Genomic DNA, 214,712 nt, shown 5'->3' with positions numbered 1-214,712 from the left:
TGGCGACTTCTGTTTTATTCTCAATTTCAAATTGAAGGGTAATAATAGGAACTACCTCGTGGGTTGTATTTGTCAGTAAATATTGCGCGCCTGCTGTGGGCCCAGGTACTGCGGCACAGTGCCCCAAATAAAACAATGCGAAATGATATGGAAGTCTTCAGGGACCTTGAGGGCAAAACGGAAAAACGGACTGGGGGTGGGGTGGAGCGAATGGGTTGGCAGAAGAGACTGAAAATGGGTAGATCAATTAGGGTAGTCCACCAACTCAGTGCTTCCTCCAATTTGATACCCTTGAGTCAAATGCTTGTTAAAAACAGATTCTAGGCCTTGATCCAATTCTGAATCCATGCCCTGGAGCATGGCCTGGGAACCTGCATTTTGAGAAGCTCCTGAATTCTTCGGATTAACAAATTTGGGAAAGATTACACTAATGCATCAGACGAAAGGTGAGGTCAAAGAAAAAGAAATTACAGTAATCCAAAGGAGCGCTAAGAAGGGGTGATGAGCTCAAGTGGAGGAAATAACTTTCTAGGTAGGCAACTAATTGGAAGGAAGTGAGAGGCTTCAGAATCTATGCATTTTTAAAGCTGTGAAGAAAATTCTGAATTCTTTGAAAGAAGTGGCATCATTATGGCAAGAGCAGGGGCTTTTGTGGACAACCAGTCCAGACTTGGAATCGTAACTTTGCCATTTCCTAGCTCCTAGCTGTCATTTAATTTTAGTTGTAAAATGAGGTTTAAAGAGGTATTACATGAGATAACATGTAAAGTACCTAACAGTGCAAAACATAGCAGACACTGAATCAATGTTAGCTCTCATTACCTCAACTCAAACAGAGCAAATCCACCAGGGGGAAAAAAATCTGAATTTACCTGCATAGGTTCATGTAAGAATCTTCTTTGATTTATTTTTATAGTAATTAATGTAGGGACTCAATATCTGTTAGTCTCTCGGCCTAGAATTCTCCATCCATCCTTTAAATTATCTTTATCCCTTAAAGGGCCAACTCTAAATTATCTGTCCAACTTAAACATTCCCCCTTGTAGTCTAGGAACCTGTATTCTCACTTTTGTGAGAAAAGTGACCTGTAGTTGAGTTGCCTGTAGTTTACCTGCCGCCACTATTACACAGGGAACTTACTGAGGACGAGGACCATGGCACATTCACATTCGTAGCCCAGTAACAAGTGCCTATTGAGTGTAGATAAACATCATGCTTTAGGCTTAGTTTTAGTTGATCTGTAGTTTACCTGCCGCCACTATTACACAGGGAACTTACTGAGGACTGAGGACGAGGACCATGTCACATTCACATTCGTAGCCCAGTAACAAGTGCCTATTGAGTGTAGATAAACATCATGCTTTAGGCTTAGTTTTAGTTGATCTGTAGTTTACCTGCCGCCACTATTACACGGGGAACTTACTGAAGACAAGGACCATGTCAACATTCACATTCACATTCACATTTGTAGCCCAATAACAGTGCCTATTGAGTAATGTATAGATAAACATCATGCTTTAGGCTTAGTTTTAGTTGATCGGTAGTTTACCTGCCGCCACTATTACACAGTCAACTTACTGAGGACGAGGACCATGGCACATTCACATTCGTAGCCCAGTAGCAGTGCCTATTGAGTAATATATAGATAAACATCATGCTTTAGGCTTAGTTTTAGTTCTTCATGACATTGATTTTTCCTTGTTTTATTTTTGTCTTATTTTACTAACAGCCCAAATATGGAAACCAAGGTTTATACATGAATATAAGGCAAAATGAAATAAATGCCACTTTTAAGATTATTTCATGGCCTGGCACGGTGGCTCACACCTGTAATCCCAGCACTTTGGGAGACCGAGGCAGGCAGATCAACTGAGGTAAGAGTTCGAGACCAGCCTGGCCAACATGGCGAAATTCTGTCTCTACTAAAAATACAAAAAAATTAGCCGGGTGTGGTAGTAGTCACCTGTAATCCCAGCCACTTGGGAAGGTGAGGCAGGAGAATCCCTTGAACCTGGAAGGCAGAGGTTGCAATGAGCAGAGATCCGCCACTGCACTCCAGCCTGGGCAACAGAGTGAGACTCTATCTCAAAAAATAGAAAAAAAATAAATAATTTATCTATTTTATCTATTACTCATATAATGAAACCTTCCTGTTTATGAAGAGACAGTAAATCGGCCATGCCTGTATTATTGGATCATAGTCTTTTTTCTTTTTTAGATGGAGTCTTGCTCTGTCGCCCAGGCTGGAATGCAATGGCGAGATCTCATCTCACTGCAACCTCCACCCACCGGGCTCAAGCGATTCTCCTGCCTCAGCCTCCCGAGTAGCTGGGACTACAGGCACGCGCCACCATGCCCGGCTAATTTTTGTATTTTTAGTAGAGACAGTTTCCCCATGTTGGCCAGGCTGGTCTCATGGATCATAATCTTAAAGCTGGAGGAGACCTTACTCAACACCTAGCCTGAATTTCTTGTCTTATAGGAAACTGAGGTACATAGAAGTTAAAAGGACTTGGTCAGAATCAATGAGTTAATTTAGTATCAGAACTAAAACTAGAACTCGGGCTTCCTAATTCCCAGGCCAGTGTTTGCTCAACTACATGGGCCACTTAAAATCATTAGAGCTACACTCTCCTGGAAGAAAATTAGTTCATCTGCCTTCGAAAGTTCTCAAAGTCCAACTCTCCCCAAGGGGTTATTTTGCCTACACAGACTACTGTTAGAGAAAATACCTAAGTAATAACCTGCATGTTGATGTTGTGGTTTTATTTCCACAAACTAGGAATGGTCTCAACAGATTCTTAGTCTTCCTAATTAACTATTTTCAGAAAGAATGGGCTAAAATAACTGCTCTGAAATTAAAACTGATACTTCTTGAGATGGCATCCAGAATTTATTTAGTTGATTGCCAACAATTCCATAAAAGTCTAATCATTTTGTTACATAAAGATGTATTTTGCAACTTCCAAATGATAAGCTTTCCAGAAAGATAATGTTCCTCAAAATCGTGTTACAATATGGAAGTTTTTCTGTGCCTATGATAAAGGGTATTTTTTGCTTTGAATTTCCAGACTAAACCTATTGACCATGTTCAGGAAGGCATAGAATTTAGGGTTTTCATTTTTGTACCAGTTAAGACTTTAATGGATATAAGTGATAGAAAACCCAACCCAACCTCTCTTAAGCAGAAATGGCTCATATAAACTAAAAAGTCTGGCTGGGCACAGTGGCTCACACCTATAATCCCAGCACTTTGGGAGGCTGAGGCGGATGGATCACCTGAGGTCAGGAGTTTGAGACCATCCTGGCCAACATGGTGAAAACCCGTCTCTACTAATAATACCAAAAAAATCTGCCAGGCATGGTGGTGCACACCTGTAATCCCAGCTACTCGGGAGGCTGAGGCTGGAGAATCGCTTGAACCTGGGAGTCAGAAGTTGCAGTAAGCTGAGATCACACCATTGCTCTCCAGCCTGGGTGACAAGAGTGAAACTCTGCCTCCAAAAAAAATAAATAAATAAAAATAAAATGAAAAGTCCAAGAGTAGTTCTGACTTGAGACACAGCTGCATCAGGATACATACCACATAACCAGGATTCTTTCTGATCATACTGATCCACGTTCTGCTGATTCAGGTGTAACGTGGTAACAAAGTGGCCATGCCAGTTTTAGCCACCACATCCTCTTAAGCATTAAACCTCTTTCCAAAATTCCTTGGCAAAGTATTCCTGACAGGCCATGTATCCATCCCTAAATCAATCACTAAGCCCAGGAATCTAATGTACTAATGGACTTAGGCCTTGGTCCCACGTTCCACATCCAGGGTCGGGTTAAGTCAGCTTCAGCAGAAACACCTGGACTGAGAGCTGGGAACAGAACCGTTCCTCAGAGGGAAATCTGAGCGTGAGACTACCAGAGGATGAATGATTGAATGAATGAAGCAAAAATAATAGATGTCCATTACAACCATCCATGTATCAACCCGCTACAACTGTTAGCTTCCTAAGAGAAACGCTAACTGCCCTTTGGTTGCCACCATCAAGCTAGACGACAGGCAGCCATCCCCAGACTGAAAAGTGGTGGTCCTTTACAGAATTGCTGTACTAAATTGCATTATATCAGGATTTTCCCAAGAGTCTAAGGTGCAGTCTTCCACAACTTGTTGTAACATATGTAAACCTGTCTGGTTTGTTGGTTTGCACACAAATGATCACGTTCACACAGTTATTAGCATAAGCAAAAGTGCTGACGCAGCTTCAAAGATTTGGGTACAGTTGTGGAAAGATCCACTGGAAAGGATTCCGCAGCCAGAGGAGCCTCTCTTTCTTTGGCCTGAGGGACACACAATTCAATGAAGTTGGGTGAACTGGGGACAGCCTCCTTAGGTCTGCGAGGTGCTTTCTATATAGGATGCCTATATACTTTATAGTTCAAACTGGGACACTTTTGAGAATAAAAGGAGGTGTTAACCAGATGGGACTTGGGGATAAGAGGCATCAACTGGAACTCTGCCAGGCAAACTGGGGCATACATCTAGGTGTGTGTGTAAACTTAGCCTAACAATGTAGATCTAAACATATTCAACATAAGGTATGTATTCCATGCTCACAGAATACACCTGAATACATTCACCTCATTTACTGCTTCAGACAACTGCCCCTGCAGAGTTCAGGGTCCGGGCATGCCCCAGAGTATCTGTCATTGTTTATTATCGGAATGTGATTACCAGAATGTCATTTTTATAAGTATCATTTTTATAAAAAGATCCTTGAAAGAAATTATCTTAGTGCCTGGAATAATTTTGTTGTTTTTGAGATAGGGTCTCACTCTATCACCCAGGCTGGAGGGCAGTGGTGCAATCACAGCTTACTACAGCCTCGTCCTTCCTGGCTCAAGCCACCCTCCCGCCTCAGCCCTCCAAATACCTAGGACAACAGGCATATGCCACCGTGGGGAAAAACTGTCCTTTCTCTATCTGGATTTACTTTAATCTTAAGGACACTGCGAATGGTGTATCTGACCAGGCTTCTCTGTATTCACTATTGGAAAGCTTAAACGTGTGGCCTCATGAAGTAGGTGTGTATGTCATGGCGTGTTCTTCAAGCCTCATTCCAGACTCCACTTTTTATCCCTCACCCTTGGGTTTCCTTCATGTAACTTTTCATTTACACGACCTTGTACTCTAGCTTTTCTTGTTAGTCACTTTAAGTCCCATAAGTAAACGACAGATACTCCCCAGCCCAACTGCCTACAGAGGTGGGGTGGCCGGCCACCTCTTCAGTTGATTCCTTTAATAGGAGAATGTCAACCCTGCATGGATCAACCTCTAATTCAAACAAACCATCACGGGGAAAAAAAAATTAGACAACTGAATTTAAGCACTGAATATTTATTTGATAAGTTTGTATCAAAGTTGTTTAGGTGTGACAGTGGTAAAGTGGTTTTCTTTTTTGTTGTTGTTTGGAAACAGAGTCTCACTGTCACCCAGGATGGAGTGCAGTGGCGCAATCTTGGCTCACCACAACCTCCACCTCCCGGGTTCACGCCATTCTCCTGCCTCAGCCTCCCGAGTGGCTGGGACTACAGGCGCACACCACCATGCCTGGCTAATTTTTGTATTTTTAGTAGAGACAGGGTTTCACTATGTTGGCCAGGCTGGTCTCAAACTCCTGACCTCGTGATCCACCCGCCTTGGCCTCCCAAAGTGCTGGGATTACAGGCGTGAGCCACCACGCCTGGCCACGATTATGTTTTCTAAAACAGTTATCTTTTAGATATATATGCTGAAATATTCACAGCTAACTCTGCGATGGCCAAATCTGACAGTAAACAGAGGAGTATAATTTTCTCCCAGGGAGGGATAACAAATATTTTTGAACTACATAGGCTGCCACACTCATTCCTCCCCCCCCGGGAGTGGAACCAGTAATCAGCATTTTAAACGGAAGCACCCAAGCACCCCAAGACTGATGCAGGTGGTCCTCAGATCTCACTTTGAAAAACTCTGTCATATAAATGATACTTTCTGGACTCAACTCCAGAAAGACTTTGCTTACTTTGAGAGACTGGGTCATTTTCTTAGGACTCCATGTATCTCTTGCTCTTATTTCTAATTGTTGGCCACACTTTCAGAGAATAATGGTTTTGAGTCCTGCTCCACAAAAAGAGCACTCTGTGGTAGGTAGTTTGTGGTAAGCCATATACCTGCCCTGCTCTGAGAAATTCATTGTGATCATTACTTCAGAGCTCTGAGTAGTCCTGCATTAAAGAACTTTGTTTACATTTCTTTGGCCCAGTTTCTCACACTAAACACAGAACCTTTGTTATGTCATCCTATTAACAGTTCCATAGAACATTGAGTTAAAATTTCAAACTAAATTAAAATACATTATCACAGGCTGAATGCAGTAGCTCATGCCTGTAATCCCAGCACTTTGAGGGGCTGAGGCAAGAGGATCACTTGAGCCCACGAGTTAAAGAGCAGCCTAGGCACCATAGTGAGACCCTGCCTTTACAAAAAAATAGTGAGCTGTGATTGTGCCACTGCACTCCAGCCTGAGCAATAGAACGAGACTGTTTCAAAAACAAACAAAAAGAAGTATCACAGATTAGGACTTTGTACTTACTTTTTGTTGTTGTTGTACTTTGCTTTTTTTGCTGTTTTGTTTTTGTTTTGTTTTTTTTGAGACAGAGTTTGGCTCTTGTTGCCCAGGCTGGAGTGCAATAGCGCGATCTCAGCTCAGTGCAACCTCCGCCTCCCAGGTTCAAGCAATTCTCCTGCCTCAGCCTCCCGAGTAGCTAGGATTAGGGGCATGCACCACCACACCCGGCTAATTTTGTATTTTTAGTAGAGACAGGGTTTCTCCATGTTGAGGCTGGTCTCAAACTGCTGACCTCAGGTGATCCGCCCGCCTCGGCCTCCCAAAGTGCTGGGATTACAGGCGTGAGCCACCGCGCCCAGCCTGTACTTACGTTTGTTAATGAGGCTGTTTTAGTTTTCCATTCACCATCACAGTAACTGCCATTTCTCAAGGTACACTCTCTCCTGCTTCCATACTCCATGTAGAGAAATAGTCATATAACAGAGTACTGCACTTAGAATCTAGAAACCTGTGTTTAAATTCTTGCATCACCATTTACAAGCCATGTCATCTTGAATATGCTACTTAATCAGTGCCTCAGTTTCATCTGAAAATTGGAAATAACAGCTATCTAACCTGCATCGCTCTCTGCTACATTGCTGCAAAGATCAAAGATGGCACATATGAAGTGTCTTCAGTCTGTAAGATGATTTCAAATAACAATATGTTTACTCGAGGCTTAGCTCAGAGTTGTTTCTAAGCAGACATGGATCAATTCCCTTACATTTTCTTTATAGCCACAGATTACAGCACTAACCCAGCAAATAACCTGACCATCGTAAGGAAGCCCTGGCACACGCGTGAGTGTAGGGACACTCATGATACAAGTGCATCAGCATTTTATGTGGCAGACACCTTCCCCTGTTATAGATCTTTTTTGCTGTAGCTAAGTCAGGAGAGGGAGGAAGGCATCATTTAACTCTCTTCCCTTTTGTCTGTCCATGAGAATGAGACAAAAACAGGAGTCCACAGCCATACCAATCCTGATTAGAAGGGTGTAGAAACCGTTACACTGCCTGCCACTGGACCAGGAAACTGGGTAATTGTCAGTGTCCTCTTTTGCCCCTACTCTAGGATATTAGATGGCTAAATCACTGTCAATACACCCAGCTGATGAAATGAGGCCCATGGGGCCACCAGAGTTAATATTGGGAATAAATATAGGAACATACACCAACGCCTCCTTTGGTAGACAAGCAGAGTACCAGAGTACTAAGGACCTACTGAAATAGCTCAGGCTTTTTCTTCAAAAAGAGAAAAGGCAGAGCATGTGCAAAGGCCTGCTATTTCTGGCCAGTTTCCTCACTCAAACTATAGAGTAACATCAATATTCATGATGCTGAGGAAGGTTAAGTGGATCTATTTTCTCTTCTATAGTTTGGATCATCTACCTCTTCCTCACCCTGACACTATTTAAAAAACCTTCAGATATAGATATCTATATACCTATACCTATGAGGTGCATTTATTTGTGACATACTCCCAGATTTAAAGAGAAAAGTGTCAGAGAGGGGGGAAAAAGTACAGAAGCGCAAGTTTATATTTATTTAATGCTAAGAATACAGATATTCTAAAGAGATAAACAGAAAGTAGTTTTATTTTTTCTAAATAGGATTTTGATCACAAAAATGCTGGTGATTCAACCCTTTAAAACAGAAGAGCATACAACCTAAGAAAAATGCAAAACAGGCTACAAACCTGTACATCATGTTACTGCACTGAATACTGTAGGCAACTGTAATATAATGGTATTTGTGTCTAAACATAGAAAAGGTATAGTAAAAATATGGTATTACAATCTTATGAGACTGCCAACATATACGTGGTCTGTCATTGACCAAAACATCATTATGTAGTGCATGACTATTAAAACTGTGCAAAACAAACCCCTGTATCCATAGTGTTGAAACCCTAAAACCAATACCTGGTATATACATGACAAAACAAAGCATGTAAAATAATATGCAGCCTATAGAATTCAAAGACAACAAAGGTGACAAAGTCAGGTAAAAGAAAGGCAATTAGGGACATAAGATATTTTTCAAAGCAGGAAGCTGATGATGTCCACTGTAAGCCAGGAAGAAACCAGGAGTCTGAACATGGAGCAGTTACTGATAGGAAGGATAAAGTGCTACATCTCTAATAGCAAGCAAATTAACTCTGCTGAAATTGCCAGAATGAAGGCCAAGGTGGTTTTCAGTAAAGAGTGTTCTCCTTGACAGCATAGCCAGCATGTGGTTGAGCCGGGACCTGATACCAGCGAAGTGGAATTGCCGCTCTTTGTTCAAGTTTCTAAGTGAGTCACTCAAGTACAGTTCCAGGTGAGGGGTGCCCAGGTACTTGGGATAGCCAGGATTGTGGAAGTCAGTGGTTCTGATGAAAGCGGGAGAACCAGTGGAGCTTGCCACAGAGCCTTGGGAAGACACAGAGGAGGAAGACTTCAAACTGGAAGATCTCGATACAGACATTTTTGAGACTGGTGACCCTTCTGTAGATTGAGTTCCTGGAGGAAAGAGAATGTTCTCATCCATGTCAGTCTGAGTAGTGGTCGATCTGGACCAAATCGTGGTTTGAGAGCTTGCTATCCTGGTGATGACTGCAGTCTGGGTACCAGCATATGCTGTGGTGATGCTGGTTTGTGTTCCCACCTCACTCACACTCAGCCCTGGCATCTCCTCTCCTGGCTCTGTTTGAGTGGCAGCGTCAATGGCCTTTCTGCTCTGGAGCTCGTCCCTGTGGCTGCTGAAGTAGTCTTCCTCACTAACAGTGGAGGACTCACAGTCATGGGGCTTGCGCTCTGCCTTGCCCTCTGCGGGCATCTCTGGGTCCAGGTCCGCCTTCCTGGGAGTACTTGACAGCCTAGCCAGCCGCATCCGCAGCAGGTTGCCCAGGGTGAGCTCCTTGGACTGTGGTTTTCGGTTGGTGAGGTGATCAAACTTGTTGCTGCTCTGGAAGTGAGACAGGAGTTTGGGGCTGATGGGCTTGGACTGGGCATACAGGATTCGGAACTCCAGATCAAAGTGTTCAACCACTTGGCCAGACAGAATTACCAAGTTACTGCTGTTTAATTTGCCATCTGTCCATGTAAAACTTAAGGATTAAAAAGAAACAAACAGCAGCTGGTAAGGATGAGCAATTTTGGTTTACTCACTGTCCATCTGAATAATATAGCACAGGTATCTTACCACATAAGGGTCACAACTTTGGTGATATCATACCTACCATTTGCATGTATTTAACTAGCCTTAACACATATATAACATTTATGTGTGTTACCATAAAAGTAAAAAGGCCAACTGTTTAACAAACACACTAAATGCTCAGCCTCAGAGGGTTTTTTTGTTTGTTTATTTGTTTTGAGACGGGGTCTTGCTATGTTGCTCAGGCTGGTCTTGAACTCCTGGGCTCAAGCAGTCCTCCCACCTCAGCCTTCCAAAGTGCTAGGATTACAGGCTTGAGCCACCTCACCTGGTCCTTGCCTCAGAGTTTTTAAAAACTGGAAAGGGGGCCAGGCGCGGTGGCTCACAACTGTAATCCCAGCACTTTGAGAGGACGAAGTGGGCAGATCCTTTGAGGTCAGGAGTTCGAGACCAACCTGGCCAACATGGTGAAACCCTGTCTCCAGTAAAAACACATAAAAAATTAGCCAGGCGTGGTGGTGCATGACTGTAATCCTAGCTACTCGGGAGGCTGAGGTGGGAGGATTGTTTGAACCCAGGAGGCAGAGGTTGTGGTGAGCTGAGGTCGCACCACTGCACATTCCATGACTGGGCGAGACTCCATCTCAAAAAATTAATTAAAAATAAAAAATAGGGCTTCTAAATATTTAGGCCAGCATCCCCATTTTAAAGGTAAGAAAACTATTTAGGCCAGCACCCCCATCTTAAAGGTAAGGAAACCAGATAAAGGGATTATCACAGAGGGGAGCTACTGCTGGACTCCAGATCAGGCCCTAGGACCTATGAATTGCTAATGCCCTGCTCCTTGCTACTGTTTGAGTGGCAACATCAGTGGCCTTCCCGCCCTCAAGCTTGTCCTTGTGGCTGTTGAAGTAGTCTTCCTCACTAACAGTGGAGGACCCACAGTCATGGGGCTGTGCTGCCATTTTCACAAAACACCATGGCTCAAAACATGTTACAGCTGATTAGTGGCCATGTGCCCTTGCCTGTACAGTGTCCCTTCCCCGCCTCCCTCCTCTGCTAGCAGAACTCACACCCACCTGTACCCCAGAAAGCTTTCATTATCATACTCTCTCCAACCACAATAGGGGCAGGCATGTGGTCCACACTGGCCAGAGTATCCTATTCCCTTGGATGCAGGGATTCATTCAGGGTGGGCATGTGATCCCACCAGAGCCAAGTAATTTTTCAGAGATTTCTTTTTTCTTTGTCAAATGGATTCTGACAGAAGGGATTGATAATAATTCTGAGTGAAAGAGTTTCACCCTTTGGGAGACAGCTACTAAAGGCCATATAAGAAAGCCAGGATCTGGCTGGGCACGGTGGCTCATGCCTATCATCCCAGCACTTTGGGAGGCCAAGGCGGCGGGATCACAAGGTCAGGAGATCGAGACCATCCTGGCTAACATAGTGAAACCCCATCTCTACTAAAAACACACAAAAAAATGAGCCGGGCGTGGTGGCGGGCACCTGTAGTCCCAGCTACTCGGGAGGCTGAGGCAGGAGAATGGCGTGAACCCAGGAGGCGGAACTTGCAGTGAGCCGAGATCGTCCACTGCACTCCGGCCTGGGCGAGACTCCGTCTCAAAAACAAAAAATAAACAAAGCCAGGATCCTTGACTTCAAAGGGAGAGCCTGCCTAAGAACAAAAGTCAACTCGAAAACATCAGAACCAGGATATAGTGTTCTGATCAGTGTGTGGCTCCTACGTCAAGATGAACTGAAAACCAACTGTATCTTTCTATACTTCCTTCCGGGTTCTTCGAGTCAGTATGTTTGAGAGTTAGCTGACACTTGCCATCACCCCACTAATGGTGGTATTTGTACCAGAAGTAGGTTTCCAATAGAGATCATAGAACACAGTCAACTCTGTCTCCTGTAACCAAGATATGGCTAATGCAAAGTCCCCCTGAAAACTGCCTTCAAAGCCTGAGAAGGAAGATTCTTTTGAAAGCCTTCAATGAGGCCGGGCCGGGTGCAGTGGCTCACACCTGTAACCCCAGCATTTTGGTAGGCCGAGGCCAGCGGATCACCTGAGGTCAGGAGTCTGAGACCATCCTGGCCAACGTGGCGAAACACCATCTCTACTAAAAATACAAAAATTAGCCAGTCATGGTGGCATGCCTGTAGTCCCAGCTACTCGGGAGGCTGAGGCACAGGAATCGCTTGAATCTGAGAGGCAGAAGTTGAAATGAGCTAAGATGGTGCCACTGCACTCCAGCCTGAGCAACAGAGCAAGACTCCATCACAAAAAAAAAAAAAAAAGAAAGCCTTCAATGAGATAATGTAAATATAGCACCTATCCAACACCAAGATTATAAAACCTCCTCAACAAATGGAAGCTATCATCGTCATCAATTTCATTTGGAGAGGGTAGTTTTTATATTTTAGAACAGCAAAAGTCCATTTGTAGCTAAGTTTGGTTAATATAGATAAATCCTACTTGGGTTAAAAACAAATTTTTTTAATAAACTTCTTACAAAAGGAAATTCCAAGAAAAAGAGTTCAATTTGTTTTTTCCCACAGCCTCTTTGGTGAAGAAAGTTGAAATTTTGTTCTGAGCAATGAGGGTATTGTTGAAAAAGAAAGGTGTCAAGATTTTCTTGATCTTACTGCCTCATTTTCCACAAGCCTTAACATTTCTACCTTTACCCAGGGCTGACACGTAATTATCACTCAGGGTTGTGTGTTTCTTCAAAAATGGGGTTTTCTTTTTAAAATTCTACAGACACACCTCATGCAAACCATCAGACAATCTACTGCAGAGGCGGCAAAACATACAACCATTGGAGCCACATACGTAAAAATGGCACAAATTCTAGAGATTCATGTAAACCACTCATTATCCCCACCCTCTCTTCAACCTTCCTGCTGTCTACCTTAAGATGCCATTGCCAATGTGAGACTTCAAAGGTGGGTCAGAAACATAATCAGTATTTTCTAGACTAAAGCTCTAAATTACAAGGCTTGAAGCAACGTGGAGGATTTGAGTCTAAAGCTGACAGCTCTGGCTCTGCCTTCAACACTAATGGAGATGCCTGCAACTGCCCCTACCTTCAAGTGAGCAGGGCAAGCTGGGTCCAGATCCCTAAGGAACCAGGATTCCAGACTGTGTGTTGCTGTTAACCCCCAATTCGTCCCCTGCAGACCTGGGCCAAGGCTTGAAATCTAGGACTTGCTGACTGTGTTGTCTCAATACAAGTTCAACTTCTGCATTTTAATCTATGGACTACAGGACAGGGGAACTGACCCCCACCCAAACTGCCTCTAACAGGAGGCTTTGATAACCAGCTGCTATACAAAGATGCACGCATATCAGAATGCATGGCCATAGAGGCTCCCATTGAGAGGAAAAGGCTTTTACCTTTACATGACATGCTTCTTCTGAAAAGTTTAGATTAATAAGCCTTGGACGGGTTAGAAACTTACCTGTAGGAGCCTGTTGCCACGCGGATGCCATCAATCAACGTGAACTTTTCATGAACCTTCCCAATAATCTTAGTTCCTGACCTTGCATAGTAGATATTTCCTGTGATAGTCCGAACTGTCATTAACTGTTGGCAGGGAGTGGGAGAAATATAAACGAACAATTCAGCAATACTCATCTGCTGAGCAAATGGTTAGGACAAAAAGGCTTAGTTTATAATTCCCAGATATAATTATTGGCATATGCGTGGCTTAGGGTCACCATTTAGTGACAGTATACACGGTACACTAGCCAGACAGTTCTCAAGCCTCAAGTGATGTTACTTCTACATTTGGTCCATCTTCTCATCTGTTCTTTTCTTATATTTACTTTTGAGACCCTTAGTTCATGCGTGTATGTGTTCTAAAAGAACACTCAACCTTTTTGGGATACTAAACAAGAATCCCAAATCCAAGAAATGATTCTGAAGCAAAATGTGTGGGATAAAATCATCAAAGAAAACATGCTAGTAATAAAGAACATTTGAGCAAAGTCTGAAAGAAGGTAAGCTGATCTTCCTCCAACTTGTTTGTTTAATGGCATCACATTAGAGTAACAGTCCATCCTCACTCACCCTCAACAACATAATGGGTATGGAGAATAGGAACACAGGACAGGCCTTCTCTAGTACAGGCCTGCTGAGGCAGAAACACTCATATCACATGTGGCTTAACAAGCAATGTCACATCTCCTACAAATACATAATTACCAAAAACGTACACTGGTGGTGGTATGCTGGGGCAATATACTGCACATGTATGCATAATTATTCCTGTAAAATGACACACATAAATGTATAAACAATGGCATACAAAATACTACAACAATCTGCATTCTCTGGAGCAGACCAGTGGCTCTATATCATTAGAAATCTCACACATTTAAATTAAACGTGTAAGATTTTTGTTTGACTCATTGATTCCATAAACATAGAGAGCCCCTACTATGTGCCAAGCCCTGAGACAACGGAGATGTAAGGCATGCTCCTTACCTTCAAGGACTAGAATAAGAGAGAGAAAACTAATTGATTTAGAAACTACAGTAACACATAACAGCATCCAGAGAAATGAAAACCTATATCCACACAAAACCTCTACACATGTTCACAGCAACTTTATTCATAACAGACAAAAACTGGAAATATCCAAATGTCCTTCAGTGGTTGAATGGTATAAGATACCATACAATACTCAGCAATGAAAAGGAACAAACTGTTGATACATGCACATCTTGGATGGATTTCAAAAGCACTGTGATGAGGGAAAAAAAGCCAATCTTGAAAGGTCACATACTGTATAATTCCATTTACAAAATAGACTGTAAATGACAAAATTATAGAAATAGAGAACAAATTAGTGGTTGCTAGGGGTTAAAGAGAGGGGAGTGATGTGACTATATAAAGGAGCAGGAGGAGGGAGATCTTTGTGGTGATGGAAACTTCTGTCTGGATATGTATGCATGATGATAACATGGCACAAAGCTGTATACACACATTGTACCAATGTCAATTTCCAGGTTTTGACATTGTACCATAAGTTACATAAGATGTAACATTTGGGGACACTGGGTGAAGGGTACATGAAACTTTTCTGTACAATCTTTGCAACTTCTGTTAATCTATCAGTATTCAAAATAAGCTAAAAATAAAACACAAAACAAAACTATGGCAAGACATAATGCTACTTCTGTGGTCTTCTTACCAAATGCGTAATCTGAATTTAACTTTGATAAAACATCAGACAAACCCAAATTCTACAAAAAATTGTTTGTTTGTTTTTTTTAGGTGGAGTCTCACTCTGGAGTACAGTAGCACAATCTCGGCTCACTGCAACCTCCATCTCCCAGGTTCAAGCAATTCTCCTGCCTCAGCCTCCCGAGTAGCTAAGACTACAGGCACGTGCCATCATGCCTGGTTAATTGTTTTGTATTTTTAGTAGAGACGGGGTTTCGCCATGTTGGCCAAGCTGGTCTCAAACTCCTGACCTCAGGTGATCTGCCCACCTCAGCCTCCCAAAGTGCTGGGATTACAGGCGTGAGCCACTGCACCCAGCTGGCTAGTATTCTTTAAAGGTGTCAAGATCCAGCCGGGCGCAGTGCCAAATGTCTGTCGTTCCAGCTACTTGGGAGGCTGGTTGATGAAGAGGATCAATTGAGTCCAGGAGTTCAAGACCAGCCTAGGCAACATAGCGAGACCTTATCTCTTAAAAAAAAAAAAAACGGGGGGGTGGGGGGGGGGCAGGTCAAGACCCTAAAAGACAAAGAAAGATGGAGAAACTGTTCCAGATTAAATGACATGAAGGAGACTTGACAACTAAATGTAAGGTGTGATCCTGGACTGGAATGGATCCTGGACCATAAAAAAGGGCATTAGTGGAACGACCGGGAAATGTATTAAGTCTGTAAATTAGATAGTATTGATACCAAGTTTATTTCCTGATTTTGTTATTTGTACTGAGGTTTGTAAGATGTTAACATGTGGAGAACTTGGGTGAAGAGTATTCAGGAATTTCTTATATTATTTTTGTAACTTCTTTATAAATCTTAAATTATTTCAAAATAAAAATTAAAAAAAGAAAAACGACTAGGGAATGTCATAGAGGTACACCTGGACTTGGTGGGAGGAGAGCTTCCTGGAGGAGGTGATGACCCCTGAGCCAAGTCTTAAAGGATCAACATATAATAAGCATAAAAATACCATTATGGGCAGATTAGGTGTGGTTTTCTGTCTCTTTCCCTTTGACACACATCTGAATGTTGCATATGCCTCTGTGATCGTGGCCAAAGCACTTGTGAGCGCCTGCACATCAATGTGTGACCAAGTTCCTACAGACAGCACAACCCAACATTCTGAACCAGCTACAGAGGCAGAGCATGGGGACATCAGCCCCCATATGGCAAGGGGCACAAATTCACTAGCACAGAGAGGAACAGGAGACACAAGCAACCAGGGAAGACAGTGCTTCCCCAGGAAGGAGGTAAAACTACAAAAACTGGGGAGGCCAGAGAAATAGGCCTTTTTTTTTTTTTTTTTCTTGAGACAGAGTCTCTCTCTGTTGCCCAGGCTGGAGTGCAGTGGCGCGATCTCGGCTCACTGCAACCTCTGCCTCCCGGGTTCAAGCGATTCTCCTGCCTCAGCTTCCCAAGTAGCTGGGACTACAGGCGTGTGCCACCAGGCCTGGCTAATTTTTTATATTTTTAGTAGAGACGCGGTTTCACCGTGTTAGCCAGGGTGGTCTCGATCTCCTGACCTCGTGATCCACCCGCCTCGGCCTCCCAAAGTGCTGGGATTACAGGCGTGAGCCACCATGCCTGGCCAGAAATAGGCCTTCTTAAACCCCCCTGCAGAGGATCTGGACACCTATGAAGGAAACAACCAACAGTAGGCAACTGAACCGGTGCCTGCTCATAGATTTCTGTCTAGTAGATAAATAGAGAAAATCATTTGATCAAAGTTGTGGCCAGAACAATTCGGTGATTTCTCTGCTAATGCATAGCCTTAATTATAGAAAGAGTACCTTGAAATTAAACACTGATACCTTCAATTTCTTTACCTGGCTAGCTGATAATGCTCTTTTCCATGCCAAAGTGTATCTTCCTTGGGTCCACCTGGACTCACTTTCTAACCACCTGTTGGGTTACATGGCTGTCTCATCTCAATTGGTCTAGAAACCCCAATCCTGTCTTTATCATGAGGCAACCAACAAGAACTCTGTGGGAGAATCTGAATTCTGTAAACCAAATTGCTTGGTAATAATAAGGTGGTAAGTTAGAGTCTCTTAGGCAGTAACTTATAGTACCAAAGACTAAATTCGTTTTGCTGACTGCTTTATATCTAGTACCCAGTGCATAATAGATACTCAGACAGGTGATGAACAAATAAAGTTCTGAAGCTCACAGGTTAAGATGCTTAATTTTTACACTTGATCTTAGCCAAAAGGCTGAGAAGCCATGGGTTGCTTAATTTTTAAAAAACAAATTCTGGGCCGGATATGGTGGCTTATGCGTGTAATCCTAGCAATTTGGGAGGCCGAGGCTGGTGGATCAGTTGAGGTCAGGAGTTTGAGACCAGCCTGACCAACATGGTGAAACCCTGTCTCTATTAAAAATACAAAAAATTAGTTGGGTGTGGTGGCGGGCACCTGTAATCCCAGCTACTCAGGAGGCTGAGGCAGAAGAATCGCTTGAACCCGGGAGGCAGAAGTTGCAGTGAGCTGAGATTGTGCCACTGCACTCCAGCCCGGGCAACAACAGCGAAATTCCATCTCAAAAAAACACAACAACAACAAAAAAAATTCTGTAATAAATATGACAATTTTTCTTGCTTCTTTCCATGAAAGTGACCAAGCTAGCTAGCTATGTTGTATAGGCTTCCACTGAAACACTTGGGTCATTTTCAGAATCAGAGAAATAGACATAAAATCTAATTTTACAATAATGAGAAATGAACAGCAGCAGCATGTGATAGTGATTACAGACACTGGGGTTGGAGGCAGACATACAAGGAGGCAGACCCTAGGTCCACTACTTTGCAGTGGTGGACACTTGGATTCTGTGTCACTATTTCCTGGTCTAAAACACAGGTGCCACTTACCTGATAGGGGCTGCTTTGAGGATTCAGTTACATAACATTTGTTAAAAGCACAGAGCAGGCTGGGCGTGGGGCCTCATGCCTGTAATCCCAGCACTTTGGGAGGCTGAGGCAGGCAGATCATCTGAGTTAGGAGTTCAAGACCAGCCTGGACAACATGGCAAAACCCCATCTGTACTAAAAATACAAAAATTAGCCAGGTGTGGTGGTACACACCTGTAATCCCAGCTAACTGGGAGGCTGAGGCAGGATAATCTCTTGAACCTGGGAGAGGGATGTTGCAGTGAGCCTAGATTGGGCCACTGCACTCCAGCCTGGGCAACAGAGTGAGACTCTATCTCAGGAAAAAAAAAAAAAAAAGCATGGAGCGGTGCCAAAGACAGAGTGGGGGCTCAACAAATACTGGTTGCTGTGATTAAAAGGGCAGCCTCCTGGAGCTACTGTCAAAAGCAGCAACTTCCAGGGTGGCCTTCAGGCCTTCAACAAGGGAGCTGGTCCAGGCTCTATTAAGAGGCAGGACAGTACAGGGGAGAGGCCAAGGTCTTGAATCCTAACATTTCTTTTAAAGAGCTTAACTGAGATCTAATTCACAGATCATACAATTAACACAAATTCTGTAGTTTTTAGTATATCCACAGATATATGCAACCATCATCACCGTTAGTCAATTTTAGGACATTCTCATCAGTTTAAAAAGAAAGTGCTAAAATAAAGTACCCTTTAGCAATAATCCCGTCCTTCCCCCAACTCCCCAGCCCTAGGCAACCACTAATCAATGTCTCTATAGATTTCCCTATTCTGACTTAATGGAATCATATCATATGTGGTCTTTTGTGACCGGTTTCCTTCACTTAGCACGTTTGCAGGTTCATCCATGCTGTAGCATGTATCAGCACTTCATTCCTTTTTATAGGTGAATAGTACGCTATTGTATGAACAGACAACATATCGTTTATCCACTTATCAGTTGATGGGCATTGGATTGTTTCCACTCTTTGGCTTTATGAATAATGCTTCTATAAAACTCATACATAAATTTTTGTGGGGGCCTATATTTTCATTTCTCTTGGGTAGACACCTAGGAGAATTGCCAGGTCACAGGTACTGTTTGTTTTCTGTAAGACCAGGCAAATGACTTTGCTCACAGCCTCAGTCCCTTCCTTGTAAACAGGGATACCGCCACCAGCTACCTTGTAGATCATGGATTCTTGGTCAAGTTTGTTGACTATGGTGAAACTGGATATAGTGTACCACAAACCTTTTCCTGTTCGGGATGAACTTTCAGATCCATGCACATATCCAAAAATTGAGAGAGGAGAGCCTGGTCCAGAAGGATATACACAGCAACTCCCTGTTTCCTGCATATTTCTTGCAGGTCTCTGAAGATGTCGATGTCTGTGAACACGTCCATGACCACTGCAATCACCTACAGGTGAAACAGGGAAGAGCACATGATCAGCTTATAGGACACCACCTTACAGCACGCTGTCTGGACTCTGGACTCCACTCAGAACTGGGAAACGATCCCTATCCAACAGTTATCCTTCCCTCCTCCTTCTGCAGTGTTGGTGCCCCCCTCACCATGGACTCTTTTGCATCTCCAAAGACACTTGGGCCCCGTGTCCTAGAAATCTTGACTTGGCCTAGCTAACACTCCCAACTCCATGCTGGCAGGTTTCTCAAAAATACAGATCAATCCACTGCCTTGCTCTCTTATGAACCTGCTCCATTCACCTTCTATTCCTCCACTAAACTCCTGTCTTACAGGCTGAGTTCAGATCAGCAAGCTGTCTGGTTCTGTGGGTAACACACTGTCATCTTTGGCTTGTTGCTTTCCCCACCAGGCTTCAGTTTGCTGTCCGTTAAACAAGTAAATAAAACCTCAGATTCTCTCTGAGGGCCCTTCTGGAGGGTAGCATTCTCGAAATCTATCTTTTAAATTATTGTCTGGTTTTGAATCATAATCTCTGACTTTTTTAAGGCCTGTCCCATTCACCAACTCATGACTCGAAAGCAATCGAAGCAGGCCCATGGATTCTCCCTTCTTCTGCCTCCTTAACACTGCATACCATATTTGTTAACATTCTGTTCTTTCTACCAGCCAGGCCTGATCAGCTGTCTGTTGGGCAGGTTCTAACCAAATGGCTTCCACTGCACTGGCCTCTCCTCAGTAAAAGGTTCTCTCTGCAGTTCTTTGGTATCTGTCCATAGTGCAAGCCCACAGCAAAGAACAGGGAAATATTTCCTAAGGATTCTGCCCTTAAGCTCAGAACAGGCCTTTCTTCTCCCCAACAACGTGGCTCCATTCATGCCTCCCAAGTGATTTTCTACACCTAGCATCAGACTACAATTAAGAGCTACCTTTTAGCCATGCATTCTTGGGCAAATTACAGCTGTTTCAAATGTCTGTTTCCTTAGCTGCAAAATAGGGTTGTATCGAGAACTAAATGACTATGTTACATAAAGTGCAAGGTACAAAGGATCCCTTAGTATCTGCTCGTTTATTCACTTTACCAGTCCAGAGCTGGAGCCGTCCAGACAGTTCAACACAGGGAGACACCGCCTAGCTTTCCTCGCTCTTTTAAAGACAGGCTGCTCCTGCCACAATGCCTCTAATCACACCCTTTGCAGGCTTAAAACCAAGGTCCTCAGCAAACTCCTGGCAGGGCAGTGGGGGTGCCCAAACCTCCAGGCTTAGAAACAGGTCCTGACAAACTGAGTCAGAAGCTGGGGGTGTTAACTAAGGAAGCCGAGGCTTGGGGGCTCTTCTGTAGTCTGGAGCTATAAGGGTTTCTCCTTCCTCCCCATTTCCACAGTAAAAGCCTGTCTCTCAGAATCACATTAACTCTTTTTCTGAAAGTTAGGATTATTCATTTATGGGTTTCACTCCTTCTCCTGCAGCAAAGGCTCTTGAATGGGATTGATTCATTTCTGTGGTCCCAGAGGACTTAGGACAGTATATGACAGTCATGACTCCTTAAGGATTTGGGGGATTAAAGAAGGAATGAAGAGGCAAAAAGGCAATTTGGCTGTCTTTCTCCAACACTCCAGGGCCTGGTCTACTAGGATGTGAGACCCTGAAACACCAGTTCCTGGGAAGTCATTGCTGTGAGGAGGTCGAGAAGACCAGTTACTCTCCTGCTGCCTTTCCCTCCCCACCCCTTTTAATGATGGTCTAAGCTGTGGGCTATTCTTGGTAAAGGGCATGGCTGAAACCCACTGAACACAGTGATTTAAAAAATGAGAAGCGTTCTTTCTGAATTTGTGGCATCCTCTGAAGTTTACATCCTCCACTGGCTTTACACATCCTATTTTGATAGTCCTATTCATCCCACTCATTCGGGTCATACAACAGGAATTAAAGGCAAAAGGTCTGGGCATAGAACCCAGCTCTACCACCTACCAGCTGTGCGATCCTGGGCAAGTGGCTTAATCTCTCTGAGCCTCAGTTTCCTCCTCAGGAAGACAAAATTAATAGCATCTGGGTCAAAGGGCTGCTGTGAGGATTAAGTGAAACGAAGCATGGAAAGGGCTTAGCACAGGGAGGGCAAGGCAGGAAACAGGTGCTATTATGCAGCCAGCACCTCCTCAGAGCACGCTGTGGGCTGCACACTGCACTAGGCAGAAAGATGGCTATGAGGAATTTGACATAGACCCAACTTACCTCAAGGAGAGGACACAGGATGCAGAGAGGCAAAATGATATATACAGCCTAAGCAATTTAACTAAGGGGGCCGGGCATGATGGCTCATGCCTGTAATCCCAGTGCTTTGGGAGGCCGAGGTGGGTGGATTACCTGAGGTCAGGAGTTTGAGAGCAGCCTGGCCAACACGGTAAAACCCCGTCTCTACTAAAAATACAAAAAATTAGATGAACATGGTGGCGTGCACCTGTCATCCCAGCTACTAGGAAGGCTGGGGTACAAGAATCACTTGAACCTGGGAGGTGAAGGTTGCAGTGAACCAAGATCGCACCACTGCACTCCAGCCTGGGCAACAGAGCAAGACTCCATCTCAAAAAACAAAACAAAACAAAACAAAAACAAGGTGTCTCCTCCAGTGGTGGACTATGGGCACTATAGGTACTCAAATGCTTACCAGATAAGAGCAGGGAAGGCTTCCCGGAGGAGATGGCATTTGAGCTGAATCACAAGGACAAAATTTGGACAAAGGCATGGGAGAAGTGAAGGGAGGAGAAGGCATTCCCGCAGGAAGCCACATGATAACAGAGGAAGAGGTAGGGCATGACGGGGTATGTACCAGTCTGGCTGGAACGTACAGCATGTATGAAAGGGAGCCAGGGACATGACTGGAAAAGACAGATGAATGAGCAAGATCACAGAAGGCCCTGAATGCCAACCAAGGAATCAGTTTCAATCTTCCCCACATTGCCTGTATAAGAGTAATGAGTTCGAAGTGAAGAATCCAACAGGATGGAAGAAACTGATGCCAGAAGAGATTGGTATAGGTCAGAGATCTGGGCCCACCTCCTCCAACACAGGACCTGCAACACAGCAGTCACGTGGATATTCTTCAGGTTAAGCAACTTCAATAAATGTTTAGGAGGACTAGAGACCAGATGAAGACAAATCAGTAGCATGGCAGAAGCAATGAGGGTTGCAGAAGAGGGAAGGAGATCATGGGAGAGCCGAGCAGTGGGCGACATGGGCTGAGGATGACAAGGAGAGGGATATTCAGATACAAGGAAACAGGAAACACAAGACAAGAAGCAAGAGTGAGGGGTGAGCTTCGAAACGGATTTTGAGGTGGCAGTAAAACCTTCAGAAAGAGGTTTGGAATATGCAGGTGTACAAATGAGAGTAGAGCTCACAGGAGAAAGCTAAAGAGGAAAACGCACACACCTGCTTGCCTCTCTGATTTCCCACTCTTCTTTCAAATCTTCATTGTGGACCCAGTCGAGGCAGGCAGGTGTTGAGCACTGAGGATCTAGTGTCAATCCCTGTCCTCAAGAATGCAGTCTAATGAGACAGGAGACAAGCCAGGGGTAACAGAGTGTGACGGGCCAACGGACACGTTCCCTCAGTGCTACTGGAACAGAGACCAGAAAAACCCAGCCCAGCTGCTGGATTAGAGACCTGCTGGAGGCAGGGGCATGGGCCTGGGGGCCCACAGCACAAGACACGGCCAAGCTGAATTTTGATTCACCACTTAACAAAACAATGGTGCAACACTTTTGTTATATGGTGAGTAAAGACCTAATTTGCTATTTGTTCCATTGTTTGGTTTTAAAGCCTCACCCTTTCCTGTGCGTTGGATTTGAACACTAGTCCTTAACACCATCAGGGTGCGTAGGGTTGATGGAGGTTTTTTTCTTCCCCTGACTTCCCCTACACCCAGCATCCCCTCCTTTCTTACTAAAGCAGGACTCTTAAAAATATTCGTCTATTTTTTTGTTTCTGGAGATGAAGTTTCACCCTGTCGCCCAGGCTGGAGTGCAGTGGTGTGATCTCGGCTCACTGCAACCTCCGCCTCTGAAGCACAAGCAATCCTCCCACCTCAGCTTTCCAAGTAGCTGGGACTACAGGCACATGCCACCACACCTGGCTAATTTTTGTAGACACAGAATCTCACCATGTTGCCCAGGATGGTCTCCAACTTCTGAGCTTAAGTGATCCACCCACCTTGGCCTCCCAAAGTGCAGAGATTACAGGCATGAGCCACCATGCCCAGCCAAAAGTACTTGTCTTTTACAGAGGAAAAGTCCACAGTCCTACTGTAGAAGCAATCAGTAGGGAAGTCTTCCTTCAAATCCCCATCCCCATCCCCCTATTCCTGTGTCCCAGCCCTCATGCAACCAATCCCTGCGTAGCTGAAGTAGACCTGGGGCTAGACTGAAGGGACACTCTCTTCACTGAGCTGAGCAATGACCTGGACTCATCCACTAACCGGCCGAGTCCTGCTTTCCAAGCCAGGATGCATCTCCTAGGTGTCCGGTGCTCATGCTGCAGCCTGTGGGTCCAGAAATACACCTGATGTGTATTTGGCCACTGCTCCCACTCCTGGAGGCAATAATGTGCGAAGGACAATGGCATGTCTGGAAGGCAGGCAGCCCTTGCACATCAAGTGCCCACAGTCATGGCACTCTCCCAGTCTGTGCTGCATGGAGCCCACCCACTCTCTAAGGACTAGAAAGTCGTGAGAGTGGTGACTTTCAAGAGTCCCTTCCAGGGTCAACACCCATTTGCAATTTGCAACTCAGTGCAAGTCAGTTACAACAGGAGACGTGAGGAGGACGCATCCAGCTGGTCAGGGGCATAATGGCCGGCCTGCTGACCAGGACCCCACTGTTCCTGCACTTCTCCAGCCATATCTGGAGCAGCTGCACGTGTGTCCACTCTCACATCATCATCTCAGGTGACAAATCACAAGCCTACCTCTCTCAGTCCTTCTACCTGTCCCCTCCTGATTTGTACCAAGGGACTTGGGAACCTATGTAGTTGAACAGCAGACGTCATGATGGCCTTCTTGGTCTCTGGGAAGGTCACAGACCCTGTTTATGTCACTTGCCACGCAGAACTGAACTCTTTTCTGCTTGCCTTCTTGCACAAAAGTTCAAAAGTGCTATCTAGAAATTTCAAAACCCCATTACCTGTCATCCCCAATTTATAGATGAGAAAGCCAAAGCTTGGAGAGGTTAGGTAACTTGTTCAAGGTGACAAACTTAAGCAAGTACAAGGGCTGGAATTTCAACCCAGGTCTCTGTGACTCCGGAGCCATCTAAAAAAAGTACTATACTCAGTATTTTATATCATTCCAAACAAGTTTAATGGGCAGTTTTTCACATGACTGGAAGCTTAGAACAAACACTAAAGGATCAGTGGCGTAGCCCATGAAGTGCATGGGCTCAAGCTCACCACGGATGATTGACACTACCTATCTCATAGTGTTTGCTGGCAGTTCCTGGCATATGGAAAGCCCTTAAATGGCAGCTACTCATATTCTTAGTCCCGATTCTGTCACTACCCCTGGACAAGCCATTCCATCTGAGTCTCGGTGTCCTTGAAACAAGGAACCCTTCCAGCTCTGTGAAGTCAGTGATTCACACACACTCAATGGGCAGGTCTAGGCTCTGACCAGGCACATGTGCAGCCCCAAGAGGCCCCTCAGGGCCAGTCATTCCAGTTCTCATTCTAGCTCTTCTTCCTCTGTGTGAAGGAGGAAGTTCGTACCGATCACCCCTTCTCACTGCACCTCAGTTTCCCTCCCTTCCCTCCCAGAGTCATAAAGTGAGGTCAGGTGTGCAACATGCTTGGAATTCCACCAAAGATCTGCACACATTCAATGTCAGCCTGTGCTGTGGTCAATAACATCCTGGCTGCTGCATTCCCCCAGCTGAACACATGGCCTCCATTGATCCTTCACTTCCTCTCCTGACTCTCTCAGGACCCTCTTGCTAAAAAAGCAAAAGATATATTTTCTCTCCATGTATTACATGTTTTAATAGAACAGAAATAATCTCCTTGGGATTTTGTCAAAAACCTTTAAGTAACTATCTTGACATCTTTGGGGTTTAAAAACAAAAAAGAATGTAAATTCCCACAGCGAAACCTAAACTTGCTTGTGTGCACTGTTTTCCCTCTGTTTCAGAGGCTATTATCAAATTAACAATTTAGGCCCGGCACGGTGGCTCACATCTGTAATCCCAATACTTTAGGAGGCTGAGGTGGGAGGATCACTTGAGGCCAGGAGTTTGAGACCACTCTGGGCAACACAGTTGACATCCTGTCTCCAGAAAAAATTTTTTTAATTATCTGGGCGTGGTGGCATGTGCCTTTAAGTCCCAGTTACTCGGGAGTCTGAGGCAGGAGGATTACTTGAGCCTGGGAGGTCGAGGCTGCAGTGAGTCATGATTGCACCACTGCACTCTAGCCTGGGCAACAGAATGAGAACTTGTCTCAAACAAACAAACAAGCAACCAAATAAAACAATTTAAGTATTAGATGAAAGTGCTGGCAGGGCCACCAGAGGGTGGCAGGAGCAAAGTTTTCACTGATCTCTGGAGGGACTGACCACTATTCAGTACTCTGTACTATTCCAGCATGAAGTACACAAGCAGGTGGGCTTTTCAAAGGGGAGGGAAAAGCACCAAGAAGTTAGGGGGTAGGGGGAGGAGGGCTTATCATTTTGAATTGTTTTTATTTTATAAGTATGTAAAACATTTGCCTAGTTCCAAAATCCAATTTACAAAACAAGGTACTTTCAAAGATACTTAGTTTCCATCCTTGTCCCTCCTCCCCATTGAGATAATATTTCCATTAGTTTTTTGTATATTCTTCCATTTTTTCAATATAAACAAGTATACACAGGTGTATATAAACATATTTGTTTTATATAAACATGTGTATTATGTATATAACTATGTATATGTGCTTATATCCCCCTATAGGTAAAAGGTAGCATGGACTACTACACATTGTTCTAGACTAGCGTGGCCCAATAGAACCTTCCAAGATGACAGAACTGAATCTTTATTTAATTTTAATCCATATAAATTTTAATAGCCTCATATGGCTACTACACTGGTCAGTACCATTCTAGATACCGCATATCAGAGCTAGTCCTCATTCCTTCTTAGAGCTACAGGATATTCCACTGCAGAGACGAATCGGTTTATTCACAATGATGAACTCATCCTCTGCTGACGAACACCTGAACTCTTTCCTGTGTTTTGCTATTATAATTAGTGTTGCAACGCATGGCCTATTGTCTACAACTATTCATATTTTTGCCAATATATCAAGATACAGAGAAGTGGAAGTGGTAGATCAATGGGTAAATATAACTGAAATTTTGCTAGATATTGCCAAATTCCCTTCCAGAGGTTATATCATTTGCATCAAGAATTTTTTTTTTTTTTTTTTTTGAGGCGGAGTTTCACTCTTGTTGCCCAGGCCGGAGTGCAATGGCACGATCTTGGCTCATCACAACCTCCGCCTCCCAGGTTCAAGCTGTTTTCCTGCCTCGGCCTCCCAAGTAGCCAGGATTACAGGCATGTGCCACCACAACCAGCTAATTTTGTATTTTTAGTAGAGACCGGGTTCAAGATTTTTTTAAGCCAATATACCCACTACATTTTTGGGTTTTGCTTTCTTTTTTCCTGAAATAACATACCTTCTATCCATAAAGAAGTCAGAGAAGAATTCTGCAGCTTCATTACTGTCTGCTAGACACTAAGGGAAAAGAATAAAGAAATGGCAGACAGAGGCCAGGCACGGTAGCTCACTCCTGTAATCTCAGCACTTTGGGAGGCCGAGGAGGGCAGATCACGAGGTCAGGAGCTTGAGACCATGCTGGCCGACACAGTGAAACCCTGTTTCTACTAAAATACAAAAAAATTAGCCGGGTGTGGTAGCGGGCACCTGTAGACCCAGCTACTTGGGAGGCTGAGGCAGGGGAATCGCTTGAACCCGGGAGGCAGAAGTTGGCAGTGAGCCTAGATGGTGCCGCTGCACTCCAGCCTGGCGACAGAGCGAGACTCTCAAAAAAAAAAAGAAAGAAAGAAATGGCAGACAGAAAGTAGAATGGTGGTTGCCGGGGCCAGGAAAGGAGGGTATGAAGAGCTAGTGTTTAATGGGTACAGAGTTTCACTTTGGGAAGCTGAAACAGCTCTGGAGATTCGGCTAGTGACAGCCGCACAACAGTGTGAACATATTTAATGCCACTGAACTGTACACTTACAAATGGTTAAAATGGTAAATTTTGCTATGTATTTTTTACCACAATATTTTTAAAAAGAAATGGCTAAATTCTAAAATCCTTAACCTGACACATGAAATCAAAAGGAAGGGATAAATAGTAGCAACACTTCAGTCCAGTGGGTAATGTCCCATAATGATGCACTAGTGAGAACTTCTAGGCCAGTGGTTCACAACTGGGGGCGATTTTGCCCCCAGAGGGCATTTAGCAATGTCTGGAGACATTTTTTTATTGTGGTGAAATAGATAAGTTTGCCATCTTAATAATTTTTAAGTGTACAATTCAGTGGCAATAATTACATTCACAACCATCACTACCATCTGTTTCTAAAACTTTTTCATAGCCCCAAACAGAAACTCTGTGCCCATTCATCAGTAACTATGTCCCACTCTGGAGACACTGAATATCATGACTACCTGGGGTGAGGGATGCTATTGGCATCGAGTGAATGGGGGCCATGGATGCTACTCAACGTCCTACAATGTACAAGACAGCCCCTCAGGACAAAGAATTATCCAACCCAAAAGGTCAACAGTGCTGAGGGTGAGAAGCCCTGCTTGGGGCTGACATGAGCATTTGGAACAGAAACTGATCACACCACACAGGCTCTACTGTAATGCAGAGGAAAGTTGTGCAAGAACAGGAAAGCCTTCATTCAGATACATCCAAGTAAATGCCAGGGGCCCCCAACAGATTTCTTAGCTGCTACTCCTCCTGGCAGGGCTCTCTGGGAACGCAATGATCCCCACTACTAACGCTCAGGTTATCAAGAGGATGCCCGAGGGTGAGGTCATAGCAAAATGGCCTCTTTGGAACAAAAGAGCATAGCAAAAGTGGCCTCTTTGGAACAAAAGAGAATAGGCACTGGTAAGAAACGTGACTCTGAGGAATTGGAACCTCATGGTGGTACCACCTTTGCCTCTGAACTCTCATTCAACAAACCAGGAATAGCCAGACAGCCAATTCATAAGCACATTGCCAAAATGAGGCTATGTAGCCCTTCCAGGCAGGCGGCCACAGCCCAGCCAAATCCCAGTTCACACAGCAACAGAGGCAAAAAGCTGAATGCGTCATCAACAGATACAGTGGTGGAGGGGTGGATCTACAGCAAGTATCTAGGGAAAATATCCTGTATAATTCAAGATTATCCAAAAACTTGCTTAGGAAGCAAACATATGGGTTCTCAAAAGGTTCAAAATAGTATTTCCTCCAATTTTGGTGAAGCTCGCCTGAGCACCTGGTAAGCAGCCAGCTTGTATTCAAGCCATGCTATACGTAATTGTGTTTTTATTTATTTTTTAGAAACAGGGTCTTGCCCTGTCACCCAAGCTGGAGTGCACTGGCATGATCATAGCTTACTACAGCCTCCAACTCCTGGGCTCAACTAATCCTCCTGCCTCAGCCTGCTGAGTAGCTGGAACTACAGGCACATGCCACCACACCCAGCTAATTTTTTAACTTTTTGTAGAGATGGGATCTCGCTATGTTGCCCAGGCTGGTCTCAAACTCCTGGCCTCAAGGAATCCTCCAGCCTTGACCTCCCAAAACACTGGGATTACAGGCATCAGCCACTGCGCATGGCCAAACCATTTGTTTTTAAACACTGTACCTCATTCAGTGTGGCAGAATGCCCACACTTTGAAAGGTATATAGAAACAAGAGTCAAGGAAGGGGCTGGCAGATTCACAAACCCCAGGCACAGCCACCCAGGGACAAATACTTGCTGAGTGGAAAGGCAGACAGAATCACCTGAACTACTTTTCTTCCTATCTACCACTCCCTTCCCCCTGCCCTTTATTTCTCCTCAAAGCATGTAGCTGAATGTGCAAAGGTGCACATAATAGGCCCCTACAGTATTTACTGAGCATCTTTTGTGTATCAGACACACTGAGTGATTCTGTGTGGTCAGAGAGCTGCTGGATAAAACCTATCCCAGAACCAGCCCTTCAGGCTGCAAAGCCAGGATTAGGCGCTACCATTTACCAAGTAACGCTGGCTTCCTGTGCCTATACTCTGGTCAAGGAGCCTCGTATCCTGGCTCCTTCCAGAGACATTCCTGAAGATGCAGGGTGGTCCTCAGACCACCTCAGTGAAGGCAGATAAAGCTGCATGGAGCGAACACTGAGGTCCGACCATGCTCTACTGCAGCCTGGCCCCAACCTCTGGGGTTAAGTGGGACCCTTCATGTGGCATTCAAAGTTCCTTCATTCACCCACCAAAAGATTCTCACAGATCCCTCTGCTCCAGGTACCAGAAACATCTATCTGGCTCTATCTTTCCTAGGGAGAGGAAAACACACCCTAGTTTACAAAATCTAAACTCAGAGACCTATGTTCTCCTGGCATCATGAACCACCTTCCCCAGTTGATGGGTTGAGGAGGTTCTCTGCCAGCCTTAATGCCTCCTACTCTAAAAACTGACCACCTCGTTTTCTTCCTGAAAAGGACAGGTCTAGTCATTGTCATTTTCCTGTTTATAGAATACGCAACATGGAAATTAAAAAGTCCCAATCTTCAACTGTTACAAACCTTCAGCCTGTTGAAAACTACCAAAGCTCCAATCCTTCCTCATGGCAGGGAGGCTGTATGCAGCAGGGATTAGGAGTGTGGGCTTCAGTGGCCGGGCACAGTGGCTCACGCCTGTAATCCCAGCACTTTGGGAGGCCAAGGCAGGTGAATCACTTGAGCCCAGGAGTTTAACACCAGCCTGGGCAACATGGCGAAACCCATCTCTACTAAAAACACAAAAATTGGCCGGGCGCAGTGGCTCACGCCTGTAATCCCAGCACTTTGGGAGGCTGAGGCAGGCAGATCGCGAGGTCAGGAGATCAAGACCAGCCTGGCCAACATGGCGAAACCCCATCTCTACTAAAAATACAAAAATTAGTGGAGGGTGCCTGTAATCCCAGCTACTTGGGAGGCTGAGGTAGGAGAATCGCTTGAACCTGGGAGGCAGAAGTTACTGAGAGCTGAGACTGTGCCACTGCACTCCAGCCTGGGCAACAAGAGCAACTCTGTCTCCAAAAAAAAAAAAAGAAAAAATTAGCTGGGCATGGTGGTGTGCTCCTGTAATCCCAGCTACTCGGGAGGCTGAGTCAGGAAAATCACTTGAATCCAGGAGGTGGAGGTTGCAGTGAGCTAAGATCATGCCACTGCACTCCAGCGTGGGTGACACAGCAAGACTCTGTCTTAAAAAAAAATAATAACAAACAACAAAAAAAAAACACTTGAGCTTCAGAGCTGGAACTAGACAGACTTGGGCTTGAGCCCAGCTCTGTCCCATGCTAACTGTGTGATCTCAGGCAAGTTACTTAACTTCTCTGTGCCTGGTCTTTTCTTAATTGTAGCCTCCTCCCAGTGTTGGGAGGGTTAAATGAGGTAATTCAGGTCAAGGGTTTAGCACAGAAACTGACCCACTCCAAGTGCTCAATCATATCACCATTAGGTACCTTTGCCATCAGAACACGGATGCAGAACAGCTTCTCATTTCATCCTGAAAGCAGCCTGAGACCTACACCTTCATGGTCCTTGCTGTCACAGGTACTAGATTTCAAAGGATGTGGTCAAGGTGACACAGCCACTCCCTTGTCCACAATGCACGCCCATAAATAGTAGTAGCACTTAGCTAGCTACCAGATCTGCTGTCACCTCTCCCCACCTGAGCACAGGCTCCTGAACCCTCCACAAGGAGTGTGGTGGTGAACAGTGGTTCAGACATTCTGTGCCTCAATTTGAGTACAGGCTCCTTCATTCTCTAGCTGCATGACTTCGGGGCCACTTAACTTCTCTATGCCTCAGTTCTATCAGCTGTAAAATGAAGATGATAATTGCACCTTCCTTGGGATCACCTAGAACAGTGCCTGGCAAATAGAAAGCATTACTTTTTTTTTTTTTTTTTAAAGAGACAGGGTCTCCCCGTGTTGCCCAGGCTGGAGTGCAGTAGCCATTCACAGCGTAGTCATAGTGTACTACAGCCTCAAACTCCTGGGCTCAAATGATCCTCCTGCCTCAGCCTCCTGAGTAGCTGGGACTACAGGCGCATGATACCATGGCCTGGCTCTTTTTTTTTTTTTTTTTAAACAAAAGAGACAGTCTTTGGGACCTCAAATTCAGCACTGTCTCAAACCCAACTCATTTCAGCATCCCTTACCCCAGCTTCCTCTCCTACCACTAACCCGCTGTGGGGAATTTGGCTGCCCCCAAACATTCCAGGTCCTTAAACACTTGTGGGCCAGCCCCCATACCCTAGGTCTGGCAAGCCCCACCCAGCTCTGAGGTCACTGCCACTCCGGAGACTTTCTTTCTTTAGCCCTTTCCACAGTACCTGCAGCAAACTCCTCACTGTTTCCCATCAGCACACTGTCCATTCTCAAGTGTTGGCAAGGATGATGCCTTCCCCTGTGGCCCCAGCCATGGTAGTGTCTGATACACAGCAGGCAATGAGTAAGCAAATAATTTGGCATCTATCGGACACACTGAAAATACTCATTGGATTTTTTTTTTTTTTTTTTCCCGAGAGGGAGTCTTGCTCTGTCACCCAGAGCTGGAGTCCAGTGGTGTGATCTCGGCTCACTACAACCTCCACCCCCCAGGTTCAAGCAATTCTCCTGCCTCAGCCTCCCAAGTAGCTGGGATTACAGGCACGCACCACCACATCCAGCTAATTTTTTATTTTTAGTAGAGACGGGGTTTCACCATGTTGGCCAGGCTGGTCTCGAACTCCTGACCTCGTGATCTGCCTGCCTCAGCCTCCCAAAGTGCTGGGATTACAGGCTTGAGCCACTGCGCCCAGCCAATACTCATTGGATTTAAAGGTAATGTACCACCTTTCTCAGTTAAAACTGCCCAGGTTCCAAATACAGCATCTCGGAGGGAACTGTGGGTAGCTAGACTAGGGCAGCAGGTTCTATCTGGAAATGTCAGTATTACAAAATGCCCGTGGGATGAGGGAGAGTCTGAGCTCCTGGCTCCATCCCCTCCTCACGCCAGCACGTGAGTTTAATAGTTTCCCTCTGGCCTCTAGTTCCAGTGCCCTTTTGCTATCACTAAAATTTGGGGCTGGGCAAAAGACTAGAACAATCCACAGCTCTCACTATACAGACCAGTTCTTTACATTTTTCAGGTTCCAAGTGCTCAAGTTCTACTGGAGATGAGCTTTGGGGATGCATACCTACACAAGTCTGCCTTTTCCATCTTTTTAATCTTCTCACTGAACCCGCAAGGAAAATGTCTGCCGCATCAAAAAACCCTCAGCCCACCCAAAGCACCTCAGGGCTGGTAAGAGCCTAGCTGCAGCCCACAACCACTCCCTCAAAGGCAAGGCACTAGGTCACTGTATCCACTACCACTGAAACCCCACCAGTCAGGGAAAGAACATTAAGAACATTGGTGAGAGTCGGGGCTTGGACATGTCAACCTGACAATGCACTGGTATCTTCACCCACAGTCAGACACACTCGGGTACCAGCCCTAACAAGTCTTAACATGGCTGGGGCTTTATCTGCCATGTCCCTGGCACAGGCAGATAGCCAGGGAGCTGGGCACTGCCAGTCAGCAAGCAACCTGACCATGGCTCCAGACCAAGGTGTCTGCCACGACACTCTATGTGCCACACCCACCTGCAGGCTGCCTTCTTCCTCCTTGATCCCCAGCACCCTGCTGCAGCTTTATCGAGGCTGGCAAGCAGACAAGACCTCCATTGCACCCATGACCATGCCATACTAAGAGTCAGACAGTAGGACCAAAACCCACTATGAATACAGAAGCCGATTTAATGCAAATGTATCTGCATTTTAGGAGACCACTGCAATCTGGCACAGACCCAGCCTATGGAAAACAAACCCCTTGCCCCAGTTTCCCCTCCAGTCTCTGGCAGTAGAAAAAGCGGCAGGGGGCCGGGCGCGGTGGCTCACGCCTGTAATCCTAGCACTCTGGGAGGCCGAGGCGGGTGGATCACCTGAGGTCAGGAGTTCGAGACCAGCTTGGCCAACATGGAGAAACCCCGCCTCTACTAAAAATACAAAAATTAGCCGGGCGTGGTGGCGGACACCGGTAATCCCAGCTACTTGGGAGGCTGAGGCAGGAGAGTCACTTGAACCCGGGGAACGGAGGTTGCAGTGAACTGAGATCCCACCACTTCACTCCAGCCTGGGAAAAGAGAATCTGTCTCAAAAAAAAAAAAAAAAAGACAAGAAAGAAAAAGCGGCAGGGCTCTCACTTTGCCACTCTTGTGTTTATCTGCTTTTTACAACATAAGATGCATGAAAGTAATTAGCAATAATAATTGCTCCCTAATGCCCCGTAGTTGTCTCTGGAGACCATCTTTCTGGAACTTTCCCTGCGTAAGTTCTTTGGTAATGAGTCTCCTAAGAAGCTCCTGAAAGTGGGATCTAGCGTTGGCTGACAGCCAGGGAAACAGGCAATTTTCCAAGTCTGATTTTGACTGAAATTTGGAACTCAGAGTACTTCTGGTCCCTCCTTCAGGGATATGAACGTTAGGAGATGGAACCCGGGCACAATTCGCATCCTTGGGAGCCAAGGCTTTCCCACTATCCCCTGCCACGAGGAGCGGCCCGGGGGATCCGGGGGAGACACGCAGAGTGGGGTGTGAGTCGGAGACCCTGGGACCACCTAGCCCGCGCTTCCGGTAGGGCGCAGAGGAGGTAGTGGCCCCGGCCCGTACTCTCAGCAGGCCTCAATTTCCCATTCTTGAAGGGGGTCTCCCGTGCGACCCAGGGCCCTGGAGGGCCGCTCACCTCTCGCGCCGAGCGGAGCTGCTGGCGCAGAGCGTCCTTGCAGCCGTAGGGGCCACCTTCGCCAGCGCCGCGGGGCTGGAAGTGCGTCTCGACGCGCGTGGCGCCGCGGTAGGCGCCCTGGTAGAAGGCGGGCCAGCCAAGCTCCAACAGCGGTGGCTCCAGGTCCGACTGCTCGGGGAAGTAGGTGCCCGACGAGCAGTCGTGCGAGGAGCCGAACGAGTCCTCGGCCGCGGCCGCCGCGCCCTCCTCTCCCGGCCTCTCCGCCGCGCGCAGGATGGCGTGCACCTCATCGGGGTTCAGGAAACGAGCCAGGCGCTCGCGTCGCAGGAAGGCCGCGAAGGCTTCGGGGCCGCCCGCCACCAGCTCCTCCAGAGCCAGGCGCCGTGACTCGCTGAACAGCTCGGTCGGGTTGGGCGGCCCGCACGGCGACAGGCAGGCGGCGGGCAGCTCGTCCAGGCCCTCGGACAGCAGAGCCATGGCGGCGCTCGGACTCGACAGCCCTCGGACAAGAACCGGCGTGCAGTCCCACTTTATAGGCAACCTTTGAATCAAACAGGCCCGCGCCATTGGCCGCACCTCCCCGCCTCGGCTCTCCCATTGGCTGCTTTCCTTCCAATAGCGGAGCGAGGCGGGGCGCAAGCCTCTACGGCTCCGCCCTCTGATGCGTTATTGGCTGCGATGCTGGGCTTGCTAAGAGGAATTTAAACTTGCAGGGGCGAGGAGGGCAGCAGAGCAGGGACAGAGCGGGGAGCGCCGAGCTCCTGGCCATCCCAGCGCGCCCCCTGCCGGCCGCCCCGCTGCGCGGCCCTGCAAGGCCAGGGACAGTCAGGCCTAGACAACGAGGAGAGGCAGGTGCCGACTCCCGGAGACTCTGGCCACGCTGCTCCTAGGCTCTCAGTGCTTTGGCATGGCCAACCATATCGCCTTTATCACCTGCCTTTAACCATGTATTCATTCATTCAAAGAATACCGGCTTATCGTATTAGGACTGCTCCTTTGATTACACCCTCGGGTAGTCTCTCATTTCATCGATTTTTGCCCTGTAAAACCCCAACCAACCCTGGTTATACCCTACTTTCCACCTGCACCCCGGCAGCCCTACAGGGCTGAAGAAAAAACAAAAAGAGCGTAACCATGCTTACTGACTGGTCATGTTTTAAATTCATAATCCATAAGACTGCCTGCTAGGAGGCCGGGCGCGGTGGCTCACACCTGTAATCCCAGCACTTTAGGAGGCCGAGGAGGGCGGATCACCTAAGGTCAGGCGTTTGAGACTAGCCTGACCAACACGGTGAAACCCAGTCTCTACTAAAAATACAAAAATTAGCCAGGTGTCTTGGTGTACGCCTGTAATCCCAGATACTCGGGTGGCTGAGGCAGGAGAATCACTTGAACGCGGGAGGCGGAGGTTGCAGTGAGTCGAGATAGTACCACTGCACTCCAGCCTGGGCGACAAGATCGAAACTCCATCTAAAAACAAAACAAAACAAAACAAAACAAAAGCAAACAAACAAAAAAACTGCCTGGTAGGCCGCATTTCCCTCATTCTCTCTACCTTTTCCTCTCTGACAGCTTGTCTCCTATGTCACCAAGAACACAGAAGCAGTAAGAAGGGAACGTCCACGTGTGGCCATCTAGTCTACCTTCCTGTCTGCATCTCTGCCCATATACTGGGCATTGATGAACTGTGCCTGTGCCCATCCAACCCCAACCCCTCTGCCTGGGCATTTCCAGCCCCTCTACTACTCACCAGCATCGTTCCAGCAATCTTCTTCTTTCTCCTGGAACATCAGCTTCCCTCTTTACCGATTCATTTCTATCAGCCTACAAGCATGCTGAAATATTTTTCGTCTTAAAACAACCCTCTCTTGACCCTACATTCCTCTAAAGCTCCCCATCTCACTTCTTATTTTTGCAGCATAGAATCTCAGATGTGGCTGGCCATGGTGACTTACACCTGTAATCCCAGCACTGTGGGAGGCCAAGGGAAGAGGATCACTTGAGCCCAGGAGTTTGAGACCAGCCTGGGCAGCATAGTGAGACCCTGTCTTTACAAAAAAATACAAAAGTTAGCTGGGCATGGTGGTGCGCCTAACTTTTAGTGCATGGCGGTGCTCATGATGGTCCCAGCCACTGGGAAGGCTGAGGCAAGAGATCACTTGAGCCCAGGAGTTTGCAGCTGTAGTGAACTATGATCACACCACTGCACTCCAGCCTGGGTGACAGAGTAAGACCCTGTCTCAGAAAAAGAAAGAAAGAAAAGAAAAGAAAAGAAACCCTCAAACCAGTTGTCTATACTTGCTGTCTCCAGTTCCCTTCCAGCCCTCTTCAATCAGGCTAAAACCCCCACTGCTTTACCAAAACCTCTCGTCAGGTTCATCATGAGTTCCACAGAGCTAAATCCAACAGTCAATTTTCAGTCCTCATCTTTTTTATGTAAATGAAAAGTGGGTCATAAATGTGAGATGTTACCATTATTATTTAGCAACCAATAACCTTTTTAAATGGATGAATGTCTGTCGCTGTTCAGACGCCTCTCCCTCTCTACCTCTCCTCTCCCCATCCCCATCCCTTTGTGAAGTTTCTCAAGAATAAGTGTGGGGCCTTCCATGTGTCCCTGCTCTGGTATCCAGGGTCCGGGAGGCTGCAAGAGAGCACCTTCTTTTTTTTTTTTTTGAGATGGAGTTTTGCCCTATCACCCAGGCTGGAGTGCAATGGCATGATCTCGGCTCACTGCAACCTCCGCCTCCAGGGTTCAAATGATTATCCTGCCTCAGCCTCCTGAGTAGCTCAGATTACAGGCTCATGCCACCACACCTGGCCAATTTTCTGCATCTTTAGTAGAGATGGGGTTTCATCACGTTGGCCAGGCTGGTCTCGAACTCCTGACCTTGTGATCTGACACCCTTTTCATCCTCTTTCAAGAAAAACACCAACAAAGTTCTGTGTGGGACAAGGACCAAGGACTGTGGTCTGAGGCTGTGCAACCACATAGCTTTTCTATGCCTTTAATGCTCGTGGTAAAAAATGAGAATGGCCGGGGCCTTAGCTGCTGTATTGCTGTCATAAGGTGAAGTACTTTATAGTATTGTACTTCCCCACAATAAGCACACGAGGGGAAAGAGTGGAATGGGGCAGGGGGAAGAGGACAGGACATGTCAGTTCACTCCAAGAATGGGACAGAGGAGAGGGGCACCCTTGTTACATATAAATGTCATGAGAGGCAGGGCGTGGTGGTTCACGCCTATAATCCCAGCACTTCGGGAGCTCAAGGCGGGAGGATCACTTGAGGTCAGGAGTTGGAGACCAGCCTGGCCAACATGGTGAAACTCTGTCTCCACTAAAAATACAAAAAATTAGCTGGACATCATGGCGAGCGCCTGTAATCTCAGCTACTTGGGAAGCTGAGGCAGGAGAATCGCTGGAACCCGGGAGGCAGAGGTTGCAGTGAGCTGAGATCGCGTCACTGCACTCCAGCCTGGGTGAAAGAGTGAGGCTCCGTCTTAAAAAAATAAAAATAAATAAATAAATATCAGGAAAAACTTTGAAAATGTATGGAATAAATATATGCTACTATACGGCCTCATGTTAATTTCAAAGAGATTATTTGACAGAATGAAGGTCATTCCCAACCACCCACCTTTTCTTGAATTCATCAGTTTTCACCATCTCCTAGTCTGGGGAGACATCTGCTCCAGGTCTGAGCCCCCAGAGCTCCCTCTATTTCAGGAGTCTCATGGGAAAGCCCTCTGTGGGAAAGGGGTGGGGTAAGGGGGAAGAGACTAGGAGCTCTCACCCACCCTCTATTCTAGGAACCTCCTCTTTGTGAATTCAAGTCAGCACTGTTCAAGTGAGCTCACAGCAATAATCACTCACACTAGCAGGTGTTATTAAAAGGAATTTAATAATTTTAATTAAAAACTCTTAACAGCGAATTCTGTCACAGGCCTTGGCAGCTGGAAGCAACTCCAGGGACATGTGCCCCCTTTGGGATGTGGCTGAGCCACAGTTTTGGACCCGAGGCCCACCGGTGCCACGTGGCAAGGGGCTACCTGGAAGTTACCTCAATACGATATCAAAGATCCGTGAAGATTTTTTTTAAAAAAGTTTTAAATATATTAGACTCTCTTGATTGCCATTTTTACACAAAGCTGCTGATACAGTATACAGAGTTTTAATTTTTTTTTCACATAAAATACATTTTTTTAAGTGTTCTCTGTACACCAGTGGCTTCTGGTCTGGTGAATTATTGCGGAGGGCTGGGGGTCTGCAGACTTTTCCTGGGTGTGCAGAGCCAGGCCCCGCACAGTGGCACTTGCAATGCCCATGGGAAGCAGGCCCTCTGGCCAACAAGAGAGACCTGTCGGGGAGAGGGCTATAGCTTCTGGCACAGGGGGTCACTTTTGCAGAGTCATCCACTGACCATTGGAGCCTTTGCTCTTATGTGCCCTGGGGCAGGGGAGACCATCCCCAAGTTACAAATAGCAAGAGTTAAATACAGCTTTTCTGGGCATCTTAAAAGGAGCACCCTTCTTGAAAGTACCCCAGTATCCTGCTCTAGGAGAGAGAGCAGGTAGGTGAGAGAGCTCAGGATGGGAAGGTATCTGACACCAACAACCACAATGGTCTTATGTTATTACAAAGCCAGCAAACCGGTGGGGCAGGACAGGGGACACACCCTTGTTAACTTTTCTAAGCCCCTTGGAAATGGATCAAACAGTGCAGAGCAGTTTTACTTATGCTGTATATTTGATGGAGAATTCTATCCTGAAGTCTTTAGTAGCCCTGGGCCTAGAGTTTATTCAGCTTCCCTAAGCTACTTGCCAGAAACTCACAGTCTGGTGATAACCGCCAACTTTCAGTTGTTTGGGGCATAGGATGGTGAGCCATGCAGCACCTGCTTTGGAAGTGGTCTCCTTTAATCTAATGAGGAGCTGCCATAGGACCCAGGTCTCAGCAGGAGCTAGGCATCTGGTTGACTTTGCCTGGTTACTCCCAGCTCCCGAATCCACCCCTGCCATGGAGGGAGGCAGATTCCCAAGGAAAGGCTTTGATGCTGAAGGAAGCAGCAACTTTTCCTCCCATTATCCATTAGTGGGGTGAGGGGACTATGTAATAAATGAGCCACCATGAGCAAGAAACAATGACTTTAAAAACCCGAGATGCATTTGGCAGCAAATTGCAGAACAGTCTTCTAGACACTGATCTCAAGCTGCTATTATAGAGTCCCCCAAAGATGCTGGCTGAAGGCAGCTATCACTGAAAGTTCCAGATGGACCTGGATGATGTCTGCCTGGAACCCAAGATCCAGCATCTGTACTTGGTGGCAAATGTTATCCAGGGGTGGCCACGACAGCTGTTCCCAGCTAAAGGAATTCAGACTCTAAGGATTCTAGGAGCCGAAAAGCAAAGGGTCGCTGGATGAAGATGCAGACACTTTGCCTCAGGTGACTGGAATGGGACTGCTGATGCCTGTGGTCCCCAAGGGACGGAAACCACAAAGAACAGTTCTCCTGACTCTGTCTTATTCCTCCTTTATCCGCAGAACCTAACGTAGAGGCTGGCATGTTGCAGCTACTCAGTAAATTACGTGAGTGAATTAATGAATGACCGCGGCTCATTCATTGGAGGTTGGTCTCCAATTTGTCTCTCAACACCCAGGAGACCTACAGGGAAAGCTCCCCAGGAACTTAAAGCCCCAAGAAGGGATGGTTTATCCCTGGCTGAAAACATGAGCCAATGCCTGAGAGTCACCTGTGTGTGAAGTCAGCTCCTGTCAGGGAATCAGCTGGGATTCCCAGCCTTCTGGGTGGAGAGGAATAGCCCAGGAGGCAGGAGGCATGCGGAAAAGGAGGGAATGGCCTCAGGCGCTCAGTGGGTTGGGCAGTACATGCCTTCAGTGTTTGGCCCCTGAGCAAAAAGATCGGAAAACCTAAACAGCTCTCTCCTGAGGAGCACGCGGTTTCCCTCAGAACTCCCTACCTTGTAGCTAAGGTTGGCTCATGAGGGATTTCAGCGTCAGTCTGGGCTCATACTGTTTTACAGCCAATGGTACGTGTGTTTGAGATCATCCTGTCCTGTTCCAGCCACAGCCTGAGATGTTGAAGAGCCCACCCCAAATGGCAGGGTCGTGGGAAGCATCTGTGCACCTGTCTTCAGCCTCCTGGGCTGCCTCCACCCCTACTCTAGAATACATCTATCCTGGCATTGGGGTGGAGGTGGCCTGATGCTGAGAACCTCTCCCCTTCCAGCAGCCACCAAGGGTGCAGTCACTCCCATGGGCCCTCTACTTTCTGGTCCAGCCAGCTGCCCTGCTCCTGGGAATGCATCACTCAGGCTCCCTGAAGTCCAGCTCCCTCTCCGGGTTATGGGGCTATGGGGGCCACAGTAGGGGGCTAAGAATGACAAAGAGCAGATCCCATGACCAAAGTTGTGGCACAAGGCGGGGATGGTCTTCCAGCCCCAAGCCCCTAGCCCAGGTGCCCCTCAGGGAAAGTTTCTCATAGACTGAGAAAGAAGAGGGTTAAAAAGAACCCAGATCTGTTCCCCAAATTAAAATCTGGAACTAGGAGACCCCTTCAGAGCTCTAAGGAGGTAGTTTAAGGACAAATAAAAGGCGCACAGAGCAAGGGATAACCTGCAGCTTATCGGGTACACCAAAAGGTTCTGGCTGAGCCTGTGGGCAGTGCCCATGCCATGGGCATCTCCAAAGGGGGTCCTGGGAGAATCAGCAGTGAGGGGAGAACAGCCATTCACAGTCCTCCCTCCCCAGCACCAGGAAGGCTGGGACTATGAAACTGCAGGGCTGGGCAAGACCCAACTCCAGCCCTACCATGGCTCTCCTGAATGCAGGATGGGATATTGACCACGTGCACCCTGGATTTGCAGACTTCGGGCATCACCACTCCTGCAAGTGCAGGCTGGGAGCCCCTGGGTGAGGCGGGAACTCAAAAGGGCTGACTGGCAAATCTGTCTCACCAAGCATCCCCAAAAAGGCAAAAGCTGGGCCCGGGATCCCGAGCACTGACTCTGCACAAATGACTGATGGAGGTGGAAGGGGGTGGGAGGTAGAGGCAGGCTGGCCCCTAATTGCTTGCTCTGACAGCTCAGTCTAAGGAGGGTTGGCTGACATGGGCTGGGCTGAAACAGTCTGGATATTCACAAAGACCCCAGGGTGCTGGGCTCTGTCACTGTTAACTAGCGACTGTTTTTTATAAATTAACTGGCCTCTCTCCCTGGAAAAGCATTCCGATGGAAGCTCCTCACTTAGCTTCATTTTCCCAGCACCAGCCAGTAAAACCCAGTGACCTTGATACGATCCACAAAAAGAAGTGAATTCAGTTACCTCCCTCCCTCTAGGAGTTTTACAGACTAAAGGAATTTTTAAAATCAGATACACTTTGGTAAATACTGACCTTGTCCCCCTCCCACACCCTTCTGCCTTTGACACTTCCATCCAAGAGGAAAACATGATTTGGTTGATTCCAGGAATGAAATCGCCTGGTTTTCCCCCTCCACCCCTGGATGGTCACACAGCTGGCTCCTGGCATGGGCAGAAGTGTGGCTCTCAACAAGGCTGCGGGGAGCAGGTCTGTGTCTATCTCATCCACCCATGTAGATTCCTGGCTCCCTCTGAACACAGCGAGGACTTCTCGCCCCTGTCAGGTGTGGCTGGTGGCTCAGACCTTGGGATAACTCTGAGCAGGACTATGGGTCTCAGCTTAGCAGGTCCCCTCCCCTGCTAAAACCACATTGGCAGTGGTAATGAGACTCTGAGTCTTAACTTCCATCCTTTTGGGAATACCCCACAAATTCTAAGCCCCCTTGCTTCCCCTGAGCCCAGGTATGTCATTCCTACACACACTGATCGAGCTTGTGTGTGCATGTATATGTGTGTGTGTGTGTGTGTGTGTGTGTGTTAATGTGACATGCATGTACTGATCCGGAGAAGCCTTTATACCAAGAATAGAGCTGGGATCTCAAGCCCACCCTCCCAAGATCAGACAGCAGAGTGAGCCAGGAGGCCACGACAGGCCTTGTGTCAGATGGCAGACGATGCAGCAGGAAGCAGAACCACGGGACGTGGGACATGGGATGCTATGGGCAGCCAGGTGAGGGCTGGGGTCTGAGTTCCTCTGAAAAGCAGAGCCCACCTCTCCCCAGCTGCCCTGACACCTCCCCAGCCAGGGCTGTTGGGCTGGCCTGGATTCCAGGAGCCCCTCCCCAGGCATCTCCCTCCTCCATCACACGGAGACTAGGAGATACGGCAACAGCCATGCACCTTCTCCTCCATCTCCTCTATGGGGGCCTTGAACTTTAAGAGTGGGGGATCTCCGCTGGTGACCGTGTAATATACCGAGGTCCCATTGCTGCTGTACGGTGAAGTTCTGCCTCCGATCAAGGGGGCCTTGCCTTCACTGCTACTCTCGCCCGTCCTGGCCATGCTGCTGCCCAGGTGTGTGCTAAGGAAGGGGTGGCTGAGCAGCTTGGCTGCAGCCCGCTGCCGCTTCAGCTCCAGAAGCGTCTGAGGGCTCTGTTCCTTGTAGCTGCTCCAGGGCGGGGTGGCATCGGCCACGCCAGGGTTGCCATAGGCCATGCTGTAGTCGGGCACCTCATGCACCTTCCAGACATCCCCGTTGGCCAGCGCATACTGGTAGGCACTGACCGGAGCCCGGAGGCCATTCTCAACAGGCATGTCCAGTTCACCTCGTGGGATCTTGGTAGGAAATTCAGAGAGTAGCACGGGCTTCTCCAGCCTGGGGTTCTGCGAGTAAGAAGGACAACATTACCAGCTGGCTGGAAGATCTGAACCTACTATCCACCTGTCTCTCTGCTGAGGGCATTATTGTTTGGACTTTTCCTCTATCTGTTTTCTCTCCCTGGGTATTGGGGCCAGGATTTTCCTTTGGGGAACCCCCAATCTATGAATTTCCGTACAGTTGACTGACCCCTGGCCTTGCTCCAGGGCCTGGATCATGACCCAAGGCCTAGCCAGTCAACATATTTCACTACAGGGATTGGCCCAGGGATGAGTTCTTAACTGAAATTGCTTCAGTGAAGCAACCCTGGGACTTTTGCTAGAACAATTGGGAAAGAGAAGTTTCTGTAGGAACTGTGGGTAGTAAGAATGATGTAAGCTGAGGGCTGGGGAGAAACTATGTTGAAGGGTCTGCTTGCAAGTAAAGTTGGCATGAAGAAAGGCTAAGAGAGACTGCATCCTGATGACACATTTGAAGTCCAGGATCCTTCCAGGCTCAGACTTTTCAGTTGCACAAGCCAATAGATTCCTTGTGTGTAAGTCCATTTGAGTTGGGTTTTTCAGTCACTTGTAATCCTTCCTCTGTATATGAAGCATATCTCACAAAGATTCTTACCCAGGGATCCTGTACACCTAATAATCCTTGGATAACAAGAGTTTGAAAAGTAGCTGCTTCCTAAAAACTATAAACTAAAAAATAGATACATGCAACAACATTTAAAGCACAGCAAAAATCACCATGAACAGGGAACAAGGTCAAAAGACACATGAAGAAACTAGGAAAATATTTTCAACATATATTACAGAAAAGAGACTAATTTTCTAAAAGTATAAAGAGCTCTTAAAAGTCCTTTTTTTTTTTGAGATGGAGTCTTGCTCTGTCTCTCAGGCTGGAGTGCAGTGGCGCAATCTCTGCTCACCGCAACCTCTGCCTCCCGGGTTCAAGCAATTCTCCTGCCTCAGCCTCCCGAGTAGCTGGGATTACAGGCACGTACCACCACACGCAGCAAATTTTTGTATTTTTGTGGAGATGGGGTTTCACCATGCTGGCCAGGCTGATCTTGAACTCCTGGCCTCAAGTGATCCACACTCCTCAGCTTCCCAAAGTGCTGAGATTGCAGGCATGAGCCACCGCACCCAGCCAAAAGTCAATTTTTAAAAGCCTACCTACCCGATAAAAATAGTAGGCAGGGGATACTAATATGTAGCCCACAGCAAAATATATAGATATACATGGCATTGGAATAATATTCATCCTCACTAATCGTTAATACTATAAAAATTAAAACAACAAAATATCACTTTTGGATATCACATTGACAAACACGTTTAAAGTGTGTTATTACTCAGTGTTGGCAGGGGTATGGGGAAATAAGTGAGAATGTAAATTGCTACAGTCTCTTTGATGGACAGTTTTGCATCATCCTTCACTGAAATTTTTTTCTTTTTTTCCTTTCTTCTCTCCCCAGCTCTTCAGTAAAAAATAAAAACAATAATAATGATAAAAATTTTTAGAAAAGATTGTATACTTTGCACCAGCAAGCCCATTTCACAGATTTTCTCTCTCATTAGTGCAAAGCCTGAAAGTCATCATTGGGCAAGCAGGACACTGTGGCCAGTACTTCTATTGGCATGCTCTGTAGCTGGCAAAAAGAATGAAGGAATTCTCCACGAGCTGGCATGGAAAGATGTCCAAGATATATATATATAATCTAGTTTATAATCTAGTTTTCTAACATATATATTTATATATAACATACATATATAAATATATATAAAACATACATATATATAACATATATGTACACATAACATATATATGTATGTTATATGTATATATGTATTTATATATAACATACATATATAACATATACATATATAACATATATATGTTATATATATATATATGGTAATATGTGATAAGGCAAAGAACACTTTCCATAGTAAGTTTCCATTTATGAGTGTGTATTTCTTCGCTTTCTCCTTTTAGAGTCAGGGCCTCACTATGTTGCACAGGCTGGTCTTGAACTCCTGGTCTCAAATGATTCTCCCACCTCAGCCTCCCAAAGCACTGGGATTACAGGCATGAACCACCGAGTCCAACCTTTTTTTTTTTTTAATGGCTCCTTCTGAACTATGCAGGCAGACTGATGCCATGTCATGGAGAGACCGTTTCTTGGTGGTCCTAGTCAGTGCTTCTCAAACTTTGATGTGTATGTGAGTTGCCTAGGGATATTGTTAAAATCCATATTCTGATTCAATAGGTCTGGGTTGGGGCCTGCAATTTGGCACTTCTAAGAATTTCCTGCTGATGCTTAGAGTGGCAAAGATCTGAGACACTGATCCCATCTTGGATGCACATTGGCATCATCTAGACAGTTAAAAAAAACAGGTACAGGCCGAGCGTGGTGGCTCACGCTTATAATCCCAGCACTTTGGGAGGCTATGGTGGACGGATCACTTGAGGTCAGGAGTTCGAGACCGGCCTGGCCAACATGGTGAAACCTTGTGTCTACTAAAAGAAAAACACAAAAATTAGACAGGCGCAGTGATGCCTGCCTCTAATCCTAGCTACTCAGGAGGCTGAGGCAGGATAATTGTTTGAACCAGGAGGCAGAGGTTGCAGTGAGCCAAGATTGCACAACTGCACTCCAGCCTGGGCAACAAAGTGAGACTCCGTCTCAAAAAAAACCACATAGAACACCAATCTGAAAGCATCACATATTATATAATTCCACGTATATAACATTTTGGAAAAGCAAGACTTATGAAAACAGTAGAAGATCAGTGATTGCTAGAGTTTGGGGAGGAAGCATAAGTAGAATACCAGGGCTGTTTAGTGGGACAGCCCTGGTCTCTTTCACCAGTTGTTCACAATCTCAACCGTCTAATATAACCACCTAAACCAAGTGGCGAGAGCATTCTGTGTGACACTATCATGATGGACACATGACATTATGCATTTGTCAAAACCCACAGGAGTTACGACACAAAGAGCAAACCCGATGTAAACTATGGGCTTTAGTTCATAATAATGTATCAATATTGGCTCATCAGTGATAACATATGTACCACACTAATGCGAGTTGTTAATAACAGGGGAAACCAGGGTGGAGGGGGGTGTATATGGGAAATATCTGTACTTTCCACTCATTTTTCTAGAGTTCTAAAACTGCTCGGAAAAAAAAATCTATTAGTTTAAAAAGAAAAAATCCCTGCTGGGTGCAGTGGCTCATGCCTGTAATCCCAGCACTTTGGTAGGCTGCGGTGGGAGGATGGCTCCAGCCTAAGAGTTGGAGACCAGCCTGGGCAACATAGTGAGACCTCATCACTACACAAATATTTAAAAATTAGCTGGGCATGGTGGTGCATGCCTGTGGCTCAGCTACATGGGAGGCTGGGCAGGAGGATCACTTGAGCCCAGGAGGGTGAGGCTGCAGTGAGCCATGTTTGTACCATTGCAGTCTAACCTGAGTGACCCTGTCAGAATGAGACCCTATCTCAACAAAAGAAAACAAAACCCACCTATATCCATCTCCAGTGTCAGAAATCAGAGCATTGAAGGAAGAGGAATTAACTCCAGCCTGAAGGATGTGGGTTAGACGAAAGAGGTTTTCTCATGATGCAGGGAACTTCTAAATGTACTTATCTGCCTAATGCTTAATGAGGTACAAATTATGGGCTGAGTTCTATACAAATAAGAACACAATTGACCCTAGAACACCCTTTGTGGTAGGCACCATCATCTTGGCAATGTTGAACTGAGATACTGGGCAACAGGAAGGTTAAACAAAACCCTCACCTTTTGTGTTCTGGGGAGTGGCTGACTGCACAGAATCACGCTTCCCCATAGGATTTCCAGAACACTCAGACGACCCCTCCTTTTCCTAGGACAACCCAAACACAGTCCCCCAAATTCTCATTCTTTTCCTCTGAAATGATTAGCTAAACTGTCAATTTATCAACCGAAATTAAATGCTTGCTAAATGATTTTTTTTTTTTTGAGATAGAGTCTCACTCTGTTGCCCAGGCTGGAGTGCAGTGGTGCAATCTTGGCTCACTGCAACCTCTGCCTCCCAGGTTCAAGTGATTCTCCTGCCTCAGCCTCCCAAGTAGCTGGCATTACAGGCACCTGCCACCACGCCTGGCTATTTTTAGTAGAGACAGGGTTTCGCCATGTTGGCCAGGCTGGTCTCAAACTCCTGACCTCAGATGATCCGCCTGCCTGGGCCTCTCAAAGTGCTGGGATTACAGGCGTGAGCCACTGCGCCCAGCGGTAAATGATTTAACCAAATTTTAGTTAAGCTGCTTCCCTCCCCACAGGATCCTGGACTTTGACTCACCCTGAGGGTAAACAAGCACTGCAATGCAGAAAAACTCTCCTGAAGACCCTTCTGGAAATGGGCTGACCACCGGACACACATTCCTGGTCAACTGTCCAATTACACCACCTGCTCGTCCCACCCCCAACCCTCAGTCCTTGCAGCCTCTGTCTTCCTCCCTAGGAAACGAACTCCTTTCTCCTTGACCTCCAAGATCTTGCCAATTCTGTGGTCGACGCATTCTACTTACTGCTGCAATCACTTCAAAAACAGTCTCTCTTTAGCTTTAAAAAACAACGACATGGCCAGGCATGGTGGCTCACGCCTGTAATCCCAGCACTTTGGGAGGTCGAGGCGGGTGGATCACAAGGTCAAGGGATTGAGACCATCCTGGCCAGCATGGTGAAACCCCATCTCTACTAAAAATACAAAAATTAGCTGGGCATGGTGGCGTGCGCCTGTAGTTCCAGCTACTCAGGAGGCTAAGGCAGGAAAATCACTTGAACCTGGGAGGCGGAGGTTGCAGTGAGCCAGGATTGAGCCACTGCACTCCAGCCTGGCAACAGAGCAAGATTCCATCTAAAAAAAAAATAAAAAAACACCAATGACAAACATATACAATGCTGAGGTCCCAACTCCTGAGATTCTGATTTAGTTTGTCTGTACTGCTACTTAAACATCAGATTAAAAAACAAGGGGCACAGTGGCTCATGCCTGTAATCCCAGCACTCTGGGAGGCGAAGGCAGGTGGATCACTTAAGGTCAGGAGTTCGAGACCAGCCTGGCCAACATGGGGAAACCCCATCTCTACCAAAAAACACAAAAATTAGCCGGGCATGGTGGCGGGTGCCTGTAGTCCCAGCTAATCAGGAGGCTGAGGTGGGAGAATTGCTTGAATCTGGGAGGTAGAGGCTATAGTGAACCAAGATTGTGCCACTGCACTCCAGTCTAGCCTGGGCAACAGAATGAGACCTTGTCTCAGAGGAAAAAAACAAAAACAAAAACAAAAAACAGTGAACCAAAGTCAGCCCTGAAGGCTAACAGGGCACAGCCTTGGAAGAAATGTGATTTGGGGGTCAGGCTGAACAAATTATTCCTCAAATAAGTGGTTCTGAAATTCTTGTGTGCAGCAGTATCGCCACATCTGGGGTGGGTCCTGAGAATCTACATTTATTTATTTTTATTTTTTTTTAGAGACCAGGCCTCACTCTGTCACCCAGGCTGGAGTTCAGTGGTGCTATCATAGCTCACTGCAGCGTTGAATTCCTCGACTCAAGCAATCCTCCTGCCTCAGCCTCACAAGACCTAAGACTACAGGTACACACCACCACACCCACCTAATTGGCTTTTTTTTTTTTGGTGGGGGGTAGAGATACCGTCTTGCCATGTTGTCCAGTAACTCCTAGGCTCAGAAGATCCTCCCACCTCAGCCTCCCTCAGTTTTGGGATTACAGGATTTGTGAGCCACTGTGCCCAGCCAAAGTCTGCATTTCTAACAAGTTCCCAGGTGATGCTGATGTTGCTGGTCCAGGGACCATGCTTTGAGAATTCCCACCTTAACATGGTGAAACCCCATCTCTACTAAAACACAAAAATTAGCTGGGCATGGTGGCAGGTGCCTGTAATCTCAGCTACTCAGGAGGCTGAGACAGGAGAATCACTTAAACCCGGGAGGCGGAGATTGCAGTGAGCCGAGATGGCGCCATTGCACCCCAGACTGGGCAACAAGAGCGGAACTCTGTACCAAAAAAAAGAAAAAAAGAAAAAAAACTGACTATACCAAGGGTTGGCAAGAAACACTCTGCCATGGGAAAGCAGACAGGTACAAGGCACCTTGGAAAACTGCTTGGTAGTATCCACTAAAGCTAAACATATGCCTACCCGTGACTCCCACTGCTTTCCTGGGTGTATTCCCAACACAAAATAGTGCTTATGTCCACCAAAAGACATGTACAAAAATGTTTATAGGAGCTTTATTCACAGGAGCCAGAAACAAGCAACCCAAATGTCCACCAAAAGGAGAATGGAGGCCAGGAGCAGTGGCTGACCCCTGTAATACCAACACTTTGGGAGGCCAAGGAGGGTGGATCGTTTGAGGTCAGGAATTCAAGACCAGCCTGGCCAATATGGCGAAACCCCATCTCTACTAAAAATAGAAAAATTAGCCGGGCGTGGTGGCATGCACCTGTAATCCCAGCTACTCAGGAGGCTGAGGCAGGAGAATCGCTTGAACCTGGGAGGCAGAGGTTGTAGTGAGCCAAGAGCGTGCCACTGCACTCTAGCTTGGGTGACAAAGCGAGACTCTGTCTCAATTTAAAAAAAAAAAAAAAGGAGCATGGATATGTAAATTTTAATATTCAAACAATCGAATTCTAGAAAGCAATAAAAAAGAATGAGGTGGCCAGGCGTGGTGGCTCACGCCTGTAATCCCGGCACTTTGGGAGACTGAGGCAGGCAGATCACGAGGTCAGGAGATCTAGACCATCCTGGCTAACACGGTGAAACCCCGTCTCTACTGAAAATATAAAAAATTAGCTGGGCGTGATGGTGGGCACCTATAGTCCCAGCTACTAGGGAGGCTGAGGCAGGAGAATGGCATGAACCCGGGAGATGGAGGTTGCAGTGAGCCGAGATCGCGCCAATGCACTCCAGCCTGGGGGACAGAGCAAGACTCCATCTCAAAAAAAAAAAAGAAAAAGAAAAAAAAAACAAGAATGAGGCCAGGTACAGTGGCTCGCGCCTATAATCCCAGCACTTTGGGAGACTGAGGCAAGAGGATCATTTGAGCCCAGGAGTTTGAGACCAGCCTGGGCAACATAGCAAGATTCCATCTCTAAAAAATTTTGTTTTGTTTTGTTTTGTTTTGAGACGGAGTCTCGCTCTGTCCCCAGGCTGGAGTGCAGTGGCTCGATCTTGGCTTACTGCAACCTCCACCTCCCGGGTTCAAGTGATTTTCCTGCCTCAGCCTCCTGAGTAGCTGGGACTACAGACGCGCGCCACCATGCCCAGCTAATTTTTGTATTTTTAGTAGAGATGGGGTTTCACCATGTGGCTAGGATGGTCTCGATCTCTTCACCTTGTGATCCACCCACCTCGGCCTCCCAAAGTGCTGGGATTACAGGCATGAGCCACGGCACCCGGCCAAAAATTTTTTTTAATTAGCCAGGCATGGTGGTGCATGCCTATAGTCCCAGCTACCCAAGAGGCTGAGGTGGGAGGATCGCTTGATCCCAAGAGGTCAAGGCTGCAGTGAGCTAGGATCACACCACTGCACTCCAGCCCAGGCAACAGAGTGAACTCCTGTCTCAAAAAAAAAAAAAAAAAAAAAAACTACTGCTATATGCCACAACGTGGGTGACTCTCACAGATGTAAAAAAAGCCAGACACGAAAGAAACTACAGGGTCATTCATATGCATACACAAAATTAATCTTTAGAACTCAAAGTTAAATAGTGACTACATTTGGAGTGGGGGAAAGGACGGAGAGAGAACATGGATGATGAAAATGCTCTATGAATTCATCTGAGTGTGTACATTTGTAAAAGGTTGTTGAAAATCTCATTTAAGATTTGTCTACTTGGCCAGGCATGGTGGCTCACACCTGTAAGCCCAGCACTTTGGGAGGTCCAAGTGGGTAAGGATTGCTTGAGGTCAGAACTTCAACACCAGCCTGGCCAACATGGTGAAACCCCATCTCTACTAAAAATACAAAAATCCACCAGGAGTCATGGCGGGTACTAGTAATCCCAACTACTCGGGAGGCTGAGGCAAGAGAATCGCTTGAACCCGGGAGCACAGGTTGCAGTGAGCTGAAATCACACCACTGCACTCCAGCCTGGGTAACAGAGCGAGGCTCCATATCATAAAAAAATAAAAAAATAAAAAAAGATTTGTCTGCTTTACCATACTTAAGTTACACCACAATCACAAAGGAAAAATAAATAAAGCACAGCTGGGAGACATCTGAAATGTGATTTGATATTGATCTACATCTCTTTTCTCACCAATCCTCAGACTAAGGGGCCAGGCAGAACAAAGCTTCCCTACGTGCCCTCTCCATCACCAGCTGGTGGCTTTGATGTGGCCGCCCCTTGGGCAGGCACCTTCACACCTCCTGGTGAGACAGGCAGTAGGTGACCCCACTGTTCATGCTGGGAAGCAGGGTCCCTCTGAGACACGTGGGCATGCTCGGTAGCTAATCAATTTCATCCCACCAAGGCTAAACTCTCTAGGCATGTTTTCATCTGTTCATGGTGTGGTGGAAGAACGAAAATGGCAGACCACTTCTGGTACAGTTAACTTCTCCCTCGTCCTCAGCAATTCCACTCCAGCCCCAAACTTGTTCACTCCACTCAGCAAGAAAGCAGCCATGCTGAGTGAGTGTGTTGGTTCTGGGTTAAGTAGTGTCCCTCAAAAATTCATGTCTACCTGGAATCTCTGAATGTGACTTTATCTAGAAATAGGTATTTGCAGGTGTAATAAATTAAATTAAGATTAGGTCATACTGGATTGGCATGGGCTCCAATCCAATGACTGGTGTCCTTATAAGAGGAAAAAACAGGCTAGGTACAGTGGCTCGAACCTGTAATCTCAGCACTTTGGGAAGCCAAGGTGGGAGGATTGCTTGAGGCTAAGTTTGAGGCCAGCCTGGGCAACACAGCAAGACCTCATCTCTACAAGAAATTTGAAAATTAGCCAGTCGTGATGGCCCCCGCCTATAATCCCAGCTACTTGGGAGGCTGAGGTGGCAGGATCGCTTAAGCCCATGAGTTGGAGTCTTCAGTGATCTATAATCATGCCACTGCACTCCAGCCTGAGTGACAGAGCAAGACCCTGTCTCAAAAAAAACCAATAAAATAAAAATAAAAAAAGAAAACAGACACACACATACGAAGAAAAAGGTCATGTGGAGATAGAAGCAGAGACTAGAATCATTGCTAGCAAGAGCCAAAGAACGCCTGAGCCACCAGAAGCTCGCAGAGGCGTGGAACAGAATCCCCTTGAGAGCCCCCAGAGGGAACCAATGCTGGTGTTACCTCAATTTTAGACTTCTGGCCTTCAGAACTGAGAGAGAATAAATTTCCATCATGTTAAGCCATCCAGTTTGTGATAATTTCTTAAAGCAGCCATCAGAAATGAAAGCAGCTTAAAGCTTAAAGGACCATTGGCTGCTACAGGAGCAGGCTTCTCAGAGGTCCTACTAGGATCCTACTCCATTTTTCAAAAAACATGTTCTGATAAACACAATTCTCAATATCTTGTTATATTTCCTGAAAAAGAAGTTGTAGCACCCTCAGCTCCTGGGTGACTGCCCTACTGAAGCTCTCTCCTTGGAAGTCCACTGCTAGGTGTGCTGGAGCACAGCTAGGCGCATAGTGGACACTCACCCCCTGTCAATTAGGAGACCTACCTGTGTGCCAAAGCACCCAGCTCAGCCTCTAACACACTCCCCGATCACCTCCTTAACTACAGCAGCCACCACCATCAGACTGAATCTGCTGGTTTAACTACAGTAGCCATCATCATCAGACTGGATATGCTAGTTTAAGGGCAGTGCCTGGCTACTTCCCTCTGAAGGCTCTCAGTTGAAGAGGCAAGGCCAGGCTGGGCCCTGTTCTCCTCCCATTGCAGTGGCTGACACTAGGGCAGGGCGTGAGGCCACTCACAGGGTCCTTATTCTCTTGGTCTGTCCTGGTCTCCCTGATGTCCCCGTTGTAGGTGGAGGTCCGCTGATCCTCAGCTGCACTCCGCTGCCACAGGATGGCCTCTCCCTCATACTCCTTCCTATACAGGTTGGTCCTGTCCGACAGGCTGGCTCGCCGCACCACCTTCCTGAGAGGACAAAGTGGGTCCTAGAGGCTGCACCCAGGCGCCACAGGCAGGAGCACACACAGGGACCCCTGGCTGCCCTGCCCCGGACTCACCCACGGCTGCCTGCGCTGGAGGTCCTCCGGCTCAAGGATGACTTGTGCCTCAGCTGTGACTTCATGATCACATCATGCTTGTGTTTTAGCTCCAGCAGCAGGACCTTGAACTCTTCCTCCTCGCACAGGTCTGAAGGGGCAGAGGAGTCTGTTGTGGGGGACGGGGCCAGGACCTGTGGCGCAAGAGGGTGCTCCAGACCAGAGGAGCTGCCACCCCAACCCACTGAAAACTCCAAGCATCTTTCAGGGCATGCAGGGAGGCAAGAAAACAATGCCAGCCAAAGTTCCTGGGCTGCAACCCAAACCTTAGAGGATTATAAGAATGGGAAACCCAGGTTCTGGGCACAGTCACAATTCCTAAGCTTCCCAGCTATGACCGAGGGATTCATGTTGCTCTTTGATAGTTTCCAAGAAGAGTCCTCAAGTCTTCACTGATATGAGAAGTAGTGAGGGAAACAAGCAGGTACCCCACATAGCCCAAGCAATAAATTATGCAAAGATGCTAAGAAAGCTACATACTCCCATCTATTCTACCTAACCCCTTCATCCATCTATCTACCTATTGCTGACTGAGCCATCTATTCATAGATTCATCCTTTACCCACTCATCCACTTATTTTTCTGTCTATCCATCCATCCATCCATCCATCCATCCATCCATCCACCCACCCACCCATCCATTCAACCAGACCTCATAATATCTACCCATCTACCACCTCATCCATCCATTCATCCATTTATCCATCTATCCATTAATCTGTCCATCCGTCCATTCATCTACCATCCATTAATTAATCCATCTATCTATCTACACACCAATCCATCAATCTATACAACCATATATTTATCTATTTCTCCCTCTACCCATCAAAACATTGATAACTGCCTATTTGTGCACACCAGCTGTTGTGCTGGACTTACCTATTGGCATTTCATCCATGGATGTCCTTGCACTGAGACTAGCTCCATGGGACACCAATAGCTCTGCCATCTGCATCTGAAACACAGGAAGAAGCTCATGTGTCCCCCTGCCCAGAGCTCAGAAAGCCTAGGAGGTGGAGAGAGTGCCCAAGGCCTCTTAGGATGTGACCCAAAGAATGGTGGGACAAAGTTGATTTCCAGGGAAGGCCTGCAAACTAGAGCCATGGGGGGAATCCAGACAGATGCAATGAGCTTAGCACCTCCTCCACATGCCTGGGCCACACCAAGAAGAAGGAGAAGAAAGAGTTGGCTGTAACTCTAGAGCTGGCAGGTATCTAAGGAGGGACTAGGTGTAAGTGACAATCAGAGTTTCGTATCTGGAAACAAATGGAGAAACTACTAGGAGCAAAAATGCTGGTAATTTTCTTATTTGGCAAATTTGATTACCATCCTATTAGAACACAACTTGTCAGCCGGGCATGGTGGCATCCCAGCACTTTGGGAGGCCGAGGCAGGCAGATCACCTGAGATCAGGAGTTTGAGACCAGCCTGACCAACATGGTGAAACCCTGTCTCTACTAAAAATACAAAAAATTAGCTAGGCATGGTGGCACAGGCCTGTAATCCCAGCTACTCAGGAGGCTGAGGCAGGAGAATTGCTTGAACCCAGGAGACGGAGGTTGCAGTGAGATGAGATGAGATTGCACCACTGCACTCCAGCCTGGGTGACAGATCAAGACTCCATCTCAAAAAAAAAACAAACAAAAAAAAACACAACTTGCTTTGTCCAATGTTTTTTGCAAACTCCCTAGGCCTTTTCATATCCCACATATGAGCTATATTCAAAACCTTAAGCCTTAAAGTCTTATGTTCTTTGAAAACAACTGCCAGCCCAAAAAACTTGGTGTCAGCAGGTTAGCCCTGTGCCAGCCTCCCCCACAGCCCTGTGGGTGAGAACTACCTGTCCCCAGAAGGCAGCTGCATGCAGGGGCTCCCAGCCATCCCAGTCCTTCACATCCACACGCACTCCATGGTCCAGGAGGAGCTCAGCTGCCCGCAGGTATCCATTGGCTCCAGCTATGTGCAGCTGGAGGAGAGGAAAGAAGTGAGCATTCCCCAGGGGATCAGCCCCACATTGATGGTAGGCTAGCTCTCACCTTCACCCAAGTCCCACAGCATCCTTGGGGCCAGTAGAATGGAATAGAATGAAATGGAAATACCAGTCACATTGCAGAGGATTATTAAGTCTGAAATATGGACTTAAAAGGAAAGGTAGAGAGCTGAATTCTTCTCCCCTGTGGTTGGTCTTAGCATCCATGTGGTTAAAGCAACAGCATTTACTGAGCCCCTACTGTGCACTGAGCCCTGAAGAAGGGGTCTCTGAGGTTCAATATGGTGATTTTTAAATATGTCTACAAATTCTTTGACACATCTTCCTTTAAAAGATGGAGCCTGACTGTTCTCACCTTGAATGTGGGCCAGACTGAGTGACTCACTTTTAACAAATAGGATATTGTGAATATCCTATTTGTGATTTCTGAGGCTAGGGCATAAAAGGCATTGCTGCTTCTACTTTATGTTGTCTTGGATCAATTATTCTAGAAGAAGGTAGCCACTATGTTGTGAGGATCCTCAAGAAGCCTCAAGGAGAGGTCCTAAGGAGGTGAGAAACTGAGGCTTCCTGCCAACAGCCAGCACTAACTTGCCAGCCATGTGTGTGAACTGACTTGGAAGTGGATCCTCCAGTACCAGTCAAGCCTTCAGATGAGACTGCAGCCCCAGTAGTCTCAACAATATTGCAACATCTTGGTTGCAATATCATGAGAGCCACCAAGCCAGAGCCACCCAGTTAAGCTGTTCCTAACTCTCTGACCCAAAGAAGCCATGTGAGACAATAAATATTTATTATTGTTTTAAGATGCTACATTGTGGGGTAGTTTGTTATGCAGCAATAGATAATACATCCAATAAGGGACTGTGATCCCATTCAAGGCCTTCAGTCATGGCCACTGCCTGGCAGACCTCAGTTGTCATGATTGTTCAATTTGCCCCCAAAATACATAAATAGCTTAGCCCATAATGAACACTCGGTAAGGGATTCACATTCTTAGAGAGTCCTAAATGATGACCATGAGAATGAATGAAGGAGAGAGAAGGAAATAAGGCAAAAAGACATCAACTGCCCAGCCAAGATGAGAGATAGAAGTGAAAGTCCAAGGCAGCCAGCAGAAGACTAGCTGGGAGGAAGCCAGAGAACCTCGGGGGCCTGAGGTCTTGGGCTGGAGAGTCAGTGGGACAAAGAAGGCATGACCTCAGGAAGTGATCCTTCTGAACACAGCCCTGATGGTCAGATGCCACCTCATCCTGGGAGAAGGTTGCTTGAAGCTTTTTTTTTTTTCCAACTTGAAAAAGCAAGGGTATGATGTGAAAATTAGTATAATTATCTGATTTATAAATGTCTGATGCTTGTCAGTTGTAGAGAATGACACCTGCTGGCCAGTCCGACATTACAAACCTCACTACTTGGCTGGAAATAAAAAGGTATGAGTGGAATAGTGGCATTGTTAGTAAAAATAATGGTCATTGCTAACATCTATTGAGAATTTGCAGACTGTGCTAAGCACTTTCACACAGAATCTCATTTAATGCTCCCAGCAACACTGTGAGGAAGACACTATGATCTCCAGTTTACTGGGAAGACCTGAGACCTAGTAAAGGCCCAGCCCATGGGGGTGGGGCCACCCTGAGACCAGCCCCAGCCCAGGTAGAGAAGATCCCTGTGTCTAGAGGACCCAATGACAGCCCCAGTGGAGCTGCAATGAGGGTGGGTAATGCCCTAGTGCAGCCTGGCCTTGACTTCAGACAGAAATAGTCAGTCTTCCTACCTGACCCCATTCTTGAGTGCTAGGCTGAGCAGGTGATCCAAGCAGGGACCCAAGTAATAGAAATGGGCACAAAACAGATGTGAGAGCTCAGGAAGCAGGTGGGAGAAGCCCACTTATCACACCTGGGCTGCCAGGTCAGGCCTGAGGGGCAGTGAGGATATCTGGTACTGCTGAGCCCTATCTAGTGAGCTCGAGATCCCGAGACTGCTGAGTGCTTACGACCAGCGTGGAACCTAAGCCTGGGACAGGGCACCCACCCCCCAGTCAGGGGGGTAGGCTGCCATAGCCATGCTCTGAATTTTGATTTACAGGTTGCAGAAGCAGACCTTCCCAATATTAGGCTGCAGTGTGCTCTGGAGAGCCTATGAGGAGTGGCCAGGGAGGTTTTCCTAAGTCACTGACACTTGAGCTGCAAGGATGAGTGGAGTTAACCAGGCGGATTTGAGAGAGAAGAAGGTCCCATTGTTCTCTGTCTCCAGGGTCTAGTAAAGTATGTGGCACAGAGGAGGTGCTCATAACTGTGTGTTGACTGGATGGATGGATGGACAGACGGATGGATGGAATGATGGATGGATGGATGGATGGATGGATGGATGGATGGATGGATGGTTGGATGGACCAATGGATGAATGGATGACTGGGAGTGGTGGGCAGACTCTGAAGTCAGGGAACCCAAAGGAGAGGCTGTTGCAATAATATCAGGGGAGCTGATGAGGCAAGGCAGTGGGGTGCTAGGGTAGGAGAGGTGACACTAGGGCAGGGGAATGGACAGTGCAAAGCAAGAAAGCATGAGTGAGTGGGTGAATGGTGACACCAGTCCTTAATGGAGGACATCATTAGAGGAGAGGGAAATAAGGAGCTCAAGATGGACACAAGAAGCCTGGGGTGAAGGAATATCTTGGAGACAGAGCAATTGGTGAACAGGTGGGAGCCAGGTCTCCCACCCAGGCTCCTAACTCCAAGTCCCACTTGAGAGTGGCTGGATTCTTTTTTGTTTGTTTGTTTATTAAAGACAAAGTCTTTCTGTCACCCAGGCTAGAGTGCATTGGTGCAATCACAACTCAAACTCAAACTCCCAGGCTCAAGTGATCCTCCCACCTCAGCCTCCCAGGTAGCTGGGACTACAGGTGTGAGCCACCAAGCCCAGCCCAGAGAGAGGCCAGGTTCTCAAAGAGGCTGAGCCCTGCTCTGCTGACCCTCCCTATCCAGGGGCAATCCTGGCCCAAAAGGATTCTTGCGGAGGTCCAAGGTCACAGACAGGCCCCAAGGGTACAGGGTTGGTCCCCACCAGGTGCTGGCCCACTTCGGACCTAGCTGGTCTTGGTTTTGGTACTGGCCCATCTCCTCACCAGTGTGGCACCCTGGGCATCTATCCAGTCCAGGTCCTGGCCCGCTGCGATCATGCAGTGGATGTCCGCAATCATCTGCTGCTCAGGAGCCGCCCGCATCTCGTTGATTTTCTCTTGGGTGATGCCTGCAGTGGGAAAGAGGGGATTTATTTAGCACCCTCAGGCCTACGACCCCAGAGGGCGGGGGAAGGCAGATGAGGGAGGCATGGCTCTTGTTCCCTAGGATATGCCAGTCAAGCGGGCATGCAGACATGCCCATAGATCATTGTCTTCAGGCCTGATGAGACACCATGCATTGGCCCACAGAGCAAGGGCATTCCTGCCTGGCACCCACTAGGCAATGGATTCATATCGGTCACTTTGCATATGCTGTTCTTCTACCTGAAAGTCCTTACCATCCACCTACACACCTCCAACTGCTCAGATGGCTGCCTCTGTCTTATTCTTTAGTCCTCGACTGGATCATCTCCCAAGCTGGCCTCCGCTGACCGCCCTATCTGACCAGGGTCTCTGTTAGTTTCCTTCATCTTAACCATGGTTGTGTCTGTAGCACCTGGCACAACACTCAATCAATTTTAGTTGCAGAAGGACTGAATGAATGAATATATTACTTTCAAGTGGAGAGCTGAGTCAATTGAGGTAGGGGCCCAGAGAGACATTGTATAGCCCGAATCCCATTCCTGTCTTAAAAGTGTGTTACTGACAGCTACAAACAGTATTTAAGGAGAGGATGACATGCTCCGTAAAAAGATCCATTAGACCAAGCACTGCTCGATCGAATTCAGGAGAGGTCTACAAAAGGAGGAAATAAAATCACACGTTTCTTTTGACTAAGCTTTAAACGAAATTGAGTATTCCCTACCATTAGAATGTAAGCAAAACCCACAGTAGTGTTAGCAGTGCCTGTAACTTTGTTACCAACAGATACTATAGCTATCTTCATATCCTGTTATCTTATTGTTTAATGAATTAATGAAGTTTCTATCTAACACATTGAAAAATGTTTTGGTACTTATGCTTTAATATAATTGGCTTCCTTTATAATCCTATACTTCTATAACTGCATTTAAAAACATTATTCTGGCTGGGCGCGGGGGCTTACGCCTGTAATCCCAGAAATTTGGGAGGCTGAGGCAGGCAGATCACCTGAGGTCAGGAGTTCGAGACCAGCCTGGCCAACATGGTGAAATCCTGTCTCTACTAAAAATACAAAAATTAGCTGGGCATGATGGGGCATGCCTGTAATCCCAGCTACTTGGGAGGCCGAAGCAGGAGAATCACTTGAACCTGGGAGGCAGAGGTTGCAGTGAGCCGAGATTGTGCCATTGCACTCTAGCCTGGGGGACATAGCAAGACTCCATCTCAAAAAAATAAAAACATTATTCTGAGAAGGGGTCCATAGAGTCACCAGATTGGCACAAAAATGGTTAAGAACCTCTGCAGGAGATGAATAGGAAGATCTGGGTGCAAGGAACAAGACATTCAATCACGGTTACTGCGGCTCTGTGGGGTACACAAGGGCAGGGCCAGGGCAGGACTGCAGCTGCAGCTGAGGATCTGGGGTGTGACATATTTCCAAGGAGGTAGCGCTTCAGAGGTCTATCTGTGGGGTGCTGGGGCACGCAGGTCTCTCATTGCTGCATCTGTTTCCTCTCTGAACCTCATTTGTGAGTTGAGAACAGCCCACATCTTGTTTATCTGGGCCCCTGGCAACCAGCGTGGTGCCTGGCACAGAGCAGGCACCCTCCGGTATTCTTGACTTTATTATTGTCCCACATAGGAATATATCTTTACGGTGAACATTTATTGAATCAAATTGTCACAGCTGATGAAGATGAGACAAGGCCAGCTGCGGCCACCTGCGTGTGTGGGTGACACGAATGAGATCAATACCTCCCTTCTGCACAGCATGTTTTCCAGGGTCCTCTCATGTCCTGCTCTTGATAATCACACAGATAAGGATATGAATGGGGACCCATCCTATTCACTGAGCACAGCGCACGAGGCAGGCCGATGCATAGCTAATCTGTTCGCCTGCATTGATTTAAGGGACACTCTCTGCAACTCTGTGCTGTGCTCACTTCATAGCAGGCTGCCCTCCCTTACCCTGGTATGCCATGCAGGTCTCGATGACATCCAGGGTGGGTTCATCCTCGCAGAGGTCATATGGCATGTTCCCATCCGAGTTGACAGCAAGCAAGTCGGCCCCACTGCAGAGAAAGAGGCAGGGTGAGGGCCAAGTAGGTGTGGCTAGGGTTGGTCTAGCTGCCTCTGCCCTCTGGCCTCTCGCCTGCAATCCTACTGTACAACCCAGCACTCAAAACCCCACCAAGGTGTACCCCAGCAAGATGATGCTTAGATCTGCCTGACACACAGCCCAAGAGCACGACGGCTTCAGGATCCCAGGGTCCCAGGTGGGAAGAGACCAAAGTCCCAGGACAGCTATCCCAGAAGACTTCCCTAAGCCTTTCACTCTGTTGAACCAGCAGGCAGGGACTTAGGGACAGATATAAAAGTCCTCCTGGTGACAATAACAAAAATCACATTAATGGCAGCAACACCACTTACCAGGCACTTGCCTAGAGCCAAACCTGATCTAAGCCCCTTTTGCAGGCATCCTTTTATTTAACCCTCATAATAGCTCAGGTTAATACTGTTGGCCCCATCTCATGCAAGGGGAAACAAAGACTCAGACATGACCGGGCACAGTGGCTCAAGCCTGTAATCCCAGCATTTTGGGAGGGCGAGGCGGGCGGATTACCTGAGGTCAGGAGTTCGAGACCAGCCTAGCCGACATAGAAACCCTGTCTCTACTAAAAATACAAAAATTAGCGGGGCGTGGTGTGGGAGCCTATAATCCCAGCTATTCGGGAGGCTGAGGCATGAGAATTGCTTGAAACTGGGAGGCAGAGGTTGCAGTGAGCCAAGATCACGCCACTGCACTCCAGCCTGGGTGATAGAGCAAGACTAGAGCAAGTTTAAAAAAAAAAAAAAAGACTCAGACAGGTTCGGTCACTTGTCCAAGGTCACACAGCTTGGATACAGTAGAGTCCAGACTCAAAACCAGGTCTCTCATATTAGTTCTTTTTACTTCTCCATGTTCTATTTCATTTTTTGCCCATATGCAGAAACATCCTCAGTTATATTCCACCTCCTCCAAGTCCCTACTCAAAAGGCTGATAGGACAGAGGTAGAAGAACGGAGACCTGGGACTCCTTGGAAGAATTTACCCTTTGGGCCAGTGGTTCCTAAGAATGGCCCTGGATGCCCTGTGGCAGAATTACCTGGGGACCATGGGAATAAAACGCAGCATCTTGGGTGGGCTTCACTCCAGCCCTCCTGAAAGAGTCCTTGGGGGAGGGCATGGGAATCTGTTTTAAACCCATGCCCCAGGTGATTGTAATACCGATCAGCTTTGGGACCCACTGACCCAGGCTGGCACCACTTTCCTTGTCCTCTTAGCACCACCACTGATCAGGCTGTGGCCATCTGATGCTCCTAGCAGAATTAGCCATACTCAGGTTCCCATCAGAGACATAGGCACAGGCCACCATCCAGTCCTTTGGCCTAACAGCCCTCCACTGTGACTTCTCTGAGCTTTCGTACACCCCAGAGCAAGTTTATCCAGCTCTCTGAGCTGGGGCAGCAGTACTGTCATATCCATCCCCCCGGGAACCAACGATGGGCTCCTGCTGCTCTGCCAAGACCAGTGCAAAAGGTTACCTGCCCTGGGCCACTCTCTCTGACTCCCTGCCCTCAGATGATCAGCCCCCTGGTCTGGCTCTGTCTCAGCTCTGGTACTTAAAACCCCTGGCTTTCTTCCTGGCTCCCCAGGACTTCTGCATCTCTGTGTGCCCAGTGCCCAGCTCTGGGTGATACCAATTATTATTTAGGTTGGTGCAAAAGTAATTGTGGTTCTTGCCATTACTTTTAAGAATCACAATGATTTTTGTTGTTGTTGTTGTTGTTGTTGTTTTGAAACAAGGTCTTGCTCCATCACCCAGGCTGGTGTGCAGTGGCTCAAACTCAGCTCACTGCAACCTCCGCCTCCCAGGTTCAAGCAATTCTCCTGCCTCAGCCTCCTGAGTAGCTGGGATTACAGGCATGCACCACCACGCCCAGCTAATTTTTGTATTTTTAGTAGAGACAGGGTCTCACTATGTTGGCCAGACTGGTCTCGAACTCCTGACCTCAAGTGGTCCACCCATTTTGGCCTCCCAAAGTGCTGGGATTACAGGTGTCAGCCACCTGTAATCTCCAATGATGTTTTTTGCAGACTAGAATAGCTTACTCTAAAATTCATAGGGAATCTCAAGGAACCTGAATAGCCAACACAACCCTGAAAAAGAAGAACAAAGCTGGCGGATTCACACTTCCTGATTTCAAAACGAACTCCAAAACTCTAGCATCAAAACAGTGTGGGGCTGGCATAAAGACAAACATATAGACCAATAAAATAGAATAGAGTCCAGAAACAAACCCTCACATACACGGTTAAATGATTTTAGACAGGGTACCAAGGCCATTCAATGGAGAAAAGACCAACCATCTTTCCAACAGATAGTGTAGGAAAATTGGATATCCGCATGCAAAAGAATGAAGTTAGATCCTTACCCAATACCATATATAAGATTTAATTCAAACTGGACCCATGACCTAAATGAAAGACCTAAAACTATAAAACTCTTAGGAGAAAACATAGAACAAAACCTCCATGACAGTGGATTTGGCAGTGATTTCAAAGACATCCTATAGAATGGGAGAAAATAGTACATCTATCTGATAAGGGATTCATCTCCAGAATACATAGAGAAATCCTAAAATTCAATGACAAAAACCCAACCCAGTTCAAACATGGACAAAGGACTTGAATAGACATTTCTCCAAAGAAGATATACAGATGGACAACGGTCACATGAAAAGATGCTCAACGTCACTCATCACTAGAAAAATGCAAATCAAAACCACAGTGAGAGACCACCTCACACCTACTAGTATGGCTACTAACAAAAAAGAAAAAGCAAAAAATAACAAGTGTTGATGAGGATGAGGAGAAACTAGAATCCTTGTGTACTGTTGGTGGGAATGTAACATGTTGTGGAAAACAGTATAGCAGGTCCTTAAAAAATTTAAAATAGCATTACCATACAATCCAGCAACTCCACTTCTGGGTGTATAACCAAAGGAATTGGAAGCAGGATTTCAAGAGATATTTGTACACTCATGTTCATCACAGCATGATTCACAATAGCTAAAACATGGAGGCAACCCAAGTGTCCATCAATGAATGGATGCATAAGTGAAACGTGGTATAGACATACAATGGAGTACATTCAGCCTTAAAAAGGAAGGAAACTCTGACACATACTACAACATAGATGAACCTTGAGGACATCATGCTAAGTGAAATATGCCAGTCAAAAAAAGACAAATACTGTATGAATCCACTTCTTGTTTTTTTAAGATGGTGTCTCACTCTGTCGCCCAGGCTGGATTGCAGTGGTACAATCTTGGCTCACTGCAACCTCAGTCTCCTGGGTTCAAGCGATTCTCCTGCCTCCACCTCCTGAGTAGCTGGGATTACAGGTGTGAGCCACCACACCCAGCTGAATCCACTTTTCATTTATTTATTTATTTATTTATTTGAGGTGGAGTTTTGCTCTTGTTGCCCAGGCTGGAGTGCAATGGCATGATCTCAGCTCATCGCAAACTCCGCCTCCTGGGTTCAAGCGATTCTCCTGCCTCAGCCTCCCAAGTAGCTGAGATTACAGGCATGCACCACCATGCCCGGCTAATTTTGTATTTTTAGTAGAGATGGGACTTCACCATGTTGGTCAGGCTGGTCTCGAACTCCCGACTTCAGGTGATCCACTTGCCTCAGCCTCCCAAAGTGCTGAGATTACAGGCGTGAGCTACCACGCCTGGCCTTTCCGAATCCACTTCTATAAAGTGCTTACAGTAGTCAAATTCATAGAGACAGAAAGTAGAATGGTGGTCGCCAGGAGCCAGGGGTAGGCAGGGAATGGGAATTACTGAATTACTGTTTGATGGGTACAGAGTTTCAGTTTTGCGAGATGAAAGTCATTCTGAAGATGGAGAGTGGTAATGGCTGCACAACAATATGAATGAACTTAATACCACTAACCTGCACACTTAAAATGGGTAAGATGGTATTTTATGTTATATGTGTTTTATCACTATAAAAAACTGGGGGGAAAGGGAGAATGAAAGGAGAAGAGAGAAAATAAAAAGAGACTGGAAAATATAGAGAGAGACCAAGAGTGAAGGAGAGACAGAGATAGAAGAAGAAAAGAACAGGCACACAGAGATGGGGAGAGTAAAGGGGAACTGAGGGGAGGAGAGGGTGAGATGTAGAAGCAGAGAGAGAGAGAGATGAAGAGAGGATGTGGGGAGAAAGAAAGTGACAAGCACCAAGAGAGACTGAGAAAGAGTGACAGAGAGAGAGAAAAAAAAGAGAAGAGAGAGGAAGGAAGAAAAGCAGGAAAGGAGGGAAGGAGGAAGGGAAGAAAGAAGGGAGGAAGGGAAGAAAGAAGAAAGGGAGGGAAGAAAGAAGAAAGGAAGGGAGGAAGGGAAGAAAGAAGGAAAGGAGGGAGGAAGGGAAGAAAGAAGGAAGGGAGGGAAGACAGAAGAAAGGGAGAAAGGGAGGAAGGGAGGGAAGAAAGAAGGAAGGGAGGAAAGAAAGAAGGAAGGGGGGAAGTGAGGGAAGAAAAAAGAAAGGGAGGGAGGGAGGGAAGAAAGAAGGAAGGGAGGAAGGGAGGGGAGAAAGAAGGAAGGAGGGAGGGAGGGGAGAAAGAAGGAAGGAGGAAGGGAGGGGAGAAAGAAGGAAGGAGGGAGGGAGGGGAGAAAGAAGGAAGGAGGGAGGGAGGGAAGAAGGAAGGAAGGAGGGAGGGAGGGGAGAAAGAAGGAAGGAGGGAGGGAGGGAAGAAAGAAGGAAGGAGGGAGGGAGGGAAGAAGGAAGGAAGGAGGGAGGGAGGGGAGAAAGAAGGAAGGAGGGAGGGAGGGAAGAAGGAAGGAAGGAGGGAGGGAGGGAAGAAGGAAGGAAGGAGGGAGGGAGGGAAGAAAGAAGGAAGGAAGGAGGGAGGGGAGAAAGAAGGAAGGAAGGAGGGAGGGAGGGAAGAAGGAAGGAAGGAGGGAGGGAGGGAAGAAGGAAGGAAGGAGGGAGGGAGGGAAGAAGGAAGGAAGGAGGGAGGGAGGGAAGAAGGAAGGAAGGAGGGAGGGAGGGAAGAAAGAAGGAAGGAGGGAGGGAGGGAAGAAGGAAGGAAGGAGGGAGGGAGGGAAGAAGGAAGGAAGGAGGGAGGGAGGGAAGAAGGAAGGAAGGAGGGAGGGAGGGAAGAAAGAAGGAAGGAGGGAGGGAGGGAAGAAGGAAGGAAGGAGGGAGGGAGGGAAGAAGGAAGGAAGGAGGGAGGGAGGGGAGAAAGAAGGAAGGAGGGAGGGAGGGGAGAAAGAAGGAAGGAGGGAGGGAGGGAAGAAGGAAGGAAGGAGGGAGGGAGGGAAGAAGGAAGGAGGGAGGGAGGGAAGAAGGAAGGAGGAAGGGAGGGGAGAAAGAAGGAAGTTGGAAAAAGACAAGAGGTGGAGGAGGCTGCTCTGGGGCAGGGAGGGGCACGTACTACTGAACGAGGATCTTCACCAGGTTGATGTGGCCGCAGGTGGCTGCAGCATGGAGAGGTGTCCACAGCTCGTTGTCCTTGGCGTTCACATTGGCACCATGGGAGAGGAGCAGCTTCACAATTTCCTCAAAGTTGTCGATGCAGCACTGGGAGAGACACACAGGCAGAGTCAGCTCCAGGCAGGGCACTGGGCCCTGGGCCCTGGTCAGGACACACCAGGTTCCCCGCAAGAGGCCATGAGGAAGACTGTGGAAGGCCTGTTTGAATCCAGCTCCATGATGTTCACACTGTAAGCATTGCCCTCGACCTTGAGCAAGCCACTTAACCTCTCTGGGCCTCAGTCTCCTTGTGAGTAAAAATGAAGTTAATAATACATAAGATAAAAATATACAGATAAAAAACACTCTGTCAGCTATAAAGTGCTTTGCAAGTATCAGTGAAATGGGACAAAATTTTGAATGAGGTTTTAAAACCTATTTTTAAATCCCAGAAGGCTTTCTCCAAAGAAAATTGTATGGAGAACTCTCACTTAGACGACCAGTAAATTCAAACAGGATTGCTTGGGTTGAGGCAGGGGTGTGTGTGTTGGGAGGGTGTCCCCTTTCCTGGCAGTGGCCTCCAAAGCGGTTTCAAGATCATAGCTTGAAACCTCTGACTTAGGAACCTCTGACCAGGTAGCTCAGATCTTGGGGAAGCCTTCAGGTAACCAAGACTCCCCCTGAAATAATCCAGCTCCACGTGAGCATTCTAGGGGTCCTGATAGTCCCTGCGAGGAGACAGCCATGTTTGTGTTCCTGCCTATATGCTGCAGTGATTGCACGTGGGGCAGCCCCAGTAAGGGGGAAGGGCCAGCAGCCTGCAGCCTCCTAGAGAGAACACAGGCTCCAACACAGGTGGCCCCCAGGCTCCAGGGACAGGGAGGAAAAGATCCCAAGGAGACAGAGGAGCGTCAAGCTAGGCACCAGGATGGGAAAGGCCGGGAGAGAGGAGAAAGACAGGCAGCCACTTTACAGACTGCGGGATGAAACTCTTCCCTAGAGGTGACCTCTGCGAAAGCCAGCAGGGGACACAGCAGGGCTCACAGGCTCAGCCCTGCCCACCCAGATAAGGGCTTGGGGCTCGGTCCTCAGTGCAATGGGAGACACTGAGTTACACTACGAAGGGGAGCATGATCAGAATTGCTTTTAAAAACAACTGCTCCTCTGATTACACGTGGAGAACAGATGGTGTGTGTGCGCGTGCACGCCCACACACATGTGTGCACGTTGGGAGGGGACAGTGAGGAGCTGTGTTGAAGCCACCCAGTTAAGAGATGATGGTGGCCTGGCCTCCAGAAACGACCACAGGGATAGAGAGAAGAGTCCAGATGCCAACAGAAGGAGCAGGAGCAGCTGTGGAAGCCCACGGCCCCAGGTGGCTGTGGGCGTGGGTGTAGGCGTGGGATGGGGCGGCACCACAGCCCCACCCCTATCCCCAGGGAAGCCAGGGCTCAGCGCCAGGACATGTGGGAAAGGAGCAGCCGTTTGCACAGATGGCGCCAGAGACCCAGGTTCTTTCTGCGCCAGCCGGTCTTTGCGGGGCGGGGGTGCGGGGGTGCGGGGGGACGGTGGCTAGGTCTGAGGACATCTCTCCGGACAGGCAGGGAAAGGTGTGACCCTGTAAGCGAGTGGGTGCTGCCTCAGACGGGCGGGAGAACCACGCAGCAGCACGGCGCGGCCGGCAGAGGGCGCCAAAGGCAACGAAGCGAGGCTGCGGTGGAAGGTGAGCATCTCCAGGCCTTCACTAGGAGATGCCGCTGAGGAGCCCCTGGGGTCAGGGGCAAGAGGGCCAGAAATCCAACCCCTAGAGACCGCAGGAAACATAGGGGGTGGAGTGGAAGCCTCTGGTTGAAGGGCGAGGGGACTGTGTGCCCAGATGGCAGAGTCTTGTGAGACAGATGTCCAGGGGCTGGACCAGTCTACACCTGGGAGACCCGGCCTGAGTAACGGCTGCGTTGGCGGCTGGGTGCAGGGGCGCACATGGAGTGGGTGGTAGCTGGTGGAGTGGGTGGGCCTCCTCCTCTGCTGCGGCCGAGGTGGGAAATGGCACCTGGCAGTCAGCCGCCTCCTCCCGCCTCCTCCCACCTCCTCCCACTTCTTCCCTTCCCAGCTTCAATCTATCACCAGGTATGAATTGCACATCTCCTAAATCGCTGTCCCCACCCTCTGCCCTGGATGAAGTTTCATCATCTTTCCCTACCTCCCTGTCATTCCCCTTCCTAACACCCTCGACCAGAGAGAGCTTCTTCATTAATCTAATCATGTTGCTCTCCGTTTACAAACCTCTGAGGGCTCCCTGTTGCCAAGAGAAGAAAATCCACACTCCTTTTGCAGGCATGGGAAGCTCTTCTTAATGTGCCCCCATCTCCTTTGTTGCACTGGAGCAACAGTGACAATAGCAGTGATAACAATAGCAACAGCCCCGGCAACAACAGTAATAGCATGTCACATCACATTGTCAATAACAATGTCTAATGCTTTTTGAGGACTTACAAGAGTCAAGCAGCTTGCTAAGCTTTGGCCATGCATTGCCTAATTTAATCTTCAAAACAAGCCTATGAGGATTGCTCTTTTTACAGACGGGGAAATGGCCCCTTTTATAGATGGGGAAACTGGCTCAAGGAAGCCTGGTGGTACAAGGTCACATGGAGTAAGATAAATTGAAATCCAAGCAGTCTGACTCCAAAGGCCCTGTTCTCAACTCTCTCGGTCTCACCACCTGCACCTCTCCCTGAGGCTCCCTGCTCTCTAACTGTGCCACACAGAACCCTCCAGACTCCAAACTTGAAATGCTGAGCCCCTTTCTCAAGGCTTTGCACATGCTATTCCCTCGGCTTTGAATGTTCTGCCTTATTCTTTTCTAGCTAGCAAGCTCCTACTCATCCTTCAAGACCCAGCTCAGATATCTCTTCCTCTTAGAAGTCTTTCTCAGTTCCCCTTTGAGTTGAGTCATCGGTTCCCAGTTTTAAGCTGCCACTGAGCCCCTGCCTATCTCCGTGCAAGGGCTGACCACACTGCATTACCTCTATAATTATTTATGTGCCTGTGGCCACAGCACACTCTGAACTCTGAGAGCAGGGACTCTGCCTAACTTACTTCTGGGGCCCTGTTCCCAGAAGACAGCTGGCATGGAGTGGGTACACAATAGGTATTTGTTGAAAAAATAAATGGAAGCCCACAGGCTAATGAGGGTGGATGTCTCCCTGAAAGGCCCCAACATGGGACCCAAGGCACGTGTGGTGGTTGGGGTGAGGTGTGGGTTTCAGCTGGTCAGCCAGGAGCTTCATGCAGCTAAACTTGGAGCCTGGCGAGTTCCCGCCTCCCTGACCATGCATCCCCAGGGGCCCAGGAACCCACAGGAGAAACTGGTCCTGAGAAAGCAATGTGACCAACAAGGAAGAAGTTGAGGCACTATGTGAGGTGGCGGGAACCCCAAGCTAAAAAAAGGGCGCCACTTGAGAGTTCATTGCAGCAGGGATGGCAACTCAACAGGGGACCTGGGGCTCAGAGAATTGCAGCTGTGGTGTCCACAGAGCAGTTAAGACTGCCTTGTTTCAAATCCTGACTTAAACACTCAATCACTGCTTGACCTTGGACAAGGAGATTTCACCTCCCCAAGCTGCACGGTATAATACGACAGCCACTGTTTCTTTAAATCCAGTAAAATTAAATAAACTTCAAAATCCATTTCCTCAGTCACATCAGCCACATTTCGAGTGCTGTAGATCCGCGTGTGGCTGGTGGCTATTGTACTGTGCACTGCAGGAACACAGAACATTTCCATCATTGTAGAAAGTTCTATTGAAAAGGCTGCCTCAGTTTCCTGAGCCATGAAACGGGGATGATAATATTTCTTTTTTTTTTTTGAGACAGAGTCTCACTCTGTCACCCAGGCTGGAGGGCAGTGGCATGATCTCGGCTCACTACAACCTCTGTCTCCCGGGTTCAAGCAAATCTCCCTACCTCAGCCTCCCTAGTAGCTGGGATTAGAGACACTCACCACCAAATTCCAGCTAATTTTTGTATTTTTAGTAAAGACAGGGTTTTGCCATGTTGGTCAGGCTGGTCTTGAACTCCTGACTTCAGGTGATCCGCCTGCCTTGGCCTCCCAAAGAGCCGGGATTACAGGTGTGAGCCACCACGCCTGGCCTGGGGATGATAATATTTCTGAAGTTTGTTGTAAGGATAAAAATGAAATATATAACTGAAGTAATTTGCAGGGAAGTGGTCACATGATACATTTTAATAACTTTTAATAAATAATAATATTTATCCAGTATCGAGTGCTGCTTAAAGGAGTTTTACATGTGTTCATTTAATCCTCACAACCACCCAATGAGATGGGTACTTGTTATTCCTCTTTTAGAGATGAGGAAACTGAGGCACAGAGAGCTTAAGTAACTTCCCCACAGTCACATAGCTAGTAGGTGACAGCTCCGGGCCACAAGCCTGACTCTCAGTCCTGACATCCTCACCTTTCTGGCACGCAGTAGGCGGTAGCCCACACATTTGATCCTCATGCCCATGGCTGGTGGGTGCTGCCCAGCCTTGGGAATTGGCATTTGGGTCTCCATTTCAGGGCAAGCTACAGCAGCCACCCGCTCTCTGCTCCCTAGTGGAGTCCCAGGCCCTCTAGGGTTCATGGAGCTGGGAGTCTGGGAGTTTCCAATGGCAGATGGAGTGGGGGTACTGAGGCAGCTGCCTGAGAGATGCCTGAGGCCCTGTGAGAGAGAAGCCAAGAGGACACACAGGGACCTGCCCCTGGGGCTTATGGGCAGGGCGTGGCCATTCTCTGTGCATCCCACCCCTGCCCTTGTACCGAGGTGGAGAGGCCCTCACCAGCCCAGGGTTCTGGTTGCCTGGCCTCTCACTCAAGTCCATCTGCTTAGAAACTCGGGCACAGGGAGGCTTTGGTGTGTTCATGCATTAATTCAACATGCACATATTGAGCACCTACTGTATGCCAGCATGGGGAAAGATGCTAGGACACACTCATAAGCAAGAGGCATGGGCTGTGCCCTCGGGCAGCTCAGCGTCTGAGTAGGGGAGAAGTCAACATCAAGTGATGACATCAATGGCTAAAATGACTAATTACAAAGGAAGAGGGCCTTCAGAAGACAAAGGGTATGTCTATCACAGCACAGCTCCCAGGCTCTTGCTGTGGACAGCAGCTAATGGGTGAAAGCACCAAGTGCTGTGGGAAGTGTGGTGGGGAGGAGCCCATTGGGTACAAGGACCTGAGAAGTTGGGTGGCTGGAGCCCAGAGAGCCAGGAGGCTTAGAAGATTGGTCATGAGCCCAGCCTCGTGCGGCCTTGTGCACTGTGGCAGAGTTTGTTCTTTATCCCCAGTTTATGGGAAGACACCAGAGAACTTTGAGTAACAGGAAGAGATTTTTGGCTTAAGCATCCCCATGGCTGCCGTGTGGACAGAGAATTATGGCAGAGCCAGACTGAATGCTGGGGACCAGTTACGAGGCTGTAGCAGCATCCACGTGAAAGGTGACAGCCAGAGAAGCCATCCCCAGCAGGGAGGGCTGGACCCATCGCTCTGCCTTGGAAAGGACATGTCATGATAGCACATGGCTCAAGACCATAAATCAAGACCATGTGACCTTAGGCAGGTCACATAAGTCCCGCCAACTGCCTCTGTCGCCAGGGTGGATGGGATGTCCTGATAAGTGTGAATGTGCTTCGTACACTGTCAAGCTCCAAACACACTTGCTTTCATGGGCAGGAGGGATGCAGTGAACAAAAGCTCCCTATCCTTAGAGCCTGCATGTGCAGTCGCGTCTGCGGGCGCACACAGGGCTCTGTGGGATGGCAGTAACAGACACGCGTGTCTCCAAAGTAGACAAGAGCCTTTCAGATGGGCCAGCTGCAGCTCCTCCTCCCTCCCTCATTCCCTCCTCCCTGAGGGTTCTGAGCAGGAAAGTGCCGAGAAACAGGGTACCTGTCCAGGTGAGGGGCAGGGAGCCCTGGAGCCCCAACGAGCCCGGCCTTACCTGGTGTAGGGCTGTGAGTCCGTCCTCATTGCACAAATCAGGGCTGACCTTATTCTTCAGGAAGTAGCGTACTGCAATAGGAGGGTACAGGAGTGAGCTTCCCGTTGCACACTGGGTGTGCAGGCATGCAGGGGCCCGGGTAAGACCCGCTGTCCCCCAGGCCTATAAAGAATGTAGTAACAACTCCCCATTTTACAGATGAGACAACTGAGGCCCAGAATTTCCAAGAGGTAGATGCCACTGCCTATCTTATTATGGATAACAATAACAAGAACTAACAATTATTTAGCGCTTCCCGGATGCCAGGCACTGAGCTAAGCAATTTGTATTTGTTGTCCAGAGGATGCACATTCTAGTCATTGAAAGCATACACTCTGGAGGTTCAAATTTGGGCACCATTCTCATTGGCTGTGCAACCTTGGTCAAGACACTTCCTTCTCTGTGCCTCAGTTTTCTCATCTGCAAAATGGGGATGATGTTCATCCTCCTCCCAGTGGCAGTGTGAGTGGTCATCGAGGTGAGCCATGCCAGGGGCTCAGCACAGTGGCCAGCATGTGGTTTGAAGGTGAACTCCTGCTCTGGCAGATGTGATGATTTTTACTAAAACTGTGGGTCCCCACAGCAGGTGATGGCTCACCTATGGGTGTCAAATGCCCCTTCTTTGGCCCTACCGAGCCCTGGGGAAGGAGGGTAGCAGAGGTTTTAACCATCCCCAATCCCTAGAATTTTGTCTAGGGGTGTGTGTGTGTGTGTGTGTGTGTGTGTGTTCAGGGATTCTGGGTGGGCAGGGAGGCCAGAGTGAACAGCATTGACAGCCTGGAATCCCTCTTGCTTAGGATAAGCCCCCTCCCCTTATCACTGTGACCCTCCTCCCTCCTCCTCTGCCCGCCACCATTCAAGCCCTAATTCTCCCCTGAACCCACGTGCAAAGGGAGAGAAGAGAGGAGCTCACCCAGCAGCCCTGCAGGCCCCTTCCCAGGCTTGGCAACTGGGACTCCAGCTCTGGCTTTAGCAGGGTGATCTCAGGCCCTCCAGCTTTGCCTCTCCCCGTGGATGAGGAGTCCAGGGGGCCAGTGGGACGAGTCCACCCAAGCCCCTGGCTCCCCTTCCAGGCCACACCTCTACTGTCCCTGTCCAAATGACTCTGAGCCTGCTTGCAGGGCCTCAATAGGATCTTCCCTGGATCCAGCTTCCCAAAGGTAGACTGTGCAGTTACTAGGGCAAGCGGACCTCTAGGCCAGAGTGGTGAACAGAGGGTGGCTGTTTGTGGGGCAAGTGGACGAACTTGAATACACCAGCTGGCTTGTGTGGGTGGCCCTCGTGCCATCGTGCTGATGAAGCCGGGCCTGCAGGCCCAGGCACTGCAGACAGGATACATAGGCTGGCCCTGAGCCCTCTGAGCCTCCTCCCACCCCCAGCCAAGTCTAGCTCCCTGTGAAACAGAAGCCAAAGTCCACATCCCCTAATCCCCACCGTGGACACTATCTCCACACTACGGTTCATGCCATAGGGCAGGGCTGAGGTGGTTTCCTCGTTGATTTCTGCTGTGGGGAAACAAATTAGAAGTGAGCTGGGCAGGGTGAAGAGAAGACTATCCCTTCTGCAGGACAAAAAAACCCAGTCAGCAATTCCAGGGGGTGCCAGGGGAAAAAGAAGCTGGAAGGCAAGGGAGGAGTCCTCAAGGGCTCAGGAGCAGTGGATGGGGTGGGGGTACAGCCCCTCAGCTCCATCCTCATGAGGCCCAGCTCCCAAACCACAGTCCCAGTTGCACCCTAGGCCTCAGTGTGAACCGAGGCCCTGCGTGAAGGGGAGGTTGAGGTCACCACCCAGTAAGAGGTGGCATCTCCAGTAGACCTGCCCAGTATGCATAGCCAGTATGGGTTAAGCATGACAGGACTTTGTCCAGTATGGTCAGATCCTTTGGTGCTGTCCTGACCAACATGGTGCCACTAGCTACATCTGGCTATTATGGCTGCTTAAACGAATTAACATTCAAAATTTAGTTTCTCAGGCATGCTGTGCTCAGTTTCAAGTGGTTGGTGGCTACCATATTGGAAAGTGTAGAAATAGACCATTTTCATCTTCTTGGAAAGTTCTATTGGACGGTGCTGCTTTGGGGCATTATAAATGAAAATTAGCTCTGTCACAAATTGTTAAAATCCTTCCATGGCTCCCCATTGCTCTGGGAATAAAGTCCACAACTCTTCCTATGGCATACAAGTTCTTGCATGATGTGAGCCCTGTCTGCAGGCCTCCAGCTTGCACAATTCTAGGGGGCACCATCCACATCATGGTTTATAAGACTGGCATCTTCTGGAGCTGTCCAGTACACAACTTGCTCAGCTGTGCACAATCATCCTACCTGCTAACCTCACCACTCTCATTTCTTAAACTCCAAACACTTTCCACAATAGTCTTTTGTCAGTTACAGAGTCACACCACTTCTTGTGGCCTCTGAGATTTTGCATAGTCTGTTCCCATTGCCTGGAAGACTCAATCATTCATCCATCCATCCACCAGCATCCATTCATCCATCCAACCACCATCATCCATGCATCTGCCTCTAACACTAACACACACACACACACACACACACACACCTTTGCCCCACTCCTCAACCTTTAGGTCTCAGCTTAAACTCCCCAGGCTCCTGTTATATATACCCATAGCTCCTATACATCTCATTTACAGCCTTGTCACAACTACAATTATATAACTAATTATGGGCTTTGAGTGTATCTGCCCATTGGACACTAAGCCCCACAAGGGCAGAACCATGACCTGGTACTTATGGCTCGATCCCTAAAGCCTGGTACACAGTGAGTCCTCAAGAACTCCTCTAGGACCCTGACCCAATTGCCAGCCCTCTAGTTCAGTCCAAGGACAAAGCCTCTCCATCGCTGAGCAAAGCAGATCACCCTCAAGGGCTGACTCCAGAAGACTCATGTCTGTAGCAGGCAGCTCTCTGCTCGCAGGCGTCTCCTACAGACCCAGTGCCTGGTGTTAGCCTCAGGACCATGTAGGAGATTATGGCAAAGCCACTGATCACCAAGGCCCAACCTGCCCACGGGTGAGTGGGGGTGCCCTGAGCATTACAGATGGCTTTTGGGAGAGGAGCAGTGGCCACTATATCCCTGACTAGGATGGGTTTCTGGATGGTTCTGCTCACATTAGCTAGGGGTTCAAATCCCATGGGGTGAGTAGCAGAATAAGCTTCCTGTCCAGCAGATACTCCTTGAGGCAGAAAATAAGCATCAGCTGCCAAAAGCAGTGTTTGTGCACAGTAATTATTGGGGTGTTCTCCATGCGGTGGAGGAATCCAAGTCATGTAATTACCCTGATGTTGGGCAGTTATTTTCAGCCCAAGAGGTGGGACAAATCATTCCCATCTCTAGGAAGCCCTTAGTACTCATGAGCCAAGGCTGCCTCAGCAGTGCTACTTCCAATGTACCTAGGAGCCCAAGGCCTGGCTCTGCACCTACTCACAGGAGCAAAGTCCTCGGCACCCAGTGCACAACCGGGCTCCCTGCCTCTAGAGTTCAGTAAGAAAATGATTATTATATTAATAATGTTTTCTGGCCAGGCATGGTGGCTCATGCCTGTAATTCCAGCACTTTGGGATGCCAAGGCATGTGGATCACTTGGGGTCAGGAGTTCAAGACCAGCCTGGCCAACATGGCGAAACCCTGTCTCTACTAAAAATACAAAAATCAGCTGGGCGTGGTGGCGCACGCCTGTAATCCTAGCTACTCAGGAGGCTGAGGCAGGAGAATCACTTGAATTTAGGAGGCAGAGCTTGCAGTGAGGCGAGATTGCACCATTGCACTCCAGCCTGGGCGACGGAGCAAGACTCTGTCTCAAAAAATATATATAAATAAATAAAAATAATGTTTTCTTACTAAGCCTTTTATTTGCACCTCGGTCAATTCAGAACCACTTTATTTTATGAGTTCACACCTATAATTATTCCTCTTATGCAGAAGAAGAGACAGAGGGCCAGGAAGGTGTAGCTTAGTCACATGTGGCCAAATTAAGGAGCAGGGATTTGGCACCAGGCCTCTCTGATTTCAAAGCCCAGGCTGGTGGCCAGTGGACCATTCTACTCTGCCCTAAGGCCAGGAATAGGAACAGCATTTCTGGATTTCTGCCATGTCGAGACCTGTGCTGACAGCTGATTTGGGGACGAGGGTAATGGGAAATGGACAGCAGTGACCTTTGCTTCTGGAACTCTCTATGTATCAGACGCCCTGCAATCCCAGGCCAAGCCTCTTCTTGAAGACAGAAGAGTTCAAGGATGCACAAATGGGACAGAAGAAATGGTGTTGCCCTGCTGAGGGATTAGCTCTTTCAGGGCCATTTAAAATGTAAACCTGCTTCCCTGACTCCCTGCTTAAAACCTTCTCGTGGCTCCATTTTGCTCTTTTCTTCTTCTTCCTCTTTTATTATTATTATTTTTTTAATATAGGGATGGGGGTCTCACTATGTTGACCAGGCTGGTCTCAAACTCTTGGCCTCAAGCAATCCTCCCATCTCAGCCTCTCAAAGTGCTGGGATTTAAGGCATGAGTCACCACGCCCAGTCTTCTTCTTCTTCTTCTTTTTTTTTTTTTTTTTGAGACAGAGTCTCGCTCTGTTGCCCAGGCTGTAGTGCAGTGGTGCGATCTCGGCTCTTCTGCCTCAGCCTCCCAAGTACCTGGGACTACAGTCATGTGCCACCACACCCAGCTAATTTTTTGTATTTTTAGTAGAGACGGGGTTTCACTGTGTTAGCCAGGATGGTCTTAATCTCCTGACCTCGTGATCTGCCTGCCTCAGCCTCCCAAAATCCTGGGATTACAGGTGTGAGCTGCTGTGCCTGTCCGCCGCCTTCTTTTTTTAAGAGATAGGGCCTCACTATGTTGCCCAGGCTGGACTCAAACTCTTGCACTCAAGCAATCCTCCCACCTCAGCATTCTGAGTAGTTGAGACTCCAGGCGCACGCACAACCACGTCCAGCCCCAACAGTGCCCTTGGGATGAAGTTCAAAATCCTTCCATGACCTTCATTGGGACTGACAAACTATGGCCTGTGAGCCAAATCTGGCAGGCAGCCTGTTTCTGCAAATAAAGTTTTATTGGAACACATCCACACTCATTCATTTACATATCACCTATGACTGCTTTCACCCTCCAACAGCAGATTTGAGTAGGTACAACAGAGACTGTATGGCTCACGTGGCCTACGATATTTACTATCTGGCCCTCTGCAGAAAAGGTTTGCAGACCCCTGGTCTTCAAAGTCCTGTATGGTGTGGTTCTGCCTACAGAGCTACTGCCTTGCATAATTCCAAGGCAATATGCAAATACGCTTGCATAACAGTACCTTGCACTGTTCTCATCATAGTCTGTGTGAATACAGTGCCCTGGAATTATGCAGTGTGCAGCCTGCTCAGCCACACCCAGGGGTCCTGTCTCCCTACCTCTCCCGGCTCATCTCTTGCTCTCTGGAGCACCTGGAGCAATGGAGGAAGCTGGCTTGGGTCTAAGGTGTTGCCTGGAGCTCAGGGAGCACAAAGACGAGAAAGGCACGCTTATTCCCTTCGGCCAGGAGTGTCCACGCCTTCTCTCAGTTGCCCACACTCAGGGCAGCTTCTTGCCCACAAAGCCCCAAGTCCCAGGCTCTGCCATCAGTTTGTCAGAGTGACCCATTTATTCTCATGCATTTGCTTAGCTGCGGCTCTAGGCAAGTTATTCCCTTTCTCTGCTTCCATGTCCTCATCTGCAAAATGGGGATCACAACAGTGCTCCCTCATGGCATTGCTGTGGGGTTAAGGAAGACAAGGCCCTGGCTACTGTTAGCATTTATTTTAAAAATAAAAACAAAAATCAACCAGTGAGCTCTTGCTTGTGTGCCACCCTGTGCTGGGTGCTGGGAATACAACCATCAACATCTTGCACCTCTCAAGAGCTTTAGAGCTGGTGGTAAAAGACAGAGGCAGTCTCCCTCCAGGGAGCTCTGAGCATATGCTGGTTCACAGACCACCGTAAGGCCACAGTTGGTGCCCCGCCACCCCCTACACAGGCAGGGCCCTACTGAGATGGCAAAGAGGTGGCTCCCGCCCTCCTCACTCACGTATCCCTGCTCCTGGCGCCGACCCCGCTGCTCCGCCTACACCTCCCTGGCAATCTGGCTGGAATCTGGGCCAAACAGGGCCATCTGGTCCTCTCCATCTCCAGCTGTAGCAAGTGAGGCTGAGCCGGCCCATCTCGGCAGGAAGCTGGTGGCGGCTGCCTTTGCAGGGAGACATCCCCGCTGACAAGCTTGTGTTTTCTTTGGCATCTGACCCACTCCGTCTCACAGAGCATCTTCCTGACCTCGACATGGTTAGCAACATGCGACCATAGGCGTGGCTCCTGCTCCTCCTCTGGGGAAACGGAGACAGCCAGGCAGAGGTGTCTGCCCAGTGGAGGTGGACCTTGGGCAAGCTGCATCTCCCCGGGGGGGTGCCCTGGGGCTGAGCTGCTGCCACCTCGCCATGTGACTTGCAGGGTCAGGTTCACTCACAAGGCCTGCCCTCCTATCTCTCTTCCTTCCTTTCCTGCCCAGTGCCCAGCAATGAGGCCTCATTCTCCCACTGCCTCCAAGGCATTGCATGATCTAGTCCCTGCCTGCTCCATACCCGCCTTACCTGGAAATCCCTCCCTGAATCCCTCACTGGTTCAGCCACACTGGCCTCTCATTTCCTAAAACAAAACAAAACAAAAACCGAGCTCTGATCCTCCAGGCCTTTGCACACACTGTTTCTTATGCCCGGAGCCTTCTTTCTTCCCATTCTTGGGCTGGCAAACTCTTCTTCATCCTTCAGATTTTAGCCAAAATGTCACCTCCTCTGGGAGGCCTTCCCTGATTGCCCCAATCTCCATTGAGCTTCCCCATCTATTCTCTCCACACTACCCTGCATTTCTGCTTTTGTCCTTTACAGCAGCACTTACTTTGTTGCCCATGGAGCTACTTGTTCCTGAGGCCATGAAACTATTTGTCAGTGTAGTCTCACAGACATGGGGCACAACAGGAGTATGACTCAGGAATAAAAAGCAATGATTGTGACTTTTGTACAAAATCGAGTGAGGCCAGATGTAGTGGCTCACACCTGTAATCCCAATGCTTTGGGAGGCTGAGGCCGTAGGATCACTTAAGGCCAGGAGTTCGAGGCTGCAGTGAGCTGTGATTGTACCACTGCACTCCAGCCTGGATGACAGAGCAGGATACTGTCTCTTAAAACAAGAACAAGAACAACAACAACAACAACAAACTTAAAAAAAAAAATGAGCGAGCAGACACCCTTCCTTGAGCCTCCCTCATCAACACCACCAGACCTGGAGGCTGACCACAGTAGTCCTTCAGCCCCACCCAACACTGTCCCCCTCTGCAGGCTGGATACAGGGGACTCAACATGTCCCTCTGTCCAGGATCCCACTCCTCATTCTCTCTGCCCTGTGCCCTTGCTCTTTCTACAGCCCAGCACTAACTGTGTGCCAGGCATTGTGTTAAGCCCTTCATATCCATCAAGTCAATTAGTCCTCATAATCCAGTTATGAGGATAAGTAACCTGCTGTTATTAAATAACTCCCTGCGATTATTGCTCCAGTTTACAGATGGGAAAACTGAGGCTCAGGTTTGCATACATGAAATGATTTGCCCAAAGACACCTGGCTGGGAATGGTAGAGCTGGGATTTTCACCCAGGCCCAGCCAGCTCCAAAGAGTGAACCCTTAACCTTAACCACTTTGCTAAAATGGTACCAAACAAGGACCCAGGGAAGGAAACATATACAGCGGAGAGAAGAACAGGATGGACACAGATGTTATCATGAAGAGAGCCCACAGGGATGGCAAAAAGCTAAGAGAAAGGTCAAGAACATTGCCAATAAAGGTCAGTGTTCCAGAACATCATGTGATAGAGAAGACAGTTGCCAACAGGCATTGCTGCAGCCTTTGTGGTTACTATATTTGCAAATGAAGTCACTGAGGCACAGAAGTGAACACTGAGCCTGAGGTCCAGCGCCACCTCTGTCGGTCTCCCTGCTGCATCTCCATTGTAGGTAGACCCCAGCCTGCCCCTGCTTCCAAGCACCCTGGTGGCCTACCTCATGTCGCCACATCCCGCCCACTGGGTTGCACCTCCTGCATGAACAGCCCAGTCCGCACTGACTTATTTCCCCCTCTTCAAGGTGCTGTCAGGACTGCTGTGGGCCCAGCCCTCTGCTCTGATAACGCCAAAGGGCCAGCACTCTCAGAGCAGCCCCTCTGCTCTCCTCCCAAGTCAAAGCTGTCCTGTGCCCCCAAGGCACTGCGCTTCCAAAAATCACCCCACTGAGCAATTGAAACCTTTCCACCCACCACTGCTCCTCCCTGGAGCAGAAATAGCCAGAAATAGCTGCTCCCAGGGAAGCCCGGCTGCCTGGAGCTGAGGGTGGAGACTCAGTCAAGTTGCATGGTGGTTTCTGCAGTGGCTGGTGCAGCCCGCCCCTCTGCCAGGCAGCTCCCCCGGGATCCTGGGTGATGACTCACCCTGGTGGACCAGAAAGACACAGGCTTCCCTCAAAGTCACATCCCCAGGACCAAGCCTCAGGTCCCAGGAGCCAGCCCCTTGCTCTTCCCCAGATAGAAAGTATCACTCTTGGCCCATTCAAGAAGAGGAGGGGTTGGACAACCGTGTGAAGACGCGCAGAAATCAGAGCCCTCGGGCCCTGCTGGTGGGAATGTAAGATGGCACAGCACTGTGGAAAACAGACTGACAGGTCCTTAAAAAGTTAAACAGCATTACCATCTGACCCAGCAATTCTACTCCTAGGTATATATTTAAGAGGAATGAACATATATGTCCACACAGAACTTTGCATATGAATGTTTTTATAGCATTAGTCGCGATATCTCTAAAGTAATACCCAAATTTCCATCAACTAATGAATAGATACACAAAATTCCATACAATGGAATAGTATTTTTTTTTTTTTTGAGACAAGGTCCCTCTCTCACCCAGGCTGGAATACAGTGGTGTGATCAAGCTCACTGCAGCCTCAACCTCCAGGGCTCAAGCAATCCTCCCACCTCAGCCTCCTAAGTAACTGGGAGTACAGGTGCGCACCACCATGCCCAGGTAATTTTTTTTGTATTTTTGTAGAGATGGCATTTTGCCATGTTGTCCAGGCTGGTCTCGAACTCCTCAGCTCAAGTGATCCTCCTGCCTCAGCCTCCCAAAGGGCTGGGATTACAGGCGTGAGCCACCACACCCAGCCCTGCCTGTCTTTCTCTGTCTTCACTTCACCTGGTTAATTCTTACTTAGATTCCAGGTCCCAGCTTCAATGTCATTTATTCTGCAAAGCCTCTTGCAGGTCTCCCAGGCTGGGCCAGGCACCCTTCTCATATGACTGCTGTGCCTCCCAAACTCCAAAAAGACTTAACACTATTTTATAGTTATGTATGGATTTGTCTGTGTCTTTACGACACTAAAGTTCTGGAGGGATAGGGTGAGTAGGACCATCTTTTGGCTACCGTGCTGCTCCTGTGATGTAGTTCAGGCCCCCAGTCAATTTCTGATGACCGCAGAAGTGAATGGAGCTTACCTGGCCTCTACCCAAGCCTCAGAACCGGCCAGAACATCTGTTCTTGAGCTACTCTATGCTTCTTCCTTTGGACAAGAGCATTCCCAGGCTGGGCCACAGACTTTTCCTTGTCAGAGAGAATCTTCACCCTTTGGCTTGAACAAAGAGGCCAGTTCCTCTCCTAGCATCTCTGATACCCTTAGCATCACCAGGACAAGATGGCCAAGGGGACCCCAGACACGTAGCTATAAACCTTCTCCCTTCTAGAACCTCTGTGCCCAGGACATATGTCTCTGCTAGAGACAGAGATTCACATCAGCTACCCAGATGCCTCTGCACATGTAACTTACATCTGGCATTGGGTGTATGCAGGAAAAGTGACAGCACACCCTTTAGGATATAAGCTCTATGCGGGCAACTCGTGTCTGTCTTCTTATGTGGGGCATGCAGCTCCTAGAGAAAGCACTCAACAAATATTTGTTGACTGAATGAACAAATTAAAAATATTTTTTTAAATTCTAAGAATAAAAAACTAAAGATACCCAGAAAACTGATGTACAAAGTAGGCCTGCAGTTAATCTTTTTCAATATGTATAGTCTTTCTGACACATGGAGGTTGGGGTGAGGTGGGGAATCACTTCCTAATGTGTGAGGGGACATTTGTGTATTCGATTTCCTCAAAGGGAGGGAGAACTGCATTTAACTCAGCTACCGTGAAGATGATATGGGCCTGTAAGATTTCTCCACCAAAGCTGCAAAGACTGTGTGCCTTGGACCCTTCCCTCTCTCTTCTTCTCCCTTCCTTCCCCTTCTCTTACCCCTCACAGTGCTTAATCTCAGAGACTGAAGGCAAGGGTCCCCCTTATCCAGAAACACCACCTTGGAACTTCCTCATTCTATTCATAAATACATCAGACCCCTGCTGCACCAGGCCCCTGTTCTTTACTGATTCTACCTCCAGAATTCTCCCGGCACCTCTCCTTACAGCTTCACTGCAGACCTAGGGACCTGATCTCCCTTCCGCTCCGCAGAGCCTGGCCTGCCTAAACACGCACTGGCCGTCCGGGAGCTCTCCAAGGTATCTGCTCTTATCCCAATTCCCCTCTCCCCAGATGCCCTGAATGCCTCTTTCTGACTCGCTCTTGCTCTCTAAAACCCATCTCTCTCACCTCACTTCTCCTTCCAGCTATCAATCCTGAATTTTTTAAAATAGTCCAATTACTTTATATCTCCAGGCAAGTAATAGATAAAAATATTTCCAGCCCTGCAGGTAGGAGATACATGCATATAAACACTGTAATAGCTTCACAGCCATCATAATAGCATCTAACATTCATTGACTATTTTCCAAGTATAAGGCACTGTACCAGGATGTTACATGTATTATCCCAGATCCCTGGGATGCCTCAATCCCCACAACAACCACATGACTTAGGTGCTATTATTAGACCATTTGACAGATAACTTATATGATTTTCCCAAGATTATTTAGCTAGTAAGCACTGAGACTCAAATTCTAGTCTGGTTGATTCCATACATAACTGGTATTTCAGGCATGACTAATTACAAGGGACACTCACTCAAATATAGCCAAGAATAAAATCCATTCCTATCAATGTTTAGGAAAAGGCAACAAGCTGTGTATGAAGGGGGAAGTTCCTTCAGCTCACACCTGTCCACTCTGAAGCTTCCCTCTGATTTCCCTGGTCCTGTTCTGCTGTCCCAAAACTACCTCCCCTGTCTCTGCCTTGGCTTTCAATTTTGGTCTTTCCTAAAGATGCTACTCTGCCTCAGCCCTGTATTACATAGGACATGAACAAGTGTCTGCCTGGGGAAATAAAACAAGATTTCTGAAAATTTTAAAGGTAACCACATAAGAAATTGAAGTCACTACTTGTATCTTCCATATTATCGATGGAAAAGATAAATGCAAATCAACACAGTATTCATTAAAGTCACAAAATGAAAGAAATAATAAAGAAATAAATGCCACAAATCACGAAGCAAGATGACCGACATCCAAACATGTACCAGATGAGTAAATTGAATCATTTATCCTTCCCATAAAGCAGCAATGATTTGTTTGCCAAAAAAAAAAAACAAAACAAAAACTACTGTATGCTGCTTACAAGAGATATATTCCAAACAAAATAACAGGGAGACTAAAATTAAAGGAATGTTCAAATATAAAACAGGCAAACACAAACACAAAGAAAGTGGAGGTGGCAGCGTTACTATTATGAAGAATGGAATTCTGAGCAAATAAGGAGGTAATCAACTTTAGGCTGATCAAAAATGAGATACTTCAAAATGAAATTATAAACAGAAAGCAGATCAGTGGTCGCCTGGGGCTAGCGGTGCAGGAGGGGAGAATGAAGCCATTATCAGTGAGGAAACCTTATGAACTGCATAATCAGCAAAGTCAAATTCAGTAAAGCAAAAATGGTTAGTATAGGCTGGGTGCGGTGGCTCACACCTGTAATCCCAGCACTTTGGGAGCCCGAGGCGGATGGATCACCTGAGGTCAGGATTTTGAGACCAGCCTGGCCAACATGGTGAAACCCCATCTCTACTAAAAATACAAAAAAATTAGCCGGGTGTGGTGGTGGGTGCCTGTAATCCCAGCTACTCAGGAGGCTGAGGTGGAGAATTGCTTGAACCTGGGAGGTGGAGGTTGCAGTGGGCCGAGGTCGCACCATTGCACTCCAGCGTGGGCAACAAGAGCGAGACTCCAACTCAAAAAAAAAAAAGTTAGTATATAAGTCAGAAGCACAGTTTTCCTAGGAATTTTCAGCACACATACTCCCTAAAGAAAAGATCAGAGGGCAGACAAAGATTTACGAACAAGGATGTTCACAGCAGCATTGTTTATATGCATATTGTTTATAAGTGAGAAATCCTGGAAGCAACCCAAATGCCTAAACAATTGGAGGTTGATTTGGTAAATTATGAAACATCCATATAATGGAATATTCTGCAGCTGGTATCTTTGAGGAATTTCTAATGACATGGGAAAATGCTTGATATGTAACATAGAATGGAAAAACAAAGAGTCAAAACTTTACATTCAATGGAATCTCAACTGGAAAGGAAAAAAATGCTTTCCATACATCCACACACTTTTCATTGGAAAAAAAATACAGTAGCTATGATTTATCAGGGATTTTTATTTTATGTTTGCCAGTATTTCCCAAGCATTTTAAAATCCATATGTACTACCTTTATAATCAGAACTTCTCAATTTCACTAAAAAACGAAAACCTTCCGCAGAATGATAGCCAAGTAGTAAGAACTCTATTTCTGCTCAAAGTAGCTAGTGCAGAAACAAAGTCTCAACCTGGCTGACCCCATGAAGGAAGTGCTAAAGCTGGGATTCCTGTATTGAGTAGGAAGTTAAATAGCAACAATAATACAAACCATTTTGTTTGGAGAGTGCAGGGGTTGGCACACTGTGGTCTACAAACCAAATCTGGCTTAATTTTATACTGCTTGCAAGCTGAGAATGGCTTCTATTTTTTTTTTTTAATGGTTGAAAAAACTCAAAGAAGAGTAATATTTGGCAATACATGAACATTATATGAAAGTGGCATATCAGTGTCCAAAAACTAATTGGAACACACGCTCCCTTGTTATACATTGCCTATGGCTGTTTTGAGGCTCCAGCAGCACAGCTGAGGAGTTAGACAGAGACCATATGGCCACACAGCCGAAAATATTTCTTATCTAGCCCTTTGCAGAAAAACTTTGCTGATCCTCAGGGTAATGCTTTTCAGCTAACAAAATATGTTCAATGGCTGAGAGCGGTGGCTCATGCTTGTAATCCAAGCACTTTGGGAGGCCAAGGCGGGCAGATCACCTGAGGTCAGGAGTTCGAGACCAGCCTGGCCAACATGGTGAAACCTGTCTCTACCAAAAATACAAAAATTTAGCTGGGCATGGTGGTAGGCACCTGTAATCCCAGCTACTTGGGAGGCTGAAGCAGGAGAATCGCCCGAACCCGGGAGGTGGAGTTGCAGTGAGTTAAGATCCCACCATTGCACTCCAGCCTGGGCAACAAGAGCGAAACTCCATCTCAAAAAAAAAAAAAAAAGTTCAAAACCACAGTCTCATTTCACCCTCACAATAAAAGTCTCCTGGTCCCTGGTAGGAGAGGAAGAAACAAATATAAGTCCAAGGTGAACCCTGGGATTTTGGCCAGGAAGGGAACAGACAGATCGGGCCCAGTTCCTTCACCTGTCAAGAAGTGAAAGGTGCACGAACCTCCCCCGAGAGCCTGCTGTTGCTTCTGGCTGTCCCCACTGTCTCTACCCCCGGCCCCAACTCAGCCACCTCTCCCCTCTGAAAGCAGCCACATTTCCTGTCAAGAGCGTGACCTTCTGAAACCTGCATGGTGGAGGCTGCAGCTGCAAAAAGGATGGTATTTTTATCCAGACCCTGCTTCCTGTTTGCTTCGCTGGGGTGTTTTGTTTGCGGGTGTTTGATTTTGTCATTTCTGATACAGACTCGGTTCCCATGTCATAACAAAACAGAGAAGTCTGGCTCCTGCAAGGTATGCTGACTGCCTTGCAGCCCCACCTGCCTGGGGGGCCCTGTCCTGCTACCCTCCCTGCATGCTGCACAATCTCCTGTGACTTCCACATACCCATCTTCTGCCCGTGCAGCAGCAGAAACCAGGGCAGCTGGGTGGGCAGAGAGGAAACAGGAGCATTTCTGCTGCAGGAAATGGAAAAATCCACTCTCTTATCAGACAGGAACAGCTAGAGAGGAGCTGGCTGGGCCCGGAGGGGAGCAAGCTGCAAGTTTTCCAGGGCTTCTGGAACCCTCTGTTCCTGGCTCAGAGAGGACCAGGACAGGATGTAGGTAGAGTGATGTATGGGACTTGGGAGCCATTTGCTGAAAATGTCCTGAGATCTGGGACCTGCAGGATGGATCATTTGCTGATGCTCCCAGCAATAGACAAAAAAGCCATGGTCTTCAACCCTCGTATCCTCACAGCTCAGCCAGATGTGGGAACAGACAGCAGATGCATATCAGCATCTAACAAGCCTGTGATAAGAAGAGCTCACGTTTACTGAGCACTTGCTGTTGCCCAGCCCTGAGTCTAGCATGTGTAGGAAATGATCTCATTTAATGCTTACAACAGCCCAAGGCAAATGTGAGGCAGGCTCTAATGAGCTCCTATTTTACAGTTGGGGATACTGAGGCACAGTGAGTTTAATTAACTTGCCCCAATCTACTCAGCTGGTAAGAGGCTCCAATACCCCCACACTTGACCCATGCTTGCTCCACCATGAGAATGTATGAGAGAGCCAAACTTGACCCCAGGTTTTAAGAGTTGGGGATCTGCATGCAGCCCAAAGCCTTCCTGTTTCCTCTTCTGCCAGCATGCCTAGTGCCAGGCTCTGAGCCCAAGGGATGAAAGGGCCAGTCTGACCTTTGCTCCAACCACTTCCACCCTGGAGAGAAGCCATCAAAGCACACTGTTGGGGAACATGCAGTCTACCTAAGCATTGCACCTGGTATGAAGACACACGTGTAGTGGTTCAGAATTCAGACCCCACCATTTCCCAGTGGTTTGATCTCAGATGTGTCATCTCCTCTATCTGAGCCTCAGTTTCCTCATCTGTAGAATGGGGACTATAATCTCATAAGGTTGTCTGAGAATTAGATTATAAAGTGCTGACCATAGTGTCTGGAATGAGTAAAGTGTTTAGCTACTAGCTGGCTCTCCCCTACCCCACCTCCTGGCTCCAGCAGGCACCCCTTAGGAATGTAGGGCCCAGTCTTCAAGCTCCAAGACAACAAATAGCAGCACCAGATACAGTTATCTTTGGAGATCTGTGGACTGACTACAAGATAAGGCCAAAGGGCAGTTTGGGCATTGTGGTCAGTCTCCAAGATGCCACCCAAGTACCCCAGCCTCCTAGGATTCACCTTCTTGTCCAGTTCCCTCCCCCAGTGAACAGGGCTAACGTGTCACCAATAGGATGGAGTGTGCCTTGTGAGTCTGGGTCATAAAAGATGTTTCAGCTGGCCAGGCACGGTGGCTCATGCCTGTAATCCCAGCACTTTGGGAGGCCGAGGCGGGCAGATAACCTCAGGTTAGGAGTTTGAGACCATCCTGGCCAACATGGTGAAACCCCGTCTCTACTAAAAATACAAAAATTAGCCGAGTGTGGTGGCACATGCCTGTAATCCCAGCTACCTGGGAGGCTGAGGTAGGAGAATCGGTTGAACCCAGGAGGCAGAGGTTGCAGTGAGCTGAGATCACGCCATCCTGGGCAACAGAGTGAGACTCCATCTCAGAAGAAAAAAAAAAAAAAAAAAAAGATGTTTCAGCTTCTGTCTTGCCCCTTGGATCACCTGTTCTGGGAAAGCCAGCTGTCATAGTGTGGACTTAGCAGTCCTGTGAAAAGACCACCAGTGAGGGAGTGAGGCCTCCTGCCAACAGCGTGTGGGCGCCATCTTAGGATCAGATCCCCTAACCCAGTCAGGCCTTGGCCCACATATTGACGACAGCCTCCTGAGAGACCCTGAGCCCAAACCACCCAGCGACCCCAGGTTCCTGACTCACAGAAACTGTGAGAACACAGACATCTGTTGTTACTTTCACTTAACACCTTTTGGGGTGATTTGTTACGCAGCATACATAATGAGTGCCCCCAGAGAAGAGGCTCAACAGGAGGAAGTGGTCTCAAACCTGAAGGCATCACGCTGAGCTGGGCACCACGAGGACTGAAGAGCCCAGGCCTCCCAGACGTCTCAGAACCCAACCTCCCCCTCACCCACAGCCAGTCAAGTTTCCGTTAACCAGGGAAATTCTTTGCTGAACCCCACAGCTGACTAAGGGTTTCTATTTCCACCCACAGTGCAGAGAACCGTCCACATTTGTCACTCATCACCCGGGTCTGTTTCTTGTTCTGGGAGCACAGCCCAGGCTTCCCCACCGTGTGAGGATGGAACTGGGTCCTGACGCACCCTCCTGAGCTAAGGGTGCCACTGCCCTGGCAGGAGAGGTGGGACGGAGGTGGAAACCCCTGTCCTCAGCAGCCATGCACAGTTTTCTGATCAGCAGGGGAGTTTTGACCTGCTCTGTTTCCGACCTGGGCCACTTCATCCCTCCTTAGGCACCCTGATGGTCCTCCGCTCCCGGGAGGTCACCATATTCATGCCAAACTTAGTGCGGACACCCGATCGGCATAGCGCACTACAGCCCAGATCTCCCAGACCCAAGTGATCCTCCTGCTTCAGCCTACCGAGTAGCTGGAACTACAGGCATGCACACGCCACCGTGCCCCGCACCCACAGTTTTCTAAATCACAAACCTAAGTGCTCCCCTCTCTCCTGCTCAGAAACCTCTCCTGGCTCCTCTCTGCCTTCACAGGGTTCATGGTCTAGCCCAGTGGTTCTCAGTGATCCCTGGACCAGCAGCAGCAGCAGCACCTGGGAATTTGCTGGCAATGCAAATCCTGTGGCCCTACCCCAGCCCTACTGGATCAGGAACCCTGCAGGAGGGGGGTGTCTAACAATCTATGCTTTAACAAACCCTGCCAGTGATTCCAGTGCACTGTCAAGTTTGAGAACGGTGTCTCCAGCTTCCTCTCTAACCAGTCTTCTCTGCCTCCTGCGCTCTAGAAATGCCCAACTCCTCTCTCCCTCCTTTCCCGCTCCGCAAATATTCGCCAGGCACCAACTCTGCACCAGGTGCAGGGCTACAGCAGTGAACCAGACAGACACCAGTCTGCCCTCTCAGAGCTTGCAATCTGCTTCCCTAGTCTGGAATGCCCTTCCCTCCTTCCTCCAAGCAGAGTCTCTGCCCAGCCGTCACACCCAGTGCAGGAGGCATTCAATAAACATTAGTTGAACAGTAAATGAGCAAATGATTAAATGACTGAAGGCACCACCCGGTGAAGTCTTCCTTGACTCTGAGTTAAGTGCCCTCAGCAGGCTCTGTGCACCTCAGTCAGAGTGCCTGCCACCCTCCACGGTGTCCAGGGCTGGGGAGCACTTGAAATGTGCATAATCCAGATTGAGACGTGCTGGGGGTGACCTTGAAGATTTAGTGTGAAAAAGATATGTAACATACCCATTAATATTTTTATACTAAATACATATTGAAATAATGTTGAGTTAAATAATTATTCAAATTAATTTCACCTGTTTCTTGCCTGCTTTACTGGAACTATTAGAACATTTAAAATTACATATGTGGCTTACATTATTTTTCCATTGATCAGAGCTGAGCTAGATTGTAAATACTTAGTTACATTACCATGGGCACACCTGCACCCACAGTCACATGACAATGAGCTCTGTGAGGGTATCTCTGCCCATTTATCTTCCCTCCATCCCTCCCTCTGTTCCTTCCCCTTTCTTTCCCTCCCTCCCTCCTTCCTTCCCTCCCTCCCTCCCTTCCCCTTTCTTTGCCTCCCTCCTTCCTTCCTTCCCTCCCTCCCTCCCTTCCTTCCTTCCTCTCTTCCTTACTCTCTACCTCCCTACACTCCTCCTTCTCAATCCTTCCCTTTCATCCCCCTTCTCTCTCCTTCTTCCCACAGACATTGATTGAACATCTGTTCTTGTATCCCTCCATGAAGCTTGGCACAAAGCAGGTGTCCACAATGTTTGCTGAATGAATAAACCTATCCTCAGAATGCACACTGGCCCAGAGGTGACCCTGAGGGCATTTGCCTCCTATTGAATTCCCCATACCTGCTTGTTTGAGTGCAGGTTTCCCATTTCATTTCAAAAGGAGCCAAATTCCAAAGATGTTCTTATGTAACATGGGGCTGGGGTCAGTTTTCTTCTTGCATACGGGGTTCATGTGCACTCAGGTACCGGGGCCAGGACTCTGTGTACAGGACACCTTGTTCTCAAAGCTCCAGGAGGTTGGCCAGGGCGTGGGCTTGAGCTTGCGGCTTTAGGGTCAAGCTCTCTAGTGAGAGGAGGGCACCAGGCTGAGCTATGTGCTGTCTCACCCACACCCCCGAGGTCCTGGGATGATGAGGGTACACACGGGTCAGGGAGATGCAGGCATCCGAGCCCTGTTTAAAGGTGCAGCTGCGGTAAACTGGGGCCCAGGTGTGAATCACTGCAGGACTGCAGTAAACTGGGGACTGGCTGTGAATCACTGCAGGAATTACATGCCTGCTTCCTGATGGTCTCTGTCACAGCTGCCACTAACCACGCCCCAACCCTCCAGCCCTCCAGTTTGAGAGGCTGCAAGACACTAGAATGAGCCACAACATCCCAGCTGAGCTGCCTCTTGGAGCTGAGAACGCAGCAAGGAAATTGGCCCAGAGCCTGGCCCTTCATGTCTCCGGTCCTGCTTGCAGCTAAGACAAAGTCGTGGCCCCTACAGTATGGGCCATGAGCCAGCAGGAGCATCCCTGTCCCTTCCCTTCCCACTGTTTCACACCTTCCTAACTTTGCACTGAACCACCAGAGGCTTTCACTGCCCCAGGGCCCTTGCTTGTGCTATTTTGTTCTGCCTAGAACACTCTCCTCTAGCCCAGCCTCCCCTATCCTTCTGCATGGCTGGCTCAGTTCTCATCCTTCAGGTCTCTTAACTGTCACCTCCTCAGAGGGACCCACCTGACTGGCCTTCCTATACACACACTGTCCCTCTGTTCCCTATCAAAGCACCTTGCTTATTCCTTCATAGCATTTAGTCAGACTTTTAAATGGTAGGTTATGTGTATGTGGACTTGTAGTTTCCCCCTATAGTTTATAAACCCTACAAGGACAGGGACCTTTTCTATTTACTTATAAATGAGTCCTGGCACACCACAGGTGCTCAATAAATTTTTGCTCTGCAGGCCGGGCGTGGTTGCTCACACCTGTAATCCCAGCACTTTGGGAGGCCAAGGCAGGTGGATCACTTGAGGTGAATCACTTGAGGTCAGGAATTCAAGACCAGCCTGGCCAACATGGTGAGACCCCATCTCTACTAAAAATACAAAAATTAGTCAGGCACGTTGGTGGGCACCTGTAATCCCAGCTACTCAGGAGGCTGAGGAAGGAGAATTGCTTGAACCCAGGAGGTGGAGGTTGCAGTGAGCTGGGATCGCGTCACTGTGTTCCAGCCTGGGCGACAGAGAGAGACCCTGTCTTAAAAAAATAAATAAATAAATAAATAAAATTTTTGCTCTGCAGTGAAGGCAGGCAGACAGGTCCATCTTTATGTGGCAGCGGGATGGGGGTGGGGCAGGGATTTGCAGGGGAGGGGGTTAATGAACTGCCACTTTTGCCTTAAGGAATCCTGTCTTCCCCTTTAATATATTCCATAGGCCAGGACATGACTTTCCAGGCCCTCAAACCACACATCTAAAAAATCTTCGCATATAAGTTGAGCAAATGAAGGCTCGCACAGGGCCCATACTGTGATTCCACTTGCGTGACTTTCCAGAAAAAGCAAACTAACAATATACTTCACGCCCACTAAAATGACTATAATTTCTTTAAAAACAGACAATAACAAGTGTTGATAAGCATGTGGAGAAACTGGAACCCTTGTACACTGCTGGTGAGGATATAAAATGGTGCGTAGCTACTGTGGAAAACAGTTGGGCAGTTCTCCAAAAAGTTAAAAATGGGCCAGGCGCGGTGGCTCACGCCTGTAATCCCAACACTTTGGGAGGCTGAGGTGGGTGGATCACCTGAGGTCAGGAGTTCGAGACCAGTTTGACCAACATGGTGAGATTCCATCTGTACTAAAAATACAAAAATTAGCTGGGCATGGTGGTGCACGCCTGTGATTCCAGCTACTCGGGAGGCTGAGGCACGAGAATCACTTGAACCCAGGAGGTGGAGGTTGCAGTGAGCCAAGATCGTGCCACCCGCATTCAGCCTGGGTGACACGTCAAGACTGTCTCAAAAATAAATAAATAAATAAAAATAAAATGGCTAATTTTTTATGTGCATATCACCTCAAAAAAAAGACAAAAAGAAAAAAAATAGCCTTTAGTGGGGAAAAAAACCATCAGAACAATAGCTGCCTGGAAGAGTGTAGGGGATTGACTGGGAAGGGACACAGGGGAACTTTTTGGACTGATGGCAGTGTCCTAGAGAAATATAACATAGGCCACATATGTGATTTGAAATGTTTTGTCAATAACATTTAAAAAATAAAAACAGGTGATATTTTAATGATATATTTTACCTAATCCATATGTCCAAAATATTATAATTTTATCATGTAACCAGTATTTCATAATTCTGCCTCTTGACTGCAGTGCTGGTCACACAAATCTGCTCCTGCCATCAAAGATTTCACAGAGCCAAACACACACATACATACACAAATGAATGCATATAAAACTGGCAAAATCTGGATCGAATTGGTGAACCGTATCAATGTCAATTTACTGGTTGTGATAACATATATTAGTTTTGCAAAATGTTACCATTTGGGAGGCTGAGGTGGGAGGATCACTTGAGGCCAGGAGTTCAAGACCAGCCTGACCAACATAGTGAAACCCCGTCTGTACTAAAAACAAAAACTAGCCAGGCGAGGTGGCATGTGCCTGTAATCCCAGCTACTCAGGAGGCTGAGGCAGAAGAATCACTTGAAACCAGGAGACAGAGGTTGCAGTGAGCTGAGATCACGCCACTGCACTTCAGCCGGGGTGACAGAGTGAGACCCTGTCTCCAAAAAAAAAAAAAAAACTTACCATTTGGGTAAACTGGGTGTAGAATAGAAGGGATCTCTCTGTATTTTTTTTAACTGCATGTAAATCTATAATTATCTCAAAGTAAAAAGGCATGAGCTTAGCTCACAGGGGTGGGCCATGGGGTCCTGAGATGAAACACAGGAGTGGTGTGGGCATGCAGTTGTTCAGAGGGACTGTGCCCGGCGTGTACACTGTGCTGAGCAAGCCAGAGTGAGCCTTTGCTCTGTGGAGCTCACAGTGATGCACAGTAACAAGAAAGCCCTGAAATAGATGGAAAACAGCCCAGGGGAGGAGCATAGCATAAGAAAAGGCAACCCATGCTATGAGGGTGCATAGTGCCCAGGCAGGGCCTCAGCACACTCACAGGACTGCAATTTTAGGGGGAAACACCAACTGATAGAATCAAAGAATCACGGCCAGGTGTGGTGGCTCACACCTGTAATCCTGGCACTTAGGGAGGCCAAGATGGGTGGATCACCTGAGGTCGGGAGTTCGAGGCCAGCCTGGCCAACATGATGAAACCCCGTCTCTACTAAAAATAAAAAAATTAGCCGGGCGTGGTGGCGGGCGCCTGTAATCCCAGCTACTCGGGAGGCTGAGGTAGGAGAATTGCTTGAACCCAGGAGGCGGAGGTTGCAGTGAGCCAAGTTCACACCATGGCACTCCAGCCTGGGCAACAGAGCAAGACTCCATCTCGAGGGAAAAAAAAAAGAATCAAAGAATCACAAGAGCTGACAGCTAACACATTTTGGAAATGCTAACACATTTTGGACAACTAACATATTTTGGAAATATTCCTCTGTGCCAGGCACTGTGCTAAAGCAAGGCTTCATTTAGCTCTGGTACAACCCTTTTAAGTAGGTAGTGTATTATTATTCTATTTAACCAAAAAAAAAAAAACTGAGGCACAGAGAGATTGAATGGTTTGCCCAAGTTCACCCAATAGGCAACAGAGCTAGGATTCGAGCCCAGATGGTCTCGCTCCAGATCCCAGCATCTGAACCATGGACCCTGGTGACTCCTGAGTTGGACCACACAGGAAGCTCATCTGTCCCTGGTGGATCTTTAACTATCCCCATCCCCCAGAGTCACTCCCTACCTCGTCCCCATCAGCACCAGGCTGATGTTTGGACATGAATGGCTGGTGAGATCAAGGAGCCAAGACCACAGTGCCCTTTGGGGACATCGCTTTAACCATCACTGCAGAGGTGGACCTTAGGGTGACTCCAGCCTGGGTGTGTGTGGTTGGCGGGGGACAGGGGGTCTATCCACACAATGTAATATGATCCAGATGTAAAAGGAATAATGTACTGACACATGCTACAGCGTGGATGAACCCGAAAAACATTACGCCAAGTGAAAGAAGCCAGACACAAAAAGTCACATATTATATGAAATATCCAGAACAGATAAATCCATAGAGACAGAAAGTAGATTAGCGGTTGCCAGGGGCTAGGGGGAAGAGGAAACTGGGGAGTGACTGCTAATGAGTCCAGGGTTTCCTTTTGGGACAATGAAAATGTTCTGGAACTAAGCAGAGGTGATGACTGTACAGCTTTGTGAAGGTACTTAAATGCCACTAAATTGTACACTTTTAAATGGTTAATTTGGTGTTTTGTGAGTTTTACCTCAATTTAAAAGAAAACACCAGTACTTTGCACACTGCAGGGTGCCTCTGCTCCACAGTGCAGATTCCTGACATCACCAGACAGAGGCTGAGCTCCAGGCCCAGGAGGCCCACCCTCCATCCCAGGCCATCTCCTGCATGGTGGGCTGTATCCCCTCCATGGGAAAAAGATGTGCCTTGCCTCACACCCCAGACATCCATGGTGTGAGAAAAAGCAAACAGGCCTTCTTTGGGTTCGTTTCTGAAGGGCTAACCACAAGAGTGCTGGCGAGATAACAGGCAGCTGCTACGGGACGCTGACCATGTGTCAACGCACCTTCCAGGGCATTCTGTGTCATCCACATTGCAAAGGAGGCTGTTACTGTGCCCCATTCTACAGATGAGGGAAAGAGACTCAGAGAAATCAAGTCAGTTGCTGAAGGTCATGCAGCAAGTCTGGGGTAGAACCCAGAGGTGCCCCTTCTTCCCGCTGCACAGACACTCAGCCCACAGAGGACAGCACACCCGGGATTTAGGAGCTATTCTGTTCCCCAGGGGCCCATTGCCTAAGTGATTATCCTCCCTCTGAAACCAGAAGCAGAAATCAAACCTCTCGAATTTTTATTATTTATTTATTTATTTTTTAATTGTTTTTTTCTCTGAGACAAGAGTCTCACTCTGTCGCCCAGGCTGGAGTGCAGTGGCATGATCTCACCTTACTGCAACCTCTCCCTCCAGGGTTCAAGCAATTCTCCTGCCCCAGCCTCCTGAGTAGCTGGGATTATTGGCACACGCCACCATGCCTGGCTAATTTTTGTATTTTTAGTAGAGACAGGGTTTCACCATGTTGGCCAGGCTGGTCTCGAACTCCTGACCTCATGATCCGCCCAATTCGGCCTCTCAAAGTGCTGAGATTACAGGTGTGAGGCATCGCCCCTGGCCACTTTTCAACTTTTTAAAGCCAAGGTGATGAGTGGTGCCCTCAAAACAGAGGCAGGCTCTGCAGGGGCGGCTGGGATTACACCAGAAGCAGGAGACCCGGAGGTAGGAATCCGGCCCTGCCACCTACTGCCGTGGGAACATTCAGTAAGTGACAACCCCTCGGCACCTCTGTCTCCTCATCTGTGAAGTGGAGCCCACCCGTGCAGGATGTGAGCGAAAGGTGTACCAGGCGACGCATCTAAAGAATGCAGCAGGCCGGGTGCAGTGGCTCACGCCTGTAATCCCAGTGCTTTAGGAGGCCGAGGCAGGCGGATCACAAAGGTCAGGAGATCGAGACCATCCTGGCTAACACGGTGAAACCCCATTTCTACTAAAAATACAAAAAAATTAGCCGGCCGTGGTGGTGGGCACCTGTAGTCCCAGCTACTCGGGAGGCTGAGGCAGGAGAATGGCATGAACCCGGGAGGCGGAGCTCGCAGTGAGCCGAGATGGCGCCACTGCACTCCAGCCTGGGTGACAGAGTGAGGCTCCGTCTCAAAAAAAAAAAGAAAAAAAAAGAATGCAGCAGTGTACATGGCACAGGGTAGGTGCCCTGTGCAAGTCAGAGGTCTGTGTGCCAGGACACTGACCAATGGGCCCAAGGAGGCAGAGTATGAAGAGTGAAGCCTCTATTTCTCCTTCCAGTTCCCTCAACTGGGGCCCCAGGATCATCTAACACTTGGGCTTGGACATGGGTAGAATTTGCCTCATACTCCAAACCAGAAACTCGGGCCATTCTGAATTCCAGCCTGGCTAAGGGGACAGAGCCCAAGAGACAGATAGCCCCAGAGAACCAGGGCCGAGGCCATCGGCATGATTCCAGGCCAACCCAGCCCATTTAATGGTGTTTTCCCAGCCAGAAGGAGGCCATGCTAATTAAGTGGAAACCGGCAGTCTGCAAATCGATTTCTGCAGCTCCAGCTCCAGGAGGGGCCAGGCACTCTCAAACTGGGTCAGAGACATGTTAGTCCCATAGTGTCACCCAGAAACACCCACTTCTTGTCTGCCTCTCAGAGCCTGGCTCTCTGCTGGTACCTAGGCCCCACACCCTGTGCACCCAAGTCCTGGCAGATCCCTTTGTGAGAGGTGGGGGACTCCGGTGGTCTTTCTGGGTGAATGAGGTCCTGTGACTCCCTCTGTTATACACGAAGTCCGACCTCTGGTTGCAGTAGGGGGCAGCTTACGGTGGCGGTTCAGTCCTAAACCACCACTGCTTGAGTTCAAATTCCAGGTCTGCTAACTAGCTGTGTGACTGGCCATGTTACTTCACCTTTTCTGTGCTTCTGTTTCCACAACTGCAAAAATGGGGTGATGAAAGGACCTCCCAAAAGGTTGTTGTGAGAATGAAATGGGTGAATATTTAGGAAGCAATTTAAGTCAGTGGCACTAGCAAGTGCTAGTAAGTTTCTCTTCCTCTCCCTGACTTTTCATTTTTCAACAGCTTTATTGAGACATAATTCATATGCCATAAAATTCTCCTATTAAAAATGTACATTTCAGTTTTTTAAAATTATATTCAAAGTTGTACAATCATCACCACAATCAGTTTTAGAACATCTGAACACCCCAAAAAGAAACCCCATACCCATTAGCAGTCACTCCTCATTCCCCACCACACCCCGAGCCATAGGTAACTCCTAATCTACTTTCTGTCTCTATAGATTTGTCTATTCTGGACATTTCATACCAGTGGAGTTCTAGAACACGTGGCCTTTTGTGTCTGGCTTCTTTCACTTAACATAGTGTTTTCAAAGTTCATCCATGGAATAGCACGTGTCAGTCCTTCATTTCTTTTTATGGCAGAATGATATTCCATTGTATGGCTAGACTGCATTCCATGTATCCCCTCATCAGTTGATGGACATTTGGGTTGTTTCCATTTGGGGTGATTGTGAGAAATGTGGCTATGAACATTTGTAGACAAGTGTTTATGTAGACTTATGTCATTTCTGTTGGGGGAATATATCTAGGAATAGCGCTGCTGGGCTTTTGTGCACGTTTTCATTAAACAGAAAACCTTCATCTCATCTGGGTCCCCCAGCAGAAAAGATGGGAATTAACCTCTATTGAGCACCTACTATATACCAGTCACTGTTCTAGGATGACATTCACAGGTTCATTTAATTCTCACAATTCCCTTGAGGTGGCTGTTACTGTGACCGTTACTGTTCAGATGAAAAACCTGGGGTGCAGATAGGCAAAGCGACTGGCCCAGGATCACACAGCTGCTGTACAGAGGAGCCAGAACAGGAACCTGGAAAGGGCCTGGTCCTTCCCATCATCCATGCCAGAGTAAAAGGAGGCAGATGGTGTGGGCTCAGGCTACGGGGAGACAGACACGGAAACGTGGAAAGTTTTCATTTCCATTACCCCTCACTTTGGCCTAGTGGAGCGGTCCTGGGCTCTGCAGGAGCTCAGCCATGCAGGGAGTTAAACCTGTCAGCAGGGATCTTTGAGTCACAGCGGCATGACACCAGCCAAGTTCATGCTTCACAGACAGGAGGGGAAGTACGAGGTGCATCAGGTCTCTGCGGTCAGACCAGGGTTATCTGAGCCCCAGGAAGTTGTCTTCTGGGAACGTCCCCATTTCCACATTTTTTGTGTTTTGTGCTGTGGTTTGTAAGCACCAGAGGCAACTTGCATCCAGGGAGGCAGGCTGACTCCTGGGTGGTGGGCTTCCTAGAGTCACCATGGTTCAGAAGCTTCAGTTCTGGGCTGGGAGAGCCCACAAATGTTCTCTTTGCTTCATGACCCAGCACCACGATGGTCTCCAAGCACCAGGGAACTAAGTAGGGGACCATTGTATCTACTGACCCTGAAGCCCACTCCTTCATATAGACCAGGATGTTCTTGTCCACCATCCACACACCCTCTTTCGAACATCAGAACACCTAGGAAGCTGAATTGGTGACAAGCAGTGGCTGGGTGAGCCAGGAAGCAGGGCAGAGATCAGACAGCCTCCAAAGGCCATAACTGATGGAATCTGGAGTGGGCAGGAGAGCAGGGAAGGAACCCAAGAGCTCCAAGATCTTGCTTTTGCACTCCCCACCCTAGGGCAGGCCACAGTCACCCTTGTGGCCATGCTCTCCCTCCTGAACATTCTTCTTCATCCCATTCCTCATTTCCTCAAGGACCTGCTTATTCCTGACTCTGACTCTGGGTTTCTCGGGATGATGAGGCCCAACCATTACATCAGGAATTTTCTGGACAAAGGGTCAGACAGTGATTTTATTTCTGAGTCTTTGGGACTCTTCACTTTACCTCCGGCTACCAGCTATATTCTCTCTACATTTGCTTTCAAATCTTCCTTTTAGTTTTTAGGTGGTAGGGTTGTGTTGGGGGCATTCATGTGATATCGAGTCAAAATTCAACTTGAGCACTCGGAGCTGTGAGACCTGAGCAAGTCTCTGAACCTGTCTGCACCTCAGCTTCCTCTTCCATAAAATGGGTGTATAATAGTATACACCTTATAGTTTCTGCCTTATATCATTTTCACGGCACCCAGCCCCATTCAACATTCACTATGTTAACATTGCCTTTGTCTCTTCTGAACATAGCAATGAGGACTGGCTCAGGGTCACTGGTCACCTGGCATTAACTGTCCCCTCCTCATAACTTTTCTGGGTGCTTCAGGAAGACAGCCCAGCATGCCCTGCCCCTAGAGAGAGGGCAAGAAGCCAGGCATGGGAGGCAACAAGGCTGGGGGGCCCTACACAGTTGTGGGCTGGACTTGGGCCTCTCCTCCAAGGAGACTGGGCTTGGTCAGGGCTGGTGTCAGCCTCACAAGAGTCCAGTAAGAGACCAGAAGCAAAAGAAGAACTGTAGGCCAGGCATGGTGGCTCACGCCTGTAATCCCAGCACTTTGGGAGGCCAAGGTGGGTGGATCACAAGGTGAGGAGTTCGAGACGAGCCTGGCCGAGATGGTGAAACCCTGTCTCTACTAAAAATACAAAAATTAGCCGGGCACGGTGGCAGGCTCCTGTAATCCCAGCTACTCGGGAGGCTGAGGCAAGAGAATCGCTTGAACCCGGGAGGCAGAGGTTGCAGTGAGCCAAGATTGCACCACTGCACTCTAGTCTGGGCGACAGAGCAAGACTTCGTCTCAAAAAAAAAAAAAAAAAGAAGAAGAAGAACTGCCGCAGGCCAGGGCCCACCATCCAGATTCTCAAGTGGCAACAGCAGATTGATGCAGGCTGGCTGAAGGGTGGGGGGAAGAAGATGTCCCATCCCAGGGTGAAAACGGACAGGTCAGGGTCCTATGGTAGCCATGCTGAGATTCTTCTAGACAAAGGTTTTAAAAGTTGGATGGTGACCCTGAGGCAGAGCCTAGCCCCCCAGGTGGAGCCATCACTTTGGAGGGACACAGGAGTCTTGGCTCTCCCAGGCAACTCATAGACAAGGACATCTCATCACAAGATCAAATCTACCTCCCTCAGTGGGAAGGGGTCTCATCCTCTTCTAGGGCCTGCCCAGGTCAGAACCAGCTCAAATACCAAGTTGGGCTTTGGCCTGCAGCTGTGCAGCACTGGGACAGGCAGGGGCCAACATCCCACCAGGTAGCTCTGGTTATTTCCGTTTTACAGAGGGGACAGATGAGACTCAGAGAGGTTGAGTGACTTTCCTCAGGGTCACACAGCAGGTGTGTCACAGAACTGGGGCTGGAATCCAGGCCCAGCTGCTTCTGAACTGCATGTTTCTCCACTCATGCTGCCTGTATGTCTGTACATGGTGCAGGGCATAAAAGGGGAGCGTAAGAGACTGAAGAGGACCCAGGGAATGGGGAGAATCAGGGAAGATGGGCACTACTGGAGGAGAACACGGATACTCCCAGTGGGAGGAAGAGCATGAGTAACAGTGTGCAAATGGGACCTGCAGGGGGCCCCTGGGAGCACTGGGAAGCAAGTTAGCATGGAAGACCCTGGAAGCCACTTTAAGGAGTATGAACTATGAGCTAAAGGAAACCAGTATATAAAGCAAAATTTCTTCCACCTTACTCAAAACCTAGATACAGCCTGCCAACCAGGCTGACTAGCTCATAGTAGATGCACAGAAAATTGCTGGGTGCTGGGAGAGACTCTGCTGAGTGTTCGCTAGACCTTGCTTCCTTATCCTCCTGGGCACAAAGCTAGATGCTGTTCCAGTCTCCCTTGCAAAGGTGCGACCACAGTCTGGGTTCTGGTCAGTGGAATGCGGGCTGAACTTGCCACTTCCAGATCTGGCCTGCAGATCCCTCCCCTGCAATCTCCACCTCCAACCTGAATGAGGGAACTCTGAGGATCCAGGGCTATACCGCCCCATATGGTGACTACGAGCCATGTGTGGCCACGACACTTGAAATATGGCTAATCTGAATCAACATATGGTGCATCAATTTCAGATTTCAAAAACATACAAAAAGGCCAGGCACAGTGGCTCACACCTGTAATCCCAGCACTTTGGGAGGCTGAGGCGGGAGGATCACCTGAGGTTAGAAGCTTGAGACCAGCCTGACCAACATGGTGAAACCCTGTCTCTACTAAAAATACAAAATTAGCCGGGCATGGTGGCGCATGCCTTTAATCCCAGCACTATGGGAGGCCAAGGTGGGAGGATCACCTGAGGTCAGAAGTTTGAGACCAGCCTGACCAACACGGTGAAACCCCATGTCTACTAAAAATACAAAATTAGCTGGGCATGGTGGCACTGTAATCACAGCTACTTGGGAGACTGAGGCAGGAGAGTCACTTGAACTCGGAGGGTGGAGGTGGCAGTGAGCCTAGATCGCATCATTGCACTCCAGCCTGGGTGACAAGGGTGAAACTCCGTCTCCAAATAAATAAATAAATAAATGTAAACGATATGAAAAAAACAATGTAAAATCTCTCATTAATAAGTTTTATATTGATTGCATGCTGAAATGATATTTTGGATATAGTGGATTAAATAAAATATATTATTAAAATTAATTTCAACTGTTTATTTTTTTACCTTTTAAAAATGTAGCTACTAGTGCATTTAAGAATTACTAGCCAGGCACAGTGGCTCATGCCTATAACCCCAACACCTTGGGAGGCTGAGGTGGTAGGACTGCTTGAGGCCAGGAGTTCAAACCAGCCTGGGCAACATATCAAGACCCTGTCTCTACAAAAAATTTAAAAATCAGCCAGGTGTGGTGGCATGTGCCTGTAGTCCTAGCTACTTGGGAGGTTGAGGTGGGAAGACAGCTTGAGGCCAGGAGTCTGAGGCTGCAATGAGCCATGATTTTGCCACTGCACCCCAGTCTGGGCAACAGAGCAAGAACCTGGCTCTAAATAAATAAATAAAGTTACATATGTGGCTTGAATTCTTTTTCTATTGGACAGCTCTGATCTAGCAGGCAGAGCCATAGGATGGAAGAAGCCTAGGCATGGGGTCATTGTGTTGAAGAGAGCTGCCCTCTTTGATGGTTGCACAGAGTTGCAACCGTCACCACAATCAATTTCAGAACATTTCATACACCCTCCCCCACCCCGCCAAAAAAAAAGGAACCCGCACTAGCAGTCACTCCCTGTTCCCCACCCACAGGCTGAAGTAAGCATGAATACCCGTGCTGGGCTGTCACATGAACAAGAGATAAACTTCAAAATGCTGTAGCAGGTAGCCTCCCATGGCAGTTTAAAGACAGCCCCAGTGGAGACCATTAAACTCCTGCCATCAGAAGGTGGGGTCTCGGTCCCTTCTACTGAAGTTGGGGTCGGCTTGGTAGCTGTTCCAAGGTCTCAAGAAACTGGCGGCTTGCTGGATCCTGGAACATTTGCTCTTGGAGCTCTGAGACATCATCCAAGAAGTCTGACTCTGCCAAGGCCACCATGGTAGAGAGGCTACATGGGGAGGCCCTGGGACTACAGGATGACTGTTTCAGTCATCCTAGCTGAGGGTCTGGATATTGTGGAGCAGAGACAAATTTTCCCCTCTGGGCTCCATCTGAACCCCTGACCCATGTGAGATAATTTAAGCAGCTAAATTTTAGAATAGCTTTTCTATGTGACAATAGAGAACCAGGACACCTCCCTAATAATACAGGTTCCTTCTACATCCCTACTTGCTTCAAGTTCCTGGGCACCTCTCTGGGTAGCATCAGGGATTTGGTAAACAAGCCCACTGCCCTCTCCAGAGTTTTATGGGTCTGAATCATATCCCCTTCCTCCAATCTCATTGCCAGAAGAGCATGGTAGCCACTAGGTACATTCATTTATTAATATTTACCCAATAAATCAGGTTTGGTCCTTTCCTCTGCCTGCTTTCCTTTCCTTTCCACCAGGAAGTTTTCAAAGACTAGGGTTCTCCCCTACAAAATGATATGTCCTGTGTTCTGGCAGGGTCTGAAGACCCCATAGCTCTTCCAATCAGCTGTAAACTTTCCTTCAATGCAGCCAGGCCATGGGAATGGGCTTCTAGCTTTTTGAGGCCTTTGTGTCCACCCCTAGCCTTCCAGAGAATTCCCCCATCAGTTTCTCCAGCATCACAGAGAACCCCAGGGACATCAGAGAAGACAGCTGTCTCGCCCAGCCACAGAAAGTGCCTGCTATAGACTACACTGTGTTCCCCGCAAATTCATACATCGAAGCCCTAACCCCAGTGCGATGGAATTTGGAGATGGGACTTTTGGGAGATAGTTTTGGATGAGGTCATGATGGTGGGGCCCCCATGATGGGATTAGTGTCCTTAAAAGAGACACCAGAGAGTCTCTTTTCCCCCAAACCACCACCAGGTGAGGAAACAGTGAGAAGGTGGAAAGCCAGGAAGAGAGCCCTCACGAGAAATCAGCCATTCTGGCACCTTGATCTTGGATTTCTGGCTTCCAGAACTGTAAGGAAATACGTTTCTATCGTTTACGCCAGCCAGTCTATAATTTTTTTTCTGGCCGCCTGAGATAAGATAGTGTCTTAGTGCCCAACTGAAGTTCTCAAGCCATGTCCACCGAGAAAGACTGGTGGGCTCAAACCACCTGGGGGATTTTGACCACATCAGTTGCGTCCTGGGAGATACTTGGGTCAATGCAACCATCAGTCACTGAGTGCCCTGAGTCAGAAGCTGCTTATTAACCAGAGCACACCAAGACTGGAATATACTTGCCAAAAATGGAGCTTTAAGAAATCTACGGAGTTGTGTGGGCTTTAAATATATATTTTCAGCTGCAGAGACAAAGATGGTGTATTTGACATGTCCCCAAACCTACCTACCGATCTATCTATATAAAATCCAACCCCCTTCCATTAATTAGTGCTTAACCTTAAGCTCCTTTTAGTGCAAAACAATTTTACCAATCAAGAACCTCCTGGAATGGATGGCTTATCTTGGAGCCAGCAGCTTATTAAATGAGGGACCATGTCACCAGTGACAATGCGATTGCATTGCTTTCATTAAATAAGGAATACAGTTAGGCTCTTCAGGATCCAAACATAATTTTTTTAATTAAAAAATTATAAAGCCTGGAATTATACAATATTTTCCAAGTACCTAGATGATCCTTGACGTGGCATCTGTCCCAAGACATGCTGGAAAGGATGGCTGTCAGACAGAAGAGAGAAGAAGAAACTTCCTAAAGCCAGGAGCCTTCTGTTTCTTTGTCTCATTCTATATAGATAATGGAAATTCACTGTGGACTATAAATGTCTCAGTGCAAATGAGGTCTGATTGCCAGTGGTGGGTGCACCCTGCGGAAGACTGATTCTAAACTGTGACTTTATCCAACAGACCTCACGGGCAATGGGTTTGGAAAAGGGCAGCCGGGTGGCTGTGCCCACCGTAGGTGGGGACCATGAGCATTTGAATTGTTTCTCAGGCTCCTTACCCAACCAGGACACCCTACCTGAGCTTTCACTCCCAAACCAGACCTTGTTAAGTGCTGTTAAATAGTGAATGGGTAGGGGTGAGCTTTTGAAGGAGAAATGCTCCATGTAGAAGTAACCATGACTGTGGCATAAGGCTTAGAGGACAGATTCTGAAGTCAGACAGTCCTGGCTACGCCTCTTATGTGGGCAAGTTGTTAGACTTTTTAAGCCTCAGTTTATCCACCTGTAAGATGGGGTTACTAACGGTTCCTATTTTATAGAGTTGTTGAGAGGATGCAATGAGTTGATGCATAGAAAGATCTTTAGCACAATGCCCGGTGCTTAAGTTATCCAATAAAAATCTGGTTGAGAGAAGGATGAAGGTGATGATGGGGAAACTGGGGGCTCAGGTGTGAGTTGTGCCAGGACCTCTGGCAGGCAACCTCACCCATCCTTTGAGGGGCTGAGAGAAGAGAGAGCCCCTCCCTCAAGGAAATAAACTCACCACACCTACCTGCTACTGCTACAACCTCAGCCTCACTCCCAGGGAGCTTCACCACAACAGTTTACAACAGCCCAGATTCCAGCTAACTGGTACAGACTTAGGCTGAGTTTACTTCTCAGCAGCAAGACCTAAGGAAGTGGCAAAATGAAGGCAACTGGAACAGGTCAGGGTAGTCTCTACCCCAGGTCTGGGGCTGTCTTCTGTTGCCCCACTGCAGTAACTCCCACTTTGTGCCTGGCCTTCATCATCAAGTTACTCTCCCATTCTCCAGCTACTTTGCCTTATTGCCTGGCTACTCCCTCTTGCCCCAGCTACTTCCCATCACCTTACCTGCTTCTTCATTATCCAATTCTCTGTCACATACTCAGATGCTCCCTGATTACCCACCTACTTTGCCACCCCCAGCTTGTTATCGTATCTGGAGTTATCCTCTAATTTAACATCAGTTTGGAACCATCAAGGGAATCCTGGTTTCAGCCAGGGCAAGTCTGTCCTGGTCTCTCTCCTCCTCCTCCTCCTCCTTCTTCTTCTCTCTCTCTCTCTCTCGCTATATATATATATATATATATATATATATATATATATATATATATGTAGGAAACTGTCTCTTCCTGGACCAAGCAGCTGGTATTTACAGATGGGATGTCCTGCCTATTATCTTTGAGGCCTTTAGTCTGGGCTGCAGGGAGTGGGAAGGCACAGCTTACATGGTACACACCTTGGAGCACTGCCAGGAGTCTCAGCCACAATGGGGGCACCCCACTGGGTGGGTGGCATGGCCCTGTTGCAGCTCTCCTGGCTCCAAGTGTGCTGCTCAGGCAAGGGGCTCCTCCTCTTCACCAGGGCCCTGCCCTTAACCAGCCCTGCAGTTCAGGATGTTTTCTCCTGAAAGCTGGGAGAGCTTCATTATGGATCTGATTAAATCATAAGGAATCTCATCCCAAGCTTGCCAGAAAACAAGTTATTTTCAGCATCCGTGGGCAGCAAATGGAGAAGAAAGTCATGAGCCGGAAGGAATGACTATATAGAAACCGATCCCATTCAGGGGAAGGTTGGCCACCATGTCTCCTTGACAAAATGTTAGCTGCCAAGTAACTTGGGGGAAGTTTTGCGAAGTATCCTAGGGTTTTTTTTTTTTTAATAACAAGGGAACAGATTGTATTAATTCCAAAAGTTTAGAGAAAGCAATTTAAAGAAGTTAATTAGGGTCCCTCCAAAGAGCTTTTGTTATTAAGATGGGTTTTAGACATTCAAATGGCTCAAGTCAACCAAAACAGATATTCATGGCTGTCTTTAGAGATGACACACGGCAACCAGGAAAAGCCGGGCACCATGAGGTCTATGGTCTCAGAAGTTCTTCAGGGGGCAGGTCCTTTTCTTTTAGAGACTCTGCAAGAGCTCTCTATTGCAAGCAGGCTTTAAGTCATATATTATGAGGGGTGGCCAAAGCCTTTCACTTCCCACTGGCTTCCAATGAAAATTGCTGCAAAAAAGTGCTGACTCATTCATACTAAAGTGTAAATGACTGCAATAAGAATACTTTTATGTGACTGACTGATAGAAGGCCGCCATTGAGTAAACAGAGATAGAGAAAATGGGAGTAGTTATGGCAATGTGGGGAGCAGAAGAATTAGAAAGAAAAAGGAAGAGATGTTAATCTTGCCTCTGGCTTATTGTAACTGAGGCTACTGGCAGATGACAGTAACAGCTACACTGACCGTGTCCACTGTCCATCCTTTATTTCCATGAATCTTCACGGTGACCCACTCCCCTCCTTTCCCTGCATCATTCTCTCCACTTTACAGATGAGGAATCTGAGTCCAAAAGAGGTTAAGTTACTTGCCCAAGGTCACAAAATAGAGATTAAAATTTAGTTTTGTCTGACTCCATATTCTTAACCTTCAAGGTCCACTGCATCTCTGCAGAGCTTCCCAAGCTTTCCACTGAAGGCCTCTTTATATTCTATTGCACCTATGTCATCCACATTTTGAAAGATTTTATTACTGAGCACACTGCATTTGTGAACTAATAATTTCTTCCATCTGGCTGATGATTATTTTTCTACTCCTGTTTCTGTTACAACATCAATCCAGACTTTAACCCCAATTATTGAAGGTTCAACATAATATTATAAAATCACATAAATCACTGTTGTGTCTATGCAGCTAATATGCTAATAAAATTAAATCAGCATATGCGCCATTGCCCAGTGCTGAATTCTGAATGCCACATGGTTTTAGAGTCAATGCCACCTAAACACTAGGCATTCTCAACCCAAAGTCCGGGGTTCCCAGAGAGAGGCAGTGTTTGGTCCACCCCATACATCTCAGACATTCCAGGGACATCAATAGCCAATTACAGTGTTCGAGCAACATGATGTGCCCAGGGTTATCACATCGAGTTGCTAGAATTCGGATCTAAAGCAAAGCAAAGTCTAGAATGTGTGGTAGATTATAACAATGGCCCCCAATGAATCATGCCTTTCAGTACCCAAGCGCTTGTATAGACTCTTCCCACACTGACTCTGAGCTTGGCCACGTGATCCGTTTTAGCCAATGAGACATGAGCAAGCACGATGCAGGCAAAGGCTGGATAAATACTTGTGCATTGGGGCTTACCTGCTTGGAACCCTGAGACCATCATGCTGGATAAAGGACCACATGCAGAGAGAGGCCAGGTCATCCCAGCTGAGCCCCAGACACTGGCTGACCCAGCAGCTACCTGTAGCCCCATGAGTGAGCCCAGGCAGAACCAGCAGAAGAACTGCCCAGGGAAGACCAGCAGAAAGAGTGCCCAGTCAAGCCAAAGAATCATTGAGAAATAAGAAGTTGTTGTTTCAATCCAACTCAATGTTTCAATCATTGAGAAATAAGAAGTTGTTGTTTCAAGAGTGGCTTGTAATGCAACAAAAGGCAAGTGATTACAGTCTAGCTCTTGACACTGATTCACCTGGAGGACTGCCGCTACTACTTTTGTGGTGCCCAGGAAATTTGGGGTCCTTAAGCCAAAAAGCCTGTGTCCTGAGCTTCTCTTGAAAGACTGAAAACCCTAACACCTCCATCAAGATTTGGGTTTCATTTAGCTTTTCCAGCATAACTGGCAGAGGCACCATTTCCCTCTCCCCTACTCAGCAGGTTTCTTGTATCTTCTTTTCTTAGTCTTCACCTCTGTTCTGCATGCAACTTCCTCAGCCTAACATGGTAGACAAAGGATGAGGGCAGTGGGACCAGCTCTGTTTGTTGGTACAAATATGGGATGGACATGTTGGAAAATGTAATACTCTGAGAAGATTCTGGAACATTCCTGTTTTTCAAACCCCAGTGTTCCTCCACGTGATGCTCCAGCTTTGGCGATTGTTGAGAGAAAGGCCTGAAGTCTGTGCATACAAAGAGCCTCATGAGTTTTGTTGACAGAAATACTGACCATTTTCTCACTCCATTAGAAAGGAAACAGTGGGGCCGGGTGCAATGGTTCATGCCTGTAATTCCAGCACTTTGGGAGACTGAAGGGAATGGATCACCTGAGGTCAGGAGTTTGAGACCAGCCTGGCCAACATGGTGAAACCCTGTCTCTACTAAAACTACAAAAATTAGCTGGGCGTGGTGGTTGGCACCTGTAATCCCAGCTACTCAGGAGATTGAGACAGGAAAATCACTTGAACCTGGGAGGCGGAGGTTGCAGTGAGCCGAGATCATGCCACTGCACTCCAGCCTGGGCAACAGAGTGAGACTCTATCCCCCCATGTTACCCCCACCCCCGACAAAAAAAAAAAAAAAAAAAGGAAACAGTGGTCCCTAGAAGCCAAGCAAGAATGAATCATGCCAGCAATGCCTCATCTATCTTCTCAATGGGTTCACTACACTGAGAAATTTCAAAGATAGAAAATGTCTAGACTCCATTGAGCACCTGACAAGCCTCTCATATACCTCCTTATTAGCACCCTGGGGAAATGCTGGTTGAGTGTCATTCTGGTTTGATTTGGGGGAGGTTCCAAGGGAGTTCCAATTGGTTAAATATCCCCAAGATCCCTAGGATAGTATCACCTTGGTGATCGACCATGGTTGACCAGCCTACCAACAGCAGTTTCTTCTCCCAAGAGCAGTCTCATACTATCCAAGTTTATGAGGCTGCTGCATAAAAACACAATGCCAGGATCACAGGAGAATAATTGCCTTGCATGTCTGAAATTCAGTTAAGCACGGTCAACTCATTCTGTGCTTGTAGGCAGACCTGGCTGGGACGCCAAATTATAATCAGAAGGTTGTACATAATCATCATGTTTAATGATTACGCCAAGATCACCAAGATGGGTTGAAGTCCCCTTTTTCCATAATCAGATTGTCCTTAGCAATGGGATGGTAATCATCAAAGTTGTTGCTCACAGTGTCCTCTACCTTGAATGATATTTAAATAGAATTGTTCATAAATGATCCCCTAGCCCCCTTTTTCTGGCATCTGTTCTTGACAAGGCCTTCCCCCCTCCGCCCCCCCACCCCCCGCCCCGAGATACAGGGCCTTGCTCTGTCACCCAGGCTGGAGTGCAGTGGCACAATTGTGACTTACTGCAGCCTTGCCCACATGGGCTTAAGCAATTCTCCGGCCTCAGCCTCCCAAGCAGCTAGGACTACAGGCCCACACCACCATGCCTGGCTTTTGTTTTTGGTAGAGATACAGTCTCAATATGTTGCCCAGGCTGGTTTCGAACTCTTGGCCTCAAGTGATCCTCCTGTCTTGGCCTCCCAAAGTGCTGGGATTACAGGTATGAGCCACCATGCCCAGCAAGGCCTTCTTTATAATAACACCATCCATTGTTAAGCATGTTAATACTATGCTCTCTTCACAATGACTTTGCTAGACTCTGAGCTCCAAGGTGGTCTGGCCCATTTTGTTTTGTTCACCACTGAACAACCAATGCCAGCCTGATGATGTCCAGACTATGTTCCATAAATGTCTGTGCATGAATTGCTACTCTGACCCATCACATTTTGTTGTAATTTAACCCTCAGAGAGAAATCGTCTTCTAAGTTTTGTAGGAAAGATGGTTTTTTTTTTTCTGAGATGGAGTCTCATTCTGTCACCCAGGCTGGAGTGCAATGGTGCAATCTCAACTCACTGCAACCTCCACCTCCTGTATTCAAGCAATTCTCCTGCCTCAGCCTCCTGAGTAGCTGGGATTACAGGCATGCACCACCACGCCCAGCTAATTTTTGTATTTTTAGTAGAGACTAGGTTTCACCATGTTGGCCAGGCTGGTCTCGAACTCCTGACCTCTGGTGATCCACCCACCTTGGCCTCCCAAAGTGCTGGGATTACAGGCGTGAGCCACTATGCCCAGCCAGCTCTTTTTTTTTTTTTTTAATTGTTTTTTAATTGTCGAGAGTCCTGCTACTATTCCCACATACCAACTGCAAATAACAATGTAGTTAAGTTCATTTCAGTTGCACAACTATTCCCAATAGTTGACTTTGATACATTAATCTGGAAAAGGTCTCCAGGGGTGTGGCCCCAGGCAGCATCTCTGCCCATGACCTATTCAACAATTTTTTTTTTTTTTTTTTTGAGATGGAGTCTTGTTCTATTGCCAAGGCTGGAGTGCAGTGGCATGATCTCGGCTCACTGCAACCTCCACCTCCCGTGTTCAAGCAATTCTTCTGCCTCAGCCTCCCGAGTACCTGGGACTACAGGTGCCCACCACCACACCTGGTTATTTTTTGTATTTTTTAGTAGAGACAGGGTTTCACCATGTTGGCCAGGCTGGTCTCGAACTCCTGACCTCAGGTGATCTGCCCACCTCGGCCTCCCAAAGTGCTGGGATTAACAGGCGTGAGCACCACGCTGGGCCCTATTCAACATTTTTATCAGGGATTTGGATAATGGCCTATGACTGTGTTTCTAAGTCAGCAGCCTCTAGCTTAGCCACAGTTGACTACATTATTTCTAACTAAACACAATAAAAAATTTAGCAGCTATTGTATTGGACAACACATTTCCATCATCAGAAAAAAATTCTATTGCACAATTCTGGTTTAGAAGGCAAATCCTTATTGCAATTATGAATGATATGGAGTAGAAACTGCTGGTGAATATTTCATTTGGGGTGAATATATTTAATTATGGCCTGACAAGCATCCATTCTCTCTCCTTCTGGAAATAGCATCCCAATATTTTTGGGGGAGTGGGTAGGTACAACATAATACCAAGTGTCAGTCCATGTGTTTGGGAGAAGCAGACTCCAGGAGTGGGCATATGGCTCCAACCAGACCAATCATAGCATTGCTTCTCTTATCTAGCCATAACAATTGACTCAGGAATTGACCTCATAGCCAATGAGGTTCCATTCTGGGACTTGTTGAGCCTGGGACACTTCTGGGAAAATAAATTATTCTTACTGAGGTTGCCAAAAGGATTTAGGATATATATTTCAAGCTGCTGATAGTCGTCTTCTCAGAGACATTTCTTGGTAGTCTCATGTATCCACAAGTGCCTGAAGCTGTGCTATCTTTGAACTCTCCACTACGTGAACACTGTTTTGTTAACCTTGTTAGCTTGAGTTTTTGTCACTGGTGACACAAAAGTCCTAACGTATCATTCAAGAATCCAAAACTATCTGAACAGGTAGATAATTGGGCTCAAAACTCAACAAGATAAATGCAGCGCTTGACCTCAATGTTAAAAATCAACCGTGTGTCCAGGAAGACTTTTGGGGTGCTGGTAATGTTCTGTTTCATGATCTGAGTGCTGATTAGTTACATGGGTATGCTCAGCACATGAAAATACAACTAGTTTTACCCTTTTCTGTCTGATGATTATGCTTCAACAAACAGTTTTTTGTTTTTGTTGTTGTTGTTGTTGTTGTTTTTAAATCAGGATGGGGAAAATGTAGCTTCATTAATGGGAAGCTGACTTGGGGGTTTTGTTTTCTTATAAATTCAATATGAGTCAACAGCAGCTACCCAAAAAGCTAATGGAAACTTAAGTCATACTAACAGGCAAAACCAACCAGAACGAGGAAAGTGACAGTTCCATTCACTCTAGAGTGAGCCAGATCAGACTTTGGGAAGAACGTAGACAGAGTAGAGCATGTTCACAAATCTCAAAGCCACATGTCATAAAAGAATATGAAGAGGAACGGAAGTAGTTAGCCTGGAGAGAAGGGGAGAGAGGATAGAATCTGGATAGGACTCAGATCTCCAGGCTTACTGAAACACTGGAATGATCAGACAATCTTATCATCTGCAAATAATGTTCTTTTCTAAATAGAAACCCCCAAGATAACTCACTGAAAAACCAAGACTAAGGTGAATTCAGTAAATTCGCTTGGTATAACATTAATGTACAAAACCCAAAGCCCTCCTTTTAAGACATTAAACAGGACTTATATGAAAACAATAACAACAACAAAAACAAACAAACAAACAAAAAACCCTACAGCTTTCCTAAAAGACAAGAAAGAATACATGCTTAACAGAGACATGTGCTATTTGCCCGCTTAGAAAAACTCAGTATGATAAACATATCACTTTGGTCCAAATTAATTAATTATTTTAATTTTTTAAAAACTTTTAAGTTCAGGGGTACAAGTGCAGGTGTGTTACATAGGTAAACTTGTGTCATGGGAGTTTGTTGTACAGATTATTTCATCCCCCAGGTATTAAGCCTAGTACCCATTAGTTATTTTTCCTGATCTCCTCCCTCCTCCCACAATCCACTCTCCAATAGGGACCCAGTGTGTGTTGTTCCCTTCTATGTGTCCATGTGTTTTCAGCATTTAGCTCCCACTTATAAGTGAGAACATGCTGTATTTGGTTTTCTGTCCTTGTGTTAGTTTGCTAAGGACAATGGCCTCCAGCTCCATCCATGTCCCTGCAAAGCTTTGGAGAAATCTATTTTTGAGGTTTGGAGGGAAAACTTGACCAAACAGTCCTAAATATTATGTGAACAGCTGAAAATAACCAGGAACATTTTGAAAAAGAAGAGTAATCTGAGGAAAAACTTGTTTTATCACATATTAAGCCACAATATAAACCTACAAGGATGAAAGCAGTACGTAACTGGCACCAAAATAGGTTGCTGGAACAGAATAGACAGGTTGGAGAGTTACCCTTCATTACAGATGAGGCTCTAGAGTACGAGGGTGGCCTCACAAACTCGTAGGGAAGGAAGGGATGTTGGGACAATTGATGATGCTTTGGAAACAAAATATAGACAGATTTTCATTTAGTACTCTATACTAAAATGAAGTCCAGAAATACTACCTATTTATTTAAATAAGGCCAAGAAACCCTAGAAGAAAACATAGGTTTAATATACATCACTAGATGAGGAAACATTTTAGTGCAAGAGCCCATAAAGTATTTCTGTAAAGGGCCAGAAAGTAAATATTTTAACCTTTGCAGGCTACATGGTCGCTGTTACAACTCAACTCTGCCACTGTAATGTGAAAGCAGCCATAGATAATATGTAAATGAATGGGCATGGCTGTGTTCCAATAAAACTTTATTTACAAAAACAGACAGTGGGAAGATTTGGACTTCAGGCCATAGTTTTCTGGTCCCTGCTTTAAAGGGATAAAAAAAAAAATGATTTTAAAAAAAGAAATCAAGTATCATTAGGTTTGACAATATAAAAAATAAGAACTCCAAGGCATAAAAAATTACTATAAACAAAACATTAAAGCAAACACATACACGCACTGCAGAAAATATACGAACCATACATGACAACAAAGAGTCGGCATCTCTCCCTCCAATGTCATTCTCCCCCTTTCTCGCCTTCTCCCTGTCTCCTCTCACACACACAAACATAAACGTACACTATCATTGAAACCAATAAGAAGCACACTAGTAAAAAAAATGAACAAATAGTCCAGGTGCAGTGGCTCATGCCTGTAATCCCAGCACTTTGGGAGGCTGAGGCAGACAGATCACCTGAGGTCAGGAGTTTGAGACCAGCCTGGCCAACATGGTGAAACCCCATCTCTACTAAAAATACAAAAATTACCTGGGTGTGGTGGTGGGTACCTGTAATCTTAGCTACTCGGGAGGCTGAGACAGGAGAATTGCTTGAATCCAGGAGGCAGAGGTTGCAGTGAGCCAAGATTGTGCCACTGCACTCCAGCCTGGGGACAGAGTGAGATTCCATCTCAAAACAACAACAACAAAAAAACAAACTAGACAACTCAAAGAAGGAGAGAGATGACCAGTAAGCTTATGAATAGGTATTCAACCTTAACTGTATCGATTTTATGCAAATTAAGACAACAGGACTATTTTCCATATATCAAATATATCAGCAAAGGTGTGTTTTCAATGTCATCATCCAGCATTGATGTGGCAGGTAGTGATGAGGTGGGGAGATAGCAGGGATGGATACACACAGCTGATACAACCTCTCTGGTAGTCAAATGAGTGGTTTATATCGAGACCTCAAAGCCAATGAACATCTAGGAATCTACCTAGTAAATAATCAAAGCTATGGCCAAATACTTTTTATTTTTATTTTATTTATTTAGTTTTTTGGAGACAGGGTCTCACTCTGTTACCTGGGCTAGAGTGCGGTGGCACAATCACAGCTTACTACAACCTTGACCTCCTGGGCTCAAGAGTTCCTCCCACCTCCACCCCGCAAGTTGCTAAGACCACAGGTACACGTCACCACACCTGGATAATTTTTTAAATTTCGTGTAGATATGGGGTCTCACTATGTTGCCTAGGCTGGTCTTGGACTCCTGGGCTCAAGTGATCTTCCCGCCTTGGCCTCTCAAAGTGCTAGGATTTACAGGCATGAGCCACAGCGCCCGGCCAACCAAATACTTTTATACATTGATATTCACCACAGCATAATTTATAGTAGCAAAAATTGGGAATGGCCTCAAAATGCAATAATAAGGGAGTAGCTGCATAAATTATGGAACATCCATGACAGGATATATGAGGTCATCATTAGAAATCTCTTTTTCCAAAGAGTATATAAAGATAAGACAAAATATTCAACCCCTCAACAGCATTTGACTGAGCTGACAGTCCTTTCCTCCAGGCTTCTGAGATGCCACACTATTCCTGGTTTTCTTTCTACCTTCTGAGTAGATGATTCTGGTCTCCTTTGTTCTCTTCTTCTTGGGTCAACATGCAGCTATTGAGGTGTCCCAGAGCTTTCTCTAATGATCCCTTCTCTGCAATCCCTTCTCTGCTCCAACTACCCTTGCTTCCTAGATGACCTCCTACAGTCCTGCATTTTTGAAAATACTGCACTTGTATCATGCTGATGACTTCCCAAGTATTATAACCATCCCTGATATCTCCCCTGAGCTCCAGACTCACATATTCATCTACCTCTTCAAGATCTCCATGTGGATGTTAAAAGGACATGTCAACTTGGACAGTCCTATAGAACTCAATTCTCTCCAAATCCCCTCTTCCCTCCTACTCTGATCTTCCCAGTCTCAAAATGTGGCACTGTCATCCACCTAGGTGTTCAAGCCAAAAACCCAAAAGCCATCACTGAGTCCCTCCTCTGTCACTTGACACAGAAGCCCTGTGGGCTCCACCTCCTGATTTCTGCATCGCCCAGTGACCACCATAGGCTCTCACCTACGCTACTGTGAGGGCTTCTCATGAGCCTCCCTGCTCCCCTCACAGCCCTGCAAAAATAGATTGCTACAGTCCATTCTGCACTCAGCAACCAGGAAAATCCATCCCTAATTCAAAATCTGTATCTCATCACATGATTCCCCTTTCAAAACCACCAGTGGCTTTTCATCGAAATCAAATGTACAGTTCCTACTCTAGTCTTCTAAGGTCAGTATGCTCTCCCTCAACCACCTCCTCCCCCTACTCTTCCACCTCCCATCTTTCTCCTGTCTTCAAACACGCCAACCCTGTTCCCATCACACATCCTTTGTACATTTCCTCCAGACTCCTCCACATTCAGGTCTGAGCCCAAATCACCTCCTCAGACAGGCTCTCCCTGATACCACAGCTCTAGCAGATGACTAATTTTGCTGAATTCACAAGTGAATGTTAGGGTTAAAGTTGTTTTTACTTTTACATTTTTATTTATTTGTTTATTTTTTAGGGACAGAGTCTTCCTCTGTCACTTAGGCTGGAGTATAGTGGCACCATCACAGCTCATTGCAGTCTTGAACTCCTGAGCTCAAGCCATCCTCCCACCTCAGCCTCCCAATGCTCTAGGATTACAGGCATGAGCCACCACATTTGGCCCTAAAAGTTGTTTTTTAAATGTACACAAACTCACTCCTTGTTTGTGTGTAGATCCGAAGGGCTGAAGACAGCTGGGCTCACTCTCTGCCCCATCTGTCCCTCTAGATCTTCCCCTCTCCGTGCCTGAGGAAGCCAGTTGACTTGCACTACATCAAAGGCTTCCTTGCATTCTGCTTTCTGGTTAGGTTTGTCACCGAAAGCACCAGAATGGCAGGGACATGGAGTGGCAGCCACCGCTCCTTTAGGCAGCCCTCTCCATACGGTGCCTTCCTTAGGTTCCAGTAGGTTCATTTCCTTGTCTCCTTCAGGCCCGGGGGGTGGGGTGGGGTGGGTAAGATCTCCCAACTTTTGCTATCCCAGGGTATTGTCCCATTCCTTGTTGACCCCCATATACCAGTGGTTCTCAAAGTGGTCTCTAGACTCTTTCAGGGTATTAAAACATCAAAACAATTTTCATAGTAACACTAAGAAATTACTTGCATTTTCCACTGTGTTGACATTTGCACTGATGGTGTAAAAGCAATGGTGGGTAAAACTACTGTTGTTTTAACAGAATTAACTTAGTGGCACCAAGCTGTACTAGCAATCACCATCTTCATTGTTTTGTATGTGCAATCAAAAGAAAAAAATCAATACCAGTTTCCCTTAAAAATGTCCTTGATAAAGCAATAAAATGTATTAATTTTATGAAACCTTAATCCTTGAGTACATGTCCTTTTAATATTCCATGTGACAAAATGGGAAGTTCAAAAAAAGAATAATCATTGTCTCCAACTGCATTACTTGAGCCATTTTTTAAGCTGTGTGCTAAGCTAGTCTCTTCTCTCATGGAGCACTAGTTTTACTTAAAGGATGTCTAGCAAACAATGGTTATTCAGACTTGAGTATTTAATAGGCAGTGTTTTTTTTCCTAAAAAGGGCAAATGGATCTTCTCACAACTGACAGCATTTGTTACCAATGATAGAATTTGAACTTTTAAGCAAAAATCCAAATTTTAGAAAACTTTTATAGCTACCACAAACTTACAGTTTCCCAGTACTTGAATAATTGTATGGCAAGATTGGTATTGAAACTATACATTTTCTTATATTGTATAAAGCAATGTGTCAACATTTGGAAGATCTGTATAACTCAGTGAACCAATATTTTCTAACAGATCCAATATATTACATTAAAAAAAAGTACACATGGGTAAAAGAACCATTCAAAATGCCAGACAGACCAATGGATTTTGATGTAAATTGATATGGCTTCAGATTCAGCACTGCAACTAACCTTTAAGAAACTACTACTTGTTGAGTTTAGATGTAGTATCAAAGAATATCCACAATATCTGAAAAAGCAATTAAAATATTTCCTCCCTTTTCCAACTACATAAGATTTTCTTTATTTACTTCAACCAAAATAACATATCACAACAGATTGAAGGCAGAAGCAGATAAGATACTCCAACTGTCTTCCATTAAGCCAGATCTTAAAAAGATTTGCAAAAATATAAAACAAGGCTACTCTCCTCATTGCTTTTTTTTTTGTTTTGAAAAATATAATTTTTCTTAAAAATATTTATGTTAACATGTGGTGGTTTTAAAACATGTCCACAAATTCTCTCTTCAAAAGATGAAGCTTAATTCCCCACCCCTTGAGTGTGGGCTGGACCTAGTGAGTCATTTCTCATGAATAGAAGATGGTAGAAGTGATGGTACATGATTTCCAACACGAGGTCATAAAGGCATTGCGGATTCCTCTATCTCTTGGATCACTCACTCTGAAAAAAGCCACCTGCCATGCTGAGAGAACACTCGAGCTGTCCTATACAGAGGGTCACATGGCAGGGAACTGAGGCCTCCTGCCAAGAGCCATGCCAGTGAGCCATCTTGGAAGTGGATTCTCCAGCCCCAGGTAAATCCTGAAGTGACTGCAACCTTATGAGATATCCTGAACAAGAACCACCCAGCTGAGCTGCTCTGGATCCCTGAGCCACAGAAATTGTGTGAGGCAGTATATGTTTATTGTTTTAAGCTGCTAAATTTTGAGTTCATCTGCTACGCAGAAGCAGATAGTCAACAGATAATGTGTTTATCATTCTGACTTAATGAATGAATAAATATTTAATGCCACCGTTTAAATTTCGAATACAGTAAATATGGGTAGATAGAACCCAGCTAAACCAAAGCTTTTAGGAGTTCTCAGGTTTTAAGAATATAAAGGGCCTCTGAGACCAAAAAGTTTGAGGACCACTTCCCTAAACCCTTTACAAACTGCCCCTTTATCAAACTTTCCACAAATCACCCCATATAAAATCACCATTTGTTTCCTCCCAGGACGCTGCCTGACACAACAATACCAAAATATTATCAATGGTTGTTGCTGTTCAGGGGGAATATGGGTGATTTTATCTTCTTCTTAATGCTTCTTTTTTTCTGTACTTCTAAAAGTTTCTGTAACAATAACAGGGTTTTTTTTTTTAATAATTAGAAGAAAAGAAACTTCCCTTTTCAAAAGCACCAAAAGTGAAAGTCTGAGCTAGTTCCTGTAGATGAGCTGCTGGTTTAAGATGGTGGTGGCAGGGCCCAGGTGTCCAGCACTGTGCTTGGGGGTGGGGGAGGGGGTTGCAGGTGGCAGGGATGACTGAGCACCCCACCCACCTGACCCCAGTCAGAACAGCTCCTTCCTTTGTTTTACATATTGGGTTTCTGCATAATATCTCATTTAAAGAAAAGTTTCCACTGCTTAAAAAAGAGTTTGAAAACTTTCACAGTGAGAAAAATCATTAAATTTAATAAGAGTTAAATTTAGAGTACAGAAGAATCACTCAAATATTTTTTGAATGAGAATTTCCATAAAGAAAACCCTACACATTCTGAGAGAAAAACAGAAGTCTCTAACAACTTAACATACATTCAATGGTTTCAAGGGAGGCTGGGCTATTGTGGCCCTAGAAAGAAGTTATATCTGGGGCTAAAGAGTTTATCTTGGGGGCCCCAAATCAAAGGGCCCAAGATGCCAGCAGAAACACCAGGATGCCTAAGGCCAAAACAAACACAGATCAGTACAGCAACTGAGGGTTCTCTAGTTTTCTAGTGAAAACAAAAGCAGGAAGTACAGGACTGCCTGGTGGTTAAATACATGGGCTTCGGAGAAACTGATCTGGGTTTGAATCCTGGGATTGAGTCTGACACTTAAAACCTGTGAGACCTTGGCAGGTGACTTAGTCTCTCTGAGCTTCAAATTTCTCATCTGTAAAATGGGGGATGAGAATTCACACAGTGATGCCATTTTCCAAGACAGTACAGCAGTTTCTTAAAAAGTTAAACATAATTTACCATATGACCCAACAATTCTATTCCTAGGTAATGACCCAAGAGAAATGAAAACATATATCCACACAAAGACTTGTACCCAAATTTGCCTACCAGCATTCTTCATCCTACCCCAAAATAGAAATAATCCAAACGTTCACCTACTGGTGAATGGATAAACAAAATGTGGCATATCTATACAATGGAATACTACAGGGCAATGAAAGGGAATGAAGCCCTGATATATGATGTCACACCAAGGATGAACCTTGAAAGCAGTATTCTGAATGAAAGAAGCCAATCACAAAGATCATATACTGTATGATTCCATGTAAATAATATGTCCAGAAAAGGCAAATCTATACAGACAGAAAGTAGATTATAGTTGCCTGGGTCTGGGAACCAGGAGTCACTGCAAATGGGCATGAGGCTTCTTTTTGGGATGATGAAAATGCTTTCTGTTTGTTTTTGAGATGGGGTCTTGCTCTGTCACCCAGGCTAGAGTGCAGTGGTTCAATCATGGCTCACTGCAGATTTAACCTCCCGGATTCAAGCGATCCTCCTGCCTAAGCCTTCCAAGTAGCTGGGACCACAGGCAAGTGCCACCACGGCTGGCTTTTTTTTTTTTTTTTTTCAGTACAGACAGGCTCTCCAGGCTGGTCTAGAACTCCTGGGCTTGAGTGATCCTCTACCTTGGCCTCCCAAAGTGCTGGGATAACAAGTGTTAGCCACACCACTCAGCGATGGCAATGTTTTACAACTGGATTGTGGCTGATGGATGCACAATTCTGTAAATTTACTGAAAATCATTGAATAGTACACTTAAAGTGGGCAAATTTTATAATATGTAAACTGAACCCCAAGCTATTTTTTAAAAATGGGGTTTGACTCTCTAACCTCAGAGAGTTGCTGTGAAGATTAACCGAGATAACATATGTAAGGCAAGCTGCCTGGTACAAAGTACCTGATAAATAATAACAATGATGACAATCAGAATATGTTGTAATAATAGATTACGTAAATGTAGAATAATAGTGTAGAATAACAACAATTTATACCACTTACATAGCTCTTACCATACCACTTCAACATTTATCAACTTAATTTAACCCCCCCAACAACGTTATGAAGCAGGTACATCATCATCCTCATTTTTACCGATGGGGAGATGAAGGCACTGAGAAGTAAAGTAACTTTCCCAAGGATGCACAGCTAGTAAACGGTAGAGCTAGGATTTGAATCCTGGAGGACAAACTGCAGGGTCTGTGCTCCTAGCCATGACACTACACTGTCTCTCAGTAAACATCAGCTACGTATTGAGTTGCTACTTTAACCAGGGATGGGAAAAGGCTCACAGATGGCTCCCCAGAGGTCACGCCAGACTCAAAGCTGAGGGTTACAGGAGTTAGTCACAGGAAGAGTGTCCCAGACAGAGGGAATTGCATATACAAAGGTGTGGAGGTAAGATAACGCAGGGAATATGGGAGGATCTTGGTGGAGCTGGCATTGCCTGGGGCATAGGGTGATGGCAGTGAGAGCAGTGAGCATGGGGCTCAGGCAGGTCCAAGGGCAAGGACACTAGTCTAAAGGCAATATGGGACCAGAGGACGAAACTCAGTGAGTTCCTAGCCTGCCTTTCTCTGGAAACAACTCACAATCCCCAGGCAGGTGGGGGAGGTTGACTCAGAGGCTGCTGTGAGCTCAGGGGAGTGGGGGAGCTGCCACCCCACGCTCCCACGCCACTGTGAGCTAACACCCCGGCAGCCTCCCAAACACCAGCTCCACCAGCAAGAAGCAGCCGTTCCCAGCCTGCTGAAAGCAGCAGGCTCTGTAGTGCTGCCAGGAAGCTGAGCATAGCCCAGTGAGGTCAAGGGCTGACTGATGGCAGCCTCACACCCCTCATCCAAACCCAGGCACCTGTGGACCCTAAAACCAACCCAAGAGCCTGCCACAGAGCACAGTATTCTGGCCCCTTCCCCTCACTTGGCTGCCCCATAGAGACAGGGGGATCAGCCCATGGGGTCTAGCACTTTTCTCATTCAAATTTAATACCTTCAGATCCATCTCTTTCATTTCATCACATCTGTCCTTGATAAACATTTGCACATGGAAATAAAACATTCACTGTGGCAAAAGCAAAGCTACTGGAAAAATCTGCATCAATAAGGAGCTAGTTAGAAAATTCTGGTAATCCATACTATGGAATACTACACAGCAGATAAAAATAATGGCACAGATCTGTACTGTACACGTTCTGGCATGAAAACGTCTCCAAGATATACCGTTGGATGGGAAAAAAAAGAAAATTGCAGAATAATGTATCCAGGATACCATCACTTATGTAAAAACTTTTTAAAAAAGAAACCTGGCTCTATATTTCTCTTAAGTCCACAAATGCATATGCAAATGAAAAAAATACCTGGAAAAGAAACATCAAACTAACAACAGTAGTGATGGATGGACAAAAAGAAGCAAAGGAGGGGAGGAAGGAGAGAGGGAGGAAGGGAGGGACAGAAAGGACTTTTTACTCTGTACACTTCTATGTTGATTGATTTTTACAAGAAGAATGTATCTGTGCATATTTAGGTTCTGAAAAACATTAAAGTCTGTAAAAAACAAAACAAAATAAAGTGCGTTATCACCGTGCTGGTACAGGTCTCAGGGTAACCTTTCAAAGAACTGTCACGTCCAGGACCTTGTCTAAGTCTTGCCATACCCTCTTGAGGGCAATCTTTCAAAACCTGATTTTACAGATTAAAAAACTAAACGCGGTGGCTCACACCTGTAATCCCAGCACTTTTGGAGGCCGAGGTGGGCGGATCACTTTGAGGTCAGGAGTTTGAGACCAGCCTGGCCAACATGGTGAAACCCCAACTCTACTAAAAATACAAAAATTAGCTGGGTATGGTGGTGCGTGCCTGTAGTCTCAGCTACTTGAGAGGCTCAGGCAGGAGAATCGCTTGAACCCGGGAGGCAGAGTTTGCCGTGAGCCAAGATTGTGCCACTGCACTCCAGCCTGGGCGACAGAGCGAGACTTCATCTCAAAAACAAAGCAAAGCAAAACAAAAAAACTGGACCCACAGAGGTGAAACAAGCTGCTCAAAGTCACAGGCAGGGCTGCGGGGCACTGATCCCTCCACTCCCAGCCCAGTGCTCCTTCTAACCAGGAAACAAGACATCAGCAAGGGGTAGGGACTGGGCAGGGGGCTGGGAGGATGGTCTGAAGCCCACAGCCCATGCACAGAGCCCCTCAGGGAGGGGCAATGGGGCTTTGTCAGGGAAGAAGGCAGTCAATAACGAAGGGTGAGAGAAGAGCTGATGAACTTCCGCCCCCAACAAAAATTAGACATCATGACAAGCCACCCACTGCGTGGGGATGGGGCTGCCGCGTCACTTGGCAAACTGCACGTGGGAAGGAGCCTCGGGGCCATGTCCCCAAGCCCAAGATTCCACCTCTCTTCTCACCCAGGCTGCTCACCCCGGGCTCTCAGCGGAGCCGCTCCCAGCAGAGTGGTTCCAGGGATGCCTCTCGGCTCGTTTCCTAGAGCCCTGTGCAGCCAGGTGGAAGTGGAATTACACTTCTCAGAGGGTTCTAGAACCTGAAGAGCAAGGTGACTAAAACCCAGCACCCTCTTGGGCCAGAAGTGCCACACCTCTCTGCTCTTTCATTGACTGGAAGGTGTGTGCAGGGGCCCAGGAAGCATGGCTAGGCCTCTCCAGGGACAGCCAGGAAGGCTTATTATACAGGGATGGGCCATAGGTGCCAAGGGGAACAGGGAGGTGCACAGACCTTGGCTCACAATGAGCAGGCGAGACCGCCTCCGAACAAGCCCAGGGAAGGGGGCTATGGTTACATCATGGATCCTCCATTCATTCCTACAATGGGAAGCAAACCTATAAGGCCATGAGGGCAGTGACAAGAGTCGGCTGCCGGTGGTTCTGATCCCACTCTGCCACCTTGGTCAAGGTTCTGAACCTCTCTGAGTTTCAATTCCCCCACCTGTAAAATGGGTGTTATCATACATGGCTCTTAAAGCACTGTACATAGTACAGATCATGATATCTAGCTCATGAGACACAAAAATAATATAATTAAATTAAATATGGCAAGTACAAGGTATCCATAAAATCTGGAAACATAGGCCAGGCGCAGTGACTCATGCCTGTAATCCCAGCATTTTGGGAGGCCAAAGCAGGTGGATCACCTGAGGTCAAGAGTTCAAGACCAGGTTGGCCAACATGGCGAAATCCCATCTCTACTAAAAATTTAAAAAAATAGCCAGGGCATGGAGGTGAACGCCTGTAATCCCAGCTACTCGGGAGGCTAAGGCAGGAGAATTGCTGGAACCTGGGAGGCAGAGGTTGCAGTGAGCCGAGATTACACCGCTGCACTCTGCCCAGCCTGGGCAACAGAGTGAGACTCCGTCTCAAAAAAAAAAGAAAAAAAAAAAAAAAAAGAAAAAAATCTGGAAACATAGATTGTATGAATGTGTATACATATTTGTTTATATTTATTTACTCATTCACTTTACAAACTGAAAATATCCTAGACAGCATTGTCTATATCTGTTTTCAGACTTTATGGACATCCTTTGATAATGTAAATAAAATATACTAATATAATAAAATAAAACAGTAATAATCACTTCCTCAGCATAAGGGACCATATTTAGGAACTTCACAGGGATTTTCTAACTTAATGTTCACCGCAAGCCCTTAAAGTGGATTTTCTTATTAGCCCCATTTTACAGAGGTGTAAACAAAGTATAGAGAGTGGAAGAGACTTGTCTACTTGTCAAGCTCACGTAGGGAACTGAGAAAGCCAGTTTTAGATTCAGGTAGTCTCACTTCAGAGTCCATCCCTCTACACCATTTATGACTGCAGCAAAGGCTACATACACGGAATACACGGAACAGCATTCAGAGGGTGCCAGGCATGGGGTCTGGCACAGAGGAGAGCTTTATGAATTGCAAGATCCTGTGAGTATTGAGCTTTTGGTGGGGAGAAACCAGATCCAACTTGTTCACCACTATATCTAGGAAAGTAATGCAAAAGAAGCTGTCTGTAAATATTTGTGGTTGTCTGTAAATATTTGTGGGAGGGAAAGAAAGTTATTATGGTATTCCTTAGCCAAAGGCTGGAATCCTTGTTCCCAAAAAAATACAGCTGGGCAAGGTGGCCTGCCTATAATACTAGCTACTTGGGAGGCTGAGGCACGAGGATCCCTTTAAGCTGGGAGTTTGAGACCAGCCTGGGCAACACAGTAAGACCCTATGTCTAAATAAATAAATAAATAAAAACAAATGAATGAAGATGTTTAAACAAAAAGTCTAGGCCTGGCGCTGCGGCTCATGCCTATAATCCCAGCATTTTGGGAGACCAATGGCGGGCAGATCACTTGAGCTCAGGAATTCGAGACCAGCCAGGGCAACAGAATGAGACCCCATCTCTACAAATTTTTTTTTGTTTTAATTAGCTGGGTATGGTGGCAGTACACCTGTGATCCCAGCTACTAGGGAAGCTGAGGTGGAAGGATCACTTGAGCCTGAGTGGCAGAGGTTGCAGCGAGCTGAGATCGCGCCACTATACTCCAGCCTGGGAGACAGAGCGAGACCCTGTCTTAGAAAAAAAAAAAAGAAGTCTAAGATAAATTCGAAGTTCCTAGGAACGTCCACTTCCTAAGAGGAATGGGGCTGCTGGAACTTGGAAGTGGGTCTGCAGACCTGCCTTGCCCACACGTCTACTGCACAGAACCTGGATTCCAAACCCTGATCAGAGGCCAAGGCAGCTGCGTGGCCGCCAAGGCACAGAGGGGCCTACCTTCCTCGGCGTCGTTCCTCAGCGAAGCCTCCAGCAGGGCCACGCTGGCCTCGAAGGACACTTTCTTGCGGCGGCCGCCCGTGCTGCGCTTCCGCTCGTGCTTTCGCTTGCGGTGCTGCAAGTCCTGCTCGTACTGTGCCCATTTCTTCAGCTGCTGGGCCCGGCGCTTCTGGGCGGCCCGCAGCCGCTCCAGCGTGGGCACCTTCTCCAGCAGCTGCAGCTCCGTCAGCAGGTCCACGTGACTGGCCATGGCCACCGCCCTCCCCAACGCCCTGGCTGGGGGCTAGCACGGTGCACCGGGGGCCAGGGCAGCGCGGGGCCTCTGTTGGGGCTGGGGCCTCATGGTGTGGCCTGTGGCAGGGAGGGAGACACAGATGAACACATGTGTCAGACTCCACAACTCAGATCTGATCGTCCCCCGACGCCCCGTGTTCGAAACGCTTTTGAGGTTTTCCTTCTATTGCTCCTCAAGAGAAGTGCAAATCCTTACAGTGGCCCTGTAAGTATCAGCAAGGTCTGGCTATGCTGTCTAATGCAGCAGCCAGTAGCCACCTGTGGCTATTTAAATTTAAATTAATTAGAATAAAGTAAAATAATTTAATTCTTTGGTTGCACTATCCACATTTCAAGTGCACAATCGCCACATGCTTCATACTGGACAATGCAGATAAAGAATATATCCATCACTGCAGAAAGCTCTATTGGATAGCTTGGTTGTCTGCCTCTCTAGCCACAGCTATTTAACAAGAACCATGCCATTTTAGTTTTCTTGTATAGAGTCACCCTACTTTACGGATTTGGGTATCTGAGTGCTGGAATCAGAAGGGGTGCAGGGAGGGTCAGGACATGATGGGGGCTGCAGACCCCCAAAAATCTGGAGACTATACAAACATCCAAGGCCTCAGAATTATGAATATCTGACACTTCTGCTCAAGCCTCTTTTGTTCTGATCACTATGGGATGCAAGTTGTTCTGGAGATGGGACAGACAGGACAAGAAAGAGACCAGAAGAAACAATACACTATTGCAGTGCTTCTCAAAGTGTGGTCTGGGAACCCCATAGGGAATCCCTGAAACCATTTCAAGAAGTCCATAGGTCAAAACTATTTTCATAACTATACTAAGATATTACTAACCTTTTCTACTCATTATCTTATGAGTATACAGTGGTTCCCAAAGCTATATGAAAAGTGACATTGCAACAGACTAAATGCAGAAGTAGACACAAGAATCCAGCCGCTAAGCTCAACATAAAGAATTTTGCAAAATTTTTAAACATCACTTTTCTCACTAAATTTTGTTTTGAAAAATAGCTATTTTTCATCAAAATGTTATATATCATATGTTATGCTTTTATAACAGTCTAATAAAAATATGTTATAGATTATTATATTGTTATAATACATCATGGGTTTATGGTTTTATCTTAAAGGACTTAATGCTATTCTTAAAAATTTCTCAATATTCATTTATATTATGATAAATATTGACAGATATAATCCACATAAACAAAAGCTCTTTGGGATGCTCAATTTAAGGAACTAAGAAATCCTAAGACAAAAAAGTTTAAAAACTGCTGAACTACTGGGACATAGAAAATCTTAGTTAAAGATTCTCTCTTTGGATGACCTTTTTAAAAAAATTACATCTCTTGCTCTCATGAGTCTCAAATAACGTGAGGTCAACAAAATTTCAGAGTCTAAAGCCAGCTGGTCTTCAGCACGGACTCTATGAACTTTCAGACACAGAGGGAAAGGGTCTTAGGACAATCACTTGATCCTCTCTAAGCCTGTTCCTCCACCTGCGAAGTGTCCTATCCGCCTCCCAGAAGTTACAGGTGCAAGGAATAAAAAGAGCTGGGGCTGGATGCACTGGCTCAATGCCTGCAATCTCAACATTTTGGGAGTCCAGGGTGGGAAGACAGCTTGAGGCCAGGAGTTCCAGACCAGCCTGGGGAACATAGCGAGACCCTTATCTCTACAAAAAAAAAAAATAATTTTTTTAAAAAGAGCTGGCCCTAAACGTTAAGACACTAAACAATGAGACACAAGCTTGGAGGAGGAATGGTAGGGAGATGTAAATGCAGCATGTCTGTGAACCAGCAGGCAAGGCTGGTTTATGGTTGTTGGGTAACAGGAAAGAATGGCAGGAGTCTACATCTGTCTGTGTGATGTGGCCCACTGTCTCAAAGAGTATCGGGTTAGCCCCTGGTTGGTTTCAGGAAGCGTTGTTAATCTACTGGGTCGCCTGCGTCACCCACCCCTCCAAAAGCCCTTTCTACAGAAGCTGAAGAGCAGGGCTCAGGCTAAATCCTCAGGTGCTCAGATTGGGTCAGATCCAGATCGTTCTTCATGTCTCTCCCAGCTCGGAGACTGGAGAGTAAACAGGCAGAATGGGGAAGGGGTTGGCTTGGCAATGCCCAAAGGGCAAAAGTTCCAGGGTCTGAGTGGGTGTGACCTCCAGCATAAATAAGCCAATGGCAAGGCTCAATGGGAGACAAGCTAGCTGGTTTTGGTTGCCTTTTGTTTGTTTTGTTTTGATTTCTGTTTTGAATACACTTGCAATGCACTTTCAACTAATTAAACTTTTTATTTTAGATCATTGTAGATTCACAGGGAGCGTAACAAATAGTACAGAGAGATCCTGTGTACATTTCACCCAGTTTATCCCAGTGGTAGCATCTTCAAAACTACTATACAGTATCACAGCCAGAAACCTGACGTGATACAACCCACCAATCTTATGCCAATTTCCCTAGTTTCACATGTACTTATTTGGATGTGTTTTGTTTTATGCAATTGTATCAATATATCTATCACCTCAGTTCATAACCACACCTATCTCCTTCTCTAGGCTCCCCCTCCAACCCACTCCTGTCCCTGCCTTGGCAATTACTAATCTGTTCCCCATCTCTAGAATTTTGTCATTTCAAAAGATGTTATATAAATAGAATCAGATAGCAGGTAACCTTTGAGGATTGGCTTTTTTCACCCAGCATCATTCCTTTGAGATTCATCCACATTGCTGCATGCATCAATAGTGCGTTTCTTCTTGTTGCTGGGTAGTATTCCATTTTATGGATGGCCCCAATTTGTTTAACCATTTACCTATTGAGGAACATCTGCATCGTTTCCAGTTTAAGGCTGTTCCATTCATCTACAGATTGTGTAAACATAAGTTTTTGTTTCTCAGGAGCAAATACCCAAGAGTACAAGTGATAAGGCATATGGTAATTGCACATTTACTTTTTTTTTTTTTTTTTTTTGAGATCTCGCTCTGTCACCCAGGCTGGAGTGCAATAGCGTGATCTCGGCTCACTGCAACCTCCGCCTCCTGGGTTCAAGCGATTCTCCTGCCTCAGCCTCCCAAGTAGCTGAGATTACAGGCACCCACCATCATGCCCGGCTAATTTTTGTATTTTTGTAGAGACGGGGTTTCACCACGTTGGCCAGGCTGGTCTCAAACTCCTGACCTCAGGTAATCTGCCCACCTCGGCCTCCCAAAGTGCTGGGATTACAGGCGTGACCCCCCGCGCCTGGCGCATGTTTACTTTTAAAAGAAAATTGCCCAACTGTTCTCCAGAATGGCTGTGCTGGTTTCATACCCTCCAGCAATGTGTGAGTGATCCAGTTCCCCTTCAGCATTTGGGATTGTCACTGCTTTCTATTTTAGCCACTTAGATATAGATGTTTTGGTTGTTTTTTTAGAAGTGAGGAGTTCAAAAGAGTTCAATTCACATCCACACAATATCATTATTATAGTCAGACCTCTCTGGGAGCTAGCAGACCACAAGTTTATTTCACTCCACTTCCTCGAGTGAGTAAACATTTAATGAAGTCCTGCTCTGTGACGAGCCCTGATTCAGAGATGGATGCGGACCAACTCTGCCTTCTGTCTGTCAATTTATCTTATAAATCCATTTAATTATCCCAGTAACCTAATAAAATAGTAGTACTAGGTACTGTCATGCCCATTTTCCAGATGAGGAAACTAAGGCACAGAGTGATTAAGTCATTTACCCAACATACCACCGCTAGATAGTGGAAGAGCCAGTCTGCCCGGGGTTCTCAAGGAAGGCTTTCCAGAATACAGGACAACAGATTTGAATCTCAGTGCAGAAGTAGGATTTCACCAGTTGAAAGGAGCAGACACGAGCTGAGAGGGAGGTAGGCAGCGCTCAAAGGTGTACAGAGTGGCTGACCACAATGGAGGGAACTCTGGAAACCAACATGCACAAGCATGGCCCGAAGAGGACGTGGCTGCCCAGCCCAAAAGGAGCAGAGAAGTCTTGTTGGCAGTGATGAGCCACTTGTGGCTGTGGGCCAGGCCTGACCAGAAAGCCTCCTGTGATCCACATCATGTTTGTTGGTTAGTTTGGTTGAAGTCCACACCATGTTTTAAAATCTTTTAATTCATTGCTGACATTTACAACTTGGAGATTTTATATCCAACATCGGGGGTTCAGCTTTTCTTAGAACATCTTGGTATGGGGCCACAGTGGGCTCACACGGCATCACCATCAACTGGTGTAGAGTCGGGCTGTCCCCTTTAGATAGGGCACATACGCTCTCCATTACCATAGTCCCCAATGCTCCCCATTACTCCCGCCTGACTGCCCTCACTAACTGACATCATTTGCCAGCTCCAATGTCATTTGAGTTTGCAAGCTCTGTCTTAGGCAGAATGAGACAGCAGTTTCCAAATAACCAGAGCTCCACTCTGAATAAGAAAGGAAAGAGAGCCTGTGAGTCTCCCCAACACACAGCAGGGTGAACACAGCAGCTAGGCGGCCCCAAGACAGGGCACTGGCCTGGGTGCTGGGGCAGCCCACGGCAGCCAGGCTCCAATGGGCTGCAGACTGGCCTCCTCGTGAGACCCAGAGGGTGATGGGAACACAGCCCAATGCCAGGATCTGGGAGAGCAATGGTTATCATCAACCCTTAAAGGGGACCCCCAAGGAAGACCTCATTTGGAGGAACAAGGAAGTACAAGGAAGCAGCTGTGTGCACCCCAAGAACAGACACCGGCCTCCAGAGCTGTCCAACAAGCAATTCGACAAAGGTGCTTGTGGTCAATGGCTGTCTCAGGAGGTGGCAAGTTCCTCGTCACTCACTGGAGGATAAAATGTCCACCCGTGTCAGATTGGCCTAAGTATCCTGTGAGACGTCTTTCAGCCCTAAGATCCTGAACACAGTTACTCATTTCTTCATTATTATGACTGATCACCTCTGAGTGGAAGGTACCAAAAACATGCTAAAAGTAGAGTAATGGTACCAATCACTTGCACTGTTACAGCACTTTATCCCTTTCAAAGAACTTCCCCAGCCATCATCTCAGCCAAGTGCTTCCCTAAGTGTGGAAGGAGAATCCATTCCAAGGAAATTTTCAAAAGTACAGGAACAAGCCTTGACGTAACATGGACCCACACAGAGAGCAGGGTATATAGGCTTTTCACTTCTTTTTTAATCTTTCAGACTTTCTCCAGAGAAAAGTGTCAGTCCGGTGCTAACAGACCCTTAACATCTTTATAACTATGCCAATCCTCCTTGAAAACAAAGAGAAAGCAGGCCTCAGCTCCTGGCCTGGGCAAGCCACTGTATCTAGGATAGAATGTAATAACATTGTTTTGTTTCCCGTGGATTTGTTTTCACAGTTACTGTTTGTTTATGGTTGTGATATAAAATTTCCTTTTTAAACAAATCTATTTCAGTTGGAAATAGGAAGTTGATAGTAAAGAAAAATTTAATGACAATGGCGTTTAGTGTTGGCAAAACTTATAAGTGACTGACATTTGGGAAACCCATCTTGCCATTGATCTTCGTGGCAATAATCTTACAAGAGAAGCACTCATATAAACTCATTATTTTGTTTGACAAATATTTAGGTGGCATCTACCACATGCCAGGCCTGTGCTCAGGGCTAGAGAGGCAGCAGGGTAAAGGCAGACACAGTCCCTGTGCAGTGGATGGATGGCACAGACACATGGGAGTGGGTGACCTGCTCCAAGGATACAGAGGCTGAGCAGTAACTAAACCTGGGGCCTGACTCACAGCACAGTGCTCCCTCCATGGGCCTCAGGGTGGCAGGCCCCAGGCAGACAGAAGGCACCACTGCAGTGTCCTCCCTACTCCCAGCAAAGGAATTAAGGGCAGTTGCCCAGCCCCCTGGAGAAAGGTGAGAACAATGTCTCCCAAGGGCCAGTAAAAGGGGCCAGAGGCATATTTTCTCTGACTTGGCCCTCCCCGCGAGCCCCTCCCACCTTGCCCCTCTGGGTTCCTTGGAGCTGGGGCTCGAGGACAGCTCCCTCTTGATTACTGGTTTTCAGGTGACCTAGTTTCCCCCAATAGACCCGCACACCTCCTCCCACCCCCGTCTGAGAAATCCCTGCTTGGTCTAATTAAAGAACTGCCATGGTGCTGCAAACACAGCAGCGGGGTGGCCCCAAGACAGGGCACTGGCCTGGGTGCTGGGGCAGCCCACGGCAGCCATGGCTCCAATAGGCTGCAGACTGGCCTCCTTGTAAGACCTGGGCTCACCTATCCACACTTCCAGAGAAAGCCCCAGAGGGTGATGGGAACACAGCACAAACTGCCACGACCTGGGAGAGCAATGGTTATCATCAAGACTTAAAGGGGATCCCCAAGGAAGATCTCATTTGGAGGAAAACCAGCTCCATGGAGACATAGCAAGCCCAGCATTGGAAAATCCAGACGGAACATCCTGCAGAGAATGGGATACATGGGCCCACAAGTCAACAGAGTGTCCAGGACTGGCAAGATATCTGTGGGAGGGATCTGTGGAGGCCAGGTCGGGTGAGGTCATCCAGGAAGTATCTGTGATATGAGAAGAGAAATCAGAAGCAAGGGGAAATAGGGTAGGGTACTTAATTTTTCTAACATCTGGGTGGATGAACCAAAATAGTTTGACTGTGGCCAGCAGGAAGTCTGAGGCCAAGGCACTTGACCCTTGGGGAAGCAGGAACAGGCCACTGAGGTGTGTTCACCTCTTCCCCCAGAGCCTTAACTCAGCCCCTGTTGTCTGACAAAGTCCGAACTCCATTCCTCTTGTTGACCCCAAAGGGAGAGACAGAGTCAGTGCATATCTGGGGAAGCAGAGACTCAGCTCCAGAGGGCTGACCCTTTAAGGGAAAGGCAAGAAAGTATGGCAGGGTACACCCCCGCCTTCCCACAACACACTTCTTTGAATAATAGCATCGCCCAAAATATGGCAGGGGAGTAGGCAGGATGTACTACAGAACTCCTCACACTCCCCACCTTCAAAAAAGAAAGAAGACTATTACAAGAGTGTTATTTGGGGGAATAAATATACCTCTGGGAAAACTACAGAGGCACTGGTTTGGTGGTGATCTGTGTATTCCCACATTATTACTCAGTGCTGGGTCCTGATGGGCCAGAGCCTGTCAGCAGCGGCCTGAGCCCAGCACAGTGAGTGGTTGAGGCTAGGCACGTGTCCTGAGTTGGCCCAATCAGAAGCTCTCTCTTCTCACAATCTGTTAACTGGAAGCACAACACACAGTTGCTCCTGGAGGCCTTGTTGCCACCATCCCTGCAGGAAGCTGGCTTTTGGATGAAGCCAATGCTTGGCGGTCACCAGAGGGAAACAGGGTCCTTTAACTAAGGGGTCTCAGGACTTCACCAGAGGGAAACAGGGTCCTTTAAGTAAGGGGTCTCAGGACTTCAGTTATCCAAGCCAACAAAAGCCCCTTTATTATTTGAGCCAGTTGAACTGGATGTTGCTACCTGTGGCCAAAAGCACCTTAAGAGACAGCAATGATGTTTTTAGGGGTGCAGAAATAGGGACCCCAGAGGCAACTGCTGCTTGTAGCAAAATGAATGGCCTCTTGCTGAGGCATATTACCAAATACCTCCTCTTCCCCTTACAATGGTTATTTCTTGGCTCTTCAGGCCTGGGGTGAGGCCCAGCTTTGAGGAAGGGTAGGAAGGTCAAAGCCAGGTTTCCCTGCCCACTCAGCTGGGAGAAGGGGGCCCAGGCTTTGTGACTGCTTAATTCTGGGGGAGCAGTCGGTTGACACATTTTTGGACTCAAGCCTAGTGCCTCGAGAAAAACAACATGAAGGAAGGTGAATTCAAATTTAAGAGATTTTAAAATATGAGTCAGAAAGTGTTTCAAAGTTCACACTGTTAAAAGGAAATGTGAAGATTTGTTTTCATGTTCTTCAGCTATTCTTCTCTACACAATATTGGCAGCAGCCTGGAGGAAGGCGATGGGTCCTTTTCTCCTTGTGTTTCCTGTACCATTGAGCATGAGGGAAAGAAGAAAACAAAACAAACAGTGCTGGCTTTCCTACTCCTGGGATGTCACTCGGGACCTACTTTCTCTCCTAAAGGATGTACACCCCCGCCCTCCCACAACACACTTCTTTGAATAATAGCGTCATTTTTTTTTCCAGCATAAAGATGCTTTAACTCATGAGCAAAGAGACTTCTGGGGCCCTTGGTGCTCCAAATACCTGAATTAGAAATCACTGTTGTCTCCCCTAATCTCATTCCCATGGGATTTTTGTGGACTGACTGTCCTACTCCTGCTAGGATGAACCTTCTAGACTTTGGGCATTGTCATCATAGACAGATCTCCTGGTTTTAAATCAGTCGTGAAACTCAGATCCCCACAGGTCAGCTCCGTAACTCCAATTCTCCCAGCTGTGCTCCTTCATTCAGATCTCTGACTTGTCACTGTCCCCTGAAGCCCATTGACTATAACCCCATTTAGCAGGACTTTGTGTGTGTTGGGGAGGCTGAAGGTAGAGGAGGCAGGATTCAAAAACCACACATTTAACAAGAACAAAGAGTGATGAAACAACTCATGCATCTTGAGCTTTCCCAGGAAAAGAATCATGTCATCATGTCCAGCAGTGGAACAATAACAGACCTACTGACCTCTGTCTGAACTGGCTGGGCCATATTGGGAGCAGACCAGGTGTTAACAAAAGGCAACAAAAAAGGATCGGCTTTGTTCCAGGCCTCTGGAGGGCAGAATGAGGCTTAGGCATGGTAATATGAAGAAGTGGGATCCACAGCCTGGGCAACATAGCAAGACCCCGTCTCTACAAAAATAAATTAAAATTAGCCAGGTGTGGTGGCGTGTGCCTCTAGTCCCAGCTACTTGGGAGGCTGAGGTGGGAGGATCACTTGAGCCCAGGGGTTCGAGGCTGCAGTGAGCTATGATGACACCACTCCATTCCAGCCTGAGTGACAGAACAAGACCCTGTCTCTAAAAAATAAAAATAAAAAATAAAAATAAATCATTAAAAAAATAAATACATGAATAATTTTTTAAAAAGAACAACTAGGATCAGCCTGGCATGAGGATAAACTGTCTAACAGTGATAATTCAACAAAGTCCAGCCATGGCATGAGTGGGGACTCCAGCCACGGAGTCCCCACTACCAGAAACTCCATGGCCTTTAGAGGTCTATGGTGGGTGGTAGATGGGACTGGCCCCATGAAGGCCCATGAGCCCCAATCCTGGCCTGCAGGGGCTGGCATCGTACTGGGACTAAGCACTCTATCATGCATATCTGCACCCAGCATTTGGTAACCACCAGGCTGCACAACTTGCAAGGCCCATTTTAAGCAGATACTGATTGATGATTTGGATTGGTTCTGCCTGTCAGGGTGAAGCCGCTCTCTCAGGCTCAGCTCCAAGAAAACTTCAAAGGAGGCCACAGCTCATACAGGTAAAGGAATACCCATGAGCACACTGGTCTTCCATGCTGAGCTTCCCCTGCAAGAACTTGAACCCAGGGAAGCCCACACACTTGTGGGTAAGTACAGCAGTGTGGAGAAGGCCGTAGGGGACAGGAACAAGGGTGCCAAGGACAGGGGCACACACAAAGCTAACATGATGTCTACAAACGCATTAGTCAGTCACAGTCACGGTGCTAAACCAAACAGCCTGTCTTCTAAAGAAGCTTATGTAATAGCTAAGCTTGGGGAAACGGGAGTCAAATTACAAACAGTTTCTCCAGGCTTGAGGGAGTGTGGTCCACCCCCTCCCTTCACAGGGAGATAAAAACTCCCTTTGCAGCTGGAGGGATTATTTTCCAAAGGAGGCCACCTGTGGCTACGGAACACACTCCTGGGTTACACAGTTATTAAATTGGGAATGGCCCTTCACATCGGGTAGGCTGGGGGTGGCCTCTAATCCCTGCCTTTCTCTCCCAGCACGACACTCATGACCAAACTTTCCTCTCTTGTGCCACCACTTAGTTTGGTGGTGGCTACTTGGTGCACTGTGAGGAGAGGGATTACGAAGCCATGTGTGATAACAGGGAGAACGTGTGTTGTGATCAATTAGCAAAGCCTGCCATGGCTGAAGAGGTGGGAAGTGGCTGCATGCACACTGAGTACGCAATTCTGTTCTACATCATCCAATAGTTGCCTTTGTATCCACTGATTAAAATCCTTGGCTGGGCATGGTAGTTTATGCCTGTAATCCCAGCACTTTGGGAGGCCAAGGATCTAGAAAGTTATCAGATATGAGTGGAAAGGCCCCTCAAATCCCAGAATATCATCCAAACAACAGCAACAACTCACCGTGGCATCCATGGTAGATAAGCATCAAGGAAATCTCAGGTTCACATAGGAATTTTCCCAATAACCCACCCTAGGGAGCAAAGGAAGAACTGTACTCCACCCTGATAAGGTGACTAGATCCAGACTCGAGGAACTCAAGCAGAGGAGGGCAGCCCCTATTTTACTCCATATGGACGTTAGCAAGTACTTGTTCTATTACAAATTGGTCTATCTGGTTTGTTAACCAAAATGTCCCCTTATCTCCCTGATCACTAATACAATGGATTTTCTGATATCTTCTTGCATTTTACCAGGAAGATCTTCTAAAGCACTTGCGGCTCTTTTACAGTTTTTTTCTAGTTCCTACTTCCCCCTCCCAAGGCTGGCCCTGGAATGTGGGGAGACAGCATGCTGTTGGTAATTGGATAGGGTCCATTCGGGAATGGAAAAGAACCAAGGCACTGTCGCCACTGACACCCTTCCTCATCCAGGTCTGGGGATCACTGTCTTGTCCATTCGAAGCATCTTGGGCTCCACACCATTACCAGCATAAGAGGAAGGGGAACATAATTTGCTGCCTTATAAGACCACTCTCTCCATTTCAGAAACTTCAAATATCCCTAACAAGCTATCTCCTCCCCTTTAGCCAGGGATATTCTTAGCCAGTTAGGCAGTAGTTGGGATAGAATTTTTTTTGGATACAGAGTCTCGCTCTGTTGCCCAGGCTGGAGTGTGTTAGTATGATCTTGGCTCACTGCAACCTCTGCCTCCTGGGTTCAAGTGATTCTCCTGCTTCAGCCTCCCAGCTAATTTTTGTATTTGTAGCAGAGACAGGGTTTCACCATGTTGGCCAGGCTGGTCTTGAACTCCTGATTTCCAGTGATTCCATCCATCTTTGCCTCCCAAAGTGCTGGGATTACAGGCGTGGCCACCATGCCCAGCCTGGGATGGGAATTTTTAAAAACTTTTCATATAGTTTGTTCACTGAAGCTCAGAGAATAATTCCAAGGAAACAAGGACTATTAAAAGCATAGAATTGAACTTGAAGGAAAAAGTCCTACCCTGGGGGACAAAAGAATGAGAAGAGGAAGACAGAGGGCAACACAGAGAGCAGATTCCAATTAAGTGCATAGCCAGTGCGGGATGGAACTGACATTCGAACCCAGGTCTGCCTAACTCCAAAGGCTACACCCATAAAAAGCAGAAGGAGAAGAAGGAACTGGGAAAATCTCTAAAGGAACTATAACCATCTTTAACAGATCTTTCTCATGAATTTCAAGAAGATTTCAGAAAATCCACAGTATTCGTGACCAGGGAGATGGGGACATTTTGGCCAAAAAACCAGAGAGACCAACTGGTAATAGAACAAATACTTGCTGAAGTCAGTATAGAGTAAAACATATGCTTAATGAAACTAAAGGCTAACATTGCAGAACCTATAAACTAGATACATGAAATGAACCTAGAAACAAAGAATGCCAGGTAATCATGGCAGCTTCTGTGTCCAGCATACCTTCCACCTGCCAAGTTCTTTGCATGTAACCTTTCTGGGAATCACTGCACCAACTCTGCAATGTAGATATTGTTCCCATTTCAGAGAGGAGAAAACTGGGACTCAGAGAGGTTAGGGAACTCGTAACTAGGGCTGATGTTCCAGTTGTGTGTGGTTGGCATCTCTTCTGATTAGTCTGGCATCTGTTTTGATTGGTCAGTCTCTATGCCATTAGTTAAGTATTTTTAATATCCCCTCTCCTTAAAAATAAAAAAAAAAATGTCAGACAGGAAAGATGAGCCACGGAGGCATGACGGTAAGAGGAGTCCTTGAAGGAAAATAATGAAATCTATGCAGAGTAAGGATATCTGATTAAAGTCATAACTTCCCTTACTGTTGGAGCTGTCATCACTTTTGGAGGCTTAGGCAGGAAATATATCTCATCCTAAATTTCATAAAATCTGCTTTCCAAACCCCTATAGGCTCAACCCCCTATGGGCGCTCCTTTTTTCAGTAAGCATTTTTGTGTGTTTTTTGGATTTATTTTGTTCTTTTTTTTTTGAGACAAAGTCTCTGTTGCCCAGGCTGGAGTGCAGTGGCGCTATCTCGGCTCACTGCAACCTCAACCTCCCAGGTTCAAGCAATTCTCCTGCCTCAGCCTCCTGAGTGGCTGGGACTACAGGCAAGTGCCACTCCGCCCGGCTAATTTTTGTATTTTTAGCAGAGACAAGGTTTCACCATGTTGGACAGGCTGGTCTCGAACTCCTGACCTCAAGTGATCCGCCAGCCTTGGCCTCCCAAAGTGCTGGGATTACAGGCGTGAGCCACCGTGCCTGGCCTCAGTGAGCACTTTCACTTCATCTGGTAACTCCCAAACCAGATTCATAACAGCAACTGGCCTCTCTCCTCTCCTGTCTGAGAGATGAAACTGTTAGTACAATAAATCAGAAAGTTTCCAGATGCCCTACATTTTGGTAAGTGAAATTTCCATCCCATAGGCAGGTTTTGAAGTCTCAGTACTGGATCTATGACCTTCCAGGTCACCATGCAGAGAAGCAGGCTGTAGTATTCTGCCTTTAGAGCATTACTTCTGTTCCTCCCCTCTTTGATCTCCAGCCAAAGTTCCTCCACTTTGATTCCCTCCTCTTGGGTATACAGAACTCCAAGCATACCTCCGCTTCCCTCTCACCGGTTGTATTTCCTTTGAACATGATAACATCTCTATAAGCCATAATTTCACCCCACGAAAGTGGTATTGCTAACACAATTGAATTTATCTCCTCATGTGAAAATCTCAGGTTCACTTTGTTAACTGCTTTGGTCTACACTCAAATGTCTGGAGCTCTACTACCACACCCATCCTTCTACTCAGCAAATTCCTGAACACTCTGTTTCATACTTGATGCCAACAATGAGTAACTACTAGTTTCAGGGTTTTCTTCTGGCAATTTTCTCTGAAAATTCACTTCCATTTTTAATTTAAATCCTATTTATTTAGCCAATAAACAAATATTTATTGCCATCTATATGAGGTAGTCAATAAAGTAGGGTGGCTCTAAGCATCCCTAAATGAACAAAGCTATTGATCAGAGAGGTCCTGCTTCTAGTAAGGGCAAAGTAGCTCTTTCTGGACCAAACTTCCCACATAAAACTGTTACGAACTCTAGACAGAAAAAAAAAAGAAAAAAAAAAAAGATTGGAAGGCACTAAATGTGTTCAACTACAAGCAAGTAGAAACTGGAGAGGAGGCAACACCTGAAAGAAAGAAATGGCACTAGATAACTTTCGTGTTTTTAATGGCTTTTTATTTGCGGGAAGCGCCCAGTCAATGCTGTACTTACTAGCTAAAACTTGGATAGAAAACCACTCTCTTACTATTTGAGGAGTTTAAAGACAGAGTTCAGGTAACCACAGCTGGAAAATAAGGAGAAATATCCCAGAAAAGAATCACAGAACAGTAGCCCCAAATTCTGAGTATAAACAGTGCCCAAATCTCACTGAATGATGTACATACAAGGCAGACTTCAAGTAGTTCAACTAAAGCTAAATGAATTGAGCAAAGATTTCAGATGTTGTCCACCCAAGAAAGACTGAGTTTGGAGTTTGAGTTTGGTCAAGTTAATTGCCTGATTAAAAATATATATATATAATATTTATATTATAAATAATATATATTATATATAATGTAAATATAATATATATTATATATATTAAAATATATATATATTTCTGAGGAATAGAATTCAGAGTCTCTTCAGGTCTCATTCACAACATTTAGGATGTAATCCAAAATTACTAGGCAAATTAAAAACAAACAAACAGGAAAATGTGACTCAAACTCAAGAGAAAAGGCAATCAATGGAGACCAATCTCAAGGTGACCCAGGTGTTGGAAATAATAAAGATTGTTAAAGCAGTTATAACTTTGCTCAAGAACGTAAAGGAAATTATGCTTGTAATAAAAGAACAGATAGGAAATCTCAGCAGCAACATAGAAATTACAAAGAAAAGAACCCAAAGCATCAATTCCACTAAATTCTCACCAGTACCTTCCTCTGCACCTCTTTGGGTGGTGTCTCTCACTAGGGATAGTTCTAATATATTTATTTCAATGACCATTTTTTAGCACCTTCCAAGTGCCAGGGTCTAGGCAGCCTTTGGGGCACAAAAATATGTCACAAAGACCAGATCTTCTTCTCTGACAATGTCTATATAGCCCACTAGTCACTTCTCATATCTTCCCTTCTCATTCAGGTCTTAAATTATAAAAAGAGATTAAAGTCCTGCTGTGGCATCTTTCCAGAGCTTCATAGTGCTTCCCCCTTAGCTTCCAGATCACTTCTGGTGGAGCCATTTGCTCCAAATAAAGCACATAGGAATGAGAGGCAGGCTGTCAGGTTTGACACATGTGAACATTCTCCCTCTACTGGCTGATAGCCAGGTCAGTTCTACCAAAAACTCTGGGACATCACGTCCATGGGGAGGCACTCACCATTACAACATCTCTTTCCCCAGTTCTACTCTGCTTTTGCAAAATCTGTTAGGAAAGACGTTCTCAAACTTGGCATTGGAATCACTTGGAGATGCTGGGAATATATATGACGATCACAGAGAAAGACCACTACAAATCTATCAGAATGGCCAAATTTTTTTTCTTTTTTTTTTTTTTTTGAGATGGAGTCTTGCTCTGTCGCCCAGGCTGGAGTACAGTGGTGCGATCTCAGCTCACTGCAAGCTCCGCCTCCCGGGTTCACGCCATTCTCCTGCCTCAGCCTCCTGAGTAGCTGGGACTACAGGCGCCTGCCACCATGCCTAGCTAATTTTTTTATATATATATATTTTTAGTAGAGACAGGGTTTCACTGTGTTAGCCAGGATGGTCTCGATCTCCTGACCTCATGATCCGCCCGCCTCGGCCTCCCAAAGTGCTGGGATTACAGGCGTGAGCCACCGCGCCTGGCTCAAATTTTTTTTTTAAGACAGAAAATGCCAACTGTTGGCAAAAATTCTTACACACTGAGTGGGAATATAAATTGGTACAACCACTTTTTAAAACTGTTCAGCAATGTCTTATAAAATTAAACACGGGCATGTCCTATAATCCTGCAATTGAATTCCTAGGAATACACCCAACAGAAATTTGTTTTTTTTTTTTTTGAGACGAAGTTTCGTTCTTGTTGCCCAGGCTGGAGTGCAATGGCACAGTCTCGGCTCACTGCAACCTCCACCTGCCGGGTTCAAGCAATTCTCCTGCCTCAGCCTCCTGAGGCTGGGATTACAGGCATGTGCCACCATGCCCGGCTAATTTTGTATTTTTAGTAGAGAAGGGGTTTCTCCATGTTGGTCAGGCTGGTCTCGAACTCCTGACCTGAGGTGATCCGCTCGCCTCGGCCTCCCAAAGTGCTGGGATTACAGGCATGAGCCACTGCGCCCGGCCAGCAATTTCTGTATACATTCGCTAAAAGGCATTCACAAGAATGTTAATTGCACTATTTCTAATAGACGCAAAGTATAAACAACCCAAAATGCCCCCAGAAGTAGTTTGGAGAAAAAATATGGTTTGTTCACCCAATGAAACATTGTACAGCAATGAGAATGAACAATATACAATTACACTCAACAATATGGATGACTCTCGCAAACAATGTTAACCAAAATAACCCAAACACACAAAAATGCATACTATATGATTGCATTTATGTAAAATTCAACAACAGGCAAAACTAATCTATGCGGTTTCAGGGTGTAGGGAGTGACTGGAAAGGGACATACGGGGTTGGAGAGGGGGCTTCTGGAGTGCTGGTAGCACTCCAAGCAGGATATGGGTTAAATAGATAGGTTCAGTTTGTGAAAAATTGATCCACTTAAGATTGGTGTACTTTTGTGTATTTGTTTTTCCTTAAGAAATCATCACAATTTTTTTTTTTTTAATACTGCTCTCTGGGTCCCACCTCGACAGATTCTAGTTTAATTGGTCTGGAACGCAGCCAGAAATTGACGTTTTTAAAAGCTCCCCAGGTGGGTCTCATGTGCACCCAAGAACCACTGTGTCAGAACCTGGCAACTCTCCTTACTATTTCTTGGAGCAGAAAGTGCTGCTGCTTCTCCAGGAAGTCTAAAAGCAGGATGTTTTTGGTAGAACACTAGTAGCGCCAGAGGATGTTAATAGGAGTTACATGAAAAAAGTCTTCTATAGTCATATACGTAATATATTTATTTTTTAGTTTATCTTTTTGGAGATAGGGTCTCAGTATGCTCCCTAGGCTGGTCTCAAACTCCTGGGTTCAAACAATCCTCCCGCCTCAGCCTCCCTAAGCAGCCAGGATTATAGCTACCACCATGCCCAGCTAGTAATATATTTTATCACAATTATCAACTTTTACTGAACACTCACTGCATTCCTAGAGCTAAGCTATGTGTTTCAGCTACTCATACTCTCTCATGTAATCTTCACAGCAAGCCTATGAGAAAAGTACTATTAATCCCTATTTTATAGAAGGGCAAACTAAGCTCCGTAGGGTTAAGTAATTGCCCAATGTCCAGTAAGCAATAGGGGTGGGATTCAAATCCAGATTGGCTTTGACACTGAAGCCCATGTTCTTTTTTATTTTTTTTCCTTTTTCTTGCAAGAATTACAAGGGGTCAGGTACAGTGGTTCATGCCTGAATCCCAGCACTTTGGGAGGCCAAGATGGAAGGATGGCTTGAGCCCAGGAGTTTGACAGTAGCCTGGACAACACAGTGAGACTTCATCTCAAAACATTAAAAAATTAGCTGGGTGTGGTGGCTCCCACCTGTAGTCCCAGCAACTCAGGAGGCTGAGGTGGGAGGATCGCCTAAGCCCAGGAGGTTGAGGCTGCAGTGAACTGTGATTGCACCACTGCACGATCACAGATCACTGCACTCTAGCCTGGGCAAGAGAGTGAGATCTTGTCTCAAGGAAAAAAAAAGAGGACAATCAGTGAAGCCTACACACTCGACCACTGCCCTAAACTGCCTGTCCAGACAGGCACTTGACTGCAGGAGTTAACTGAGCCTTTGCTATGCTAATCTGAGCTGTGAGTTGACAAGACAAGAATAATGAATGCAGCAGTTCCCAAAGTGGTTTCCTTGCCTCCACCGCTTACCTTCCAACCCGCCATCCACAACGCTGGTGGAGTTTTCACTCTTAAACCAAGTTTGATCCTGTATTTCCCTTGGAGGGAAGCATCTGATGGCTCCCACTGCCTATGCTGTCCAGTTTCAAGCTCTCAGCCTAAACCGTCCAATATCTGGACCTTGTCATTTTTGCTTTCTCTCTGGCCAGCCTAACTTCCCTCCCCTCCCCCAACTCACTAAATACCCAATTTTCCAGCTGCACCAAACAGGACTGATGATTCACTCCTCCCCAGTGGTACTCACCATTTGCTGAGACTCTACTGTGTGCCAGGTACTATGCATAAATTGACTTTAATTCCCGCAATGAGTCTTAGAAACAGGCATCATTACCCCCACTGGATATATTAGTAAAAGGAGACTCCTCTTGACATGCCCAAAGTCACAACTAGGAAGTGGCAGGGCTAAGATTTGAACCAAGATGTATCTGCTACAAAGCCCATGCAATTTTCACTACACCACACTCACCTCCTCACTTTCACACACGCTGTTTTTGTTTTGTTTTGTTTTGTTTTGTTTTGTTTTTGAGACGGAGTCTCGCTCTGTCGCCCAGGCTGGAGTGCAGTGGCACAATCTCAGCTCACTGCAGGCTCCGCCTCCCAGGTTCACGCCTTTCTCCTGCCTCAGCCTCCCGAGCAGCTGGGACTACAGGTGCCCACCACCACGTCCGGCTAATTTTTTGTATTTTTAGTGGAGACGGGGTTTCACCGTGTTAGCCAGGATGGTCTCGATCTCCTGACCTCGTGATCCGCCTGCCTCGGCCTCCCAAAGTGCTGGGATTACAAGCATGAGCCACTACGCCCGACCCACACATGCTGTTTTATGAGTGGCAGTACCCTTCTTTCTCTCCACCTGGCAAACTCCTCTTGTTCTTTGAGAGGTAGCTCAAGTGCTAAAATGACAATAGCTATCATTTCTTAAGGGCTTTCCAGGCACCGTGCTCAGCACTTGCCTTGTCTCATTTAGACAATATTGTCTCAATGTCTGTTTTTTTTTTTTTTTTTGAGATGGAGTTTTGATCTTGTCGCCCAGGCTGGAGTGCAGTGGTGCGACCTCTGCTCACTACAGCTTCCGGCTCCCAGGTTCAAGTGATTCTCTTGCCTCAGCCTCCTGAGTAACTGGGATTACAGGCACACACAACCATGCCTGGCTAATTCTTTTTGTATTTTTAGTAGAGACAGGGTTTCACCATGTTGGCTAGGCCAGTCTTGAACTCCTGACCTAAGGTGATCCGCCCGCCTTGGCCTCCCAAAGTGCTGGGATTATAGCTATGAGCCACCACACCTAGCCTCAATGTCTTAATATTGCCTCTGAATTGTTCTTTATCTCTCCTGTGCCAAATGGGCTTTGTTCCACTCTCTAGTCCCAAGGCATTTGACCACATCTCTTCTGTGGCACTCAGCACTCTGGTAATTGCTGGTTTCAGATCTGCCTCTTCCATTGGACTGGATGCTCTCAGAAGACAAGGGATATGTATTGTTCACCTTTACATCCCATGATAGCGCCCCCCAGCACATGGTAGGTATTCAATACGTGGGAGAGGGTGGACAGGAGGCTGGCCAAGAGACTGAAAATTCACGAAGAATTTCTGTTCTGCCATGAGAGAGTGGTCCTTTGACTTAGAACAAGAGCTGTAACATCAAACTGGGCAAAACAGACTTGGCTAATGGGGGAGGAGGGTGGGCCCTGGGACCAGAACCAGGACATACCTCGCCTGGCCCCTGCCCTTTGCCTCCTGTAAGAGGGTGGACTAAGATTGTGCTGGTCTTCACAGTCCCTTTTCCACTCTGCATGCTTTGCAATTGGCTCTATATATCGCTGCTGAGGGGATTTGTTGTAAAACAATGGTTAGGTTCATTCCACAGCGCTGATTCAGTTGATTTTCTCAGCTGCTCCTTGTGTTGTGTTGCTTTTAAGATGTCTCAAGTGAATGAAGAGCTATCTAGGACAGGTGGGCCCAAAGAAAATGTATATAGCTAAGGCTTGGTTCCCCCCAGGTGGGTCGACCAGATGATCATACGCCTTTCTACATGGACCTATTCTTTTTGAGAAGGAGGTCCCTTTACAAGACATAGACAGATGTTTGATGTTCATTCATTGATTGAAAACCATTCTATGGATCCACTCTACCACAGGCCTGTTCAGAGCACACCTGCTTGTAATCCCTGTGGTAAACAGCCTATTTATGCCACCTACATCCAACCTCTATGAGCTTCAAGGTTGCTGATTTTTAAAGCCAGCCTCCTGTTTCCTTGCTCCCACTCTATCTGGACCAACGTACAGATCTGCCCGGGTTTGAGTGATCGGTAATCAGTGCCAGCTGCAAACTCAGCTGGGTTTCCCCACAGGCTCCCTCAAACAAACCCTATTTGTAAACATGGAAACTACCAAAGAGACTATTCTAAAATTACTCACCCCTTCCTAACTTCCCACTTCTTCTGCTGCCCCCACTAAGGATAAGCTCCATTCTTTTTTTTTTTCTTTTTGCTTCTAATCAAGTTGTTTTCTTTTGAGAATTTCAAGCCTCCTCACACCCTGGGACATAGTGCACACGGTATTTTATGAATTCATTTGTGATATTAATGAATATAGAGTTTATCAAACAAAAGTTAGCTAAGCTTATGCATTTCTCTAGCACAATGTGAACCATACGGTTTTGCTCTCATTTTATTTGTTCATTTGTCTGCCAACTCCAGGAGATGGGATCAACCTGAGGGCAAAAGCTGGTTTCATTTAATTTTGTAATCCAATTCCAAGCATAAGGCCAGGTACAAGGTAGTTTCTGAATATTTGATCATCATTATGTAGGCATAATCCAAAGGGTCATAAAATCTAAAAATTACTGTAGAACCTTATGCACAAATGTTCTGCTTTATATCTATCAGACTGACAAAAATGAAAGTTACTTAATCCTCAGTGCTGGAGAATAGATGGGGGAAACAGTCATACACTGTTGAGGAAACAGAAATTGGTTCAGCCTCTTTGGAGAACAGGTTAGCAATGTCTATCATAGTTGAAACTGCCAGGAATTTTCCTTATGAATAAAATCATCAGTATGTAGAGTACACAAAGATATATACACTGTTCAAACAAGGATGTTGCAACATTATACATTTGTAGGAGGAAAAAAACTGGAAACGATCTTAGCCATCATCAAGAAACTAGAAAACAAATGATGGTACATTTTTATCACTGGACTATCAGATAGCCTTAAAGATCCAGGTATATCTGTGTGTTGGCATGTGCTCAGATAAATTAGCTGAAAAGGAAGATCTCAGGAGAGTTTTGTATAGTTGTGTTAAAAAGAAAAATGGATAAACATGTAAATGAATATGGGTTTATATATGCATATGAAATTTATGGAAAAATACATAAAACATTTATAGATTTATTCCGGGGAAAAGGGATGAGTGGCTGAGAAGATGGGGAAAGTTTACTTATGATACACTTATATACTTTGTGTAATTAAAAAGCATGACATACAGCCATAGGAAAACAAAAGCTTAAGTTTATATATAAAAGAAAAAAAATGAATGACATTTTGGTGAAAATCTTCCCTATATTTTTATAAGGTAATTGGCAATGTTTATAAGGCAACATTTCCTCTCTATCCAGTCCATGGGATAGCCAACGACAGCAATAGTTCCAGAAAGAAAACAGGAGACAGAGAAAGTCACCAAAAAGAGTCAAGAGACCTAAAGAGAATAAGTGTCAAAATTTGTACATTTTACTTGTTCTTGGATGTGAGGAAATAAAGGCAGTTCTGACTAAGAGTCTGAACTAAGACATTCTGAGAACTCTCCAGGCTGGCACAGACTCTGGGGCCAAGAAGCAGAGACTAGGGATGCCCAGGTAAGTAATGGCCATAAGTAACCTAGTGAACAAAATGAATGACCCAGCTCCTGGGGACATAATGACACAGTGCTTTGCTCACCTATTTCCCTAGCCCCTGAATACTCCTAGGGACTAACTCTAATGATAATAATGCCATAAGAATAGTTGGCATGTATCAGGTACCTCCTACCTGCCAAGCAGAGGCTAAATGCCTAATCATATCAATTTATATTATACTATTATTATTCCTGTTTTACATATGGGGAAATTGTGGCTCAGCAAATATACACATGTAACTTACTCAAGGTTGCAGTAGGTGCTGGAGGTAGGAATCAAACCCGTACCTGACTCTAAAGCCAGCCAAGGTCATTGCTAGCCTTCCCCCCTCTGAAGGAAGGACAAGAAAAAAGGTACTCCCTCAGAGTAGGGACAGCCCCATAAAGAGAAGACAGCATTTTTATGCAAAGAAAGGGCCAGAGAGTGTAATGATTCAGTACAAGGACTTTGAAGCCGGATGTCCTGAATTGGAATCCTGACTTTTCCATTTACTGGCTGTGTGACCTTGAGTAAGACATTGAACCTCTCTGCTTCACTTTCCTGAACAGTAAAATCAGAGTAGCACTAAAGTCACCCCTGGCCAGACACAGTGGCTCATGCCTGTAATCCCAATACCCTGGGAGGCCGAGCCGGGTGGATCACTTGAGGTCAGGAGTTTGAGACCAGCCTGGCCAACATGGTTAAACCCCTTCTCTACTAAAAATACAAAATGTAGCCAGGAGTGGTGGCGGGCGCCTGTAATCTCAGCTACTCAGGAGGCTGAGGCAGGAGAATCACTTGAATCCGGGAAGCAGAAGTTGCCGTGAGCCGAGATGGCACCACTGCCCTCCAGCCTGGACAACAGAGTGAGGCTGTGTCTCAAAATAATAATAATAATAATAATAATAATAATAATAATAATAATGTCACCCCTTAGAGTTGTTAGGAGGTCTAAAGGAGTTAAGTAGACAGCACCTGGCTCATAATAAGTACCAAGTGATTATGATGAATATTAAGAAAAAGGTGCCCTTCCCTCTAAGCAGATGCAACCCTGCAGGGTGCAGAGCTTGGCAAGTGGATCACAGGCTAGATTTCAGCCTCTCCTTTAGCTGAGTGCCACTGTGCCCATCAGCAATACACAACTCTACAAACTTACATAGGTCCTGCTGAGCAATTAACCTGCATGTACTGGCAGTTCTTCCTCCCACCTTCCCTTCCATCAGTCTGGCTGTGAATCAGAATCACCTGGCACACTTTGAAAAAATACAGACTTTCAGGGCCCTATATTGGCTGATTCTAACACAGGTGGACTGGGCTAAGGCCCAGGCATCTGTACTTCTCACAAGTCCCAGGTGACCAGATGACCCAGGAACAGCATGTACCTGGATACATGTTTTTGAAAGTACTCAAAGCTCATCATTCTAGCTGACATTCTGGCTGTCTGAGTTGCTCCTTGAGACCAAGCATCCTCTTTGTCAAGTCTGGTCCCAGGCCTGGGCACACAGAGAAGGGGCACAGTGAACATCTGTGACTCCGCAAGCCAGCCAGCACAGCAGATGGCTGTGCGAACAGGCACAACAGGCTGCATTTGCTTTCATGCTTAAGCGGTTTGCACCAGGGAACCCTCACCTGTAGACTTGGGGTGTCCCATACCCTTGCTTCTCAAAGTGCAGTTCACAGACTAGCAGCTTGACACCCCCTGGGAGCTTGGTAGAAATGCAGAAAACTCCATACCCAGCCCTACTGAGTCAGTTTCTGCATTTTCGCAGGAAACCAAAGGGGATCCATATGCAAGTTTGTGGATATGCCCTAGATCCCTTCTCCCTATCCAAGTAAGTTCTAACCAATGGGCACATCTAACCTGTTCAAACAACCTTTGGGGCCAGTCTTCTCCTTCAAACTCCTACAGAGACCCAGAAAAACAGCACAGTCCCTTCAACAGCCCAGACTCGCACTTAGCAGCCAGCCTAAGGCTCCAGGTGAACCTTCACTTTAATAAGTTATTTATTTCTAAGTCCATATTAAAATAAACCTTCCCAATAAATTGAAAAAGAGACACCTCTGGCCTCTGTAATTCCAGGACGTAAAACACCCTCCTCTTTTGTACAGAATTGAGACCCCTGCTTTCCTGCCTAAAGCCATCCAGGGACATCAAACGGTCCAAAGAAAACAAGCGATGTCTTCCTGTTGGCCAAGCTTCAAGTTATCAGGCAGATTTCACACTGCAGCTTGACCTCATTAATCCAAGGCCTATCACATTGCTGTAAATGTCAGTGGAAAATAGCCATTCAGTGGGTTTCCTTCATTCCACTAGAAAGGGACAAAACAGGAAGCTGACATGCAGCTGTGCCCCAGCTTGGCAAATCCCAAGGGCCCAGCTGACAGCACCTATGCTCCTCTGCCCCAGCCTACTTTCCAGATAAAGACGGGTCCTGTATCTACATGAGTAAAATGCAGTGGTGATGGCAGGAACAATTCAGATAATCTGGGCCCCCAAGCCCCTGCTTGGGAAGGAAAACAGAGAGCTCGGTCTGAATGTCTTTGGCCTGAGTTACTAATTGGCTGTTCGTCATTCAAGTTCATCTAAATCTCTTCTGCCTATTCAAAATGTTCCACAAGCTAAACCCCTGGGACTCCAGGGGACATAAGGCCTTCCAAGTCCTCATTCATTCCTTTAATGCATATTGATTGTCTCCTGTGTGCTGGACATCATGCTGATCACGCTGGCCAACTGGAGACACACAGCTGAATGAATTGGACACAGTCACGGACCTTATGGGGCTCATCGTCCAGTGTAGTCTTTCTTAACCTCAGCACTATTGATATTTGGGATCAGATAATTTTCTGTTGTGGGGGTGCTCTCCTGTGCACCATAGGATATTTAGCAGCATCCCTGGTATCTACTCACTGGATGTCAGCAGCTCCTCTCCCCCACTATCCCCCGAAAAGTTGTAGCAACCAAAAATGTCTTTAGACATTGCCAAATATCCCCTGGGGAGGGTCAAACTGCCCCAAGTTGAGAACCACAGGTCTCGTGGATGAAACAGAAGACTAAAAGAGTAATGCTCACATATAACCATATAATCACAATTATAAGTACTGCAGAGAAAAATCTGCTGGATATTACATCAATATTATCTACAGCTTGGATGCCAAGCATTTTACATATGATTACAAATCCTTATGACAATTCAGAATTGTGTTTGTTAGTTACTATTTAGCAACTTATTGAAGATGCTAAAAATAGCAACTTATTTCTTCATCTTTATTTCCAGATGAAGAAATTAAGGTTCAAGGAAGTGAAAAGATTTCCCTAGGCCTCAAAGCCAGTGGAGGCAGAGCCAGGATTTGAACCCTGGCCCCAAACTTTGCCCCCATGTAAAAGGAAATGTAAGCCTGTGTTTGGATGTCCTCTGAAACAGGGAGGGTCTGTGGTCATGTGATGCTCTGACCAGCCATCCTAAAAGATTCATTCATTCCTTCCTGGGGCCACCGTGGGGCTCAGCCACCATCTGCCACATCAATCAAGCTGCACATTGCCTGCATCAAGGCACATCTGTGGGCGAAGGAATGCCATTCTAGATTCTGAGACATCCAAGAACACCTCCCCACAAAGCGTCTGCACCCAGGAATTTCCCCAAAGTCAGGTTACATACCCAGAGCACACCCCACTGTGACCCATCTCCAAAATGCCTACTGCCCAGCGCCCAAAGGTACACAAAGCAAAAGAGGCCAGATATTCTGCAGTCAGCCTTAGATTTACAAAGTGTGTGAAGAAGGTGGTGAAGGATAGCACATGGCAACTTTGAGATGCCCCCCAAGACGTGAGTTCCTGTCACTTACAAGCTGCATGCCCTTTAGCAAATTGCCTCACCCTCTGTGCCTCGGTTTCTCCCTCTGTGCAGTGGGGGATAAGTGCATTCATTTCAACGGATTGGTATGAGAATTCAATGGCGATGCAAGTAAAAGACCTCTGACAGTGACTAGCATCCAGAAATGCACTTGGTGCTATATCATGATCAATCAGTGAGTCAGGTCATGACGTTTCCTCCACTTCTACCCTCTTCTCTCAGGTGAGAAACTGAGTCCCAGGAAGAGAGAAACAAGTGCAGAGGTGGGAAAAGCATCTCAGGAAGAGGGAGTGGACCTCTTCTTCTTCGTGCTTCCTGGGTGGAATGAAGAGGGAAGGATGGTGAATGTATGGATAGTTGAGCAGAGACCAGCCCTTCCTCCCATGCAAAAGTTAATCCTGAAGTTTCCTGGACAACCCTCACTAGAGAACCACCCTCCAAGGAAGGTGCAGAGGGACTGCCTCGGGTCAGTGAGTGTTTAATCCTTCGGGGCTCCCGGCAGGATAGCCTCTGCTACCTCCCTGGCCTTGCTTCTGCCTCCATCAAACTTTCTCATGACTCTGCTCCATCAGCAACTCCTCCCACTGCTCTCCAAAAACATCCAGCACTTTTAAGCCTCGGTGCCTCTGCACATGCTGTTCTCCTGGCTAGGGCTGCCCTACCACCTGGAAAACTGTCACTGAAGGGCTCAACATGCTCTCACAGCAACTTTTGCCCACCTGTTATTGGCAATAATAGACTAATAATAGCAATGAACATCTGTGAGCACTTATTAATATCTAGAAAGCCCAAGCTGGGTTTTTAAGTTTTTTGGTTTTGTTTTGTTTGTTTTTTTTTTCGAAACAAGGTCTTACTCTGTTGCCCAGGCTAGAGTGCAGAGGTGCACGCAATCATGGCTCACAGCAGCCTCCACTTCCCCCGTTCAGGTGATTCTCCCACCTCAGCCTCCCAAGTAGCTGGGACTACAGGTGCACACCACCCACCGTGCCTGGCTAATTTTTTGTATTTTTTGTAGAGACGGGGTTTTGCCATATTGCCCAGGCTAGTCTCGAACTCCTGGAGTCAGTCTGCCCACCTCTGCCTCCCAAAGTGCTGGGATTACAGGCATGAGCCACCGCACCTGGTCCAAGCTAGGTTTTTTATCCACAGTGTCTCACTTCTCTCCTCACATCATCATCTTAGGGAGGTGGCTTATCTGCTTGAGAGGTAAGGCCTCTGTCCATCCTCACCCAGCTACAAGGTGGCAGCTTCAAGATTCAGACCTGGGTCAGCCTGAGCCATGTGGATCTGCTCATCACTCTCTCTTCTTGCTGTTGCAGCCTTTATCCCACAGTGTCCTCATTATCTGTCTCCAGGCCTGCCTCTCCCCATAGAGGGAGAATTCTGAGAGCTGCCTCATTCATCTTGAAATCCCTTGCTAAGCACAAGGGCTGGGATGGAATAAACGTCTTTTGAATGAACCAATGAATCCTGGAAAATGGCAGTCAGCTGAGAAAGGCTAAGTGGCTGCTCACAGACTCCCCGGGGAAAAGCTGGTGCTAGACTCAAGTTCCCAGGAGTGAGCCCCCACCCCCGCCCCAGGAGACAGGCTGAGAGGCTTTCCCTGTCCTGATGGCTACAGGCAGAAGAGACAGGGTCGCACTCACTCCCCACCCTAGCACTGGAGGAGGTGGGACCTTTGAGAGTCCAACACAAAGGAGGAAATAGTAGTGATGGTGACAATGATCATTTCCTGCATTCCTACCCACACTAGATGCTGTACTGAGCACTTTCTTTTTTTTTTTCTTTTTCTTTTTGAGATGGAGCCTCGCTCTGTCACCCAGGCTGGAGTGCAGTCGTGTGATCTCGGCTCATTGCAACCTCCTCCTCCCGGGTTCAAGCAATTCTCGTGCCTCAGCCTCCCAAGTAGCTAGGACTACAGGCATGCGCCACCATGCTGCACTAATTTTTGTATTTTTAGTAGAGATGGGGTTTCACCATGTTGGCCGGCTAGTCTCGAACTCCTGACGTCTAGTGATCCTCCCGCCTTGGCCTCCCAAACTGCTGGGATTACAGGTGTGAGCCACTATGCTCCACCCTAGTACTGAGCACTTTCTATGTGTTAATGGTCTCATGGAATCCTTACAATCCCACAAAGTAGGCATTGCTGTGATACCTATTTTACAAATGAGAAAACCAGACTCAGAGAGATTAAGTCATGTATACAGGGTCACAGAGCTTTTAGGTATAGATCCCTAATTAAAATTAGACCCCTCTGGCTCCCTCACTCTTCATACTCGTAGCTTTCTGTAAGAGGCAGGCTTGTCCGAGCCCTTCTTGAAGCCCAATTGCTAAGATGCACTCAGGACAGTGAAGGTTTTCCTGGTCTCTGCTGGAAGAGTGCCAGTTGGGACCTCCTGGTCAACAAATGTGACAAGAGTCCTGGGTGCAGGAGGGGTGGTGGCTAGGTTGGGAGAGGGGAGGGAAAGGTTGGGGGGATGGGGTCCCAAGAGTCCAAGCACAGCACCTGAATTCAGGTATGTGCCTTCTGCCTTCTCCTAAACCAGGTTGGCTGCAGCCTCTGTTGCTCCACTTGGGGCATGGAGCTGGTTTTGAGAGGAGCTGAGCCCCAGTTTTCCCATCTGCAAAACGGGAATCAGTAATGCCTACTTCATGGGGTTGTGAGGATTCTGTGAGGCCATCACACATAGGCCTAGTTTCCAAAGGGCTCAAATGGGCTCTGCAGAAAGGAGAAAGGTTCTGGCTTTAAGGAAAAACCACCTGCCTACATCAGTATCCTCTTAGCCCTGTGGCTCAAGCTCCTGAAATGACTTAACAGCTAGATTAGAATTTAACCTCCACTCCGTCAACTACCAGAGAGAGCAAAGTCTGAGTGGGCACAGGGCCTTGCCTACCGTGTCTTTCTAGGCCATGGGTGATCTGGAGAGCACAGATGGCACGGGGCCCCTGACACATGAACCACAGAGCCACTAATGAGTGTCACGGTGGTAGGAGACCAAAAGAGGGGAAAGAAGACATTACAGAGGCTGGGAAGAGCTGGAGCCAGGAAGGTTCCAGGACAGGGGAACACTGTTAGGTAGACCCCAGTAGACAAGTAGGCACAGAGTTGACAGTCCAGGGTGGCCTGGTTGACATCTTGCCCCCAGCATCCTGGGGACTCAGCCAGGAAGATGGGATTTGGGTGACAGGTGGGAGAGAAGGGCATGGGAGATTTGTGTGGGAAGGGCCGTGTGAGCAGGCAGCCGGCTGGAAAGATTTGCTGGCCCCCACCGGCCTCCTGCAAGCTGGCTTTTTATGACAGAGCTGGGGGAGGAAGATGTGGAAACTCCCCCAGCCCCGCAGAACCACCCACCAGGGCTCCACTTCTGCACCTGTCTAAGAGAGACACGCCCCACTCAAAGCCAATCCCGAGGGCGGCCAGTATTGGCCAAGGAGTGTTCATCCTCCCGCTCTGCTGCACCCAGCCTCTCCTTCATCTCCCCACAGCCTGGCGGCTGTTAGCCCCGTATCTTAGAGGCAGTTGAGACTCCAGAAGCCAAGTACCTTGCCCACGAGTAGACAGCTAGTCGCTGGCTGGTCTAAGAAGCTTTATTACCAGCCTTGGAGGAGGCCTCCTAGATGGACGGTTTTTCTCCGGTGCTTCACCAGCCGCAGGAAATGGCAGGGTACACAGGGAAATACCCCTGCGGACTGAGGCCGCCATCGGCAGGCCCTTTCCAGGGAGAGCCCTGCGGGAAAGGGCGCCTGGTACCTCCGGGCCCCGGGTCCTCCACAGAGGGTGATTCAGAGGCGGCACCTGGTGTCCAGAGCCGCGGAGAGCTGGGGGGCGCTTCTGACAGTGAGAACAGGGGCCCTTTATGTGAAATGCAATCACATGGGCGCGCAGGCAGCTCGGTTTTCGGTTCCTAGAAGCGCTGATGAAGCCACATCCCTCTCCCTCCGCTCCTGAGGTGCCCGGGAGCACCGGGACCCAGGCCTGGCGCGCGGCAGCGGCGCAGCCCTGGGGTCTCAGGAGGGCCAGATTCAAAGCTCTCCCAGGCTCGATTATCCGCCAAGGGCTGGGAGCTGCATCATCAGCATCTCCCGTGAAGCTGGAGGCCGGGCCGGGGTGGGGGAGCGGAGGAAGGGAGTCTGCATGGGGGAAGGAGGAGGGCAGCGAGCGCCTGCCTCCCGGCTCTCCACCCGGGGCGGTCTGGGCAGCTCAGCCTGGGCACTCCGGGTGACCTTGGGGAGACCCCTCTGGGCGACCTCTCTGGGGCGGCTGCACGTCTCCGCCCATCCTCGGCGCCCGGGGGCGCTCCTCCCGGCCGGAATCGATGAGCCGGAGTCGCCCAGAGGGGAGCGCTCCTGGCGCGGGGGACCCAGCCGCCGGCGCACGGGGCCCTGGGAGAGGCCGGGCGCGCCCCTCCCGGGGAACTACCACTCGCGGGGTCTCCCCGGGCTGGCTGGTGCTGTCAGCCGGATCCTGAGGAGGGGCGGGTCTGCAGGTGGAGGCGCCTGCCTTGGGGATCTTTCCCGCCCGGGCAGGAGCGCTCTCTGCGCCCTGTCGCTGCCCGCCGGAACCAAGCCCCGCCACGCGAGGGGGCGGCACCACCATGCCCGGCCGGGAGAGTGGGCGCGGGGGGGTTGTTTGGTGTCCGCTGTGGCTCCCGCCGCCCGGCATTGCACCCCCGGCAGACGGCGGCCCCATGAGTCCAGAACAGACCGAGGACCCCACCTCCCCGCCCCAAGATCGGTCTACGACGGCCGCAGCCAACAACCTGCCAATGCGCCCCCTCCCCTGGCCTCGTCAAGGAATTGCGAGGCCGGAGAGAACGCCCCCATTCCAGCCCGACTCCCGGACCTAGCGCTCTCGGTACCCGTCTTTCCAGAGTCCCCACACTCCCATTTATCTCAAGCTATCGTCCCTTGGCCAAAGCGCCCCGGCCCCCAGCTAGGTGATCGCAGGCTGGGACCACCTCCCCGCCCCATCCTCATCCCCCGCCCTGCGAAGCCGCAGAGCGCAAGGAGGGTGGTGGCGCCGCCGGGGAACTCACCCGCTCTCCCGAGCCCTGCCCCGGGCGGCTCCCGACCCCGGCTGTGTCTGTGGGTCCCCGAGCCGCAGCTGCTCCAGCGGCGACAGAGCTGGCTCTGCTCGGCCGCGAGCCTCCGCGCCGCCTCTCGGCTCCTCCCCCAAGGCGGGGCCTGAGCTCCTGGGACTGGGGTGGGCGCGCTCAACCCCATCCGGCTTGGGAGGCAGCGCGGGACAGGGTCCCGGCGCTCTCGGGTGGGGACCCCTCTTCTGAGCTGCAGGAAGTTGAAACCGGTTGGGACGCGGCCAGGCTTCGGAATAGTTTTCCTAACGCTGCCCCCTCCTCCAAAACAGTTTTCCTAACCCCCACCCCGACCATGGAAAGAGGGAAGCCAAGGACGGTATCCCTGCTCCCATTTGACAGACGGGAATCCTGAAGCCCAGAGAGGAGTGGTAACCTGCTCAAGGTCACACAGAATGAATGCCAGGGCCAGGAACTCAGGGTTCCTAGCTTGAAGGCCTGCGCGGCCTGAGTCTGAAGGCTTCCCAGGAGGTCCAGGGGCCGGCCCTGGCCTTGCGCTGGGGACAGATCTGTGGGGCCAGGTCCCCCAGCTGCTGGGGCCGAGACATGGGGGCTGTGGCCTGCGGCGTGGACTCGCATCATTTCCTCTTTCTGGAAAGAAGGGAGGTGAAGCGCTGGAGGAAGGAAGTGGTCGTACCTCTGCTGACGTCTGACGCCCTTTGAGATGTGCAGGATGAAGATAGGGGCTGCTTCCCTGAGATTTAACGCTAAAAATAAAAAGCAAAACATACCCGGTGGCTTCTGTCACCTTATTCAAGCCTCTTTCTGGGGCTGAAGGCCTCTGCACTCTGTGCACCAGCCTTTCTTTACAACACAATGGGTTTAACTATTTAAGTTGCTGAGAGTCACCCCCCACCATCACCACCCCAGGAAGAGAAGAGAAAGTTCATAAACAAAGCGGAGAAAACCTCCCCAAACATTCTCTGGAATCCACATTTGCTGAACCCTGGCCTTAGAACAATAGGTTTCTCTTCTCCACAAAGGCCTTGTTTCCTGAGCTTTCCCGGCCTACAGATGAGAGCCCTAGGCACCCCAGGGCCAGCCAGCTGGGGAAATTCAGAGTTTAAGTTTGGGGAGTTTGGGGATGGTACCCAGTTAATTTGATTCTCAGCTGTCATGTTTGAGGAACTCGCCCGAATCCTTTTTTTTTCACTAGCAATATTCTTTTGAGGCCACCAGCATCACCTGAGTTTAGTGATTTTCTGTTTGCTCAGTCACCTTTCTTGGGGGAGAGAAAATCTGTGGGTTGAACTTGTTCCAGGCCCCCAGGCCCTCTCCAGGAACTGTAAGCCCCCTTCAATGGCTCCCTGGCTCCCTCTCAGTTCATTAATAATCCAGTTGTGAATGACACTGTTTCAGGAAAAGCAATTAGACAGTAGAGCATGTGGGGAAGACTTAAAGCCATGTTTAAAATAACCCAAGGGAATCATTGTTCTCCGAAGAATGTTTCCATTGATTGATAATGAAGAGCCATGGGCTGAGAGGATGGGAACCCATCTCTCCAAGGCTTGTGTGGCACTTGGGGCCTGTGTTCCTAAAATGAGGCCTTTGGAGGGAGGGGGCTCCCAACTCCAATGTCATGCTGTTCATTCACCTCTCACACTGTGTTCGGTATCAAAAGTTAAAGTAAATTCAGAATAAGTTGGGGGACTCACAAGTCCTGATTTCAAAACTTACTAGGAAACTTCAGTCATCAAGGCAGGGTGGTACGGGTATAAGGATGGGCATACAGACCAATGGAATAAAACTGAGAGTCCAGACAGAAGCCCTTACACTTACTGCCAATTGATTTTCAACAAGAGTGCCAAGACAATTTAATGGGGAAAGAATAGTGTTTTCAAAAAATGGTGCTGGGACAACTGGATATCCACATGCAAAAGAATGAATTTGGATCCCTGCTTCATACTATATGCAACATATAGATCTAAATGTAAGAGCTAAAACTATAAAACTCTCTGAAGAAAACATAAGCCTAAATCTTCATGACTTTGGATTAAACAGTGGTTGCTTAGATATGATACCTATAGCACAAGCAACAAAAGAAAAAAAAATAGATAAATTAAAAACTTTTGTGCTTTCAGGGGTATCATCAAGAAAGTGAAAAGTTATGGCTGGGCCTGGTGGCTCACACCTATAATCCCAGCATTTTGGGAGGTGGAGATAGGAGGATTACTTGAGGCCAGGAGCTCAAGACCAGCCAGGGCAACATAGTGAGACTCTGTCTCTACAAATTCTTTTAAAATTAGGCAGACGTAGTGGTTCATGATTGTAGTCCTAGCTATTTAAGAGGATTGCTTTTGCCTAGGAGTTCAAGGCTGCAGTGAGCTATGATGATGCTACTGTACTCCCGCCTGGGTGACAGAGCAAGACCCTGTCTCAAAAAAAAAAAAGAAAAATAAAAATAAAAAGAACAAAAAGAGAGTGAAAAAATAACTGTTATAAGCTGAATTGTGTGTCCCCCCACCCCCATTCATATGCTGAACTGTACTGGTTATAGTCCCGGAACCTCAGAATGTAACTGTGGATGGAGATAAGGTCTTTAAAGAGGTGATCATCTTAAACTGAGGCCCTTGGATGGGGCCCTCATCCAATGACTGGTGTCCTCATAAGAAGAGACACTAGAGATGCGCCACACAGAGGAAAGACCAGAGGAAGGCACAGGGAGAAGAAGGTTAATTACAAACCAAGGAGAGAGGACTCAGGGCTGGGGGACCAGACCTGCCAACACCTTGATCTCAGAATTGTAGCCTTCAGAATTGTGAGGAATAAATTCCTGGGGGTTTGTTTGTTTGTTTGTTTGACATAGAGTTTCACTCTGCTGCCCAGGGTGGAGTGCAGTGGCACGATCTTGGCTTACTGCAACCTCCACCTCCCAGGTTCAAGCGATTCTCCTGCCTCAGCCTCCTGAGAAGCTGGGATTACAGGTGCATGCCCCCACGCTCAGCTAATTTTTGTATTTTTAGTAGAGTAAGGGTTTCACCATGTTGGCCAGGCTGGTCTCAAACTCCTGACCTCAAGTGATCCACCCGCCTCGGCCTCCCAAAATGCTGGGATTACAGGTGTGAGCCACCGCGCCCAGCCAATTTCTGTTGTTTAAGCCACCCAGTCTATAGTATTATGTTATGGCAGCCTTGGCAAATTAATACAATATCCCACAGAACGGGAGGAAATATTTGCAAATCATATTCCTGGTAAGGGACTTATATCTAGAATATATAAGGAACTCTTACAACTCTATAATAAAGAGACAAATAATAAAAAATGGGCAAGGAGCCTGGGCAACATGGCAAAACCCTGACTACTAAAAATACAAAAAGTTAACTGGGCATGATGGCATGGGCCTGTAGTCCCAGCTACTGGGGAGGCTGAGGTGGGAGGATTGTTTGAACCTGGGAGGCAGAGGTTGCGGTGAACCAAGATCACACCACTGCACTCCAGCCTGGGCGACAGAGCGAGACCCAGTCTCAAAAAAAAAAAAAAAAAAAAATGGCCAAGGGATCTGGATAGACATTTCTTCAAAGAAGATAGATATACACATGGCCAAGATGCTCAACATCATTAGCAATCAAGGAAATGCAAAGCCACAATGAGATACCACTTCATACCCACTAAGATGGTTATAATAAAAAAGATAGGCAATAACCAGCATTGGTAAGGATATGGAGAAATTGGATCCTTCATACATTGCTGGTGGAAATGTAAAATGGTGCCGCTGCTTTGAAAACCAGTATGGCATTTCCTCAAAATTTAAAACATAGAGTTACCAGATGACCCAGCAATTCTACTCCTAGGTATATACTCAGGAGAAATAAAAGCATACATACACAAAAATTTGTACACAAATGTTCATAGTAGCATTATTCACAACAGCTAAAAAGTGGAAACAACCCAAATATCCATCAAATGATAATGGATAAATAAAACACGGTACAATCCACTATTACTTGGCAATCAAAATGAATGAAGCACATGCCACAACGTGAATGAACCTTGAAAACCTTGTGCTGAGTGAAAGAAGCCAGTTCCAAGGCCATACACATATTATATGATTGTATTTATAGGAAATGTCCAGAATAGGCTGATCTATAGAGACAGAAATCAGATTGGTGATTGTCTAGAGCTGGGAGGGGGTTATTGGAGGCAAATGGGGGGTGACTCAAAAAGAGTACCAGTTTTTCTTTTGGAGGTGATAAAAATTTTTAAAATTGATTGTGGTGATGATCACACAACTATGGATATATTAAAAACCACTGAATTACATACTTATAAGCCAGTGAATTGTATGGCATGTGGATTATATCTCAATAAAGTTTTTCCAAAAAAAAAGTTAAACTATGCTCTCATCCTCCACACCTCTCTCTCCTGTCCACAGGCAGGAAAGTCTCTTCCTTTATTTTGGAGGTCATCTGTGGTACCATCTGTAGTAAGACATTAAGGGACAGTCCAAGGCCACTGAATATTCTACGAGGCTATGGGAAAATGTTTGAGGGCCGCCAAATAAATAAATGGGCTCCAACATACAAAATCTAAACATTGATGTTTAAAAATATAGAGTTAAATGTCAACATAACTTTAGGTCAACCGGTCAACAGCAACTAAGTAAATTCATAGTTCCATAGAAATTATACAGAAGGTAGGCCGCGCGCGGTGGCTCACACCTGTAATACCAGCAGTTTAGGAGGCTGAGGCAGGCAGATCACGAGGTCAGGAGATCGAGACCATCCTGTCTAACACGGTGAAACCCCGTCTCTACTAAAAATACAAAAAATTAGCCGGGCATGATGGCGGGCGCCTGTAGTCCCAGCTAGTCGTGAGGCTGAGGCAGGAGAATGGCGTGAACCCGGGAGGCGGAGCTTGCAGTGAGCAGAGATTGCGCCACTGCACTCCAGCCTGGGTGACAGAGCGAGACTCCGTCTCAAAAAAAAAAAAAAATTATACAGAAGGTAGAATTTGAGTGAATTATATAGTTGCTATGAGGCAAGGTCTAGAGATTCCTGAGTCTGTGAAAAATGAACTAATTCCAGTGTTTAAAGGGATTCATTCTAGAGGTTATCTGAACCAAGGTCTTTTGTTTGTTTGTTTTTTGAGACAGAGTCTCAGTCTCTCACCCAGGCTGGAGTGCAGTGGTACGATCTTGGCTCACTGCAACCTCTGCCTCCTGGGTTCAAGTGATTCTCCTGCCTCAGCCTCCTGAGTAGCTTGTATTACAGGCACCCACCATCATGCCCGGCTAATTTTTGTATTTTTAATAGAGACAGGGTTTCCCAGTGTTGGCCAGGCTGGTCTCAAGCTCCTGGCCTCAAGTGGTCCGCCCAAAGTGCTGGGATTATAGGCGTGAGCAACCACGCCCAGCCTGAACAAAGGTTTTTGTTTTTGTTTTTTTTTCTGAGACAGAGTATCACTCTGTCACCCAGGCTGGAGTGCAATGGCATGAGCATAGCTCACTGCAGCCTCTGGCACTCAAGTGATCCTCCCATCTCAGCCTCTGAGTAGCTGGGACTACAGTCGCATGCCACTAGGCCCAGCTAATTTTTTTTTTTGAGACCGAGTTTCACTCAATTATTTTTACTTTTAGTGCAGATGAGCTCTTGCTATGTTGCCCAGGCTGGTATTAAACTCCTGAGCTCAAACAGTCTTGCTGGAATTACAGGCATGAGCCACTGCACCTGGCCTGAACTTGTGGTTCTTAATGTCAGCCTGTGGGCAGGTGCTAGGCTGGTTACATTCATTCATTCATTCAACAGATACTTAGTCTAATGCTAGACCCAGAATAAGCCTTGATAGGCTGCCCTTGTCCCCATGCTGCTACTCCTGATGATGAAGATGATAGCTCCAGGCCAGGCCCAACCAACAGAAGAGCAGGAAGTGCAGAGGGTTCAACTTGGGTTCAAGTAAAAATGAGCCAAGAAGGAGAAAGGCATCCCAGGTAAGAGTTCTGGCTCTGGCATGAACTCGCTGGGCGGTCATTTCCTCTTCTGAATGTCGGTTTCCTGGTCTGTACAATTCTGATTGTACAATACTTATAAGTGTTTGTATGTGTGGTTTTTTCCCACGTCCTCATGCTTTTGTGGGAAGTGACTTTTACCTCTTTTGTAAGCTCCCCAAGAGCTGTTTGCACGCAGTAGGAGCCCCATAAGTAGGTGGAAGGAGCCCCAGGCATTTAAGGCTAGTGGTGAGCTCAACCTGTGATGCTGTGAGGATAGGGGTAACGAAGAGTGGGACAGACTGGTTTTCAATTTTTTTTTTTTTTTTTTTTTTTTTTGAGAAAGACGCTCACTCTGTCGCCCAGGCTGGAGTGCAGTGGCACAATCTCTGCTTACTGCAACCTCCGCCTCCTGGGTTCAAGCAATTCTCCTGCCTCAGCTTCCCGAGTAGCTGGGACTACAGGCGCCTGCCACCACGCCCAGCTAATTTTTTGTATTTTTAGTAGAGATGGAGTTTCACAGTGTTAGCCAGGATGGTCTTGATCTCCTGACCTCATGATGCACCTGCCTCGGCCTTCCAAAGTGCTGGGATTACAGGTGTGAGCCACCGCGCCCAGCTGGCTTTCATTTTTATATTCAATTTATGGAGAATCTTGTGCAGTGGCTCTCAGTCTTGGTGGTACTTTGGAATCACTAAGAGGTTTTAAATTTTTCTGATGGCTGGGTTCTACCCCAGACCCTTTGAATCAAAATCTCTGGAGGTTTATTTTTAAACATACATACAGATCAAAAGAACTCCCAAGGCATGTTGAAAATGCAACTTCACTTAACTTAGCCAGGATTAAGAATCACCACCTAAGTCAGTGTTTCACAAGTTTTGGTGACCACAAAGTGGGTAGGGAATGGGAGAGGGAGTTTAGTCCATTTTCTGTGGCTATAAGAGAGTACCTGAGACTGGGTAGTTTATAAAGAAAAGAGGTTTATTTAGCTCACGGTTCTGCAGGCTGAGAAGTTCAAGGGTATGGCCCAGCCTTCTGGCAAGGGTTTTCCTCTATCGCAACATGGTAGAGAAGGGAGAAGGTCAAAAGGGAAACAGACATGTGCAAAAAGGGGAAACCTGAGGACTGTGCTGGCTTTATGACAACCCACTCTTGTGGGAAATAATCCGTTCCTGCAACAACCATTCCAGTCTCCCCAGAGCCAGAACTCACTCACTACTGGGAGAACAGCACCAAGTTATTCCTGAGAGATCTGCCACTATTACTCAAACACCTCCCACTAGGTGCCACGTCCCCAAACCTTCATTCTGAAGGTCAAATTTTAACATGAATTTTGGTGGCAACAAACAAACCATATCCACGGTTGGCAGGATGGTAGGGGAGAGATAGTATTAAAATCCTCTTTCCTGGGCCTGTCCTTTGCACCCGTTTCTCATTCTTTGGTGTATGGGCCTCAGAATATGCATTTTAGCAGATTCTAATGAATAATATGCCTTAGCTAATGCCTTCAGCTGCCTTGGTAGCAATGCCTCATTCTCCTGTATTCCTTATGTTGACTTAAATGGGGTTTCAAAAATTCCAGGCAAAGAAAAGTCACCTGAGGCACTTATTAAAAATGCAGATTCCAGCCGGGCGCAGTGGCTCACACCTGTAATCCCAGCACTTTGGGAGGTCAAGACGGGTGGATCACCTTAGGTCAGGAGTTTGAGACCAGCCTGGCCAACATGACAAAACTCCATCTCTACTAAAAATACAAAAAGTAGCCAGGCATAGTGGCACACGCCTGTAACCCCAGCTACTCGGGAGGCTGAGGCAGGAGAATTGCTTGAACCTGGGAGGTGGAAGTTACAGTGAGCCAAGATCGCACCATTGCACTCCAGCCTGGGCAACAGGGCAAGACTCTATCTCAAAATAAATAAATAAATAAAAATGCAGATTCCTTTTTGCAACCACCAATATAATAATTGATTGAGGGAACAACAACCATGAACAGCTGCTACAGCCATTGAGAAAAAAGGTATTGGGTAACAGAATAGTCACACTCTTCAAAACATCATGCCACAGATCATTTACTAGTTAAAAGGGGAAAATGTACCTTTACAACAGAGAACTCCAGTGGTCTCTGCCTTAAACGCGAGATCACACAGCATCACCATAGTGGGACAACCTGACATTGTTCGCCCCCACTGTGATGCAATAAGATATACTCAACATCTTCTATGTCATATTCTTGCCAAAAATACTTAACCTGATTTTAATCATGAGGAAAATTAAGACAAATCTAGAATGTGGGGCATTCTAAAAGCCTAGACTCTCTTTTTAAAAGTTAATATCATTTTTTTTATAGTGGCAGGGACTTATCCCAGATTGAAAGAGATTAAAAGGACACAATAAAAAGTGCATAATGCGTGCACCTTGATTGGCTCTTGGACTGAACAAATAAATAGCTATGAAAGAAATGTTGTAAACCACAGGGAATTTAAATATTATCTGTACATTAGATGACATTACTGGATTGACATTACTCTTCTTAAATATGACAACGGTGTTCTGGTTGTGGTTATGGAGGAAAAGGTCCTTGTTTGTTGTTTGTTTTTTGAGACAGGGTCTCACTCTGTCACCCAGACTGGAGGGCAGCAGTGCTATCACAACTCCCTGCAGCCTCAACCTCCCAAACTGAAGCAATCCTCCCACCTCAGCCTCCCAAGTACCTGGGAGCTATTTTTTTTTTTTTTTTTTTTGAGACAGAGTCTTGCCCTGTTGCCCGGGCTGGAGTGCAGTGGGGCGATCTCGGCTCACTGCAACCTCTGCCTCCCAGGTTCAAGCAATTCTCCTGCCTCAGCCTCTGAAGTAGCTGGGACTACAGGCACGTGCCACCATGCCCGGCTCATTTTTTGTATTTTTAGTAGAGACAGGGTTTCACCGTGATAGCCAGAATGGTCTTGATCTCCTGACCTTGTGATCCATCCGCCTCGGCCTCCCAAAGTGCTGGGATTACAAGCATGAGCCACTATGCCTGGCCCACAACTGGCTAATTAAAAAAAAATTTTATACAGACAGGATCTCCCTATGTTGCCCAGGCTGGTCTTGAACTCCTGGGCTCAAGCAATCCTCCTGCATCGGCCTCCCAAAGTGCTGGGACGATAGGTGTGAGCCACCACACCTGGCCTAGGTCCCTATTTTTAGGAGATGCTTGGTGAGGAGAGAGTGAGGGAGGGAGAGAGAGAAAGCAAAAATGAGCCAAAATGTTAACAACTGGTGAGTCTAGGTGAAGGGGGTTCAGGTGTTCCTTGTACTTTTCTTTCCATTTCTCTAGATTTGATATTTTTCAAAATAAGAAAAATTGTGAGGGAATGCAGATTCTCAGGCCCTTCCCCTTGGACATTCTGATTCAGCAGACCTGGATGAGGCCTGGGATCTGTATTTTTAAAAGAGTGCTCAGGTGATTTTTACCTGGGGTAAGTTGCCACCATCTCCAACATTGTGCCCAGAAGTCCCCCCTCAGCAACCTGTGCCGCTTAATGCCTTTGGTCTTCATGTGCCTACTGGGGTATTCCCAGCCCTGCAGCATATCTTGTCCCTACACCTGGCCTGCTGTTCCCTTCCTCTGCTTAGCCCCCAACCTCTTTCAGGTCTCGGCTCAACCATCACTTTCTCAGGGAAGGTTTCCTAGAGCCCACTCAGCCAAACCCCCTGGTAGTAGCTCTCATAACCCCAGGGACCATTTTGTACATCGTTGTGGCATTGAATATTAATCCTGCTTCTCCCATTAGACAGTGTTATGGGCTGAACTGAGTCCCACCACTCCCAAATTCCTATGTTGAAGTCCTAACCCCCAGTATTTCAGCATGAGACTGCATACAGAGATAGGGTCTTTCATAAGATGACTAAGGAGCTGGGTGTGGTGGCTCACACCTGTATTCCCAGCACTTCGGGAGGCTGAGGCAGGCAGATCACTTGAGGTCAGGAGTTCAAGACCAACCTGGCCAACATGGCAAAACCCCATCTCTACTAAAAAATGCAAAAATTAGCCGGGCGTGGTGGCAGATTCCGGTAATCCCAGCTATTCAGGAACCTGAGGCAGGAGAATCACTTGAACCTGGGAGGTGGAGATTGCGGTGAGCCAAGATCGTGCCACTGCACTTCAGCCTGGGCGACAGAGAGAGAGTCCATCTCAGAAAAAAAAAAAAAAAAAAAGAATAAAAAAGAATAAAAGAAGGTGACTAAGGTCAAATGAGTTCATATGGGTAGACCCTAATCCAGTAGGACCAATGTCTTTATTAGAGGAGATTGGGAGGCAGATAAAAGACACTGTGAAGACACAGGACGAAGACAGCACCTACAAGCCAAGGAGAGAGAAAAAGAAGGCAGCACTGCTGACACCTTGATCTCAGACTCCTAACCCCCAGAATTGTGAGGAAATTGTCTGAGCCGCCAAGTCTGCAGTATTTTGTTATGGGAGCCCCAGGACATTGATCCAGTGAGTGCCACCCTGCGCTCTGATCAGACACCAGGCCTTTTTGCTTAACACGGATTCCCAGTGCCTAACATAGCCTGGCATATAGGAAGAGCAAGGACATTTTTATTTATTTTATTTTACTTTTTAGAGATAGGGTCTCACTCTGTCATCTGGGCAGGAGTGCAGTGGTGCCACGATAGCATCATAGTTCACTGTAGCCTTGAACTCCTGGGCTTCAGTGACCTTCTTGCCTCAGCCTCCCAAGTAGCTGGGACTACAGGTGCCATCACCACACCTGGCAATTTTTTTTTTTTTTTAAGGCAGAGTCTTGCTCTGTCGCCCAGGCTGGCATGCAATGGCATGATCTCAGCTCACTGCAATCTCCACCTCCCAGGTTCAAGCAATTCTCATGCTTCAGCCTCCCAAGTAGCTGGGACTATAGGTGCGCACCACCATGCCCGGCCAATTTTTGTATTTTTAGTAGAGACGGGGTTTTGTCATGTTGGCCAAGGTGGTCTCGAACTCCTGGCCTCAAGTGATCTTCCAGCCTCGGCCTCCCAAAGTTCTGGGATTACAGGCATGAGCCACCACCCCCAGCCACCTGGCTAATTAAAACAAAATTTTTTTGTAGAGATAGGGTCTCACTATGTTGCCCAGGCTGACTTCTAACTCAGCCTCAAGCCCTCCTGCTTGGGCCTCCCAAAGTGCTGGGATTACAGGTGTGGGCCACTGTGCCTGGCAGCAAGAATTTGTTGTAGGGATGAAGTGACCCTGCTTTAGGAGGCTGGTGGAAGTGTTTGGAGGATAGAGAAATATACTCCTGGCATACATCAGGGCTTTAATAAACAGAGCTTGAAAATGCAGCAAGACAATATTTTGGAAATTACAAATGTGGGTTAGGTTTCCTTCCCTTCTGCATTTGTTTTGTTGCGCTGCTACTGTGGTTGCCCTCAGCTCTCACCCATCTCGCGATTGTCACTCTTTGCCTCTGGGGAAGGACAGATGCCAGCGACAGCAAACAAAATTGTTCCTCAGGCCTGAGTGGCAAAATTGAGCCTGGAACACCCACAGCCCAGGAGGCAGCCTGAAAGCCGAAGCGCTTTTCATGTGTTACTGCCTGGAATAAGAGAGGGAAGGTCTTTTGAAATTCTAGAAACCTATGCTTGGAAGATATGTCATCCCTCGGTATCTGCAGAGGACTCTGGTTCCCAAAATCAGTGCGTAAAATTTCAGGAGTCCTGCAGGATTCCGGCAAATATGGTATCTTCCATCCGCATTGGGTTGCAGATGCAGAACCCATCCATATGGGCAGCCTACTGTATTTATTGAAAAAAAAAACCAAAAAACCAAAACTGTGTTTAAGTGAACCTGTGCACTTCAAACCCATGTTGCCTAAGGGTCAACTGTACATAGGCAAAGCCTGAAGTGGAAAGGCAAAATGTCTATCCCCACACGACAGATGGGTTGAAGAGATGCTCCATTTCTGAATTATCAGGGAAATGTAAATAAAACAGTTAGGAGGTATAGGTCACATCCATCGGAAAGGCAAAATAAATATAAATAAAATAGTCTCTCAATACTGCGGTGGGCTAAGACTGTGTAAATGGAACCCCATGGGGTAGGAGGAACCAAACCCTGGTGCAATCGTTTTGGAGGGAAATTTGGCATTATTTGGGAAAGTTGGGTACTCGCGTCCAGTAATACAGCAGCTCCACATTTAGGAACATCCAGCTAGGAGAAAACCTCCCACCTGTGTAGAAGACAAGTCTAAAGATATTCATTAGGCCTTTATCTGCAAAAGGCCAGCAACATCCTAAATGCCTACCAAAGGGGGAATGGATAAATGGATTCAGGAGTGCTTTAATATCGCAGAATTCTAAACAACAGAGAGAATGAACAGAAATAAAGCTGCCTGCATCAACATAGATAAATCTGAAAAACAAAATGAGTTGGGAAAAAATGCAAGCTGCAAATGAACACTTACAGTGTGATACTTTTATATTTATTTATTTATTTACTTTTGAGATGGAGTTTCACTCTTGTTGCCCAGGCTGGAGTGCAAGGGCACAATATCGGCTCACTGCAACCTTCACCTCCCGGGTTCAAGCAATTCTCTTGCCTCAGCCTCCTGAGTAGCTGCGATTACAGGCACCCACCACCATGTCCAGCTAATTTTTTTTTTTGTATTTTTAGTAAAGACGGGGTTTCACCATGTTGGCCAGGCTGGTCTCGAACTCCCGACCTCAGGTGATCCACCCGTCTCAGCCTCCCAAAGTGCTGGGATTACAGGCGTGAGCCACTGGGCCCGGCTGATACTTTTATATTTTATAACCACAATAGCATGCATTTGTGATACCCAGATTTGCACTAGAGGCATAATAAATGATAGGCTGGCTGTCTTCACTAGCCCTACAGCCCTAAGACTGTGTAAGTGGAACCCATTGGGGTGGGAGGAACCAAACGCTGGTGCAGTCGTTTTGGAGGGAAATTTGGAGGCCTGAGTAGCATACTTCATCTTGCTCTGCACTACTGTGGATGACACCATAGGAATTCCCTTGTCTTCTGGCTTCTTGTAGGAGATAAGAGGGCAGAAGTGAGGCCATGTGAGTTGGCTGTGTCCCTCTACTGAAGGCCACAGCTTCTACTGCTGACCTTCTTCAGGCTTTGGTAGGTGCTCACACCACTTGCCTCAGTTTCCCCATTCATAAAATGGGTATGATAAAAGTAACTATCTCCTAGGTGCATTATGTGGACTAGATAAGCATAGGCACTTGGTGCAGTGCCTGGTGGGTTATAAATAACTCAGCAAAAGTTAGCTTTTATTGTTATTAATCACACCCTTTCTCCATTCCTACAAGGAACTCCTTCCCCACTGCCCCCCCTTTTTTTTTTTTGAGGCAGAGTTTTGCTCTTGTTGCCCAGGCTGGAGTGCAATGGCACAATCTCGGCTCACTGCAACCTCCTCCTCCCGGGTTCAAGCAATTCTCCTGCCTCAGCCTCCTGAGTAACTGGGATTACAGGCATGCGCCACCATGGCTGGCTAATTTTGTATTTTTAGTAGAGATGGGGTTTCTCCATGTTGGTCAGGCTGGTCTTGAACTCCCGACCTCAGGTGATCCACCCGCCTCGGCCTCCCAAAGTGCTGGGAATACAGGCGTGAGCCCCCATGCCTGGCCCCTTCCCCCCTTTTTAGACATGAAAATCTCATGGCTTCCCTTAATATTACTTGACATTCCAGAATACAGGTCTGAAAGCAATCCTTTTTCATAAAGCATGGGACTACATGTGCTTAGGAATTTCACAATTTTTTGAATTTTATAAATGCAATGTGGTGGGTGCATAGAGTCTATATCAGTGATTCTCATATGTGAGCGTGAGTCAGAATCTCCAAGAGGGCTTGTTAAAGCACAGAGGGCTGGGCCACACTCATTCCGTAGGTCTGAAGTGGGGCCTGAGAATTTCCATTTCCATTTCCCAGTTGATGCCAATGCAGCTGATCTCAGAACCACACTTTGAGAACTACTGCTATTTTACATCCTTAGAGGGGTCTAGAGCAGCACCCCCAAATCAAATATTATTATTTCTACTGTGGGCTGGGCATGGTGGCTCACACCTGTAATCCCAGCACTTTGGGAGGCCGAGGCAGGCAGATCACCTGAGGTCAGGAGTTTGAGACCAGCCTGGCCAACATGGTGAAACCCAGTCTCTACTAAAAATACAAAAATTAGCTGGGTGTGGTCGTGGGTGACTGTAATCCCAGCTACTGGGGAGGCTGAGGCAGGAGAATCACTTGAACCCGGGAGGTGGAGGTTGCAGTGAGCCGAAATCGTACCATTGCACTCCAGCCTGAGCGACAGAGTGAGACTCCGTCAAAAAAAAAAATTAAAAAAAATTTAAAAAAAATCTTACTGTGAAATGTTAATGAAAGACTATAAATAGCCTTAAGCCAGTTCGGATTAGATTTAGCTACTGAGTAAGCTTTTATAAACTGATGCAAACACTTTGAGTTTGCAGAGAATTTTGGATTTTGGAAGAGTGTAAGGGATTGTAGACTTGTAAATGAAATTTCATGACCAAAGATGAAAGCATATTAAAAAAAGTAATGTTCGAATATGCTTTTTAAAACTACACTTGATCCACCACCATCAGGGATTATGAATGTGGAATGAATGAATGAATGTGAATAAACTCTTAAGGAAGAAGAAAGGGCGAAACAGTGGGTCTTGCATAGTTTCTATTGGCCACCAGGTGGCAGTATCAGGTCTCTCTCAAAGTTGGGGAGTGCTCGGGAGAGGGGCGTTCTATGCTGTTACGTCAAAAACAGAACCAGGCTGTGGGTAGCTGCTCCATCTAGAAGAGCCCTTGGGAGTTGCTATTGCTTTGTATCCAACTACTCCAAAACTTAGAGGGGTAAAACAACCATTTCATTATGCTCATGAATTCTGTGGGTCTGAAATTTGGAAAAGGTGAAGCAGGGATAGTTTGTCTTTTCCACATGTCCCGGGCCTCAGGTGGAAATACTTGTTGGCTGGGGGTGACTCACCAGCTGGGGGTGGGGACGTGGTGGGGATGACTCAATAGCTGGGAGTTGGAATCATCCGGAGGTGTCTTCATTCACCTGTCTGGGTATTGATGATGGCTGTCAGCTGCAACCCCTACCAAGGGTCTCTCTGTGTGGTCTCTCCATGAAGGCTAGCTCAGGCTTCCTCACAGCATGGGCTAGCCTGGGCTTCCTCACAGCATGGGCTAGCCTGGGCTTCCTCACAGCATGGGCTAGCCTGGGCTTCCTCACAGCATGGGCTAGCCTGGGCTTCCTCACAGCATGGGCTAGCCTGGGCTTCCTCACAGCATGGCAGCTGGGCTAGCTTGGGCTTCCTAGTATGGTTGCTAGGCTAGCTCAGGAACAACATGGCAGCTAGGCTAGCTCAGGCACAGCATGGCTGCTGGGCTAGCTCGGGCTTCCTCATAGCATGGCGGTTGGGCTCAAGTGTGAGTTTCAAGGAGAGGAGAAATAGGACACCCTTTGATGGGAGGGATGTCAAAGTCAATATATTCGTTTGCTAAGGCTGCCATAGCAAAGGACCACAGTCAATGTGACTTAAGCAACAGAAGTTTATTCCTCAGAGTTGTAGAGGCAAGAAATCCAAGATGGGGTGTGGGCAGAGTTGGTTTCTCCTAAGGACCCCCTCCTGGGCTTGCAGATGGCTGTCTTCTCACTGTGTCCTCACATGGTTCTTCCTCTGTGTGGCACATGCCTGGTGTCTCCTCTTCTTCTTATAAGAACATAGTCATACTGGATTACAGCCCCACCCTAACGCATTCATTTTAACTTAATCACCTCTTTTTTTTTTTTTTTTTTTTTTTTGTCGAGACAGAGTCTTGCTCTGTTGTCTAGGCTGGAGTGCAGTGGCATGATCTCGGCTCACTGCAACTTCTACCTCCTGGGTTCAAGCGATTCTCCTGCCTCAGCCTCCTGAGTAGCTGGGACTACAGGCACACACCACCACACCCGGCTAATTTCTTTTGTATTTTAGTAGAGATGGGGTTTCACCGTGTTGCCCAGGCTGGTCTCGAACTCCTGAGCTCAGGCAATCTGCCTTCCTCGGCCTCCCAAAGTGCTAGGATTACAGGTGTGAGCCACCGCGTCTGGCCAATCCCCTCTTTTAAGGCCCTATCTCCAAATGCAGTCACATTCTGAGGTACTGGACTTCAACGTATATATTTGTGGGAACATGATTCTGCTCCTAACAGCCACATTGTCAGACGATCATGTGATATAGGCGATATCTGTCTTGGGAAAATGCGGTCTGCCATGGCACCCGTCCTCGAGGCACACTGCACACACCGATGGTGTCGCAGTTGGTCACGCACATCATTCTCAATCCTACCTCCACGCCTTTGGATGCACCGCTCTCTCTGCCTGGGATGCCCTTCCCTGCCCTCCTCTAACAGGCCACTCCTAGTCACCTATCCAGAGCTCTCTGCTCATCCAGAACATCCATGACCCTGCCTCCTATCACCAATGTCAGGGACCATGATGTTTATCACCACTCTTGTCACATTGATCACTAGCACCACCATTTATAGACTGCTGCTTTGTGTCAGGCTAAGCTCTTCTGAGCTCCTTTGATTCTCACAGCAACCCTGTGAGGTCCATTTCACAGATGAAGAAACTGACAGTCAGAGTAGGGGAGTTACTAGCCCAGGACCACAGAAGAAGGAAATGGCAGAGTGAAGACTTGAACCCAGGTCTGCCTGGTTTGAGAGACTGTGTTTGTCACCTCTAGCCACAGGGCCTCTGAAAGCCCTGGCATTGGTTAAGCCCCCTCCTCTGTGCTATGCTAGCCCCCGGTTTAATCCTATCAAAGCACCAATCCCCTCATTAATGGAGGTTGCACCAGCTCTAGTCTCACCTGCCAGGCTCACTTGCTTATGATTGGGCTGTCCCAGGGAAGGTCTCACCTGAGCTTAGACATAGGCTGAGGGCCAAGCATGCATTGTATATTACATGGCAACGTCATGACACTAATGGAGTCCAATGGACCACACTTCCTGACATCCACGCCTATGCATAGCCCCCTCTCACACTGACTTGGGGCTTGTCCATGTGACTTGCGCTGGCCAGTGGGCCATCAGCAAACATGAGGCAGGCAGGAGCTTGGGATGCATGTATACACAGGGCCTGGTTCTCTAGGAACACTGTCACCTTGTGAATAAAGTCGGAGTAGACTCCTTAAGGATGAGAGGCTACATGCACAGAATAATCCAGCCACTCTACCTGTTCCAGGAATCCCAGCTGATGCCCCAGACATGTGAGTGAGGCCACCTTGGACCACCTGCCCCTGTTAAGTTCCGTATCACTATAGACATATGAGTGACTCTGGCATGACCAGCAGAAGAACTGCCCAGCTGAGCCCAGCACGAATTGCTGAGCCACAGAATCCTGAGCAAATACAATAGTTGTTGTTTAAGCAGCTAAGTTTTGGGGTGGGTGTTATGCAGCAATAGATAACCAATCCCCTGCTGTGTGTCCCCTTCTGCTCCAGCGCCCTTCTTAGGCTTCTAGAGGGGCCTCGCTGCTGCTGCCGGTGTCCACCGCTCAAGCACTCCTGCCGTTCCCAAAGCAGTCAATATTTGAGGCACCAAGCTCCTCTCCCCAGTTCTGGTGCCCCCTTGGGCCTGTTAGAGCCATGCTCACTTGTAGCTTGTGCCTTAGAGAACTCTGCTCTGAAACATCCTCAGGTGAGGCTGGATCCAGGGTCTCACATGATATCCTTGGGGCTCTGTGTTACTCAGCTCTTGGCTCTGCTAGATTCTGCTGGGATTCAGTGTGCAAACAGGGTTTCCCCACATAGTTGCTGTGGTCCACCTCCCACATGTTAACTCAGTGAGCAGCTGGAGCCCTCGGGCAGCTTCCATTCCCTTGCCTGGCTATGGGCCTGTAGGGGAGGCTTTCCAGGTGTCCACCTCAGTGAAAAAAAGCCCTGAAGTAGAACCTCAACAGAGTTAATGGTGGCAGCTTTGCCATTTCTGACCTCCAGCCTGGGGACAGGCAGGAAATGATTTTGCAGTCAAGACCAGTGTAATAGTAATAGTACCATAATAATCACTTTACTTTCCTGCTATGATCCTCTACTTAATACAAGGATATTACATATTTTACCCTTATTTTGGTATATTTTGTTTATCCTCATATTCTTTTTTTACATGATAGCACACTATATATATAATATATGATATATATTATATCATATATTATATATATCTTATATATAATATATGATATATATTATATCATATATTATATATATCTTATATATAATATATAATATATATATCTTATATATAATATATAATATATCTTATATATAATATATATTATATATATATCTTATATATTATATATATATATATTTTTAGACAGAGTCTTGCTCTGTCACCCAGGCTGGAGTGCAGTGATGCGATCTCACCTGACTGCAATCTCCACCTCTCGGGTTCAAGCGATTCTCGTGCCTCAGACTCCCGAGTAGCTGGGATTACAGGTGTGTGCCACCATGCCTGGCTAACTTTTTGTGTTTTCAGTACAGACGGGTTTCACCATGTTGGCCAGGCTGGTCTCAAACTCCTGGCCTCAAGCGATCCACCCGCCTCAGCCTCCCAAAGTGCTGGGATTACAGGTGTGAGCCACCACACTTGACCAATAGCACACTGTTCCTTAATTTCTTGTTTATTTTTATATTAGCATGACCTTTATTATCTTATTATTTTATATTTTTAAAATCCTTTGGTCCATCAACTTCATTTATAGTAACATCATTTCCAAATACATATTTTTGCAGGGATACTCTTTGCAGTGCTATATGTAACAGAATAAACTTGGAAACAGATTTATTCAAATGCCATTCAAAGATAGAATGATTAAATAAACCATGGAATGAAACATAATAGAATACTATTCAAATGTTTAAATGAATGAGTTACTTCACAAGGAATGTACAGGAACTATATGACTAAAACTTTCAAAGGCTATTATGTGCCAAGAGACTTGAATAAAGGAAAAAGTCATATCCATTTTTGGCTAGAGGAGTCAACTGAAGAAAAGATACCATCTTTCTATCTTTTCATCTATAATTTTAATGGGATACAAACAAACATACCAAAGGATTATTTTGGATCTTGACAAGCTGATTCCAAAGATCATGCAGGGAAATCAAGAAAAGTTCTGAAAAAAAAAGAGAAATGCGGGAGACAAACTCTGCCAGATCTTAAAGTGTATTATAAAGTGACAATAATAAACTGTTCATTGCAAATTCAGAAATAGAAAGATGAATGGAGCAGAAGAGCAAGTCTGGAAGTAGACCACAATATTTAAGGTCATTTAATAAATAATAAAAGTGGCATTTACATTAGTGGAGAAAAGACGGATTACTCACTAAATATTGTTGGTGCAACTGGCTAGTCGCCTGAAAAGAAATTCAGCTGGAGACTTACTGCAAATCTTTGCCAGGATAAATTCCAACTGGATAAGTAAATTATGGTACATGCATACAATAAAATACTACAAAGCAATGAAAATGAACCACAGCTACACACAACATGAATGGATCTTAAAAACAATGTTGGCCGGGTGCAGTGGCTCACACCTCCAATCCCAGCACTTTGGGAGGCCGAGGTGGGTGGATCACCTGAGGTCAGGAGTTCGAGACCAGCCTGGCCAACATGGTGAAACCCTATCTGCACACACACACACAAAAAAAACACAAAAATTAGCTGCGCATGGTGGCATGCCCATGTAATCCCAGCTACTTGGGAGACTGAGACAGAAGAATCACTTGAACCCGAGAGGCAGAGGTTGCAGAGATTGCATCACTGCACTCCAGTCTGAGCAACAGAGTGAGACTCCGTCTCAAAAACAAACAAACAAACAAAAAACAATGTTTAGGGGCTAGTTTCAGTGGCTCATGCCTATAATCCCAGAGCTTTGGGAGGCCAAGACAGGAGGGTTGCTTGAGCCCAAGAATTTGAGACCAACCTAGGTAACAAAAGGAGGCCCCTGTCTCTACAAAAAAATAAAATAATTAGCTGGGCATGATGGCACATGCCTGCAGCCCTGGCCACTCAGAAGGCTAAGGTAGGAGGATCACTTGAGTCCAGGAGTTTGAGGCTGCAGTGAGCCTCAAACTCATGATTGTACCACTGCACTCCAGCCTGGCTGACAGAGTAAGACTCTGTCTCAAAACAACAACAACAGAATAATGTTTAGGGATGCATAATGAGGTAGCAACATGATAAGGAACATGAAATAGAATACCACTGACGTCAGTACAACGGTCTCTTCTAAGGAGGAAGGAGTGGATTTTAATGAGGGAAGATGGATCATACTGGAGGCTTCTAGGGTGGCAGCAGTAATCTATTTCTTGACCACAGAGGGTGGTGGTCATGCAGGTGTTCATTTAGCCACAGTTGTTTGGGTGTACATTTATGTTTTATATCATTATATGTGTGTATGTATTACCAAAAAGGGTTTTTTTTTTTGAGATGGAATCTTGCTCTGTCACCCAGGCCAGAGTACAGTGGCACGATCTTGGCTCACTGCAACCTCCACCTCCTGGGTTCAAGCGATTCTTCTGCCTCAGCCTCCCAAATATCTGGGACTACAGGCCCGCGCCAGCACACCTGGCTAATTTTTGTATTTTTAATAGAGATGAGGTTTCACTATATTGACCAGGCTGGTCTCGAACTCCCCACCTCAAGGGATCTGCCTGCCTCGGCCTCCCAAAGTGCTGGGATTACAGGCGTGAGCCACCGTGCCCAGCCCAAAAAGGATTTTTAAAAAACCACATATATGAAAAGAAAACGTAGGATTTTTTTTTGTTATCTCAAAGTGAGTGAGGCCTTTTAAAGTATGACATAAAACCCAAAAGCAATTTAAGTCCACGAAAAGAATCTGAGTGGAAAAACACCCCAACAAAGTTAAAAGACAAATACCATCATGGGAAAATGTTTGCAATTCTCATCCGTTTCTTAAGAGAAAAGAGCCAAGGAGGCCGGGCGCAGTGGCTCACGTCTGAAAACCCAGCCCTTTGGGAGGCTGAGGCAGGTGGATCACTTGAGGTCAAGAGATCGAGACCAGCCTGGCCAACATGGTGAAACCCCATCTCTACTAAAAAAAAATTTAAAAATTAGCTGGGCATGGTAATGGGCACCTGTAATCCCAGCTACTCAGGAGGCTGAGACAGGAGAATCGCTTGAACCTGGGAGGTGAAGGTTGCAGGGAGCCAAGATTGTGCCACTGCACTCCAGCTTAGGTGACAGAGTGAGACTCCATCTCCAAAAAAAAAAAAAAGAAGAGCCAAGGTTGGAGAGTAGATTTTCAATGCATTATCCATGAAAAATAATATTAAGGGAAAAAAGCAGAAGCTTGGTTTGTATTGACATGGAGTGATCTTCAAGACATATTGTTAAGCCGTAGTATGCTACCATTTGAGTAAAATTTATATGTATATGTCATAGATATGCTGATTGCATGTCCATGTCATTATCATGTTTGTGACACATATAATTTATACAGACATACATTATAAAGAGACAAGGAAGAAGCATCCCCACTTGTAATCCCAGCTACTCAGGAGGCCAAGGTGAGAGGATCGCTTGAGCCCAGGAGTTTGAGACCAGCCTGTGAAACAATAGTGAGACTCCTGGTTTTTTTGTTTGTTTGTTTGTTTTTTAAGCAGCAGCTCACTATGCACTGCTACTGAGTGATATCCAAGAAATATTGCTATATGATAAACAAAACAAGGCTAGACAGGAGTGTCATTACTTTTTATCTTATTTTTTGAGACAGTCTCACTGCAACCCAGGCCAAAGGGCAGTGGCACAATCACTGCTCACTGCAGCCTGGATCTCCCAGGCTCAAGTGATCTTCCCACCTCAGCTTCTGGAGTAGCTGGGTCACCATGCCTCACTAAGTTTTTTTGCTTTTGTAGAGACAGGGGCCTTGCTACATTGCCCAGGCTAGTCTCAAACTCCTGGGCTCAAGGGATCCTCCCACCTCAGCCTCCCAAAGTGCTGGGATTATAGGCATGAGTCACTGTGCCTGGCTCAACTTTTTAATTTTTTTAATGGAAAATTTTAAACACACACAAAAACAGAGAAGTATAACCAGCCCCTGTGTACCTATTCCCCCATATTCAGTGACAATCAACACACGGTCACTCACTCTTGTTTTATCTATAAGCCTTTGCCTATTTTGGAGCAAATCCCAAATATGACTCCAGCTGCCAACATTTCAATATGCATCTCTATAAGACAAGCTCACTCACTCTCTCTCTCCCTCCATAAAACTACAAAAATCACAACCACATCTTTAAAAGCTATCAATAATTCTTTCATATTATTAAATATCCACATTTGCCAGATTTGCTCAGAAGTTTCTTTTATCAAACATGGCTTATTAGAATTAGGAACCAAACAAGGTCCACACTTTATATTTTTGTTATGCTTTTAAATTTTCTTTTTTCTTTTCTCTCTCTCTCTCTCTCTTTTTTTAAGGCCAAGTCTTGATCTGTCACCCATGCTGGAGTGCAGTGGCATGATCTCGGCTCCCTGCAACCTCTGCCTTCCAGGTTCAAGCGACCCACCCATCTGATCCTCCTGAGTAGCTGGGACTACAGGTGTGCATCATCATGCTTGGCTAGTTTTTTTTTTTTTTTTTTTTTTTTTTGTATGTTTTGGTAGAGACAGGGTTTCACCACGTTGTCCAGGTTGGTCTCAAACTTCTGCCCTCAAGCGATCCGCCCACCTTGGCCTCCCAAAGTGTTGGGATTACAGGCGTGAACCACCGCACCGGCCTAAATTTTCTTTTAATTTATATCTTCTCGCTCTCTTTTTCCCCCTTTGCAATTTGTTTGGTCGGGGGAAAATGCTATTTGTCCTGGAGAGTTTTCTGCATTCTGGATTTTGCTGTTTGCAGCCCTGTGGTGTTATTTATCATGCTTGTGACAGACTGTACTCGTTTGTCCCATTTAGCAACTACCCTTCTCCACTCTGACCTTTGAATTTGCCCTTGGAGACTGCCATGTGTGAATTACATCAGCTGCGCTCTCTTGCCCTCTGGCTTCAGATGGGTTTGGCCAATAGGGAGCCCTGGCAGGTGTGGGAGGGAGGGAGGACAATGCAGTTGGGGCGTGTATTTCCCTGTCTGCCTCCTGGCAAGGCCACCTTGGTTTGGCTGTGCTTCTTGACTGAAGCTGTGTCCCTCTCAACACAACTGTTCTATACAACTCTTTCTCCTTCCAAATTTGGGTAGCCTCTCCTTTCCTATTGTAAAGGCTTCTCTGAGGACCTTCCCAGGACCCTGCACCATCTTTACACCCTGCCTTCACATCTCATTCTCCTAACCTGAGTATCCCATCTGTTTCCTGTTGGGATGCTAATTCATAATATGTTTCTCTGTCCCCAGAATTTCTAGTAAAATGGCAGTTAAATTTAGTGGCTTGATCACATTCAGGTTCAAATTTTTTCCTAAGAATTCTTCATGGATGATGTTCAGTATGTCGTATTGTATCAGGAGGCACATAATATCCATCCATTATAAAGATGTCCATCAACTCTTTTTCTTTCTTTTTTTTTTTTTTTTGTTTGAGACCAACTCTGTCCGTCACCCAGGCTGGAGTGCAGTGGTACGATCTTGGCTCACTGCAACCTCCAAGTGATTCTCCTGCCTCAGCCTCCCAAGTAGCTGGGACTACTGGGGTGTGCCACCACGCCTAGCTAATTTTTGTATTTTCATAGACGGGGTTTCACCATGTTGGCAGGCTGTTCACGAACTCCTGACCTCAGGTGATCCACCTGCCTCGGCCTCCTAAAGTGCTGGGATTATAGGCATGAGCCACTGTGCCCAGCCTTCCATCAACTCTTCACCGAGTGGTTTTTAGCTGTCATTGATGAAGAATTTGTCTCTTGCCTTTATTTCATTAGGAGCTAGAAAATGGTGGTATTAGGGAGGCAGAGGTTGCAGTGAGCCAAGATCACACCATTGCACTCCACCCTGGATGACAGAGCCAGACTGCGACTCAAAAAAAAAAAAAAAGAAAGAAAGAAAGAAAGAGAAAATGGTGGTAGGTATTTCATCATTGTTTTCATTTATTTAGCTAGAAATCCTCTACAAAGAAAAACATTCCCTCATTATCTGTTCGGTTGCCATGAGGTACAGTTTCTACAAGAAAGGTGAGATCTATGCCTGCTTTTGCCCTTTATTTCCTAGTTTCAGAATGATGAACTGGTTCCCTAGCATTCTCCAAAGGTGACCATGATGAATTCATAGATTTTAATATGTTTCAACCTTTCATTGTTATTTTTTCAGATGCTCAAATTGTCCCATTCCTGGGCCAGCGGGAGCCCCTTCAAGTGGACTCCTGAATTTTGAGGGTTTTATTGTTGTTGTCATTGTTGTTTTGTTGTTGTTTGTTTTTTTTGAGATGGAGTCTCACTCTGTCGCCTAGACTGGAGTGTAGTGGTGTAATCTCGGCTCACCGCAACCTCTGCCTCCCAGGTTCAAGCGATTCAAGCGATTCTCCTGCCTCAGTCTCCCTAGCAGCTGGGATTACAGGCGCCTGCTACCACGCCTGGCTAAGTTTTTGTATTTTTAGTAGAGACAGGGTTTCACTGTGTTGGTCAGACTGGTTTTGAACTCCTGACCTCAGGTGATTTGCCTGTTTGATTGGCTGTTTGTTGTTCTAGGCTAATTAATTAATATTTGTAAAGAGAAAATACATCATGTGTTCATATGGATACGTGCAATTCAAATTTAGGATTATATGATTTTTCAGTTTTTATTTTATATTTTTATATCTTGTTATACTGAAAATCTTGGTTGCTAACAATGTTAACGTTATTTGAATATATACACACATATTTATATCTTCAGAATAATCATACCAATGCCATTACTAACAACATAATTACTGAAAACAGTAAGATTTCTTACTGTGCGGTTATTTTTTGTTCTTAGAATATATCCCACTAAAGATATACATTCAACTACTGTGGTTTCTTTTTTTCCAACTACCATGGAAAGTCACTTAAAATAAAGTCACCTAATTAAAGTCACTTAAAATAAGTCCTCTCCGTGTGAGTAAACCACCAACTTGATATATAATGAGGTTCAATTGTTTCACTTTGCTTTGATTTTAAGGATTGTGCTTTTATTTTTATTGAAATTGGTTTGTTTTATAGTAGTGTATAACATACACACAATTCTCAAGTCAAATATGCAAAGTATGTATTGTTAATTTAAAACGAAGCAAGGCCTCTCAAACTCTTTGTTCGAAGAAAATCATAGTCATAGGAGAAAGATGAACAAAGAAACTTGCAAAGCTCTTCTGGCCAATAGAGACATTGTAGACCTTCATTTTTTAAAAAGAGATGTCAATTGCAAGGTTATTACCAGGGCAACATGCAATTAAGCAAGGTTACCAATTTAAAAGCAGATTAAAAAAAAAAAAAGTACACAGTTACATTTCTTTGAAGCCCAGGTGGCTTAAAAGATTCCTTTGTTTCATATACCATTTGCAGCAGGTATCAGAACTGGATGAGTCACACATTCTCACCTAAGTGCCTGTCCTGGGAGCAGGGGGTGGGAGGAATGATCTCCTGGGTGCTTTATCAGAACAGGCTTTCACCAGCTTTATGAGGCTCTCAGGAGAGTGTCTGCTTTTCCACTCTTGCAGCGGAAGAAGGAACATCTCCTTTGTCTTTCTGAGATTCCCTTCTCTAGAAATTGTCAATCGGGAGAATCTGCATTCTCAAGGTCAAGCTCTGGAATTCCATTAGACAGCAGGGAGCCAGAAGAGCTGGCTGAGGGGTCAAATCGAGAAATGGAAAGAAACAAGCCAGGAGAAGTCTTACGATTCTGCTTCTACAGCCTGCAAAGAGCCAAAGCCGAGGTGCTGCACGGCCCTGAGCTACACCTCTGCTCTCACCTTCATCACCCTACCAGGCTCCTTGGGTGGCTTCTTCCCACACCACCCCCCACCCACCTCCCAAGACGGAGTTTCGCTCTTATAACCAGGCTGGAGTGAAGTAACGTGATCTCAGCTCGCTGCAACCTCCGCCCCCGCGGGTTCAAGCGATTCTCCTGCCTCAGCCTCCAAAGTAGCTGGAATTACAGGCACCCACCACCACGCGCGGCTAATTTTTGTATTTTTTAGTAGAGATGGGATTTCACCATGTTGATCAGGCTGGTCTCGAACTCCTGACCTCAGACGATCCACCCACCTCAGCCTCCCAAAGTGCTAGGATTACAGGTGTGAGCCACTGCGCTCAGCCCGGGCCGCTTCTTTAAGTTTGGCCCTTCTGCAGAGTCAGCTTGGAATTCAGAAAAGAGCCTTCAGAGATTTTGCATTCCTGTCATTTTGGTGCTCCCCAGAAAGCTTTGGAGTGGCATCAAAGGATCTACCCACTCACCCTGTTCCCACAGCCCCTAGCTTGGCACACACCAAGGAGTGCCAGAACTGGCTGGATGTGATCGGTATACCCTGGATTTCCCAGTGTGTCTCAGCAGTTTTGTAAGAGCTTTCTTATTGCACAGGCCCAGATGTGAGAAAAGTTGTCAAGAAAATGAGGGCAAGTCATCCTCTCCTTTGGGGCCTTCTGAAAATATCCTGGTCCATTTTATTCATATCTTAGAGTATACTGTAGCATTTGAGTGTATCTTCTCTGAATGGCTAAACGAATGCCTGTAGCAAAGGCTGGCAGAATCACCATCAACACGAGGACCTAGTTCACACTCTTGGAGTGCCCTTTTCTATTGATGACCAGGGCATGGTTATTAATAGTCCAAATGTAAAGCCTTGGAGACTTAACACCACCTGTGATGAAACCCAGTCCAGATTATTGCTGAAGCATTGCAAGCTGGGGAGTATCAGTGGGTAAAGCCCTGCCCCCATGACTAAAGCAAAAGGGTTTCCAGAAATTTGTCCAGGCTAGGGCATACGATCAACCTCAATGCCAGGCAATCCAGAGGAGGTTGCCCGGGCAAGGGATCGGCTGGACAGCACTACCCTACTCCTGGCCACGTGCTCATCAAAACCTGATGCAGGCCGGGCGTGGTGGCTCACGCCTGTAATCCCAGCGCTTTGGGAGGCTGAGGCAGGTGGCTCACGAGGTCAGGAGATCAAGACCATCCTGGCTAACATGGTGAAACCCCGTCTCTACTAAAAATACAAAAAACTAGCCAGGCATTGTGGCACACGCCTGTAGTCCAAGCTACTCGGGAGGCTGAGGCAGGAGAATCGCTTGAACCCGGGAGGCGGAGGTTGCAGTGAGCCAAGATCGCACCACTGCACTCCAGCCTAGGTGACAGAGCGAGACTCCATCTCAAAAAAAATAAATAAATAAAAATTTAAAAACCTGATGCAGGCTGGGAAGTGCAGGCAGCCAAATTCATCTCCCAATTCTTGTGGAACCAGAGGGTTGTGTAGACTGAGGAATGGCTGCCTCAGAACCCCACCCCACTCCATGTCCTCTGGAACTTTTCCAAAAGGCTACTTAAGCTGGGCACTGGCCAGAGGCGAAGCCCCCTCCCTCATCCTGTTAAGCATTCCTCAGAGGAATGTCCAAGCTGAGAGACTAGCGTCAAGGAAATGACCTCCCTCCATCCCTACTCTCCTGTACTGGAAAGGGCCAACTTGCAGGTTAGTGCTGAAGACCATCTTTTTTTTTCTTTTTTTTTTTTTGAGACAGGGTCTTGCTCCTCTGTCACCCAGGCTGGAGTGCAGTGGCGCAATCATGGCTCACTGCAGCCTTGACCTCCCAGGTTCAAGCAATTCTCCCGCTTCAGCCTCCCGAGTAGCTGGGACTACAGGCGTGCACCACCACCGTCAGCTAAGAGTTTGTTTTTTTTTTGTTTGTTTGTTTTTTTAGATGGAGTCTCACTTCGTCACCAGGCTGGAGTGCAGTGACACGATCTCGGCTCACTGCAACCTCCGCCTCCTGGGTTCAAGAGATTCTCCTGCCTCAGCCTCCTCAGTAGCTGGGATTATAGGCATGTGCCACCACACTCAGCTAATTTTTGTATTTTTAGTAGAGATGGGGTTTCACCATGTTGGCCAGGATGGTCTTGATTTCTTGACCTCATGATCCGCCCGCCTCAGCCTCCCAAAGTGCTGGGATTACAGGCATGAGCCACCGCGCCCAGCATTTGTTTGTTTTTTAATAGAGACAGGGTCTTGCTATGTTACCCAGGTTGGTCTTGAACTCCTGAGCTCGAGCAGTCCTCTCATCTTGGCCTCCCAAAGTGCTGGGATCACAGGGGTGAGCCACCACACCCAGCCAAGACCATCTTTTTACATTTCTCTAGACTACTACATAAAAAAAATTCATACTGTTATGGGATTCACAACATAATAGTAGATAAAATACATGACAATACCACAAAAGACCAACCGGGGGAAACAGAGTTATACTGTGGTACACCACAGTATATATGGTAGCATTCTGACATTGTATGTGAAGTATTGTAGAATTAATTAATGGCAGACTGTAATTTTTTTTTTTGCCTGCGACCCCCCAGAGTGTAATATTTTAAGGATGCATATTGTAATTCCTAGAACCACCACCACCACACACACACACACACACACACACACACACACACACACACACAAGGGCATACAGTCATAAATAAATAGAAATACTAAATAACTAAAAATGAAATACTAAGAAATTAAACATGGCTAAATGACCTGCTTTGGCCAGTGAAATTTGAGTACTCGTGGTGGATATGCTCTGGGTGGCACATTTGGGAGCCAGGACTCAACGCTTGATGTTCTCTTTCCTTGCTTTGCGTTGAGATGGAAGGATCATAAGATGGTGTGGAGTAATTAATTATCCACAGCAATGCATCACCCCCTCCCCACACTCCACCATACTGGTATTTACTGAACATGCAGCATAAGAAATATACTTGGTGTTAAGCCACTGAGATTTTGGTGTTTGACACATACATTCGCATTTCCTGGAATAAAACCCATTTGGTCACGATGTTTTTGTTTGTTTCGTTTTGTTTTGAGACAGCATCTTGCTCTGTCGCCAGGCTGGAGTGCAGTGGTGCGATCTCAGCTCACTGCAACCTCCGCCTTCTGGGTTCAAGCAATTCTCCTGCCTCAGCCTCCCAAGCAGCTGGGACTACAGGCGCGTGCCACCACGCCCAGCTAATTTTTGTATTTTTAGTAGAGACGGGGTTTCACCATGTTGGCCAGGATGGTCTCGATCTCTGGACCTCGTGATTTGCCAGCCTGGGCCTGCCAAAGTGCTGGGATTACAGGCGTGAAACACTGCACCCGGCCATGATGTTATTTTTTAATGTGTTGGTGGATTTCAATTGCAAATAATTTGTTTTCTCCATTGATATTTTTAAGCAAGATTGTTTTGTGTGTGTGTGTACAACCTACTGGATTTTGATAGCAACATTATACTCACTACATAAAAATCATTTAATTTTTTTTTCCTATGCTCTGGTAAAGTTTAAGGAACACTGGAAGTATCTAGTGTTTAAGGCTAATAGCTATTAAACTCAACTGGACCTGGAGTTTTTTGGAGGGAGGGGGGCAGCTCTGTGGCAATTTTCTTGAGTTCATCTATGGAAAAAAAAAAAAAGTCTGTTTGAACTTTATATATCTCTGTTAAGGTCAGTTTTGGTGAATTATTATCCTAGAAAATTCACTTTTTTAAAATTAAAGGCTTGAATGCAGAAAATTGACAATTGCAGCTAGATTTTCTCACGTATTTCCAGAGTGTGTGCAAAATAGATGATTATTTATTTGAGACAGGGTCTCACTTTGTTGGCCAGGCTGGAGTGCAGTGACACATTCATGGCTCACTGCAGCAATCCTCCCACCTCAGCCTCCTGAGCAGCTGGAACCACAGACATGCAACACCACACCCAGCTGATTTTTAAATTTTTTTGTACAGGTGGAGTCTCCCTATGTTGTCCAGGCTGGTCTCAAACTCTCAGACTCAAGTGATCTTCCTGCCTCGGCCTCCCAAAGCGCTAGGATTACAGGTGTGTGTCACTGAGCCCAACCTATTTCTTCTTTTGATGACTAGTACCTTATTTATTACATGCATTTGTGCTTTCTACATTAATTAGGTTTTCTAGTAGTTTAAAAATGTTGCCATCCTTCTTCAAATTTATCATTTTTGTTTTCTAATTATTCAACTTATTTAACTTCCTAGTATTAGTGCTGTTAAAAAGTCTGACACCATCTAATTTCCCTTTCTTGTGTAAGCCTGCATGGAGGCTGAGAAGACTTTTTTTTTTTTTTTTGAGACAGTCTTGCTCTGTTGCCCAGGCTGGAGTGCAGTGGTGCGATCTTGGCTCACTGCAACCCTGGCCTCTTGGGTTCAAGCAATTCTCATGGTTCAGCCTCCCAAGTAGCTGGGATTACAAGTGTGCACCACCAAGCCCGGCTAAGTTTTGTATTTTTAGTAGAGATGGGGCTTTGCCATGTTGGCCAGGCTGGTCTCAAACTCCTGGCCTCAAGTGATCTGCCCGCCTCAGCCTCCCAAAGTGCTGGGATCACAGGCATGAGCCACCACTCCTGGCCCGAGAGGACTTCTTTTATCTTTAAAATCTACTCGTTTCACTAGGATCTGACACCTCTGAGTCAACTTTCCCAAGCACACAGAGTGAGTGGCCTTACAGTATTTATATTCAGGGTGGTTTGTTTTGTGGGGGAAGAAAATTTTATTATCAGTTTAAACATTAATTCTGTTCCAGTGTTTTTTCTTCAACATAAAACGTAATGTAGTTGATAAAACCTAAATATAAGACCTGAAAAACTCCTAGAAGAAAACTTAGGGAAAAAGCATCACGATACTGAATTTGGCAATGATTTCTTGGATATGACACCAAAAACAGACAATGAAAGCAAAAGCAGGCAAATGAGACCATATCAAACTTAACTTCTGCACATTAAAGGAAACAAGAGTGAAAAGGTAACCTACAGAATGGGAGAAAATATTTGCAAACCATGTATCTAATAAGAGGTTAATATCCAGAGTATATAAAGAACTCCTATACTCAACAAAAAATGAAATAACCCGATTAAAAAAGGGGCTAATGACATGAATAGAGACTTCTCTAAAGAAGGCATGCAAATGGCCAATAAGCAAACAGAGAGATGCTCCACATCACTAATCATCACGGAAATGCAAATCAAAACCACAATGAAATATCACCTTATCCCAGTTAGAATGGTTATTATCAAAAAGATGAAAGATAGTAAATGAGGAAACTATCAAAAAAAAAAAAAAACAGCATAATGAGTTGGTGAAGATGTGGAGGAACTGGAACTCTCATGCACTGATGGTGGGAGTGAAAATGGTGCAGCTGCTATGGAAAACAGTACGAGTGTTCCACAAAAAAATTAAAAATAGAACTACCATATGATCCAGCAGTCCCACTTCTGGGTATATATCCAAAGGGATTGAAATGAGGATCCTGAAGAGATATCTGCACTCCCATGTTAATTGCAGGATTGCCTGCAATAGCCAAGAAATGGAAGCAGCCTAAATGTCCATCGAAGGTAAAGAAAGAAAATGTGGTATATCCATACGATGGAATGTTATTCAGCCTTAAAAGGGAAGGAAATTCTGACACATGCCACAACATGGAGGAAGCCTGAGGACATTATGCTAAGTGAAATAGGCCAGTTACAAAACAACAAATACTGTATGGCTTCTCTTATGTGAGGTATCTAAAGAAAAACTCTTACAAAGTAGAATGGTGGTTGCAAAGAGTTGGGGATGGACAGAGGCAGGGGGAAGGGAGTTGATGGGTATTGAGTGTGGTTTTACAAGATGAAAAAGTTCTGGAGATCTTTTGACCAACAATGTGCACAGAGTTAACACCCCTGTTCTGGACGCTTAAAAACGGTTAAGATGGGCTGGGCGCAGTCGCTCACGCCTGCAATCCCAGCACTTTGGGAGGCTGAGGTGGGTGGATCATGAGGTCAGGAGATCAAGACCATCCTGGCTAACACAGTGAAACCCCATCTCTACTAAAAATACAAAAAATTAGCTGGGCTTGGTGGCACGGACCTGTAGTCCCAGCTACTTGGGAGGCTGAGGCAGGAGAATTGCTTGAACCCGGGAGGCGGAGGTTGCAGTGAGCTGAGATTGCACCACTGCACTCCAGCCTGGGCGACACAGTGAGGCTCTGTCTCGGAAAAACAAACAAACAAACAAACAAAAAACGGTTAAGATGGTAAAGTTTGTCATGTTGTTTTGACCATCACCACCACAAAACTCAATATAGTTAAATTTTCTTCTTCAACTACAGTTTAATTTCCTTCGCCTCTTTTCCTTATCTATTACTTTCTTATTTCATTTCTTTTCAATGGAGTATCTTCCCCCTGTGTATCTTCTATTTAGGTTTGCGATAACCTTTCCTTTTTCCTTTGTTTACGGTCAGCTGTGGTCTTCCACTCTCTCCATCACCACTGCCCCTTCCCTTCCGGTCTGCAGTTTCTAAGCCCTTGAGAGCTGGAGATCCAGGTGATGACCCTTGGTAGACTGTATGAGCAAACAGGTTTAAGGTGGCCTCATCAGAGGGGTGGGCTAGAGGCTCCATAAGATTTAAAGGTACAAATTCGGTGACAATATTAGCTCAGGGGCCTTCTGGGATCAATAATTGGTTGTCTTTGAGTTAAAATTCTCACCAAGCAATCTCTGTGAAAGTGAGGGGTTATCTGTCCACTTAAGACAGAGCTGGGAAGGTACAGGGAATGGGAGGTTATGGCAAAACTGAACAGGCTACAGGATAAACCTCCTCCAGTCTATCTTTCTTCCAAAAAGTCTGAAAAAGTTAAGAAGCCAACAAACTCAGAAGGACAGAAATAAAACATTTGTAGGCCTTGTATGGTGGAAAAGTTTACAGCAGAGAAAGTATGAACAAAGTTGGGCCACTGGCTCTGGCACCAAGCAAGTCCCTGGCTTGCAGAGTGACCTCACATGCTGGTAACTTTCTGGGCTTTTCTCCTTATCTGTAAGGGGAAAAAATAGGAGGAGGGAAATATTTCCGGTTCCTGAGGCAACTGCTTTTATTGAATAAACATTACCTTTTATGAAAAATGTATCTTTTTAGAGACAAGGTCTTCCTATGTTGCCCAGGCTGGAGTGCAGTGGTTATTCACAGGTGCGATCGCAGCACACGATAGCCTCGAACTCCTGAGCTCCAGCGATCCTCCTGCCTTAGCCTCCCACAAAGCTGGGCCTTAACAGGCATGTGCCACTGTGCCCGGCAATAAACATTACCTTTTTATATGCATGAAAGACCTCCCCTCGCTGGGCATTCATGCAATTTCTGAATACATCCAAAAGAATAAAGTTTCTACACGGACAAGATAAATTTTAAAGAATTTTTTTTAAAACAAGAAAGACTAAAATGTGGTAAGAAATCAGTCTTGTGCATTTTGTACATTTGCGTCCTCCACTCTGTCTTCATTTACTGCTCCAGGAAGCTGATGCCACAACTGGCCACAGTTGAACAAAGACATCAGAAGGCCAGTTAGTCTCTACCACAGAAGCCAAGTGAACCGAATTCTGAAGGGCAGGTCTCAGCGTCCCTTAACTTTGTTCTCCCCAGGAGAAATCCATTTTGCTGCCAAATGTGACCAGCAGACTTGGGCAGGTACATCTAGCACAATCACAGTCCTGTCACGCTGCCAACGCGGCCCAAGGCATGGCGTGCAGGGCAGTCTCTCTGGAGGGCCTCTGCTACGCCTGCTCACCAGCACCACCTCCACCAGCAGCGGAGCCCTTGCTGGATGCCTGGGCATCTGAGGAGCGGGAGGCCTGCTTCGGCAGGCGGATGGGGACATAGATGTTGGAAGCACAGTGCTCCTTGAGGTACTCTCCTCCCTTTTCTTCATACTCTTTCCTGGTGATCCAAACTTCATTATCATCTAGGTGGTTCAAGGCCCAGTCACGAGCACCGTACCAGGCATCCAGCACAGGGTTCGAGGCAAGTTGAACCTGAAACACAAAGATTCACCAGGACACCTCCACCAGGGCTCCAGGAGTGAATGTTGACCTGGCTCAGCTACAGCCCCCGATATTTTATCCCCAGAAATATACACATAGGTGGGCCCAGTGCACTCCAAGACAGTTCGGGGCTAGCTCCACACCCTGTAAACAAAGCTGAGCTGGAATGCCCAGACTCTCCAGAACAGATGGCTGTCAGACATTTTACTAACATAAGACCTGACACTCGGGGTCAGAGAGGGGCCAGTGGCTCAGCCTCCTGCTGCATGATGCTGTCAACCACAAGCTGTCAGGGAGAGGTGAAGTGGAGGCTGGCCCGTGACCTGGGGAAAAGGCCTTCCTGGCCCTGCTCCCCACTCTGAGTAGAGGGAAACAGGGGCCGCTGCAAGGCAGCTCTAGCCAGGGTAGCAAAAGAGCCTCAGGAGAAATGGCAGCAGAGAGGGGTGACCTGGGCGTTCTCTGTGAGGCTGCCAGCACTTAGTTTCCCCTGCTTCTCATTGGAGTTGGGCTGGGGTTCAGCAGCTCTGAGAAGGCCCTCGGCTAGGCTGATCTGATCATTATGGTAACACTGCAGCCCCCATCGGGCCTCCTGTGTTCTGGAGTTACCCGCCTCACTTCCTACCTCCCTCTCACCTCCCCACTCCACCAATCCCATGAGTTCCAGGTTGGAATGGTGATTTCAGAACTTTCAGGAGTGAAGGGCAGAGGCCATAACAGTGGAATCAGCATGCACAAATGGAGGTGGGAAAGTGCAGGCTCAGGAGTCCAGCTGCTGGGCTTGCCACGTGGGCAAGGGGCCTGTGAATGAGGACCTCGTCACTAGGATAACCAGAGGCCCCACCCCCTGGCTTCAGGGGATTTAAGTGCTTGAGTGTAAGGCACATGGTAGATGCTGCCTGGTACAGAGTATTCAATAAAGCATAGCTGTCATCATTACTAATAAAAAATGCAGCAAGACATATGGTTAATAGACTATACAGCCATAAAAAGGATGCTCTGGAAATGTACCTATTGATATAAAAAAATTGTCATAATAATTTGAAAGTGAAAAAAATACAGGTTACAAAATAAGCTATCAACAATCTCTTTTTGGTTAAAACCATACATGAGATGAAAACGACAGGAAAGTATACAAAGAACATTGCTCGCAGAGGCTGAAACTACAGTTTTCTTGGTTTTCATTTTGGTTTAAATTGTCTGATATTTTTGTAATATTTAAAAATGTTTTACTGTTTAAGAAAAAACAGGAACTTAAAGTTGTAAATTTGCACATCTTGGGGTTCTATTCCTTCTGATGATCACGGAGGGCCTTAGGTGGTTGGTATGTTTGAGCCACTGCTGAATACATAATCTAAAATTGGAACATCAGGGCTTAGTGACAGTGTGACACACTCATTACATGAGCAATGTGAAAGGGGGCAGAAACAGGAGGGGAGGGGGGAGCTGAGGCTAGGCCAGGTGAGACCATAACAGCAAAAGCAAGGCTGGGAAAAGATCTGGATGGTAGCAGCATTCCACAACCAATGCTCACAGAGTAATTCATGGGAGACTTTGGAAATTACCAAGAAATAGATCTTGAAAATCCTCTACGATTTTTTTCTCTACTACTTCATCCTAAGTCGCCGCTGCCAGCGTGACCCAGCCCCATGCTCATGCCCCTTACTGTCACCCCCTGGCTTCAGCACTGCTGCTCTCTCCTGCTCCCCACTCCTCTTCCTCCACCTCCTTCTTAGACTCATGGGTGTCCTACAGCCCTTAAATGCTAGTGTTCTTTAGGGGTTCATCCTTAACATCACTACCCTCCCAAAGAGTGCCCAGAGCACATTTATGTTTGTGGCAGGTGGGAGGGTGTGAAACTACCCTCTTGCTTTCGCCCTTACCCACCGAGCGCTCATCCAGCTAGCTGTGGCCACCTTTTCATGTGTCCACTGGAAACTCAACCCACCCTGGAAATGGAACGTACTATCCTCTCCCTTAAGCCTGTCCTCCCTCCCACGGCTCCTCGCTCAGTGAATCTCTTAATCAGCAAACTAGTTGCTCCACTTAGAACTTAGGAATTATCTTAGGTCTGACTTCCCTCCCCAGATCCAACTTACTATCAAGCTCTGACAATTTGACTGCCTTAGCCTCTTTCACATCAACTCCCTCTCTTCCTCTCCCTCTGCCACTGCTTTTGTATTTCCTGCAGAGCTACCAAGTGATACTGTGCCAAGGGCTTGGGACACATTTCACAAGACAGTGGCTGTCTCTTCCCTCACGAGAGGTGGATCTTGTAAGGAACATAGGGAAAGACAGGGAAGGCTTCCTGGAGGAAGTGTTTTCCAGGAAACCAGCCACTGAGAGAGCTGGATGAGGAGAAAGAGTATTCTATGCAAAGGGAGCCAGCATGTACAAAGGCCCTGAGGCAGGAAAACTCTGGAAAACTAATAGTGGTTAGCTGTGGCTGACGAGCGGGTGGAAGGGGGAATGATGAGAGAACCCTGGACAGTTCTCAAGGTCAGAACACAAGAGACCCTGTAAATCCTGGCGAGTGGAGTGAGGACTTCCTAACTGGTCTGCTTCCAATATTTCTCTTAATACTCTATTTTGCACAACAGTGTCAAATATATCTTACTAATGTAAATCAGATCACATTCCCTGCTTAGACTCCTTCATGGTTCATCACTATGGCCTAAAAATAAGAGCTGTGCAGAAAAGAGTTAGCAGCACCGCCCTACTGTTACCTTAGAAAGGCATACTTACAAGGGTGGAGCCTTGGTAGGCATCTGGGAACTTGGATTTTGGGAGGGTTCCTACCACCACCTGATAAGAATGGCTCAATAAGCCCATTCACACAAATAATGTGGTTTATGCCAAACACGTGCTTCCCTTCTGTAAGCCTGGAATTTGGGTATGCTCCAAGCAGGGGGTGCCTATGTGATCAGCCCCCAAATAAAAACCCTAGGCACTGCGTCTCCTACAAGCTTCCCTGGTTGGCAACACTTAACATGCTCTTACAAGGCACTGCTGGGGAAATTATGTCCTGTGTGACTCCACAGGGAGAGGCCTCGGATGCTTACACCTGGTTGCTCCCAGATTTCACCCCGGGCACCTGGTCTCTCTGCTGAGTTGCCGTAGTAAGTCACAGCTGTAAGTAGGATTACATGCTGAGTCCTGTGAATCCTCCCAGAGAATCATCCTGCCTGGAATGGTCTTAGGGACCCTCAACACAACAGCTCATGTCTGAGAGTTTATTACATGCAGGCCCATTGTCGGGCGCTTGACAGGCACCAGTACACTGAATCCCAGCAACAGGTACCGATTACCCCCTTCCTACCACTGAGACAGCCAAAGCTTAGCACAATTCAGTAATGGTGATGATGGAGTCAGCACCAAAGCCCAGAGACGCCCCCCTGAATGTACACTACATCATGCAGCAGAGCAGAGCAGACCAAGGCCAAGCTTCTTAGCAGGATGCACAGGCTCTGCACAGTGTGGGCTCTGCTGACCTCTCTACGTTACCCACCTCCTCTCCTCTTTATCAGCCATGTGCTCCAGCAACACTCAGCCACTTCTCACTCCCTCAACAAGCTTCTGGCCCCTGTGCCCTTGCTCATGCTAGTCCTTCTGTCTGGAATGCTCTCTCCAATGTATCCCATGCCCCACACTATCTACAGGGGCCCGGACTGGGTAGGAGAATGACTTATTCTTGATGTACAGTCTTTCACACTCTTAGAATTCTACGCATGTCTTCATCTTCCAATTTAAAGAAACCACAAAACAGTATACAAAACATGATTCCCATTTTGCTTTAAAAATTAAACATGGACTTAAGACCAGAAGAAAAGACACAAAAATGTTAACAGTGGATATTTCTGCATGATTATTACTTTTGCAATCAGAAAACAGGTAATGCTATTTTCAAAATAATTGACTACTCGAACAATCAGTACCTGAAAAGAAGACTGGAAGGGTCTCATCTCCAACAGTTCCTTCTCCATTCTGGCTTTCATGCCAGGATACATCGTGTTCCCGCCAGTGAGGAAAACGTTCTGAACCAGCATTTCCTGAACGTCCTTTGGGTACCTAGGAAAGAAACAACTCCTAATATAGTCCCTTAACTCAAATATCAGAACGAAATGCGGATGCAGAAATGTAAGCTCTCAGTACAAAACAGAAAAACATCTACACAAAAAGCTAAAAAAAAAAAAATCAAAACTTTCATTTTTCATTTGTGTCTCTACAGAATGCCAGCCCAATGTTTCCAAATAGCCAGACAAAACTGTAATCTGAATGGTCAACTTATTTCCTTAACATGATTAGAATTTTTATACTTTTATAATACATTTAAAAAATAAACTTGAGGATAAATTTACATACATTTTGATAAAGTCTAACTAATTTATACATTCCAGTAACCATCACTACAATCAAGACACAAAACATTTCCATTATCCCCAAAAGCCATGCCTCCCTTTTGAGGGCCCATCTATCGACCTGTGCTTTCTTTTTATCTTTTTTAATAACAGCTTTATCTAAGACATATTTGATCACTTTCCAACCACTGTCAAGACAAAGCTCAAAGCCACTCAAACAAAGTAGCAGCAACAGCTTTTTCTTCCTTGCTAGGTACAAGTTTCCCTGCCGTTATAACCAACAGCAGCCAGAGTCCTACAAAATTCTATTCTCTACTTGCCCAACTTGAATTATCAAATTCACACTGCAGGAAAATGCCCGCATAAATGGGTAAAACACCTGGAGTCTTATGGAAATGTAACTCTTAAATAAGTAAAATGCCTGCAAGGAGGGGAAAAAAAATTTTATTAGCTCTGCAATATTTTTAGGGTGATTTAAAATCACTAGTCTTTAATAATGTGAAGGTTTACATGGAAACCAGTGTATATGTTATCAGGTTGTTCAAACTTAAAAGACACTCTTAAAGCTACTCAGTCAACCCAGCATTTACAGGTTCAGAAAACAACTACAGAGCCCCAGTTAGGTGCCAGGCCTGGTGATAAGAGATGAAGGGAATACTATCTGAGCACAGCAAGTCAATGAAAAGAAGAGAGTGAGACGCATTTTCAAGTGCCTGACCATCAAATCTACCATTCAATACAAAATCCAAGGAAATGGTTCAGGAAGATAGAAGGAAAAGCAGATTCGCTGTCTCACCTGTCCAGAATGTACTGAAGAGTCTCTGCAATCCCAGCCTGTTCTTCTCCTATGAGAGATGGCTGGAAAATAATCTCTGGAGCTCGAATTCTTTCTGTCCCAACAAACAGCTGATGATATGCTGCCAAGTTAAACACGGGCTTTAAAAACCCAAGGTTTAAAAGATATTTTTAGGCCAAATGACAAACATTCCAGTTGCTAGTTTCCTCAAACTGCATTTCTTATCCCAATAGCTTCTGTCCCTTGTTAATGCCAGTATAGCTTCTCCCAACTCTCTTGACCTGCTAATTCAATTTCCTACCTTCTTCCAACCTGTGTATTATAAACATGTACATGTTCCCATCATGAAATGGTCCCCGAGTTGCAGGGAGAGGCTTTGTGGAGAGCAGCAGTAAAAGGCCCAGTCTAGAGGACAAGTCTCCTGCTCAGTGCCTTGCTTAGTGCCCTATCCCTGCACGGCAAGGAAGCTCTCTCCCAGGTGGGTCTCAGACTCAGGACAGTTTATCTGGTTGGCATTGTAATGACAGAAACATAGATTCCAAAGAGGATTATGTGTACTGGCATTGGCTCAAATGTAAATGAAACTATTACAAGCCAGTATTCAGATCTCAAGTTCCCAATTACTTTACCAAATGTTTCTGCCGGGTGGACTGTTTCTCAGAGATTCACAGATCTTGGTACTGGAACCAATCGATCAATCACCGGGGGAAAAAAAATCCCTGATTTCAGATGTTTTAAGTATTGGTACCCAATTTTCTAAAAAACATAACAGTTTTAAGTCCTAAAGAAACAGACTAGCCCAGCCATTTAGGTCAACACCTTCAAAGAATAAGCATGTTCTGGGCTGTAGAAGTCAAACCTGAACAGTGGTGACCGGCTTCTCCACTCCAGGTGTTTCCTCTGAAAACAAGGGATCAAAATCATTCATGCTTTCCACATCTTCCAAAGATGGCTCCAGCTGCTCCAGGTCAGGGGTCTAAGAGAAGAAGCAAAATGAAACAGAACCTGTACCTTCAGCAGGCCTCAGTTCTATCATTTTAGTGCCACAAAAAAGAACTGGGATCTTGCCCAATGTTCTAAAACCTTACATAAAAACTATGAAAATTTTTCTAAGCTATTTTTAAAAAAGCACACATGAACATGAAGACTAAAAAGCCAGGAACGGGCTTTGCTTTGATCTCCTACCTTTCCTACTTTATACAAGCCTCACCAACCCCCGCCTTCTCTAAAGCCTTCTGATGGTGCCAGCTCATGGCTGGGCCCCGTGGAAGACTTGCTGCTTGCATGAGTCACACCACCACACACGCAACTCTAAGAGAAGGGTGTGACAGCTGCTATCCTGCAAGGCAGCTAGACTACCAGCAAAGTTAAAGCAATCTTTTAATAATTAATAAATACATCTGCTGGCCAGGGAGCAGTGGCTCACGCCTGTAATCCCTCTGCACTTTGGGAAGCAGAGGCAAGTGGGCTCCTTGAGCCCAGGAGTTTGAGACCAGCGTGGGCAACAGAGTGAAACCTTGTCTCTACAAAAAATACAAACATTAGCTGGGTGTGGTGGTGAGCACCTACAGCCCCAGCTACTTGGGAAGCTGAGGTGGGAGGATCACTTGAGCCTGGGAGGTTGAGGCTACAGTGAGCCATGATCATGCCACTGTAATCCAGCCTGGGTGAAAAAGCAAGACTCTGCCTCAGAAATATAAATAAATGTATGTGCCAACACTAATGAGCTCAACAATCAGTCCCTTAATAGCAGGTCCCATTGGGCTGGGAATAGGACTAGAGGCCCCAAGGTAGCAGAGTGCTTCCTATCTGTGGAGTCCTGCAGAACAAGTTCCCTCTATGACCACAATGAACCTGGAAGGGGTCTAGACATGCTGGCACCATTTCCAAAAGAGAAGTTAGGGCACTTTTAATTTTAAACAGTACAAAATAAGTTGGGGATGGTGGTGGTTCTGAAAGACATCTTTAGCCATCTGTCATTGGACTCAATGGAGAGAAGTTCTGGGTAGAAATATTTAGTTGCATCCCAGGGAAGAATGCTGTAACAATGACAGCTGCTGCAGAATGGACTGTCTTATGAGGTAGTGTCTTGGGAGGGTTCAAGCAGAGTGTAACCAAAGCCAAGTATGCTTGAGAGGAGACTGCGCCATTGAGTATGCATTCTGAGTCTCTCCTTACTCTCGGAATTTATGAAGTATGTAAATCACCAACATAATTCAGAGGACTTAAATATACTTCTCTAGAACCTACTCATATATACTGCAAATGTAAACTAGCATTAAAATAAGGCAATACCCCTCAATACCCCACACACATTCACACACCAAAAGTCATGTGGCAAATATGGCATGCAAGATGGGTGACAATGTACTCTAAATTCTGTTCAGTATAGATGATTCTACAATATTTGAGGGGGATTTTCCAGGCTTGAGGATAAACCCTGGAAAGGAAAGTGAATGTTTCTTCATGTGAGACTTGTGCACAGGATGAGGGGGCTGGTTTATAGAGGTAATCTGAGGAGGATGAAGATGGGTTGGGTGACATGAATCTAAAGAACCTTGCTCTCAGGGAAGGAAGCAAAAGCTGTCCCTGCCAATACTGAATCAGACAAAGAGGGGAGGGACACCTGCTATCTGCACAACCCTCACTGCAGACATTACTGTATTTGATGGGTGAGGATGCTATGGCTCAGAGAGGTGAAGTAACTTGCCCAAGATCACATCACACTAGTAGGCAGTGGACACGTGGGAAGAAGCAGAACTGCTCAGTTCCGAAGTCTTTGTTCTGCCTTAAGCTGGAGTTCTATAAATCATGAGGCTAAGGATAAGACAACTGGGGCTTTATGAACATGAAAACAATCTAGCCTAAGGTCAGAGTAGGTAATACAAGAGATGAATGAAAGATTTTACATGCAGCAGCAAGACCAGCTGAGGCAATGACAGGCTCCTCTGTCCCAGCAGGGACAGCAGAGAGGGAGTAAAGGAACATTCCCCTTGCCATCTGCAGTTTGTGATCTGGAAGATGCTCAGCTTCCCTCACAAGAAAGGAGCCCTACCATGGGAGTGTCTGTGCCTATTCTGGCTTGGCACCAAACCCAGCTCTTCAGGAATGACCCCAAAGGGGTTCCAGGGGAGGAATGGAAATTAATCATCAAAGTTCTTTTTCATTTGGTGGTTTGTCATCTGGGGGAACCCGGAACCAGGAGGCAGTGTGACATAACAGAAGGTGGTCAGGCTCTGGAGTCACACTGATCCAGCTCGGAATGGCAACCAAAGGTATTAAAGGTCACAGTGGTAGAGCTGGAAACAGTACACTCTGAGCTGCTTCTCCATCTATGTAAAAGTGGGACGTGAACTTAGGGCAGCGTCGGGTGAGAAACGAACAACGCTTCCCTCTTCCCTTTTAAACACACACTCAATTTGGTCCCTTAAATAATTCTGTTGTATTACTGGGTTGAAGACGAAGATGTCATCTGTGTATTTAAAATAACTACAGACAAAACCTGTAACCTGTGATTCCCCAAGTAACAGGTGAAAGCAAGCACTGGGCTCCACTGGAGTCCTTCCTCTCTACATCCCACATTTTTACCCTATTCTTCATCTTCATCCTAACCTCCACCCTGGCCTCCCTCAATCCAAGTGATGACCTTTCCTGTGGATTCACATGCCCTTCTCTACCCAGCCTGGAATCCAATCACTTTTGCCGTCATCCCTCCACCAACTCTATCTGCTTCTGTTACACCCAACCAGTAAGCCTGCAGTCTAAAGGATGCCTCCCAGTACTCTTTCCACTTGGGCTATGGAGCAGATTATATTTTTAAAAGAAGGTCACAACAGTGACTTCTATCCCACACACTTTTCTGTAATGTGACCTTGACACTCCCCAAACAGAGGTGGAGGGTCTTTGTTTCCTCCCCTTGAGTCTCAGTGGGGGACTGTGAGGACTACAACCAACAAAGTATGGTGCAAATGATGTCATGTGACTTCTAAGGTAAGGTCCTGAAAGGTCATGCAGCTTATGCTTTCATCTTTTGAAACATTCACTCTCTAGCTGCTCTCTTGGGAAACTCCCTCTTGGAAACCAGTGGCCACACTGGGAGGAGCCCAAGGCACACCAAGAGGCCATATGTGGGTGCCTGGGTCAAGAGTCCCCCATGAACCCAGCCCTTGAGTCCTCCCAGCCCAGATACCAGACAGGTAAGTGAAAAACCCTCCAGCTGATTCCAGTCCCCAACTATTTAATTCTTCCCAGCAGTGGCTCCAGGCAACTTGAAGCAGAGATCCCTGTAGCCTCTCTCAATTCCTCACCCACCAAACCCATGAGCACAATAAAATGGTTGCTGTTTTATGCTGCTAAGTTTGGAATGGTTTTTGTAGCAATAGAAAAGTTAAATATGCTCCAGGGGGGCAGGAGTGCAGAAAGTCCCAGGTGCTATTTAGGCAATCCTGTGGTTACTTCTCAGCTTCCTTCCGCCTGCCCTTTCCCAACACCCTTCTCCACAGTCTCCTTTCTAATCTCAACCCTGGAAATCTTAAAAGATCATCTTAGTTGCCTCAAAAAATGAACTTCCCTCTTTATTCTTCATTCTACTTCCTTATCTATTTCATGTCCTTGAGCGCTTGTTTGGAGGTTCTAGCAGGGGAGCGCAGCTACTCATATACTCTTGACGGAAGACCAGTCCTCCTCTATTGGGGATGGTCGTCCTCTTCGACCAAGCATGCAGCTTTGGGAGAGACACACACGAAGTGGTGAGGACAGAAAGAGACACCCACTTAGCCAGCCAGATCAGCCGAATCAACCCTGGCAATCAATGGGGTGACAGATATCGCAGCCAGATCACCCTCACGTCCTATTTTTCTTATCCTTTCAAGCTTTCCTTGTTTCAAAAAATAATTCTCATCCTAGGTTAAGCTGACCATTCAAGCTCTTAACTCTCCCATCAACCCTTTTGGCTTCCTTTATCTCTGACTGCTCTTGCTCAATCTTTGTCCTGGCTTTTCTTCTGTCACCTAACTCTCAAGTGGTGGCATTCTCCAGGAATTTTTCTTTTCTTCCTCCCCATTTGATTCTGTCCTCCCATAGCTCCACCTGATGTCCCGCAGAGTGCTGAAAAGCTCCACCTGATGTCCTACAACGATTTTAAAGATAAGGAGCTCAGGGCCAGGCACAGTGACTCATGCCTGTAATCCCTGCACTTTGAAAGGCAAGGTGGGAGGCTTGCTTGAGGCCAGGAGTTCGAGAACAGCCTGGGCAACACAGTGAGACCCATCTCTACAAAAAATTAAAAAGCAAAAAGTTAGCTGGGCATGGTGGTGCACTCCTGTAGTCCTAGCTACTAGGGAGGCTGAGGTGGGAGGATCAATTGAGCCCAGGAGTTTGAATTTACAGTGAGCCATCATCACAACATGTACTCCAGCCTGTGCAACAAAGTAAGATTCAATCTCTTAAAAAAAAGAAAAAAAAAGGTGCTCAAAACTAAGCCAATTATCTTCCCAAACTTGGTCAAAAGGCACTACCATCTACCCACTGCCTTTCAATACAGCCTAAGGGTTACAAGAGTGGAATCTGGAATTGAACTGCCTGTGTTTGAATTTGATCAGCACTACTTCTAGCTATGTGACCTCACTCCAAATCTTTCCTTGTCTGTAAAAGGGGGATAATGATAGTACCTACCCATTGAGTTGTGAACACGAACCAGGAGGACACCTACGTAGGTGCTCAGCAAGGAGTCGGCACATGCCACATGCTCTTTTATCAACACTGCTACTCTTGTCACCTTGGCTTGCAAATGGCAGCGAGATCTTGGGATCCTACATCTGATCCTACATCTGTTTTGTTTTCCCACCTGCAGCCTCACCCCTCCCTTCAACCCATCATCCTAACTGCCACCAGTTAGTTTCCTAAAACAAAATCTCATCGTCTCATTCCCTTGCTCAACATCCCTGGAAGGCTCCGAATGTCTGAAGGATAATATGCCGGCTCATAAGACTGATGGGTAAAGAACTTAATAGTCATCTCCACTTCATCACCCACCACAGCCTTTCTTGTTCACACTCTATATACCTGCATGTGTGGTTCTTTCCACCTAAAATGTCCTTCCCTCCTCCTTTTGCTACCTACTGAAATCAAATAATCTTCCTTTTTTTTTTTTTTTTTTTTTTTTAGACAGGGTCTTGTTCTGTTGCCCAGGTTGGAATGCAGTGGCACAACCATGGCTCACTGCAGCCTCGAACTCCCAAGCTCAAGTGATCCTCCCACCTCAGCCTCTCAAGCAGCTGAGACTACAGATGCATGCCCAGCTAATTAAAAAAATTTTTTTTAGAGATGGGGTCTATGTGACTCAGGGATTGGTCTCAAACCCCTGGGCACAAGTGATCTTCCCTCCTCAGCCTCTCAGTGTTGGGATTACAGACGTGAGCCACTGTGCCCGGCCCAAATAATCTTTCAAGGCCCAGCTGAAACATCCAGTCCTTTCTCAAAAAACCAAATGTGTATTCCCACACACATTTACCACCATACCTGCTACACTTCATTACAGTCAGCTAAGCATGGTGCTATAGCCCTCGTTTTTTGTTTTTGAGGTACCCAGGAAGGCAGGCATTGTATCTTAATCACCTCTGCATCCCTGGTATACTGCACCTGTCACTGAGTGGTGGGCCCCTGGGATACACCCTCAAATTCCCCTGGAATAGAGATGATTGTAAAGCTTTGGGTTTCAAGAGGTTTCTTCAGCTGCCAAAAAAAAATCAACATTCACCTTCACCTAGCTTCATTCCAAAGCATACCATCTTAAGATAACTTCTTAGCTTCACAAAAATTATAAAAAGGACATTTATTTATCCCAATTCATACGAGTCGCAGAGAGGAACAAAGCTGATCATTTCAACACAGAGAACAGGCATCCAACAGAGAATAGTTTTCTCTGCCACGGCTGGCTTCTCTCTCGCTAGAGTTTGCCAGGGTCTCCACATGTCTTATGTGGCGTTCAGAAACACTAATATGACTGTTCTTTTGGAACTGCATGGAATGACAGTTTGCCAAGGCATACCACAGAAGATGCAGCATGGTTCCCTAAAACAGCCTTGAGCGGCATAAGAAGAAGCAGAGGCCAACCCTGATCTTGGCTAGTAAAGCCGGAGAACTTTCTATATTTGGCCCACTGCATTTTCCAACAAATGATGATGCTCAAAACCTGTGTTCTCCCCCCTCCTACCCTCCTATGCTGTGCTTGTAGCTATGAAAAGCAAGCATCTTCTGGTTTAAATACTTGGTTAGAATGCTAACAAAGCCTGCTCCTTCACAACATCCTCACAGAAACAACTGCAGAATAGCAAGGGTCAGAATAGATTGGTCTATAAGAAAAAATAGATTTTCCAGACCACTATTAGTTAAATTCCAGCTGTATTAATTCAGTTCAGCCATTACTGCTTAAGTGCAATTTCAATATGAATTTTGGTTCACATATATTGATTCAATTCATTCTAAATGAATTATATTATTGGAAACTCTACAAATACTTTTTGAATGGTAGAACTGGCTAGCCATTGTCATGGTCAAGTTTATCCCACAAATGTGACTGTAACTGACTCTGATCATTAAGAATTACCCTAAAATGCTGAATGCTGACTAACCATTAAAGCTTTGGCGACTGATCATCACTTTTTTTTTTTTTTGAGACGGGGTCTTGCTCTGTTGCCCAGGCTGGAGTGCAATGTCACAATCTCAGCTCACCGCAACCTCGGTCTCCTGGGTTCAAGCGATTCTCCTGCCTCAGCCTCCCGAGTAGCTGGGATCACAGGCACCTGCCCCGACGCCTGGCTAATTTTTCTATTTTCAGTAGAGACAGGGTTTCACCATGTTGGTCAGGCTGGTCTCGAATTCCTGACCTCAGGTGATCCACCCACCTCGGCCTCCCAAAGTGCTGGAATTACAGGCGTGAGCCACCGTGCCCGGCCCGACTGATCATCAAATTTGTTGCATATAGAAAAATCTTTTGCAGTCCGGCATTTCAAAATCCCCTAAACCCAAGGAGATTTAAATGTGTGTACCAGAGCATAAAATGAAGTAGGTACCTACTGAGTATCTGCTGAAAGAATGAGGGAATGGGTGATGAATCACAGCATGTAACAAATGCAGACAAATGAACAAAGAAAAGGAAAAACTAGTTCCCCACTGCTGCTGAAGAATCACATCTTCACAGCTGTTTGGTTTTTTTTCCCTTTTTGAAATCTGAAATCCCTCATCTGCATGTGGCTGAGTGGCACTGCTCTGGTATAAAGAAAACTATGTCCTGCTAACATGTCAAGCATGATAAAAACTAAATATGGATGAATACATAACAAAGACAACATGGTTCCGGATTTCAGTAAACAACAACTCAAATCTCAAATAAAGACCTCAAAAACTGAGAGAAGCAAAATGGAAAAGGCACACACTGATTCAACAGGCTGATCTGGGATGCCGTGTTGGAAGAAGATAGTAAAGGCCCCTTCTACACAAGATCTTAGTGATCCAGTAAGGTGTATCTAGTAAGCCTATCTCAGGATCTGCTCTATAAAGCATACACTCATGTACTGTCCTCACATAATCGACAGCCTGGGAATGAGATGTAGAGGATGCAATGGTGAGAGCAGAAACTATGAGCGAGCCTCCAGCTGGGAGCCCGTCACTGCAAAAGCAAGCTTCCTGTTGAGCCAAAGGCAACTCTGACATCACTGATAAGCACCATGCTACACCCAGCATCAAATGGCACTGACTTGCATTTTTCCAAAGTATCATTTTTTTTCTGAAAGGATAAGTAATCAACACCTTAATGAAAGTTGATTTAAAAAGAAAAAAAAAAAAACAAAAAACAAGAGGCTAGTCTGGTTTATCCTGCCTAAAACATGTCTGAAGGCAGTAAGTTCCTTTGTTTTGGAATTCTAGGGATGACAGATCCAGGAATAGGATGTACACTTACTAACTCTTTGTTCCAGTTCTAAAGGCAGGCGACTCTACCAGCGACTTCTGGACTGAGGAGTGACCTGCAGGCTGCCCCTTTGCCATACAGGAACTAAGATGCTGGGGCCTAAGCTCTTTTGGCTACTTCGACACTTATTAACAGCCAAGCATGGTGGCTCAAGCCTGTCATCCCAGTGCTTTGGGAGGCTGAGGTGGGAGGTTCACTTGAGGCCAGGAGTTCGAGACCAGCCTGGACAACTTGGTGAGACCCCATCTCTACAAACAATTGTAAAAGTGACTTAGGCATGCTGGCGTTCACCTGTAGTCCTAGCTTCTTAGGAGGCTGAGGTGGGAGGATCCACTTAAGCCCAGGAGTCTGAGGTTACATTGAGCTACGAACATGTAACTGCATTCTAACTGGGCAACAAAGTGAGACCCTGTCTCAAACAAACAAAAATACTTATTTATTTTTTTTGAGATGGAGTTTTGCTCTTGTTGCCCAGGCTGGAGTGCAATGGAGCGATCTCGGCTCACTGCAACCTCTGCCTCCCGGGTTCAGGTGATTCTCCTGCCTCAGCCTCCCAAGTAGCTGGGATCACAGGCATGTGCCACCATACTCAGCTAATTTTGTATTTTTAGTACAGACAGGGTTTCGCCATGTGGGCCACGCTGGTCTTGAACTCCTGACCTCAGATGATCTGCCTGCCTGGGCCTTCCAAAGTGCTGGGATTACAAGCGTGAGCCAGCACGCCCGGCCTCAAAAACATTTATTAACAGTGCACGGGTGAGGAAACAGAAGAAGAAGAAAAGGAGAAAATCAAAGAGCTTATGCAAAGGGTCTTTAGCAACTAATAAAAGGCTGATCTTAAGGCAACCTATACATATATTATTGAGCATAACTACCAACTGCTGTAAAAAATTCATAAATCATGTATGAAGCATGATCCCTGTCCTTAGGGAACATCAAGATGGAAAGGAGGTAAGTGAACAATCAACCACAATATATTTAATAAAACACTAAAAGAAAATTAAAGGAAGTATATGACTGCCAATGACTATCAGTGGAGCTGGTTTAGGTTCAAGACAGCACCACAGGTTTGGTGTGTGAATGTTCTTCCTACGTTAAATGCACTTTCTGCGCTCAGGGGTCCGGGGATCTACAGGGTGAAATCCCTTCTGACAGAATTTCAGTTGGTACAAGGTCAGTGCCATCTCCACCACCACCCACGTCCCCTCTGCCCTCTTTTCCTCCTGACTCTGGGCACAACCCCTTTGATGTCAGGCCTCTCAGGACACTCCTCCCCTCAAGAAGGGCTGCTCCTTCCAAGGCCCTAAGTTACCTCTGGCTTGCTGTCTACCACATCCACCTCGAGGTTGACTTCCGCTTGGAGGATTTTCTGCTTAGCCTGCTCCACTGCTAAACTGAGCTTCTGGATGTAGGACTGCAGCTCTTCTGGGGAGTCCATATTCAGCTCTATCAGAGCTTTGTGAAACTGATCCATCTGGCCATCCTCTAGAAGTTCCTGAAAACAGAGCAGTCACAAACAGGAAGGAAAGTAGCTTCAAAGCCAAACGGAGAAAACGACAGCTGGAGAGGGCTTCCAGAGCTCCCCTGGCCTACCCTGCCCAGAGCCACGCCTCCAGCTCCCTCCAGTTTCACACAGCTGCCCACCTCTCGAACTGTCTCTAGGCTAGCATTGCATCACAGTTCCAGCAACAACTGATTAGGTAAAACTAATGATGGTGACAGATGTCTAAAAGGTTGTTACCCCCTTTTTTTTTTGGTGGGGGGGGATGTGGAGGAAGGTGGGAAAGTTACTAAGAGGAGACATGAAAGGAGCCTTCTGGAATGCTGACAATGCTGTTTCTTAACCTGACAGCAGATACACAGGTGAGTTTCACTTTGAAAATCCATCAAGATGAAACATAAAGATTTGTGCACTTTGCATCACATATGCTACACTTACAAAGTTTAAAAACATAAAGGAGTTTATAAGGTGAAAATAAATAATGCTGGAGTCCACAGCTCTTTCAGAAACAGCTGCTTCTACACTGTATTCTATGCTGATGATCCCCCTGGACTCCTTCCTGACCCCAAAGGTGACAAACAGTCAAAGCATCTTAAGGCCAATGGAAAAATATGCAAGAAAATCTTCTGAGACTATCTTGTTAACACGGAAGGGCGCCCGTCCCTGTGTCTGCTATTACCTGCACGTATAGCAGTCGGTCCAGACGCTCCTGATCCAGCTGCAGCTTCTCCTCCCGCCGCCGGGCATTGAGCTCCTGCAGCCGCCGCAATTGCTGCTGCCGCCTTTCTTGTTTCTCCTCAGAGGTCAGAGTGCTGCCCAGGAGCTTGCTGGAAAATGGGAGCTGCATCTTGTGGACATTATTCTCATAATAATCAGGACACCGCCATTTGTGTAATTCTTCAAAGAAACAATTTTGAAAGTTATGAAATGGAAACACTATTAACACAACAATTAAAGTCAATACCAGCCGGGCGCAGGGGCTCACGCCTGTAATCCCAGCACTTTGGGGGGCTGAGGTGGGCGGATCACAAGGTCAGGAGATCAAGACCATCCTGGCTAACACAGTGAAACCCCGTCTCTACTAAAAATACAAAAAAATTAGCCAGGCGTGGTGGCGGGCACCTGTACTCCCAGGTACTCGGGAGGCTCACCTTGTCACCTACGCTGGAGTGCAGTGGCGCGATCTTGGCTCACTGCAAGTTCTGCCTCCCGGGTTCACGCCATTCTCCTGCCTCAGCCTCCTGAGTAGCTGGGACTACAGGCGCCCGCCACCATGGCCAGCTAATTTTTTTGAATTTTTAGTAGAGATGGGGTTTCCCCATGTTACCCAGGATGGTCTCGATCTCCTGACCTCGTGATCCACTCGCCTCGGCCTCCCAAAGTGCTGGGATTACAGCTATGAGCCCCCATGCCCGGCCGACTCCATTTTTTTTTTTAAAGTCAATACCAGCATTTCAGACATAGGTCAGATGGAGAAAATACACTCCATCCAATCCCTGAATCCACTCAATCAACTAAAAGCAGCTACCAAACCTGGACATAATGCCAGCAGGCCTGCTCTAAAAGAACTGCTAAGTAAGTTCTTCAGCGAGAAACAACACCAGAAGGAAGCTTGGAGCATCAGGAATGAAGGAAGAGCAACAGAAATGATAAAAATCTGGTTAAACATAACAGACTAATCTCCTTACGAGTTCTTTAAAACCTATTTGACAACTGAAAGTAAAAATCACAACACTGTCTGATGGGTTTCCAATGTATACAGATGAAATAAATAAGACAACTTTAAGATAAACCAGGCGAAATAAAGGAGTCTGTACAGTGCTAACATTTCCACATTCCCCTTGAAGTGGTAAATACAGAATCTAAGTAGACTGTGAAAAGTTGTGTTTACTGTAATCTCTAAAGCAACCACTAAAAACTACAATAAAAAGGTAGAGTAAAAAACACAACAGACAAAATACTTTAAAAAAAAAAAAAAAGCTCGAATAACCTAAAAGGAGGCAGGAGAGAGAAACAGAGGAACAATAAACAGAAGGAACAAAAACAAATAATAAAATGGTGAACCTAAATCCATGCATATGAATAAACTAATTATAAATGGTTTAGTCTAACAAATAGAGGTTGACTGAATAGATTTTTTAAAAAATCAACTACCAAGAAATTCACTTTGAATATAATGATATATAGGTAGATTAAAAGTAGAAGGACGGAAAGACATACCATGCAAGCACATGACCCAGCAATCTATTTACTCTGGAGAAATGAAAATAAGTTCACCCAAAAGCTTGTCTCTATCCCAAGCCCAGGCAATCTTTCCCTCACTTCCTCTCTATCACTATGGTTTTATCTTTTCAAAATGTCACGTAAATGGAATCAAATAGTATGTACCTTTTGAAACTTTTTTTTTTTTACTCAACATCATGCCTTTGAGATTCATTCAAGTTGTTGAGTGTATCAGTAGTTTGTTCCTGTTTATTGTGGATAAAAACAGGATATGATTATAAAGAGAAAGCATATGTAATCAACACCACAATCAGGATACGGAAGAGTTCATCATCCCAAAAAATTTCCTCATGCTCTCTCTTTATAATCATATCATAGAATTGTAAAAGAAAAAGTTAGCTAAAAAAAAGAGTTAATACCAGAGCAAGTGGAGAACAGAGAAGTGGGAGCACGGAGAGCTGTGTGCCTCAGCCGTGTCTTCTGGCAAGCCTCTAACTCTCCGGACTGAGTGTCCTCATCAATTATTTATTTCCCTATCTGTCTCCCGCAACTTCTTTGTATCCCAGGAATAACAGATGTTTAATAAATGCTTTCTAAAGTTAATTAAAACACAGCTCTTCACACATGAAACGTATACTTAAAATTGGTTAAAATGGCAAATTTATGTTATATGGTTTTCACAATTTAAAAAAAAGATGCAGTTTTTGTCCTTCAGGAGCTCATTATTGGTCAGCTGAGATCAGTACCCTCAATGACAACAAGCAAATCCATTCCTGGAATAGAGTTGTATTCACAGTGGCATTGTCCGTAGTCCTTTGGTTTTATATGAACTATTTAAATTCATGAGGAAGATATTTTCATCACATTCATGTGACAATAGCAACTAAAACTCATACTTTAATTTGAAGTAAAATACAACCAAAAGTCCAAGACAAGTTTGAAAAGAAAAAGAGGTGTTTCTGCAGCATAGATGTTATTATAAGGGTATAATAAAACAATTTCAATTGTTTTCTAGCTTAAGATATTTTTAGTCTGATATGTTCTGCTCACTCTTAAAAATATTTAATATCTGGAAAAAGCTGAAAGTTGTGCAATTCCAAGTTCTGTATTACAGGCAAGTTATAAAAGCTACCATTTGTGAAGGGAACCTATACAACATAAGTTATCAGTTTACTGAATAGTTTAAGAAAGGGAATACAAAAAGGGGAAGGAGGTGCTTAAAAAGTGAGCAAGCAAAGAATCATGCTGGCAATAATTTAAGGAATACAAGGTAGACAACACCCAAAAGCTGCAGGCAAACATCCTCTTGGATACCTTCCACATAATCCTCAGCGATGTAGCTGTGCTCATGCAGAATCTCCTCCATGCGGCTGAGGGTGATGGCTGCCAGGTGCCCAGGGTACTTCAGCTGGAGGAGACGCTGGAGGTAACCAGCTGCTTGGCTTCCTCCAAGATTGATGCGCTTGCAGTTTTTAGCATCTAATCTATAACCAAGCAGTAGAAAACAGCACTGAAATTTCTGGAGGACAGAAATATGGAGCATCTTGGGAGAAACAAGATAATTTAAGGCAGATAAAGAAGAAACAGACCAGCAGGAGAAACACAAAACCTGACAGAAGGGACGTTAAAGTTCCCCTGGTATAACCTCTTATCTAGGCAGGCATTCCTAGTTCACCCATACAGTCACACGGCCACCTAAAAAGTATGCACTCCAGTCAGATCTTAATGAGTCTCGTCATATATTTCTCAAACTGTAGTCCTGGGACCAAGTATCCCAGAATTAGCTGGGGGAAATTTTAAACATGCCAATTCCCAGGACACAGCTGCTCTGGGGTGGGGCCTGGGGATCTGCATTTTAATGAGCTCCCTAGGTGACTGAAGGCCAGAGTTTAAGAAGCCCTCCCTTAACACTCCACATCTACTGAAGCAAACACGTTAAGTAACCACATGCATCCTGGCTTACTGTAAAAGAACCAGAGTAATTTTATTTTCCTAATGTGAGAAAGTAAGTGGCAGAGCACTAGGAACTTACTGTAGGGAACTAAAATGTCACTGCTGTATCATACCTCACCAGCAGATGCCAGCATAGAACACGATATGATTCACTCTGATAATTTCCCAGCCTTCAGGTAATTTTCTCTCAATATAAAATATGTTATTTTATTTTTGCATATTCTGTTTACATAGAGAACTTCATACATCAGGAGCATTTGGTAACACCTAAGAATTACTTTTTTCTCCAAAAATTTTCATAGGAACTTCATGAGAAATTCAATGGTATTTGCCTTATATGTTCAGTCTGCTTTACAGTTTACAAAGTGCCATTACCTACCTTATCTCATTTCATTCTCAGGGTAACCCTGGGAAATCAGTTTTTCCCAATTTTACATATCAGGAAATGAAGTGAGGAAGTTAAGTAGCAGAGCTGCAAACCCAGGCATTCAGCTGTAAAGCGTGGGTCTCTTTATGCCATGTGAGAAACCTTCTCAGGAGAACACAGTGGTGGCCTAGGCTCTTATCAGACAGTGAAAGCTCAACAATAAAGTGGCAACAGATTTTTAAATATGACATAAACTACCCTTGCCTTTTATTCAACTTGAAAATATTTAGTAAGGGTCCATTACTTGCCAGGCACTGTACCTGAAAGGTCTAAACAATAGTGATTAAATAACTTGAAATTGGCTGGGCACGGTGGCTCACCCCTGTAATCCCAGCATGTTGGGAGGCCAACGAGGGTGGATCACTTGAGGTCAGGAGTTTGAGACTAGCCTGACCAACATGGTGAAACCCTGTCTCACTAAAAATATAAAAAAAATTAGCCGGGCATGGTGGCGGGTGCCTGTGGTCCCAGCTACTCAGGAGGCTGAGGCAGGAGAATCAATTGAACCCGGGAGGCAGAGGTTGCCCTGAGCCAAGATCCCACTGCACTCCAGCCTGGGCAACAGAGCAAGACTCTGTCAAAAAAAAAAATTAAAAAAAAAAAAAAAAAAAAAAACTCCAGAGCACAAAGATGGTCTCGATTAAATTTATTCAAAACATTTCTACTGAATGCCTACTACCCGCAGATACTATGTTAGCTATCTCCCCATTATGTCAGAATTATAATATTGTAGAATTATGGATGTGGAACTAAGAGATCATCCACCCCAACTCCCTCCAGAAGGTCACAAAGGACACAACTATGGGCAAAGGGACTTACCCACAGTCACACAGTGAGGTAGTTCAAAGCTAAGCCCAAGGGCTCAGTTCACAGGCTAGTACTTGCTCTTTCTACTCTGCCTTTAAAGCACGCAGTAAATAAATGTTTCCTGAATGCTTCTCAAAATCGCACTCAAATGCCACAAGTGCAACTCACCTCCCTTCTAAGATGGGTAAAACATGCGTACACTGGTATCCAGATGAAATGATGAGCCCACTGCACATCGAGTTCTTTGGCTTATTGTGGTAGAAGCTGAAGAGGCTGTCTATTCCATAGGCAACCTTGGGAATCCCGTAGCACTCAAAAAGAAGCTCAGACATCATTTGCCGTGAATACAGTGGGTTGCACACAGCTTCTGTCAAAACTATGGGATGATCAACACAGCCCTACTTTGAAAGAAAAGGGCAAATAAATGAGTGGTAACAGAATACTTTTTGAAGCATAAAAGAACCCAAAATCCTTATTGCAGGACTGAATTTGCTTTTGGCTTCTTAATCAAAAACCTGATCAGAGGCGATTATAAAACTCTCATCTCATCTTTACTTGAAAATACGAAAGTAGAGTCAATTTAAGTTATTAAGTCAAGGTCCCATCCAAACTGTCAGCAAATCGTGTTGGCTCTATCTTCAAAGTATTTCCAGAATCCAACTGCTTCTAATGACATTCCCTGCTACCTGCCTCATCTAAGCCACCATCATCCCTTACCTGGGTTATTCCAACAGCCTCCTAACTCGTCCCTGTTTCCACCCTATGACCCACGACAATTCATTCTCCATACAGCAGTAATAGTGATCCTTTTAAAACACAAGTCAGGTCCTTCTTCAGCTCAACACCCTGCCATGGCTCCCCATTTCACTCAGTAAAAGCCTATAAGGTGTGTGATCTGCCTCTCCACTACCTCTCTGACATCCTCTTTCAGGTACTACTCTCCCCCTCACACAGGCAGCCTTGCAATTAGGATTAGGGCACACTCCTGCCTCGGGGCCTTTTCACTGGCTGCTCCCTCTGCCTGGACCGTTTTTCCTTCAGATATTCACATGGCTTGCTACCTGAATCACCTCCTTCAAGTCCTTGCTCAAACATCACCTTCACGAGTCCTACCCTGACCATCTTACTGAAAAAATGTAACTCCCTCCTCTCCTATCACGGCGTAGAATCTACTATTTCTACGTTTACTGTCTGCCTTTTCATACTAGAATATCTTCCCATAGTATTAACAGCTCCATAAGCACAGGAAGTTTTGTGTTCACACATGTACTCCAAATGCCTAAAAAGTGCCTGACACAGAGTAAGTGCTCAATACGTATTTGTTAATAAATGGGCTTCTTAACAAACAAGCATATATGCCCAAAGGTATGCTCCAAGATACAAGGAGCAGCATTTTATTCGCTGCTACACCCACAGCGCCTAGCATCTGGTCGACTAAAAGACAATCGGAGCTACTGAAGTGACTGTTACCTCTCCGAGAGCAGAGTGAGCGGAGACGAGACCGCACCCCTCCCCTCAAACCCAGCCCAGCCCAGCCCAGCCTACTCCGCCCTTCACCTGTGAGGAGACACCCAGGTGCTGGAAGCTGTAGTCCAGCAGCAACTCCTGAAGCTCCAGGTTGACCGGCACGTTGCGGTCGAAGGGCGAGCGCAGCATCCAGCGCAGTGGCTCCAGGCTGCCCAGAGCGTTCCCCACCTGCGGGCCCGACGCGCCCCGTGCCCCGCCACGACCGCGGGCGCACACCGCGCGGAACTGCAGGCGCGGCTCGGGACCTGGGTCCTGCCCGGGACACGCCCAGCCAGCGCGGACTTGGAACGACCCGTTGTCCAGCACCAGCGGTACCGACAATGGCCCGTGTGCCACCGGGCCGGCCTCCAGCACTGGGTCCGGTGCGGCACGGGCGTCGCGGAACGGGAACACGTTCGCCGCCATCTTGGAGCGCGCGTCCAGCCCCGCCCCTCGGCGCAGTGTCCGCCCAGACGCCGCGAAACCGCGCCCCCGACGTCACGCCGCGCGATTCAGGCCTTTAAGTACCTCGATGCCCCCTCCCTTCTCGAAGCCCGGCCAGCCTTTCCACTTGACTCGCCTCTGGCTGTCAAGACTGCTTTCAGGATTGCTGAGACGTACCCATTCTGGCTGCGAAATTCTACGTTTCTTAACCTCTCCCCCAATAGCCTATGAGTGCCCACGCCCCTTCACTCTAGCCGGGTCGCCCGGTTTGGAAGCCCCGCCCCAAAGCCTATCGCCGCCAGGCCCCGCCCCTTTCTGGCTGCCAGCTTCAGCGCCGCGCTCGGTGGAGCCCCTCCTCTCTGCCTGGCCACGCCCCATTGCCGGGCGCGCACCGTCGGCCGGGCGCGCACCTTCGACCGCCCGCGGCCCCGCCTCCGCGTGGCTGTCTCGCTCTCAGCCTTGCGTCCTGGCTAGAAGGGTCCTTTATCTTTTGACGCTTCCTTTACGTTAAGAAATCTCAAACTCTGCCGACTGTTCAATTTCTTGACTAGGGAGCTGACTACGCAGTTCTGTTCACTTTACTAACTCGCACAGACTGTGTCTTCTCACTAAGACACAGTGTTTTCTCAAACCCTGAGAAAAGACTGATTGTTCCCCAAGCATTCCCTCTCTTTTAGTGGCATCACCTCCCACTCCCACGTGGCCATCCGTCTGGCTGCGATCTAGATGCGCTCCTGTGACTAAATTCTGGCCAGGAGCGGGTGGGAGAGGAGGCCATGTGTGTGACCCACTCAGTTTTAGCCCTAAAAGCACTCGTCGCGCTCTATCCTGTCGCATTTCCATCTTTTCACTAGCTAAGGGGGTAAGTATTAGAGCAGTTGTTTTACTACAACCTTTTTTTGTGCAGTGGGGCGATCTCGGCTCACTGCAGCCTCGACTTCCTGGACTCAAGTGATTCTCCCGCCTCAGCCTCCTAAGTAGCTGAGATTACAGGCGTGCACCACCACGCCCAGCTAATTTTTATATTTTTAGTAGAGAAGGCATTTCACCATGTTGCTCATGCTGGCTATAACCACTTTGAAAGAAGAAAAAGAATAGAGCAGCTGCCTTGAATCTACTCTACCAGGTCTATAACACTTCAGTTTGAGAGATAAAATCAAATTAGTTACAAAAGATATTGTAAGCGAGAAATGAAACTCCTAACTTATCTCAAGAACCTCTATTAACAGTGTTTGTTGTTGTTGTTGTTTTTTTTAAGACGGAGTCTGGCTCTGTCACCCAGGCTGGAGTGCGGTGGTGTGATCTTGGCTCACTGCAACCTCCACATCCCCGGTTCAAGCAATTCACCTGCCTCAGCCTCCCGAGTAGCTGGGATTACAGGCATGCTCCACAACACCCAGCTAATTTTTTTTATTTTTAATACAGACGGGATTTCGCCACGTTGGCCAGGCTGGTCTCGAACTCCTTGGCTCAAGTGATCCGCCTGCCTCGGCCTCCCAAAGTGCTGGGATTACAGGCTTGAGACGACGGGCCCAGCCTGTTAACACACCTAAACCAGATTGGGAGCCAGCCCAGTGGCAAAAATCAGGTTGTGTTGTCTTTCAACACACGTCCATTGATCAGATATCTGAAGTAACCATCG

The 214,712-nt window shown here is 46.6% G+C and overlaps 3 protein-coding genes across 3 annotated transcripts; all 3 read right to left on the bottom strand.

Moving 5' to 3' along the window:
* Nucleotides 1-8,216: 8,216 nt before the first annotated feature.
* FAM83D (family with sequence similarity 83 member D) lies at nucleotides 8,217-34,931 on the bottom strand. The gene is made up of 4 exons (XM_003825889.4): nucleotides 34,345-34,931; nucleotides 19,133-19,300; nucleotides 13,250-13,374; nucleotides 8,217-9,731 (listed from the first exon to the last, which is right to left on the bottom strand). Exons 1-4 carry the CDS (start codon nucleotides 34,909-34,911, stop codon nucleotides 8,750-8,752), a joined length of 1,842 nt encoding a protein of 613 aa, XP_003825937.1. The 5' UTR covers nucleotides 34,912-34,931; the 3' UTR covers nucleotides 8,217-8,749.
* A 3,298-nt stretch (nucleotides 34,932-38,229) lies between these two features.
* Nucleotides 38,230-156,239, bottom strand: PPP1R16B (protein phosphatase 1 regulatory subunit 16B). The gene is made up of 11 exons (XM_003825887.3): nucleotides 156,105-156,239; nucleotides 125,648-125,998; nucleotides 72,172-72,242; nucleotides 66,132-66,277; nucleotides 60,610-60,713; nucleotides 58,504-58,628; nucleotides 55,231-55,356; nucleotides 54,270-54,345; nucleotides 53,349-53,478; nucleotides 53,091-53,256; nucleotides 38,230-43,108 (listed from the first exon to the last, which is right to left on the bottom strand). Exons 2-11 carry the CDS (start codon nucleotides 125,895-125,897, stop codon nucleotides 42,599-42,601), a joined length of 1,704 nt encoding a protein of 567 aa, XP_003825935.1. The 5' UTR covers nucleotides 125,898-125,998; nucleotides 156,105-156,239; the 3' UTR covers nucleotides 38,230-42,598.
* Nucleotides 156,240-189,451: 33,212 nt separating this feature from the next.
* ACTR5 (actin related protein 5) lies at nucleotides 189,452-213,412 on the bottom strand. Its single transcript, XM_003825886.4, has 9 exons — nucleotides 212,678-213,412; nucleotides 211,289-211,518; nucleotides 209,248-209,417; nucleotides 206,390-206,607; nucleotides 205,522-205,704; nucleotides 196,101-196,217; nucleotides 195,242-195,381; nucleotides 194,023-194,155; nucleotides 189,452-190,081 (listed from the first exon to the last, which is right to left on the bottom strand). The coding sequence occupies exons 1-9, from the start codon at nucleotides 213,050-213,052 to the stop codon at nucleotides 189,824-189,826; spliced, it is 1,824 nt and encodes a 607-aa protein (XP_003825934.2). The 5' UTR covers nucleotides 213,053-213,412; the 3' UTR covers nucleotides 189,452-189,823.
* Between the last annotated feature and the right edge of the window lie 1,300 nt (nucleotides 213,413-214,712).

The sequence above is a fragment of the Pan paniscus genome, chromosome 21, assembly GCF_029289425.2.
Source record: "Pan paniscus chromosome 21, NHGRI_mPanPan1-v2.0_pri, whole genome shotgun sequence".
Taxonomy (NCBI): Eukaryota; Metazoa; Chordata; class Mammalia; order Primates; family Hominidae; genus Pan; species Pan paniscus.
Note: the sequence above shows the minus strand (reverse complement) of the source record. Positions and strands in the feature narration are given on the sequence as shown.

What these genes read in the sequence shown, in the direction of transcription:
- FAM83D (XM_003825889.4), bottom strand. Translation starts at nt 34,911, where the DNA reads ATGGCGCGGGCCTGTTTGATTCAAAGGTTGCCTATAAAGTGGGACTGC. An exon ending in AGCTCCGCTCGGCGCGAGAG is followed by an intron (nt 19,301 to 34,344) that starts GTGAGCGGCCCT and finishes TTTCACCTGTAG; the next exon opens with GTGATTGCAGTGGTCATGGA. An exon ending in TTCATCCCGAACAGGAAAAG is followed by an intron (nt 13,375 to 19,132) that starts GTTTGTGGTACA and finishes CCCTGCCAACAG; the next exon opens with TTAATGACAGTTCGGACTAT.
- PPP1R16B (XM_003825887.3), bottom strand. Translation starts at nt 125,897, where the DNA reads ATGGCCAGTCACGTGGACCTGCTGACGGAGCTGCAGCTGCTGGAGAAG. An exon ending in GAGGAACGACGCCGAGGAAG is followed by an intron (nt 72,243 to 125,647) that starts GTAGGCCCCTCT and finishes CTCCTATTGCAG; the next exon opens with TACGCTACTTCCTGAAGAAT. An exon ending in ATGCCCAGGGTGCCACACTG is followed by an intron (nt 55,357 to 58,503) that starts GTGAGGAGATGG and finishes CCTCTCCTCCAG; the next exon opens with CTGCACATAGCTGGAGCCAA.
- ACTR5 (XM_003825886.4), bottom strand. Translation starts at nt 213,052, where the DNA reads ATGGCGGCGAACGTGTTCCCGTTCCGCGACGCCCGTGCCGCACCGGAC. An exon ending in CTTCAGTACATTCTGGACAG is followed by an intron (nt 194,156 to 195,241) that starts GTGAGACAGCGA and finishes TTTCTTTCCTAG; the next exon opens with GTACCCAAAGGACGTTCAGG. An exon ending in CCTTCCAGTCTTCTTTTCAG is followed by an intron (nt 190,082 to 194,022) that starts GTACTGATTGTT and finishes TTTGTGTTTCAG; the next exon opens with GTTCAACTTGCCTCGAACCC.